Genomic DNA, 288,358 nt, shown 5'->3' with positions numbered 1-288,358 from the left:
GGACTGGGAGGGGTACGGTCCTGAGGAGCGGTCGTGGATCTCCCGCTCCCTTGTTTTGGACCATTCCCTGATAGATGACTTCTTCCGCGCCCATCCGGATCGTCGCCCTGGACCGCCTGGAGGCGGTCGTTGAGGGGGGGGTACTGACATGGTGCCTCTGTCAATTACCTTCCCCCTCCCCCGTTCCTGCTCTGCCCTGCACGCGACCAGCTGGGTTCACTTACCTCATCTTCATCCCCGCCTACTTAAGGAGATCCAGGACCTGTTTTCAACGCCAGTCCGTTGTTCCTTCCTCGGTGCTTACGTCTGGCCAGCTCACGTTGTGTGCCCTTGTTTAAGTCCAAGCTTCGTTAACGTTTCATCTCTTCTCCACCCTCAGGAACTGTCCGCTTCACGGGTGAACCTCAGGTCGCTGTCCACCGCTCTCGCTCTCCTCCTTGGATTCTGCCGAAGTCTCGCTCTCTGGACCTTCCTGCCGCTTACCTCCAGTCAGCCGCCACGCCACGTCAAGACTCCTGACTACTCTGTGAATTAAACCATCTTAATCTTACCTCCCGACTCCTAGTGTCCTTCTGGGTTCCAGCGTTTGGGTCTGTCCGAAATCCCGCGAGATCATGACAAGTTTAAGTTTAAGTGAATATTTTTTTTTTCATAAAATAATAGGAATTCTTGATAAGACCATTTTCTTACCACAGTGGCATTGATAATTTTTTTTTTTTGCCTATTTAAAGAAAATCTACTAAGGTGGTAAGAATAGTTTATTTACATTTAAATACTAGTTTTACACAATAAAAACGGAAGGAAAATGTAAATTGTGTTTTATTTTAGAGCACAAGTATCTCTATTTACAAACATCTAAAAACATGTTAAAACTAATATCAGTGCTTTTAGATGTTGTGCTTATTTTACAGGCAATGAAATGACAGCATGGTCTGGTTGGTTGTTTCAATAAGGGCTTTGTGAATTGATCACTAAGTATGATGTGTAATTCATATAAGAGTTCAGCCGTGCAACACAATTTCCTGTTATCCTCACAATGGTAGCTGAGCAGACAAAGCTTTAAACAATGTGTTATCTTGCTGACATCAAGTGGCCACAGGCATAACTACATGACTCGCATGCTTTCCAAAAGGGTGATTTATCCAAAAGCACTTCATAAAAAATGAACGCATTTACAGATAAAGTACATTCAAATAAACTCCCTTTTAGGAAATGAAATAAAAATTATTTAAGGTCATGATTTTTCAGAGATTTCAAAAGGACCAGCATTTCTGATCAAACCAGGGGCCGTTCTAACAATAGATAATTCATCCCTTTGTAGTTAACAGCATTCTTTATATGGAAAAAGGCATCTGATTGTTGGGGGTGTGGGTGATCCCCTAACATAACACGATTAGACACAAATAGCTCCTGTCTCAATAGACATTGTAACTCGATACAGCCCAGAGAATTGTTCACATTCTGTAGACAAGAGCTGCTACAGAAAACAAATTGCGCAGACAAATATGCAGCTCACTTCCACTCGAGGCTCTCGTCTTTTAGAAGAACAATGGCGCAGTTGCAGGTCTTCTTTTCCGTCTTTGTTTGAACAGCGGAGCAAAGAGGAAACTGACTAGCTATGAAGACCAGAGGAGCACCACAAAGCAGCATTTGTCTAATGCATCAACTTTAAGGAAGCAATATTGAAAAAGCTGTAGTGAAAAAAACCAACACACCTTTAGGATGTCCTTTTAATTGTTATATTATTTCTGCAGCAAAATTTAAGTGGATTTACATGGAAACACAGCAATGATAGATAAATATTAAATCTTACTTATCGTTGAACAGACCTTTCTAGTAGACGTATGCAACCTTTCAGAGGCACAGAAACAGAGCGAAAGGTCCTTAGCACATTTTACGTACACAACAATGTTTACACTTTAAAGACCGACTCCGATCAAATTGTATTTTTGTTGTTTTTAACATGTTCTTGGCATTTTTCTTATGATGCAGGACATAGAAAATTAAGCTTAAAGTTGTATTTCTGATCATTTTTAAATTTAAATTTTTAAAAATGAGGAGCAGACAAAAAGAAGTTTGTAGTTGTGAAAATAAGATAGGTGAGCCAAACAAGCTCCGTGCTCCACTTAATTCTGATGCATCCACTTGTAGACGACTAGATCCATGTTTTCCTCGTCTGAGCTGGCTCAGAACTACAGCTGAAAAGCTTTTGTTGCACCGGTAATTTTAGGTTGAGAGGCTATAAGCTAGCGGGAAAGTATGTAAATGGATGGATGATGGAAAGTAGAAGCAGACTTCCTCCGCATGAACAGCCACAACTCAGTATAGAATTTCTAATGAACTACTGCCACTCTGCAGAAACTATGTCCTAGAAAATGACACAAGCTTGATGTTTTTTTTACCAAAAACAGCATAATTATAATTAGAAGACCACTGAGAAACTTTTCAGAATTAATCAAAAGATGATCGGAGTGGCACTTTAAACAGTATACAGACATTATAACTGTGATAAAAGCTTTGTGTCCTACTGCTTTGGTACTTTCGTAGTGTCCATCCAGGTAAACAATGTTTGCCTCTCAATAGGAAGATTTGTACATCAGCTGTTGTTCTTCAATTACGAGTTTTAGATCAACAGATTTACACAAGAGAACACACAAATGATGTCCAAAAACTGTATTTACAACAGTGCTGATGCAAAAAAAAAAAAGAAAAATTCAGAGAGTTTAGGACTAAATCTTGCTAAATTGACCCCATTGTTTCCATAAGCCGTTTCCTGTTCAGACCCCCCATTCCAGAGATAATCATGGATTTACAGACATGTGCAGACGTAACCCTCCCAATTCTCTGTTGATCACGATTACTCCACTCCTTTCATGAACTCCAAGAATTCTGAAATGATAATACATAATCAAGGAACATCACAGACAGCTACCCTTATGCTAACTTTTATCAGCGTTTCCCAAAACATTTCAAACTTCTTTACCATCGTAGTCAATTTTCCCATCATTGTTCTTGTCGCCGTCTTTCATGAGTTCTTCGATGTCGTCTTCGGTGATGGCTTCCCCTGTAGACTCCAGCATCATTTTCAGCTCCTCCAGGTCAATATAACCATCAGCATTTCTGCAAAAACACAGAAGTGAGTTACAGATGGAGCCACAAGATGTGAATTTGCCAACACGTTTGCAGTCAGTTTTAGATTCTATTTAGCTCTGCTGGACTTGGCAGAGAACGCACCGCGAATCAGCTGACAGGGATACACACACACGGAGAGGAAATTCATTTTAACCAGCTCTGTCTGTACATGTTTTGGATAAAACAGGCCTAAATAAGGCTTTTTTGGTGAGGCAGTGCTGTGTTTGTGTGTCATCATGTAGGGATTTCATGGCTTTGAGAGCCATCTCTGTGAAAAGATGGGGGGGGGGGAAGCACGAAGAAACCCTCGTTCTTTGATGTGCAGGCGAGGTGTCTGACTTACATGCTAGTAAGTGTTAAAAAAATACTCTGAGCTGTCAAAAAGGATTAGGGAGCCAGCTACATGCTGTACTCTGCAGAGCTACTTGGCATTTTGTCAGAACACATAATTGCACATTGAGAGAATACTTTGCTGCAACTACGCAGAGAAGCGGTTTGATAACGAGACTGCTGTATATTCAGATGACACTTGTTAGGCATTTTAAATCGTTTGTCTGGAAACGGGGGGTACAATGAATCTGACTTTGCAACATCATTGCTTATTATGTGTCGAGTTGGGAAAATCGTTGAAATAGCAACACGAATTGGAAACTTACTTGTCGAACATCCGAAACAGCTCTGCCAGCTCCTCCTCTGACTTCCCTTTGCTGTCATCCTTCATGCATCTCACCATCATGACCAAGAACTCATCAAAGTCTACCGTACCGCTCCCTGCACAGACATAGTTCACCTCATCACATCCTTGTAATACAGTCTCAAACTATTTACCCACCAAGTCAATGACAGTTTCATCAGCTGTCTGCACTAAAAACATTTTTTTCTCAATCCCATATCTATATTTTTAGGGCAATAAAATATATGTCAAGATGTAAATAAATTGTTTGATAGTTTTTCTGAGGTCTGTTACACACTAAATGCCTCAAACAAATTCAAGATGTTATTTTTCTCGTCATGTTCCATCACAGCTTCCCATGATAAAGCCTGCATGACTTGTACATCCACTGATCCACATTTTTCTTAATGCAGCCTGACACGTGCTAGCGTGTTTTGGACCCTTCCGTGACATTTGACATTCAGTTCAAGGGGGCTGACTGACACAAGTCTGTACAACACCGAAGACCAAGATGCTGATCCCCGGGCACAAGGAGGTCAGCGACAAGCAATCATCCCCTTGTTTTTGTACTGCAGCACAGATAGGTTTTTTTGTGTACCATCTTCATCCACTTCATCGATCATCTCCTGCAGCTCCTCCGGGGTGGGGTTCTGCCCAAGCATCCTCATCACCTTCCCCAGCTCCTTGGTGCTGATGCAGCCGTCCTCTGCATCTTGGACAAAGATGTCAAAGGCGGCCTTGAATTCTACAACATGGCGGTGCACACAAACAAACAGACAAAATGTTCTTTAATGTAATGCCTTTAAACTTTAAAGTGCAACATGACTTTGTAAAGGTAATTAAGTTACCATTTTTCTGTTCATCTGTCAGCTGTTCAACCTGTAAAAAAATGAAATGGATGTGAACATTTCTGCACTCTATCAGCAAACCTGTTGGAGATTAATTAGCATAAATTAAATTTATAAATCTTTAAAAAAGGTCCTGAAAATAGAAAAATAAAATGTCAAATCAGCTTCTGGACTTTTTACGACAAAGCAAAAAAATTCAATACTCCACTATCCTGGGCAACCCGTGTTAAGACACAGTGGCCTTAATGTATCATATATGACTACAGAGTATTAGAGCCACCATAAACATAAATGAATATATGAGAATAAAGTCATAAAATTATGAGAAAAAGTCAAAGTTTTGCACACAAAGAAATCGTAAACTTATGAGTAAATAAGTCAACACTTCACAAGAGTAAAGTTGTATTTTCATAAGTTATAAATTGAGAATTTACAAGATTAATATCATGTATTTATGAGACACTAAAAACCTCATTGTAAGTGGTTATTTCAGCATTGATTTTACAAATACTGAAATAATAAATCTTGTGAGTCAACGTTGACTTATTGCAAGTATAAGGACATAGAAAAGAATTTAGATGAAACTAGGTCTTTTTACAAGAAGATTCCTGGCCCACAAGGAGTGGATTTCTATCAATGGCATGTGAATTCTTCTGATAAACCAAAGCCTCATGACATTGCCATAAATGGGAACATCGATAGTTTTGGTCAGCACATAATGTGGAGAGTGACTTACACAACCAACTCTATTTACCGATTTAAAAAAAATAGCCTTTTCTTGTAAAATTTTGGCTTTTTTTCTCAAAATTTTCTGGCTTTAATCTGGCAACTTTTGGACTTTTTTTCTCATATTTTCATTAGTTCAGTCTCATATATTAATTATTTCTTTTCTTTTATGGTGGGCCTAGTACTTATGACAGCCTGTTGTTCAGAAATAAATGCTGGAAAAGCAGGGACCGCAGATGAAGAACATAAGTGCTTTAAATTAGCATAGCTGTGGATCTGGTCCAACAATGGAATGGTAATCCTGGAAAAGCTACCATGAATGAGAAAAGGAGACAGCTGCTTATGTAAGAATTATCATCTGTTGTACAAAATTAGTTAAATGCACACACATACACACAATGAGAAAGTGGTACAAACACTCCTCGGGTGTTTGCGTTGGAGGAAAAAAAAAAGATGAAGAAATGCAGGTAGCGTATAAGTTCCGCTGAGCTTTGAGAGTCTCTACTGGATCTCTATGACGTGAATGGATGTGATTGTCTGTTCAGACGAAGACAGATAGCTCACTGATAATGCTGGAATTTAGCCATGGGAGGGGGTTATCTGAACCTGGAGCCCCTCTCTGGCACCAAGACTAACAGACACAGAAGCCACTGACCAAAATTAGCCACGTGAGGCGGGATGGTTCCATTAAAAGAAGCAGAAGGAGGACCACAGATGTGGCCTGTCAGCGACCTCTTAGGTGGCTCCAAACAAGTTAAAGATCCGCAGATGTATATAGTGTTGAGGAAGCATCATCAAGGATTTTCCAGGAATTGAAGGAATGAATGATGACTAACTTTTAATCAGCAAATAACAATAAATTAAAGTGCCAAAGCTGTTATAATCAACCATAACTAAATGATCTACATGTTTACTGCAAGATGCCACACAAACTGGTTAAGATTTGTGAAGTAAAATCATTTTTACAACTTTGAGAGTTTCCCCAGAGTTCAGGTGAGCCTCTGATGATTTGATAAGCTGAGAGAACCTACCGCTGCCTTGTAGATATCGTTCATGCTGGATGCTGGTCCGCTGCCTGCCCTGACAGAGTCCTAGCACAGAAAGATATGGTCCAGCTCAGGGAAGGACTCTGGCCTCATCCTGGGAGGATTTTATAGCTGGAGCCAGGCACTGTCTGCCCTTCCTGTGGCAAACCAACCCCCTCCTCTTTTCCCCCACAAAAGTGTGTGTCCACAAATGTGTGTCAGCATGCGTGTGTGTTGGTGTGCGCACATAATTTGGCCAATCTGTCACAAACACCAGGCTCAGATAAAAATGCAGCAGCTCTTAGAGGGCACACTTTGAATGGAATGAAGTTAGGGGGGACGACACATGGTGAGGCCTAATCTCCAGGGAGAAGGCCAAAGAGACACTAAACATTCCTCTAGACCTAGACCAACAGGCCTGTGAGGCTGTGTGTGTGTGTTTATGTGTGTGTGTATCAGCAGACCACAGTCAAAGATGGGAGAAGCTCTGACAGTACTTTCCTTGCAAAAGTGAGAAAATATGGAGAAAAAATAAACCATTGAGATTGTCCACAGACAACTGGGTCATAACTAAATCAAAAAACAATGTGATTGTTGCTCATCTGAAGACAAACACAGACTTCAGATGAAATGATGGTAAAGACCCGATCTGATCATCTTTTAAACTATTGTAAAAGTGTCCCAGTGGTGTTTTAATTGTGATTATGCCATTTTAAGGCGAAATCCAAAAACCTGTCATTTCTAGAACATGGTTTTTGCTAAACTTGTGTGCGGGATTGTTGGTGCAGAGTAAGCCTGCCTCCTTCCCATCATCCATCTGTTCACACGCTCCGCTTTAGCTTACAGCCCCTCACAATCTCAACCTAAAATTGCTGGTGCAACAGAAATGGGGAGCAAAATTGGAGCTATGCAGCCGTACAGTTTTGAGCCAGATGCCAGCTCAGACGAGGAAAAGGAGGACATACATTTGTCTGCAATTGGAAACATCAGAAAGTATTTTCTATATTACAAATAAGCTCCTATTACAATTTTTTTCTGTCTGCTTTTGATTCAGAATGATTTCAATACAGAAATACTCAGAAATGCAATTTTAAGCTTAATTTGCTAAGTCCTCTATCAACAGAAAAATGCCTCATAAACATGTTAAAAACACAAAAAACATGATTTTCATCGGAGTGGGTCTTTAAAGCTTCTTAAACAGGCAGCATACCAAACAGAGCTGAGTATGTCTATCTTGAATCCATTTAGTTTAGATTAACAAAAACTTGATTAAACATAAGATAGATCATTAAAAGTTCAGTTTTATAAATTTCCTTTTGAAACTAAATGTGTTTGGCTGCCAAATCACTTTACACATTGTTAAAACATAGATGGAAGCTTTGTTTTTAAAAGTAATTTTTTATTTTATTTTATTCAAGTTGCTTTACAGCAACAGCAATTACTGGTTTTCATGAACTAGGGCTGCCTATCGTTAGAAAAAAATAATTTAGACCCCTTTTTATTGACCCAAATATTCTTAAAACTCAATTAAAAATGCAAAACTTTATCCTAAATAGCATTGTATACATAATGGTACACTTGTAAAATACATAAAAAGTAAAAAAAAAATTGAATGTTCCAGAAACATAATTACACCCTTTTACTAGTCTTTAAAGCTTCAATGTTATATATCAATGACTGTAAAATAAAAACCCAAATAATATAATTTATAATAGGGATGTCAAATTATCTCGTTAATGATGCAGACAAATTATATCTTTTTCTTTTTTTCTATTGTGTTTTCCTCATTTTTAATCTATAACTATTATTAATTACGTCTGGGACAATACCCATTGAGTTGTCCATTATTAGACATTGATGGACGACATGCAGACCTGATCACGCCGGACAATTTCACCAACATAATGGACACTTTGATGGGCATTATTCCACTTGTACCAAGGCTACTTCCGAATTAAATACATTTTCAATCAATTATAAGTACTCTAATCATGTTATGTTTTTAAGTTTAAACAATTTTTTACAAAAAGAAAACTATTTCATATGCAAAGTGATGCGTTGTCATGGGAACAGCCACAGAGCCTGCCCCGACCTCGCTCTGCTGCATCGGAGGAAGGTGGTACATATACTAAACTTCATGATTAAAGTTAAACAAAGAAGCGTTTCAGAGAGAAAGTTCTCCACTTACTGCCTGTTTCTATATCAAGTCACAACAAAGAAACAAAGTCCAAAGTTTAAACTGTTTATTTCCTCCAGTGTCACCTCCTTCTGTTTCCTCTCCTCCTTCTCACATTCTCTTCTTTCTCTTCTGCTGCATTCATCAGAAGGATCAAATTCACCAAACAGGTCAAGGAAAACTAGAAAATCCCTTAAGCTTTTTCTGTCCTGCTGTTGTGATAAAGTGTAAAATCATGTGGTATTAATAGGAAGTTTGTGGTTAATATTTTTGGATTGGTCATAAAACTGTTTTAGGTATGTTAAATTGGAGCACTCTGAACCTAATGTGTTTGTTTTCTTAATTTTTGAAGATGTAAAAATTTCCCTTTTGGTAGGAAAGTTTGGACGTCTGTTATACTTAAAAATAAAACTTCATAAAGCCACCTTTTGTGTTGTATTTTGACCTACAATGTGCCACAATGGCACAAATTTCAATTCAAATATCCTAAAAAAATTTGCAGTAATTATTGGGTTAAATTAAAACTAGATTAATTACTTACTGTTCATAATTGATGAATTAATCATATGACAGCACCTTTTAAAACATAAGAGTCTTATTTTGCACTGCTCATATGCACATTTACGGTTCATTCTTCCTTATGTCAGAAAATACTACTGATTTCATCAAGATCATGAAACCCTAATAATCTTTTCTTTTAATATTGGCAAGACTTCCATTATGTTGCTAGGTAAAAGAAACAAACCAATAAACTGCCATTTGTGTCATCATTGATGTGGCCAGCAGAGGGTGCCATTTACTGCACTTCAGCGAAATTAAATTGTTGCCCCAGGCTGCCTCGGGATGTTCGACGTATCGGTAGTTGGGTAGGCAGGCAGGTGAGGAAATCTGGGTTAAACAAACCGAACACTTGCAGAAGCTTTCCATTTGAAAAGCAGCGCAGCAAAGGACTCTGCTGTCGGTTGCCACGCTCTGGAAACAAGGCCATCCTAATCACTGCAAAACTGTGGGAATCAAACCCAGTTGCACGCGCGCGCGCAGCATGCTGTGCTGTGGCAGGCATTCTAAGTTACGAGTGATCATGCTGGTTTATAATGGGATGCTAATGGGGGACTGGCAGAGCTTACAAGCGTCACAAAGCCACTCTGAGAGGGGGGTTGGGACAGCATACGTCCTAAAGACAAGGGTCTACTGCGGTCTGCGGGTCTACTGCAGTCTACAGTCAGACCGAATTCCTTTGGAGAACTGAGCGCAGTCTGCTCGGTGCCAGCAGTGATGAGCGAGCGCGCGCGCGCCCGGGGGGTGGGTGTTCTAATGTGAGGAGCCATCCAGCAGCACGCGCCTGACGACTCACAGCAGAGGCGCGCGCGAAGTGCTGTTTCAGTGGAGCTGTTCACCAATTTCCTCTCACAGAGGAAGGCTGACGAAAGAGCTTGCCATTTCCTCCGCACAGTGCAATCAGACAGCGCATCTCAAATCCACAATTCACCGCACACCGCTTTTTGAGGGGTTGCCATAGTAACTCGAGTAGTAGCGGGCAGAAAATAAGAGGAGATGAGCGGGGCTATTTTCCCCTCCACCCCTCTCTTCCTCTTTCTGTCTCCCTGTCACATTTTTGTGCTAAAAGTAACTGGACTGTGTTTTTGTTTTTGTTTTTAATTTTTTTTATTGTTTTCTCTTACATTTTCCATGCGCCTTACACATGTGGGCAACCATGAGGACGCATGCGCAAGAGAGTCCTGCATGGAAATTAATTGGATTAGGTCCATAGTTTATAATACTTTCATCTAATTTTATTTATTCTTCTTTACTAACAATATGTTTTAGAATAAAGCTGATTTTGAAAACGTTTATTCTTGTCAATATAATTCAGAATCAACTAACAAAAAGCAGCTGCATTTACATCTGGGAGAACATACAGAACAAACTGTGCCAATCTAAATACTCATGTAGTATAATGATTAGGTTGACGTGCAGCTGAGCTCCAACCTCCTGCCTCTCCTCCCCTCCATGTCCTCACCCCCTTGATTGCCGAAAGGAAAAAAAAAAGGGGGGGGGGGGTCGAGCCTTTCTTCCCTGCTTCCTTTCATGGATGCTTTCTTGTTTTCTCTCTGTTCTTTCCTCCCTTCCTCTTTCGGTCTGTTCCCCTCTTTTCACTGATGACCAACCTGTCAGCAGCTCCTGTTGTATCAGGCTGTGAATGCTCTGCATGAGACCAAACCTCTATTCATCTCGGCCCATCTAGCATAGCCTTAAGAATTTCAGTTTTCCATCAGTCTAACCCGAATTCAGGGATTTGCCTTCACAGACAAACGAGAAGGATGTCTTCACTAAGCCCCTCTCGAAAGAGTGTTTCCACTGAGCCACTTCAGCAGTGTTACACAGTGTTCCTTAAATCAGGGCTCTAATGAGCCAGTGGCCATATTAGCTCCAGCACAAACAGCCATGCACTAACTTTCTGCCACAGGGTTGCAACGTTTTCCAGTCCACTGGACCACCAAGTCACCCAGCACCACCACCCCTGCCTCTCTAATGGTGTATGAGACAACCAGGAGAAAGACTTCCTATCAGATGTGAGCTTGCCTTCAAGCTACAGAGATATTGTGTTTTCAGCTGTGTGGCAACAAAAAGAGCACTCAACATTTTTTGTTCTGAGATCAATCATCAAACAGGCTTCTTGGGCAAAACAAAGAGGGGAAAAAAAACTGCATTTGTCAAGTTTGACAAACTTTCTGTCTACAAGATTACAGCAAGCACCAAGAGGGTATGTGTTTGATCCACACAAGTGTCTGCAGTTCAAATAATTGAAGTTCAATACGTCTTTTGACAATTGATGGTTGTGAGAATTGAACTCATTGGCAACATGTGCAAAATAGTTTAACTTATCAACTTAATGTCTGCACCCACAGCCACTTTATTAGGTACAACCTGCTAGTACCGGGTTGGACCCCCTTTGCCTTCATAACTCCCTTAATCCTTGGTATTGTGGATTCAACAAAGTACTGGGAACATTCCTCAGAGAGTTTGGTCCATATTGACATAATAGGATCACGCAGTTGCCGCAGATTTGTCGGCTGCACATCCATGATGCTAAACTTGTTCCACCACATCCCAAAAATTCTCTATTAGGTTGAGATCTGGTGACTCTAAAGGCCATTTGAGGACAGTGAACTCATTGTCATGTTTAAGAAACCAGTCTGAGATGATTCCAGCTTTATGACAGGTCGTGTTATCCTGCTGGAAGTAGCCATCAGAAGACAAGGAACAAAATTCAGGTAGGTTGTAGCATTGTAGCAATGCTCAATTGCCACTAAGGGGGCCCAAAGTGGGCTAAGAAAGTTTCCCCACACCTTTACGCCACCACCACCAGCTTGAACCGATGATACAAGGCGGGAGGTATTCATGCTTTCATGTTGTTGATGCCAAATGACCCAACCATCCGAATGTCGCAGCAGAAATGGAAATTCAGACCAGACAATGTTTTTCCAATCTTCCATTGGTCTTGTGGTGCTGTAGCCCATCTGCCTCAAGGCTGGACGTGTTATGCGTTCAGAGATGCTCTTCTGCAGACCTCAGTTTTAACCTGTGGTTATTTGAGTTTCTGATGTCTTTCTATCAGCTGGAAGCAGTCTGGCCATTCCCCTCTGACCTCTGGTGTCAACAAGGCATTTCTGCCCACAGACTTGCCGCTCACTGGATATTTTCTCTTTTTTTGTACCATTCTCTGTAAACCCTAGAGATGGCTGTGGGTGAAAATCCCAGTAGATCAGCAGAAATACCAGCTTGTCTGGCACCAATAACCATGCCACATTCAAAGTCACTAAAATCACCTTCTTTATCCATTTTGATGCTCTTGTAACACTTGTGCTATCTTAGATGACCCCGCCCTTACATTGACATGTTCTCCCTACCATGAAAAAGGTGGATAAAGGTGGAAAGATTTCATGTAATCCATGGACACCAGTGAAGATCACAAATCATTGAAGAAAAAAGGTTCAACACACTGTCTAGTGGGTCTAGATGACCCAACTCCCAACGGTTACACTACAGCAGATAGTCTTGACCATGTCTACATGCCTAAATGCATCAAGTTTCTGCCGTGTGATTGGCTGATTAAAAATTTACGTTAACGAGCAGTTTGGCAAGTGTACCTAATAAAGTGGCCAGTGAGTGTAAAATTCTTGCAAGGAAATCTTCTGGAGCTGGCAGAAATACCTATTTATTGTAAAATCTATCTCACGATTAATTATACATTGTTCCTTTACATCTCAAATGTGGTTTTGCTCCCCTTTTTAAAGCTTATAAATTAATTATAAAATCACACTGACCATAAGTTTATTTTATTTTTTTATTGGTAAAATAGCAAAAGGAAATATTCTGTTAAAAAAGAAAAATAAAGCAAAAAAATAATAAGTTTTGATTTTTGTTAAAAAATTAGTTTGTTTTGGTCATTCTCTCAGCTAATGGGGACTGGTAACCTTTCTTTCTAGTGTAATTGTGTTTATTAGTAGTCGTAAAAGTATTTTTTAGTTGTAATTTTCATGAAACAAGCTCTTACCAAGCAGTATTTTTACTTGCTACACAGCACTTGGTAACTCTGTAAAGCATGATCATAATTTTTGGAACCCGTAAAAGAACAAGAAATTATTGGTTTAATGCATGAAGCAATTACTGTCTCAACCGATCTCAGTGAAGGTTCCATTCCCTGCATGAATAGTAAGTGACAAGTGTTGCTTGTCTTTTAAAAATGTGTCCCTTTTGTGCGCAAGCAAACGCAAACCCACACAGTTTGGAACTGCTAGTGTCGCTGCCCTCTTCTCTTCACCCCAGAAAGCGACTCTCTGAAGAGAAATCCAAAAGCCCTCAGGCTCTCATGCAATGTCTCAGATAATTCCAAGTAAAATAAGCCATGGTGTAACTTCAGTGCTATTAAATCTCAGGAAGTTAGTTATGGAGTTATGGAAATGAAGGTCGTATTTTACTCCTCTTTTGTAGATTGCAGGTTGTGTTTCTGAACAAAAAAATCTTCTTTTTTTAAAGGAATGAAGTAAAAGCAATAAAAAAGCTATTTTTAAAATGTGCATATGGATTGTTTTCAAAGGACTACTTAGCCTTTTAGAATGTTACATAAGAAAATCAATGAAGTACTTAAAAAAATGTTACATTTATTTGATTATAATCAGTAAAAAAAGAAATAACCTTCTTTTGAGCATGAAACATGGACATTTATTCTGAATAAAGCATTTTATTCAGACTTGTAAGTTTGGTTCAAGGATATTTGCAAAATAACAGGATTTGTGTATCTTTTGATTTGTCATAGTTTGATGAAAATTATTTTACTGTAAACGAGAACAAAAACACCTGAAAAATAGAATATTTTTTAAAAAGAAAGCTTTTATCCTTAATATTTATTATCGTTTATTCTATGTTTTGACTTTGCATGTTTCTTTTAAATTTTTTTTTAAAAGAATTCTCCTTTTTTATGGATGCAGTCAAGCTAATTGAACTACATGTACTAATAAATACATGTCAGTCTAATAGATCTGTACAAGATGTACTCAATTTTTTTACTAATGTCTCACATCCGATGGCGTGAAGGCACACAGACTATATCTAAACCAAAAGAAGCCACATTTTTTCAGAACCTTGATGACTGTCATATCTGATCTGTGCATTTAATAGCAGGCACAGTAAGAAATGTCACCTTATCTCAAGCTTGGAAGGTTTTTATTATCTGACATGTCGGTCCAGAAGCCCCACCACGCTTTTATTGTTACACAACTCATGAAGCTATCTGAGGATGAATGCCCTCCAGAGGCTCATTCAGAAGATAAATTGGCCTGAAATGCATCAGTCCTGCAGACCGTCTGGGTCTGTACGTCTCATTCCCTCCATGCCTCCAAACATACTCATGCAAACCTTTCTAAATGCACACCAACATGCATCCCAGAATGCCTTTAGTTTTGCCGTTTTATGCAAGAATGCAGTGAGCTTGGATGGACGGAAGAGGAAAAAAAAGCCCACCTATGCATCAGCCTGCATGGCCGAGGTCTAGCCTTGGGCCTTTTAGGCAGCAGTGAAGTGTGCTGTGATTTGACAAGGCCAGTGACGAGAGCCACTGTAAATATCTGGCTGTCATGTGACTCACTTTGTGGCCTAAAGGAACCAACAAAAGGTCAACGTTTCCTGATGCCATTGCCAACAACTAAATGAAATGATTTCATCTCTTGGTCACGCATTTGTCCATTTCTTGGAGATGGATACACTGGAGGTGTGGCATCGCCCTCTTTATGTGCTCAGATGGTTCATTTGTATTTCAGCCGCACACAAGTGTAGACCTCTAAAGCACAGACATGTCTGTTGTTTGTGTACAACAAAACACATTCGGAGAGGCTTGAAGTACAAGTCACAACCTCTGGGTTTGTTCTCCAGCATGTCATGCATGACACTGACAGCAGTGCTTTAGCATTGTTTAATGTAAACAATTAAAGAATAAAATGTGAATGTGGGATAAATTAACTTGTTGTATAGTAAAAAGAAGTTTGAGTTTACAACTCTTTAATAAATAGACTCTTCGTTGTTTTGTCCATTCAAATTACAGTATTAAAGTATTTGTTGCAAAAAGAATTAATTTTTACGAGAAATTAAAATGCTGCTTTCTTGGTCGTTTAAAAAAAAAAGACTGATGTGCAATGTAAGAACATGAAAGCCTTTAAAAGAAGAAGAAAAAAAGCCTTGCAGGTTAAACTGGCACATGGTGTTCTAACATCCAGACCCAGAGAACATTATGGAGATCCCTGGAGATCTGCTGCATGATAGACCCTTACCAAACTGCACCCCCACCTCTGCATCTCATCTCATCTGCAGACGGCAGGATGTGAGGAAACAGTGTCAAAGAAAGACCTTACTAAAACAAATTAGTCTTTAGAAAAAGAAAATTTATGGAAAATAATGTTATCTTCCCCAATATTTTAAAAAATTTGAATTTGACTGGTAAGCCACTTGGAAAAAGGAAAATAACTGGAAAAAAAGCTATGACTGACCTTCCAATATCAAAATCAGAGTAAAATAAACTTTACATGTTAAAAATATTCAGGTAAATTTTTCATAACATCTGAACTTATGTTGTGTGCATCCTTTTTATGGAGCAAGAGGCTCTTTGAAATAGTAACACACCTTTCAGCTGATCAATAAATTAAATTAAATATAAAGATTATTAAATATCTTTTTCTAAACAAACAATAACTCACAAATAGATTATATTAGGAATTTATTTTTACATTTAAAATGGAAATTTAGAGAAAGAAAAAGAAAATTATTTTATTAAAATTATAATAGTTTTTGGTTTGTGGACGTTTCACCGCTCATCCATGCGGGGAAGCCATTTGGATGAGTGGCGAAATGTTTCTTGGGAGAAAACTTTAAGTCCAGTTGCTATGACTCAACTTTAAGACTACGGCACCTGGATGAATATAAACCTTTATCGACAGATTGTAGACGCATTTTGTAAAAGGAGATTATCTCAAGTAATTCCTAAACCCCTTTCATTTAAAAAAATACATTTTGCTTTTTATTTTTCTCCTGCTATATTCTCAAATCTGTTTTGCAATTGGATTAGCTAAACTGTCTTCTGTCTCTGTTTAGCTTTTGCATGACACCTTTGGCACCTAAAGTATAGTGAAGAAAAGTAAGCTCGTAAATGTGTTGCAGGCTATCTTGGTCAGACTTGTACATTCTGATGATGTGGCAGTCATCTGCAATCTGTGCTGTGTCAAGTCAGAAATCCGCCTACCTGCACAAAACTATAAATATTACATTAAAATAAAATCTGTACATGCGATCATATAATGCCACCACTGCTTGCAGCATGTCATTGCACATGCTCATGATTCTAATTAATCAGACTCATCTTGAACCGATATGATCAAGGGCTTAAAATGTCATGCAAAATAGAGAGAGGGAAAGGAGTAATAATGCAGCATTGTGACATGCAATAAAACATCTGGGAAAAATCCATCAAGGTGATGGTTGTGACTGTCAGAAGTCGGTACTCTGTCTCCCCCTCTGGACACCAGCAGGAACCATCTCCAGAGGACTGAATGCATTTATCTCCCAGCAACCCAGGCATGGACTTCCTGGATGCCACACACCTGACTTTTATTCACTCAATCAATCCCAGTCTATTTAAGCACTGCACTGAGCCACACTGAGTGAAAAGTATTGTTTGTGCCACTCTGCATTCCTTACTGAGCCTTAAATTTGGCCCTGATCTTCTGTTTGCCCGACTCTTGCCTGGATCCTGACTACCCCTGTCTCTCCTCTGATGATCTTATGCCTCTAAGGCCGCCTTTACACTGCAGGTCTTGATGCCCATATCCGATTTTCTGACTATATCCGATTTTTTTGAAGACCCGCTTACATCATCTTTTAAAAGTGACCCATATCTGATTTTTGCATTTACACTATACAATGCTGAAACTATCAAACGTAGACGTTCTGAGGACGATGTGACAGGGACGATCAGCTTATATATAGCTTTCCTTTGACGCTCCAGTCGAGGTCGGTACCGGCTCATCACACCACATATCAAATAGTCCGCTTTTAGTGAAAAAAGCTACCTAAACTGAAAAAATAACAAGAATAAAGTACTAAAAACTGAATATTTATTTTATTTTGTAAGTGACCATGGTATAATGTCCTTCAAAGTGTGCATCATCAGAAATTAATGCGTTGGATGGTTCAGGCTTACACATTGTGTGTTCATTTCTGATAATGCACACTTCGTCTGCCATTCTCCCTTACATAACTTGGTAACTAACTTTTTTTCCTTCTGCCATCAATTTTCTACACCTGCTAATTGAGGTGACTGATGGGCGAAGGTGGGCACACCCTGGACAGTTCACCAGGTCCTCATGGGGCAACACAGAGACAAACAACCCCACACACTCGCATGTAAGGGGTGATGTAAAATTATGAATCAAGTTTTTGGACAATGGCATAAAAGTCTAAAAGTTTAAAATTTCTCACCTGATCTAAAAGCAGATCCATTTTTAAAGCAGGAACCCCATTTGTCTTAATCAGCTGATCATCTTATATGCTGCTCACAGTTTTCCTTCATGTGCTCAACTTGCTATAACTCCAAAGAGCAACTATTTTAATAGTTAATAGTTTGATCCTGGATGTACTCAGAATATAAAAGCACCAAGTAATGGTCAGCAAGTGTTTTAAAGCATCATATGAATGTCTGCAATGTTTCTCATTCATGTAACCCAAAGACCAACTGTTTCCTTTCTTCTATCCTGTTCATGTCTCACACTCTCATTTAGACCACTCACTAATCAGTAAATTTGTTCTTAAGTACATAAGTGTAAGGATTCTGTGCTTTAGTCTGGTTTTTCAGTTGTGTTCTTGGTTTTGGTCATGTTTTGAGTTATTCCCTTATCAGTCACTCCAGGTTCACATTGATCATCCACAGCTGTTGTCATTTCTTTCAATTACCCTTAGTCTATTTAAGTGTCTGGTTTTCAGTCATTTGCTCTGCTTTGTCACCCTCTTTGTTACTTCTTGGTTTTTGTCATGTTCTAGTTAATTTATCAAATGTTTAAGTTTCTGTCATTAATTCTGGTCTCCTGTGTTTTGGGTCACCACCAGTTCCTGACAATTAGAGGCTTTGACATACATTTATTCATTCATTGCTGACATTTCACCATGTATTCTTGGGGACCCCCTGGGGTCACATGTGACTCCTCTGTTTTGTTTACACAAGTGTAGATAAGAAACTATGAAAAACTGCAAACATACCAGCAAATTTAGGGTTTTTGGGGAGAAATCTACCAAACTTTATGATAATTAATAATAACTTTATAATACGTTAGTGTCAATATTAACTAAATAAAGGATTCCTACTGTATTTTGGACTTTTGGGTGGGCATTTAAAAACATAACATAACTGAACTAACTGTATATAAAAATGAAGAGAGCCAGTTGGGAAAGAGATGAAATATGATAAAAAATAAACCAAATCCTGTTGCCTGCTCTTTTTTTCACCTACTACTTGAATGGAATCAACCTGGATGAATGAGAATCCACATGGACATGTTCAGAAAAACAAGTCCTGAAACAAATGACCAGTGACATGTGGCTACATTAGGACTGGTTTTCTTTAAGAATGACATAATTCAAGCAGTCAGCGGGAATTGAACCGGTCAAAAATTGTGTGAATAAGTCTTCCTGCAAGTCATGTACAATCCATTTTTTGAAGTATTGTTTGCACACAGGATAACTATGGTGTTGACATGTAGCAGCAATAAAACATAATTTGATTTGCATTTGAATAGAAACACATGAAGAGAAATAAGGGAATCTGGCTCAGAATTATTCTGAAACCTTATCACACTGAACTAATTCTAATCTGGAGCATTTCTACATACTGTATCTTCAGTGTTTTTTTAAACTCAAGTACTTGGATGGAATCAACCTTAATGAATAAGAATCTACAAACATGTTCAGAAAAACAAGCCCTGAAACAAATGTTGTTGTTCACCTCTTGGCATATCCCTTCAGGGGTCGCCACAGCAAATCAGCTTTCAGTGATTTGCACAGGTGGTTTGACAGAGATTTTTTACGCTGGGTTCCCTTCCTGACACAACCCTGTAATTTTGTCCGGGCTGGGGACCAGCACAGGGGGACCCAGACTTGGGGCCTCATTAAGGCCACATAGTTAGGCAGTAGCGCGAAGGGCCAACTGAGCAATCCAGCTGCTAAATTCTGAAACAAATGACCACAAACATTAGGACAAGCATCAGGATTGTCTTTATATCTTTATTGTCAGATTTGATCTGATCAATCTAATTTGATCCAAAGTCACTTACAGGTGTGTGACATCTTTGTACCTGTGTAGAATTCTTCTGCGTTGTTCCCAGAGGATCCTGAGTAATCCTTGACACACAGACAATCTTCTTAATCAGGTTTTTTCTTTTTTAGGTTCTGGTGTTTGCTCAATAGGACACCAGAGAAAGTCTTACAGGTTTGTAAAAAATCTGCCTTCTCCTCCCAAAGAAGCTTCTTTTACCTTGTTTTCATTGAAGAAGACATGATTGTTATGACATCCTGCCACAAAAGAGTTCTCCGTTAATCTTCTCGACCCAGGCGCTGACACCTCCAACAACTTTGGTTACCAAACTTCTGAAAAAGACTAAAGCTGAGCTGGAAAGTCCAGAGGTAAATGTTTCTATACTGCTGAGCTTCCTGTCATCCTCCCAAACTGTGGTGGATCCACCAGCCAGTCAAAAACCTAGGAGAATGTGAAACCATCCACCCAACGCAGCATGGTCAGCACACCACATCTGATCATGATAGGTTTTCCTGTAAGTATTTAGTCAAAGTATCTGTAATACTTTGATAATATGAGATGTTACATCAACATAAAGCAGATACATTAATTTCTTATTCAAAAATAAGGTTGTTGACAAAGCAGACTTAAAACCTCTGTCATTTACCAATGTTGGACATTTTGCAAGCAGCTTATAAACATGCCCACCCAAAAATCAAATCTAGGGCAGCTTCCCTCTTTCCTTCCTGCCTTTTGGAATTCTCTGCTTAAAGATTCACTCTGCTGCTCCCTTTCATTTGGATCCTTCTGTCTGTATCTGTGACTTGTTCCTTTCATAACACATGTTGGTTCTTGTTTTTAAAAGGATGCCGGCACAAAGTTTCACACTGCTTTTGAAATTGTAAGAACACAAATGTGTTGGCTTTTAATGTTCAGCAATTCTTTTTGTTGCGTGGTAACACATAACCCTGTTAACCTTGACAAAGAAAAAATTAGGATAAAAGGTGATGTAAGACACTTCCCCACTCTACTTATGGTACTCTTTACTTTCTGAATATCAGCCTCACTGCATGATGTGGAGCTCTCAAGTCACATTCCAGTCTGTTCTTGATCCGTCCCCTCAATCAAAAGTGTCAAACAAAGAATTCAGTTTTGACAGAAAGCAAATGTCTACAATACCCAATGCTCAAGTGGAGGATTTTTTTTCCAATTTTAGGACAAAAAAATTCCTAAGGAAGATTTTCAGTGGTCTGTCTTACTTCATCGAAGGATTCAGTATTAAAATATTTTAATTTAAGGGGGAGATCAAGACAAACCCTATTTGTTAACCCTCAGTCTTTGGATAGATCATTTGCACATGAGCGCATGAAACCAGTTATTAGAAACTGATGTAGAAGCAACTTTCAACTAAAGGGTTTGATTGTTTTCTAATATTTGCTTTTTGACTCAATAACTGTTTTTTTTATTGGATTATTCCGATACAGTTTTAACTGGTGCCATTGTATTGATTCAAAGCAAAATGACATGAAGGTAAAATGATGCACAGTTATCAGTAATGAATGGATGCATGTAAAATTGTCATAAATGTTAAAGCAGCATTGATTGTTCCGCTGCTCCATGTGGATTTGAGAGAACAAATGACCCATGCAATATTAATAAGGCACATTATTTATTTATTTTCAAGGCTCACAACTTGATGCAAAAACTACATCTTGGGAACATATTGCTACATTTTTGACATTAGACATTAAAGCAACTATACAGTACTGTCAAATATTGGCTCATTTTATTGTCGCACATATTTAAAATAAATGTGAATATTTGAACCTCACCAGCAATCCTTCACACCTGCAAAAAGCCCTCTGGGTTTTTTAAAAGGCTAAGAGGCGAAGACCAATTATTTCATGCATTCCTCAGACATGGCAATTTAATAGATGCATAAGTTAACGGTAGTTCTGCCTTAGGTGGATGATTGGACTTGAGTGGATCTGTACGAGCTTCTAAAGAACCCTGACGTGATGTTGAACTTTGCAAACTTTGTTGGTAAAAAAAAAAAAGTCATTCCACAAGTTAATTTTTAGTATAAGGCAGGCTTTTAGCATTTTTGTGGTAAAATGAAAGATGAGAGAAAACGCTAAACAGTGTACGATATGTGGTTTTAGTTTGCGTTTATGTCAGAAAAGTTCAACTTTCTTTGTTTCTTTGATAGATCATGCTTTTTACCACTCAGTTCTTCTGAACTCTTGGCCACAAAATGTAGAATTGGTTTGGTGTGGATTAGACCTGACATCAGTGTCAAATGCAAATGTTAAATGTAAAAGCCCTGAATTGAGAGCTTAGCAGGGAAATTTTGTCCACAGGTTCCAACCCATTTGCGCCAACGCTGGAAGAATTCTGTGGTTTCACTGATGGCCTGGACAGCCAGTACCCTCAGCTTTGAAGTTGATAAACCTTTTAAAACCATGACGAATATTCTCCTGCAATTTTGCCAGAGGGTAGGGAGAAAAGTGAAATAGGTACCAGGCACAAGGAGTGCAAAGATTTACTCTAACCACCTCCGTCTCTCCATCACAAGTTAAGGCTGGAGTGCTCACTCTGGCACGGCTTTGAGCTTGCAGCCTCTTTCTCCTCTTATAGTCCTCCCTGAGGGTTTTAAAACATTTCATGCAGCATCAGTATAGAATCCTGACTGCATGGAAACAGAGGAGCTATGATCAGCCAGCATTTTGCAGCACAGCTTCGTGTCAGTAACGGACATGGCTGCTTGGTACAAGTTAGGCAGCAAGGGTGAGACATCCAGTCAGTTTCCATAGCGATGGGGTTGAATAAAGGGGGATTAGCAGGAGCAGTGTGGTGAGAAAGGATTGCAGGCTTATGTCAAAGCTCCCATTTAAAGAGTTCCCTGTCGTGGCGCTTTCAAATATTCTGATGATGAACCTTTCTTTTCCCTTCACTCCTTACATTTCCCCTCAAACGCACAGGCATAGTCACTGTGTCGTTTTACAGGTGAAGAATCAATGACAACGTTGGCTTAATTTAAAATTGGGGTTTGAGCAATGTGCAAAAAAAAGCAACACTGGGTTTTTCCATCGATTTTTTTTTTTCCCCAAAGATTATCAGGCATAGTTTCCCAAGAGTAAATCATCCAACACACGGAGTTTCCTACACTTTCCTCACATCTTTCCATGTGCTGTAGCTTTTTTTAAACTCTACTGGATGAGAATTTAAACATAAATCTTTCTCTAGTTTTCAAACGGTAGTTTTTTTTAATCCAGAGTAATATTGCTAATTACACAGTGAAGTTTAATACTGCTGTTACAAATAGGTATTACATATTCTGCATCATGGCACTTCAATATGTAATAGCCTATAAAGTAATTCTTATTATTACAGACAATTTTATAATAAATTGATAAATGCAGATTTGTTTTTATATTTTAGCAAAATTCTTTCTAATAATTTTGCTTATAAAATAGAATGTAATTGCGTTGCTTCTTAGTTTTTACTTTATTAATTATTATAATGTCTGATTTATTGAATATATTCACAAAAACTAAAATACATATATACTTTTTTTTGTAACCTTTATTTTCCATTTTATTCTTGCTGTGTTAATCCTGTCATGACAGAAATATGCTTAGACAAGTTTCTTACATAAAGATTTACAAAATTAAATTTCTATCCGTTGTTTCTTTGATCGCATGGCATGATTTAATGTATTTTGGGTTGTAAGAACATGTTTCCATAGTTTTCACAATACCAGTAAGTCCCATCCATTGCCTACAGGTGAACTGGACTGAACGAGTGTGATGTCACCCATAGAAATTGCTTTACTTCCAGCCATAGCAAAAGTACGCCTATTCAGTCGACATATTTCGCGATATGGACACCGCCATTTGGAGCCAGACAAGGTTAGTGAGCAGTTATTGGTCTGTATCAAAGTTGCTATGGCAACTACTGTTGCTAGTCAAAAGTAAGCTTGTTGGAAGTCTACACCCCTTCCACGGAAAGCGAGTTTGAATCTGTCAATGAAGCGTTTTGAACGTTTGAGGTGGGAACTTTTACATGCTTTAAATAAGGCATCTGATTGGCCAGTGTATAACTTAAATAACTTGTAATAAAGAAAAAATATGAAACTAAAATAGAATCAGCAAGAACATGTTGAAAAGGGTATCAAAGCAAGAATAGTTCTCCTGATAATTACAATAACTGAGTATTAGCTTTGTATTTTTCAATAGAAGTCTATGGGATTGTGGCTTTTTGGAGCTGGCAGGTACTTCCTGTTTGGCACGTGAGGGAGGAGGAGCCACTCAGTCCAGTTTTCATATACAGTCAATGTCCTCAACCTTGTTAGCGGTCTCAGCGTATTCACAATAACACCCAACCTTAAAGAAAAAGGCATTTTGACAGCGCGCCGTGTACCTCTCAGATTCGTTTGAGCATAAGTAAGTACAACCAGAATTAATCCATATATAAAGTGCCCTGGATTACAAGGCATACTGTCAGGTTTTTGCATAAGTGTGCTTCATAGTGTGGAAAATACAGTATTCTGAATACTGTCTACCTTAGGTAAGTGCAAAACAACCCTAGTATGATAATAATAAATTAGATCTGGTTGTTCTAAAATATCTTCTTGTATCTACACCCTTTACAAGTGTGAAACGTACAATGCTGGGAGTTTTGTATTACTTGTCACCTAACCTATTATAACTAATATGTGCATTTAAGCAGAATTTATCCAAACACTACCAAAAAATGAACTCCAAAGGCCCCTTGGATGTCAGAAAAGCATTTGCATGTTAGCATACATTTCTGTGAAAACCCAAATATGCTTTTTAACCCTCAGAAGCTTAATCAGCTCCATTAATTGACTTTTTGTAGAAGTTAATTAACCATTTTCAGGGACTGAAGCACACCAATCCCAGTGGAGAGCCATATGAGGAGGGGGAGACTGAGAACCATTATGCTGTTGCTTAGCAACACCTGTACAAAATTTGAAGCGATTTAGTGCCCCCATACTGGTTATTATGGAGGTCATATGTTTACTACATCCACACTGTGCGCGGGCTGTGACACAGAGCTGTCAGCAAATCCACACATGCTGCGTACCTGTCTCTATTCCGAACAGTGCAGGGTGGATGCAGAACACTTTAAACCTGCGGCTTGACTAAATCTCTACATCATCACTGTTTAATTCTGTGGATTTGTGGAAACAGATTTGTCGAATCTGCATCCCCAAAAGGCTCCTTTGCAGTTTTTTGTGTTATTTTCAGACCGATGAAGAAGGCAGAAAGCTCCACAGTTTAAATACACCCAACTAAAAAATGTAGATAATTGTGACAGAAGCTGATTTTCATCCAGAAAAGGTCCTCTCGGCTCATTCTGTGTCTGCAAAGAGTGTGCTTGAAGCAGATTGAAAGAGAACAGGAGGCACACAATGAGACAAAGAAAAGCAGACGTGGGAAAGGAAGGAAGAAAGAGACAGAGCTGCTGATGCACTGACTTCACAGCGATTTAGGTCATGCTAAACAAATCCTGAAGAAGCCTAGAGAAAGAAGGTGTCAAAGTCTCACAGAGGTTCCTGTGACTTCAAAGGTGAGATTTTTGGAGCGTGGCTCAACAACAACAAACACTGTGTAAGGTTTGAGCATCTCATCACACGCAGGTGGAAGATAAATGTCATCTGTTGTCCTTGGGAGGACAGACCAAGCTATATTTGTGCTCCACTCTGACACACTACAGGAGCGGCTTTTCATTAATATTTGCAGGATTGCTTCCATCTTTCTATCAAAAAACCAAAGAGGGGCAGAACATTGGACTTGCTCAGTCATCACAAGTGGATTGAAAAATGATTACAGCATGCTAATTGTGATAACCAAAATTTATTATTTACTTTGGAACCAAAGTACACCTATAACATTACGTGTTGATTGGAAAATTTCCTGGTTATTTATTCTGTTTTCACTTTTATGAAACTTGTTCTCAAACATATTGTTTTGTACTTTAATTTAATTTGAATACTGCCCCAGTGAGGAGCGCTTCATTTGTCTGTTAAACATCATTTCCATTCACATATCTCGTCTTCATTAAGTTCTCAGTGAGGATTAGAGTGGATTTTTTTCGGCAGCCGCCATACTGAACTGCAGGGGAAAAATATTAGTCACAATTGCAGCCGAGAGGAGAGAAACAATTCTGCCACAATATGAATAAAATATATGAATTGTTTATGATTAGCATCCTAATGACTAATCATCATGCAAATCAGTTCGTTCTATGCCCTCCAAGTGGAAAGAAGCACAGAAAAACTAATAATTGTATCTATGAGGAAGCATTTGAAAGCTGACTTTAAAAGCTCAGGATGAAGGTCTTTGTAGGAGGGGTGATTCCTTCAAAGTAATGATGGTAGAGGAGCACACAGAAAGGAAATGGAAAATTCATGTTCCCTAATGATGGAAAGTAAAGACTTAAGAAGCAACAACAAAAGTTACGCAAGATTTTATTAAATTAAATTCTCAGGCTCACTTTAATTTAAAAAAAAAAAGAATTGTGCCATTTTTTAGGACATGGTTTCTGCAAGGCAGCAGAAGTTCACGAGAAATTCCCCTCTGAATTGTGGGCCAAACTGTTGGCATGGAGTAAGCTCACCCTCTTTTCATCATCCATCTGTTTAAATGTTCTCCCGCTGGCTTACAGCCCCTCACACCTCCAACCTAACATTACCGGGGCAACTAAAATGGCGAGCAATATTGGAGCTAGCCGGCCGTACAGTTTTGAGCCAGATGCCATCTCAGACGAGGAAAAAGAAGACGTACTTGGATCAACTCATCCACAAGTGGAAGCAACGGGATTTGAGCAGAGCAGGGGGCTTGTGGCCCCTCATAGTGGCTTCTGCGTCACACCTACATGTTTTTTTTAAACTGCATTTTTCTGTCTGCTCCTGATTCACAAAGATTTGAATAAAGAAACACTCGGAAGTCCAATTTTTAGCTTAATTTTCTCCATCATCAGAAAAATGCCACAAGAACATGTTAAAAAGACCAAAAGCACAATTTATTTTTATCAGAGTTGTTTTTTTAAGGTGAACCTCATGTCTGACTTTATTTCCAATTAAATGAAAAACTTATAAATGTTAATCTTTTTTTTCTGTTCAAGGTGATGGTAAATCAAGTGGAATACTGGATTTTATGGTACATTGTGAACCAGCGGCTTATGGCATGAAGGGCTTAACAAATAAGTTGGGTAAACTTTTAAGTATAAATAAAAATGTTTGATTTTTTATATTCATAAAGAGACTTGATTTTGTACCTTTTGATGATAAGTTGAGTTAAAAGAGTATAAACCTAGTTACAATTCTGGACATTAAGACATAAAAAGCTATAAGATGTCATTTAAAAAATATCCTTGCCAACAAAAGTTCCCTAAAGGTCACTGCAGTGATATATATGTGGGTCTTTAATTTACTTTTTATTTACTTTTTAAAGTCCAATGTGAGACTCAATCTCAGTCTACCACAAAACTCTTAAAAGGAAACGACTTTTGCACATTGAACCTAAAACTAGCAACTAGGAGTCACAGTGAAGTGTCTAAATCCAAACTCAGAGGCTGAGGGGTCAGCTGGCTGACACTGCCTGCCACCATGCCTGTGTGCTTCATCAGCAGGTGTATAAATATGTGTCATGTTTCAACACATGCATGTCCAAAGGGACCCAGATGGGATTTTAAATGCTGCATTTCATGTGGTATCATTTAGTAGGTTAGTTCACCCCTCATTGCTTTGCCATCTGGAGCCCTCTCAGCCTGCACTAGGAGCGTTCCCACTGGAGTTTAAATGCTCCCGATCTCTCTTGCCAGAGAGAAAAACCAGCAGAAGTCAGCGTGCACGCCCTTCAACTCAGCTTTAAAAAGTGAAAGGAAAGAAAGAGAGGCTTTTTCTCACATTAAGCAAAGTGATAGGCATCAGCACTTGTCAAATGTCAAGACAAACTGCAAACATGGTGTCAAGCTGCAATGCATTAAGACAAACACAAGCAGAACGGGACATCACAAGAACAACTTGAGCTTTCATGTTCAAGGAAAGTCAAACAAATGGGCCCGAATCACTTACCTTCCTCTGGAAACTGACAGGATCTCCTCAAACACATTTTTTCTGCTTTGATTCTTTTGTATTTTTGTATAAGATTTCTCAAAAGAGATCTATAAAGTCAGCTGATCCAGACAGACATTTTTCTGTCTTCTTGAGCGTTGCTGTTTTTCTCCCTTTGTGTCCTCTTCTGTTTTTCCCATTCCCAAATGTCCAGATCCAGACCACAGTCCTGGAGTTTCTCCTCTTGACACATTCCCTCATTTGTGGAAGCGTGGGTCTTTGGACGATTACAGGCAGAGTTAGACACAGAGCCAATGTTCCCTCCCTTTATTGACGGGCTCCCTTTATCACATTTTGCCAGATTTGCAGACAGACAGACACGCACTGGCTTCACTTTCCAGGGCTTCCTACATTACCCCTCCATATGTTTCCATTTTGCGCCTCAGCCATACATTTTAATACTGTGGGTGGGAGTGGGTGGTGGATGGGAGGGGGGTTGTTAATATTTGTGTTGGGTGTGTGTCCATGTGAAAAATAGTTATAATTCAGGAAAAGAAAGTCTTAAATGAAAATATATGAGATTTTCTGACTGCTGTGAAAAATAAAAAAGAGAAAAAAATGTATATCAAACCAAAAATATTGACAATTAATAAAAATAAAATGGTTATTGTCATGAATTAAATGCTGGATAAAACACACAGACTGCAACTGGGATGTCTGTACAGCTTGTGGATGAGGTAGAGGAGGGGGGGCGACTTTGAGATGACATTGAGGCTCTGTGGATGCGAGTTGAGACTCTGGTTGTTGATTTTTAGACACTCGCACAAGCCGAAGCGGCTGCTGCCCGTGTGCGTTCAGCCTCCTCCTCTTCCTCATCTTCCTCCTCCTTCCTCCTCTTCTTCGTCCTGGTCTTCAGCACTGCTCCCCACTGGACAGCTCCTGCTTGGACACCGCTAACACTGCATGGTCCCCTTCTGTCTTTTCATGGAAGTAAAACCCATTTATGTTGCAAGAAAAACTGGGAGTTTACAACTTCGCGCACAGCCGGATTCTGCGGATACCTCGTTCCGAGACTTGTGGCGAGCTGCGTGCAGATCCCACATTCACTGTGAGTAAACCGTCTGCCTCTCTGCATGTGCCACAGTTAGTCTATTTATCCAAAAATAAATACAACCCTTTAATTGCACGCTCTTATGTCTGTGTCCAGCAATGAAATCCCTAGACCACACATCAGTCCTCTGCTGGGATCAATATTTGCGCAAAGGATCTGTAAACATTCATGCAAAAAAAAAAAAAAAATCCACGCAGAACTGATCCCTGTCTGGCTGTCTGTGTTTTTGCAAATGTGGAGACGCATTCTGGCGCACCGAAAAACGCGCGCAGTTTTCAATTAATCGGGCTGAATGAAATATTGGGTGTGCTGGCTGATGCGTAAAGCTTTTACGCATCAGACATCCTTTGTCTTCATCATTCCAGTTTGTTTGAAATCGTTTTTCATCTGATTTTCTATGGTAAAAATTGCTTTGGAGAATGTCTTGGTGGTAATTGGTGCACTTTTTTGCGCCTTAATTCTATCGGCTCTGTGCTATTCTTGTGGTGCGTCCAGGCTCCAGGTGATTTTATTTTAATTGCGCTTTTTTATTATATTTTGTTACGTCCTATGCTTGAAGTTATGGCTTCTGGTCTGTGTTTGTGCTGTTAATCTGTTTTATATTCGGGGCGCGTATTTCCTTGCAGACTTTGTTTAGGCAATATTGTCTGCTGAGCTGGTTTTGGCTGATATTCCTGTGCAATCTGTTGTGCGCGTTTCAATTCAGGACGCATGGCTGCCTTCGACGGATTTTTGAATATATATATATATATATATATATATATATATATATATATATATATATATATATATATATATATATATATATATATATATATTGTGTGTGTGGCATTTCTTAAGTCTGGAATGAATGAAAAAATTGTCATGGCGCCAAAAAAGATGAGGAAATGCTGTATCTTTGCCTTTAATTGGCATTAAATACCCTGAACAGGATGAGGCAGAGAGGATGAATGAATGAATGAATGAATGAATGAATGAATGAATGAATGAATGAATGAATGAATGAATGAATGAATGAATGAATGAATGAATGAATGTCTTGTTGTGCCTGAAAGAGAGCAACATGTTCTTTCTTCAGGAGGTAATCTCATTTTCTGCGCCACTTGTACAAACGACACACTACTTTATCCACAATCCTATAGGTTAACGGCGACTGACGAGCTGTGTACACGCAGACTTCATCTCCAGACATTTGGTCCAAAGGTTAGTCCTAAAAACCGCAAAGCTGCTGTCTACGTGGACTGGTGCTGAAGCCTCTCGTCCTACTGCCAGGACCTCTGCCAAATCCAGAGACATGGCAACGAACGGCACCAAAACGGACGGACAAGTCACAGAACTCAACGAGGTGGCCACCAGTAATGACAAGCCCAAGTCACTGGATGTCAAACCTAAAAAGGAGTTGCCTGTCAGGGAAATGTGGGGTGGAAAATTTGACTTCCTCCTGTCTTGCGTGGGTTATGCAATTGGACTGGGGAACGTGTGGAGATTTCCCTATCTCTGTGGGAAAAACGGTGGAGGTAAACAGCATTTTCATAGCTAATTTATGCAAGCCGCACAAACCTTTCATCTGCTCCATCACCTGCATCTGAAACCCTCATTTACTGAAGATTGCTCATGCTGGAAACACGTTTTTAACTTGATATACTTCTATCCATTCAGGAGCCTTTTTGATCCCCTATTTTTTGACCCTCATATTTGCTGGGATGCCCTTGTTCCTACTGGAATGCGCTCTTGGCCAGTACACCTCAATTGGAGGGCTTGGTGTGTGGAAACTGGCTCCTGTATTCAAAGGTACCTAAAATGAATATAAGGCAGTGATTTTTGTGTATAGTTCCTTTGCACTGCCTAATTTATTTTTCTCTAATAGGTGTGGGCCTTGCAGCAGCTGTTCTATCCTTCTGGCTCAACATTTACTACATTGTAATCATTGCTTGGGCCATTTACTATCTGTACAACTCATTCAGCGCTGTAAGTACTGTCAGAGTGAACGTTATTAAACATGGAAGCAGGACAAGGTCAACGTTGTGAAGAATTTTTGGGGGACAAAAATTGATATTTATGTTACAGAACCTGCCGTGGAGCTCATGTGACAACTCATGGAACACAGAGAAGTGTTACACAAACTACACCATTTTAGACACCACCAATCTCACCAGTGCTGTGGTGGAGTTCTGGGAGTAAGATTCTGAGTCCTCTCTTTTGTGCTTCAACACATGTCACATTTAGTCTTATTGTTGCTTTCCCTGATTTGTAGGCGCAACATGCATCAAATGACTGACGGCCTAGAAAAACCAGGCCAGCTTCGGGTGCCCCTGGCAATAACACTGGCCATAGCCTGGGTCCTTGTGTACTTTTGTATCTGGAAAGGAGTTAGCTGGACAGGAAAGGTGAGACTTGATTGTGGAAACACATTCAATTTCGAAGCATTTCTAGATCCTGATAAGGCTCAGATAAGTTACATTAAACATTGGCTTTGTAGTGTCTTAATGCCTTTTATTAGGTCATTTTAGTCCAGTCTTCCTGGGAAAAGTCAGTCATAGTCCGGCTTTTGGATTTGTACCCTTCTTTCATGAAGCCACGTGTTTAAATAAATCCTCCTGTGACCTTTAAGAATACATAAGTATTTGGTCAATAAATCTAAATGTCTTACCACCCTCCACAATTCAGTATTTCCTAAATATTTCCCTAAATTCAAAGAAAATGTAACACTGACCTATGAACTTGTCATGTTCCCTCCTGCTGATTGCCTCCTTGCTATTTCCAGGTCGTTTACTTCTCAGCCACCTATCCCTACTTCATGCTGTTCATCCTCTTCATCCGTGGGGTGACTCTACCTGGAGCTAAAGAGGGAATTCTGTTTTATATTACCCCAGACTTTGAAAAACTGAAAGAATCTGAGGTAATGACAGACTACTGTGTGATTCATGGCTTTCTGCAGAAAACTTGTGAGAGCAGAACTTGGCCCCACGCTGTTAAATCATTGCGTTCTTCTGTCAGGTATGGCTGGATGCAGCTACCCAGATCTTTTTCTCCTATGGATTGGGACTGGGGTCACTTATAGCTCTGGGCAGCTACAATACTTTCAATAACAATGTCTATAGGTAAGACTTTATGATTCATGAGCTTTATGCAAGGTTAAATGTGAGCGATACATCCGAATTTGAGGATTGTCATTGTCCAAATTATGTCCAGTGAACATGAATTCTTGGGATTTTCAGCATAAAAATGGCTCCCTCTGCCTAAATGTTTGTCTTCAGCAGTTTCATGATTCTGGGTCACATTATCAGTTACATAAAAATAATTGCATCCACTCTGAGCTTTCTGCAAACTGTCAGAATAATACAGAAATGCAGAAGCCTTTTAATGAGCAGTTTATTGCTTGAAAAAGCAATGTTTTTTTTTTTTTTGGAAAAAGCATCCATAAAGCTTAAAATAACAATTCAAGCTTATTTTTCCACCTTTCTGCCTCCTATTTTTTTTTTGCTGTTTTAGTAAGTTTAAGATAAAAAAAACAAATACTATTTGTCTGATCGCATCTCTTTTTTTAAAATGTTCTCACTCTAGAGACTCTATCATTGTGTGCTGCATCAACTCTTGCACCAGCATGTTTGCTGGGTTTGTGATCTTTTCCATCGTCGGCTTCATGTCCCATGTAACAAAGAAAAGCATAGCCGACGTAGCAGCTTCAGGTAACTGCTGGTTTTATTTAATTCATCAGCTTTTGTTAGCGGTTGTAAACAGAAACATTGACAGATAAAAAACATGTCTCCTCTTCATCACCCAGGTCCCGGCTTGGCTTTTCTTGCTTACCCAGAGGCAGTAACCCAGTTGCCTGTATCTCCTCTCTGGGCCATTTTGTTCTTCTCCATGCTGCTCATGCTGGGGATAGACAGCCAGGTAATTTGGGGGGGCTCAGAGCTGATTGGCTCAGGGGGATGACCTAAATATTTGAAAGTAGGCATCTATCATGCAGCTCACCTCTGTCATCTGCATGATAAGCATGCAATTTGTTCTTCATGGACAGATATGGTTAGACTTTGACTGAAAAATAATATTTTAAATGCAGCTTTATTACCCCTTGTGCCCCCTACGTTTATTTGTTTTTTAATTTTGATTTAAAGAAGACCTCACAGGCTTGAAAGTAAGAAAAGAAAGAAGTTATGTGGCTCCAACAGTCAAAGTTGCATTAGTTCCCCTCGGAACTCAAGTTTAAGTAATCACTTCCAATAAAAACCCTATTTAAAGGCTTGTAAATAAAGGCTTCCACATTCAAAACTCTCATCTTCACGTGTAACTACTCAAGTTTCTACGACCATTTTTGGGCTGTATGTACAAAATGTGCAGCCATTGAATGTGCTTTCATAGTTAAACCAGGTCAAACTTTGACCAATTAAGGTCTCAGATTTGGTAATGACATCTGGATGGCGTCCCCTTTTATTCATCAAAGTGCTAACTGTTTGACAATTGTTCATGGAGGAAAAAATAATAATTGCGGTTTGTGCCCGACTAGAATTATATGACACAGAGTCATAAACGGTAACCATATATCGGAATAGAGCTGTGAAAGAAAAAGCCTGGAGCAAGATTTGCAAGTTTTTCACCGCTTCGACATTTCCCACGAAACCAAACCAAACTTCTTCCAACTGTAGGTGGCGGACATGAACTGGTAAACAGTAGAAAAAGAGGAAGAAGCCCTAACTGCCTGTCCAGTGTTAACAACAGCACTAAACGGGCCTTCTTGAACGTGTGTCACATGTCACATGTGAACGTAGCATAAGACATAAAGATTTTGTTCATTTAGGGGGAAGACTTTGGATTCATGGGTTTGAAAATAAATACACACTGTGCACATATTAGTGTTTATGGCTGTTTTGCATCCCTTAGTTCTGCACTGTTGAAGGCTTCATCACTGCCCTCGTCGATGAGTTCCCCAGAGTTCTCCGAGGCAGACGAGAAATCTTCATTGCAGTTGTGTGCCTGGTGTCATATGTGATTGGACTCTCAAACATCACACAGGTGAGGCAGAGCAGCTCATACAACAATCATCTATTGCACCAGATAAATTAAAGAACACTAAACCAGTTAAAAAAGTAAAAAAACAAAACATTTTTATTCAATTCTAGAGGGTCATGAATTTTTTTTTTTTTTGTAAATTTAAGAGGGGAGTAAATCTGTATCTAAAGGATTTAAGAGCATCTCCCTTTTTATCCCAACCAGGGTGGAATCTACGTGTTCAAACTCTTTGATTACTACTCTGCCAGTGGCATGTGTCTGCTCTTCTTGGTCTTCTTTGAATGCATCTCCATATCCTGGTTCTATGGTAGGTATTACAGCGACAATATGACTAATAGTTATTTACATAGAGAAAAGTCAGGATGACCCAAATATGATCAGTCAGAGAACCGGGAATTAAGACCTGTTAACACTTGTCTAGATTTGTTTAATTCAAGCTCTGTCCAGCCTCAAGGTCATGTTGTGGTAGTGTTTGCCACATCCTCACTCTCATTCATGCCAGATAACCAGCCATTTTTAAAAGATCTGATGTTTTGGTCATGAATTTGGTTTTTCTGGCAGGTGTGAACAAATTCTACGAGAACATTGAGGAGATGATTGGCTACAAACCCTGCGTATGGTGGAAGATGTGCTGGCTCGTCTTCACTCCATTCATTGTTGCTGTGAGTACTGAGAGCCAACAGAATAATACATCAACAGTCATGACATGAATAAAGTCATTATTACCTGCCTGTAGTGAAGTTGGGTCGAGAAAACCCTGCCTGTCGTATGAGATATCAGAATGAATAACGTGCCTCGTGTCTCCCACAGGGGGTGTTCCTGTTCAGCGCAGTACAAATGGTTCCTCTCACCATGGGAGACTATGTGTTCCCATCCTGGGGTCAGGGAGTAGGCTGGCTCATGGCACTGTCCTCCATGGTTCTCATACCAGGCTACATGGTTTACATGTATCTTGGGCTCAAGGGCACCTACAAGGAGGTAAGAAGGAGGTTGTGTTTTACATGTACTTCATTATCTGTACCAGCAAGGGTTGCCAGATATTTTCACCCTAATTCGTTTTTATTGTGTCTTTCTACCAGCGATTTCGAATAATGTTTCAGCCTCCAGCAGTCGTTAGACGGTGCCAGGAAAATGGACCCGAGCAACAAGTTGAAACCAACACCGCTACTCTGTCCAGTCCTGCCAATCAGGCTCCCGCCAACCCCACCAGCCCAACCAATCCAGCTCCCGCCAACCCCACCAGCCCCGCCAATCCAGCTCCCATAAACACAACAAGCCCTGCGGCACCTGCTAACCCAGCTCCCCTACCAGCTATCCCAACTTCTGTTTCTAGCCCGCCAAATCCAGCCACAAGCCCTACCACCACCACTAACATTGTCACCACCACTACGACTACGGCAACCCCAGCTAACCCGACCACCACAACTGTTAGCCCAACCAGCGCAGTCCCCAACCCAGTGAGCCCAGCAGAGCCTGTGAATCCGCCAAACCAAAAAAGCCTGACATCTAACTTGAGCAATGCAGAGGCCAATGTGTAGACAACAAGGAAACCCTCATGGAGCATGTAGACTAAAAAGAACATTCAAAAAGAAAAAAAAAGGACATCCAAGATTTTATTTGATTCACCTACCTCCAGGGGCAAAAATGCGATCAAAACATGTTTAATTTTTCTGCATTTGTGAGACCAAGCCAGTGATGTCTTATTGTTGGTTTGCTATCTGAAAAGAGTATCCGACTGTTAGCAGTGATACAAGCATAAATCCAATTTAAGAAAAAAAAGAAAAAACAAGGAAAAAAACTGTCATACTGTGAGAAAAGAAGAGAAATAGATTAGAGATTTGTTAAATATCTTTATGAATCCAGTAAATACTGTGTGAATATAGTAGATCAAGTAGTGAACAAATTGACATCATTGAAGGAGCATAAGGGATGGCGTCAATTTTTCTTTTGTGGATGTTTACCAAACCTCACACAGTTGTCTCTTTTTCCAGCGTTGCTCTCTGTGAGGTGAACTACAGGCCGCAGGGCAAACGAGGAGCTCTGAGTAAGCACAATGCCAATAAGAAGTTCGTGTTTAGGAACTCTGGAGCAATCCAGTATTTGTTGCAAAAGATTTTGTGTGTGAGAGAGACTGTTATTTTTTTTCTTCCTTTTTTCAGTAAAAAAAACTTTGAAAAAAAAAGAGAAAACTTTTATGTATTCAAAAGCATTTTTAGAATTATTTTTAGGGATGTTTTATACTTGTATGTGTTGTAACTGAGGACCAAAATCAATAGGCAGACAATAGCAAAAACTATGCCATTTAGTATTTGGTTGGCAAAGCACAGGGTACAAAGGGGTACAAAAAAAGAACAAGAAAAAGTCAAAAGAAGCACAGGGTTATCAAACTGATTTACAAACGTCAAAGATCCCTTAATGCTGGTAGTCAGTCCTGTTTACTTTTCGCATGCTTTCCTCAGGAACATCTTTGAAAAATTGCTCTCAAATGTCTCCTGACAAAAAAAAAAAAACAACAACAACAAAGAAGGCCTTAAGCCAATTAACCAATTTCTGCAAAGTCATAGTCTGTTTACATGACTGGACAGAATTACAAAATACCACTTTGTATGCTAGCACAAAAACAAGGACCAACTCTGTGTCTGAGTCATGTTTCTTTCTCTCTGTGTCATGATTAGTCGTATTTTAATCAATATGTATTTTTTAAAAATACATATTTCGATGTACAGACCAGTAAGCAAATGGTCTTTTTTTTCATGTTCCTAGTTAAAAAGCACAAAACCTTTTTATTTATTTATTTATTTTTTTCCTCAGACTTTGCCATGGCGTGTTCGGACAATGTTAGTTTGCTTCTACGGCAGCTACTGTGAAAGGAATCTGGTTCGAACAGAACATGTTTACTTAGAAAAGCAAAGCAACTGAGCTAATATGTGACAATGGCTACAGTTCATGTCCTGTGAATTTTGTATAAAGTTACTCTACCACAGTTTTCTCTGGAAGTTTGTTGTAAAACTGTACTGTGTAAAACATGTAACTGTGAATGTCTGTACTACATTGGAAGTTGTTGTCTAAATGTTGAAAAAATGGAGTTGCTGTTTTCTGCAATAATATTTTGATCACAGAAGCTAAAGCACATATATTACAGAAATATATGAGATTATAATGAAAAATAAATATATTGATGATTATATTAAAAATAGAAGCAATGTCTAGTTAAAAAGAAAAAAATACTGTTTTGTATATTTTTAACTGTCACACTGCCTAATGTAAAACTTAATATACAAAAAAAGATATGTATCTAAATAGTGTCACATGATAAAGCACGATTGTTATGTTATACAAACAGAAAGATTGAAAAAATAAAGAGTTATAGAAAATATAAATACAACACATTCCTATATGTCCCTGATAGCATGTGTCTTTAGTGTTTCTGGTACCAGTGCTATTAGAAAATAGGGTCAGCTATCTTATCCAAAGACATCAACTGCTCTGAATCCTCCTGCAGTAATTGGCTGTCTCCTCTCTTGTAAGTTAATTCCTGTCCACAGAGTATTTCTAGTCAATAGATATGAGAAAATGTGCGATCACTGAAATTATAAAAATGAGATTACAAGGCAGAATTACAAGCTTGATTATTTTACAGAGAGGCCAGGTGGGTGCTGGGGGGAAGGGGGTGAAATATCTAAACTAATCATTGGAGTAAAAAAATAAAAATAAAAGAGATGAAAGAAGAAAATGTGTCTGAATCCATTCTGTGCAGTTTTTTTTTGAATGTCAGAAACTGATGGGGGTGTGTCTGTGTGTGTGTGTGGGGGGGGGGCTTCAAAGCAGTTTCAGCCCCGGGGTCCGGCGTGCTTGTCTGCCCCATCTCCCCCACCCTGCCCCTCCTCTCTTTTATGGCTCAGTGTGTGTTTATGTTTGTGCACTTGTACCCGCTCCCTCCCTGCAGTAGCTGCTTCCATTAGCTTCCAGTGTGATAAAAGAGACGGCACCAGCTGACACCGCCACAATGACTCGCCGTGGATGAAAGAATGAGATGTCCCCCTCTTTTAGCTCGTGGCAAACTGTGTCTCTGGATGTGTGTGAGCCTGTGTGAGGCAGAGCAGGTCAGGGATAGAAAAATATGGGTTTGAGTGGGTATGGGATTAAATAATACCTCTCATGGCAGCTAATACAAACAGCTCCCTGACGGATGACTTAGTGGCCTCCATTATCCCTAGTTGTGTAATTTACCCTTATTACCTGTAAAAACAAATCAGCACCAGAACAGCCCTGACTGATGTCATCTGCCCACAAAAGCTATGGATCATCATTTTCATTCTGGGTGGACAGAACCTGAAAGATCTTGATTTGTCTGATGCAATCGAGCAGAACACAGATAGGTATAGGTGGAGGCAGCACAATGTACTGCAGAAGCTTTACCTTAAGATATCATGATATCATATAATGTGTTTTTTAAAGGATTGACTCATTGACACATTTTGGTGAATGCTTTTGCTAGTATTTTCAGAAAATTTCTGAAAGTTTCTCAAATTTGGACCTGGGTGACCAAATCATTTTTTTTAATTTTTAAGCTCATCAATGGTGGTCAAGAGAAAACATTTTTTGTAGATCCTGCCCATTGCTTGATAGTTATTGGGCAATGTTAACTGTAGTAGTTTCTATTTAGTATTGTGCTATTTTCTAGGTACTGTCAATATTTTGTCATTCTGTTTCTGCAGCTCTGTTTGTGTAACTGTGACCCTTACTACAATTAGATTGTGTGTCAGAGGGACTCTATACGATGCTGGCCAACCATCATTAACACTTGGGGCTTAAAAAATGGTTCAGTTAAAGCAGTTGTTTGCTTACCTACCTGCCTGCCTGCCTGCCTGCCTGCCTGTCTGTCTGTCTGTCTGTCTATCTATACTGGGTCTTACTTTTTGTGATGATCAGAATTTTTTTTCTTTTTAAAATCGGACAAAAATTACGCTTATTTTTGGTCATTTTACTGTATCTGCTAACCTGTGTTTCCTTGTTTACATATCTTTCCAATATGGCGTAACTCTTTACGTATCTTGGACAATGGTAACAGGCTAGCGTAGCGTCTCCAGCCATATAACTCATTGGTAATGACAGTAATAGCTAGCTAAATACTCCATCTCAACATAGCAACAGCTTTGCTATGGCAGTCATTAGTCATTGGTGTCAGAAGAGGGATGCAGTTACTGTAAGAAAGCAGGTACCAAACGACAGCCTTCTGCCCTGAAGAATGACACACAGTTAGATCTACGTCATTTCTTAACCCTTTAGTTCCAGTGTCAACACACCTTTGACTACTACCAAAGTAATTTCAGTGGAATCTGAAGCTGAGAAAAGCAGCTTTGTGCTGATATGCAACACCTTATGCAACATCTTTTGCAGCATTCATCACTGCAAAATGCGACTAATGTAAAATGTTGCATATCGGTGCAAAGCCAGTATGCAGACCTGCTTTTCCCTGCATCAGAATCTGTGATATCTCCGTTATTTAAAAGGTTAAATGACCCCACATGAAGTCACAGTGCCTCAAAAAGTGGAATGATTAAAGTTTTTCTCAGTCGCTTTAGTACAATTCTCAGATCAGACTGAAATTCCCAAAACTATATTTTCAATCTTCACATCATGATGTCACTTGTGCACATCATATAAGCATTGTCTCACTTCTTTGAACAAGTTGCAATTGCTTTGGTACATCCATGCAAATGATTATGTACAATTCTCTGCTCTTTGCTACATTTTCAATTGTTTATGTCATGTTGATCAAAATGTATTCCATAGTTCACTGTGCAATAGTCTTACTCCTCAAAACACCTAGTCATTAGTTCATCGTATAAGTCATTAACTGCAAAATGGTTGACCAAGTTGTCATAATGTGACAAACATATTTCGCTGCATTGCAAGAGAGGATATTTGCTGTGATGTGGATGAGAATTTGTGGCCTAACATACAGGAACAAGAAGAGGTGTAGGAAGACCACACCAGTTCCTACTGCACTGCCTGTACTGTTGTACAGAATATTGTCCTATCTTTTTTTCCCTTTGTGTTACTGTTTGCAGTGGGTTTTTTCTATGTTGGTATGACATGGTCTGTCAACAACTTACAATATGAACAATAAAAATGTAAATGTGAATCTTGTCCAGTCTCTTGCAATCAAACAGAAAAGGTGTAACTTACATTTTACAATAATTGTCATCAAAACTTTAGCCATAGTTTACATCAGAACCTCCCTCTAAAGTACACAGTTATATTGACAACATGACTAAGTAATTTGACTGTCTTGTTCGTAGACAATGACACAAGGACTTGACATTCTGATGGCACTGACATGTTCAATGACATAAAGACTTAGTTTTGAGAGATGAACTAAAGATTTTGAGCTAGTTACAGGCTTTTGCAAGAAATCCATAGTGTTTTGCTGTTTGTACGAATTGTTTTGAGAAATGCACACACGTATCTGCAAACTTCAATTCTGATCTGAGAATTGTACTAAAGCGACTGAGAAAAACTGTAAGTGCCTGAAATTGTGTGTGAACAGGTAAAATCAGAAATGTTTACACAACCTAAAAATAACAACATAAAACCTTTTTTCTCATTACATGATATTTTTGTAAACTTATTTCAGGTCAGTCAGGATTGTCAAGATAATTTACAGTGTACTAACTAATGCTGAAATATTATTGGAAAGATATTTGAATGACTTATGTAGAATGCATTTGGTAATATTCTCTTAAAGCTGTATTTCTTGGCCCAAGTGTTTTTCTAGGTATTGTTCTACAAGGCTATTACAGCAGTTTAATAAAAAGTAAAATATTATTAAATTTCTTTTCTATTCTATTCTATTCTCAAACTCTCCAGCAAACTGGTGTGTTTCTCAGCGTTGTGGGTTGGCCTGTTATCATCTGCCTGTTCCTTTTATCCACAAATTTGAATGTGATTGAAATCAGAGCCTGCGAGAGACTGGTGACCTGTCCAGGATGTCCCCAGCCTTCGCCCGCAAGTGGAAAACAGCTTAGAAGATGATGAATGAATGAATGAATACAGGAATGAATGAATGAATGAATGAATGAATGAATGAATGAATGAATGAATGAATGAATGAATGAATGAATGAATGAATGAATGAATGAATGAATGAATGAATGAATGAATGAATGAAATCAGAGATTGTTGGTGGTCACTTCAAAAAAACCTGGAGGCTCTGTGTTACTGTAATATCATTAAGGTTAGGGTGATTCACCAATTGGAATACCTGCACTTCATCTTCCTGGTTGAAAGCTTTATTTATTTATTCAAGATTCCCAAACAATGTTCTTCCTTTGTGCTATCTTAGATGACCCCACCTTACATTGACGTGTTCTCCCTACCATGACAAAGGTGGATAAAGGTGGAAAGGATTCCATGTAATCCATGGACACCAGTGAAGATCACAAATCATTGAAGAAAAAAGGTACAGCGCACTGTCTAGTGGGTCTAGATGACCCAACTCCCAATGTTAAAGTGCCTAGGATAACACAAGGGTTATATGAGATGTTTCATAATTGTGGGACATTTTCCCTGTGTGTATTAGCAAACAGCAATCTGACCTTTTTGTGGAAGTAATAGCTGAGTAGCCTTTTAGTCTGTGTTGGTCTAGGACTCATTTCAAGGCCCAAGAACAAGAAGTAAAGCCTGAAACCATTTCACTCGATTCAAAAAATGTTTTATGTGTCTTTTTACACCATCTATGTCCACATTTTGTGTCTACTGTAAATAAAGCTTTGATATTAACCCATAACAACCCAGACCCAAAATTGAAAATTATGTGAGATAAACCAGAGGCCAAGTTGAACATGTCACCATATGTTCTAATGGGTTCATGTAACTGTAACCAGTGAGTTCATTTAAACAAATATGCTGTTTTCATGAAATAAACGTCTGACATTCCCGGCTGTAGAAAAAACATTCAAAAAGGACTTGAAATCCCATCAGGTTGATATAAATTTCAAAACGCTGCAACAGTACTTTTGAAACTTGGTGAGGATAAAACCAAACTTGGGGTTTGGTTGCATTAACTTTGAAATGTGTCTGTGTGTGATTGGCTGAATGAGACAAGCGTTTTGGATCTTGATGATGGTAGAAAAGCCCTATATATCTATACGCTATTTATCAATTATCAAACTACTTTTGCTAAAAATCAAAAGTAAACAGGCAGAGATAAATTTTCCATGATCCATTGCTCAAAAAATATTACATTTATTTTCTGTTTTTCTGCTTAATAATTGTATTATTTCCTGGTGTTGAATTGTTAATGATGTGAAGTATACAGTTTAACCCTTGTGCTTGTGATACTGATGACCATTGACGTGTTCTTCCTACCATGACAAAGATGGATAAAGGTGAAGAGGATTTCCTGTAATCCTTGGAAACCAGTGAAGATCACAAATCATTAAAGAAAAAAGTTCACCGCACTGTCTGGTGGGGTCTAGATGACCTCACTCCCAATGTTAAAGTGCCTAGGATAGCAGGGGTTTACTTAACAGGGTTTACTTAACAGGGTTAAGTAAACAGGATTAAAGACAATAAAAAAAAATTCCAGATCAGTTTTTACCTTCAATGTTAGCTTAGCTATCAATGAAGAACGCAGCTAAATTTATAAAACCTTTAAAGTGCAAATTGCCAGCCAAAAACTCCAGTATCAATAAGTCATGAAAGATTAGATGCATGTAGCATTACAAAAAAACATTAGAAATGTAATACTATACATTACTGTACATTCTACATATGTTTATTAAATATGTAAGTACCGTAAATATAAGATATCTTGTTCAATGAGCTGCACAGTGGTGTAGTGGTTAGCTCTCTTGCCTCACAGTGAGAAGGCCCCGGTTGTCATTTTGGCTCTGTACTTTCTGTGGGGAGTTTCAATATTTTCCTCGATAATTTTAAAATTGTCCCTCAGGTGTGAATGTGAGTGTGTGTCTCTGCGTTACCTTGTGATTCATTGGTGACCTGTACAGGGTGTACACTGCCATTAACCCATAGCAGCTGAGTAGGATCCAGTGTCCCTTTGACCTCAAAAGACGATAACCCGGGTTTAGATGGATAAATCTTGGCTATTTAAAATTATGAAGGAAAACAGGAAGGCTTAACAACCACAAAAAAACAACAACTATCTACTAGAGACAGATTGGTGTTGTGTTTCTTGAGTCCTCTCATCCAGTATCTCCTATTGACAGCTAAGCTTTTTTAGCTGTGTTCATCAATTTATGAGTAGATAAAACAGGCGTGAGAGATCCTGTTAATTCCCAGACACTCATCAGCTGTGCATTTTCAAGATGCAGTTCAGGTTGCCATGGTGATGCTGTCTTTTACTCTGAATGGAAATCCATTAAAAAAAAGACAATAAAAAGACACAATCAAACTTCCAGTCTCTCATTTTTGCATCCATTAGCGCCTTGAGGCTATTCTGCTCAAAAAGCTGTGAAGTTTGGCACAAAGACAGCAAACATATGTGAATGACAGTTGGGCAAAAAGTATTTGGCAGAGGTTTTCCCACTTAAAAAGATGAACAATGTGTGTAATGTTCATCACAGGTACAATTCAACTGTGAGAGACAGAATGTAAAGAAAAATCGTGTTTATGAGTTTTAGAAAGTGTATTTGTGTAACCCTTGTGCTATCCTAGGCACTTTAACTTTGGGAGTTGGGTCATATGGACCCGCTAGACAGTGCTCTGAATCTTTTTTCTTCAATGATTTGTGAACCTTACTGGGTTAATGTGCAGAAACAAAGTATTTAGCTCTTGTAACAGGAAAGAATTCCCACAGATCTGTTCTTTTTCAAGAAACTCTTCTATTCTCCACTCATTACAAGTGTAAGTTATATGTTTAAACTGGTTATTTATTTAAAAGACACCTGTCCACATCCTTAAGCAGACAGAGTCCAACCTCTCCACCATGACCAAAGAGCTGTCAAAGGACACCAGATACAAAACTGTACACAGACTGGAATGACCCAATCTACCATAAGCAATCAGCTTGTTGAAAAGAAATCAACTGTTGGAGCCATTTAAAAAGAAAGAAATACAAGATCAATGACAATCTCCTTCCACCTGGAGCTCTATGCTCTCACCTCACGGGGTACAAATTGAGAGATCTGGGACCACAGTAAATAAGGTGACTAATGTTTATATCACATCTGTCATGTCTGCATGACGAACGAAAAAACTAAAACTAGAACTGAAAAATAATTTTCGTTAACTGAAATAAAAATAAAATGAGAGTTTTAAAAAAAACGAAAACTAACTAAAACTGTTTGTTGTGTGTATAAAACAAACTGAAACTAACTAATATTAACCCCAAAAAATCTTTCGTTTTCGTCTTTGTTAATACATAAGTCTTTTGGGTTGAAATAAAATCTATTTACTTCACGCTGCTAGTTTTACTGTGTATTTGACCCCTACGGCATCACGTTGTCTGTGACGTCACATGATGTCTGTCAGACACTGCAGGCTGGCATGGTCATAGATATTTACATGATGGCTGCATTAAAAGTTGGGAGAAAGCGGGAGAGTCCTATTTGGGACTTTTTTGAATATAACAGCGTCGAAAACAAAAGTAAGTGCCTTGTAGTCGAAGCAGGAGACAAAATTTGTGGAACGCTCCTCAAAGGGAAAAACCCTACGAATCTAAAAGTACATTTAAAAAGCGCACACAAAAACGCAAATCAACAGTACCTAGACAAGCTAGCCTGTCGCCCGCCCTCCCCCGAAAAAGAAGCGAGAGCAGGTAACGTAATGCTGTTATCAGCTGTTGTATTTTAATTTAAGGATGGTTGTCCTTGTGTCCTCTGAATAATAAGGGTTTCAAAATGTATCTTTGATTGAATTTTTATTATAAAATACTTATTCTGGTGATTTTGAATCATGCACCTGAAAAATATCCTAATTTACAAAAAAAGAAAAGAAAAAACTAAAACTAACACTAAAACTAATAAAAACTAAACTAAAACAAAGCAATTTCAAAAAATAAAAACTAGTAAAGCTGCCTCAAAAAACTAATTAAAAATAAATAAATTTAAAAACAAAAATTCAAAAAGAAATAAAAACTAAAACTAATAAAAAATCCGAAACTATTATAACCTTGCTTTATGCAGGAATTCTATTTCCAGTCTGTTGACGTGTCACATACGCGGCAAGAAGCCCGAATAACAGGAAACAGGTCCGGCTTTCAAAATAACTGTACTTTCAGAACAAAATTTTATAACATTTTATTTTATGTGTAAGGTGATGTGCCTACGCAGTAAGACAGTTTGACACCGCAGATAACACTGTTTTCCACACAAGTCTGTGTTGCTGGGCAACAGCCTCAAAACATCACAGCTCTTGAGGAGATCTGCATGGAAGAACTGACCAAAGTAGCAGCCACATTTCAAACCTGGTGAAGATCTACAGGAAACATTTGACCCCTGTCATTGCTAACTGGGGATAAACTACAAATAACTGAGGTAAATTTTTGCTCATGACCAAATATTTTTTGATAATTCTATCAAAAACAAGGTCCACAACCCAAGAAACTGTGAAGTGGCTCATTTCTACTGCGCAGGAGTCAGTTTTACCAGATGAGCTGGAGTCAAACATGAAACTAACAAAAAACAAAACAAAAACAAAAACATCCTATGGCTCTGACACAATTACTAGACCCAATCATAGCTGTCTTAGTCTACAATTTAGAAAAAAGAAATTGAGACTTATAGGTGAAATCACATTGATTTGTAAGAGTTTGGACCCTAGGGCCAATGCCTACTTTTGTCTAATATTGTGAAGTCTGTGTCGTGATGGAAAAACCTGAATCAAAATGTAGCATATGGCTACTAACAATTGGACAGATGAATGAGTTGGACAGATGAATATATTTTATAGTGTTCAAAACCACACTTGTGCAAGTGCATCTTGGTATTGCTTAGGTAACCTTGACTGTTAGTCAGAAAACTGTTATGAAACCCCCTGAGGATATCTACATTATCTTCAATTTTAAAATTAGAACATTTTGCGATGCACAATGTAGATGTATTAAATGAATATGGTAGAGCACAGACAGAAACCCCTGTGAAAATGTCCTTCACACCAGCTGACAGCTGTATATTTATTTTTGGAAACCTTCAAAGAGCAGCCTAAGCTGCATCGAGACATGCTATGTGAAATTATCATGCAAGGTTAGAGCTCTTGTGATGAACTGACTCCTCAAAACGTAAGTACAGAAAAAACAGGGTTAATGTGCCAAAGAAGAGGAGAATTGAGGTTGCTCTCAGCCATCTCCTGCATCCAGGCAGCTCTCAACATGTAAAGGGTACAATGACAAAAACTAAAACGTGTGTCATAAAAATGCGGAAGACCTGAGAAATTACTAATCATGTCCGTATCATTAATATTGTCATTAACAAAGACACACTGTTAGAAGATAAAAGCAATAAAACAATATGTGTCTCATGTTGATCAAATGACTTTGTTTAAAATCCTGAATTTGATGGAGATAAACCAATCAATCAATCAATAAATGTGATGAACAGCGTTGATACACTGACAGAAAAACCCATTACTAAGGAGCAAATAAAAAATCAGTAGCAGCAGTGATCATCTTTAACCCTTGTGCTATCCTACGACTCCACCCTTACATTGACCTGTTCTCCCAAAGGAGGATAAAGGTGGAAAGATTTCATGTAATCCATGGACACCAGTGAAGATCACAAATCATTGAAGAAAAAAGGTTCAGCGCACTGTCTAGTGGGTCTAGATGACCCAACCAATGTTAAAGTGCCTAGGATAGCACAAGGGTTAATCATATGCATGTGCAACGGGGAGTTGACCTGTTGCTTCAGGTTTTTAAAGGCAGTTGTGACTCAGTTTTAAACTAGGAAAATCATGATAAACCAATCAATTACATTGATTCATTGATTCATTGATTCATTGATTCATTCATTCATTCATTCATTCATTCATTCATTCATTCATTCATTCATTCGTTCATTTATTCATTCATTCATTCTAAAACCCACTTGGTACTGTTTAGGATTACAGAGAAACTGAAGCCTACCCAGCTTCATAGGTTAATTGGTTACTCTAAAATTTAAAGTCTAAATGTCCCTATAGGTGTGAATGTGAGTGTGCATGGGTGTGTGATTTGTGTGGCCCTGCAACAGACTGGCAACCTTTCCAGGATGAACCCTGCCTTCGCCCACAAGTGGCCGGGATAGGGATATGCTCTGGCAGCCCAGTGACCCCAAAAGGAAAAAAACAGGTTTAGAAGATGAATGAATGAATTATGGTTTACACCAGGGGTGGCGAACACGCGACTCTCGGCCAATCAGCATGTGGCTCTTTGCGTCTCATCATATTTTCTATATACTGTGCCTCATTTCATAGTTTTTCCCTTTTATATACCACATTCAAATTCATCAGAGGGTATTAAAAATAGATAATAATAAAAGTGATTTGGCAGTGTGTGTGTTTTGATGCTGCTCCCGACACATAAATGACTGCCAATCATTTGCGCGGGTTACGCCCAATGCCGGAAAAAATAAGTAAACATTTGATGTGCGTGCAGACTGTTACCCTCATGGTCAAAATGGCTTAACTCAGAGTATAAAGAAGAACACGGGATGATTCTGGAAGAATGGGAAGATTCTTACTTTTTTACTGAAGGGAATGGGAAGTCACTGTGTTTATTATGATGAGCTTTTGGAAGCAGTAAAATTGTTCATGGCAGAAAACAACTACCGTAAATTCCGGGTTATAAAGCGCACCCGATTACCCACCTATTTTAACGTGCTCAAATGTTTTTGTACATACACAAGCCGCATCAGTATATAAGCCGCTGCCTCGACAAAGCGCCTCCTGACTACCAGAGTGTACATGGCTCATTACCACACTGTGGGCAGGTACTGGCCTTGTCTCAAGCTCATGTATCTAATTACACCCACATCTGAAACAGCATGCAGCTCTATTCTGTTCACAAGTTCCTCAGTTATGGGTTTTTTTATTTGATTTTTTTTTATTTTTTTTAACTTATTTAAAAACTAGGTATCATACATAAAATTACAAACAGTAACCATATAATCAACATTACATCCCTCAGTTATGATGAGGAAATTTACATCCGCGATCCCCCATTTCCCATGAGTCTTAGGGGCTAAAGGCGGGGCCAACGAAGCTTCCTTTCACAACAAACACTTGTTGCTCCCCGGACGCCTCTGCGCTCCGCGCTCGCCAAGCGGGCTCCTTGTCTCCCCTTCCTATCCGAAAAGCTCACATGGTGGCTGTGAGCTTTTCAATGCAAAATTCCGCTCAGTCAGAAACCGTAAAAACGACCAAATGGATTTGTGTTTCCAGTCGTGTCCCGACAAAATAAAGGCTGATGTTATTCACACATATTTACGTGCAGCCAGCCGAGTCACTATGACTCAGAGGTAAATACACTTCTGAGCATGCGCTGTTCTCTCCGTCACGCAGCTGACCGGCATTTCCATTTACTGATGGGGGATTTTTTCACGCTGCTTTTAACGATTGCTTTTAACTTGAAAGCTTTATCATATTGTAGCGGCGATCAAGTGCACGTTGGGTCTAATGGCACCAAAGGATTCTGGGATGCGGCCGGGCATGCGTGTTTCTTTTTGTTGAACCATGACTGAAGTGTCTAAGACCTGAAGTGACTACCATGCTGTTTGGCTGCTCAGAGGTGTGTTAAAAAAATGACTTGTGCTTGGTGGTGGATGGCGCATACAAAACTATTCACCGAGCCCGAATGTTCGTACATGGTGGCCGCCAATCAAATCCATAAATTAGCCGCGTCACAGAATAAGCCGCAGGGCTATGAGCGCAGGAAAAAAGTAGCGGCTTGTAGTCCGGAAATTACGGTAAATGTATCCCGGAGAAAATTAAAAACGGCAATCATCCCACTTTCCTTCTTTGAGGAGCTCACAGCAGAAGGCTGCAATCCAAATAAATAAAGCACAGAACGTGACGCTGTTTGCTGGACGGAAACTTTACTTTGCGGTTTGAGGACCTGCAGCAGAAACGACTGCAGATCACTTTTCTCAATGACCCTTTAATGCTGAGACTGACTGCCTGAGATCCCCGCTTGTCACTGACGAGGCAGCGAGCGAACCGGAGATGATTGAGCTGAAATCTCTTTTGAAAGAAGGCCCTGTTATGTTTTGGAGAACTGTGCCAACGGAAAAATACCTGTGTGTTAAAAGAGCTGCTCTCAAGCAGCTGTCGATGTTCTCCTCAATATATGTCTGCCAGTCCCTGTTTATTACCTTGAAACCTGTGAAATCAAGGCATCGGTCCGTTCTGACTGACACTCACGTAAGGAACCGATCAGAGAGGCTACGACTGGACATAAACCTGATCTGCAGAGGAATACTACCAACAAGAGATGCCAGAAATCCCACTGAGATCATCATCCCATCACTGCAGCAAGGTGATAAATTCTGAGATGCAGTTTGAAAAACACACCTGACTGAGCATGCTTGTGTGAATAGTGTGGCGACCGGGGGGTTAGACCCACCTTCATCGCCTGAGACTCATTGGAAGTGGGGAATCTTGGGTGTAAAACCATGAGTGAGTGGACTGTGAGCAGAAGTCACATCCATGCTGTCTGGCTATTTGTGGGTGTGTTCAAACAAATGAGCTCAGGAATCAGAAGTGAGGTTCGGATTGTGTTTTGACGCAGACAGTTAGCCAACGCAGCCAGTTAATTGGGAGCCTAGCACTTGTGCCCCCGCTACAGTGATGAGTCGGTACATTATTTTAATTTTTATTTGAATTATCAAATTGTCATGCTAAAAGTCAATCATTAATTTTGTGAATTAAAAACAGTTATAAAAGAATTTATTTTTACTGAAGGTTAAAATTAATTAATGCTTCACACATCTGAAATGTAATGTGTTTAATGTGTTTATTGTGAACATGAATTACTTAGACACCAGAATTATGCTCTGTCCAGATGTTTGCGTATTTGTTGGTGTGTCATTAAAAGAGGAATGTTGAGATACAAAGAATTACCAGTTAAATACTGTTGGATGAACAGTGATACATTCAGTTTTTATCATCATAAATCTGACATCAGAGGAGTCAGTGCCTCACCAGCCATCAACCTCACTGCACGTCACTGAGTAGTTGTGTGTGTCAGAGAGAGGCAGAGAAAAGAATGAGATGCAGAGAGTGTGTGTGTGTGTGAGATTAGAGAGAGGTGCCTGTGTGTGTGGAGGGGGTATCTGACCTCCACGGTAGTCGCTGTGTTAACTCTGGCTAAGCTGCATATGATGTGTGTATTGAGGGTGGACACTTTCCTTGAAATAAATAAACACAAGTACAATACTTGGAGAGGAGTGTGTTATGGAAAATAATACGGCTTTAATTGCGTGTTTGTGTGCGTATGTCTTAGCAGGTCAGTGTGTGGTGTGGCTCTTTGATTCTCACAGTTAAAAAATTCAGCTCTTGGTGTCAAACTTGTTCGCCAGCCCTGGTTTACACCCTAGACAGTGATTGGTCCATCACAGGACCACCCAGAGACAACACTCACATTCACACCCAAAGGAGTGTTTAGAATCTTGGATCAGCCTTTTGGAACAAATTTGCATTGCACACTTGAAGTGAAAAACTACCAGTAAATCTTTACTGGTAGCTACATTTGCCCCATGCATCAAAATGGAAGCAGCAGATGCAAATGTAGCATAAAATTAATCTTTGCTTACAGACTAAGCTGTCAAACCTACAACGGAGCCTTAGGGCCACCAAAGAAACTATATTTATAGTAAAATTACGAGATTTTAAGTCGTAAATTTACGAGAAAAAAACTCATAATTTTAAGAGATTAAAGTGAAAGTGAGCTTACAGTGCAGCAGCAAGTGAGTAGACAGCAGAGCAGACCGACTAAACTTAGTTGGACAGGTGAGCTGAATATTTATTGTTAACGTTGAAAATGTTTGGAAGCTCATTTGTTTGATTTACGATTTATTAATGTTTTATTCATTAATGGGTGGTTTGCAGGATCTCTGCAGCCGTTGATGAAGACATCGGTGTCCCTGCAGCTGTCCACTTCCATCCTTCCTTCCTCCATGAAACCAAGATCTCCACGCTTGTGTGACGCGTCTGTCTGAAGAGCAGCACTTTTTGGCATTTTCAACATTCTAATGCTAATATAACAGTTTATGTTGAAATAGGATGTTTCATCTGGAGGAGGGGGGGGTATGTAACTCTTTACACATTGGTGTTCTGCGCATGACAGGTTGATGACGTAATGAGACAAATGAACTTCAGGGTGGGTGAATGAAAAGGAAAATTAAGGCTGCAGCGGACCTCTACACCCAAACGTATCTCTGAGCTCCTTATTTTATATATGAAACTCCACTTTACTGACACCGAACCCCGAAAAGTCAGCTCCAATAAAAAATAATCTGATTTTGAGTTGTCAAAAGGTTCAGAATTTCTTTGTTTTTGAAAACTATCTGGAAATAAAGCTTCACAAAATGTTCCACATATTTCATCTTCAAGCTAGGCTATGATAAACGGAAAACTTTGGTGTTTTCTCCTTGTTAATCTACGACTCTCGTAGTTTAACAGTTATGACTTTTTTCTCCTAAATTTAAAACTTAAAAGCTGTAATTTATCAAACTAAATTGTTTGTAAACTGGCCCTAAGACTCCGTTGTAGTGGAGAAAAACCAAAAAACTAAAGAAAAAAAACTAAAAACATAAAGTGCTTTTTTTAACCCTTGTGCTATCCTAGGCACTTTAACATTGGGAGTTTGGTCATCTAGACCCACTAGACAGTGCGCTGAACCTTTTTTCTTCAATGATTTGTGATCTTCACTGGTGTCCATGGATTACATGAAATCTTTTCAACTTTATCCACCTTTGTCATGGTATGGAGAACGTGTCACAAGGGTTTAGGGGTCCATTTTATATTGGAAATGCTTAAAATACTGGACTGGACCATACCGCTCAGTGGATAGGAGGCTAAAATTACCCAACATCCGTTGAAAGACACCAGTATCTAAAGCAGTGTTTTTCAACCAGTGTGCCGCGGCACACTAGTGTGCCGTGGGAGATGATCAAGTGTGCCATGAGAAATTGCCCTCATTAACTGATCTAAAAGCAATTACCATCTCCAGGAAATCAGCTCTTTGTTCATCCAAACAGGCCCTGATAAAACACAGAGAATTTAAGAATATGAAATATCATAAAATTATTTTTTCTTTGTGTTTATATGATTCTAATAAAGACATTTTGATAACAATAACGAGATACCGCGATTTAGCTGCAGCTTTAACTATGTAAGGAAAAAAAGTCCCGCCCCTTTAACTGTCTCCACCAATCATTCTTGAAGGCTTAATCACATGTCATCAGTCTGACCAATCAGAAGTGGTTAAAGTATTCACTTCCTTGTTTCGATTTAGCGCAAAAAAGTCTCTCTGTTCTAACAAAAATACCAGCTAAAGCTCGTCTTTAGCGGTGTAGCTTTGCACAGAATCTGGTATCAGACTGGAACAAGTGAACAAAACCATGAAGCTCAAAGACGCTGGTCTTTCTGCGGTCGGCGGATTACGGGCACTACATCTCCCATGATGCAGTAAAGTGACTGTCTTAGCGCACAATGAGTCTCTCCTCTTAACGTCTTAAAACAACGAACACATATCAAACAGTTTTTGAATCTTTTAACTTAATTTTTAATACATCTTTTAGAAAAAACAGCTGCAGCTTCCAGCTTTTTCTGCAACATTTATCACAAAAATGCATGTGAGATTGCAGAGCGGCTGGAAATCAATACAGACTGAGCTTTTTCTTTTTTTTATTTATCTATTTTTTTGGATGCTGGTGTGCCGCGGGATTTTTGTCAAGGTTAAAGTGTGCCGTGGCTCAAAAAAGGTTGAAAAACACTGATCTAAAGCATCAGGACAAGACCCATAGAACAGTTGAAAGCAACAAACAGGTACTGGCTACTTCATCATAAAATTAAAAGTGTAGTACTGCAACTCTATTTACCACTTTTTTCCAAGTCTTCATTTCTACTAAAAAGCAAATGCATTAAAAATCTATTGGTTCAACTTTATTTGATTTTTCCCTGAAATGGGTGTCAAAGATTTTACTTAAACGATAACAATGCATTAAAATGAAATGTGTGATGATTCCGAAAAATTTCTTCTTTTTTTGCTCTAATTTTTCTTTTTCTTTATTTTTCTAAATAATTGCCAAAAGAAAACAACCTTTTAGCCCATCGGGGTTTCATAATAATTTTTCTGTTTTTAAACATGCTAATGAGGTAAGGTTAAAGACTGTTGCCGAGCAGCCCTATCAGCACTGGCATTAGACGGCATTGTTTAATGTGCTTTTTGGCATGTGCAGCACAACATCTCTGGTTTGACTCGTTTCCATTTTGTGTCCAGATCTGAACAATGGAATATTGTTTGATGTTTAGCATTCCCTGGCACTCTCTGCTACCAGCCTATTTTTAAAGTTAAAAAAGTGCTTGCAGTGTGGCTGCAAGAGAGAGGACATTGATGAAGCAAACTGGTGATCCATGATGCTTCTATGAAAGCATGACAGAATGCTGCTGCTCACAAACTCACACAGTCATGATTAATCCTCTCAGCCCACTTAAGCAAGAAAAGCTCATTCTGCTAAGGATGAAAAGACTGATAATTACATTCATCATACTTAAACTGGTTAAGCGCTGTGCCAAAGGTGTTTTTTAATCATAATACCCAATTGGATTTTCGGCATTGTGGGTCAGCAAAGATGCATATTTTTGACATTAATTTTGCGTGATCTGTTGTGACGTTTTGCATCAGATGCGTTTGGTTTGCCCCAGACTTCTGTCTGAGGTACCCTCACATGAGGATTCAAAGCAAATAAATTAATGAATAACTAATCTTTGCAGTTGCATGAATCTACATATCAATGTAATCAGTGGATGTTGTGTGTGTGGCTATTTCCAGCAGAGCGGCTGAGAGGATGTCAAGCATGCAAAGCCTCTCTGCATATATGCTAATTGGGCTCCTCTAGACAATCTGAATACTGAACCTTGCTAAAATGAACTTGTTTACCAATACACAAAAAACCTTTTGGTATACGCACACAAACTGCACTGATGCTGACCTCGTAAGTATACATTTCTGCCATGCAGAAGGACCTGAGATTAATTGGTGCAGACTGAGATTTATTGAAAATTCCCAATGATTTTGCTGTTTAGTAACATGTTCTTGTGACACATCAGATTTAGTGGAGTATTCAGTGTCGCCAAACTCCCTACAGGAATATTTGTACAAAAAGCGAACCCAACGAGCCTGCATATGTTCTGTTGTAAATATTACGAAAGTCCATTCCTGTATTTTTCGAGTAACTACCAGCCTATTATAGTTGAAAGATACATTGTAACTATTATTGCTTATGTTAGTTTGTAAGTATCTACTTGTGATTTCACCAGAGATTTAGAAATATTACAATGAGCAAAAATATGCAACACACAATTTTTTGATCTGCACATCCATGCTAAACATTAATTGTATAAATGTCCTATATTATTTTAAATGATTCTGCGTGTTGTACAAGCACGTGTCTGAGGGTAAAGTATCTCAATTGTCACTGCTCATTAAGCTTTACTAATAAAGTTTACTGTTTGTATGACATCTGCCCTTGTTTTAGTGGTTCTTGACCCACTACAATGAAAATGGTGTTTTTGGAGTTTTAACAGACATTTCAGAGTAGTTCTTTATTCAGATTGTGTTGAATCAGGATCAGATGAAAAAATGCAGTTTAAAAAAGTTTGTTTTTGTTACATAGAAACGATGCTGTGCCACAAGCTACCTGCTCTGCTCCATTCTGTTGCATCCACTTGTAGACGGGTTGCTCCATGTAGGTCTTTGTTTTCCTCGTCGGAGCTGTCACTGGCTCAAAACTTTGCTGCTCCAATATTGCTCACCATTTTTGTTTCACCGGTAATGTTAGTTGGGAATTGCAAGGTATATTTTTATTTTAAGGTATATATATTTTAAGGTATAGCGGAAACAACTCTTAGTTATGGATGACGGGGAGGGGGGGTGCTCATGCCCCTAAATCAGAGGTGAATTTTCTTCATTCATCTTCTTGACCGTTTATTCCCTTTCGGGGTCACAGGGGTTGCCGGAGCCTATCCCGGCCACTTGGGCGTAGGCAAGGGATGCCCTGGACTGGTCGCCAGTCTGTCGCAGGGTAGAATATCCTCAATCACACATCCATTCACTCTCACACTCACACACACCTAGGGACAATTTAGAGTTGCCAATCAACCTATGAAGCATGTTTTTGGATGGTGGGAGGAAGCCGGAGATCCCGGAGAAAACCCACGCATGCACGGGGAGAACATGCAAACTCCACACAGAAAGGTCCCCCATTGATGTTGTTTTTTCATGTCCCCCAGCCGGGACATGAACCGTGGGCCTTCTTGCTGTGAGGCACGAGCGCTAACCACTGCACCACCGTGCAGCCCTTAAAGAAACTATGTCCTAGAAAACAACACAAGCTTTTTTTTTTTGGCTTAAACGCTGCAAAAGCATGGCCTTACAATTTACAATTACTGCAAAAGAGAGGATAAAATTCAACAATGATGAAACATTTTAAACCGTTTTAAAAACACTTCAGCACGAAGTCATGACCTGATAGTCATATTTTTTGGGGATTCCAAACTGACCGGTGTTCTCTCTATACCCAACTTGAAAACGGACAAACTAAACCATAACATAATTTCAATTGATTTAGGTCTGTCAGCTCAGTTTCCAAAACACTGTGTGTCCTTTATTGATAGTTTCAATGTGTTCCTGCAGGGCACATACATGCATACTGTCCATTCTGGGCCACTGAGAGCGTTTTGTTGTAGTGAGTCTCCATTACACCAGCACTGGAGGCTGCATGTTGTAGTTAATGTGGCCTATGAGCTGAATCACACCCTGCAGACAAAGCCACTCTTTGTGATACTTTGGGAAAACAAAATTTCAAAGTCTGTCGTTTTTGTTCTCGCACTTCTTCTACTTAAATGATACAAAACAGGACCTTCATAGAACTTCACTATTTACAGAACTGGATGGATAGGTAGATGTGATGGATGGCTATATGGATGGATGGCTGGATGAATAGATAGACCTATGACAACAAGTTTAAAGTTAGAAAATGTAAAAGTCCAACATGGTCTTCACATGTTTATTGAATTTTTTTGTTAACAGCATAAATACAGTTTTGCTCAATTTAAATCAAAATCAAATTAGTTACAAAAGAAAAAAATAGGAAAGGAAAAGATGGAACAATAGCAATGGCGGACCGTGTACTACACACCTGGGCCTTCAGTAATGTCTGACATTAGATTTCACATTAGAGGGCCTGCACAACGGGGAAAACCCACACCTCCACAGGGAGAACATGCAAATTTCACACAGGACACAGGACCCAGCCAGGATTTTGAACCTCTTTGACTACCACTGTACAGCCCCCATTAAAATAAGTAACTTAAAATGAGTCATAATAAGTTTTTTTCATTCCATGGCAATTAACTAGAAAAATAACTTTTGTAAATTTCAGTTTAAGTAAAAATTGTCATAGCTAAGCTAGCAGTGTCTGCATAATATTGTAGGATATAAAAGCAGTAAGCCTATGCACTTAAAGTTGCCACTTTGCATTAAACATAGATACAACTAGGCATTATGCAAACAAGAATGTAAACTTTGCATTGGTTATTAAAGAAACTGATTCAGAACCGCCATTAGGTAAAGAGGGGGACACACTTTCTAATCCATCATCACTGAGTTTTTCTCTTTTTTGGGGTCTTGGCAGGTTTTTACAGTTAGTTCTTAAAAAAAATAATAATAAAAAAGCACACAAAATGTTTGATTGACTGCCTCTGTGGTCAGATCTGGTCTGTTCCCGTAACAAATGTGCAGAATCATGCCTTCGACATTCAGACGCCAACCGATTTCTATGCCAACAAAACATGCTGACTGTCCTCATCTAGTGCAGACGGTTGCAGAGTTTGTCCAACTGGGAACTGTTGTCTCCTCAGTATCTTCAGTTCAAGACTGAAGCAGCCATTCATGTGGATCTGGCATATGTTACTCTGAGCCTTCCAAACATTTCAGTACAATCATGGTTTTATATTGTTTAAGAATTCCTATCACTAAAACATAAACATTTGCTGTATTTCATTAAAAGTTATCATCAAAAACACTACTGGCTTATCAACATGAACCTACTTCTTGCAGTAGAGGATGTTTAGTCACCACGACTGCCCTGCACAGCTTTCCTGACATGTCTGCTCTGCTAAAGGTAAGCAGCAGTGAGTCATAGGAAATGGTATCGACCAACAGTGCACCTTAAAGCAAATGTTAGGAAATTTTGACAGAGCATTTTACTTTGTCTGGCAAACTCAAGAGAATTTTTTTTGGCATGGATGGACAATATAATGTCACAAGAAAAGATTTAGAGTACAGCTATGCCGGTCTGTAATGACCAATAATGGGGGGAAAAACAAGGAGATTTGTGCAAGACTATGTGGGCTGATGAAGAATCACAGAGCTACTAAGCCAGTGTTAGAAATGAGTCATTAAAAGTAATTTAAACATTCCTTCATCCTAAATAAGTTGTCAATTTAAATTATTTCATATGAACTGATTTATGAACCTTCCGCTGTGTTCATGGATTAGTCTGAGACACCAGCAATTATTGTGTCCTCTAAACATTGGTGCTGCTATATGGACCCTGTAGCCACTGCTCAAGGATATTTTACTCTTCATTAACTCTCCCATATCAAATGCATTTGTCTTCATCTACAAGTTGTGTGCACTGGCTCTTAAGCTTGATATGTTATTCACAATTTCCAAAGCTAGTGTTCGATTCTGGTGATTTAGAATGAGGATAAATCATCTATTTATGCACAAAATGCTACAAAAAAAGTACTTATTATATATTTTAAATTTGGGGCAAACTTAGACACCATCATTGCCGAGAAATAACGCTGATGAAAATTTTTATCATCCCATACAGGACTGGCACATGGGAAACAAGGGTTCCATTCCCAGGTGTTCACGATGAGCTTCATCCAGTGTGGGTTTTTGGGCAAGAGCCTTCACGCTACTGCCTACCTACTGTATGTAGCCACAAGGGGGCCCAAGTCTCAATCTACCTGTGCCGGTCCCCTACCTGGATGAAATATAGGGTTGGGTCAGGAAGGGCATCCGGTGTAAAAATCTCCACCAAACCACCTGTGGTGGCCCCTGAAGTACCGTAATTTACGGATTATAAGCCGCTACTTTTGTCACACGTTTTCAACCCTGCGCCTTATTCAATGATGCAGCCAATTTATGCTTTTTATTCTTTGTTTTTTTTTTTACCCATTTTTTTTTACGGCCACTAGGGGCGCTCGAGCAGAAAGGGTAAGAGTGAGACGGGGGGAATACGGAATACTGTCGAGGAAGATGGAAGACGGAAGTTTAATGTAACTTCCTGTTTTGTGAATGAATAGCACAAACAGACCCTCATCATGGAAAATGCAAGAAGAAATGCATATGACAGCTTTCAAATTAAAAGCAATCGTTAAAAGCAGTGTGAAAAAATCAACCATCACCAACGGGTTTGGAAAAGCCGGTCTGCTGCATGACGGAGAGGACAGCGCAAGCTCAGGAGAGAATTTACCTCAGGATGAGAGTGACACTAACAGCGACAACGAAGGAGAGACGGAGAGAGAGTGTGGCGAAGAATGTCTGACGCTATTCCAATCAAACACTGAGGAGGAAGACTTCCATGGTTTCAGTGCACAAGAGGCCGCACTGAAGGAGCGGGCGCCTTCAAGTTACTGCTGCTCTCAGTTACTTTTACCGGTACATTTTTTTTTAACCAGCTCTGTTAGTGCTGTTACAACCATATTGCTGCCGTGTTACAGGCACTGTTTGGAATAGAGCTGTGACAGTGTGGGATTTTTCATCACCGTGGTGATGAAGCAGCAGGAGCTGCGGTGTAGCGATTGAGCCCCCCCCCCAAAAAACAATACAAAAATTTCACAAAAAGGAATCATACTCAGAATGGACCGAGCCTCTTATATCATCTGTCAGTGCCTCACAAACAGCTGGCCTGGAGCCTTTCTCTGTCTGTTTGGAGTCTGTCCCAACCCAGCAATAACCTGCCCTGAAGTCCTCATCTATTAGGCTGACTGGTTAAAGGCGAGGCTTTCAGAAAGGTCATAAAGCTCCTCTTCTCTCCCTTTCACACCAGTATCCTCACACTGCAGCTTATCAACCTCCAAGGCAGTCTTCCTCAGTTCTCTTGACAAGCTGAGCCATCATATGCTTAGGGGGCATGGCAGAGACTGTTCTTAATCTCTTTTAACCATCAGCTCCATGTGGGAGGTCGCAGCTGCTGGTCAAACCCAATGCCACATGTTTCGTTCCTAGATTTGACGTAAACCAGAAAGTTTCAAATGTTGCAGTTCCACCATAAAACACTGGCAGTGGGTTATAAAAAGGAGCGATTTCAACAAGACTCCTCCATTAGAGGTCAGATTTTACACCAAAAGTAAACATAAGCACGGGATGCTTTATTTTGTCAAGAGTTTGGCTCCTCAGCCCTTTTTGGTCCTCCTGGCTCCTCATCCATAAATTTACTAGGGCTCTGCTCTAAATAAAGCTCTGTTTCAATAAGTTGACAGTTGCAATATAAATTCTGTAAGTTGTCCAACTTAACAAGAGGATAGAGGTCTGTAATAATTGTCATGTAATTGTGAGTTACAGAATGTAACAAAAACAAAACAAATCCAGGAAAATCACTTTGTTTGATTTTTAAGATGTGACACAGCAGCACAAAGCAACTGAGCTAAAGTGACCAGTCTGAATCTTTTTGGAACAAAATGAACAAAATATTTTATTTTCTGTCAGAGATTTCCAAGTATTGAAATCCATAGCCACACAGCTCTGCTGAACAAACACTTCTGCCTTTATGGCCTCGCCTCAATTGGGTAAAACCACCGCAAAATAAGTGCTGGGGGTTAATATTAACTAAACAACCAGAAAAGGAAAAACACCCCTTTCAATCAAAATGGTTCCAGCTGTTCATTCAAAATGGCTGCCAAACAACCAAACAAACATTTGTCCAAATCATGACCTGGGTGGAAGGTAGGTTATCACAAAATCAATTAATATTGACCACATATGAACCACAATGGCAATAAATCCCACTTTGTAACAGTATACTAGTGCTGAAGTAATCATTCGACTCCAACGAAGCAAGAATTCAGTTCCTCACAGACCTGTGACTTATTTTTTAAGAAGTTCTTTTTTCGTACAGTGGTTACCTGTAACAATAACATCTGTTTGAACTGGTTATCTGTATAAAAGGCACCTGCCTACACCCCTAAACAGACATCAGGAACAAAATTGTACTCCTGAACAAGACTAGGATGAACCATTTTACAATAAGGAACCAGCTTAGTAGGAAGAGATCAACTATTGGAGCAATTATTAGAAAATGGAATAAATACAAGATGTTGCCCGCAGAGACAAGCCTCTGCCTCATGGCCCTGAACCTGTTCAGAATCAGAATACGTTATATTACACCAGGGGGGAACTGCCTTTACAGCAGAGCTTCTGAGTTTATACAGTCACATAAAGAAGCTATATGCCATATCCAGTCAAGAAGAAGTATATAAAGTATGAAGAGTAAGTATATAGAAATGAACGACATACATTTTATATTGAGTAGTTCTAGAGTTTTATTGTCACAGGAAGGAAGGAAGGAAGGAAGGAAGGAAGGAAGGAAGGAAGGAAGGAAGGAAGGAAGGAAGGAAGGAAGGAAGGAAGGAAGGAAGGAAGGAAGGAAGGAAGGAAGGAAGGAAGGAAGGACCTTCTGTGGAGCTCAGTTTCTATTACTGGGAGTCTTAGTCTTGCTGACCGGCAGCTTCTGTAATGGTCCAGGAGCAGGTGGAGTTTTCCAGGATGCTTTCAAGTTTCTCAAGCATTCTTTTCTCCATTACTGTGTCTAAGGAGTTGAGCTTAACTCCCTCCACGTCCCCGGCCTTGCTAATCAGTCTATTTAACCCCGTTTTTACTGGGCCTAGATTGTTTTTTAATTATGCCCTTAAATTCCACCTGTGGAGTTTGTGCTACAGATCCCATGCTTCTCTCTTTCATTTCCTGGAATATTCACCACAGTCACCAAGGGCAAGAGAAACTTTATTTGGAAAAAAAATCCACTCCACAGTGAACAACAGATTCTTCTACTTCTTCTCTGCCATTGTTGCAAGGACTCAGTCTTGCCACCTCCTGGACACACAGAGAGTAAAATACATTTTCCAACTCCCTTTACTCTGACTCTCATTAAATACTTATCAACATTCCAGTGTCACCTGCCAACAGTTATCAGCCATGTTCTTGTCAGTCCAAGTTTGTATCAGCAATATTAGAGGTTAGAAATGTCAGAAAGGTTTTGTCTACTGTGCCCTTCCTAGTACTCATTAGAAATACTCACCTTGGGTTTTACCCTCAGTCATTGGGAGATCCGGTTGTGTGGTGCTCCGTCTGCTGTTGCTGTGTGTCGATGTCTACCTTAAACAAGCTTTAAATGAAAAACTCTGGACTTAACGCCTGAGCTTCATTTGTACAGTGCATCATTTATTTCCCACATAACGTACTGGCCAATATGGATGCTGAATGACTCAAGAGTGGAAAGCTCATGTCCAAGCACTCAAGAGGGCGTTTGATCCTGGTGCTCCACTTGCCTCAACAACCTACAAAAATATATTTACATAGATGACTATGCTGTGCTGAAGCCTGTGATTACAATGACCACGCTTTTTAAAACCCTCTGCGATTCAAATGGGATGTTATAAAGACAGTTACAGTCTTAGTCTTTCACGTGTACTGTAGGTCTAAAAGCATGTAAAGCTCTCACTGGACTGAGTCCACAGGAGTTCTATTTAGGGGAGCCAGAACACCAAGCAGAAAAATGGGTGCTAAAAGAACCAGCTTAACAAGGTAGAAGAAGGTGCTTGTGAACCGAATTGTTATTTCTTCCTCTCCAGGATCCAACAAACCTGCTATGACTCTTTACCTTAAGTATCATCCCTTTTTGGAGTGATATGTTCATTCATTTTGGTGCAGAACTCAACTTCATGAAGAAGAAATTTGCCAATGTAAAAGTCTGTCCCCGTCAGCTCCAGTGAAGGATCAATGCTGTCTATTACAGTCACAGTCTATCACTGAACGTGTATAAATGCACATTGACACTGACAGTCATTTTGAGTCCTTTCAATTCTACGTAATTAATACCGCCCACCACCTCATTATCCACGGTTATGCAAGAATAACCCTAATATTGATTGGTTAAGTGGGGAGATATTGTGTTGGGACTCGTCCTATTCTCAGAACTGTCTGACTATACCTTCTTTTCTGGATGGGAGGAAATAAAAAAGTATCTTGGACTCTCTATAGTGCCTTCCCAATACCTTGAGTTCAAAAAGGTTTCGATACATTTAAAGGCATCTTTCTACCTCCCCACTTGACTTTACCACTGAATTGTTGCCCAACTTTTGCAGGGAGCTATCATATTTTTCTTGTGATGCTGTTTGCTTGCACTATTGTTTTTACTGTTATTCTAAATATTGTTGGTGATGTACTAAGTGGGCACTGCGACAGACTGGCCACCCGAACAGGTTGTACCCTGCATTCAAGGCTGTACCCTGGAACTATGTGGCCCAAAAGTGCTAAACAAGTATACGCCATTTACCATCTATTAAGGGTTACAGTGTAAGGTCATTCTGGTTTTAAACCTTCAATACTGAAGCTTTGGTTCCAATGTTGACCTTCTTTGAATCACCGTAACTCTTCAAACATTTACACAATTAACAGTATTCCAATGGATTCTGAAATGGTGCATGTTGGCGCCAAGCTGCTTTTCCCTGGCGCAGAATCCATTGTTATTATGTGAATTGCACAAACGGTGGAAGGGTTATGGTTTATCTAAGAGGATGTGTGATTTCCTGTCGCCAGCAACAGCTTTGGTAGTGAAGGGTTAGGGGTTCAAACTGCAGTCCAATGGCCAACTTGAGAGGTTAAACCAGCAGCTAAAGACTAGTCTCTGTCTTGTCTTCTCTTGGAATCCCTCTTCTCAGTCTTGCAATTTACTGTGGGTTGAACACAACCACCTTGGTGTCTTTGTTTAAAGGCGTTTCAACATTTGAAGTAGGGAATGGATTTCTTCTACCTGTTGTTGCCTCTAGGTGGTTTGGTCTCTGTTCTCTCTGCTCGGGCCACTGCACTGGGTTGTACTTCAGACCATAAAGTACAACAGGAAATATGCTGGTTGTAATAGGAGGGTTACACCACATTGCAGGGTGGACCACTGCATATCTGCTTCAGCGGGTACTTCCTGTTGGGAATGCGAGAGGTGGCGGGGTCACTCAGTCCAGCTCTCATATACAGTACAGTCAATGGTTGTATTAGTGCTTTTGATCTTCCGATGGCCTACATACTGATCTCAAGTCGGTCCAAGCCCTATGCTCCTGAATCTGCATTTTTTTCTCTCAACACTAATAAGATAGTAAAAGCTCTATGAAGACACATTACAAATTATTCAGCTTCATAGTATCTTTCTTCTGCTCGGAAAATAAACTTGAATAACTTCCTTTTTCCATGTTGTAGTTCCAGCACTTTAGCAATTAATAACATCATGACAAAACTAATGTATGTATTTGTACAGCTGAATTGTTCTTGTTATTTCTCTGAAACTGAGGCCATTTTGACTGAGGACTGTTATCTCATCTGATCCAAACGGAGCTGTTTCACTCCATTAATAAAGCAAATTAACTGTGATGAAAATGAGTCTTTGAAAGTGAGAGTGAATTTAACGGCGCACTAAAGAGGACGTGTTTAGCTCAGAAGAAGACTGTCCCCTGTTAACTTTGCCTTGCTCCAACTCTCCTCATCTTTTGTCACAGCTTATAACATCTCCCTAGTGTGCCAGGGGCTTATGGGGGAGTCGCTGTAGATTACCTCCTTGGTCAAAAACTGAATGCAAATCAGGCAGTGAAACAGGCAGAGCGATGCACGCAGGGAAGAATCTGGTTGCAGAATTCCTCTAGAAATGACTTTGTGAATGTATTCATGTTCATTCCTGTGAAAATATGAAATGTCTTAAAAAATAATAAGAATTATCAAATCAAATTTGACATTAATCGAAATTTATTGAGTCAGACAGTTGTAGTGGGGATGTAATGGTCTTTATATTGAAATAAATTTTATTTAATTATTAATTTTTTTTCAGAATTTCCATTCCATACTCACCTCTTGGCTCACGGTTGTCTTAGCTTGACCAGGTCTGTTCCAGATCCAAAATCCTCAATGCTTTGAGCCACTTTACTTTAACTTTTTGCAAGTTTAGAAACCGTCTTCTTAATCAGCTCATAGGGATCTGCTGAAGCCTGCCTTTGGGCAGAAGCAGGGTACAGCCAAGGTGTCAGTCCATCACATGGGGACAAACGGCTACACACACTCACACTCTCTCCTAGGGGCAATTTGGAATCTGTAGTCAACCTGTCACGCAATATTTTCAGCTGAGGCTACCTGGATAAAGTGCATGCTGAAGGTAAAACATTCAAACCACACAACAAGAAAAAACCGTTGGGATTGAAAGCAGGACTTTGTTGCTGTGAGTCAATTGTGGGAACCAGCACGACACACATTTAGCCTGAAATGTGTTCCCCTTAAAAACCTATTGCAATGTACATTGTGTTTTTGGTGTTTTTAACATGTTCTGGTTGCATTTTTCTCATGATTAAAGACATATAAAAAGAAAATTAAGCTTAAAATTGCATGTATGAGTATTTCTTTCTTCAAATTGTTGTAAATCAGGATCAGGAGAGTCTCATACTCTCTACATGCTAAACATTATTATATCTTCTAAAAACTGCATAAATTACTTATTTCAAAGTTTTTTCTCTTATAACAAGCATGATTGTAACATGATAACAAACCATTGAACTTGTAAGAAGAAATTTTTCTAACAGATGAGATCATAGCAGAGATGTTTAGTATCATATAGGGAAAATCAACACATCAGTATAAATACCCCATTCCAGCTGTAAATCATGGTAATGGAGAGATGATTATGTGGGCTTTTATTTTTATGTCTGGTTAAAAAAATCTATTTTTAAATGTATATTGAATGAGTATAATGTGTTGTGTCATTGTTCCCCTAATACCTAATTTTTCCAATTTTCAAACTTACATGCAGGCAAATGGAGTTTCCAAAACTTGTACTTAAGTAAAAGTAGCTTTATCTGTTTATTTTTTTACCTTAGTTGAAGTGAAAGGTAATCCTTCAAATAATTAGACGAGTAAGAATAAAGAAGTAATGTGTAAAGACAAGTAAAATTCAGAAAATGAAAAAAAATGAGAATTCTATTTTTTAAAGTTACTACCGTATTTTCCGGACTATAAGTCGCCCTTTTTTTCATAGTTTGGCAAGGGGTGCGACTTATACTCCGCAGCGACTTATATTAGAAATAAATTGAAATAAATACATTGTTAACCCTCCTGTTATGTTCATTTGTGAGGAACAGAGATGATGTTCCTGGCTAAATTTGATGTATGAGGTATGTTAAGTGTTAAGAGTATGTTAAGTGACTCAGAGAATCAGCAAACTTTTTTTACAGTAAGATCTTGAAGGCTAACAACATAATATTCTATTTTCCAATGATTTCATAGATTCAGAAATGCAATAAAAATGACAACTGTTACTACAAATACAGGATGAAAACAGAGTATAAGTTGGCCAATGATGCTTCATGAAAAGAATAAATAAATAGGTATGAGAAAGAATTACTGTCAAATTATGAGATAAACAGTCTGCTATGATTGTGTCATATGAGGTTGTGCAAGTTATTAGTTCTTGGTCTCAGATTTTGTCAAATAAATTTTCCGTCAAAATGCGACTTATAGTCCAGTTCGACTTATGTGCAATAATGCATTTTTGGGCTGGTGCGACTTATACTCCGGAGCGACTTATAGTCCGGAAAATACGGTATTCCCTTGTTTACAGTTTATGTGGTAACAAAGCATTCATGTCCAGAATAATGTAGAAATGCACAATATTCCAGTCCAATATTTCAATATTTTTCAATGGTATTTATGCTGCTGCCTTAAAGTCCTACTCCAATCTTCCTTTGACCTGTTTCCCAGTGGTTGGCATAATTTTGCTCTTTATAGCTAAAGTAAAAAAAAAAAAAAGGTCTTTTTCTAGAACGTAGTTTCTGCAGAGCGGCAGTAGGTCATTAGAAATTTACCCCACACGTCAGAGGTAAATTGGTACAAAAAGGTTGTTGTTTCTCTTTTGGCTTTTCCCATCAGGGGTTGCCACAGCGAACGAGTTGCATGGTAAACTTGGCAATGTTTTACGCCGGATGCCCTTCCTGACGCAACCCTCTCAAAGCAACCGGGCTTGGGACCGGCACAGAAGTACAGAAGGGAACAGGGAGCAGCCTGGATTTGAACCTGGGTCTCACGGACGGAAGGTGCCGCAAACCAGCACGAGCTAAACCGGCTCCCAAAGTGGTACAAAAAGGTAAATTGGTACAAAGCAAAGCTGGGTCCATGTCCTGTAATCCATTTGTTTACACATTCTCATGCTAGTTTGCAGCCCCTCACAACCCCAAAATTACATTACCCCTTAAATGTGCATTGAAGGTTAAACCAGCTCAAACTTTGACCAATCAGGGACTTGGGTTTAGTAGTGAAATATACTGAGTCGCTTTTATTTCATGGAAGTGACAACTGCTTGTAAATTGATAATTGAGGAGAAATAATTGGGGCTTGTGCCCGGTCAGAATTCTATGACTAAGTCTTTCATACATCGGAATAGAGCTGTAATAGAAAAAGCCTGGAGCAAAATTCTCAAGATTTCTTTGACATTTCACACCAAGCCTTTTCCAATTGTAGGATAGCGGACATGAGCTAGTGAACAGTAGCAAAAGAAAAAGACAAAGGCCCTCCCTGCTTGTCTAGTGTGAACACTGTGGGTGAAATGCGCGTCACATGCCCGGTGTGTCTGTAGCTTAGACTTCCTCAAGAATTTGACAGCTTTTTTACAACGCACAAGTCATGATGGGACCGCCAAATGATCAGCTTTGGGAAGTCATCTGCTACCAATCTGAACAGCAATATGCCTCTGTGAATTAGGGCTGAAACGATTCCTCGAGTTACTCGAGTTACTCGATTACAAAAATTCCTCGAGGCAAAAACGCGCGGCGCAGGGATTTGATTGTGTCACACGGACCGTTTATTCACACGGACCTTTTGAATTTAGTTGGCGCAATGGCGGAGAATTGATCTATAAATAAACGGCAGAAATTGTCTAAAGTGTGGGATCATTACACACTTAATAAAGAAGAGAACAAAGTGCAGTGTCTCTACTGCAAAATAGAGCTGGCATACCACAACAGCACATCTTCCATGATTCAGCATCTGAACAGAAGACATCTGCGCGACCGCTGGAACCCCGACGCCTAAAGGCCTGTTCACACCGGGACGAATTTCGCCGGCGATTTTCGCCGACGTTTAACGCCTCGTGACTAAACAAAGGGCACCAACGAGAGTGTGCACACCGACGCGAAAAAACGCCACGCGTTAAAGCGTCAAAAAAAAAAAACGCCTCGGGTTCACGTCGAAATCTACTCGACCAATGAGAATGGCGCTTTTGCTCACGTGTCTGGAGCTTCTGAAGTTACAGTAAAACACAACTTGGGGGCGCTCAAACACAAAACTGCCTTGCTGAGCACACATACCAGCGAAGAAGATAGACGCCAAGTAGCGTCTACACAGCCGCGAAGCAATAATGACGGACATTCTAAAATATCCCCGAACCAAGCACCAGTTGGAGCTACTGGTGCTTGAAATATTCATGTTTTCTTTGTTTGATTCTGACAAGCGTGTAAATACTTGCTCTCTTCTTCTGAGTGAAAAGCGATTTTAAGAAGCGTAAAGTTGCGCAGCGCCACCTTGTGTACAGGAGTATTTCTGTTTTACATTAAGCGCCATCTAATGTCAGGGAATGAAATTGCATGTTCACTCCACTCATCGTCAGCAAAAATCGCCTAGGTGTGAACACAAAAGACGTGGCGAAAAACGCTGGCGAATAACGCCTGGCGAATATTCGTCCCGGTGTGTACGGACCTTTAGGCGCGGGACCCGCGCGTGCTGCCGGCAGCAAGCGAGTGGCGGCGTCAGCCACTCCGCGCCTCCTCCGCGGCGACCAGCGCGGGCCGCCTCGGTGGGCGGCGAGAGCCCCTACCTGCGGTATTCAGGCGACCGGGCCTGCTTTGAACACTCTAATTTTTTCAAAGTAAACGCTTCGGACCCCGCGGAACACTCAGCTAAGAGCATCGAGGGGGCGCCGAGAGGCAGGGACAGGCGGTAGCTCGCCTTTCGGCGGACCGCGAGGCTTCTTTAAGCATTGCAAAAATAACAAAAGCATTATTTTTACACGAAATATAAACAATGATAATGATCAAATATGTTTTTCTGATTCTTTTATTTTTAATGGCCTTCCATTTTGGTGTTGTGCCACCCTTTCAAAGTCTTCTGTCCCCCCCCATACAAAATGTTCTAGCTCCGCCATTTCTCAAGACCAACTTAAAAACACCAAAAGTAACATCTGCATCAGAGCGGATCTTTAAAATCAAATGCTTGTTCATTTTACAACCACATCATTTTTGTTATGCATTTTTTGTTTTGGTTGTTCAAAAACACACACAAATCGTTTTATCCGATTACTCAATTAATCGATCGATTAAGTGCTAGATTAATCAATTACAAAAAGAATCGATAGCTGCAGCCCAACTGTGAATTGATGACTATTGGATGCATATCTATAGCTGTAAACATTGAAGTAACGTTGCTTCAGATGTCTAACAGATATGTCAGTGCCCAGTGGCCCAAAAAGCAGATGACTTGTTTCCAAAGTGAAACCCACTTAACAAAACATCTAACTCCCTTGTTAGTACATACAGTCAGGACCATAAATAATTGGACAGAGACACATTCTTTCTAATTTAGTTTCTGTACATTACCACAATGAATTTTAAATAAAACAACTCCGATGCCACTGAAGTGCATACTTTCAGCTTTTATTCCATGGGTTGGAAAAAAAATGCATAAAAATGAGAAAAACTAAAGCACTTTTTAAACATAATCCCTTCATTTCATGGGCTCGTAAGTAATTGGACAAATGAAATAACTGAAAACAAAATGGTCATTCCTAATACTACTAATACTAATTACTCGTTGTCCATCTGTATTATGAAACGCCGCCCTATCAGTTTGGCTGCATTCACCTGGATCTGCGCAGACAGTTTGTCTCTGAACACCTCAGAATTCATTGGGCTGCTTCTGTCCTGTGTCACGTCATCAATAAATACTAGTGTCCCAGTGCCGCTAGCAGCCATGCACGCCCAGACCATCACACTGCCTCCACAGTGTTTTACTGAGGATGTAGTGTGCTTTGGATCATGAGCTTCTCCACGCTTTCACCATACTTTGATCTTGCCATCATTCTGGTAGAGGTTGATTTTGGTTTCATCTGTCCAAAGAATGTTTTTCCAGAACTGTGCTGGCTTTTTTAGATGCTTTTTAGCAAAGTCCAATCTAGCCTTCCTATTCTTGAGGCTTATGAGTGGCTTGCATCTTGCAGTGCACCCTCTATATCTACTTTCATGCAGTCTTCTTTTTATGGTAGACTTGGATGTTGACACGCCTACCTCCTGGAGAGTGTTGTTCACTTGGTTGGCTGTTGTGAACAGGTTCCTCTTCATCATGGAAATGATTCTGATTCTCATCCACCACTGTTGTCTTCCGTGGACGTCCAGGTCTTTTTGTGTTGCTGAGTTCACCAGTGCTTTCTTTCTTTCTCGGGATGGACCCCACTGTTGATTTTGCCACTCCTAATACTGTAGCAATTTCTGGCATGGTTTTTTTTCTGTTTTCTCAGCTTAATGATGGTTCCTTTGACTGCATGTTGTCTGTTCACGACAAAATCTTCAAAATGCAAGCACGAGTCCTCTAATCAACTCCAGGCCTTTTATCAGCTTCACTCATAATGACATAACAAGGGAATTGTTATGCCCATGCAATAGCATGGAAATCAATTGTCCAATTACTCACGAGCCCATGAAATGAAGGGATTGTGTTTCAAAAAACCTTTAGTTTTTCACATTTTTATGCAATCTTTTTGTTCAACCCATGGAATAAAAGCTGAAAGTTGGCATCTGAGTTGTTTTGTTTAAATTTCACTGTGGTATTGTACAGAAACTCAATTAGAAAGAATGTGTCTCTGTCCAAATATTTATGGTCCTGACTGAATTTTATTTTTAATATAATCTCTGAGTGTATTATGTCCTGCATGTTTGTAGGCATGCTTGTATTCATCTGAGCGTACAGGCACTGTACGTGAATGGGTACACATACTCCTGTTAAGCGTGAAGACAGGAGCAGGCAGCTGCTCCAGGCACAGCTTTAGTAAAGACCTGCATTCCAAATAAGTTCTGTCAGATTACGCCACCACACACTTAACACTTCAATCCTTGGGATGTCTCCTGTATTTTCTCATTGTATTAGTTGTGAAAGGAAAGTGAGGCGGAAGGTGCAGAACATGGGAAAATGTTGTGGCTGTTATTTTTCCTGCAAAAAAATGAACAATTTTTACAGGAATGGTTTATTTTTAACAAATTGCACATGAAAAAATGTTTTCTCAAACTACAAACAATCTACTTGGTGATCTGTGTACAGTTGATTATTTTTGGCACTATGTCCTATGCAAATATCTCCACACGTGCATTCCACATATTAAGCCCACTGCTGCATGATGGCATTTTCACTCATGCAGTTATGCCCTTGACTGCACATCGTAAGTGGACAGAATAAGACACAAATATTGAAGCTGACCCACATGGATAAATGCCCCTTTCTTCCAAACACAAACCAAAAACTGGAGCAAACGCATGAGACGCACAGAGCTGTGGTGTGCCAGACATTTTGAGGAGGCCCATGAAAAATGGGTTTACTTCTTCTGACACGCCCGAAAACACACAGACAACTTTTTTAGAAGCGCTGTCACAGGCAAACAAGTTCATTCAATCCCTGTCTGTTTCGCGAATAACTCACACACATGCACACACGATGATTAAGAGGTCTGAGGGCCTTTAGGGCTCACTTGGTCTTGGGGCTGATGGTGAATCATAGCTATCATGTGGTGCATGCTTTCCACTCTGATCTGTCAGAGAGTTTTGGGAACTGTGCTCACTGATGAGTGAGTCGGACCAAGCTGGGCCACAGTGTCCTGCAGCCTGTCGCCCATTGCTTGGGCACATCTGCAACCCCCCCAACCCTGATCTGCACACTGACAGACAAGAAAACCCATCTTGAGTGCTCCATGGCTGTGGCACGCAGATATTAAATCTCTCTGTGCTGTTGTCGGCTTTCTGGATCATGTTTTATGATATTTGATATTTTTCTTCCCAATAATAACTTTTATTTATTAAAATGTTTTCTATTGAATAAAGTCCTAACATTTGTTTTGAAATTTATTCTCGCAATATTTTTTAGTAAATTCTAAACGTGTAGAAAGATTCAGATGGATTTAAATAACCAAAGACTTCAAATCAAAGACTCTGAAATGTGCAGCAATTTATGGCTTGTCTTTTGCATTTTTATTATTTGGGGCTAATTTCTTTGATCATAGGAGTCTCGATACAAAACATTTGGTTTTGAATGTAATTTTAATTTATATTTTAAGGTTATTTTTTTAAGTGTTTTCTTTAGTTCTAACTTGTCAAGATTCGGATGTTTGTATTTCCAAACATTATCAAGACAGAACCAGATGTCTTAAGACCCACTACAATGAAAATCCTCTTTTTAGTGTTTTCAAAATATTCTTGTGGCATTTTTCTGATGGGGGAAATATAAAGATAACTAAGCTCAATTTTGCATTTTTGAGTATTTCTTTGTTGTGAATCAGGAGCTGACGATGAACGGCGTAACAGATTTCAAAAAGTGAAAATCTAATTAATACAAGCATTTTATGACTGCTATTTATGAATCCACTGTGTTTTGAAGAGGAAAATGTTGATGTTTATTAAAAACATACATTTAAACTTTTTCTTTCTTTCTGTAAAAACTGTTTAATTGCGATGCTTTGTGGTCTATATTTCCCAATTTAGTGAGCATCAACTCAGATTGGTTTTCTGCAGAGACTTCTGGGAAATTTCTAGGGCACTTGTAATGGAATTGTAGATTCTGCCAGCTCTAAAAAATGGCGAACGCACTACGTAGTATGTAGTGAAGGAATTTCGGCACAGAGGGAGTGAGACTTCAGTGACATTTTAGCTCCACAGCCTTTCTCTGTTTTCTTATACACAGAAAACAATCGGCACATCTTCAAAGAACACACACACAAGCTCAGGAACATCGGATACCCCTAGGACCCTCTCAAAACAAAATCAAAATGTTTCAAGTAATAAAATATGATCAGAAGCACTATCTAAAAGACATACTGGTAATCTTCATGTGGACTTCAAAATGCCTGACAGAGGACAGGACTTTTTCTAAACTATTCCTACTTTTACTCCTTTATCTCTACTACAAGTTAAACTTAATTTTGAGTTTTGCTCCCAAACCAGGGGAACTGTTGGGCTGTCGCCTGTGAACTGATGAGGGCATGTGTTGATTTCAGATTTTGGAAAGGATGTGACAAAACAGAGTTATTTGAACTTTGCTTTGGGCTATTTTTACTGTATATATTTTGTTATATACTGCTTTATCCGTTATTTAACCTCACTTTCCCACTTCTTTCATTTTTGATGTAGCTTAGCTTACTTTTATATTTCTTGTAACCAAAAGTCTTCCTGTGTCTTTGACACACATTCAACGAAATGAGACGGGCAATAAAAAGTAATTTTAAAAAAATTGAATAACACTAACGGATCTCCCTGAATGGCCAATTGATTGAGATGGAGGAGTTTGTGTGACCAGATTCTATTTTTATTAGGTTGATTACAAACTGTCTAAACTATTGAGATGGATGAGGTCCAGCCCGAGCTTCTCTAGGCCTTCATTGTTGTTTGACATTCTTGGCTGACATGTTTCAGCAACATATATCAGACACTGGAGGCAGAATTTCTGGATTAACAAACTGGAAGAAATGGTTTTCCTCTTTAAAAATGGGGGGTAGACAATATGTTCCAATTACAATCTGCTCCTCCCCTGGTGAGGTCTTTGCTGGAGGACGAGCTGCAAAACACTGGATCAGCTCTTTAGACTTGCTAGATTTCTCAAGGGATGTTGATAGTTTTTATATCCAACCCACATTTTTATATTGGAGGATGGTAAAGCGTGTTATGCGCTTTTATAGTGCTTTTCCACCTTGATTAATTCCGAAGCATTTTACAGTGACACATGCACACACTATAGCAGCAAGGCACCAACCAGTATCCACTACGGACACTTTGACACATTGGCAGGAACCAAACCTCTGCACCACAGCTCCCCCTGTGGCATTCAGAAAATTCTGAAATAACCATTTGACCAGGTGCCTTTTTATATCAGAAATTCAATTTCTTTTTAGGATGCCTGAGAGTTCTTGGGGCTAACTCTCCCCTACATTGAGAAGAGCAACTTCAGATGTTTTGGACATTAATAATGCCATCTGGACACCTTCATTGTGAGGCATTATAGGCATTTCCAGTCTGCAGAAGGACCTGAGGACACAATGAAGAGACTGGTTGTCTGGGAAACGCTAAAGAATTCTCCTGGAGGGACTGGAAAATGTCACCAAGGAAGGAAATCTGGGCATCCTTACGAGGACTGCCTCTCCATAAGCCAGTGTGATGGATGGATGGATGGATGGATGGATGGATGGATGGATGGATGGATGGATGGATGGATGGATGAACAGACTGTTTGAATGATATAAACTGATACGCAGTTTTAGGTTTTGGAAGAAAACTACTATAGCTTTATTTTTTTTAATAATATTAAAATAAAAGTCAATTTTTTTAACAAAATGCCCCTTCTTGATACTGTAAGCTACATAAAATCTAGTTCATAAAGGGTTGTGTACTGTTTTCCAAAGAGCTGCATGCTACCGGCTTACGGATTGGGTTAATTTTATTCTACCTTTGTCTGACCTCACATCATGGCCAGCTTTTTAGTTATTCCCATATTTTCTTTTACAACTGATCCACATATGAGGTGTCAGAGCCCTGGAGGTTGTGCAGTTTCCTTTCCCTTTGGGGTTAACGGTGAAATATCAGTGTTTGTTAATCCATCCAGAAGAAAGCAGCAGACTGTGTGAATCAGTGTTTTTTTTAAGTCTCTACAGTTTCAAAACTGTATTGTTTTCTTGTTCGCACCAGAAAATATATGGTGCCCAACAGAGGTTATCTGGTGCACAGAAAAAAAGAACGGTTTGCTTTTTACTTCAATGTCCCATTAGAGGCTATTATTTTGAAATTTCCATTAAGATAATAAGCAGACACTGAGAAGAAGAAAAGCTTTATTAATCCCAAAAGAAATTAAAAACCATCTGCTTGCATTTAACACACACAATAAAATAAACAATAAAAAAATTAAATATTAAATATTAATATTAAAAGCTATTTGTTGAAAATAGTCAAATATTTAAAATATACAATAAAACCAAAAAATTTCAACAATGTAAATACAATTTTGATGCTCAGTCAGGGAATTGTTACGTCTCATAGCACGAGGGACAAAAGTCTTCCTCAGTCTGTTTTAGGAGCAGTATTTGGGCAGTAGTCTGCTGCTGAACACGCTCCTCCTGCCGGTGAAGGCCTGGTGCAGCAGGTTTGAGGGATTGGTCACAATGGCCCTAAACTTGAACAAAGGCCTCTACTCCGCCACATCCTCCACTAGTTTCAGTCCTACAACGGAGCTCGCCTTATGGATTCATTTATTCAGCCGGGAGATTTTCTTCTTACTGGTACTGCAGCAGCACACCGCAGCATGGAAGAGGGCACCTGCTAAGACAGACTGATAAAACATGTGCAGCAGTTTCGTGCACGTTAATTGAGCACAGCCTATGAAAGAAGTACAGCCTGGACTGGCTCTTCTTGTAACATCCTCCACTAGTTTCAGTCCTACAACGGAGCTCGCCTTATGGATTCATTTATTCAGCCGGGAGATTTTCTTCTTACTGGTACTGCAGCAGCACACCGCAGCATGGAAGAGGGCACCTGCTAAGACAGACTGATAAAACATGTGCAGCAGTTTCATGCACGTTAATTGAGCACAGCCTATGAAAGAAGTACAGCCTGGACTGGCTCTTCTTGTAAAGGTGGTCCAGTCCAGCTTGTTATCCAACACGACCCCCAGGTACTTGTAGGACTGTACCATCTCCCTACTGTCTCCCTCAATGTATATGGTTTGGGGTGTTAGAGGCTTTCTTCTAAAGTCCATGAGCATTTCTTTGGTTTTCTGGACACTTTTTCTGTTGGTTAAGTAGTGCATGATCCAGGACACCAAGAGTGGCACCACAGCCATCTTGAGGAGCTTCTCCTGTAGCAGATAAGGTTGCATCATTTTAAAGGCGCAGTAGAAGTCAAAGAAAAGCATCGTCACAGCACAACCTCCGTCATCCAAGTATCAGAGGGTGCGATGTAATAAACAGAGGACAGCGTCCTCTACCCCTACTCTGTCCCTGTAGACAAAATGCAGTGGATCCTGTTATTCCTGCACCTGTGGCTTCAGTTCCTGCAGCACCAATCTCTCAAAGATCTTCATTGATGCGAGGTCAGTGCTGCAGTCTGGTAGTCGTTATTGCCCTTGGGTTTCTTCACTTTAGGGAGAAGGATTATGCAGGACATCTTCCAAAAAGGTGGAACATGTCCCAAGGTCAGGCTCAGATTAAAGAGATGCTGGAGAGAACCCCACACTCATTTGCACATGTTTTAAGCAGTCTTGGACACGCCTTATGTCGACCTGGTGCTTTCATGATGTAAAGTCTCTGCAGTTCCTTTCTCACATGATGTTCTGTGATGTAATGGGAGCTGAAGGGGAGAATGCATATTTTGCAGATGAGTGGCATGGATTACATGGAGAGGAGGAGGGGGAAGAGAGATGTTGTGATTAAGGAATGAAGAAGGAGCAGCCTGAGTAACTGGACCATCATCAGCTGGCAGAAGGGTGGGGGCTGGCAAGGGAGAGGGACCAGTGATGGGTTTGGTGCAGATCAGGCTGATTTTGGAAACAGTGGAGATGACAGGTGCAACATTAAACCCATTAAAATAGGTATTTTCAGCACTTCCCATAAGCACACCTGTCTTATTCTTGCATTGTGTGATTGTTTTCATCCCTGACCACACTTCCTTGATGTTGTTTTCTTTCAGTTTCCCCTCAACCCTTTCCTTATAGATCTCTCTGGATTCTCTTAAACAGTTTTTCTCTTCTGTCTTCACCTTTCCCATCTCGTTTTCATCCTTTTTGTTGAACGCTCTCTTCTTTTTATTAGGAACTCTCTTCACCCCCCTGGTGATCCAGAGTTTATTATTAGCAAAACAGTGCACTTTCCTTGTGGGTACAACAAAGTCCATGCAGAGGTTCATGTAATCCGTGATGCACTGAGTTGCTCCCTCAATGTCCTCTCCATAAAGGTCCAGAAGACACTCCAATCAGTGCTTCCAAAACAATCCATACAAAATGCATTCCAACCAAAATGGGTATAAAAGTCGGAGATCAGTACAACATCAGTTTTCCATATCTGAGATACAACATGGGGGTTTGGAATTATCCAATTAAATCTAAACAGAGCCGAAACAGTGCAGTATTGTGGTTCACCAAATGCGTCCTGTGTGACACATCACGCCCTTTCAGTCTACACAACAGATGACCAGCTGCTTACGGATGCCACATGCACCACTGAAACCCAAACAAGACACTGTCAGGTGCGATAACGGCCCGGAAGACACCCGGAAGCCTTGCCCTGTGCGTTCCGCTGCTATTCGTTTGATGCTGCAGCTGCACTGCTCATGGCTAACTGTGCACCGCGGCAAGAATGTGCTGTGTCCTAAAGACGCTTTTGTTCCTGGTTCACCTGCTCATTCCCTGCAGGCTGAGCGCCAGAGATAACCCAGCCGCTCTGCTCCCTCGGACCAAGGAACCGCTCTCCATCACTGGGAGGGGGGTAGGGGGTAGCAGAGATAAGGGCTGCTGCTGATTCCCGCCATCAGAAGGAAATCAAATGCTTCTGCTTTTGCCACGCTTCACTGTTAGTTTGACGGTTGAAGGCGGTGATGCAAGCAAAATAAACCTTGTGGAGAAGCATGTATTATCCTTTGGCAATAACATCCCCAATATGTGCAATCACTGAGGAGCTTCCTTCATCCACTAAACAACAATAATAATTATTTGCAAAGATTTTCTTAATTGCTGGGGAAAACAACGTGTTTTCACAATGTGCTGCCAACCTTTTCCATAGGAGGTAAATGATCCCCCCCCCCCCCCCCCCCCCCCCCCCCCCAGCATGCACTCATTACTCCAATCCGTGCAAGACTGTGGACAGGCCCGGCATTTCTGACAGCGTTTGAGACTCTTCAGCTCCTTCTCTCCCTGCATTCTCGATGGAAAACCTTGTTTTTTGTTTTGCAAAGGGAAATAAATGCTTTTTGCCTCTTTCTGCTTGGCTTTAAAGAACTCAGTAAGAGCGGAAACTCCAACGGAGAAACAGGTTTTCATCATGTGAACATCAGTTTCCAAATTTTGCATCTTTTTGCAAACGTTAAAGATAAAAGTCATCCTGTGAAAGTCGGAGTTCACGCGTTTATTCGCAGCAATAAACTGTAAATCCCTATTTTTGGTATTTCAACAGTGAGCTTAAGATCATTCATCCTCACTTAGCATTGAAGGAGATGGGGAAGCTGATCACAACCCAGACTACTGTGGAGCCTCTTGGTAAAGAAGTAAAAAAAAAAAACAATGTTATGGTGGAAGAAAAAGAAAATCAGCAAGAAGCAATTTTCTGTGCTGGATTGTTCTCTTTGATCCGGAGTGCAGTGAAAGGAGGGCATTATGTAACGTCTTCAGTACACACATGGCCAACTGTGTGACTGCCAAACACACAGGGTGGGGGGGGGGGGTGATGGTTGTGGTGGTGGCGAGGCGCTGTGGCAACAGGGGAAGGCAGACAGGCAAAAGGAAAAAAAAAAGATATGGCAGTGGAATGCAGCAGCGGGAAGGGGAAAATGCTTGGTGTTGGGTCACTTTCCTTATTAACGCTGCTCAGTCAAGCAGATGTGACGTGGTCACTAACAAACCTCGTAATGAGACATGAAAATGCCCCTTGGTGGCAGTTAAACCATCTATCTTCTGTTCGCTGCCCAAGACCCAACATCTCGGTGTGTTGCCCGCTGCTGAGCGCGGACGCTTAACTGATGGCGTGATGTGAAAGGAAGACTTCATCTCTCACCCACAGCAATGCCTTCAGAGGGGATGGATTCCAACAGAATGGAAAGAGGCATGTTAGTGTGCAGCAGATGGACCTTTAAATCAATTATGAACAGATCAATATTATATAGTCATTGTGCCATTTGAGCCAAACTTACCAGTGGCTGTGTCAGGCACCATATGGTATTGAGGACGGTCTTATTTTCCAATCAAACGATGGAGTTGAGGCAGCGAGTAGGGCAGGGGTCTGCAACCTGAGGCTCTGAAGTCACGTGTGGCTCTTTTACCCCTCTATTGAGGCTCTCCGGTTAAAGAAAAATGACATTTTAAAAGTAACGTATTTTTGGACTACAAGCCACTTAAAGAAGAAGAAAAATAAGTCCAACTTTATTCCACTCATTCACAAACAGTTGAAGCACAGTACTTATCACTCTGTAAGGCTCCTGACTACATACCCATAATCCTCCAGCAAGTCATGAAGCGATGCAGCTTCTTAGTTAACAGAGGTCGAACTAGACAGATGCCTCAGCGTTATGTATCCCGGAAAATAAACTGGAGGTCAGTAAACACAACTAGAATTCATACTTAAGGTGGACCGGATATACTTTTTTGAAAAAAAGTCTTAGATTTCAAGTGAAAAAATCAAGCAAGGGTCACTAATTTTATTCTGATTTAATTTTAACTTGGCTTAGGTTAGGTTTACACATTTCTGGCTGAGATCCACCACAAGAGTTAAATTAAACTGTGTATAGTTTTTTATTTTTTATAATCACTGACATAACACTACTACTACTGCATTTTATGCATTCAAATGGTCCCAAATGGTACAGGATGTCTTTTTTTGAAAAGAAGGCATTTGAATTGCTGTCAAAATGTATACCGGTAAACAAACAACAAAATAGACTATTTTCTATTTATGTTTATGTTTTATTTATGCTTTGAAAAAATTAATTTGATTTTTAAAATCATATTATTAAAAATAACATAAATTCAAATCAGTGTTTTATTTTTCTAAAGTGTGGAGTGAGACTTTATGGCTCACACTGATTAGGAGACAGTGAGAAATTGGCCAAGTTGGCTCTAAAAAAAAAAAAAAAAAGACCCACTCCTAAAAAACTCTTGTAATCGCATCAAATGCTAATAAACTATTTACACAAAATTTAAGAAATACCGGTACTTATTTTATAAAGATCAGAGATACATCTAAATAAATTTTAACCTAAATCACTGTAAATTTCAAATTTGAACCAGAAATTAATGTCTAAAATAAAAAGTCTGTCTGGAAAAAAAAAACATTTTGTCAACATTAAATCTGGGTTCATAGGATTCTTGAAATAAAATGCTCACTGTAAACTTTCTTATTCAGAAGTGGTTTTGATCACAGAAACAAATAAATCTGATGGCCCTGGCCTGGGTGGCGTTCTTGGTCGCCCGGGGGGCGGTTGTTCCCTGCCTGTTCCCGTGTGGCGTTGGGGGAATTCCGGCTGCCGCTGCTGCTGCGGCGGGGGTCTGGCTGTGGGGGTGGCTGGGCGCTCCTCCTCCTTCTTTTCACATTCCACCATCCATTTTAGAAGAACATAAACACTCACCTGAGCACAGGTGTTAGCTCACCTTTGCACTAATAGTTTGCATGATTGAATGAATGAAAGATTTCACACTAGTTGGTTTAAAGGCATAGGTATGGGTTCGTTAACACTATCTGTTTTATGTACATGTTGACATGTGAACATTTTTTGCAGCTAGCAGGTGTGTTGATAATATTTGAGTGTGTGTGAACAGGCCCCGCACTTTTTGTACCACATTTGAACTGTACCGTAACGATAAACAACCAGTAAACCTGTCTGCTCTATGCTGCTTCATGGTCTTACCCCCCCTCTCACTACCCCCCCCCCCCCCCTCTGACATCCCTCCCTCTTCTTCCGTTCTTTCCTTTTCCGTCCGGTCTAACACCAAAGATTTTCAGTCATGGTTGAAATGAATAAAGTTTGGCCTCAATTACAAAAGGGGTTTGTTCAGTCATACATTTGGTTTGTCTGAAGATTAATAACCCCTCTTGTTAAAGTAAAATATGTCCAACACAAGAGGCCCTCAGCTCTCATCTGCCTGCCTAGCTGTTGGACAGGACAAGTAAAAAAAAAAAAAAAAAAAAAAAAAAATCTGTTTCTCTTGTTTGGCTCTAAAGGCCCTGAACCTCAAGGAGCCACAGATTGTTACCACAGGTTTACAATGGCTTATAACCTAATTTAGCCAATCACAATCAAGAAATTGTACACACAGTTCTGAGAAAGTGCCGAGGGCCACATATTGATTTTATGAAAAGAGCCTGCAGGGCGATGGAAATTTGAGAGCGAGCTGCTTTTAACCCACCTGCCGGACTTTGGACATGCCGGATGTACAGCTTTGTTTTCCTTGTCCAAGCTGGCAACTGGATCAAAACCTTTGAGCTGGTTATCTCCGATATTGCTCGCCATTTTTGTTGCCCCGCTAATGTTAGCTTGGGGGGTGTGAGGGGCTATAAGCCAGCGGGAGAGAATGTACACAAAGGGATGATGGGAAGTGGAGGCAGACTAACAGTTCCGCCCACAACTGAATTTCTGCGGCACTGCTGTCGCTCTGCAGAAAATATGTCCTAGAACACAACACAGGGTTTTTCTTTTCCATTCTGGCTATAAACGGCATAATTATAATTAAAAGACAACTGGGAACACTTTTCTAATTGTTGAAGGGTGCAGACTCCGGTGTAGGGGAAATTTGTTGCCCAATCAGTCCACCTCATGTAAGGAGGGCTCATCGAGAAGGAGTTTGAGATGCTAAGTGCGCTGGGTAAACCGCGTTTGTGGTGGTGTGCAGCTGAAAACTGATGCTGAGGCGGCCTGACAGGGTCTGTTTCTGTTCACTGCAAGACTGTTATCCAGAGTGACTGTGTTGTCTTCCCTTCCCTCCACAAAGGTTATGCCATTGCCAGCAGTCCACATGACACATTGGATGAGCCACTGACTCACAGATGCTCATCAGGTCAGTCTTAAGGAAGTACGAACTCACTTCGAACGCACGTTCGGCGTGGCTTTCTGAGCGGGCCCACAAAGGACCTCTGCGTTTCCCGCTCGCCATTTGCAACCTATAGAACGGGCTGCAACTGCATTGTGGAAGTGACGCGCTTGGTAATCGCGTGTGTTGGGCTGTCAGCTCCGGGTGCATGATCTTGCCAGCATGACTCAAGTCTGCCCGTGAGCTGCTTCCTGCGCCTGTGCATCTACTCCAGTTGCTCGTATGATCTATTTTAGATTCTTTTGCCCAAGGATGTGTGTGGATCTTCACAGAAGAGAGCCGCAAAAAATAATAAGAAAAAGGGTGGGGGTGGGGAGATGAGGGGAGGGGTTAGATGATGTTCGAATAATCTACAGGCAATCATGCAAATTCCCCAGACCACTCGGAGGCTGCAGATATGCAAGCCCTGGATTCTTTCGGGCACAACAAATTTGGAATTATGCAAATGAGAGGCAGAGATTTACATCAGCCATTTGTGTAGTCCAAATAAGCACAATATGCAAGCCAACATGTGTGACACTGCAAGGGCCACTTTTCCCAGTTAGCCTGTGATAAAATCCATTTATCCAATTGGATTCATTTGTACTCCATGCTGTGGCCCCTGCAATGTGCTAGGCTGCTCTCATTGGTTCGTTTCTTTATACGTAGGCGAGTGAGCACAATGTTTGGCATATGCTAGCCTTGAACATGTCTGAAAGCAGCAGAGTCCATGCAGTTAGTGAAATAAACAGGAGGGAGCGGCTGCGAGACCAGTCCTCCTCTGCAAGCACACATGTCATGCTCCTCGTGGCCTTCACACATTGAGGAGGCCGAGCCAAATTTGGCCTGACCCTGAAGTGTCATCTTGATTAAGACACAAGTTTCCCATCGACATCGATGCAGGCTGATATTTGTCGCCGGGCTTGCATGGGTCCGTACAGGAATAGGCAGGAATAGGCTGAGGAAAATGTGGATCTCCTCCCTGCAATCCAACAGAATAGGGCGATCCTTGGAAGGCAGGGTGCAGCATCGGCCGTGGCATTGTGGTTGCTGAATGGCTGGGGCTAATCTTGGGGAGGCAGTGGTCTGTTGGAGGGGCTTTTGGGCAGATTTGAGCCCTGAAAAAATATCAAAAGAAAAGAAGAGAAGATGCTCTTTTTTTCTTTTTTGGCTTAAAATGTTCGTTTTGTTGCATTTCAGCAGAGTATTTTTAACAAAATCAAAATGACTCCTAAATTATTTGCACTTCTATAAAGCCTTCAAACACAATAACTCCAAATCAAAATGCATCTAAATCATGAAAAAATACAAATGACATTCCAAATGATGCATCTGCAGACAAGTCTGGATATCTGGTGTCACGTCGGGTTACGTCTCAGCATTTGCACTCAGACTTGTGTGGATGTGTGTGTGTGAGCACGCGCGCACGTGCGTGCGTATGTGTGTGTGCATTTTAACTCAAACAAATCTGACATCCAAAAGACATTTAACATCATGAGCTGACGTACTAATGACCATACCAATTGTTCCAGGGAGATGAAGCTCATTGGTTCCTCTCCAGGCCCTAAAGACGTTGTTTTCTGAATGAAAGCGCAATGCTGACACCTGCTGGTCAACAAAGAGAAGAACGGAATTTGAGGCTTTTGTTAGTCAACTTTGTATATTACTGAACTTTAGACTATCATAGCGTCAGTCTGATCTCATAAGACTGTTTTTATGTTGATAACAGTGTGAGGAATTTTCGGTCATTTCCTAAAACAGACTACCATGTTTTAAGAAGCTTAAACCCTGAGGAAGCAGCAGCTCAAAGTTTTTCAGCATTTAGAACATCCAAAAAAGTCAGATTCACTAGAATATGTATAGATTTTAACCTCTTCGTGTTTGACTTCATTTCCAACTATGTAAAATATTCGCCAGCGTTTTTTTTTCCGTTCAAAGTGATGCTAAACTAAGTGACTTAGATTTAATAGTACTTCCCAAAAGTAAAAATATCACCTTTATGTCAGGAAATTATAAAAAATGGGGGTATTTTCCAGCCCTAACTGATAAAATTACTCGTTTCGATAAGTCATACTTGCCCTGCAGTCCTGCAAATATTTTACACACGACAACCATGTCAGCAAAACGAAAGGAATTTTTATTTTACAATCCGTCAGCAGGAAATGGCAAACAGTATTGCCCTCCTATAAAGTCACACATCAGTGAACAGTAATGCAACTACGATAATCAATTTTTTTTTTTTTAAACCCAGCATTTAACTCTTGGATTTAAAGATTATGACATTACATTACAAAAATAAGAAAAAGTATGACTGACCCTTTAAGGACAAGGGATACAGGAGTTAAAAACAAAACCTTCATGGGTCAAGAACTTGGTCTGATTTGCTGGCAGAAAGTTACAAGATGGCACAAAAGAAAGGTTATAGAAAGGATGTTTATATGTAAAACTTAAGCTGTTTTCCTCAGAACAGTTACAGTGTAACAGTGATTTCATGATTTAACATCTAAGATCTTATTGTTTAAACTTTTTTTTTTGCTTTTCAGGTGAACAAAACAAATATTTAATATAGATCTTTTTTGTCAAACTGCAGTGCTGAAGATAACCGATAAACCGATGAAGTGTTTCCACTAACTGCCTTTAAAAGCCTAATTTTACCTTCCATTTGATAAAAAGACAAAAATTCAAACTTCATCTAATAAGAACCAAGACTTTGTTATTAAGAACAATTCTTTTTGCTTTACTTTCACTACTATGAAATCCATGTGTAAGATTTAATACAATAAAACAGGCATCCAAAGGTAGGTATTATATATTTATTTGGAAGAGAGGTAAGTACAAAAAAAGCTGTATTGTCTTCCAGACAAAATAACAATAGTGATAAAAAAAAAAGAAAAAAAATCTACCTTTTTTTTAAGTTCTGCAATAACAGATCTGAGTGTCAAACTGTATAAACATTCTTCGAGATACAGGTAGTCTAAAAACAGAAATTAAATAACAGAGACCTAATACACACACACACACACACTTGTATCAAACAAGCAGACTCAGTGATCATCCCTCATTTCTATAATGGCACATAAGAGACGTTTCACTCTGAACTCTGAACGAAGTCTTCCATCAAAAGATCGCTGTGTTCCCGCACGTATTAATCATCTGAAAAAAGGAGATTAGTTCTACACGAGTACGCTACTCCAGAGTAAAAAAGAAAAACAAAAATCTCTACGTCATTCCGCACGGCGCAATGACAGTCTTTAGTGAAAAATACCAACATAACAGCAAGTGTAACAAATAAAGAACTACAGGAGACTGTTTCCATGAGCAGGTCAAAATAAACTCTACATATTTCATATGTAGGTACTACAAATTCAAATTAAAATGTAACATTTTTGTGGGGGGGAGTTTTTTTTTTTGCCCATTTTAAAAGCTGTAAAACTAAAGAGGCTGCAACGAATAGCAAAAAAGTGGAATGTCATGAACGAACGCTTCACATGTTTGCAGTAAAATGATAGAAAAAAGGGAGTTCTTTCACTAAACTTTAGCAGACGTCAGCAGGAATAAATAAAACCACTGCTACACACAAATGAGATTTTGCTGTTTTCAGTCACGTGTAAAGCTACAGCATCCTGCTCTGCAGACAAACAAAGACGAACACAGGGATCCAACTGCATTCAGGACCAACCTTTCCAGAGGCTGCCATGTGGAGATGGATGCTAAAGAGATACACCTACATATAGTCATGAAAACGTGTTACCAAAAAAAATAGATTGAGTACAACTGTACCAGCAGTGAGTATTTCTAAAACGTTACAGATAAAAAATAAAATTTGGAGTAAATATAGTATGGATTGTAATAAAAACCAGCTATCTTAGACATGGACTCTAATTAGACGCATCAGTTCTGATTGGTATTAGTGTCTTAAAACTCTACATGTCTGATCCATCCAGTTTGACACGAGTGTTTATAGAAAGCAGAGGGACCAGAACTTTCTTTGTGTCATCCCAAAGCATTACTTTTCAACACATTAATTGCCCCGCGCCATCATTTAGGAGAGCAAGCGAGACCTGGCTGTCCTTTTCGACTAAAAGATTCCAAAAATGAGCACATTTCAGGATGAATATCAAAGGCTTGATCTATGGCTTTCATGTTGGAAAACACCGGAAATGTCTTTGGCTATTAGGCAGGTGAGTTTTTACTAACAACTGACCGTCTTGGGAATCTTATCATCCCCACAAATTAAACTGTAGAGTTTATCCATCGCACTAGAAAACGTTTAGCTTGACCTCTCTGACCGAGGCGTCACATCCAAATCGGAGCGTTCTAGAAGGCTGACCGTGAGGTTCACAAGCGAACTGCTGGTTTGCTCAACATGTTGCTCTGTTCTTGGCTAAGAAGACTTAATTATAGGCAAGAAATGACAGCGAGCTGTTTCCACTCGCGCACGGAGAAAAAGTCATTAGATTAATTGCTCTCTTGTAGCTCAAAGGTCAGCCTCCGGGGTTTGGTGACCCCCGCCCCGGGCTTTGATCTGGAGCCAGGTATCACCCAGTGCCTTGGCAAAGTGGTCATCCACAGAGCCTGTGATGGACACAGAGTTGGACACGGGCTCAGATTCTTTGTAGTTATTCCCAAGGCTGCGGCGGAAGTGCTCCTCAATCACTGGGTCGCAGACTGTGTTAGCTAGAACCAGAAGAGAGATAAGGGTTAGATAACCAGCTGTAATGAGAAAAAACAGAGAGGAAGTCAGAAAATGCTTCCAAAGTGGAGCAAAGAAAGAAACCTTACAAGTAATCTGCTGAAACCTCAAGAAAATCTTTGTTGGAAAATGAAAAAACATACTACCTCTAATGAAAACATTGTGTCTTGGGCTACATTCACACTGCAGGGTTTAATGCTGCATTCCGATTTTTTTTTTAATTCCATTTTTTTTGCAAGGCAGTTCACATTTCCAATTAAATGTGAACTTTTGTGATCTCCTGTGTGAACATGAAATGACCCAGAAGTGACCCGCATGCGCAGAAGAGTACTCAACGGGGAATGACATCACTGTTGTTTGTGGAAGTAGCTAACGTTAACAATGGATGTCAACAATGTGAATGGGGATGTGTATGTGCTGGGGTCGCGCATGTGTGTAAGTGCAGCGATGTAGAGAATGGGGGGGGGGGGGGCAGTGGGGGCACGCATTCATGTTGTGTGTTACGGAGGAAGGAGAACGGTAATAAATGAAGGTTTCCCCCAGAATAAATGCTATTGACTCTTTATTAACCCGCTCTGGATAATCTGAGGGTCCGAACAGGGAAGTGAACCCAGAAGGAGGATCTGCCCCCGCGCTTCTAACCACGGTCGGAAAAGGAAAAAAAGTCATGGCAGGAAAGGTTCGTTTCGCTGGCCGGTTGTGATAAGAGCCCTGGAGTTTGGCCTGAATAGAGCTGTCACCCCAAATTTGAATCAATCGGTGACCTCGCTTCCCTTCCACTGACTGGTCTCAGCAGCATCGTCCGCCATGGTTGATGTTTATGTTCTCGTGTTCGTCTACTTCAATGCAGAATGATGACTTTTGTAGCGCATCAATGACGTACGTGTCGGACACATGTGGCCTGGCCGTTCAGACGGAGGTCGCATTTGAAAAGATGGGATAAGTATCGGATTCGGGACCACATACCCAAGTGGCCTGGGTCGCATTTGAACAGATCCGATCCGTGTCGTTCAAACTATTCTGGGACAATTCGTGATTCACCTTCCATAAATAAGGTTAACCTTCATGGTTTACCAACCACTACATGAGGAAAAGCCCCCATCCTACTGATGATGGGAAAATAACCGCAGAGTATTTTAGAAGTGGACTGAGTGCTCCAAACAGGAAGTACCCGCTGGCTCCAAGAAGCCAAAATCCTCCTAGAGAAATAAACAACCATTGCTCAGTCTTATCAGAATAATCATTCTTGCTCTGCTACCTTTTTTCATGATGTGTTTGCTAATCTGAATGTTTTTTATTATTCAAGTTATAAACGGGCCAATCAGGAACCTCAATAAAAGTACGTGCTCTCACGTCGAATATATTTGTTGTAGCTCGCTTTAAAGTGGATTGGGTATGGACTTCCAATAAGTTCACTCCTGATTGGTGAGAGTGGGTCCCACAGACTCAGGCTGACTTGGACCAATCACTGCTTACTGACAACGTCTTGTTCCAACATGGCAGCATCTGTATCCCGAAAAAATGGCAACTGAATTGACTCCATTTAGCTGGAGCTGGAAGTGAATCCGTCACACTCGCTCGGTCCGGTTCTCATATACAGTCAATGTTCCACACTGAAGAACTCCTTATGAACCGCGTCTCACTTCCTTTACATTTTTTAATGTTAGCTCTACAACAATTTAATAAAGCATTTGCTAAACACATTTAATCAGATCACAGATGAGATAAACCAAAAGATAAAGATAAAGATAAAGATAAAGAAAAAAAAACCTTTCAGCATGTGTCATCACTAATAACACATTCTCAGCTTTATCTTTGACGTTAAGCCTTGCTCCTGGTTAGCATGTATAAATCATACAGTGTAGGTGTTCCTCCTCACCGTTGGTCCTCTTCTGGTCAGCAGGGAGACAGGGAGTGCAGCCATTCATGTGGCAGTGTGAGAGGTTACAGTTGCGGTTGCTGGCAGGGGCACAGGTAATGACGGAAGGACGGTTCTGTAGGAGGACATTACATGGAGAGTGAAGTGCACATAGAGCAAAAACACAGAAGTATTCATCACGTGACCCCTGACATGACACATGAAACTTTTATTTATTTTTGTCACGGGTCAAGAAATATTTGTTAAAAGAAAATTTAATAATACAAACATAATCTCATTCAAAAAGAACAAAGAGTATCAGACAGCAGGAACACAAACAGAACATTAGATAGAAATTCTGAGGTAAAGTTTAAATACCTGCGGCCGTTCCACTGCGTCACCGACGACAGCCTTCTGGATTTTGCTGATGCCCGTGTTATGGCTGCTTTTGGTCAGGGCCAGAGGCTGGTCCAAATCATAGCCAGGAATGGATGCATACAGGTGGTTACCATGGATACCATTCGGGGATGAGGCAGTGTGCTCGACTTGACTGTGACTGAGGCTCCAGTGCTCTGTATGGTTACTCCCAGCAGAGGGCCTGGCTCTTGATGAAAGAATAAAAAGAAAACTGTCATTTAGATGATTCAGATTAATTTATTCCATTCAGAATATCTGTAAAATTTACAGGTTTTGGTCGCTGCTGCCTTAAAGTCCCACTCCGATCATCTTTTGATCTATTTCAAACATTTTAATTATGATTATACCATTTTTAGGCTAAATCAAAAGACCTTTTCAAGGACATAGTTTTTACAGAGCAGCAGTAGTTCAGTTAAAATTTGCCTCAGAGTTGCAGGTGAGACCGTTGGCACAGAGTAAGCCCTCCCCCACTTCCCAACATCCATCTGTTTGCACTCTCTCCCACTAGCCTGTAACCCCACACAGCTCCAACCTAACGATATTGCAGCAGCAAATATGGCGAGCAATATTGACGCTCGGTTGCTTTTTAGGTTCCTTTGCTGCTCCTATTGGGTTCAGCTCTGAGAGACACAGGTCAGAATGGCTGAAGAGTGCAGAATCCTGGTCCATGTCTGCCTCCAAGCACTTTTAATGCGAGGAAGAGACACTCGATTGGATAGAATGTAGACAAATCACCATGAACCCTCCTGTCTGTGATTGGCTGGTTTAGCGGCAAAAATATCACGCTGAAATCAGAGTTCAGAATACAAAATCAAAGATAGAGAAAAAAGCCAGATGCAAGACAACGCATCTGAAAACAGCTGTGTAACAAACGCAAAAATGTATGTAAGGCAAAGGAAAGTATTTTGAAAGCAACCAATATCGACTATGAATCGTATCAGCAACCACAAATTATATGAATCCAATCGTTACACCTCTTTTTGTGACGTGATTGTGTTGACACCTGAAGAACTTCAGTCAAAGAACAGTTGGTATCAGCAGATGCAACAACAACTAACCCAAAAGTATAAAAGCAACACCAAACACATTCCAGGGGTAATATTTATTTGCCTTAGTGGAACAGCAATACGATGCTACACGTGATGTAGCTTGTCACTTGTTGCTCAAATAACATGTGCGAACAATGTGCACGCTATTTTTCAGCTCAATGGGGCTCAAGATTGGAAAAACAAGCCTAAAGAGAGAAGAAAGAAAAGAAAAAAACAATCCAGCAACACAAATACAAATAGCTCTGGATATTATGCAATGTACTTACAGCTGAGTAGCCAACAGTCTGCTCATTTTGGTCATGTGGTCATCATCACAGCTGATTTGATGTTCCATTTGTTCCTCTCCATACTTTCTTTTGCTTGGGCACTGTGGAGGAGGCCCAGTTATCTTTGACATAGCAGTAGACAGGGAGGGCATCCTGGACTCATCTGTGAGAAAGAAAGGAAAAAAAAACACTTTCAACCAAGTGGTAAAATTCTGGTAACACCACACAGGAAAATTACGAGCAGAAGTGTCCAAATCAAAAAGCTGCTCTGATCAGGACAGTGTATTTCGATTACAATGATAGATTTATCTAAGGTTAGTTTGGCTAAAACCAAAAGTCCAACACAGAGATATAATAATGTGTAAATAAGTGTTAAAAAATGCCTCTATTAGAGTAAATCCTAAGGTACTGTGATGACTGACAAAATATACAAATTGTTGGAAAAACATTTAACCTTTAAACCTAAAACTATCAATCTACATAAAAAGAACTGTTTGAAAGGATTATTGTAAAAACCAGTGATGAAAGTCAGGCAAGGAAAAAATCCCTGAACTTTTCTTTGAGCGATATGGCGGGCACAGAGCGAAATTTTGGAAAAATACGTGGTCTTAGATGCATTCTGGTGCATTCTGGCAGCTAGTTATTCACTTCTTTATCAAGAAACTAAGACTAATTGGAGCATCATGATTTGTCATTCAAACCCCTAGTTTGACTCTCCATTAAGGACTTGCTGGTCCTAAAAAAGAATTTGGAAAATTGCTCAAAGTAACACAATCCTACAATCTACGCTTTTCCTTAAAGCTGCAAAACATACAATTGCTAAAATATAGTAACATCAAAGCCCCAAATGGCAAAAAGAACACCGGTAACTATGATATTCTATGAAAATACCTCAGTTATTTATACATTATTTCTGCTTTAGAAATGACTGATGTACAACATCCACTTGCACTGTTTTCTCAAACTATAATTACATCAAAATATGGGATCTGCTTTAAACTATAATTCTATAACATAATACATCAATTCTTTAACACCAATACTAAGTAATCTGGGAAATATCAAAACAAACATACAAACTAAACTAAACATTGTAAACATTATTTTTTAAGGGAGTGCGGGTCCAAACCATCAAATACTTATAATTAATGTTAACTATACTGAACTAAATCATGGTAATTAGGAAATACAAATAAATTAGATAGAGAAATGTATTCAAAATAAAAACTGAAACTCAAAACTAAAATTGAAATTATTTCAAAATGTGGTTTTGAGATTATTTTACACAAAAAAGTATTTGACCTACACTACCTTAAAAATCTTTTTTTTTTTCCAGCCAAGACCACTTCAATTTGTTTTTTATCGTCTTCTCACAACTGAGGTCGTGACCACGCTCAATAATGACGATGCCTGCCATTATTTTAACACAAATTTGATCGCAAACTCTTCAGATGTGTTTGTGAAAGTTTAGCGTGGGTCCGCCAGTTTTGGTCTCTAGGGAAGCAAGTCACGCTGACCACGTGGTGCAGACAGAGCCAATCAGACCCGTCGACGCATCCGAAAGCAACTAAAACGTCCCGTCATTGGTCAATTAAGCCGGGAAGACGAAAGATGGCCACGACCATAGAGGAAGCGATCTGCGGAGAAATATAGAAAATAAAGCTAAAATTAGCTGATTTCAGACCATTTTCTAATCCGGAAAGCGATTTGTCCGTAGAGATCAGGTCTTTATTTCCCGGAAAGTACGTTCGGTTTGCTCAAAAACCCGGATTTCCGGGAATTCCCGGAAGACTTTCATCACTGAAAAACAAAATATATATCTACCAGGTACTTTCAACAAATCAATTTTTCTTCAAAGCAACTACCTTAAAAGGAAGCAACAAGCAGCTTTTCTGTAACTATTAATATTTAAAAACTAATTATTGACAGTTTCACCTTTTTTCAGTTCACATTGCTTGATACACAAAAAAATGTTTTCTCCTAACCAAAAAATAACGATAATAATAATGATCACTCTTATATAATGGGAATGTATTAACAAATTTACATTTTATTGAATTCAGGTCAAACCGGGTGACGTAAAATATTCCATTTCAATTTCAAATTAATTTTAAAAAGTCAATTAAAAAAGTCCTTTGTTTAGGCAGCAATAATGTCCTGATTGTCAGTATTCTGACTGACTAAAAAGTTTATCATACAAACAGTATATTAAATAACCAACTTTGCAGTATTTTTAAGTATAAAAGTATACATTTGCGATAGGTCAAGTGAAATTTTGAAAAACGTTAACGTAAAAAGCGCCAAGTTATTATATGATTGCCTGTAATTTAAACCCTTTATGTTAAATGTAAAATACTATTAAACGCAAATCAATACTTTTCAAGTAAAAGATGAAAATGTTTGTTTGGCTTGTTCAGCCAAAACAAATCAATAAATAACTAATACTAGCACAAACTAGAAACTATTATGCTAACATACAAAACACAACAGTGCGTGTGCCATTCAAGCCGACGTCACCCCCCACACAATCACAAAGAAGACAACAAACCTTCGTAGTGTAGTCTCCCAATGTTATTGTTCATCTTGTCCAGGAACTGAGAGTTCAACAGGTCCATTCTAGTACATAGCATTTACACGTACAGGCTAGTGGCTAACATTGATGTTAGCAGGCTATTCCGCCGCAGATAAATGTTCCCTGAAGAAGGAGCAAACGAAAAAATATGTAGTTGAGAACGATAAATATGTTGTGTTTGGTTTAAAACACACGAATGGGTTTTAGGATTTGTTTACTGAGTCTCCCAACGTAACATTAACGTTAGCAAATGCCACGACGCCCACGAGCTAACAGAAGTACAAAGCTAAACCAGACTAGCTTGAAGCTAACCGCTACAACGCCAGCTTAGTGGGGAAACTAAAAGGAAAAAAGTTAACAGTAAAATATGAAGTTATAGTTTATGTCACTGCATACATAATTTTAAAAAAGAAAGAAACTTTCCTCACACTTAAAGTGTTGTTTAACTATTGTAGCAGAGAGCTAAATCAATAAATGTAGTTGTGGCGACGACACAAACAACTAACATGATTAGCACAGACGCTAACTTTCTCAAATCAACTACTGAACACTGAAGAAAAAAACTCTGTCACAATTCTTTACTGGTTTTAAAAAGGCCTTTCGAATCAAAAAAGTAATTTTCATAGTTTAAATAAATAAACATACTTAATTGATGAAAAAGATGATTTTAAAATCACGACAACAGCATAGTTCTCTTCGTCTGTCCTTTCCTTCTATCACCGGACTCTCGAACAAAAGAGAACCGAGCAGCCCTAGCGGCGACACCACGGAACTGATCGCAGCACTACGGAGACCATCTCTGACGGTCTGATTCACGTCAAGATTCAAGATTTGCTTGATTGTCATTCCACACATAGTATTTGCAGAGAAATACAAATGTGAGACGAGATGTTGTTTCTTACTAGCATGGCAGTGCAAGGAAGCAAGCAATAAAAGCAATCAAAGAATAAAAAAATAGCAGTAAAATAAGAAAAACAGAGATGCAGTAGAATAAAATGAAAATAAAAATATAATTAAAATGAATGGAGACCAGCATTAACTGTGACTAAAGTGACCTTATGTGCGTTTTACAGCAGTTTTTTTTTTTTTTTTTGGGGGGGGGGGGGGGTAATCCTTTTGGTCTTACTGCAGAGTGGAGTTTGTGAGAGCATGAATAGATGAGGAGGACAGTCCATTCAGCAGTCTCACAGCCTGTGGGAAGAAGCTTTTTAGCATCCTGCTGGATCTGCAGCTGATACTGCTGAACCTCCTCCCAGATGGCGTGAGGGAGAGCAGTCCATGAGAGGGGTGCTGGGGGTCCCTAATGATGGTGGTTGCTCTGCTCGTATAGCTCCTGCAGGATCGGGAGAGGTGCACCAACGATCTTGCTCGCAGTCTTCACAATCATGCTGAGCCGTTGTTTATCCTGAACGTGGCAGCTGCCAAACCAGGATGTGAAGCTCTGTGTCAGGATGTTCTCAATGGTGCCCTTGTAGAAGGTGATGAGGTGAGGTGTTGGAATTCCAGCCTTCCTTAATCTCCAGAGGGGATTGAGAGGCTTCTGTGCTTGAGTTGGTGGAGGAGGACAAGACATTAGTGAGGTGCACCCCCGGGAACTTGACGCTGTCGACCTTCTCCATAGCAGCACCATTTATGGTCAGATGAGTGTGGTGATTGCCAGATGTTCTGAAGTCGGTCACCATTTCTTTTGTTTTGTCCACATTGATCTGGGGGTTATGGGATGCACACCACAGTGCTAGCTGCTCCACTTACCATCACTGTCCCATCAAGAGTAACACATTTCCGTATTTTAAAAAAGTGCACACAATGAAAAAAAAAGTTAAACTGGTGTCATCAAAGAATCACACGCCTTTCCTTTTTTCTTTTCTTTTTTTAACAGTCGACCATTACACAAATGCTTAATATGTCTCCTGCAGGAGCAAAGTTTGCTCTACTGCAAAAGCAGAAAGTGGTTTAACCCTCATGCTATGGGCACTTCAACGTGCACTAGACAGTGCGCTGAACCTTTTTTCTTCAATGATTTGTGATCTTCACTGGTGTCCATGGATTACATGAAATCCTCTTCACTTTTATCCACCTTTGTCATGGTAGGGATAACACGTCAATGTAAGGGGGTCATATGATAGCACAAGGGTTAACATGTCAGAGGCTTGGAATTGGAACAATCAATGCCCAGATTCACCAGCAGATGTCGCTGTAAGACACTGATTTGTAAAGGGTGCAGCTTAATAATAATTTGATTTTTCTGCGCTATAAGTTGACATGTTTTGCTTGTTTGTTTTTTTAAACAAAATTCAACAGAGGAATAGTTTTTTTAATGAAAAAAAAGCTTTTTAAAAATCCAGTTGGTACTGATTCAAGCTGTACTTCACTGAAGTAACTGAGAATATTATGAAGTCTCTTCTAAATTTCCATTCCCATTGTCTAACAGTAAACATTGCATCTGTTTTGTCAAAATAATAGCTTTACATAGTCAAATGTGCAAGAAATGTTATTTATATAAATGTATAATTAAGTACATAAATATAATATTTACCAATATATTTAAGTTATTGCTTAGAGAAACTTAAACATTTATAGTGACATAAATATGATCATAAATAACATAAAGTTCATAAGAGTTGTGTACATGTTTAGAACATTAATTATTTGTGACCACAGAGGAAAAAATAAATGTAAATGCAGTCTGAGTGTACCTATTAATCACTTGAATTCATATATGCATTTAATCTAACTTGTCTATTTCAGAGATTAATGGTGAGCCCAAAGCAAAGATTTATTAATTCATTGTTTGTTTATTTATTTATTTACTTTGGACCATCTAGGATTTTTGTTGGAGTTCATTCTTGGCACTCCTCTAAAATGTTTTCAAATTATTCATGTTTTATGAATTTAAAAGTGAATCAGACAATGATTTTAAAATCAAACTGAAAACTCTGGGTTCTTTGTAGATGGTGTTCTGCACGCGTTTGTGTCTCATGAGACGGTTGCTGATGCCTCCTCTCAGGCAAAGCCACCCACTAGTCCTAACAGCCATTTTAGATTTCATGCGTGTATTTATTACACACAAATGCTGTGCCATGGTAGCGGTATGAGAAGGTCTCACAACATGGGGAAAAGAATATACTGGAATTTTGATGCAGCGTCTTGCTTTTCCCCTGGAAATCCCTGTTTTCAATGCTGCGATTTAAGAAAGGAGAACGCCTCTGAAGCAGCAGAAAATGGGGGAGGGGAAGGGAAGCCAGGCAAGCCATAGAGTGAGAGATGAGAGGACAAGCAGAGGAAGGAGAGGCACAGCGGAGCATCATTTCCTATGCTCGAGGAAAGCTCCGGCAGAGGCGATTGGCTGCGGTAGAAGGTAGCGTCACTGCTAGTGAGGGAGAGCTTTGAGGATGCTCTGCAAGACTGGGAGGTTGTACGTTTTTTAGGAGTTCGCACTGAGACCATCTCCAGCTTCAGAACTCGGAGTGCTCCACAGAGTACATTCAACCTCCCAAAGCTTGTTTACTCTCCTCCAGCCATGAATTATCTGCGCCGGCGTCTCTCGGACAGCACTTTCATCTCCAACCTCCCCAATGGCTACATGACAGACCTTCAGAGGCCTGACCCAGCGCAGCCTCCTCCACCTGCTTCCTCCACCCCTGCCAAGTCTCCTACCGCTGCGCCAACACCTCCAGCCACATCACCTGCACCGGAGAGGAAGCCTCAGCCGGCCCAGTCAACTGGGGCCGGGTTCTTCAGCTCCATCACAAACGTAGTGAAGCAGACAGCCGCCTCAGCAGGGCTGGTGGAACAGACCCAAGTCACGACGCCGAAGAAGTTTAAGATTCTGTTGGTGATTGATGAGCCTCAGCAAGAGTGGTAAGGCAACACACAGCCCAGACCTACATGGTGAATTATTCATGAATTATGTGCTCCATGTTTGGTATTTAATGTTGATCATCACTTCATGAGGATCATCGTTTGATAACCTACATCAAGGCATTTTGCAGATCTCAACATACCTGTAAATGTTCAGAGAAATCAAATACAGAAGAGGATTCGTAATTATCCGTTGCATAAAGATGGACAGCAGTTTTTGGTTGTATGGATCGCATTAGGCTCAATAATATGCTATTAAATCATGTCTGTTGCTAAATTGGTTCATATTTTCAGTCTGTGACGTTGCTTTCTGCCATGCCACAGGTTGTGCAGCACTGATTCTGTGGTGGCATTGCAGTGCAGTGCTTTCCCCACATCAGTGGGGTTTCCCCCCTGCTCACCGACAGCAGGTCACATGACATCTGTGGCAAGAACATGGGATTAATAACATACCTCAGTGCACTGTGGTTCACAGAAGATTGCAGAAAAACGACATGAAAATCATGCTTTACTTAAATCAAAAGCAGGACCCTATTTGAGACAGTCCAGAGCTAAATCTACTTCATTTTCTTAAATTGAAAACAAACAACCATATTTTACGTTAGATAGCTTTTATACACTAAACATAAGGGCAACAGATGACTTTATTCGTGTTTTTTTTCAAAATAAAATTGGTAAAGAATTTCAAATACACCAATGTTGTTTTCAGCTTTTGCAACACTTATCATAATCTCATTTGTCATCAGTTATAATCATCAGTTATAAATGTAAGACTGGTGCTGGAAATCACTCCCAGGAAACCTATGTCTCACATCCAATGGCTGAGAGGAGAAGTGGCCCCCAATGCATTGAGACAGCTGTTAATTATTGATAAGTTGTCAGTGGGGTGGAGGCTGGTCAGAGGAAAGCAGTTGTTCTAGACTGTAAGTTAATTATTTTTGGAACAAAGGTTGCAGTCTGATGTGCAAACACTCCAATTATCTCAGTGGAAAATCACAACAATTCAACTTGGAGCAAAATCTGTGACTTATGGATTTATTTGAGTGGTTAGTTTTGATCAGTTATCAAAAAATTGGAGTTTATTTTAAAAGTGAAATATTTGTTGATATTTTCCTGTTTGGTTCCTTTTATTATTTTTTTTACTTTTGAGTTGACTGAATTCTTCGACGGTCTTCCTCTGTCTGAGTGCTGCATCTATATTTCATGGTGGTTCAGTGATACTGTGTATCTGAAGTGGGTTGTACATATCTGAGCAGGGTTGCCCTTTAGTTTCATTTGCAGAAGACCTTTTACCTAGTAGACACTGGCACGACCAAAGTGTTTTACGTGCTACTATTTATTTAGAATTTTGCATCCATGTATATTGTAATAATTGAAAAGCTACAGTTTTAAGTTTAAAACCGATGTGGTAGAAATATGACCTTTGGTAGGACGGAAATGTACGGCAGCTGGCAAGCCTACAAAAGATAAAGCAACTCTTTATTTTTATGGAGGTTTTGGCAAGTGCCACATTTCCTCCATGATGCCGGCTAGCTTCGTGTCTGCAGCCTTTTATGTGCAGTATTTCATCGTCTGACAGGTGAGACATCCCTTTCTGGCTCTGATACAGATGAAACGGAGAGGGACGAGACCCGATGGGTTCACAAAATATGATCAGGAGAGAGCTCACCAGACTAATTACATCTGGCAGAAGGCCCTTGCCCGTCACAGCCATCTGCTCATCACATCCAATTATCTTATCCCTCGCGATCACTGATTTCAATTGATTTATGTTTGTGAAACTTTTCTTTAAGAATTTTTACGCTCTAAAAGTCTTAAGTGTTTTGGATTTTTTTTTTAGATACTTTGTAGTCTTGATGGAACAAATGGTGATTTTCCATATAAGTAAATCACTTTTTCCTTAGACACATTTTTAGACAAACAATAAGCAGCTGAAATGCTGGCAGTAAAAAAGGAAACACCTCTCATCTGATCTCAGAAGATAAACAGGGTTGGGCCTTGGTTAGAAACAGAATTGTCTTTTGTTTCCATGTGCTTGTCCCAAGTCCTGCTAAATACAGAGGGTTGGGTCAAGAAGGCCGTCTCCCATCAAACTGAGGCCAAAATATTCTTTATTAAAATGCAGTGAAGAAAGACATTCAAACTGAACAGCAGCCATTTTTTTTAAGCCATTTTTTTTAGTGATGAGGCTTTACCTTAAGTGCTTGCAGACAAGATTAAAGTCAGAGCATTAACAAATGTGTTCATCAAGTTGTCAGCCAGCCAAACTTTTACTCCTCGGATGAAGCTGCCAGTCATCCTGACGTGTTCATTCGTTGCCAGGAAAGCGGTGTTGTGGATTCCTCTTTAGAAAGAAGCAGCATCTGTTCGGTACAGTGTGTTACCGTTGCAATTACGGCCCATACCTGTTCTCTAAATCCTCACTAAAGAAATCTCTTCCATTTTGTGTTTAATATGCAAAATGCACAGAAGAAAGGAATGTCAGGGTGAGATTATTTGTGCTGGGAAACTGCTCTGACCGTAACATTATCCCAGAACTCAAAACAGTTACAAATCTACTTTTCAAACCTGACTGGAAAAAGTCTGTCTATTATGCAACACGTGAAATAAGACATAGTCATCCATTATTATTTCGATCTTGTGCAAAAATTTTCTTTTCAACAAATCTTTTGAAATACTGTCTAAAAAACAGTTTTATACTCCGATACTTTCATATTTCTCCATTAAATTGACTAATTTTAAATTTAAAAATACTTTTAATACCTCAAAATATTCAATAGCTTATTTTTTTTCTGAATGAAAATTCACAGAAAGAATATCCTCCTTCGTTTGAAATGTGTCGCTATGTCCTGATGCAGTATGAAATCTGGATAGGTATATTCCACTTGCACATGCTTGTGTAATGATCAACTGCTGAATGGGCAAAATGAAATGGGGTGCTTTTGCTTTTCATATGCCATAGCTATGCAGCCCTCATATCTAGTCTGTATGGGTGGAGAGCATCTACCAGTGTGCAAATAGAGGAGCTGGGATTCGTGTGTTTATACCTGTATTTCTCCCCTTTCTAATTTGGTTAAGAATTAATAATTTAGCTTCGTCCCACTTGCTGAATGAGGACGATATGTGGTTTTGAAATTAAAATTAAAATGGAGAGATTTGATATGTGTACATTTTTAAAAAGTCAATGAAAAGTTTAGATTTGCTACACTTTCTGTTGAGGTTGCAAAAGCCAACATTATCTTATGAAGATTCAAACTCAGTCTGATGTTACTTATTGAAACTGAAGGTACATTTGAAAGCTTTGAATTACGGTATCTTCTGTAGTGGAAATTCTCTGCTTCTGTTCACATTTTGAGCAGCTGTTAGCAAATCTTTGCTCCTTCACTGGGGAATTTTAACTAAAATTCTAATGAAACTGATCGTTTAGTTTGCTTCATCCCAGCCATATGAAGTAATTGTTAATACAAATGTTTTCAGGCAACATGGAGTCACTCAAAAATTGAAGAAGCGTGGTGTACAAAAACATCTCCACATTTTTAACAAGTAGCTCTTATTTGCTAGATTTGTGACCCCAGAGTTGAGGTGCTGCATTTATTGTTGCAACTGAGTTGTAACATTTTTTTCCTCTTCTCTACAATCCAAACAGACGCTTTGGCTAAATTCCTAATTCTAGCCCATTGCTCATCTCTTTCCTGGCTCAGCCTATCAGTGTTTGAGTTTACACGCTATAAAGTGAATGGCTGGACTTCAGATTACATTTTGTTTCTAACAAATCATTTAAGACAGTTGGTGGTTTGGTAATGAGCACAGGACTGTTAAATACAAAGGTTTGTACATGGTCCAAATTAACTACCATTTCAGGTTTGAATGGTTAATGCGAGGGGCTGTAAGCTAGCAGGATAACGTGTAAACCGATGGCCTAGTTATGGGTGACGGGAAGGGGGGCGGGGTTCTGCACCAAAAATACCAATCACAACTCAAATTTCGAATGAACTCCTGTGGAGGAACCATGTCCAACAACAGAGTTTTTAAATTTGTTTAAAAAACGGCATAATCAAAACTAAAGGACCACTGAAAACACTTTGTAATAGATCAAAAGACAATCGGAGCGGGTCTTTAAAACTGAAAAAAATGGTTTTAAACAATGTTAATTCTCATTCGTTTTCATTTGGAATATTTCTTTCCTTTTCAGGGCAAAATTATTCAGAGGGAAGAAAGTGCATGGGGATTATGACATCAAAGTGGAGCAGGTATGTTTCATAACGTCCTTTAGATCCATTTCAAGTATTTGTTTTAAACACAGGATTAAAAACCTCTGTTTTCGTTTTAATTCTTGACTTCTCAGGCGGAATTCAATGATATCAACGTGGTGGCTCACGCCAATGGAACCTGCATTGTTAACATGCAGGCTCTCAGAAATGGTACCAAGGTGGTCAGGTGAGATACAGGAAGACACACAGGGAACAGAGCCGCTGTTTCTGTCAGACGTTGCCTCATCTTTGCTCTGCTCGCATTCTTCAGGTCCTTCAAGCCTGACTTTGTCCTGATTCGTCAACATGCCTTCAGTATGACCCAAAATGAAGATTTTCGCAACATGATTATTGGTCTCCAGTATGGGGGTGTACCAAGCATCAACTCCCTGGAGTCCATCTACAACTTATGCGACAAGCCGTGGGCGGTAAGCAGTCAGCAGTTGAACAATGCTGCAAGCAGGGCTGTGATAATATTCTTTTCTGGGTAACCGGTGGTTTTGTCTGAATTTTGTTCAATAGATTGAAACTTTTTGCTTTTAGGTTACATTTTAATTCTATACTTATGTGTGTGCAGTTTGCTCAGCTTATCAATACCTGCAGAAAGCTGGGAGTTGACAAGTTCCCTCTGATCGAACAGACCTTTTATCCTAACTACAAGGAAATGGTGAGCTGCATTATACTTTCATTTGTTTTGAAATGTTTCATCAAAGTTTGCATTGAAAGCATCAAATGATCAATTCTCTTCCTCAGGTGAGCATGCCGTCATTTCCTGTTGTTGTGAAGATTGGACATGCCCACTCTGGAATTGGAAAGGTATCTCGATGTTTTTTGGTCAGCACACAAACAAACAAAAAATTATTCCTAAAAAGACAGATGCAATACAACTTATTCATACAATTGTAATATAATCTACATTATAGGGAAAAAATTGCCACCATCCTATTGTTACGCAATAACACTTTTGCATATTTTCTCATGTGAAGTGATTATTTGTTGTGTTTAGGTGAAGGTGGACAATCACACTAAGTTCCAGGACATAGCCAGTGTCGTGGCTCTCACACAGACCTACAGCACCACAGAACCTCTCATCGACTCCAAGTATGACATCCGAATCCAGAAGATTGGTACCGACTACAAAGCTTACATGTACGTATTCTTTTTTCATGCTTCACTGAATATCAAAACCAAAAGAGGATCATAATCGACTTACTTTGTGTGTCTTTAACATCAGGAGAACGTCCATATCTGGTAACTGGAAGACCAACACAGGCTCAGCCATGCTTGAACAGGTAGCCATGACTGATCGGTAAGTACTGAGCTCTCTCTGGTGGCCGTAATTGAACCAAAAATTGAGATGACTGCAATGATATTTCAAATCTAAAAAATAAAAAATGTCCAAATACATAAAAAAATAAAATAATTCAGTAATTCAGTTAAAAAAGTAAAATTAATAAATCATAAATATGATTGCATTATAAAGTTTACTCCTTTTTATTTTGATGATCATATTTAATCAAAATAGTCTTGTTGGGTAAAATTAAAATACAACTAAATCACAACAAGATCACTAAAAAACAAAGATTTCTGGCACAGAGAACTTACTAGTATCTCCCTCAGCATCATCATTATAGAAATAAATCCTGGCTTAAAGCTAATCAGTCTGTGCCACATTACAAAAGCCAGGATCTGGCAGCCTTCAGCTCTTCTGCATTGTTGGGTCTGGTGTCTCACATCCTCTCCATAGTACCTTAGGTATTCTTTATGGAGGCTCAGTCAGGTGAGTTTGCTGCCCAATCCATCACAAAGATACCTTGGGCTCCAAACAGGAAGTTGGTGCTCTTAGCTGTCTGGGCAGATGCCAAGCCCTGCTGGAAAATGAAATGAAGCTCTTCATAATGCAGGTCGGCGAAGGGAAAGATAAAAGGGTCTAAAATGTCATGATGGACTCTTTGTTGACCTAAGACCTCACAAAACTCAGTGCACAGTAGACTGAAAATCTGGTGGTTGTGGGCTCCCCCACACTTAGAACTCATAAAAAGGCAGATCCCTTTTTGTGTATTATGTCCTTGATCATTATCTGGACAAATGTTTAGTTGTCCACAAAGCCGAAGAACCGGTTAATACTTCATAGGGATTTGTACTCACTCGGATCGCATTGATCGCAAGACTATCACAAGGGAATTGCCCCAATCACTGCAAAATGTGTCACAAGTAGATTACATCATCCACAATTGGAACTTTACGCCAAGAGTATAGGCTTGTGTATATCATGCTATTTAGCTTGAACTTATTTCCAGTGATTAGAAGAGGCAATGGTGGAGCAAGCTCCATCCAAAAAATTGCCATTTCCACGTCCCAGGACTTTAAAGACAAGGCCGTCATTACTGTTTGACATTACTTCATGTTTTCACTGCATATTTACTTTTTAAAGCAACCAGTGTACATCTTCAGCTATTTGATAAAGATATGAAGCAGTTGACAAATCCTCTCAAATTTAGCTTCTTGTTTAAAGTGTAGTGATTTGATATGTCGATGCTTTCAAAATACCAAAGAACCGTATGTACCACCTTCCTTGTTTTGTCTGCAACATTATTTAACCACAATATTGTTTTGGATGTAAGCATCTTCAGAAAAAACTTGCATTGGAAAAAAGGTTTTATCTATACAAAAAAACAGAATTTCAAATATCCCTCTATATCAAAATTAAATAAAATACCAAACTACAGAAACGCTGGAAACAAATACATCACCAGGGAAGAAAAGTTAAAACGCCACTCAGAAGTTTTTCGCAGTGATTGCAGACAGTCGCTAGCGAAACCAGCTAACATTAGTATAATCTAGACGAGAAGGAGGGTCTAAGGGCAGGAATTCCTGGTTTAGCTCAGTCTGTTTAGTTTAGTTTAGCAATCAGCTTTTATAGTTTAAAACTGAATTTATGTTTTGCACAATTAACAGTGTGAAGCTCGTTGAGACAACTGCATTGTGATATTGGGCTATTCAATTCAAAGAAAATTGAATAGAATTGAATTAAATAGACTTCACGGTTGCATAGGGACGATTGGCATGATAATATAAAGCAGCCTTGAGACCTGTTTGTGAACTGATCTAGACTAACAGACCATTTAAGGTACAGGAAAGATTATAATGCTAATAAAGTAAAATAGAATTGAATGGAATTGAATTGAATCAAAACGACCCAAACCGAACTATTTGTCCTTAGAGTTTGACACAATGAATCTCCCATAGCTACCTTCATTGAAACATTTTAACTTTCTGTTTTCATAAGCTTTAAATTGCAAGCATCGTTATAAGAAATAAACTATTAAAATATATCAGTTTAAATGTCATAAATATGCTTAATACACAAACTTTCTTTCTTTCTTTTTTTACTGAATTACTGAAATATGCAATACAATACAAAGAATATACTATACTTTGTGGTGCAATGACCTAATTTGTCTGGTGAAGGTACAAAGTGTGGGCCGACACCTGCTCAGAGATTTTTGGTGGTCTGGAGATTTGTGCTGTTAAAGCTATACATGGAAAAGATGGCAGAGATTACATCACAGAGGTAAGAGTGTCATGTTTTCTGAAATGTTGAAATCTTACTTTGGGAACCCACATTTTTTTTTTACCAGTGAATTAGTTGATCTTGCAGTCCTCTCCTTTTTAAATTAGGGCATTACTGTTTGCATATTTACGCCTGTCGTTTCCGTGTGGTGCAGGTGGTGGGTTCTTCCATGCCACTGGTAGGGGAACATCAGAATGAAGACCGGCAGCTCATTGCAGACTTGGTGCTGGCAAAAATGAACCAAATAGCGAGCAATGAGGCCAACGCTCCACAGAGACCCACCACAGTGCAACCATCCCAGGTACAGAGGATTTATTCTCTATAATAGCCAATGGGGTGTTAGACACAAGACTCTCACAGTTTTTGCCAGATCAGTAAGGTAATTTTCATCCTCCTTCTTTAGGGAGCGGGCCAAAAGGGGGACATAACAGCCGACGGCATCAAGAACGGCGTTGGCCGCCCCCCTCAAGGTTGCCTGCAGTACATCCTGGACTGTAATGGCGTTGCAGTGGGGCCAAAATCAGTCCAGGCCAACTGAGCGAACCAGGAAAAAGTGTTGCAGTGTCTAAATAACAATGAGGACCTTAGCTGAACACAAGCTCAGATGTGTTTGTGGATGTTTGAATCCCATCTTACTGGTAAAAGCTCGGCCCAGCTGGGAGCTGGCCTGGATGTTGTTTTAACTCTATGCAGTGTCCAAATGTACTGTCTACCTGCTGAGCTGTTGATCAGTGTGCTTGTTTGGGTCACATTCTGTATGTCTGTGCTGCTGTGGTTTATCTCTGGGGCCGTTGTTGATGACGTTAAAAGAGAACTGTGCCTACACCGAGTTGGGTGGTGCTCTATGCTAACTGTCTGACCCCGCTGTGACTCTTTGTTTTGCCCCCTGTCTCTTCAGTTTGATGTGCACCCCCTAGATGTTGCTAGATTTATGTGCCACTATACTGTGGGAGCTTTTTATTTCCGTGTCGTGGGTGTGTATACCTATAGATGTGATTATTTTCATACCTGGTCAAATAGATATTTATTTTTTGTGTTTTGCATGATTGGCACAATGCAGATACAGTGAGTTGTTTGATTAAATAGCTGTTAGATTGCTGTGCTTATCTGAGCTGTGTTTCCTGAGATTCACTCATTGTGTAATAAGAGACTAATATTAATAAGATCTAAAGAATTCTGTATTTGCCTCCTTAATCTATTCTCTAAATGATAATGTCACACTGTCTTCAAAATAAAGTTATTCAGAGTGGTGAAATATTAGATTTATCGAAGATTTTATGAAGTAGTTTGCTGTGAAAGTGTCTTGACACACAGCTTCAATATATTTGCAGATTCTTGAGCCAAAGAATATATTATTTTCATTTATTATTTGCACTCCACTAAGTGTAAATACCAGTGGGGTGACTGTTCACCCTGCACAACGACTGTCCATTTTATCCAAACAGTGGTCCAAGATTGTCCTGATGCGTTCAAATGTCTTCTATGTGGAAACAGTTATTTTTAGTGATGATGTTCCACAAAATGCTTGAAGTGAACTCCCCCTTGTAGATCTCAGGCTGGATACAAGCTATATAACGGATGCGTTGCTATGACAACGACGAAAGGTGCTCTGTGGTTTAGTGGGACCAGTGCCGGACTACCGTAGTGCTTATGTTACTGCCGTTCTTGTGAGAAAAAGGAAAAACGTGTCACGCAAGATACTTAAAATCAAAATTTATGTTGCATTATTTGAAATATGCATTAAAAAGATTTGGCCCTTTTGCTCCAATGTCTTAATCCCTTGCTGTTGTCTTGTGGCTTTTGTGGAAGCTTTTTTTTATTATTTATCTAACACTCAAAAAAATATTAAACAGCTAAAAATCAGCCAAATATAATGTAAAGATCATACTGTTCTCTATTTCTTATTGTAACAGAAAACGTGGTCAACAAGCTCTCTTTTTTGTTTTTGTTTTTTGTAGTGTCTCCTTGTGGAAGCCATGCCTGAGGCTTTTTGTATGTGACGTTCAGATTCATAGGAATAATGCCATTACACCGATATCCAAGGGAAGAATGTGCATTGTTACCCCAGTCATTAATAGACGCAATGTTGATCTAGCATTTGCTCAATCAATACAGACCTGTTGGACCGCAACTATTAAGGACTGGGGTTCTGTAAAAACCAGTTTGGAGCAGTTTACATCCAGATCAGAACACAGTGTATTGTATCTGTGAATTTTTCCTCTCATCAATGGCAATAAAGCTTAATTTGCAATATATTTCTGGTCTGAGTCCTCACATATACTGTGTGTGTGTGTTCTAAAAGATACATCACTGAATTAAAAGTAAATATATTAGTAAATATTACATCGGCTGGAGGTTGTGGCACTGTATGTTTACTCAAGTTAAAGTTTAGAAGTGTTTACCAAAGCTGGGTCTTCCTGCCAAACCGCCATAATCAATTATTTGTCTAACTAAAACAATCAAAGACCAATGTTCGAACTTAAACAAAAGAAACATTTTTGTCTATTAATCTACGAGGTTCTACATTACAAATTAACAGATGCGTTGCTCTTTGCTTTAAAAAAAATTACACTAAAGTTTGTCAGGTATTCAGTCGTGTCTAAACTGAGGGATTGGTGATTCGATTCTAGCTCTGACAGTCATCCTCTCAAACTCAGCACCACTGTGTGGATACAACGTCTCGTTCTGTAACAGACCAGGCTTAGATGATGGGATTGTACAGTCTCTGAGATATCCTTATCGCATTTCCCACCCTGATCTGGAAACTGTCCCACAGCTGTGCAGACCTGTACAGATCTGCTCCTCACAACGTCCTAGATTTACTTTCGACTGAAACATGTTGATATATCCGACTCATCTGTCGACTGGATCGTACCATTTATAGGAACAACAAAATCAGACAAGCACACAATTGAAAACAGAACACGTTGCTACTGCTTACATTCCCAAATGTGTTTGGATGATTGTTTAATGATAAAAAATAAAAGCCAGAGGACTGTTCAAAGAATATTTAAAAGCAAGTGGTTAAAAGCAGTGAATCTCAAAAGTTAAAATCTACATATCCACATCTACCTCGCCTAGAAAATGGGGTTATCTACTGTAACAGCATATCTGTGAAGTATTACGACACTGAAATGTCTGATTTTGCTTTTCCTACATCTTTTTTTCACCTCTTGTTTGTCCTCACCCAGCTCTCTGGACTTTTTTTCCTCATGAGTGAAGATGCTTTGTCCTTAACTGGCTCATTATCTTCAAGGGAACTTCATCTTAACATCAATCACAGTCATGTCTGTTTGTGGGTGTGTTTCTTTGAAGACCTCAGCAGCATAAATGTGTTCAAATTCATCCAAAAAAGAAAAAAAAGATCTAAAAATGATCAATGTACAAAACAGTTCTGTATAAACAGCCCTGACAAGCTCAGTGATTGTTTTTCATGGATACGTCTAACCAGATGCAGAGTTTTTGTTGCCATCTGGTGTTGGATCACAAGCACAAGAACTCTGCAGTATGTCTATGTTGCTATGGTTACACGTCTGACCATGGAAGTTTGCAACCCATCTTAGAGAGCCTCTGAAATGAGGAGAACCAGCACCAGTAAGCGCTGCAGCACTGTGGATGAAGGGAGGCCTTGTCCCAGGAGAAAATGTAACCTGGTGATGATTAATGTCACGAAGGACTTACTTTCATCCGTCTTCTAACCCTAACAGTATAAGCAGACATGCTCAGACCTCCCATTTCACAGAAACTTTCTTCAATTCTGCTGGGGGATCCTAAGACACTCCCAGGTCATCCAAAGAAGTGAGTCCAGGGTCTTCCTCCGGGTTAGACATGACAGCAACACTTAACCAGAGAGCCATCCAGGAGGATTCCAAAAATAGTGGAACTGGTTTTCAAATAATCATGTATTTTGTGGTACAAGCACCAAATTTGCCCCTAGATTTGACTTAAGACCTCCACTTCTAGAAAAACACGTTTGCTAAGAGACAGTCCAAGACTTAAAAAATATCTGTAATATATATACTAGTATTCTGTACTGTAGGTACCCTTTAAAATAATAGTCTGCATTTCGACAACCCATATTTTGGAGACTATGGCAAATAGGCACTGAATCTTTTTGTAACAATTGACCATATGGCTGCCATCTTTAAAAATGGCAGCCATTGTAAATTTTTCTTGTGGCAAATTACTTTTTTTTTTTTTTTTTTAAAGAAGGGATCCTAAGCTACATCCGTCCATGTTTTGACACACTCTATCCCAGAGCCTAACCTGGATATTATTGGGGGAAAGTGGGGTACACCCTGGACAGGTCCCCAGCATGTCCCAGGGCCACACAATCACAGTCACACCTAGGAATAATCAATTAACCTATGAAGCATGTCTTTAGGAAGCTAGAGGGTCTGGTAAAAACCCATACATGCACTGGGCAAACATACCGTATTTTCCGGACTATAAGTCGCCCTTTTTGTCATAGTTTGGCAAGGGGTGCGACTTATACTCCGCAGCGACTTATATTAGAAATAAATTGAAATAAATACATTGTTAACCCTCCTGTTATGTTCATTTGTGAGGAACAGAGATGATGTTCCTGGGTCAATTTGATGTATGAGGTATGTTAAGTGTTAAGTGACTCAAAGAATCAGCAGACTTTTTTTTACAGTAAGATCTTGAAGGCTAAGAACATAATATTCTATTTTCCAATGATTTCATAGATTCAGAAATGCAATAAAAATGACAACTGTTTCTACAAATACAGGATGAAAACAGAGTATTAGTTGGCCAATGATGCTTCATGAAAGGAATAAATAAATAAGTTTGAGAAAAAATTACTGTGAAATTCTTAGATAAACAGTCTGCTATGATTGTGTCATATAAGGTTGTGAAAGTTAAAATGCGACTTATAGTCCAGTGCGACTTATCTGTGTTTTTTTCTACTTTATAATGCATTTTAGGGCTGGTGCGACTTATACTCCGGTGCGACTTATAGTCCGGAAAATACGGTATATACAAACATCCACACAAAAAGGTCTAGGCTGGGATTTAAACCAGGGCCTTCTCTCTAAGGCATGCTAACCACTGCACCAGCATGCAGCTTGTCTTAAGGTCCATCCATGGCAAATGTTGTGCTTGTTACACAAAACGCATGATTTGTCTGAAAAATCAACGTACACAATCGACTGGCTTCTCTCGATGTGGATGGAGGGCCTGTCTACAGAGAGCTTTGTCTTCCGGCTCAGCTCCTTCTTCCTTATATCGGATCAATACAGCTACTGCAGTACTGCAGCTGACTGACCATCAGTCTCTTCAGCAATCTTTCTCTCACTCAACAATAAGACCCCCAAATGCTTACCACATAAACCACCTTTTACTGAACAAAAACTACAGCCTTTTAATTGAAGTTGCTACTTTTTATTGCAGCTGCTTCAGACTCCTCTGGCACTCCAAAAAAGTAGTCCTGATGTCTTTGAAGTGTGCACCCATATTCATAAACTGAAAAACCTAAACCAAAAACACATGCTGTCCTACAACAGCCAGGATTCTAAACGAGACAAAAACAAAACCCAGCCTGAGGAAATAAATGCCTGACACGGAATGGAACAAAGTTCAAATCAAATCAAATCAAATCAAATCAAATCAAATCAAATGCATAAAAACTGCTTCTCCTGTTTTGAGCCGCTCAGAGCACGTTACATTTACACTTGTTTACATTGTAAACTTGCAAAATAAACCGAAGTTGTTTTTGCGTGGGATGGAATGGCAACAACAGTGTGCTAAAAACTATACCTGCAGTCTTAAAAAATGTGCAGTTTTTAAATACAAAACTTTATGAATAATTACTCAAGTATGGCAAATGACTTTCAGGCAAATCATTTAGACACCAAGTCATATGTTTTGATATGAAGTAAATGATAAGAGACTTTAATATGTTGTGTTTTATAAAATGATCATGTTAATATTAAAATTCTTTGAGATAGTTTTTTCCTCCCACATCAAAATACAAGGGCCTAAAATGCACCGTTTATTAGTATTTAAGAAATGGCGGTGTAGTGGTTGGCGCACTCACCTTAAGGCTAGGAGGCCCTGGTTTGAATCCCAGATGGGTTCTTTTGTGTGGAGTTTGCATGTTCTCCAAAGCGTACATGGAGGCACTCCAGCTTCTCCCACAGTCCAAAAACGTGCTTCACAGGTTGATTGACATTTCTAAGTTGCCCCTAAGTGTGAGAATGTGGCCCTGGGACAGACTGGTGACCTGTCCAGAGTGTACCCCACCTTCCCCCAGCACTAGCTGATATAGGCTCCAGCAACCCTGTGACCTCAAAAGGGAATCAGTGATTTCAGATAATGGACCGATGGCATTCTAATTTAGGTTCTACTGAAAGAACAGAGGTTTAATTTGAGTAAATGTGCAGCGATGAAAAAGAATGATCATAAATTAAAAAACATATATCTCTAAAATATATGGGACAATTTTGCTGAAGGATTATATAAAAACAAATTACCTCAGCTCTTTATAAATTACTGAAAAACAGAATCATTGTGAGCAGACGTTTGTCCTAAATGGTGGTCGGAGTTTTGGGAAATCAAGGTAAATACTAAGAGATCCCTCTTCTGAATTTGCTTCGAATGTCAATTACGTGAAATTCCAACCAAAACTTAGAATTGTGTATTTTATTCCAAACCCAGCAGAGCATTTCTAAAGAAACCTAATAATAGCTCAGCACTGTCACCAGGTGTTGAAAGTGGGTGGGCCTGGGGGAGTTGTGCAAACAAACATGAGGGAAATTTCAAAAGGTGTGACAAACCTGGAGGGTCACGGTCAGACCTGCAAGTAAGGAGGTCATTCTGTGCACAAATAGGACTTTTGATCACATGCACTTTCTTCCAGTAAAAAATATGAAGTTAAAGTAGGTCTTATATCTTTATGTCCTTACTAGTCTGACTCCCAAGTACTTTGGATTACTAAACAAAAAAAACCCACTAGGTGGGGCTAGAACATGTCTCTAAATAACAAAGCCTGTCGGGATGCAGCAGAACAATTTTAAAAGTAGATGTTTTGGCTGTTTTACTTTTTTGTATCAACTTTAACCCGACCTTACCTATGATGAAAGTAAGGTAAACTGGAACTTTATTCAAGTGTCTATGTTGCTGCTACAGTTCCTTTAAACTCAAGTGTACTACAGGACCTAAAGGTGAGTTTTTTTTAAAAACAGCATCTAACCGTCCTCTCCCCACCTGCTTGCTGCTCCCCTGAGGGTACGGCGGCTGGGAGGCGCACAGCGCCATCAGCCAATGGCGGATTTCCTCAGCTGTACATCGTGACGGTCTCCAGGGGAGGTTGCTTCTCTACAGCAAACATTACACCATGTGACAAAGAATGGCAGGACTTCTTTGAGCTGGGGATGTCAAATAAACACCAATGACCTCCTTTGCTGCCCTTTAGAATAAAGATTCTTATTTGTGTGAAGAATTTCTTTAGAGGTGACACAAGAAATGAGTGGTTAAATGCTTTCATATTTACGACACCTGTCAGCTTTATCATGAGAAGTAAAAAATAAAACTGAGCAGAAACCATTTTTAAAACCTTTACTTTTGCTTAAATGTGCAGATTTCCATTATTCACACTCGCTGTCAGACAGACTTTGGATTAAAACAAAAGAGAACCCCAATAAAGGCAAGAAGAACCCCCCAAAAAATCCCCATATTTACTCCATTACCGTTTAAGACGATGCAAAAATCAACTACTGTGCAACTAGATCGACTACTTCCAACGGCTTTGTGACAACCACAAGTGAAGGAGGGGAAACTGCGCAGGCTCTGAAGTCCATGCTTTGTTTCTTCAGGGGGGTTTTCAAAAGTCCTCAGGTCCTGCGCCTCACAACACAGACAAAGATCTGCTTCCAAAACTTCCTTCAAGATCTCCTGTGTCTCAGGTAGCTGTGTGTGCATATATTTACAGCCTAAACCAAAAAACCTTTCAGATACTCCTTCAGACATGATGTACCTGTAGGATGACCTTCCCCCTTCATATGAGCACCCATGCTGTCCCATAATCCAACGGTTTAGGTGATCTCCCTCCTTCCCTTCCCTCTTGCTTTTGAGCATGGCCTTCTATATGATTGCAGGGAGTTGTGCTTGATTTTGGAGGAGAGGGGTCAGGAGAAGGAAGCGGGACGGTCTGAGCCTTCAAAAGACGGGCAGTTTGGTGGAAGTCAGAGTGTAGGTGTTGATGTCTTCCGGGTGGGAGGCTCTGTGCAAGGACGGCTCCGAGGCACTGCGGTTGATCTTTGGGAGGGCGTGCTGCAAGAGCTCGATGGAGGACAGGATCTAAAAGAGACGGAGGAGGGAACGACGTGAGCGGAACAGAAGCAGAACATATTCCCTCGGGTCGGAAGCTAGAGTTTCAGAGAGCGGCTTTCACCTGCGGAAAGAGAGGCCTCTCGTCCTTGGACTTCTTGATGCAGTCGGCCACCAACCTTTTCATGGCCTTGGGGCAGTTCTTGTAGAGCTTACTGAGGTCTGGGGACAGACAGCATCTTCCCACCATGAAAATAATCTGCAAGGTAAAGGTCAAAGGGTACTGTAGTTTATAAGTTGTGTGTGATTTTTTTTTTGTATAGGCTGGCCAGGGGTGCAACTTCCACTCAGAGGGGACTTACATGTGATCTTTTAAAAACAAACGTAGAGACATATATTTATTATTTTCCTTCTAACAACTGGTTGCCCTTTCACAATTGTTTCTCACTGACAACCGCTAGAGAACACTCTAGGGGTATGTATCAGTATTTGCTATTAAAAACAATGCAGAAGAAAAAAACTCTGTCCAAAATAAACATCTGATCATTTCCTCCTGAACTTTATATTATTTTTCTTATTTGACATTATTATTCTTGTTTTTATCGTTTCCTTTCTCTGACTAATGCGGGACGGTAAGTCTCAAACTGGGTTACAGTAGAACGTAAAAATCGCAGTTGGTTCGAATTTCTTTGGGTTTTCTTATTTTTTTTTTTTTGCTTCTGCGACTTATACTCCAGAAAATACGGTAATCAGCACTAAATAAAAGTGACGGCACTTGAAAGAGCTGACCAGCTGAGGTCAGAGTCATACTGCAGGGGGACAGACGAGCCTGAGTCAGCAGTCTGCCCTGCAAGAACTTTCTAAATACACCCAGTGAGTCTAAGGTGACAGACATTTAAAACACTGGAGCTATTGTGAAGGCACAAGTGCACAATGCTGCAGAGAGGCGAGATGAAAGGAGCGCTTTATGCGCCTGCCAGAACCGCTTACGACAAGTTACAGTATCGACGGGGACAACAGTGGATTGAAGTGCTCGTATGGGGAGACTTTGTTCACAACAGACAAAAAGCCCACTACAGATGGACAAATGCAGTCACGCTCACACACCCCGTTTCTTACATAGGGTTGTGTTACAGCATCTAAAATTAGCCTAGAGGTGTCCATCCCGGGAGGGTGACGGGGTTTGGGCAACTTCCACAGCTCTTTTTCATCCAGCGCCACGCCATCTTCACGCCCGGACCCAAACAAGAACTTTGCTAAGACAAATGTCTGCAGTTCCAGCTCTGAGTGACGGTCAGGACTGCCACAGTGAGAGACACTGTGCGGTATTGCTATGACGATCCATACTTTTCTTTAAAGTAAATTTTATGTTGATTATTTCGATGATGTATTGTGATTTTAATGCATTTTTCTGTTTTGTGAAGCACCTTGAATTACTTTGTGTATGAATTGTGCTATAAACTTGCCTTGCCTTGCCGACCGTAATGTGGGGATGATAGAAAAGTGTCTATTGTGCCATTTCTCTCTCTATTTGATCAAATATTACAACAAATGTCTCATGAAATAGCCTGTGACGATTGTATCAATGTTGTCAAAATGCATTCTATTTTTTGAGGGTAAAATAAAGAGAAATAAAAAAAAGATTTTTTGCAGAGACTCCATCTTGGGGTTTTTCGACATGACGCTGCTTTACGTTCTTTGAGTCGGACTAGACGTGATTTAGCTCACCGCTTTTCCCCACGTCACAATCCATTGGAAGTATTTCTACTGCGGAAATGGTCAAAGAGTAACGGTAGTTCGAGCCTGTTATTTTGAGGTTGCTGGCGACATCTCCGCTGTCAAAGGGTTTTTAACATGCGAGTTTGGTTCAACCTCAACGTTTCATTTAGACACCACTTTACTATAAGACCGTGATTCATATCGTGATACAGTGATCCATCGCTATATTGCAATTCATCTTTAGCCGTCTCGCTGTTTCGCGGAGTTGTTTCTATGTTTTATGAGAGAAGATAAATCTTTGTAAATCCACAAACAAATTAAATACAAGGTCAAAACAATGTGAAAATTGTCTTTACAAAAAGAGGTAAAAGCTCCACTGAACTATATGCAAAGTTGTAAAGATTTATTCCAAGAGGGTATCGCAATAATGTGTTATAACTCTTCCTATGCTCGTCTTAAACCAGAAATTTCAAAGCTCAAATTTTTTTGAAACCTTCAAAAACTTTGATGAAAACTATACTAATGGGCTGGTTGGTTTCATCGCTGCCTCATTGTAAACAGTCGATGTGATTGGCAAACTCACCGGTGAGTTCAGGAACAACTGAGGGTTCATTCATTTCCATACATTTGATGTATTATGGGAATATTATTTTGGAGGAAATCTGGCAAAACCATTGAAATGCTGCATAAGAGAGCATAAAAAACTGCTAATGAAAACAATTAAAGTTTTCTCTGGATCATCCTACAAAGAGCAGTCATGTAAAAGCTGCAGATCTATCTTTAAAAACAAATTATACAGTTTAAACTGAACATGAAAAAACATGCAGCCTTAAATAAACTGAAGTGCAGAACTGATGGCCAAAACCCACATGAGTGAAAGTAAAAATTCCATAGTTTCTAATCACTTTTTTACTACGTTTTTACATTGTATTTTTCCAGAACTGAAAATAACTAAAAAGTGCGGCCGCAGACACGCCCATCACTAAGTGGTTTTGCGTCTGTTATCGGCCGGCCGCGTGAGTCACTTCTGTTTTTCCAACTTCCCCCCTCTGTTCTCCGTCAACAATATAACTGAACAGAAACGTTTCAAAACCAGAGCTTTGTAGGTTTAATTAAAAGCTTCCACCTCTGATCCACACTCGTCTAAAGTACCTAATGATGTCGCTTCCCAAATGCAAAACAAAAACTTTTTCAGAGAAACATGTCACAATGAGGGGAGCAATAAGTGGATTCAGATTAAGTTTGACTGAAACTGTGGTTAGCTGTGTCTGAGGATACCACAAGTTTTGTCTTTGATATCCTTAATTATTATGTTTAAGGGACAAAGTCAAAGAATTCTGTCACTTTAGGTCCCTTTAAAGACCCATTTTGATTATTTTTTAACTATTGTAAGAGCATTTCCAACTATGATGACCGTTTTTTGGCAAAATCCGAAAACCTGTCATTTTCTAGGACTGTTTCTGCAGAACAGCAGTCCATTAGCAATTCACCTCCGAGTTGTGGGCGGGACCGTTGGCATGGAGCAACCCAGACCCCCCTTCCCTTCGATGTTGTGCACAAACATGTTCTTTTTATTCTTTTTTTTTATCAATTTGAATGAAGAAATGGTCAGAAATACAGTTTCAAGTTTAATTGTATTGATATATGGAAGGTAAAGGCAAGTTTCATCGGAAAAATGCCACAAGAACAATCTAAAAACACCATTTTCATCTGAGTGGCTCTTTACAAGAAGGATGTGATTGACGGCACACTTTAAGCCTTTCTCCACCATGAGTTTTCTGGAAAATGTCTGTTTTTTAGGAGGAAAAAATTTATGAATGGAGCGTCACAACCGTGGCTTTTCCAGGTCATCTTAAACTAATTTGTGAGTTTGCGATTCTTTGGCAATGGCTTTTTGAATCTGATATCACCTTGAATTTCTTCAATCTTTTTTTTTTTTACACTCTTGTGCACAACGGATGTTACAATACCTGTGATTTTACCTGATCTCTGTTTGCGATCTGGGAGTACGGGAGCTCTCCTGTCATGAGCTCAAAGAGAACAATTCCATAGGAATAGACATCAGATTGGAAACTGTAGGGGTTATTATCCTCCATCCGGATAACCTCAGGAGCCTGTCAGTCACAAGAAAAGAAAGAAAGCTTTTTATAGTTGGCATCCACTAAAAGAATCATTTAACTTTTTGTCTATTTCTAAGTTGTTGTTGTTGTTTTGTTTTTTTAACAAAATCCTGCTGTTGGGACACTGCTTGTGATCTTGATGGAGTTACTAACCATCCAAAGAATGGATCCGGAAGGTTGCTCCACCTGATGTGAGCCGCTCCACCTGGCCTTCACCGTTGCAAGACCAAAGTCCCCAATTTTCACTGTTAGCCCTTCATGCAAAAAGATGTCTGCAATTTTGTCAAGGATTTACACAAGGAAACACAATTCATTCAGAACTTTGCACGTTTTAGTGAAAAAACTGAAAGGATACTGTTAGACTTCATGTCCCGGTGGATGATGTTCTTAGCATGAAGATAGCTACAATAGAAAAATGGAATATTAGACAGATTTCCTTTGAAACACGAGGGGAGTTCTCCTTTTGTGACTTACTCCATGCCCTGAGCTGTCTGTCTGGCAATATCTATAAGCTGGATCATCTTGAAATTAGTCTCCAGGACGTGAATGTGTTTGTAGAGGCTGCTGCCCTCACACCACTGGGTCACAATGGCGAGGTTGTCCTTCGTCATGTAGCCCATGAACAGCAGGATGTTGACATGTCGAGTTTTCCTGCACCCACAAACAAAGAGGAGCAAATCCACAAACAGGGAAATGCCACAATGCAAATACAGTTTAGGTAAAGGTTTGATACAGATGGAAGACAGTCAGTCCATTTACCTCAGGACTGCCACTTCATTTCTGAATGCCTGGAGCTGCTCCGGTGTGGGGTCAGTCACCTTTAAAATCTTTACTGCTACATCACCTGCGAATGACAGCTATGAATTAAGCTCATATCAAAGGAGGCGTGCTTCTTTCTTCTTTGATGCTGAATATGTGTAAAGTCTGGGATGAGCATGTCTCATACCGTGCCATTTTCCTTTGTATACAGTTCCAAAGGAGCCCGAACCGATGCGGGAGTGCAGATACACCTCACTGGCTTCAATCTCCCAGTAGTAACTGGAGTCGCGCTTATCTCGAGGCTTCTGGATGGACAAAAAACCAACCAGACGTCGCACCTTTAAATAAGACGTGACAAGCTCGTATTTTCGTCTGTGCCGACGTGACTTACAATTTTATTTTTCTCCTGAGCAGTGAAGGACGGGGCCCTCTCCCTCTGGGCAGGGGTGGGGGTCTTGGATTGTGAATGGGACCAGCCTGTTGGGCTCTGGTTAGGTGAACTCCCCGCTGCACGAGCACAGAAAAAATGCTCACAGGTGCACGGCAAAACATTTATTTTTAAATTAATAGTCCAGCGGGCAAAGATTAGCTGAGGCTGTTTAAGTGTAATGCATTGTTTTCAGATATCAAATCTCTCTTTGTAACAGGTTCCTCTAAAAGAGGCTGTGGCAGGAAGCAGTATGTACGCAGACTGACAATTATGTGGAAAGTAAAAGAGGAAGAGTGACGCAGCAGACTTACCTGAGTCATGGTCTCGCATTGCATCCTAGAAAAATAAAAGCCACATTTAATTAGGATTAATAACCTTACTCAAACTGAAGATTACGAAAGCCCACGCCATGCTGCCATGTGTGGTTTTAAACCCAGGCGATAAGATGTGAAGACAGGTAAAGGCATGCCAGTCAGACTGCACACAGCTCTCTAACCTGTTCTGGACTCTCAGATGGGACCTCAACAAAAGACTGGGAGAAGTGCACAATACCTACTTTCCTCTTCAGCCAGAATCTGTGGCACCAGGAGCTGGCAGAGGGGCTCAGGCAGTCTAGCTACTCCACAGTAAGGGACAAGACAACAGGCCAAAGAGGAGACAGAATAGAGAGGGAAGTGAGGGTGAAGAAAAAGGATGCTAACTGGACAGCACACAGAGGGCTTTATTTAGCCTGTAAATCACAACACTACTGCCTTGAATTCAAATGGCCACATTTATTCAAAGATCTAGTTGGAGGCGGGATGTCAGCTCTGAGGAGATTTGGGATTCACAGGTTGTGAGGAAGAGGAGCGTGAGACTAATGAAGAAAAAGAAGGGGAAAAGGTAGAACAGGGAAGGCAGAAATACTTGGCATGCCTAAGATGTATGTAGGCTGACAAGAAACACGGGGATATTTCAGGACCTGCTGGACCAAGACAGGGTGGTGTGGAGTTACCTCGATCATGCTGCTGTCTACAGGCAGAGTGGTGCTGCCCATGTGGACGTTTGGTGTAGACGTGGAGCGCTGCCTCTGGGAGAGACCTCCGCCCGGCGGCGTGTAAGGCTCTGTGTCGTTGAAGGCGTGGGAGGTGGAGAATCTGTGGGCGGAGCTGTGGAGGCCCCCAAAAAGGAAAACGTTCATTTTATAAGTGACCTTCTCTTGCTACCATTTCCGTCCTTTACTTTTTCTTAGCTAAACCATATTTATTTTAGTTCAGGAGTGAATGCACTCCAAAAAAAATCCAAAAATGTAAAACGTCAGTAATGATCTAATCTGGATCCTTTCTTGTGTTCGGTTGAGATTGCAGAAGCATTTAGAGATGAAGGTTAACTGATCAGGCCAAAACCTGTCAGACAACACCATGACTTTGTCTAAAATGACTTCAGAGTTTCTACAAAGACAATGAAAACCAACTGCATGCATCCGCTCTGCTTGTTGCAAACTGTCCCGCTTTTGAGGATCCTGAAAATAGAATACATTTAATACTTTGTGGCCGCTAATCTGGTGGCTCAAATAGCTTCGATTGTCTTTTGTGCCGTTTTATTCGCTCCCAGAAACTCTGTTCACGCCCGGTTAGATAAACCGGTGAACTGGGGAGCATTCGAGAAGATAACATAAACATCCTTAAAACGGAGATTTTTGTTAAAACAAACTGCACTTAAAAATACGGCAGCAAGCATCAATCAAACAATCTTTTGAGGATGAGACGGAGGCCAACAATCACAATCTCACCTTGGAAAGCGAGTTAAGGAGTCCCTCACACGCCGGGAAGTTGGCGGCGGGAAGGACGGGCCGCCGCTCTCCCCGGGTGTCGGACATAACCTGAAGGTACGAAAACCATTTAAAACGAATGCTGACAATCATAAACATCTCGATCACCAACATTTGCTTCACTAAATAAAGGAAAACATGTTGTTTTTTACTTGGATAGTGGTCATGTCTCAACAGAGAAACTACTGAAATTTTTTTCTTTTTTTAGAATTCCTTCACATTCCTCTACTCCCAGCACTGTCTGCTTATAGTCTGGTTTTATTGCTTATCTTTGAAGAAAATTTAAATAATAAATTTGCATACATGAAATAAAATGAAAAGACAACTTCTACATTCACTAAACAAACATGCAAATGATTTTTAAAAAGTGCAGCAGCAGTTGACACGAATTTCCTCTTTGGTCTTGGTGACCTTTCTACTTCTATGGCAACTAAACCGAACGACGATAATGGTGAAGGTAAAAATGACCAAAAACCACTTGATACATCTGTGCACAAATAGCTACTTTATCCAATAACCTCCTAAATACTTACAGGAGTTGTCTGATATTGCTCCAGTCCACACACATTGTGGGCACTTTGGTGCTACAATGCTCGTGGAATTTGTAGCCGCAGGTTTGGCAGCGGAATCCATTCAAGAGAAACTTCTGGCAAATGTCACAGAATGCTAGCTTGAGATATGTTTTACGAACCTGAAAATGACGACAACACCAACAACAAAAAATATAGTGTTGATGTCTGGAAATCTATGAAATGTTTGTCAAAGATACTCAGACCACATACAAAGTTATGCGTCGTCAAGGGAACGTGATCTAAAACCTCCACCAGCAGCTCTTCTCCAATCAGAGAGGTCGAGTCGGTGTTCCAGTCCATCCTTAGTTTCTTGCTAGTGAAAAAAGAAACAAGACAGCCAACACATAAATAGAGCATCTTAAAGATCTGTGTGTGTTGGATCTTTACAGTCCTACTCCGATCATCTTTTGCAGAGTGACAGTGGTTTGTTAAACATTAAAATCTGAATTGTGGACGGGACTGTTGGCACGGAGCAACCCCGCCGCCCTTCCACTCCCCATTGCTGAAAAGCTCTCTGTTTACACGCCCTCCCGCTAGCTGACAGCCCCTCACAACCCCCACTTAACATTAACGGTGCAACGAAAACAGAACGCAATATTGGAAGTCTCCAGCCGTACAGTTTTTAACCAGATGTCAGCTTGGATGAGGAAAATGAAGACGTACATCGATCTAGTCGTGTGGCCCACCAAGAGTATTTTCAACGTCACAAATGCACTCTTTTTCAACTGAATGTTTTCATCTGCTCTCAATTCATACAATTTGAATAAAATAATCCTCAGAAATTCATTTTTGAGCTAAATTTTCATTTTATATGCCACTAGAACATGTTTAGAAACACAATTTTCCTCAGAGTGGGTCTTTAAACCCCTGCTTAGAAAACACTTTTAGTTCTAAAACTCACTTGGTCTGTCCTGGATGTAGCCTGAAGACGGCGCAGCACTGAGGCTGCAGGCCTCGCACTTTCAGCGCTTTAATGAGGCAGTTGAAAAGAGTCATACCCGGTCGTACGTTAACCTGACACAGAATGGGAATTAGTTACAACATGTGTGCACTGTTTTGGAAGTCGATTTCAGAGTCCTGGAAATAGGCATGAAGTTTTGCGCTATTGAACTCACCACAGTGCGCTGCTGGTTTGGGAGGTAGACACGGATTGTGCTGCTGGCCTTGGAGTCTGGTGTCCTGCTGTCGTCTGAGGAGCGTCGCTGGCTGGGAAAACCCTGGACCATGGTCGGGGAAAGGCAGGGGCCCTCAAATGCAGAGTCCTTCATTCCAAATCCATTGCTCAGAGTCCTCCAAGCTCCCTGAAGGTGCTCCATTAGTAAGGCGAACTGTCACGATAGTCTAAAAAAAAAATAAGATGGTCAAGAGCTCAAGCATCTTTTTGGGAGAAGTTGTAAAAGATTTGTTGTGCAATTTTGGATTAGGCCTAGCACAAAACGGAAAATGTATCGCCATGGTGATACCAGCCTGTGCAATACACGTATTGCAAAAGACGTCGTACACTGCAATAAATGGTTACCTTAAATGTTTGCACACATGTTAAAACAATTTCATGGGAGCTTGACATACTTAAAAAATATTGTCTCTTGCACATTTGACCAATCAGATGTCCCCTTTACATCTTTGATCAATCGAGTAAAGCCCTGTTTTGTTAGATGCTCGCCTCCTATGTAGACTGGGTCATGTGGAGAAAAATTATTATTTAATTATTATTATTTATTATTATTATTATTTATTTTTTTGCTAAACAGCAATACTCAGCCGACAGCAACATTTGCCTCTTATTAAGGCGGAAAACATTTTATTTAGATGTCAAAAATTGGAATTGAGGTCATCTCTAAATATAATCTCACTAGGTATGCCCTCACCAGATTAAACTAAGACTAGGGCCCTTTCAGAGGGGGCTGCAGCAGCCGTTAAAACAGTATTACAACAAAATTAAGGACATTTTGGCTAATGTAACACAAAATCTGAGACAAATGAACCAATTGCACAACGTGCAACGACAACAATTGAACTAAATATACGTTCAATGTTTGACCTGAAATATAGGAATGATGATAACAATCAGGATTTGTGTACCATTTAAAACCACACACATAATAAGCAGAGCTAAAAATAACTGGAGTCAGTGTTCACAGCTTGGGATGAACCATCACAACCGAACCCTCTGCTTTGTTTCTAGTGCACACTGTGGCCTTATGTTGTAAATATAGATACACACATACAGGTAGTGTTTTTCCCGGTTTACTTTCACCCTCCCTCCCAAAAAAAAAAACCCCTTTTCCAGTTACCTCTATTGTGTTTTACCCCAAAACGTGCAGTCTCCGAGGGCAATATTTACTGTAAAGTAGTACTGGCTAGCTGTCACGGGAGCCATGATTAATATGCAGAAAAGTTTTTTTTTTTAACTGTACTCTGCAGGACAAGAGCTTTTATCCATCCACAAGACAGTATTTAACTTTGGGGGTGAAATACAGTCCCCATATTTAATTTTATAGGCGGTTACGCCACTCAAACTCCAATGAAAACAATCAGCTCCAAACCCTGAGTTTGAAGTGTGGATAAAAACTTTATCAGCAGCGTAGCACTGTTTGATGACGTATGGGAACGTGTTAAGGTAGCAGAGCATTAACAAATAAAAGCTGAATTAAACGAAGACCGTGTCTAACATGGCAACTCTACCAGTGGGTAACGGTGATGTTATGTGAGGCCTTATAGTTCCTGTTACAACAGTTAGAGTCTGAAGGCCCTCAGAGGCGAACCGTTTCGCCAATAAGTGAAGTCCAAAGCTATCCTAGTACTCGGTTTCCCTTCGTTTCGAGAGTCCATTTTTGTGTCCGCGTGCGCTCCGTGGAAGTAAATTAACTCCTCGCGCGAGCTAGCAAACACAAGCAAGACATGCTGCAAGCTGCAGCCAGTACGTGCTCACCAAGAGAAGTTCAAAAACTTGGGCTCCGCCATAACTTCAGGAAAAAGTGGCGTCGGTGACATCATCAGGATTTTTTTTTTGCAACGCATTCAAAGAAAAGATGGAGAGAACGTCAGGACTGCTGAAACGGGGGGAGACGTGTATCCGCCGGTTCGGTTGTGTCGAATAATCCTCTGCGTCCGGAGAATGTTGCATTCATATAAAGGTCACAGGCGAGTCTCTTTCACGGAAAACTTTCCTTCTTCCTCGTCTCCCGGTGGTTAAATTGGAACAAAAATGTTGTTCGCATAAAAAGTCAGACTGTACTGAGATTTTTTTTAATTCACCTTTAAAGTCGAACCTCCATTAGTTTCTGCAAGTGCTCCATTATTTACATTGTTTAGATTTGAAGGCGTGCGTCCGCCCGACGCCACGGATTGAAACTAGACCTTGCAGTCAAAACAAGACCTGCAAGCATCGCTCACGCTGACTGCGCAGCTGGAGGACCAGCCGAAGTCCTCCCACTTCTTCGGCTTTATTCGTAAATAATTGAAAAGAAACAGTTTTGTCTGTAATACAGACCTGTGAAGTCATATTTTACACCGGATTTCGTCCATTCTTATCCCCCAGTAAGTGTTCGTTTAGGCTATTTTGCTTCAAAAGCGCATTTATGTTTACTTACGTTTGCAAATCTTTCAGAAAACGCAAAAAGCTAATGGACTTACACCGGAGGTCTTCATTGGTTTACGCTCATGGCTAATAAGTATTTCATTACATTTCCAAGCGCGCCACCTGGTGGCACAGACGGGTTATTGCAACCCTGAAATTTATCTGCTTCTTTGTAGTAAATCTGAGCCAAAACTGACATATTTGGTCTAAAAATATCAATAAACCACAATGTGAAGCCATGTAATATAAATAATCACAATACAAACTGGTATTTTAGCCAAGTAGAACAAAAGAACCACGTCATTACTTGTTCTACCTTTGTAAGATCTTTAACCATAATAATTTCTGGCAAGTAATGTCCATTTATTCTTAAAGCAGTATCATTCTGAAAACATACCAAACTTATCTCACCATGTGATCATCATCTCTGTGACGTCCTGGCCTGAAAGGATCCTCCGAGGTCCCCTTATCCCAGATGGCTCCAGTATCCTCCAAAGCAATGAAGGAGTTTTATCATCATACCAGGCAGTGTGTTGTGTCCTGAGCGCTGGATATCTCCATGAGCAGCTCTTTGCACAGTTTTACCAAGACAATAAAGCCACAAAGCTGTAGGTTTATTCTATACTTTCCCAATAAACACTTTTCATCTGTAACTATCCGTAACTTCACATTTCACCCATCTTCTCCGACAGCAGGCTTTTCTAACCCAATCTCAGAAGTAACTGAAACACAGAAATACTAAACAGTGTTCCAGTGAGGATGGGGCAGGGCTTTGTCATGGGGCTGGCTTTTAAGGTGCTCCAGCCCATATGCAGAACCACAACTCTGTTTTTAGTGACGCTGAATAAAATCCATCATTTTACACAATCCAGATCGATCCATTACAAGTTATTAGACATGATCAGATTTAATAGGATGCAAAAATGAGATATTAGACAAATCAAACGACGAAAGCTTTCCATCCAAATCCACCTTAAGACTGGTGAAAGCGTCTCTTCCACGTATTGATCTAGGAGAGCACTCAGGACAGTTAGCTGAGATGTTTTCAGCTCCTATGACATGTGTACCTTTCAATACTCAAAAATAAATAGAAGACTGATGAAATATTAAAGTTTATTGTTTTACAAACAAACAATGACATAAACTATAGGTTGAATTGACCCATTATTAGTTTAATTCCAGTAAACAGCTTAAGGATCTGTCTTTTTACTTTATTTCTTTAAATTTGGCTTATTTGGAATAAAGATAATTGTAATACAGCTGTTGTTTACAGTCTATTAAAATCGGAGTTATTCAGTTATTTACTTTCACATTTCTCATGTATTTTAATTTTTTTTAATGAAAAAGTGTTAAAATATTTTTTTTAATTCAGCCACTAAAAATCAAACCTCCATGCAATTTCCAAATTGCATGAATGTAGATCCAAAACCAGATTGGTTGACATTAAAAATGTGTTAATTACATAAAGAGTTTCCCCCTTAATTTTAACATGAATTTAGCTTGGCTTCAATTGTATTATGTTTCTCTTAAACTTTAAAGTGCTGCCATGTTTGGTGTTCTTCCTAGCATACGGGCGGTACTCGCACTTCCAGATGTTTTAGATGTCTGAAATGAAGCGAAGAGAAAACGACTAATTTAGCGGAGGAGGGAAAAATATGGACCGTCTCATCTCAACGATTAGCCTATTTGGAGGGGCGGTGTCCAGGCTTCTTGGTCTGTGATTGGTTACTTGGCGAGCACGTAGCCAATCAGAGGGCGAGTTTTTACTGGATACTGTGAATGACAATTCAGGAACTCCTGCCTGCACCGCATGCAGCGCAGAGGAGGAGGCGTAAACAGTGACATAGCTAGGTAGCCATAAAGGTAAGCAATAAAACGGCTTTGCGATATTATAACCGTTTGGTGTTAAAGGTCTTTTGCAACATTTGTATTTATGAATCAAAATGTCAACCAGCGTAGACGTTTGATTAATTTTGTTGTGAATACGGCTTACTGTCAATTTGTTTGCTCTCACTAACTCAGCATCGGCTTCGTAGTCCGGCCTGCTAACGTTAGCACATCACAACGACTTTGGTGAGTGCGCCCTGGCGGGAAATTTCGTTTATACGCAATATTGAATCTGATACTCCTGGAAAAACACTTAGCGCAAGGAACTATCGATAATAACCCCGGATCGGCATCCTTTTACTGGGCAGCGATGATTGATCGTCGACTGAACCGCGTTTCTTGGTCATGAGGTGGTTAGCTGAGCTCGCGTGCGCTAGCCAGCAACGGTCTCGCGAGTGCGCAGAAAAATCAACGTGACTAGGCCGACGCTCATGCTGCCTCAACCTCTGGCATTTCTGTTGCTGTGAGCGCCTAAACGCTTCAGAGCCACATGTTCTGTGTTGGGCAATTTACACACGAAACCCCCCACAAGGTATTTAAAACAGCATAAAGCGTTTCACTGTTTGCAAAACGCCCCATCAATTTGGTTGAGTTTGAAGGCATTAAATCAAAACACGATGCGGCGTGCTGGCCCCTGGACATAAAGTTACCCACGGCATGGCCATCCTCCGGCCTCTAATGGCGTTTGGCTTAAAATAAAACCAGCCAATATCTCAAGTTAGGATTTGTATTTCTTCTTTTCAAAGTGTAGCTTTTAAAGTCACACAAGTTATGCTTTTAAAGTATTAACTTTTTAAATCACATGTTAATTGGGGTTAATGAAATTTCAGCAAAGAAGTGTTTAAGGGACAATTGCTCACGAGTTAATTAATACTTGGTCCTGTTTTATTTATGACAGCCAGTATATATATTTTTGCTAACTTTAGTCTAAAAGAAAGCTAAACAATTTATGAACTAAAGCCCTTCTTGACTTCATGTCTTCAGCAGACTGAAGTTTGGCCCTATGACAATCACAACATGATCCCACTGAGGACATCTTGTAAGTTAGTCAGTGTAGCTGCTAATTGTAGTTTATTGGCTTCATTTGACAGTTAGGATTGCAACATTAGATGAAAATTAAAATAGATTAAAAAAAATCCCTCTCTGATTGTAGAGTAGACCCTCCCATTTAGTCATTTGGCTTGTAATTTGTGATGGGAGTCCTGTGTTGAACTGAATTGGTTTGCTAATACTAAAAAACACAATAAAGTTGCATGTTACAAATGCTAAGATCACGTCAAAATCTCCCATGAATCCACTGAAATTTCAGGAGAGAACGTGTCCTTGCTGATTAGTTTGCTCCACCCCACTATAGGTTTCTTTAAGCACATATAGTTATTTTAGTTTTGTGTCTGTTTTTAGGTAATGGAGATGAGCAGCAACAGCGAGTGCTTTGGTTGCGGACGCCCTGGGCACTGGGTCAAGCACTGTCCCAACGCCAGTGGGACGCGTGGCCGTGGCAGGGGCCGGGGACGAGGCAAGGGTACTACACATTACTATGACTACGGCTAGAGTAGTTCACCTGCACCTCACACGTTTTTACACATCTTTTTCTCTAATTTTGAAGCAAAATGTTTAATAATTATAGTAAAAGTAACGTAACATGCTCTCTTGTGTTTTCAGAGCTGTTCTGTTATCGCTGTGGTGACCAGGGACACATGGCCAGGGATTGTGACCAAACTGAGGATGGTGTGCAGCTTTTTTAGTATAAAAAAAAAAGTATTGACATGTTAAAACCAAAGCATCCAATTTAGTAATTTTGGACCTATTTTCTTTAAGCTAACAGTAGTTGTAAACTGCTTTTTTTTGGCTTGCGTTTATTAGCGTGCTACAACTGCCACAGGAGTGGTCACATTTCCAGGGATTGCAAGGAGCCCAAGAAGGAAAGGGAGCAGCTGTGCTACACCTGCGGCAAAGCTGGCCACATGGCGCGTGACTGCGACCATGCCAACGAGCAGAAGTGCTACTCCTGCGGTGGGTTCGGTCACATCCAGAAGCTTTGCGATAAGGTGAAATGCTACAGGTAAGTTTCCCCGTCTTTTTCAGACGTGCACGTTTGTCATCTTGGGTTGGTCACGTGGCCCCGTTCCTCCTCTCTTGCAGGTGTGGTGAGATCGGTCACGTCGCAGTGCATTGCAGTAAAGCCAGCGAGACTAACTGCTACAATTGTGGAAAGGCAGGCCACCTGGCAAAAGAGTGCACCATCGAAGCGACCGCATAAGCAGTGCCCTCTGTTGCCCCTCCTTTATTTTTCGGATTGATGGTTGGTTGTATTATTTTCTCTGAATCCTCTTCACTGGCCAAAGGTTGGCTAACAGAGGCTAGTCCCGGGCCAGTGAGCCTCTAGACATGTAATACAATGAAAGGGGTGAAAAAATATCTTTCTGCATTCAATACAAAATAAAATGTTTTAGTTTGGTAGCGGTGTTATGTATAATGCTTTGTTGAAGAACCCCCCCCTTTCCAAGCCACTGGTGATCAGCGATGAACAAGTGGGACTAAACAAACGGGAATCTATAGGACCTCTGAGCTTGTGGATGAGCATCTCAGTCAAATGAGATGGAAGACTGGTGTAAATGGAAACCAAACTGCCATGTGTGGTTTATTTTGGGTTGTTTTAGTGGAATATGAGTTGGCCAAGAGAGTACGACATGGAAACAGTTCATAACATGATGCATTTCAGCCCATACAAGCAGCTACAAGTGGGCTATAACAAATTTACTTGTTATATTACTAAGATTTCAAAACAATTTTTTTTTTCAAGGTATAAAAAGAAAAACACGCTCTTTTATAGAAATCTGTTTACAATTTAAATATCACTCAGTAGTCCAAGGTAGAGTTTCTCCCTTAAAATGCCTTTTTGTTTTTCATGCCTTGGCAAAAACATTTGAACATCAACAGTTGTCAGAACTGCAGAATTTGGAGTTATTTGGGAACGAAACAATGTTTTCTCTGAAATCAAAATGTTATTTTTGTACAATATCACTTAGACTACTGTATAAATACCATTTGCTTGTACTCAGTTTTTAAGTCGGAAGGAAAGTGCAACTGAAGTCCTAGATAATAGAAATGTAATTTTAAACTATCAATAAAGCTGGAGGAGCACGGGGTGGAGCTGTCTGGTTTCTATGCATTTATTTTTTACAGGAACTTGTGATAAACAGTAAAATTTCTCACTTATGGCAAGTAAAATGACTTCAAAGTAATAAATGTTGCATGCAATGTCTGCTTCATTTTAGCTACATTTGGACTTGTATAGTTACTAAAGAGGTGTGTAGCGGTTTTATTTATTGTATGTCTGATTGCGTGTTTTTGAGGGGATACGTTTGTTTTTCCACATACAGAAGGTGTAGAAATGTCTCGATAAAAACGAGATGCACTAAGAATGGAGTTGCTGTACTTAACTGGAACAAGCCAGTTCGGTGCCCTATTTAGCAAGTTCACATCTTTTTAAAATATTTTTATAAAAGGACACCGCCTAGAAAAAAAACACATTTTTAAAAATGCGTCGAGCCATTTTCTTCTCTTTCTCTGGCGGAAAGATTCGGTGAATCGGTGAGCTGCCGGCGCGTGCTGGTCTGGACGCGGTCGGTCAACTCCGCTTCATCGTCTAAAATGGCAGCGGCGGTTGCAGTGCAGCTGCGGCCAGAGCTCCGCACATCTCCTTCCGCCACAGAGATGCAGCAAAAGAGACCCTCCCTCCACCTCCTCATGTGACGTCATCGGAGCTGGCCCAGTCACGTTAGAGCTGAGAAATAATTTGAGGAAAAACAAGCCGAGCAGCCAGCCACCGTGGCCGGTGCGAGCCGGCTCGTATTGCACGCAGGAGTCTATTTTTTTAACTATCGTTCTTATTTAATAGTTTTTCTATTAGCCCCGACACAAGCAACAGAGATGAAAGGACTCCTACCGTGTTACCGGGGCCTGCGTACTCTGAGCAACCGTCCAGCCGCTGGAAAAGCGGGGCTTGTCGGTTCTCAGTGCGGGCTTCTTAGCGGAACTCATTCTTTTACCACCAAGGTACGGTTCTTAGCTGTTGCTTCGGGTTGGCTCAGGCTAACATCACTACAGATAGGGGGTGACTCTTTGCGATGCCAGTGTCACATGTTCGTTCCCTTTTGCCGTTAAAGTAACGCTTCCACCCAACTTTTCATTTTGTTGATGGCCGGACGGAGCACCGGGAGGGCAGCAGATCATGGAGCTTACTCTGTTTCCCCCCCAACCCCAAACTCCGCCGGGGTTGGTTTTTTTTTGGTCTGGCCCCGCTGTCTATAAGATAACACGTTCAAAAGGCACGTAGGATTAGAGCAGTGCTGTAGTAACAAACTGTTCTGTTCTTGGTGAAGAACAGAACAGTTTGTCACAATGGCAGCGTCTCCATCCATGCACTCATCATGCATTGCTGTGTCACCCTCTGTTGTGACCATTGATTATGATACACGACACCCCAATGGATCTGCTTGAAGGGTTATGGAGCATTGCAATAATAAATTCACTTCTAAACCCACCAGCCACTTTATTAGGTAAAGCTTGCTTGAGCTGTGTTGGGGTCCCTAGATTCAACAAAGTACTGGGAACATTGATTCCTCAGAGAGTTTGGTCCATATTGACATGATAGGATCACACAGTTGCTGCAGATTTGTTTGCTGTACATCCATGATGCCAATCTCCCATTCCACCACGTCCCAAAGGTGCTCTATTGGGTTGCGATCTGGTCACTCTGGAGGCCATTTGAGTCCAGTAAACTTATTGTCATGTTCAAGAAACCAGTCTGAGATGATTCCAGCTGTATGTCATGGCGCCTTATCCTGCTGGAAGTAGCCATCAGAAGATGGTACACTGTGGTCATAAAGGGATAGACATGGTCAGCAACAATTCTCAGGTAGGCTTTGGCGTTGGAACTATGCTCAATTAAAAGTAGGTCAAGAAAACGCCCCCCCCCCCCCCCCCTGCACCATACACCAGCAGCTTGAATTGTTGATACATGGCAGGATGGATCCACGCTTTTGTGTTGTTGACGCCAAATTCTAACCTTACCATCCGAATGTTGCAGCAGAAACGGAACCTCATCAGACCAGACATTGTTTTTCCAATCTTCTATTGATCAATGTTGGTGAGCCTGTGTGAATTGTAGCCTCAGTTTCCTGTTCTTAGCTTACAGGAGTGGCACCCGGTGTGGTCTTCTGCCGCTGTAGCCCATCAGCCTAAAGGTTGTACGTGTTATGCGTTCAGAGATGCTCTTCTGCCGACCTCAGTTTTAACCTGTGGTTATTTGAGTTTCTGATGTCTTTCTATGAGCTGGAAGCAGTCTGGACCTCTGGTGTCAACATGGCATTTCTGCCCACAGAACTGCAGCTTACTGAGTATTTTGTTCTTTGGACCATTCTCTGTAAACCCTAGAGATGGTTGTGGGTGAAAATCCCAGTAGATCAGCAGAAATACTCAGACCAGCTTGTCTGGCACCAACAACCATGCCATGTTCAAAGTCACTAAAATCACCTTTGTTCTCCATTCGGATGCTCTGTTTGAACTGCAGCAGACAGTCTTGACCATGTCTTTAGGCCTAAATGCATGGAATTTCTGCGGTGTGATTGGCTGATTAGAAATTTGCATTGTTAACAATCAGTTTGGATAGGTGAAACTAATAAAGTGGCCAATGAATGCATATTCATTTCCAATTGAAGAAATCATAAATATTTTTAAAATATTCAAGCTATTCTCAATTTAGCATCCGTTTTTGTTGTTGTGTACATAACTTTAGATTCATTCAACAAAGTTCTTTCATGGCTCCATTTATTCGATTCTTTTTCTTTTGCAGCCACAGCCGAGGTTTGGCCTGTTGTTTGACATCGATGGCGTGCTTGTTCGGGGAAGGATTCCAATCCCTGCGGCCAAGAAGACGTTTGAGAAGTTGGTCAACTCTCAGGGACAGTTTGTGGTGCCAGTAGTTTTTGTCACAAATGCAGGGAACTGCCTCCGACAAACTAAGGCTGACCAGCTCTCTCACCTCCTGGGAGTGCCTGTAAGTGACGGCGACCTACAGAAGACACTGACCCACAGGGGAATCGTAACAAGTAAAATGCCAAGTTGAGCATAAAGAGATAAATGTTAGGTAATAGAAACTAAAAAGGGGCAGATTGCGATCTTGCTTCCCCTTAAAACTTAATAATTGCATTATTGTAATAAAAAAAAACAATACCCACCAGTAATAACTCACTAAATACAATCATTAATGAAAAGAAGACTACAAAATGTCATAAAAGTTTCACTTTGCCCTATAGGATTACCCCAAACTAAAGTTTGACAATTATTTAAACAAACCATCAAGCACGATGGTAGGGGATAGTTATATGGGCCTTCTGTGTAAATAGGGCAGTTGGGTTGACGGTTATCTTCAATAGATATTTTTATATTTTGGGGATGACTTTATCTCTCTTGGATGAGCAGCCTGTCTGTCTAAAGGTTGGTCAAATGTTCAAATCCCAGACTTTGTAGACATTGATGTCCAAGGGCAAGGGGACCATACCCTACTTTGCCCCCTATATTGCCAAAGTAATCTATATAAGTGCCTGCTAATTGCTATATTTTAAAGTTGGAGTAAATATTTACTTTTCAACTAAGACATTCTCTGTCTGGTTGCTAAATTTATCCCAAGAGCAGTTAATCAACAAAACTGCTGAGGTGAGAGGGGTCAAGGTGTTTAAAGAGTCAAAGTCCAGGCTACTCACTGACTGATATGCTCTAACATTTCTAATTACCCCCCCCCCCCCCCAAAACAAAACAATCAATGAACTGAAGCCACACAAAGAGAGGTTGGTTTAAACCCCTCCCCTTCAGGGTCACCAAGGGATTACATCATCCAGAAAAAAGATTACTTGGAAAACAGCTCTGTCGGGGATTAATACAGCAAGTAACGTTTAACACTGACGACTTTGTTGGCTGAATTTTAAGACAACATGAAACATTTGTTTTACATTTTGTTTAAATAGAAAGTATTTGACCTTTTTTTTCTAAATCAAGTGTCATCAGTTCCTTCTGCATTCATTGTACTTTCAGATTACTCAAGAGCAAGTTGTCATGTCCCACAGTCCTTTGAGGATGCTGAGAAAGTTCCATGACAAATGTGTTCTGGTGTCTGGACAGGGGCCCGTCCTAGATATCGCTAAAAAGTAATTTTCCCTTTGCTTTCTCAGTTTTTGAACCTTTTGATTTCCTCTCTTGACTCATCTTTGTGATCCATTCTCAGTGTTGGCTTTAAGAATGTAATCAGCATCGACATGCTGAGGGAGTCGTACCCACTGCTGGACATGGTGGATCACAACAGGAGACCCAAACTTCCGGTGAGACTTCACTATCTGATGCTAAACTGAGATGACAGCCAAATTCTTGTGTTCCCGTCATATGAAGCTCATACCTCTCATTTCAGACCAACCCTGTAATCAATCTTCCTAAAGTTGAAGGTGAGAACTTGCTCCTCTAATGTCTTATCTGGTGACTGTATAAGTGAATTAGACTGAATGTGACATCATTTATGGAAAGGGGTTTATATTCCGCTTCAATCAAATGAAATCAGCAAATTTGTGATACAGATGTTGAGGCCAGATGACGTAAATAATCAGTGATTGGTCCAAAATCTGTCATATGTTTCAAAGGTTTTGACCTGGGGGCCATTAGGCACCACATACTTTCATAGAGGCAGTTGATGGGTCAGTTTCTAACTTGAATACCTTGCACAACAGAAAAAATATAAGGGAATGCGAATTAGCAAAGAACATGTTTACTGACAGAGTAATAGCAGTTCATTTCTCAATAGATATTAAATGGATTTGGCTTCTTGGAGCCAGCGAGTACTTGTTGTTTGGAACACCGGGGGGAGGAGTCACTCAGTCCACTTCTCATATACAGTCACTGGTCTTGTCCTACGGGATATTCTTTGACGGTTCCTTCATGTCTGCTACTCTCAAATGCAGCTGTAGTTTTGTTTGGGGAGCCTATTCGATGGGAAACCAACCTGCAGCTGATCATTGACGTTTTGCTGACTAATGGTAACCCCAGTGGCATACACCAATCCCAAGTGATGCCCCACCTCCCTCTCCTGGCCTGTAACATGGACCTCATGTGGATGGCTGAAGCTAATTCTCCACGGTGAGCTTTTAGGAGTCATTCTTCTCAGTTGAAGGAAGGAAAAAGTCTTAACTTCTACCGTCACATCCCTCTCTTAGGTTTGGCCATGGAACCTTCCTTGTTTGCCTTGAGAACATCTTTAAGAAGATAACAGGCAGGGAGCTGAAGTATGAGGCTCTCATGGGGAAGCCCAGCGAGCTGACCTACCACTTTGCAGAGTTCCTCATCAGAAGCCAAGCCTTGGAGAGGCAATGGAAACTTCCCATTACTACCCTTTATGCTATAGGGTGAGAAACCAGGTCACGGCATCGTACATAGACCTGCACAAACAAGTGGGACCACTCATGCAGCAGAGGAGGGAATCCATCAGATTAAATGATAATTGTCTTAACATAAAGTTGGAAGAAATCTGGCTCATTAAAGCAAACATTACATCTGTCAGAGGATTAAAAAAAAAAAAGGAAATGACAGTCTGCTTTCAACAGCATTTAAAAATGCAGGAGTCAACATTTTGACCAACTCCAAACCACCTTCTGATTCCACCTGCTTCTGTCATCACTTTCAGGATGAGTCTCTGCCGATTATTAAAGTTCCACTCAGATCATCTCATGATCAATTTGAAAAGCGTTCCCAGCGGTCTTTTAATTAGGATTTTTAGGCAAAATCAACAAACCGTCTCATTTTCAGACATCATGTCTGCATAGCGGCAGTAGTTTATTAGTAACTCACCTCTGTGTTACGGACAGGATTGCTGGCGTCAAGCAACCCCACCCCCCCTTCCCCTCCCTGTGGCTGAGAGCTTGACCTAAGGGAGCATGTGGTCCGCTACAGCGCAAATAAGCTCTTTTTTCCAAACGGCCTTTTTTTCTTCTGTCGCTCCTGAGTTGCAACGATTTGGGTAAAGAAATAATCAGAAACCAAATTCAAGCTTAATTTTTTTAGAAATGTCCTCCATCATCAGAAAAATGCTACAAGAACAGGTTGAAAACACCAAAAATGTGACTTTCATTGGAGTGAGTCTTTAAGCTTTTGCATAGACTCCCGTTTTGCAGCAATACTTTAGAAGAAAAGTCGTGAACAGCAACCCACCTCACTCTCATTGTGAGATGAGGAGACATAAAGACTGATACAGGAAGAAGCAGACGAACGTCTGTGTTTTAGATCCATCCCATTATGCAAGTTAACAGCTGACACAGTGACAGACATCTTCAGAAGCTGCTGAATCCCTTTTGGGGTCAGGAACATTTTGGAGCATAGCTACTGTTGGGTGATGGTGAGTTACAGCTTGAGGAGGATCACACACTCACCTTATAGAGACACCAACTAACTTATGAAGCATATTTTTGGACTATGGGAGGAAGAAAACCCCATGCATGCATGGGGGAGAACATGCAAACAGAAAGGTCCAAGCTGGGATTTGAACCAGGGTAAATTCGCTACGGGGTAAAAGCCCCAACCACTATACCATCATGCAGCCACATTAACAAACAACACAAGAAAATATATGCAGAAAAAAACACCCACTTTTATCTTTTATCTATTCATATCTTTTACTAGATATGAATTGTAGCCCATAGACTTGTTACTAAAAAAGTATTTCTTTTAACTTCATTGTTGCTTTGCTTTTGTAATTGTTGCTAATATTTACTATTCTATTGATAAGGTTTAAACAACGTACACAAAAAAGTCAGCTTTTGTTAGTTTAAATGTTGTCTGAATAACCTTTTCTTATTTCCCTAGCGATAACCTGATGACTGACATCTATGGCGCCAACCTGTACAACCGTTACCTGGAAGAGAGAGTGGCTAGAAAGAACCCCAAAGCTGTGGCACAGATGGCCGCCGTCACCGGGTCCGCCTCCACGTTGCCCGGGGAGGAGGAGTCCGACAGCCTGTGGGAAAGCGAGCTGGCGCTGCCCTCTGCCACCTCCTGTAAGTCCATTCTGGTGTGCACGGGGGTGTACAACCACAGCGTGGACGTGCCGTCTGACCCTCACCGCTGCATCAAACAGACCGTGTTCCACGGGCACCGGGATTTCCGCTTCGAGCCCGCTCTGGTTGAGCCGGACTACATCACGGAAGACGTGGCAGAGGCCGTCGACCTCATCTTCAAGCATGAGAAGTTTGTGCCTCAGTAGAGCTGAACCATGGAGCACGCCACGTTAACACATTAACATGTAGGAGCACAACACTGGACATGAACAGGGCATTGAGAACATATATATTCAGTATTCAGACAAAGCTTAGAATTAACGGAGCCTCCGTGTGTTACCCTCATCCGCTCTTTTACATTGTTTTTTGTGATAACTTCAACAACCCCTTTGTCAAAGAATTGCCTTATTTTACCTTCTAAGTGTTTTTTTTAGATGATGGATATAGTTTCAACTCCTAAAGCCATCCTATATTTATTACAAGAAGTTACCACCGTTTTATATTAAGACACAATTTTCATGAACCGCTGGCTCATCCATTAATCCTGGTAAACCTATGCATGAAAAGCAGAGTAACACCTGTACTGTAACAGCTGTCTGTTGTGCAATATTGTCCTGTAATAGTACTGTCGGTCTGCATTTTGTGTAGCTGTGAGGCTCATGGCCATATTTGCACAGACTTTAGTTTCTTTATGAAAAATCTGTCCTTATCGCAGTATTATTATTTTTATGTTTTTCTCCTTAGCAAAACAGCTTCTAAAAACCCATCCATAGTGTTTACCTCCATCTTCATTGAAGGTAAATATTTTACCTTGAGAGAAAAAAAAAAGAAATCCTTACAACAGTTCAACTAATCGTTTGTGTCTTTTTTCCACTAATTCCACACTTCAGAATGGAAAAAGAAAAAAAGTTAAGTAAAAAAGAATCACCCAAATCCTTCTTTTTCACACATTTTGCAGTTTCCTTTTATATAAACTGCTTTTTTATGATTTAATTCAGTGATCCTTGAATACCTAGCTGTCATTTTTTAACCCTTGTGCTATCCTAGGCACTTTAACATTGGGAGTTGGGTCATCTAGACCCACTAGACAGTGCTCTGAACCTTTTTTTCTTCAATGATTTGTGATCTTCACTGGTGTCCATGGATTACATGAAATCTTTCCACCTTTATCCACCTTTGTCATGGTAGGAATAACACGTCAATGTAAGGGTGGGGTCATCTAAGATAGCACAAGGATTAAGTATACATTGCAAAAACCACTAGAGAATTTTAGGGAATTAAAAAGTCAAACAATATAAAAGTAATTGTCTGGGGTGAGTAGAAGTGGAGCTCTTTAGACTATTAAATCCTTTCAGTGTATCATAGCAAAAAACAAAAAAAACCTTTCCACATAAGTGAATTGGCGCCAAGAGAACTTATTTATCCTTGTTTCTGCATCCTGTAATAGGATCAAATAGGAAAGTTTCTTTGTTTAAAATTAACTCATTTCTAAAGGTTTGCCTCCATTAAGTAAACCTTTTTTTTAAATTACAAAAAGGGGACGTTTTCCACGTTATTTTTCACTCCTTTTTATTTATTTCAATAATGACCCCTGAACAACCATCTGCATAAAATAAACCAGCTAAAGGATATCATGTAACCCTTGTGCTATCCTAGGCACTTTACCATTGGGAGTTGGGTCATCTAGACCCACTAGACAGTGCTCTGAACCTTTTTTTCTTCAATTATTTGTGATCTTCACTGGTGTCCATGGATTACATGAAATCTTTCCACCTTCATCCACCTTTGTCATGGTAGGGAGAACACGTCAATGCAAGGGTGGGGTCATCTAAGATAGCACAAGGGTTACAATCTTAATTATAATTTAAAAGTAATTTAGGGCTTAAGATACACAAGATGGGAAGAGCCAGAAATCCAGATAACTTTTTTTTTAAACGTTCCCTTTTCAAGAAGACTTAAGTTTGGTCAGGTTGATTCTCAAATCTTTTTCTATGTATTGTCGTGACCTTCTCACCCCAATAAATTTAAATGGTAAAGTTTTATATGAACAAACTTACATTTCTTTATATGTTCTATTTTTATTTTATCCAAGTAAAAAATACAGTACTTCGTAAGTTTATTAGGGCATATCCATCTATCTTTATAATTTTTTAATGCAATTTTTAAGCCCTTGTGCCCTTGAAAAACCTCAAACAGGAATAAATCCTCCTTTTGTTGGTGTAAATTTTTAAGCTGAAAAGTACATTTAAAATAATAATCAAAACTTTCCAGTTTCACAATTTTTCTATTTTAATTTTTGGCCCTGTAAACTCATAGTACATTTTTATATCAGTTCCTGCAACAAACTATACATTTTAAATACAGTCTGCATTTGAAACACATGACAAAAAAATTCATTTAACCTGAACAGCTCTTTCACGTCAGCCAAACAGCATGTCAGGGTCCACATTCAGAGAACAGTTTTGATTCTTTTTTTAATACTGCTACTCCAGTCCAAGATTCAAAGTGTGTTTGTTTTTTAGGTAGAAACAGCAGAAAATCTCTTACCTTTTACCACTTTTGTTTTCTTAAATTTTTATGTTTTGTATTTTCTGGACACAATCATCTGCATCGATACAGACTTTGGACCAGCATACCAGACTTCTGGATTGTGCTTATTTGTGAGTCCATTAAATAAAATAAAAAAATCTGCCTCACGTTGCCTGCTGTGAACACATGTTCCTCAGGTCGCCTTTATCTTTATATTGTGTTTCTTATGTAACACATCCAGCACTTGCGGCAGTAGCTCCATATTAAGAAGCGGCCTTTCCAAGTCCTCTGAGCAGAAGAAAAAGTCAGAGTCCTCACCAGCCCCTGACTGTCCTGTGTGCAGCCTCCGTCTGTGTTTGGGCCTCAGCGAGCGCAAAGAGTAGCTCTGGAAGCCTGAATGCCTTTCATCTATAGACAGAGTGAAGGTGGACCTTCTGCCCAGCTTCAGGCTCCACAGAGACAGGAGGAGGAGGCAGAGCAGCATCCCCACCATCAAAGCGTTGGTTGCATAAGCACAGCTCGGTCTGGCGCAGGAGGAAAAGTACTCATCTGTCAGTTCTGTCATGGCTTTGTGAGCAACAGAGCTTGGAGTGGAACAAGTTGGCACCGATGAAATAATGTGTCTGTTCTTTAGAACCCAGTTCCTCAGGTACTGGATTCTGCAGTCACAGTGGAATGGGTTTCCAGACAGAGAAAGCTTTTTGAGGGAGACATATCTGTCAAATAGACCTGGATCCACTGAGGTGAGCCTGTTGTCCTGCATTTGGAGCTCCGTGGTGTTTGAAGGGAGACGAGGAACATGGGTGAGGTTCAAAGAGCTGCAGTTCACGTGAAGCCCAGCAGGCACCAGTGCAGAACAGATGCAGGGCCTACCACTGATGTGAGCATTTGAGGAAGTCGGAAGGAGGTAAACAGCCAGGCTTAGACTCAAAAACAGCATCCTGAGGAAGAGGAGAGAACGTTAGAACTCACACGACCACAAAGCTGAGGAGTAGAAAACTGCTGGATGTGACTTATGGTTAAAGGACATCACAAAAGAGCAAATGCAGAAGAAAAAAAGCAAACCTTTCAGAATCTTGTCATCCTTGAAACTTCCTTGCGGTTGTAAAATGTAACATTCAGGACTTTTCTACGTTTGTAACCCCAAGCTTCCATACTCCCCACAACAGAGCAGCATCAGAGTGAGGAGCACTCCAATGACACTGCAGCCAAGGGAGCATGTGACATGAAAGAAATCCAGCTGCCTTGAGGAGATAAGAGTTTATCTATTGAAATAATGGCAGAGACGCCTCCACGCAGCACTGCTGCGGATGTGCTGGAACATAGAAAGGAAACATAATTACATAATTTAAAAACCCTTTTAAAAAGTTTTAAAGGAAAATGTGTCTAATAATTTAGTCATCTTCATTTTCTCCGGCAGTGGATCGTTCAGCCAGTAGGGGCGCAACAGCTCAAGCAGTTTTTCAATGCAAGTGTATCGCGCGGCCTCTAGTGGAAATATTGCAACATTGCTATTTAGGCCAGGGTTTTTTAACCTTTTTCCTTGATAAAAATCAAATGGCACATCAACTGACAATGTTTAAAAACGTATAAATAAACAAGTTGTAGTCTGCATTAACAGCATACAGTCCTTCATATCAAAGTGTCTTAAATAAGAATAAACACAAAATGTAATTTTTCTGCCAACATAGTAAGCAACCTGGAACTATGTGGAGTTAATTCAGTCTAAATAATCAGAAATGGCCACAACCTGTTTTATGCCTGGATAAACACAGAGCCAATATCCTGGAAATGGAAAATGGTTTTAGACCAAATAAGTGAAAATATAGGGCAGGCGTGGTGCAGCGGTAGGGCAGTCAACCCATGATCATAAGATTGCAGGTTCAATTCCCGCTTTGCACGCCCATGAGTCAAAGTGTCCTTGGGCAAGACACTGAACCCCACCTTGCCTCTGGTGGTAGGCAGGCACCTGTGTTTGGCAGCGGAGTCGCCACCAGTGAGTGAATGTGTGTGTGACTGGGTGAATGGGTCTGTGACTGTAAAGCGCATTGTCCTTGTAGGGAGAGAGGCGCTATATAAGTATACGCCATTACCATTTAAATAGATTCATTTTCCATAACACGCCTGACCATCTTCGCTGCACACTGATTAAAAAATGACGTAGGGAATAAAATAAGAAAAAAAAAAGTTTTAAATCGTCTGGAAAACATCTGGATCTGTGTTGTGAGGGAACCATTATGTGGTTTTATTTTTTATTTAAAAAAAGTAATCTAAATACATGGGGAAAATGGGGTAAAACATGACGCTCAGCATTAATATAAAATCTGTATTTAATAATGCGATTTGTTTCAGTAAAACTCTTAAATTTAAAGGTCCACGTATGTCTGACTATTCTGGGGTAATTGTGAAACAGGGAAATACTTCTGAGTTGTGTAAAAATAAACAAGGTCGACCTCCATCACCTTAGACATTGCAAATGGAAACTGGATTTTTTAAAACTTTCTGTAGGAAGCTGTGTTATGATTGGTGGTGCTTCCCTGTTTTATTCAAACACTCACAAATGAGCTGAGATCAGTATCATGTCTCCCTAATGTAATGGTGGTTTTGGCATTATTTTAGGGCGGCATTTTTGCATCTATCTAGGCACTAAAATAGATGTTACGGTGGTGCATTTACAGAAAAAAATCATTTATAAATATCCCTGAACGTAAAGTTAAACACCCGCTTTAATAAAAATTGTGTTTTTTGTGATTTTATCATGTTCTTGTGTTTTTTTTCTCATGATGGATATTTATAAAGACATTTAAAGTTAAAATTGCATTTCTGAGTTGTTCTTTATTCAAATTCTTGTAAATGAGGAGCAGATGAAAAATGCAGTTGAAAAAAAGCCTGAAGCAGTGACATAGAAGCTGCTGCGGCAGGGCAAAAGCTCCCTGCTCTGCTCCGTTATGATGCCTTCCCTTGCAGACAGACCCATGAATGTTGCTCAACACTGTAGCGGATGGCTTCAATATTGCTGCACCGCTAATGTTAGGTTGGGGTTGTGAGGGGCTGTAAGCTAGTGGAAGAGAGTGTAAAGATGATAGGAAGTGAGGACAGGCTTACTCCAAGTCAACAGTCTGGCCTTTCTACTGCCGCTCTGCAGAAAAAACTATGTCCCAAAAAAACCACACAGGCTTTTTAATTTTTTGGGGGGGAAAAAATGGCATAATCATAATAAAAAGACCACTGTGATCAGATTGGGACTTTAAGAAATGAATACACAAGAACAATAACAGTTAGAAAAATGTGCATAATAAAACATAACAAAAATGCATAATAAAACCTAATGACATTCAGGTGTAAAAAAAAAAAGCAAAGTCACTGTGAAACATGGTGACAGCTATATCATGGTAAGGGTTTAAAAATAAATCCGACCAAAAATTGAAAGTTATTTCTTATGTAACTATTTGGCATAAAACCATAGAGTTCTGCCAAAGTTATTGAGATGTAAGTGACTTTAGAAACATTTTGTTCAGTATTTTACAGACAGGAGACAGCTATATTTGCACAAAGATGCCAATCGTGACACAGCAAGCACAAATTCTTGCCTTCATACCATTAGAAAGAAAATCAACACATGTACCATAACTCATATATTTGTTTATTGGACGTTCTCGACATTGTCACAGTTGTAGTTTTACAATAACTGGGGTCTTACTGATTGACTACTCACTGTACAAACTGAATGCACACACAAATGAGGCCATTCCTGTCTTTGCTTTCTCTGAAAACGCGTCTCAAGCCATTTTGGCGGGTGGAGGTGGGTGGTAACGACAGAGCTGGACGTTGTTTGCAGCACCCTTTTCTAACAGTCTGTTATTTGATTTCCACAGCAGAAGTCCGTTCACTGCAGCTGGAGGCAGGCAGAGACAATCGATATGTTCGTTTATCAGCCCTCGCATCCGTCCCATGAGGTGATGTATGTACATCCTGATCCAAACGGCAGATATGAGAATAGAACGCTGATCGTATACACATTATGTACATCTCAAATAACCAAAGTCGTGGTCCCTTTACAGTCGGCCAAAGATAAACTCGTCCATCTGCTCGCACATCAAAATCCCCCATATTTACACCATGAAAGCCCTCAAACAACAAAGTGCAATGTTCATTTCGGTCGGTAATTTACACGATGGCTTGTGGATGAAATGCATGCTGAGCTTCAGAACTACGACACATGGAAAAGAGCAGAGCTCCTTATGATCGAAGACTGAAAACCGAAAGAGGAGTCCCAATATAAAGGCTGATTTCCTTCCACATCAGCTCACAGTGAACAGTGATGCATCAGATCCATGCAGTGCATTGCTGGGGTACTTTCTCACAAAATATGACATGTGAAGCGCAACAACACACCCAAAACAAAACAGAAAAAAAAATACACAAACCCAATTGGTCTGAAATGATGGACACATTCAGCTGATCATGTGATATGTCTGTCACCCCAACACTCTGACTCGTGGCAATGAATTCGTTATGAAGGTCATTAAAATACATTTACAACCTGAATATTGGGACAAACAGTTTACTGTCACTAATTTACACACTAGAATAGACTCTTCTTAGACTGTAGAAAGATATTCTTTATATATACCAGTTTGTTCAGCTTGCATTATCTATGTTATAACTGCATTTCCTGAAAAAAATGAAGGTTGTTTTTCATATGTGCTTATCCAGCAAAATAGTTCAGCCCAAGAAGATCAATTTTCCTTTTATTAAAATATATATACACACATTCGTCGTTCCACTGTGAGCTATTTAGGTATACTTCTAATGACCAAAAAAAAACAAAACGTTTTACTTCATCTCACCTGAATCTCGTCTTGGACGAGATGACAGACTCTTGAGTCTGCGTTGAACTGAACACGATTGCACTTTAATCCTGCTATGGTAACACTGATTCTGTCATATAATGTGCAGAGGATTTACCTCACATTGATAACATTACATGCAAACAAACTCACTCAACGAGACATTCCACTAAACTTCAGATCTGCACCTCCTGTAAGACCACAAGGACAGCCAGACAGTAAATCACCAAGAAAAGACTCAGACAGGGGCGGAAAACCAGGAATGAATAAATAACCACAGAAAATGTTGAACACAAATCGGAGGGAGATCTCAAATTGATTTACAAAATCAGTACGAAGATATTGCACAAATGATAGAGAAAAAAAAGGAAAATCTCACCACGTGAGTTGATTTTATTCATTCACCAAATCGTGTGGTGAACACTAAATTTCAAACAAGGCAAAAGTAAATAAAAAAAAAAAGTTTTTGTCTAACTCAAGAGAACAGCTGTTGCACACGCTAACGGCAGCAGACTTTTAGTATTTCATTTGTAACAGTAACTGAGGCTTTTATTTTGTCAGCCACGATCTGAGTTTATCAGCCGTGAGGGGACGGGACTGAGGGGAGAATCTGCAGCCCCGTGTGCGACAGCTGCTGTCCAGAAGCTTTTCTCATCGAGATTAAAGGCCAAACTGAAGCGGAGTGCCCTCCTTTCAGGTCTAGATCTTGTTTCCACAGCCAGTATAATACTGATACTGATTTTTGCTGATAATAATCGTATGTATAAGCTTACAAATTACTTTACACACAATATACTGTACATTAAGTCTCGACTAAATAGATTATGCATTAATAATTGGCACATTTATTTATGAGAGCTAGGAGACAACACATATAGCTGTCATCTACAATAAATACAGCACTAGAACTACAATGGCTGACTTGGGTTGTTTACCTGTCCTTTGATTGAAGATAGTATGAAATGATTATATCTAGATTTTTCACTATATGTGAGCTCTACGGGAGGCAACAACGATTAGCATTCTCATATGATGGGAAAACCTGCAAACCAAAGACTTGAACAGTTCAAAACGACTGAGCACAAGAAACCGTGAAAACAGTCAGCCATGTTTTTCCTTTTTTTTCTTCTTCTTTTTTTTTTAAATCTCAGAGCACATTGCCTCCTGATAATGTGAGGGTAAGACAAGGTGATTTCTGGAGGAATGAAGTAGGAGGAGCGGCATGCAGAGACTCTGCCGCTACAGCCGTCACATACTGGCGGTGCGTGAAGAAAAAAAGAAAAAAAAACAAGTATTCCTGTGCAAACCCCCACCAACCCTTTTCCCACCCACACAAAACCCTGATGGGACATGAGTCCTTCATCAGGCAGACTAGTAAAAAGGCCCCTAGTGGAAGATTGGAGTCCGATTTCCATCCTGCATATTGGTTGGACCTGGAAGTGAGAAGGAGGCTGCGTGTGGTTGGTTCCCATCACAGCAGCTGAACACAGTGGACAGGCCATAGAGTTATGCTGTCAGTCCCTTTGGTGTAAGCGATTGTCCCTCTTTCCTTAAAGTCCCTTCTTGCTTGTCCTGTTTGTGTCAGCAGCATCACACTACGGTGCTGATACCACTGTGTTTGGGTTTGGGTGCACCGGGAGCGGAACCCGCCTGCTGAGCGTGGTGGTGGGGCCCGTGCGGGACGTGGTGGGGATGCTGGCCGTAGTGGCTGTGCTGCGGGTGGGCGTGGGGGTGCACGTGAGAGCTGAAGGCTGGGTGCTGGTGGTACTGTGTGTGGGGGGGCGGGTGGTAGTGGTGGTGGTGGTGGTAAGGCGGGGGGTTCTGCGGGACCTGGCAGTACTGGTGGCCGTGGAGTTGGACCTGCACTGCGTGCACTGCTTGTGCAGTGTGGTGCAGGTTGGTTGGGTGGGGCTTGTGGGATATGAGGGTGGGATGGCCGGGTGGCACCAAGGGGGGGTGGCTCTGAGATGGTGGTTTCCCTCGCTTGCTGCCAAAGAGCGACCCGAGAATGGAGGTGGATGCGGCGTTCGGGATGGAGGCGGGATGACCGCGGGGAGCAGCCTCTCGTGGCGGGGGGTCTCTCCTTCGTGTGTGGGGGCTGCTAATGATGGACCCCTGCAGGAATTGGGGGAAAAGACAACAGCATACCTGTCAGCCACAGAACTGCTGCTCCAAACCATCTACCTGTACACTGGCACGAGGAGGAGGAGGAAGAGGAAGTCATCATTTCTGTTGTATATCTTTTCAGATAAAGAAGTAGCAAAATGTTATAGGGCATGCAAATGAAAACTTAAATGTTGTCATGAGGAGGCAGCAGCAGGAATACTTCAGCAAACACGTCACAAGAAAGGGAACCTACATTCCAAAATGCTTTCAATGTCGCCTTAAAGCAATCTATAACAAGAGCTAGGTACTAAGGTGAGCATCAAGGACGACGTTTAGTCTTTTACTGTGTTTCTAAGGGTCAGACATGCAACTTGGTGTTACTTGGTCTGCAGCACAGTTTCCACATGCAGGGGTGTGACAGGCAAACTCGTTATTCACACACTGGCATACCGCTACAAGTCAGAGGGCAGGAGGAACTGAGCGCTTGTGTGTTTCCCTCCTGTTTTTGGGGTCAAAAGGACCAAAATGTTCCTGAACGGAAGGCTTCTTCTTTGGCACTAAAGCTGGAAAGGATGTCTGCTCGGATGGGTTTGAGAGCAGCATTACATTTTCCCGGGACGTAAAAACGTCAAGACATGAGCTGATGGAGAAATGAAATGAGAGTAAAACGAATGACTGAAAAATCCACGAAGCCCATCTCAGATAATGACGGCTATGTTCCTCCCTGAACCTCACAGTATCTAATAAAAGGTTGTGGATAGAGGAAAATAAAAAAAGACAGACCCAGACAGGTAGAGGGGCTGCAGGAAATGAAGAGTTTCCTAGTGTCTTTCAGAGCTACCACCCTGCCAAAGAGAAGAACCAAATGAAAATTGCTTGGATGTGATTGAATGAAGGACAGACAGGCAACAGGGGGGAGGAGTCAGAGGAGGAATTAGTGGGAGTCATGCTTGTTTGCAGGAAACGTGGACGTGGGTCATTAAACATGACCTCAACTTCTCTGGCTTCCAAAAAAAAAAGAAAAAAGAAAAGTGGGGGCAGGATCAGATGCAGGCATCCCATGCATGCACACTAACTGAGGCGAGCAGGTCATAAGGCATCCCCGGAAGAAAAATAAATGATCCAAACAAATGTCTATGAAGCAAAGAAGGTGTAAGACCAAAAATAAATAAATGGAGTGTTCACAGTGCACATCAGAACAAGAAAAAAAATGTTTGGCTTGGATACCAGCTGCTTCCAACTTACTTCCATATTGCTGTCTAGTGATCCTGCACTGCTGCGGCGCCCCCGCTTGCCTGCCCGAGACATGCAATACCAAACATTAGAGATCGACAGCACTTCCGGATCGACTACAGACGGTCGGGTGGCTCGCCCGTCCCTTAGGGGGCAGTGCAGCGGGTTGTGAGTCTAAAAATCCAAAAAAATATGGGCGGGATGGCGGCAAAAGGGCATTCAGGTTTGAGGAGGTGGTGGTGATAGTTGACATGGTGCCGTGGCTTTCTTTTAAACCTGGAGATTCACTGAAATTCAAACTCTAAATGTGAACGAGATGCTGATAAATTTCAGATGACGTAAAAAGAAAAAGTCCTTTTGTCTTTTTAGAGTTAATTAAACCCACTCTTCGTACTAAGTGCTGGTTTGGCGACAGGGGTTGGTCCAAAAAAACAACCAAAAAAAGCCAGTGACGGTCACAAAGAAAGAGAAACATCAAAAGCAATACGATGGCTGTTGCACCTGGAAAATGTATTTACAGGTCTGAGGATGGAGGTCTGCTGCAGCCAGTTATTGCACATGAACAGCAAAATACCTAATGGTAATATAGATAGAAAACAATACATATGAGATGGAGTATGGAAGGAGAAAACAAACCAAAAATCAAGTAATGACTCCATTAGCATGCCTCATCCTGCAAAAACACAAGAAACATGAGGGTAGGGACACTTATGAGGACTTCTGTCTACTTGAGGTGGTGATCACAAGCCCAGATGCTCAACTGTGAGGCACGCCCCTAACTGGAGTTCATTGTGTTATCACCTGCACACTCATTTACACGGATCATGGAATGACTATTGATGCCAAAATAAACTCATATCCTTCTGAAAGACGATGAGATGATATCTGGTGAAGAAGTCTGAACGGAAATACAACATGTGGAAAAGATGAAAAAATTCAACAAAAATTCACTGGAAATGCTTGAGTGGTGGCGACTGATTGCCTGTGTCAGAGAAAGCTGCACTGCTCAAGCTTCTGTTAAGCGGCTGGAGCGTGGCTCGAGTGTCTTTTTAAACATGCCTTGCTTTGTTAAACATTGAAATCGTCCAGACCGAAACGTCCAGTCACCAGGGGCTTAAAGGGTTCAAAAGGCAGAGCTCTAAAAAAATCAAAGTATGGTGCAGTGAATCAACATTTTGCTATTTTTATCCCCTTGGTATCACCTCCCAGAGGTCGATGACAGCACAGAACCGGCTGGGAAAAGCGAGGATGTCCTGGCTGTACCTGCTTCAGAAAGGTCCCGCAGGGAGCTGCTGAGGGCGCTCCTCTTCAGGCCCTCCCCCATGGCATAGCTGTCATCTAGACTGGCGCGGTTCATGTTGCCGTTCCCGGCTTCCTTCTTCAGGCCGGAGCTCTGCGACATGCTGGGCCTCACCACCCCCTTTTGCTTCTCAAGCTCAGCTGTGGAAAAAGAGCCAAGGACAGACCAAGGTAAGAGCTTTTAAATCCAAATAACACTATTCTGTCATGATTCAGGGCACCAATGGTTCATTTTAAACAACACACTCGAATCTCCAAAGTACTTGTAAATTGCTGAATAATCAGGTGCCATCTTGTGTTTGGATTTACTGGGAAAGACACAGTAAACTCACACTCTATTCTGTATTTCTCCATTTCCTGAACCTCAGCGATGGACTCCCGCAGGTCATCTGTAAACTTCTTGCGGTCCTGGGGGTTGGGGGCATTAAAGTTGATGAGCACTTTCATGTCTGCCCCTGGGATGGCTGATGTAAGTCTGATTCCATTTGGGTAATCTGTGGAAATAGCAGCAGAAGAGGAAGAAGAAGAAGGGACACTCATGAAAGGGACATGGATTGAAGCAGATGTAAAATGGGTCATACTTTTGGAGTTAACAGAGCACAAACAACATCCGGCATGTGACAAGCATTTAAGAACACGCGTTACGCCCACGGTGTTCACACTGGACAAGCAGGGAGGGGCTTCCACTTCTTTTTATTTTACTAGCACTTTTCCACTAACTACACTTGGAAGATGATTGGTGTGAAATGTCAAAGTGGAGCAAAATCTCATGAATCTTGCTCCAGGCTGTTTCTTTTTCATATATATTCTGATATATGAAAGACTTGGTGTCATATAAACACAAACTGCAATTATAAATTTCTCCTCCATGATTAATTTTCAATTGGTTGGTACTTCCATGACTTCATCCATACTAGCAAATCTGAGTCCCTGATTGGTCAAAGTTCAACCTGGTTTAACTTTCGCAATCAATGGCCGTGTGTTTTGTACGTAGAACCTGAAAATGATTGCACAAACTTGCATAAATACGCATAACTGCAAGAGCTTTGAATGCGGCAGCCCGAAACGTGCGTTTAGCTACCTTTACACAGACCTTTCATCGTAAGTGGTTGCTTGAAAGTAGCTTATCGTGTTTAGGCAGCTAAGACGCTGCAGGGATAAAGAAAATCCTTCAACACTTACACTGATTTTCAAAGAGCAAAACTTGCATCCCATACAGAGAGAAGGACTGTCTGAAGCTGTATGTAACTGAATTCTTCTTCTTCTGGAAAATCTTTGTTACCTAAAAAAAAAAAATCACACAGACAAGATCAAGTTTGGTCTGGACAGGCGACGCGATCAATTAAAGGAGGAGTGTGTGTAGGGGGGAGCTTACCACAAGCAGGTCATTGAACAAGAAGATCTCCCGCTGATGCAGGCCGAGCTTCTGAAGTTTGTTGGGATCTGGCACTTCAAACAGGCGGCAGTAGCAGACCAACCGGCGATGGGGAAGTGACAGCACCTACAAGGGCGGCAGAGGCACCAGCACTTCAGAAGTAATTATGGACTCAGTCTGCAGTGTAATGAGGAACAGCGGTTACAGATTGAAACAGCAGCGGAGCCTCTTACAGGGACAGGAAGTTGGGCAAAAACAAAGCGGAGAAATGCGCTGAAATCTCGGACTATTACTCCAACAAGCACCAAAAATTAACACTCCATTAAAATGCATTGTAACAATAAAGAAAGACTCTCCAACACTTCTGCTCCACAATTTTTATATTAATTGAGAGTATTTCTGTTGGAATTTGAGGTAAATTCTTTCACACCTTACTTATCCAACCCTGCTTTTACATTAAGTAATCAGTGATTTTACTTTACTAAAAAGTTAGTTGTTTAAAATGTGTCTGTAAATTGAAGCTCCATTTGTCCTCAATTGAAAGTCAGGTCATCCAAACCGGACGTGTCTAGCAAGTAAGAACCTACAATCATTTGCCTAACTGAAACCAAAACAAAACAATGCGAGTCATCAACACGAGACTTGCACGCAACTGCTTAGCTTTGGAAATCCATACCATGAAACTCCCACTGCAGTTTCTATGAGCTCACAATAATTCTAGTGGAAAAGGATGCCCTCATTTTAATAACTTCAAGTGGTTAACCTGAAATGCTCCCACTGTCATTGGCTATCACTCACATCTGACTGACATATTGCAAAGGTGCATCATTTCGTAGAATGACACATAGGACTGTAGGTATAAACCTCAGTGGCTCTACTTGAACCACCTGAATTTAATGATTACGGGGTATGTTCTAGTTTTTCTGTATGTAGTAAAGCAACAGTAAATCCTAATATCACTCACAGCAGGGCTCCAAACTCTGATCTCTGAGATCCCCCTCCCTGGATCAGGTGATCCCAGGTTACTGGAGATCATACAATCGTTTAAACAAAACCGATGCAGGTAATGATCAGTGAATAGGGCTGAAATAGCTAAAAAAAAAGATAGCAAGATGGTGACTAGGGCTGCACGATATAAGGAAAACTTGTGATGTGCGATTTCAATGATCAATATTGGGATGACGATATTACTTGTGATACATGAACACATAGCAAAACAAAAAACAGTGAATACATTATTATTTTTTTCACTGCATTAGTTTTTTTCAATAAAAATCAACATAAATTATGTCTATAGGAGACAGTTAAGAACTTGTATGTTAGGGAAACAATGATCACATTTTCTGGTAGAACTGGCGAAAAGATGGTTGGTCTTGTATTACACGCGTTAAGCACAAGCTGATATCGTAATGTTGAAAAATGTTTCATTCATTGTGCAGGCTAACCAAGGCTGCCTATTTATAGAAATGGAAATGACTTACACATCCCAAGCCATGGTGGAGGGATCCAATCTGAAAACAGAGGGCAGAAAGGACATTATAGTTAACAATTACAAGTAGATTTAGAACATGAGTACTTTTAAAGACTGCAAAATAATTAAAATGTATTAATTGCTCTATCACATAATATGACATTGATTTGTCTGAATAAAAATGTACCAACGGTGATAATAAAATGAAAAAATAAAAGGTCACATAGAAGACATCTGACTGCAAAACTGATGGATCTATTTCTGACAGGAATTCTAGTTTTAAGACCAAAAATTCCCCGCTTAGTCATGTGACTAAGTGATAATGCAATATTAATTTTTAATACTCTACTGGTGCTGTTAGAGCAGAACAGACTTCATTAAAAACAGACTGAACCTTCTATCACTTACCCACACGTCTAAACTTCCCACATTACAACTGCAGAAATAAGGATATGCTGCTGAATGAAGACTAATATTGCTTATAATTGATACTTTATTTATCCCACAATGGGGAAATTCTTCTCCGCATTTGACCCATTTAACCCATCCGGCAGTAGCGTTAAGAGTCTTGCCCAAGCACTGCCCAAGCAGTCTTGCCCTCACTGGTTGATGTTAATTTGCTCGCCATTAATATGGTAATTGCCCCCAGTACCATTGTTCATTCCTCTCCGGAAATCGAACCCTGGATTCCTGCGTGGTAGCCTTTCACCTTACCAACCAAGCTACTCAGCCTCTATATAAATAAAATAATATAATATAAATAATATAAATAGCTGCCTATATACATTAACAAAGCAAAAGTGGCTAGGATTTGTTAGAAAACTGCATCATGTCTTCATTTGACACTATGAGATATTAGGATGGATTAAGGTAGCTGAAACCATAATCTCCCAAGAGCTCTGATTGTGTTGAAATCCTCATTATAAGGTTCAAAAATAATACTTAAAAAGGTACAGATGATGGCTATAAATCTTCGTGTTATGAGGTTTTTCGAGACAAGTAAGGAGAGAAGCAGAAATAAAATCCAAAAAATTGCATTTTACTGTACATATTAGGATGAATGTAACCTTTATACAGAGAACCTTTCATACCGGTTTCTTTCCCACGATGAGCTTCTCAACCTTCTGCACTTGAGAGACATGATCCTCGTTGGTTTTAAGTTCTCGCTTGCGAATCCTCTCGTAGATGCCAACCAGAGTTTCCCGAGGTATGTCCTCTCCATCGTCCACCCCTTCAACACAGGCAGGAGCACAGTTATTGTCCGTTTCACGTTAAGTGAGTTTGCCTTATTACAAAGCAGAATTAGGGGCTTGTAAAAATATAAAAAAGAAAAGAAACATTTCTCTTCCTGCTGCTCTCATCTTGAATTTAATAAACCCCTCCCAGCAGAAGAGTACCAGCTTTTGTCCACATCTCACCCTCTACTAAACCGGGAAATTGAGTCAGTTACAGTTGTGCACTTTCCTATACAGTCAGCAAAAAACCAAACTATTGGCAACATTCAAAAAGCCATTTATTTGCAGCCTTTACAACTTAATGCATCACTTTGACAGAAAGAGTAACCTACAAGCTAACTGTTGTAAAGGAGACCCAGTAAACTTTAAAGAAAAAAGACCTTGGAGTTAGTTGTTCCACTTTACAAAAGCACTTTGCTTCATTTTTGATTGAGTGGATAGTACATGTGTATTTACAGAGCAAACAAACTTTTTCTAAGAAACAAAACCTGAGTTGTAATAATATCTTCTGTCAGACTCATTTCCTGGAGCTGAAAGGACAGCCAGAATTCTACCTTCTCTTTAATTCTCTCAAATTACATATAGCTTTTAGGTAGATGAGGATTTTTTTAGTTGATTTTAAGACAAGAAAGCCTTTTATTACATTTGCTCTGTTAAAACATTTAAAAGTCAAAGTATATTACAGATGGAAAAAAATCACAAATGCCATTAAAATAACAAATGCAACAATGTAAAGCATCCATTTTTTCAATCGTTCTTCTAAAACGCTCATTTGTTGACAGCTGGCAAACAAGGTACCTCTTAAATTTTTGATGAAGTCCTCCAGCTTCATCTTCCTCTCAGGCTTGACATTGGGGCTGTACATGTCTGTGTTGAGGAGGATGATGGCGAAGGCGAGGATGAAGATGGTGTCTGGATTTCGAAACTGCCGCACCACTGTGGGGTTACAGATGCAGTAGCGCTGGCTAAGGAAAAAAAACACACAAACAAAAAAAAAGTTTAGTGAACAACCAAATGTAGGGCATTGAGCCACCACACAATCCATTTCCATAGTAAGGAAATGATTTCAGCATTGGCAGGAAAAGCAGAAGTGAAGCTGTAACAGCTTTTTTTGTTTTAACCCTAATTTAAGAAAGACAGCATTGAAAAAGAATTCAAACAAGTCATTTAGTTTGATTTGACAATAATTTTAAAGTTATTTTTTGAGGAAACCATTGGAAAGAGGTGGATTCAAATACAAAGAACTCCTTTTTTTTTAAATGTAGTGTCAAGCGTATGACTTTTAAAATGATGTGTCACTTTATCTCCACCTTAACTGGGAATTGTATGGGTGTGGGTCAAAAAGTCAAATGTAAAGTGTTTAGTAAGTGGTGATGAAGGAAAAGTGTGACGGGGAAGAAAAAATGTCCACAGATGAAATCCCTGTATGCTGGGATAAAGACTGCAGGTCCCCTGGACAGCCTCTCCACGCCACAATGGGTGGATGTACCTGAATGCTTCAATGAGCCGCTCCACCTTCTGAGCTTCCCCCTGCACACGGATGTGGTTCTGAAACTTTCGGAGGGCTTCATCGAGCTCCATACTCTGGAAGTCCATTTCATCAACCACGCAGCTAATAGAAAAAGGAGAGTAAATGTTGACAAACTACTGGTATAATAACTTAACTTTTAGCATATAAACTTACATTGCTTCACAGCTATAAAGCTAAGACTTGCTACCCAAAGTTACTTATAGATCATATATTCAAAGCAGCTTTTTAAACATGACATGATGTCATCTTACAAAGTTTTTAAGGTTTTAAGAACAGTGTTCCCTCCTTTATCCATGGGTGAAATCCGCCAAATAGATGTTTGAAGCTGTAAAACCCCTCACTACACACTTTATACACTTTTCTCAGATCGACATGGACATTTTTGCCCTTTTCTCTCTTGTTTAAATTCTCATAGTTCAAAACCTCATGGAAAAATAAGTATTTTATCAGTATTTCAAAAGATGAGGATCTACTAGCGATGTAAGATTTATGAACTGTATTTTTTGGAGTATACATTTTTTACATCGCCAGGGGTGCGACTTATACTCAGGAGCGACTTAAATGTGAATTATAAAAAGGTTATTATGGCTCATAAAGTCATTATTTTCCCACCAACAACCGCTAAAGGGCACTGTAGGTGTGTGTATCGGTATTTGCAACTGGCAACAACCTAGAAGAAGAAGATGCACTTCAAAACAAACATGGAGGAGAATAGAATTGTTCTCCTCATGAACTTTATGATATTTTTCTTGTTTGCATTGAGACATTATTATTCTCGTAATTATTTTTTCCTCCCTCGGTTTAATGCGGGACAGTAAATCGTCCAACTGGATTACAAAGAGACGGTGGTACCGCCGATGGCGCCGTCATTCAGACGCAGCTCCTGCAACAGATGGTAAACCTCACCTTGGGTCAAAAAAAAGGCTGAATGATCTCATATACCCAGACATGAAGACGTGTTTTTTGAGCTCTTTAAAATAAATAAACTCGATCTCTCTACGTCAGCTGTGTCTAAATTAGATATGAGGCCAATGCTTTCATATAGAGATGATGCTTAAAACTTTTAACAGTAAATTATGTGACGGGACTATCTAGTTTATAAAAACATTTTGGGAAAAGCATTGAGCTTTGAATTTGACGCATGTTGAAAAAGAGGCAGCAGACACAAATTTGATGCGTGTATTGCGTTCGGTTTAAACGCAGCAATACGCAGACTTTGCTGGATTTGTTTTAGAAACATTGCACTTTACTCCCAAAAGTGCGACTTATACTTCAGTGCATCTTATGTATATGAATCTCTCCTCTTTATCATGCATTTTTTCGACTGCTGCGACTTATACTCTGAAGCAACTTAAAGTCAGAAAAATTTGGTAAATGAGATGAACTTAACGCGTTTTGTACCAGAGACACCGCACAGAGGAGATTGGATGAAAAAATCAATAGCCAATCAAAATGCTCCAGATAGTGTGCTGTTTAAAAAGAAAAAAAAAAAAAACAAAATTGCACAGAAAAAAAAGAAAAAAAATCAGCAAAACCGCCAAGGTGAATCACACTAAAGCGAGCGACCACTACTGTATTTCCCTTTCATCAAAGCAGGTTATAAAGGAGAATAAGAATAAAAGCCACTTACTCCAAAACATCTCTATTGAACTGCTTCTGCCGGTTACCAAGAAACTCTCCAATCATCTGCCTGCTGAGCCCCTTCCTCTGAAGTAAGAAGTGTGCCACTCCAACCGGAGTGTCAGGAATGAAGCCCCTCTCCGTCAGGTACTGGATGCCCTTCTCTGGCTTCCTGCAGGATTCAACACACCGGTAAGTTACAGTTGCATCTGATGAAGCAGACATACTTTAAAAAACAGGAGAAAACATTTTGGCAGAAAATTTAAATTGATTACCCTTAAAGTGATCATTTGTATTTTGATCAGGCAAGTTGATAAACGGCTAATAAAGAAGCTGTTCCTTAGACAGAAACTGTATCTTAACAGTGTAGAAAGTCAGAGCAAAAACAACATTTTGCTTTTAAGTTTTAAATAAGGGATATGTTGGACTCATTTAATAGAGTCAATATAAAGAGCTGAATGCTTTTGTAAACTTGTTTTTTCAAGAATAAATCATAATTAGAGAGCTCTAAATGTTTGTATTTTTTAAAGTCAAATAAATTACTGTAACATAAACATTGATCATTCATAATTACAGTTTTTCAAACAACTTTGTTGTGGACATAAAGAAGTACAGTATACAGTTCTATAAAGGCTCTTTAATCTAGCCTAATTACTGGAGACTTGGAGCTGAGGACTTACTTGTTGAAAAGATTGAGGCCAATGCGGTAGTGTCTCTTGCGAATAACATCGTTACTGAAGATGGGCGAATCCCAGCTGTTTCGAGTCTCCTTGTGGTAAGTCTGCTTACTAAGTGTCTGCTCTCTCAGGCTGTCTCTGGATGAGGACTCAGAGCTGCAGTTTATAGTGTCATTAGAGTTGGACGTGCTGTTGAGGCTGTCGTTATCTCCGTCAGAGAAGTCGGATTCGGACTTGCTTTGTCTGTTGGCTGAACCGTTTATAGCCAAGTGGCTTTCAAGCTGTCGGTGACGATGGCGCAAAGGTGCATCGTCATCTCGGGAAGGAGCTCTTGGCGGGGGCCCGTGGGAAATGTGTTTAGGGCTTGCCTGTGAGGACGTTACGATGTGGCCGTGAGGTTCATACACAGGCGTTCGTTTGACCGAGCCCCGGTCAGACCGGTCACTGAGCTCTGCAGAACTGTCACTGGGAGGTTCTATGGTTAACAGAGGGAGGTGGTCCATTCTGAGTCGCTGCTCTTGGCACTCGAGAGAAGGAGTGCTGCGGCAGCTCGTGTCTGTGTCACGACTCTCATCTTTGGGGTCAATAGGCCAGTACTCCTGTGAGGAGTTGACTGACCGCAAACGTAAGTCGGATTCTGTACTGGACTGCTGATCTCCTGACCTCGACAAAGCGACAGAGGGTGGCATGTCTTCCTCATCAATGAACAGAGTAACATCACTATAGGAAGCCATTGCGTCATTGTGCATCCGCCCAGCTGTCCTGAGGTGAGGCTTAACCTTATAGGACACTTCCCCCACTACCTCAGTGCGATCTATGGACTCTGGATCAGGGCCCTCATCCCCCTGAAGGCTGCGGCAGTTCAGTGCATCGTCTATCGACTCGGCCAGAGACTTGACCTGCCTGGAAAAGGCGTCCTCCAGCTCTGTGATGGCATCTGTCAGGTCAGCCTGCTGCACTGGGTGAGACGTCATGTTCGGCTGCTGGTGGACTTCTATATCTCCACGTTCCGACTGCACCATAGATACCGGGGTGCCATCCTCTGTCATGGACACCTGTCTCCCTTCGAAATAGGAGCTATGCACTTTCTCAGGGCCTTCGAATGACAGCTGCATCCTCATGTTAGAGAGAACAATGCGTCTGGACATGCGATTCTCTGACATGGAGCTTCGGAGGCGCTCAAAGTTTTTGTTCATCTGGTACTGGCGGAAGGCTGTCTGGATGGTGCGAGCTGCATGTCGAGTTATAAATCTTCCACCATATTTACGCTCCAGCATCTCCACCTAGCAAAACAGAGAAGAAATTGGCTTTTAGACATTTGAATACTGATTTTTTGTAAGTCTGTTAAGTTATCCTCTCAAATAACATTTTGTTCTTTCACACATCAGTGTTTTTTATGTGCAACAAGCGCCAGCATCAAAAGTTTTTTAAGCAGCTGAATTTCTGACCTAACTCAATGTACAGTATTTTTTGGGGAACATCTAACGTTGTCAAGGTACCTGTTTATCCTGGAGGTCAGCAGAAAGCTCATAACTTTCAGATAATGAGCGGGACCGCTTGATGGCCTCCTCCTCAGCTTGCTTGCGGAGAATGGATTGTGAGTGCTGAAGTTTGGGCCGACGGGGCCTCTGTGGCCCCGGCTGGACCCCGTGGCTATACAGCGGGCTGTCGAATCGGTCGGGGCTGATGGCAGAGCCGTGTGTCACCGGGCCCTGACAATAGCTGGCTCCACCATCCGAGGAAGGGCCGCTATCACTGGGCCGTCCATCCCCTTCCACACTGGAATAAAATAAAAGAAGAATTGGAGATTGTTGAGACAGTTCCACAAAACCTGTTTTTTTTTTTTTGGGGGGGGGGGGGGGGGGGGGGGGCTGTTAAACTTCAAGATTTTTTTGTGGCAAGCTGGATTCAAATTAAGTAAATGAGAGCAGCAGACCCAACTGTCATTAGGCAGCCAGCTGCTTCTCAAAGAACACGAGTACGGATTAATATAAGAACAGAACCTGTATAACAATTTGCTTCACCTCATTCAGAGAAAGGCCACATAGACACTCTGGGTTAAGCACATTCGCTGCCCTTGTTTAATTTTGCCTTGCACAAACAAGTACAAAGGTTTACTCACACACTCTTGCGCTCTGCAGCCTTACAGGAGGACTGCTTGTTCCGAAAAGACTTTCTATTTTCTATGAACTGCCAGCTCTTCCTCCAGATCTTGTCCACCATTCTGTCAGTAAAGTGCAGTCCAGAGTACTGAGGCTCCTCCAGGAAACCAACGTTTATGCCAGCTTAACGTCCAATCAGAAGCCACATCATGGGAATTACATCATATTTGCAGGAGCGACGACACGCTTACCCAGTTCATGATACAAAGTCCAGATTGGAGCGAAATGACAGAAAACACTACCTCTGTGATCTCCCAAGAATAGCCAGGACGTTTCGAAACAAGCTGTCAGCAATACAACTTTTCTAGTCTACTGTGCTGCAAGCACACTTCACCGGCAGCCTAATGTGTTGGAAATGTGACTTTGACACACCCATGCAGTGTACACAATTCACTTCCTTTATTAGACAGCCTGAAACCAGCGTTCAGCAGCTGCAGCTCACTCTTAAAAAGTGAACAATACTATGTGAAAGAGGGAAACAGCATGAGCTCGAATGTCAGCATGAAAAAAAGGCAGCAATTTTACTCTTAGATTTTCCCTCATTTACAACTGATTATTTTAATAATATTTGACCCGGTCAGTAAAAAATAAAGTGTATTTTAAGAATTTTTTTAAAATAAACTTTCAGAAAAGTTGATTGTAATGAATACAACAACACAATAAAGTTGTGGTTTAAGTCCTCGTGAAAAATACTTTCAACAAAAAAAATTATCAACCCATTTTATTAGTGTTTTAATCTTTTTACACAAATGTTGCCTAAACAAAAGAGGCAGAGTAAATAAAATGAAAAACGGCAGTGAAATTCAATTTTGTTTCCTTACCAGTAAGTCCGTTGTACACTTTTCTCCAAAAGTCTGCAACAGAACTCGGACATAGCCTAAGGTTTTATCTGAATTCCATCCTTACTCCCTATAAAAAAACTAGGTAGTACTGGACTATCAAGCGCTTTGGATTTTAAAAGCAATTCGGAGATCTTGCTCACTACTTTCAATTTCCAAAAGTAAATGCCGTTATACATATGAACATTTAAAAAGACCATCTAAATCCAATGTGCTTTAATAACGACAAGTTGGATGATTTATATAAAATAAATTTAAATACTACGTACAGGTTGATAAGATCAATCAATCAATCTGAATCGTACTGAGCCCTCCAGGTGCCAATGGTTTAAAAAAAAAAAGTAATCTGATAAACCGTGCGCACAGATTAGTAAACCTTGCGCACAGGTTGCTAAATCGTGCGCACAGTTCGGCCAAGTTGCAGGCCTTGTTCGGGGGCCTGGTGTTCCGTTGTAAACAAAGCTCCAACATAGAGCGAGATGATCTTCTAATCTGGCTTTTATTATTGTAATGTTTATTACTATGTGTATGTTCACTTTGAGTTTTTTTAAATGGCCAATGCTTCATACTTGGCTACGCTGCACTGGCCGGAAGATCAGCTCTGTGGCCGCTCTTTGCTGCTGTAACACACATACGAAAAGCAGCTGCTGGCTAAAAGGGCTGCTAATAAGGCAGCTAAAACTGTAAACCAGGCAGCACGTTATCTCCAGTTTAGTCTTTCTGTGGTTTTTGATGTGTTATCTCTACAAAATGTGATTTACGTCTCTCTCTCCCCTCACTTTATCCACAAATTCTCTCACTTTCCTAAACAAACACACTGAGAATACGGGACTTACAGGGTACCTTTTGATATGTTGTGCGGGGACACTCGACTTATTTTGTCGAGGAGGCATATCTATGTGCAAACCGGAGGTTGGTTAGTCTGCAACGGGACAGGAAAAACAATAAATGATTCCACAGTTTTCTGAACACTATTATGATTGATAGTTAAAGATAAAACCCAATGCAATGGTAGAAGTGAAACATAAAACAAAAAAACATTTTTTTTTCTTTTACATATACTGTAAAAATGAGAACCACCCATCTGATGTCACTAATATAAAACAATTGAATAAAAGAAAACTAACCCTTCACTTCCAGCACATGCAATAATGTTTCTATGCTCACTGAAATCATATCATGTCTCAGCAGTAACAAGGTTGTTATCATCCACTAAATACATACCCACTTTCAGTGTGTTAAGGTGAAAATAATCCATCTGAGAAATGTGAAAAAGAGGACGATAAGTGTCTGCCGACCCCCTCAGTACACTTTAGGTGTGAATAACTGCTCAGCAAATAACGAAAAAGCTTTTATACTGTTGGAACAACATGGAGCCAGCATTGATAATCCCTTCCAACGGTATAATCGCCTCTGGGACAAATCTCCCCCACAATCTGTAAAGCTGCCATCCCTGGAGTTAAGTCACACCTTGCCAGCTGTCAAAGCCCCAGAATCCAGGTAATAATCCATTTTCCTTGTTTGAAAGAAAAAAAGTAAATCTCCATATTAAATAAAGGAATGACAAACAGGATGTGTCTCGACGCATCAATATTTATGTCAAAACAAAGCCAAAGCGACTTAAGGGAAATATTGAAGTGATAAACATTAACATGAAAACTTGTGGCAACAACTTTTGTGTGGTGTGTTTGCTCACCTAAAAGAAAATGTTTTTACTGTTTTCAGCATCATTTTTTTAGTCTTTTTGGGCTTTCAAATTACGGTAAAAATCTGTGTCAATATCTTGTGTGTCCACATAAATTACATTTTTCTTCCACAATTTTGTTGTTGTAATTTTTGAGTTGGTTTAATTTACATCAGTTAGTAACTAATTGACTAAAGACGTTCCTTGACCTCATGTTTGCAGCAGCTGAGGATGAAATTTTATGTTAAAGATGAAATTGAGTTTTATGCAAAATTAATGATTAAAAAAAAGAGACAATAGGGTGATGAACATTTTCGCTGCAGCAAAAACATTAGTTTTCTAGACTAAAACCACTACAAGTGGATGCATCAGAATGGAACGGAGCAGAGAGAATTTCAGTTGCTGTGTCACAACTAAGAACTATTTCAAACGATTGGGAGTTTTTCAGCTCCTGATCCATCACGATTTGAATAAAAAAGTTCTTAGTGACCCATCTTTCATTCTTTATATGTCCTCCATCATGAGAAAAATGCGACAAGAACATGTTAAAAACACCAATTTCATTGGCATGGGTCTTTGAGCTTTAAAGGAATAGAAACCGAAAAGAAATGGCTCATGCATAATTGCATAACCCATAATTTCTTAAAAGATGCTATTTCTGCAGTACAAATTGAGGGAGCAACTGTTGAGAGGTGAAAGAGAAGCAGTGATGTCACCTCTGGCCCACCTCCTGGTTACAACACCACAGCCTTTGAAATACGATCTACAAATGTTAGCAGCCACGGTCCCTCCTTTTGGCTTTTCAATCGGACAGGAGGCCCTCTTTACCCCCACGATGGGAGCATCGGATAAGCATGTCAGCATGCCTGGCAATGACTTTCAGCTGCTGGATGGATGTGTGTGTTTGGAGAAGAATTGTAAACAATCCTTTCTTCCCTCTCAAGCACAGTCTGAGCAAACAGGCCCCTTGCCCAGGCCTCAACCCATTCCATCCGTCGGACCTGAGGGAGAGACATTCCCCCATCCCGGAAAAGAGGAGTCACATCTACCGGAGTTCTGGGAATAGGGAAAGGCTAATGAAGAGCAGACTGAGAAATCTGCAGAGAGGAACCAATATAAGGCAAATACATCTACAATCTAAGCTGTGAATTGTATGACCTGAATAAATACCACACTGCTATGATTGCTCCTTATGTAAATAAAAAATGTGCTCTTTTTAAGGGCATTTGTATAAACATAGATGGATCTGCTTATTTCAGTGAGTGAAGATGAAAATCGTCAAGTGGATGCTCAGTGATTTCCTTTCAGCTTATAGTTACCCCATTGAAAACCCTCTTCTGCAGAAAGTCCCCACTTATTTCCCTTTGCAGTTTTCAAATATATACAAATTCTACATATTTTTTATTGTGGAGATACGTAAAAAGACGAACGCAATCTCTAATGAGCTTGTTTCTCAAAAGACCAAACTGTACAGTATGGAAGGAAAAGAGCCCCTGTGTGCCACCCTCCCACATGCAGTGACAGCATGTGCTCCGAGCGCCACAGAAACAGATGTTTTCTCTATTTTCAAAGCAACTCAGAGAACTCATAAATACAGACGCACTGGCTGGGTTCTTACAGATGTAAAAAGGAATTGGTTCTGCATGCAGACGCTCCAGAGACAACAAAATTACACCCGACCGAAGTCCACTCTTTAAAACCCCAACCCGCTGGCAAACACCAAACACTTTTGATGCCAGAATCGGTAATAAGGAATGATTTTTTTTAAACCGCTTTAAAAAGACAGCGAGGAGGAGCATGATGGGAGTACAACACAGCTGCAAAGGGAAAAGGCTTGACAGACTGACAACACCACTCCTGAGAGTTTAGAGCAGAATACATAAAGTCAGAAACACTTTATAACTCATGGCTCAAGTTGTCTTTGAGGGATTTATGCATACTTTGGTTGATCATAAACCATCATTTGCTATCGAATGCCATCGAAAACCAAATGCTCAGCAACCGCTCATCTACAGAGGGCTCCTGAGTGACAGTCGGCAGTGACCACACACTGCAGGAAAAAAGAAATCTGTCTGGCTTGATGTCAAACATTTGCTTGTAGACTACTGTTTTGGAAACAGGAGGTCAGCCTTGGCAGTCCATATCAAATTCTTTAAACCTGGGGATTACATCCAAGAGATGCAGCTGGCCTACAAGTCCACTATCAGAGCTGAGTCACAGATTTTAAAAATCCAATAAAGCTAGAAAATGAGTGGCATGAACATTTTAGGTACATAATGAAAAGCATTCAATTAAAGATTGCACATCTTAAATATATATATATTCAGTCGGTATTGTGTGTGTGTGTGTGTGTGTATGTATATATATATACGTGTAACTTTATGCGTGTAACTTTCCTTTTTGACACTTCATTTGTAATCAAAATAATAGGAATGACCAGAAGATAAAAGAAGAAAAACTACTGTAACAGATGTGGATGTGACCCATTACATTACTGTCTCTGTCTTTGGGTCCCTCAGCTGTAAACAGACAAATCCTCATTGGTTAAATCACCCCATGGAGACCCTTACTAGACAAGACGTTTACACAAGCAAATCTACTCTGTCATCAGCGTTCAAAAATTAACCTCTTACACCAACTACTCACCAACTCAGACCAAAATAAGTAAATAAACAAGTCACTTTGTGTCCATTGAGACTGAATTGTGGACAATTTGATAACAGCTTGTTAGAATCCTGCTATTTATTTTATAAATCATGCAGCTCCTCATATTCGGATGCAAAACTGACAATCATTTACCCAGCTTAAATAATTGGAAGCCCAACGTAGTCATAAAAAGAAACAGGAGTCTGGAAGTTGTATTCGGGGTCATTATAGCTGGTCAAATTATGCAACAAGGTCAGGAAAACTGTTCTAATAGATCAGAAAATGTCCTTACGCAAGACACTGAACCCCACATTATTCCTGATGGTTATAGATTGGAGCAAGTGTTCAGCAGCGGAGCCGCCATCAGTGTGAACATACTGTAAAGTGCATTGGGCCTTCTAAGATGGTAGTAAAGGGGCATATAAGTATTTGCTGTTTATCAATTACAAACACACACAAATATAGTACTTTGCATAGAAATATTTTTATTAACAAGACTGTCGTTCAGCTCACATCACCTCAAATCCCCAACCAAACATTTTTGTTGCAACAAAAATGGCAAGCAATATTGGAGAAATCCAGCCGTACAGTTTTGAGTGAGATGCCACCTATGACGACGAAAATGAAGGCATACATGGATCTAGATGTTTACAGGTGAATGGAATGGATTGGAGCAAGGAGCAGGGAGCTGGTGGCCTGCCATTTTAGCTTCACACCTACAAGATTTTTCAAACAGCGATCTTTCATTTGCTCCTGATTCACAACGGTTTGAATGGAGAAATTCTCACTAATGCAATTTTCTTTCTATATATGTCCTCCATCATGATAAAAATGCTACAAGAACATGGTAAATATACCATTTTCATTGGAGTGGGTCTTTAATAAGAGAGCATGATGTCCCATAGCAATTAACAATCAAATTCCAAATAAGCAACGTGAATAACGGCCTTTTGAGCACAGGTGCAGTAGGCTTTAATTCAGTAAAGAGTGAGTGTGAAGAGAGGTCTGATGCAGAAATCAGTGCATTTTTTTTCTTCGCTAACTGCGAGGCCTCATTCTGTCTGATCAAAGCCTCGCTTCTCCTCCCTTTCATCAGGATCTGACAACATCTGAGCGAACGTTAATATCCATCACTGATGGATGATTGTGCTATCCTCACCACGATCTGCGACAGCCCGGGAACATACAGCTATGAGGGAAAAGTCTGTTTAGTTTTTAAGGAAAGGGGGGGGGGGGGTTTCACCACAGGAATGCAATGCAATCCAGCTCAGGGATGGATTCTTTACAGTAAGACTAAACACACTGTGACAGCATACACACACACATATACACACATAGTGACTCAGAGGACCGCCATGATCTATTTTCAATTGTAAGAGTGTCAAAATTGAGGCGATTGACTGTTTTATTTTATTTCTTTTTTAACTATATTCTCTGAAATAACGTGAGCATCCTTCTGTTCATCAAACATGCACGCCCAATTCACCACCATTTATTATTCTTACCAGCCATTCAGCTCCAACTCCAGCAGCGACTGGGTCTTCTCCGAGTTACACTGCAAACACCACATGCTGGCCAACACTCGCGTATTCCAAACATTAGCACGTCTCCTCACCGTTCCCCATTTCTGCCCCAAAGACTTCTCTGAGAGACACACATGTTCAAACCGCCCTCTGCTTTTAGCTGAGACAGGCTTCCATTACTGAAAAGGAGACTCCTGCAGATGTCAGCTTGGTGCTCAGTGGCAGCCTGCAACCTCTGACAAAGCTGAGCTCTTTCTTTTTTGTTTCTCCTTGGCTGTGTTGTCGAAACACCGGGTTGGTAGGAGGTTCAGGGGGTGGAGGTTGTCAGACACGGGGAGTGTGGGTTTTTGCCCGGCCCTGAGCTGTGAGGAAGGGGGCGGGGTGCAAAACCCTGGTAGCTTTATACTTGGTTGAAAGAAAAGCAAATTTGGACAATTTTTTTTTCTGCACAAAAGACAGATGAAAAGGTGGACAATATTCAGGCCGGAATAGAATGGGATGGAAGGGACGTATTTAGGCATAATAACAAATAAAACGTGCTATTTATAGAGGATTTCAGTAGGTGAGGGTGACATGGGATCGTGAATTACTATTATAAAAAAAAGTTCTATTTATCTTCTGAATTTAGCTCAGCATTTATGATTTTCATGGATAACCTTACATAGCATGCAATGCTCTCAAGGCCTTTTGCCCAGCTGCAAACTAACAGCAGACTCCGTACTGACAGCACCCCGTCTTTGGACTTCACATGCCTGAGACTAATCTCCCCTCTGAGGAAAGGGGGTTGGGGTAAACTACCCCCAAGTCCAAAGTATATTCCCTCTAATGACAACCGACACAGGAAACAGAGGAGAATGGCTCCCACATGGTGCCGCTTTACAGGGACACCAATCATCTAAATGCACTCACAAGGTTGTTGAGAAAAAAAAAATTCTTCTAATTACAGGCTTGAAATCATGAAATGAGCACCTACTCTCGCCTCTTCTGATCCGGGGCTTTAAATCAGGGATGCAGAAGGAGAGACAAAACAAAAGAAAAAAACTGTGGGGGAAAAAAGTGTGCCTCATATAAAATGTTAGTCAGACTGGACAGGAACTGGCCAAGTGATCTATTTCAGACTGAGACCTTGGCTCAGCACTCTGGTGGCTGCAGCTGCTGAAGCTCGCAGAGGTGTAGCCGCTCGACTCAGCTTACTTATGTCACCTGTCACACAACCTTGTCTTTCTAACAGAAATAAAAGAAAACATTAGAAGAAGGGGAGCAACTGATGTGAGTTTGTTTGCAAAAGTAGATCTAAAAGCATAATATAAGGTAAAGTCACAAATTTCTTGACAGAAATGACCCAAAAGTAGATAATGTAAAATAAAATTAAAAAACGATCTTGAGTTAAAATAACAATTCTGTGCAACTTTTTTTTTCCTTTCCTTTTCTAAAGTTACCACTGAGTTGGGGTGTCGGGCCTGGTGAAGGTCCACTTCATCTCTGGCTGCACAACGCTACACTTTGGCATGATGTCATCCCGAATTCCAAGCAGAGGCCCACTCTGCTCATAAAACATCATTTATTCAACTGCGTACATATGGTTTCGCTGCATTTCAGCTCCCTCCTCCATTACCACCCTTTCAGTTTAAGTGCAATCCCTTCTGCTCCTCATCATTCTTGCTTTCGATCGCACATTACACATGTGGAAAAAGTAAAGCCGAAGGAGGAATCTCCAGGACAGACAGAGTCTCCGCTATCTGGTGAACTCCTGAAGGTGTGCCACCTGAAAATAAGGGAGAATGAAACCGAAAAGACGGGGCTGGGAAAATGCAACCAGAGGAAGTCACAGGGGAAAGAGAAGGCTTCCTGGAAAGTTGGTCAAAGATTTTGGCGCAGTGTTTTCTGTCCATGTGACATCATGTCGTTTCTCATTATCTGCTTTTGGCTGGATGCTATGTGACTGCGTTAAGAAATGGAAAATAAAATGAAAACGGCCTGGTCTGGAAACAATTAGACCAGGCTGACGTCGTAGTTTGATACAAAAGCATACTAAATGAGCTGTATTGGCCTGGGAGAGTTTAGTGAACACAGACGACTTTGTACAGAAGAAGAAAAAAGAAAAAAAAGAACACAGACACATTTGCCTAGAAATTCTCCACAACAAAGAATTTCTGATCTGATTGCAAATGTATAAATAAAGCAGGAGCAGGAGTAATGAAAGCATCCGTTCATCACATCCTGACAGCAAAGCAGGACCAGACGTGTCGATTGTGGCATCCGCATGATCAAAGATCATTAAGAGATGATTGAAAGGACTCTTTTTTTTGTAGTTTTCACTCCACAAGTTTCTGCATCACAAATAGTAGTAAGCGATTCCAGTCCAGATAGAAACAGATCATCCAGATGCATTAAAGTTCAAGGCTGAACTGCAGAAAATTAATCTTAAATCAAAACATTAAAAGAAAAGAAAAACTGAAAAGGACTCAAAGCCTTTAAGTCCCCTTAAATAACAGTTTTCCACAAAGTTTTGCTTTCTGCAGGGACATTCACTTCTTGTGAAGGAGTCAAATCCAAGGACAGTACTCCACAGGTATCTTTCTGAGGCTTTTGATGTTAGGTTTACTCTGAATGTTAAAGAACTCTGAACTTTGAAGACTGTCTGAAATTGAATAAAAAAAATTGAAATAATTGGATTTTTGACTTGTTTTTTTAAAGACCCACTCTGATGAAAATTGTGTTTTTGGTGTTTTGAACATGTTCTTGTAGCATTTTCTCATGATGGAGGACATATATACGAAGAAAATAAAAAAAAAATTAAGCTAAAAATTGCATTTCTGAGTATTTCTTTGTTTTATTTTCATCGTCTGAGTTGGTTTCTGGTTCAGCCGGATGGCTCCGATATTGCTCACCATTTTTGTTGCACCAGTAATGTTAGGCTGGGGTTGCGAGGGGCTGTGAGCTAGCGGGAGAGAGTGTGAACAGAGAGCTCTCAGTTATGGGTGATGGGAAAGGGGTTGCTCCATGTAAACTGTCACAGGTCAGACAAATTAAGACAAATTTACTGCTGCTAGTTCATAAAAACTGCTGTTCTTTTTTTATTTTTATTTTGGTTAAAAACAGCAAAATCCTAATTAAAAGACCAATGGGAATGCGGGACTTTAAGATATTATTGTCTCCACAAGTAGTAACTTATATTAGCTCCGGTAATAAATTACCATCAAATAAATTCTGAATATGAAATAACTTTATGCTTTAATCTAAATAAATAAATAAATGAGATGAAATTCCAATTTAACAATCTACCACTGAAGTAATAAATGATAAAACCAACATCATAGTTTTGTGTTTATCTCCAGAAGATGTATTCATTTTCATGCTTTAAAAAATATGAAAATTATCTCTGTCATTATGATTTTTAGGTTATATTCAGTTCATTTTTGAAGTTGTAACTCTACTGATCCAATTAAAGATTTAAAGTGACTGGGATTTTTGTTTGCCCCCACCTCCCCCCCAATTTAACCACTTAATTTCAGAATTTTCCCCAAATAAATTGAGGGAAGGACTTCTCTCAGATCCATATGGTGAAACAAACTAATGGTGAAGTGGCTTAGAATAAAAAATACTACTGGTAAGAGGGAATTTTGGTCTTGTTCTGAAATGCTTTGAGATGCTTAAACATTTTCTTACATTATGGTCTGCCCTCTGGTTGCTGCTCACATTTCAGAGGCGTTTGCAGCTTAGGTGTAGAATCTAAATTTCACAGAAACATGAATGCAGTGATCATCGTTTCTGCCATCCTTCTAAAGGCTGGCAGAGAACCTGCTGGAATTAAATGACACCCTTTCAGTGGAAACCAAACAGACCCACTCTTTGCGACTTAGCCACACATTTGCAAACTTAAGTCAAAAATATCTACGAGTATGAATTGCTGCATGTTTGGTTTACACTCTCACTGCAGGCATGGTTGAAAACAAAGGGTTTAGTGTTGCATGATTGTCTTTCCAGTGCAGCCCATTACACGCTTTCATACTTCTGAGGCTCTTCAAAGAAGCCCCACCCCTCACTGAAACATAGTACAGCACAGTTCTAAAAATAGCACCATGTGAGGGGACACGCTCTGGTAAACACTGCGAGGAAGACGAGGCTGCGAGGAAGGAGACAAAGAACACGCATTAATGCGAAAGCGGAGCCGCTGAACGCTTTGCTAATTTCATCTGGTTATCTACTCCTTATGATGCAGCAGTGTGAAGCACTTCTGAATGACGCCGTGCACCTTTCAGCAAAAACACACTAGTAGTTTCTGCAGAGGTTGGAGTTCAGAACAGAACGTAAAAGAGACTGAGGTGATAGTGGACATGATTACCATGAGTCACTGTGCACACTGAAGGACGAGACAGTGGACCATGGCAACGCCACCCAATGGGTAGAAATGAGACTACATCCGTCTGCGTGCACTTAGTGTACTGGTGCTCCATTTTAGGCAGTAAGGTCATGTGGTCAGATGTTTCATTTTAATGACTGCAAGTGAGGGAAGGACGGTTTAAGGTAGTCAGAGCCAAGATGAGGGGAACAGTCTTTTTTTGGACGAGAGACATAGTGAGGGGTGGGAGGGGCTATTCTATTTGTGGCAGCAGCAGAATCACACCTGCATCATGTGTCTTACAAAGGTCCTGCAATGTAAACAGAACTGTTCACTGATAAATATGGCACAGCGACAGAGCCACAAGTCCTAAATCCTACAGATTATTTAGATAAATAAAAAACAAAGCATTTGTGAAATTATTTATTTTTGCAGAGATGCATTTCTTAATTTTTGTGCTAAAATATTTTTCTACTTGCACCAGGCTCAAAACATGTCGTTAAAACAAGAAATATTCTATTTCGGTTTGCTTTTGGCATTTAGCTTTTTGAAAATCATCTTGCAGTTTTTAACCAAAATGATATAAAAATATTTTTTACACTGCAAAAACTGTATAAAAAGTGTGGAAAAAAAATCTTACTTCCAATAAGAAGAAATTCTGCCAATGTGGTAAGAAATTCTTAAGAATTTGTATTCTTATTTTAAAAAGAAATCTGTTTCATCTTATTATTAAATGCAGGTTCAACAAATATACTTCATGTTCAAAAACACATTTCAATAAATCACAACTGATCAGGGGCGGACCTCCAAGCAAAAAGATAAGCCCCCCAAATTTTGAGTCAATAGCATCATTGTGGACAAAGATTAAGAAATCATCAATTCAAGCTTCTTGAAGCAAAAATAACAAAAGCAGTACTTTTGAATTAAATCTTGAGCCCCTTGCTACACCCCTGTATTGTGTATGCCAGTCAATCTGGGCCGTCGGCACTCTTGTCCAAAAGAGCAGAAGCAATGAGTTATATCACTAGAGGAGACATCACATGGTTCCTCATGGAAGGAAAGCACCGCCATCTTGGTGAGGTCAAGTCACTGCTGCAGTGAATGCATTTGAACACATTTTTAGCATAGTGCCAGTTCATTGTGCAGGTTTCAACTGCCAAAATCAGATAAATGAGTCCATGAAGGAGGTAGGTGTATCATTTCACAGGTAAGTATTTTAATTTTTTTTTTTCTTTTAAGGTTGAAGGGGCTTCATTAATAGAACACATGTTGACATGCATGATGCTGCAGGGCTATTATCAACATGCTGCATGATGTACATTTATTTTGCTGTCAATATAAATGTACATTTTATTTTGCTAAACCTGTATACAGCATACTAGGCTATTATAGTAATACAGATTTATACATTTCTGACTCAGTGACTGAACTTTTCTTGCAGGTTTCCAATGGATTCAGACTTGGGGAAAATGCGGCCTTAGCTATCAAAAGAGTTAACCCAGATGGATCAGTGTGGTACCAACTAGTAATACAGTCTGGCTGTTCAAAACATTTGTGGAAACAGATTTTGATAAGAGGCCAGACTGTTTTTTTTTTAGGGTAAATCTATTGATTACTTTTGGACTTCTTTTGAATATTATTATTATTATTATTTTTATTAATAATAATAATAACAATAATAACAATAATATAATTATTTTTATTCTTATTTATTGACTTATTATTTATTTATTGTTATTTATAGTTTGTATTGACTTACTATTGATTTATTATTATTATTATTATTATTGACTTATTGTTGGGTTTTTCTAAATAATTTAAATTACATGTCAAAGATGTCTAAAACTTCTAAATGTTTAGAAACTGATTTTAAAAATTCTTTCTAATATTTTTTTTATTTGTAAGAAGTCCTGCAACAATGCATTTTCATTCAAGTTTGAGCTTTTTAGGCTGACTGTTTCTCTTCTTTAACAACAACAAATGATGTATCTATATATATATATTATAGACATAAAATATAATATCTTTATATATATGTATAAATATATTTAAATCTAGAAATGTATACCGTTTATAAAAGCTACTTAGACACCACTAAAATCAATAGAAATCAATGTCATGTGGGCGTCGTCGACCTCACCAAGATGGCGTTGCGCTCCGCCACCGTCGACCAGGCTTCTAAAGCGGGCGTGTCTCCTCTAGTGATATAACTCATTGAGCAGAAGACTAACACAAAAATACAATTTAACCATAGTATTCCAGTATCTATGAATTAAACAAGAGATCCTACATGTAAATATACCATTTCTCTTCTTTATATTTTAACTAAACGTAATATATTTACAGTTATAAAATCAGTTATGTTGTTGTGTTTTCTTAACAAACTTTTGTAGTTTTTTCATATCCTGCCCTGCAAATAAAAATTGACAACATTTTCATAGTTGTCCAATGGATTTTTATCGGAGCTGAAAATGGTTCATTTTAGCCTTTTATGGTATTTCTTATTTTATTTTAATAAACCACACCAATACTATTGCTTGTAAGATAACAGTGTCCTGAGGTTTGACTGTCCTGAAGAAACAAATAATGAATTTCTACAACAGTTTTAAATAGACCTTGCTAATTTATTGTCATGGCGACATCAGCCTTTAAGATATGGCGTAAACTGCGATAAATGGTTAATTTAAATTTTTACACACATGCTATAGCAATATAATGGCTGTTTGAAGTATTTAACAGATCAAATAGAGACCTTTACGCATTTGACCAATAAGATGGAGCTCTTTTCTGTAAGATATCCGCCTCCTATGGAAACGAGGGTTAATTCGATTATGGTTTGAGTTCTGTTAACCATTATTTACATAAACTGTTGCAGTGAAGTGGAAAAGATATATTAGCTGTTTTGCTATTAGTTCATGTATCCCAAGTCATCTCGTCATTGCAATATTGAGCACAAATATCGCATATTGCAAGTTTTCCACATACCGTGCAGCCCTAGTTTTAATATATTTCTCTCTGGATTTCCATCATTCTATGCAGCTTTTCTATAGTCTTTAAAACTTTTTTATGTATCCCAGACTCTTATTTAAAATAATCATCCTTTTTGGATTCCAAGAGGAAAAATTAAAACTATGAATGTTCCTGGTATATTTATTTATGCATTTGTGTGTGGTCCTCTGCTCTATGACCGAGAAGAATGAAGCGGTGAAATTGACTTGAAGCCTTCCAGTAAAACTAGGGCTGTAACAATCAGATACTATTCATCCTCATCAGCAGCAGATATATATATGCCTGATGATCCTGAACCTGTTTTGAGATCAAGATGTCCAGATTAAGGTATTTCTGCATTTCTGGTCAGCAAACACATGAATGCTGATTGTGTTTTGGAGTTGGAATAATCAACCTCCTTTCTTTCGTGTGTTGATGGTTTACGTTAAAGGGAGACTAATGAAGTGAAAGGACATGTGATCTACTGATAACCGAAGTGCTAACCTTCCCTTCACACACAAACTTCAGCAATGTTTCCCCTTACTCTGCCTTTCTGCAGTGAACTCACCCTACTGTGCTTCCTTGCTATCTAGAGCTCAAAGCACAAACCCTGTTTCTAGTGAGCCATGACGACTGCCGAAGAGCACCGCCCATCTCCAACATCAACACTGGCAGAAGTTGTTGTTTGCGTTGGCAGCGTGTACAAAAGCAAGCCTTCCTCATATCGGCTCCATCTCTCCTGTCCAGACTTTCATTCCGGAGAGAAGCAACTATAAAGAATTGCCCTGCAGGGATGACCGTAACATACGCCGACATGTCAGACTGCAAAAAACACAATTTTTTTTATTCACCTGTTTGGGCTTGTAAGCCGGAGTCCTGATCCGGAGTGACAGAAGGAATTTATTTCACAAGTTTTCTTTTCTGAATTCAGAGCACATGGATGTGAAAGAGTCACGCATTTCATTTTAATGGTCTTCATTATGCTGACAGGGTGGGACTCGTACAGCAAACATAATATTATCGTTGCAGAACCTGCCAAATAATGCAGGGCTGGGTGGACATGTGGGGATTTTGAAAGGCTGCAGTGAGAATCTGGACTTGCAGCAGCAATAATACAACCGAGTCCAGCTAGGAAATTCAAGACATACCACAGAAATAAAACGTACTTTGAGCCCTGTAGGTCTGTTCATTGTACTGACAGCCAAAACTAAATACACTGGAAAATAGTCAAACTTTTAAGATTTGAGAGTTTTAACTTGCTTAACTGACTTATTTTTTTTCTCTTTTGAAATCTTTGCACTTCCGAACATCATCTCAGATCAAGTCAGATTAAATAAACATGATAATATCCAGGTAAGGTTACAATGTGCAGCTGTGCCAAAGCATAAGAAAACATTTATTAGCTCTATGAAGTCAAATGAAGACGTAAAACACAGTTTGAAAGCACACACTGAATTTATTCCTCCTCTATTGCTCATGACTTTAAAAGGAAATTTATGCAAGATCGACACATTTAGGAACTACCCTAAATCTTCAATTGGTCAGATTTTTTTTCCAGTCAACTGCAGGAAACAATCACTCACAGAACAAAAGCACAGAGATAGAGCAGTCATCCCGGATTTGTTTTCCAGTCAAAAAAAAAAAGGAAGTCTTTTGTTCGGGTCACAAGAGTGCTGAAAATTGATTCATGTTGACATATTCCAGTGGAACAAGATATCCTGAGTGTACAAGTTCCATTCATACCTCCTCTTCACGCGATCAGCAAGGCTGCAAGTCAGCAGATCATGAAGAATGAACATCAACATGAAGTTCATTCAGACAGGCTAGGACTGGTATAGAATGCAGTGCCTGGCTTCACACAGATTTACAAAAATGGAAAGGTTCAGTAAAACCAAGGCCAGAGGAGCGTTCTATTGGAACCTTCACTTAACAAGCACCATTTCTACCAGAAAACATAATCATAAAAACAATTCCTGTTGTTTCTCTAGCACATGGGAAGCCAATAAAACCCCCAAGGCCCTCAGGAACATGTAAGACAGAAACTGAGCTATATTAATGTAAAACAGACAAATAAAAAATAAGATCCTTTCCCTTCATTCTTGGATGTTTAATGTGCTCTCAATGAAGATTACTGTTTTATTGACTCAGAGCACAGCTCGGGTCTTTACAGGCTGCAAGCCTATTGATCTACAACCCCCAATTACTTATTAGAAGCCTCCTGTCTTCGTTCTGACAGATAACCAAGCCGGAGCCAATTCTACGTTTGCAGGACCATAAGACGGAATTCATCACTGAAATGTGTAAAAGAGTATTTGATCTTTTTTTTTCTAAAACCGCGACAATGAAAGAAGACTAAATGAACAGGCTTTGACCACATTCCCCCACAATCTTTATCTCTGACTATTTCCAGAGGTGTGGGTGCAACCAAGACTGACGTCAGGCTGGTTTCTAAGCTCTTAGAGCCTATTCATTTTCTTAATCTAATCGAGTGAGTTTCCTTACACCCTCAGGGGTCAATAATCAGCAAAAGGAGGAATCTGTGGAGAGTAATTCTCACACCCACACGTTAATCTTTAACTGACACAAGGTAAACAGAGAGAAACTGCAGAGCTTTGCTTTTTCTCTGGAGTTTGTTTCCTTTTTGGAACTTTAATTTGAAATCCAAAAGATCTGCATACCTAGTTCCTGTTTGGCCGAGCTTGATAAAATAAAAGTTAAACACAGACAAAAATGAAACAAATTGTTTCTTGACTGAGAAATATTTAAAGTCGATGCTTCACGCCTGTCAAACTGCATACATGCTGCTGAAAATTATCACATCATAGAGCAGGTAGCAGATATCATAACCTACGCTGATTTAAAGGTACCAACTGGAGCCACGCAGCTGTGTTTGTAGAATTTGTAGCTCCATAGTTATGAATAATTAAGTAGATCTGACATTATCTGCTTTTTGGTTTGAAATTTACTTTTTGATTTTTTTAGATTTTTGAAAATAGAAATGTTGGTTTTTCCATCAAAAATGTGAAACTAGAGAGGCCTTTTTTTTTTTTTTTTAAACACAGCAATATTTTGGCATTTTAACGTTCAGTGGCGCCGGAGGGGTAAAGGGTCGGGGTCAACATTGCTGCAAATTATTTGAGCAGTAAAGCTGCTGATTATTACGCTGGTAGCTGTTAGCTAAATGTAATTCTGTCCAATAAAAACGAAGTGAATAACGATGCAACTAAAGGTCAGCTTCACTTTTCTCATTGGATAGACTACGAGTAGAGTATAAAAGAGGGCTACATCCTTGATCAGGAAGGTAAAAAGAAATCTTGTTACATGAAGTAAGTTAAAAGTTGGCTGTAAAGATTTACTTGACATGAAAGTGGTATTCATCTTCTTATTTAAATGGTGACATCTCTTAAGCTCCAGAGTTATAGAACATCTTGAATGTTTTACCTTTTTTTCTGTTTTTGCTATAAAGAGGTGGCCTTTTTAATTCCTTTTTAAAATAAAAGATGGATTGGAACATGCAGAGCAGATGAGAGCATGTGTAGCAGTCTGCCACCGCTGGCTTTCCAGGCACCTCATCATCTTAGCTCTCCAGCAAATCTGTGCGGTAAATAAGGTCAGCGACATGGCTTAAACTTTGCGTCAACGGCACAGCAATAAAACATCGGCGCCAGCTGAAGAGGAGCGTTTTCAGAGGGTGAGATTTACCTGCTTAAAGCAGCACTGATAACACCATGGAATCCTTTTACTGGCATCATCTGCGCATGGTGTTTAAAGCCTGAGCCCTTGCAGTTCGGTCCGTGCCTCCTTTCATAGGAGGCTCTTTTGCCTTGCTGCACCTCCTGTTCAAGCGCTCAACACCTGTTCAGCATAAGGCAGGTGCTTTAAGGAAGCATTTGCTTCGTTGGGTTTAAACGGCTTTCAGATGCCATTTTAACCCTTTCTCGTCCTGCAGCGGAGCAAGCAGTTTATCCAGAAGAGCCAGCTCACGGCTTCCTTTGGTTCAGTGACAAAGCACTGCGGACGGCCCAGAGATAAAACACTAGTAGATGAAAGCTGCTGCAAAGTGCACGATTGCCCCAGAAGGGAATTCTGCCTTTTATTTGCTGTACCATGAAACAGCTCAGCACCAAGACATGTGACTTGACACAGATGGGTGTGCTTGAGGGGGGGGGGGCTCAGGGAGGAGGGACAGAGAGGAAGAGAAGAGTTGCAGGAGATGCAAAAAGATTGCATGCATTCAGCACAGAGCAACTCCACCTTCTCCAATGAATGGTCTTAAGTCTAATGCTTATGTGCATCTAATAGGTTCTAAAGATGCTTTTACTGACCCGTTCATGTTAACAAGCCTGATGAGAGGAACTCCAGATGGATAATTGTGAGTCCGCATTTAAAGACCCACTCCAATAAAAATCATGTTTTTGGTGTTTTTAACATGTTCTTGTGGCATTTTCCTCATGATAGAGGACATTTATTTTGAAAATTAAACATGTTATGAATATTTCTTTATTTAATTCATTATGAATCAGGAGCAGAGGAGCAGACAAAAATATAGTTTGGGGTGGGGCCACAAACTCCACATCTTCGTTTTCCTTGTCCGGGCCAGTATGGCTCAAAGCTGTTCGGGTGAATAAATCCAATATCGTTCCCCATTTATGTTGCACCGGTAATTATAGTTGGGGGTGTGAGGAGCTGTAAGCAAGCGGTAGAGTGTGTACACAGAGAGCTCTCAGCAACAGGGAGAGGAAAGGGTCTGGGCTCTAAGCCAACAGTCTCGCCCACAACTTAGAGGCAAATTTCAAATGAACTCCCCAAAAGCTATGCACTAGAAAACGACAGGTTTTTTTATCTTGACAAAAAAAATCCGATAATTATAATTAAAAGACCACTAAAATGCTTTTGAAATAGATACAAACATGAGTTAAGGATGTTCAGTATAGCTTTTGATGTTCAAATACCATCTATTCCTTTCTTTCTCCAAAGTTTTCCTCTTCTCTAGACATCTGCCATGCTTAACGCTCGTTTCAAAAGGGGCTAAAAGATGAGACACACATTTAAAAATAAGTATCTTCCTGCACAGATTTCCTGTTTTTCTTTAAAACGGGGAAACCACAGGTTGTGTGCTTTTGATATGAGTGGCGTAAAAAGGAAAAAAGAGATGAGAAAATCTGTAATCACAGCGTATAAAAATCCTGTCCTGATAAGATTCTATTATCATGGCAGCTGCCACTTCAGTGGGATAAATGCTGAATCTGTTAAAAGCCAAAATGACACCCATGACCTTTTAAAGTCATACTATACCACAAGAATGACACAGATTGATATAAACTTGTTTTGTTTGGATTTAAAATGAGCAAAAAAGTAATAACAAGCTAATAACTCATTAATTACCTGGAAGTGAAAAATAAAGCTTTTATATATGAAAAATAAAAGCTTTTCTGTTAGACAGCTTGACCCTGTATGTGGATCAAAACTTGCTGGTAATCACTTTCCAGTCAGGCACCTGCAGTGCTGAGCAATGCTAACAGCAGCCATGTCCGCTGCAGGATCTGCATGAACAGGATCTGCATGAACATGAACTCCTGCACACAGAACAGAGCCCACCTACCTGCACACATCTGTGACTGAGCTGGCCCATAGCTTTAAACAAGATCCGGGCTTGGGCGAAGCGCGCAGTGACAGTGGAGACTGCAAACCCACGCCTGTTCTGTCAGGCCTGAGAGAGTGGGAACCTCCATCTGACTGGTTTGCTTTCCACTAATCAGCACATTCCCCTCTCAAACACAAAAGGAAAAGAAAAAAAAAGGAAATGAAAGAGGAGGGTCTCTAGATGCCTTCCCCAATGCCCAGCTTAGCTGAGTCTCCTACAATCTTCAAATGCCGTTAGTCATTTTCTGTTCCCACAACCAGCTGTCTACTCGATCTGACCAAAGCCGCCTTTCCCGCAGTTTGTGGTCATTTGCTCAGCTGTTGTGTGTTGATGTTGGCGGTTCAGTGGGGTCGTGCTCGAGGCCTGCGTGTTATATCTCTGCAAGGTCACCCGTTGTGTCTCGTTTTTCCTGCCTGAATCTCAGTCGCAAACATCCTCAGACACTCAGAACATGATCTCCGATGCCATTGACACTTTGCATAGAATCCTACTTCAGTAAAAGAAAAGTTACTAAAATTTTTAATAAACAAAATCGAACATAAAGGATTGGAAATGGATAAGTGAGAAGATAAAATGAATGTACTAAGTTTCCCCACAAAAAAATTTTTTTTCAGAGAAAATAATGAATGAATTACTATGGTTTTGTAAACCTTGGCTATAAAGCTCAAGGTGCTTCATTGGAATGAGGCTTGTGCCTCCATCAGCCTCATTTTTCATTCACTCCCTGATGACTCACAGGTCTGCTCATTTATTTTGACGTAGAATATCTCCCTTTGTTTAATTTCTCAGCTCTCTGCTCTTGACTTCCTCGCAGCAGAGGCCCAAATCGACCGACCGCCAGGCTATTAACAGCCACGCGACTTTCACAGCTTCTTGACTCGCTTTGTAAGAAATGCAACCACGGGAAGGACATTAACACAGGACCTCAATCAAGCCCTCGCAGGAGGTTTCTTTTCGTTTTTGTGGCCATGATCTTCTACTCTGAAGTCTCTCTTACCAACAGAGGGCGCTGGTGACCAGCACTCAGACAGATATAAAACGCCACAGATCGAAAGGGTGAAGGGAAACAAGCTGATGTCAAGGGAGCAGCAGTGGGGAGAAGGACATGATATTGAAAGGAAAAAAATAAAGAAACAAGTAATTTTTTCCAGAGCCTTGGATACGACATTAAAAAATAAAATGAAAATTAGACTGTTCCCTCAAATTATTAATTTGTGGCCACAAAAAACTAAGCAGCATTTTGTGGCCACTATTTAGCATCTTATGTGCACAAAATAAAAGTTGTTTGCACTAATTTGCATTTCATATGCAGAAATTAGCATTTTGCAAACACAAATGTACATTTTGTGTGCACAAATCTGCATTTTATCCATACAAATTAGCATCTTCTGAAAAAATACAGTATGTTGTGGCCACAAAATACATAGCTCTTTGTGCACACTATTTCTTTGTGCACAAAATGGCATTTTATGTAGTCACATTAACCTTTTGAGCAAAAACAGTATCTTATGTTTAATTTTGTGTGGACTAACTAACATTTATTGTGCACAAATCAGCATTTTATTAGTAAAAATTAGCATTTTGTGCAAACACGGTACGTTTTGCACACAAATTTGTTTTTAGTGGACACTATGAATATTCAGCATTTTATGTGGACAAAACAACCTTTTGTGCAAACTAATAACACTTTGTGGAAGCAAATTAATATCTATAAAATACCAATGCACCAATGAGCATTTTGTGCATTGGTATTTTAAATTGTTAAAAATATTTATACTATGGCTTATATGGCCATTAAATATTAGTTTCACTAAAATTAATATTTAATTTATTAATTTGAGGGAACATTAATTTATTTTTGCTTTTTGAATGTCATGTCCACGGCCATGTAGGATATCATTAAACACAGGAAAGGTTCAATAAAACTCAGACATCCAGGTTCTTTAAAAAAATTTAACTGAAAAAAAGTCTTGTCAGAAATGCCCATTTAGCCCAAATGGTTGTTAATCAACAATATGTTCAACTTACAAAAAATGAATATACATTTAGTCTAATTCTACTAGTATAAAAACAATTAATTATAACTGATTTTTTTTTTTTTTCCTGAGACATGCATCACTTACCCACTGGAGGATGTTAATGGGTTGAATGTGGGTGACTTAAGAAGTCTGAATGATTCAGGCAGTTCTGCTTTTATGAACGGTGCCTCATTCAGTAACAGTTGAATTTGTCTGATTTTAGGTTGTCATGGCAACAGTTACAGTTTTTGGAAATAAGAAAGCTCAGTCCCTGCCCTTAAATGATAAATGGTTTTTCACATGCACAGGCAAACGCCAGCTTTGGTGTACGCACCGTTCAAAGCCATTAATCCAGTTAAGACAACAAATTAAAATGTAATGATAGTTTACCAGTCACAGCCCCTCTGACAGCACAGTTATTAGACTCTCCAGAAGGGGCATGTGCTAATTTTTCATATAATGAGCCTGCACACCAAAAAGAAAATTAACTTCACATTCAAACAATAATACATGCAAAATTATTAATTCTTATTTTAATAAGCTTGATGGAGATACAGCAATGGCCTTTTTTAACTTCAGTCAAATGACTTCAGAAATGCTCAATGTTGATTAGTTACAGTTCTAACTGAGACAACGCCGGATATTAAATCCTGTCAAAGCATGAATGCAGTGTTGTCATCATCTTCCTCAGGCACCTGACCAAAATCCACTGAGCTAACTTCTAAAAGAAATCAAAAACACACACTGGATAATGAGGCATCGCTTTTGCCTGAAAGAAATTGGTGAACAGCAAGCAATTACTAAACTGAGCTCCACTGGGCAAGCTGGATCTCAGCAAGCATCAACGCGTTAGACTTTCATTTATGCAAATAAAGGACACAGTGCACAAAGGGTGCGAGGCATAAAGTCTATAAAAAAATGCAGTTTGATGTCTAAGTTGAGTTTAAAAATTGTGGGGGCTGAGGCGGTCCTTTGGTCTGCACCTATGCACGAGCATGTGCATACCATATGAACCAATCAGTTAAGTCATCATTGTAAATAACGTCAAACGGCATCTTTGTGCATGCATAATAACATGAAATTAAGGAGCAAAAGGTGCAGAGTGCCTATAAAAACTGCAGTGCAGCAGCATGAGCTCATCACTCTTCTATTCTCCCTCTCCTCTTTCAACCCCCCCCACCCCATCTCAGTCCTCCTCTTGCAAACCATTACATAAGTTAATGCTGCACACACTCACAATTCTCCGGGCAGGCCCTTGAAGAAGCTGTAAAAGGAATATGTCATCAAAAGTGGAATGGTAGAAAAAATACAAAAGAAGATCTGTATTTCTTTTGGAGCAGTCACAGTCTGCTGATCATGACAAGCAAAGTGGAGAGAAAGCCTATTTTGAGTATGCTGTAATGGCAAATATTATGAATATAAAGGAAAGAATATAGAGAGACACCACAGAAACATGCACTTTTTTTCAAGGTGCAGTTTGTCTTTGCATCATTTGCATTTATTCTAATCAGACATCCTGAACATGAACGTGCTCTCTGGAGAGGGTGGCATTCTTCAGCATTAAAGTAAACAAACAAGCCTGCACAGATGATTTGCATTTCAAAAGCTGTGAGTCTTAGGATGAGCTGTGAAGAAGCTGCTGCAGAGGCAGCATTCTAAAACACTTTCTCCCACTTTTGTCTCACCCTGCAGCAACATGAGGCAAACAGACAGTGAAAAATGTTGTTTATTTTCGGGCCTGTTACCTATGGCTACAACAAAAAAATTGCCAAATAGTTAAAGGGGCTATTATATATACACTGTATATATACACATATATACATATATATATATATATATATATATATATACATATATATATATATATATATATATATATATATATATATGGATAAACAGGCAACTCAGCCTGCAAAAGTGTACGCTCATTGGCAGAGTCAAAACAGCCGATCAGACCCACCAAGGCTAGAAACTGAACAGTACTGGAAAAGTATATGGGAGAAAGAGACAGCACATAACAGCAATGCCCAGTGGCTGGTCTCTCTGAGAAAAGAACATAGGAATCACAGTGGCAAACATCCAAGAAAGAGTCTCAGGTATGAAGAACTGGACAGCACCGGGCCCTGACATGATACATGCCTACTGGCTAAAGAAGCTTACCGCACTCCACGAGCGCCTGGCAGCACAAATGAACCAGCTGCTAAGAGATGGGAGTCACCCCAAATGGCTAACAGAAGGAAAAAACAATCCTGATCCAGAAGGATCCCTTAAAGGGTGCAGTCCCATCCAACTACCGGCCAATAACCTGTCTCTCCATTGGGTGACAAACCAACCGCGGAGGGTGAGAGGGGCCCCTCACACCCTTCTGCGGATGGTTTCTCACACAAGGGTCCCCTACCAGAGGCCTAGGAGCTTGAGGGTCCTGCTCAGTATCTTAGCTGTTCCTAGCACTGCGCTTTTTGGACTGAGAGGTCTGAGGTCTTTCCAGGTATCTGTTGTAGCCACTCCTCCAGCTTGGGGGTTACTGCCCCGAGTGCTCCAATTACCACAGGCACCACTGTCACCTTCACTTTCCAGGCTTTCTGCAGTTCTTCTCTGAGTCCCTGGTATTTCTGCAGTTTCTCATGTTCCTTCTTCCTGATGTTCCCATCGCTTGGCATTACCACATCCACCACAACGGCTTTCCTCTGTTCTTAATCCACCATTACAATGTCAAATCCTTTTTATGGCAAACTTCCAGTAGGGGTCCTTAGGTAAGACCTAAATTTTTCGTCAGCATCTTAGCTTGCTACCAACATTAAATGAAGTACCTTCTTAAAGTCTACTAGAGGATGTGAAAAATCAATCCTACAACCATCACTGAGATTAAGGAACTGATATACACAACATCAACAGTGACCTTTGAGATGCTAGATAGTTCACAGCCACCTCCAGAATCTTCAGCAATTATATTGGAAAGTCATTTGGACTGAACAAAAGTGCTTGGACGATAACAAACAGAAGGAAGACTATCATAACTGAGCTATTTGTAGAAACTGAAGCTTATATAGCATATGGTTAGAACATCTACAAGGACTTGAGAGAGCAAATGAGAACCATGAAGAGGCTACAAAGAAAGTAGCAAATGTCAAATACACAATCAACACCAATGCACTGCAATTCATCAGATACACAGCTGGCATAATACCCTGGGCCAAAGAGGAGATAAAGACCATTGACATAAAGACAAGGAAGTTCCATGAAAAGTTGCTACCCAAATCTAGAGACTGTACACTTAGCAGAACAAAGTATGTCAATGGCTGGCAAGGACCAGAGCTACTATCCAAGATGAAACAACAAATATCCAGGAAGACATCAGGAAGATGGCTCCAACGTACGATGTGCTTACTGAACACAAGGAAGAAGAGAGGGAAGAATAGGAACCATCATGGAAAAACAAACCCCTGCATGAGAGGATCACTGGCAAATACAAGCAGTGATTTATTTTAGAAAATACTATCAATGGCTGTAAAAGGTGGACTGAAAGACACAGCAAAGAGGAATCATGGCAGCACAGCAGTAGCAGACCTATAAAGGTCAAAATCTACCAGACCAGACTCGAATCCACGTGCAGGTTTTGCAAAACAAAACACTGAGACTATCCAGCAGATCATGCTACAGTAGGCAAGGCATACAAGGAGCACCATCGCCATTGTCATAGTTTACAGAACAGCTGGAGGTCCTAATGCAGGCAAGTGAGAAGATGCAGATTGACTAAGCAAAGATCTTACTAGACTTCCAGATAAAGACACACAAAATGATAATGGCTAACTGAGCAAACACTGTAGAGCTGTTTAAAACAAAGAAAGAGGTCTTAATGATAGATGCAGTGTGAAACAGTGCAGAAACATGAAAAGATTAAGCAATCCCAGGGGATGACAGAAGAAAAATGAGGAAAGGTAGGTGAAGGAAGGAAAGGAAGGAAGGAAAGGTGAAGACAACCATCTGCTTGGTAATTGGAACACTTGAAGCTGTGACCCAAAATCGAAAGAATAGCTCCAGCAGATACCAAGAACAACATCTGAGATGATATGGTGAACTCTGCTAACATGCCAAACCTTTAACTTAACAAAGAGCAAATATTAGAAAATGACTAGAACTTCTCTGTTTTTACTAACTGCACCTCAGACCAAAGTCTTCCTCCTAGACATGTCTCAGCTTTTCCACAGTCAGGATTTCTCTTTTTTTGTGTGTTCCCCAACACTCACCACTGTGAAACTTTGAGCTTGTGTTGGCAGTTCGCTTTTCCATTACAAGATATCCATCCCAACCCATCCAAAAAAAAAAAAAAAACCCAACAACCCCTCCTCACTTGTTCATGCAGCCCAAGCGCTGAAGCCAAAGTCTTGACAGATCAACATCTGCGGTTATTTTAGACCCAAATTTGATGTTGCAAGAGTTGGTTTACCTGTAGTGAAGCCTTTCAGAAATCGTTAAGCATGCCAGTTCTGTTGGACTTTCCAAACCGCTTAGCGACATTGGTATCCATACAGGAAGAGCAGCACAACTTAAATAAATAATGCTCTTGTCGTCACAGTCTTTGAGAGAGACCAAACCAGCCAGATCAAATGTACCCTGGAGTCTCTGGTGTCTCAGCTACAAAGTTCATGATGAAGCCTTTCTTCAATATACTGTTGATTTAACAAAATTATTTTTGCAGTGCCTAATCTCTTGATTTTCGGGCAGAAACTGATATGGAAAAGAAAAAAAATGAACAGAAGTTAAAAAGTGCAACTCTGCAATGACTAAAAGTAATATTTCAAGTGCTTATCCATTCAAGCCCCGTTTTTTTCATACCCCTGGCAAATTTGGACTTGAAAGTTATTTTTTCCAACCCATACATCGTTTTTTCTTGATTACAAGTGACGTTTTCCAGGAGGTAATAAAATAATGTATCAAGAGATATGATAAATACATTTTTCAAGGTATTTTCTTTTTTATATATGAACAAAATTATGACATTTCCAATGTTTGTCAAGGGCATGAACATTTCGGGCAGCACTGTACATCTGTAAAACACGCCCTTTGTACAAACTTTATGAAGACTCAGACAAAAAAAGGAAATTATAAAATAAGAAATTATTTGAATCAGCATTTTAGTTAAATTTTTGACTTAAGAGAAAAAATATAGAGAAGTTTTTTAGATGCCATCAGTTATGACGTAACGCTAAACTTGATAGAATAATTACAAATAAATAATTCACTATAGAAACTAAAAGGCTGTAGATTTGTGTTTGAAATGAACATTAGTTTCAGAAAAAAAATCAAATGTTTCTTTAGACATCTGTGTCAATGCTTTGTTTTAAGACAGATAGCTAATGAAAATGCATTAGAATGAACTAAAGTCAGAAGTGATGCATTTTTACGAGGTGATGTAACAAGAAAATGGTGCACAACACCTGCTTTTATAAGACAATAAACATAGTATAATAAACACTTTAACATAGGCTTATATCAACTTGAACAAGTACATCTTATGTCAGTGGAAAATTACATTCACTCAGTTGTCTTGAATTCAAAGCAGAGCAGCAAGCATCATAAAAATATATACATTTGCTGGAACCAGACTTTACATTTGGAGCCACACACTGCTGTAGTTACACAAATGTCAAACTCAGGGCCTCAGGTGCTAGTATCTCTCATGTTTACCAACTAACCTGCTAGTGTAGTTTCTTAGTGGCACAAGACACCTGATCCAGGTAATAAGCAGCAGATAAGGCAAGCTTTTAAACAAAATAAAAAATATGAAAGGTGCTGGCGAGGACGCACTGGTTTGAATTCTGGCTTTTTTTTTAAGCATGGCGTTTGTATGTTTTCTCCATGGATGCATGGGTTTCTCTGACTTCCTACCAGATTGCAAAAACATTTTTAACTGGTCAAATTAGTATTTTAAATTCTCCCAATCGTTCGAATGTGAGAATATGTGGTTGTCAGGCTCTGTGTTGCCCTGTAATGGACCAGCAAATTGTCGACAGTGTGCACCATCCTCGCCACCCAGGAGCTGGGTATAGTCCAGCAACCATGTGACCTTAAAATAGGACAGGATAGAAAATGGATGGATGACTTCACATATCTGCTGAGTTAAGTTAAACTTTTCTGAGGAACTGCAATTTTTGATAATTACAGTTTCTGTAATTGTAAGTTTGGATAATTATACTAAATTGAGAATGAAGACTCAAAAATCCCAACTTTTTATTAATTCAGTTGAGTTAATATTTGAACAAAGGATTTCTGCTGAATCTAAGTTATAAGCACATATGCCAAAACAAATCATAAAGGAGATAAAATGAGCAAGCGAACCACTCCCATGATACCAGAGTTGTGAGCTAACTATAGATTTAATAAGAACTAAAAAAAGGCCCTTCTTACATAATGGTTACTCTGTCCAAGCTTCTGCATTGAATTAAAATATATTTATTTATATTCTGTTTTTGTGGCAAACCAAAGATAAAGAAGTCTAATTAAATTGAAATCTCTATAATCTTTGAGACAGCCATTTTCACAAAGACTTTAACCAAGTTCAGAGCTTCTTTCCTCTCCTTTCCTGCGGTGAGTATTTCCATGCCGCAAGAAAGGAAACCATCATCTTCGAGCTTACAGACAGGACCGTTATTTGATCAGCCAGCCACATGTCAGAAATATCTACAAAAAACTGTTATGGTCAGTCGGAACAACAACCGCCGCCTTTGACCGCAGGCCTGTGCCATCCATGCAAAACTCCTACCTTATAGTTCGACTGGAAATGCAGTACTTCCACATCACATTCCACGCAGCACTGACATCACCAGAGGCATCGGGCATGCCCGAAAAAACACACACACATGGGGCTACGGGTAAGACTTGAAAACCTCCAAAAGGAGCAACTCCCTTTTAAAAGTTCCAGGAGAAGAACAGTCTGTGCTCACTCGCCCCACAACCACAAATTACACCCCAGATACTCCATTTCTGATCCACGGAGAGACTTTTTCCATTGCTGCAAAAGCTGCTGTGTGTGAATTCTCTCTGCCCTAGTTTATGTTGGACTCAGAGCTTCTGCTCATGCAAGCTGTCTGTTGACCAAGTAAGGCAAAGAAACTGAATGTAAAGCAGCAAGAAAAAAAAAAAAATTTCCTGTCCTTAACTAAACCTCTCCACCCACAACGAACCACACACCAGCCCTTTTTCTCTCTTTTGCAGACACTCCTATTGTTCTGTTTTGATTGCCCCATGAAGTCGTCCACTCATCTGGCGCGTCCATGATGCACCCTGCTCTGTGGAGATGTGCATGTTTTTGATGCGAGCTTGTTTTAGGTCTGAAAAGAATCGAAAAAAGGTGGTAAACAAAATAAAAAAAATCTTAAGTATACAGTTGTATTGTGTGTGTGTGTGTGCTTACAAGACCTCTGTCCAACAATTACACTGCTCTCATTCAGAAGGGAAGGTTAAATCCAGTTCAGCAGCTGGGAGAGGTTGTTTTGAGTTCCTAAACGGACCTTGCTTTAACAGATCTGTCTCAAGACACACTCTTTCACTGAAGCCAAAGCAATGTGATGAGTAACGCCCAGTGACCAGCATTTTCCATTAACTCTGTGTTATGAGGGACTTTGAGTCGTTCACCTTGTATGGAGAGAATTATACACGTCTCACAAGGAATTTCAGAGATTAGTGGGCCATATATTAAGAAAAGGCGGTGGGAAAAGTAAAAATTAGAAACTAAATAAATGATAAACACACAAAAAAATGTATTAGAAAATTAGCATTTTCCGCACTACAGGGTGCACTGTCAAGGAATGGTATAGTTTTGAACTTGTCATATTTACGGCACCATGAACTAGAAGGGACATTAAAGGAGATAAAAGAATCGAGAAAAAGTAATCAGTCTGTCTTTTTTTAACCGCAATCCCAGTAACTTTAGATCTGGAAAATGGCATAAACTGGTATAGCACCTTAGACAGCCCAATACTGACAGAATTGCATTCACCCATGCACACACACATTCACAAACTGATGGCTCCACTGCAGATCACTGGCACCTACAACCATCAGGAGAAATGACGCAACATTACACTTCCGCCACTGTGTTTGACAGTGGAAAAGATTTTATCCTACAAAGCTCTGACTTGGCCCCCCTTGAAGACCCATGAAGCCAAAAGGGCTTGATTAAAATTCACAGCCCATGTATATGTTATTATATCAGTATTCCTCCCATCAAACTGCTCACAATTCTGTATATCAAACCTGCCATATTTCCACAGATGCTCATATGTTCAAACTTTGACCTCATGTTGTGATCAGCCAAATACACAGAATGGTAATAAAATGGGTGTTTACAAAAAAAGTGATTCATCAACCTTTAGCACATTCAAAAGCACAAGGACTTACAAATATCAAAAGAGAATGCTACTTGTTAGTCATAGAATGACTCAAATATTTGTTTTTATCCCAAAGACAGAAGAGCAATATAAATCCACTTTTTTTTAGAATGATTCAAAACACAAAGACTGATCAGATGTACATTGTAAACTTAGGCTAGATTGCAGTTTTTTTGATTCAAAGAACATGTCTCCGGGAAATTAACCAAAACAGCGTTTACTTGTGTAGTCTTTTTATACCAGTGTTGTAAAGCTTTTAATAAAAAATATTCAGTAAATACTGGATGTAACAAGTTTGATATAGGGCAAAAAAATGGATTTTCTGATCATCCAATGATATAAAATTCTCCAAATTGATATGCAGCTTTTCCCTGGTTCAAATTTGACCTCTGGTGAAATGTCTGCACATTAGATTATTGCTGTAATTCAAATTTATTTTTGGAACTGCAGGGCTGCTCATTTGTTTTAGTCATTTAGTGGGATTGTGTTGCAACTGGTATCAAAACAATAAATGCATTAGACCAGCAAAATACGTGCCTTTAAAGTCCCACTCAATCATCTTTTTATATATTGTGAAGGTGAAGGTGAAGGTGTTTAGCACAAATCAAAAAAGACAAAAAAAAAAAAAAATGCTAGCAATATTGGAGCTATCCAGCCATACAGTTCTGAGCCAGACGTCAGCTCAGACGAGGAAAACAAATGAGTGCATGGATGTAGTCTCCAAGTGGATGCATCAGAATGGAGCAGAGCAGGGAGCTTGTGACCTGCCAGATGTAGTTACTCAACAACTACCAGCTTTTTGAAACTGCCTTTTGTGTCTGCTTACTGATTCACCACGTTTTGAATTAAAAAAATACTCAGAAACAAAGTTTTACTCTTAATTTCCTTTATATATGAGACAATGCTACACCATGAGTAAATGCTACAAGGACAAGTTAACCCAAAAACCCAATGAATATAAATTTTGAGGTTAAAAAATTTACAACTAAAATAATGTGATGATTGTTATCTAATACTGTTTCCACCTAATTTTCAGAAAGCTAGTATGAACCTTTATGGACAGACAAGACAGGATTGAAAGTGGATTTATTTTCGACACAGTGCTGATGTTGCTCTGACAGATGATGGATTCCTAAAGACTACTGCTGAAAAAGCTAACGGTGATCCATTATTAATGCATTCTGGACATACTGCAGCCCTTTTCTTAGAATACTAACACTTGTGACAATTGTCACAATATGGCACTGGTTGTTTTGGCATCACCTGAAGCAGAAGCAAAGTTACTGACTCACAATATCATATTTGTTGTTTGTAAAGCTCTTCGGCTGTAAAGTCTCTACATTTTGTTTATGGAGATAAAAGAATTTCAGAAAAAGAGGAATGTGAAATATTTCCACAAAACAGAGAAATCATCCAAACTTCCTGACCCAAGTATTCCTTTGTTTCACGCCCTTGACATTACAGTGGGTCTTTGCAAAAACACTGGAGGTTTGCAGTCGAAGGATCTGAGTCTGCTCAACTTCTCTGCTGTAGCAACACAGCAGTCCAACAAAATACCATCTATAATCAGTATTGACTCTTAGAGAATGAGTTCCCCTTGCAGCAGCTTCATCATGCTGATTCAGTCTGTTTGAAAAGACATTGATATGTCAGTGAGATCTGTGACACATGCAGAACAAGATGCAAACAAAACTCAAAAAGCAAAATAAAAATAAGATTGGCTTTTTTGACGTACCTTTTGTAAAAGTTGTTGTGAGGATGTAAACACAGCACATGCCAGTAGTCCAGGCAAAATGATTTAAACTTCCACATCTTCAATCAGACAATCAACAGGGAAGATTGGCAGTTAAAAAGGCATTGTGGAACCGGAAAGAACATCTTGTTGAGCCTGGGAGTCCCAAATGGTTCTGTTTTTCTTTAGAACTGCACCGCTGAATCTCTGTCTGAGTGGCTTTACAACCGCTGCAATCCTGGATGTGTCTCAGCTGTCAGCAATCCGGAAAGCTAAGCTAAAGATGAGCCTCTAGATCAACTTGCAGCAGTCTTATTAGGATCCACTTCCAAAAATAAACGAAATGTTCGCTTCTTCAGTGCTGTTTTAACTCTGATCCAGGTCAGTCAGTCTGCGTCCTCTGTGCCGTCCCTTCAAACTGTGCACCAGCTCCAAGTCCTGTGAGAAAACCATGGCTGAAGCTTAGCATTTTTCCATCCAGCGCTTTTCCGAGGAGTGTGCAGGAACACATGCACGAGTAGGAATAAAAATCAAACCAGTCTGAACTGAGCGAAAAGGGGTTTTCTTGTCTTCTGTCTACTCTGCTGCAAGAACGAACTTCAGACATGGGGTGGGGGGTCCCCTCTCACTTGTTCTCTTTCCAGCTTAATGCCATGTTCACCTTGAAATAGTCAACCTTTGCTCTCCTTTTTCTGTCTCCTGCTCCTCTGTTTCTTGCTCTCTCTCGTGTCCTCTTCCGTATTACAGCTGCTGCCATCCACACACTACCTAAGACAAATGTGCTGATTCCGGTTGCCGTGCAACACTACCGCACTAGTGAAGCTTCAAATGGAAGCCTAGAAGCTCGTGATTGGTGGGCTGTATGGCGGGGAGGGTCTGCGGCAGCAGTGCATGACCACACGTTTATGCAAAAGCTTTGTTAACGTGAAAAAAATGAAACCCAACCGCTTTCATGTTTTGACATTTACTCATGAATGAAGGTCTGGTTTTTGAGACTCACAAAGGTCATAGCGAAAGAGCAGAAAAATCTTGAATTGTGCCCAAGAAATGGGCATAAATGCAAAGAAAATGATCTAATAAAAAAGGGAATATTTGTGCTTAAAAGGTGCATTTTTGCAGAACTTGCAAAGTTTTGTGTTGCAGCTAATTGTTCTGTTGCAGTGTCACTCACTCACACCCAGCCATCAGGGGAAACTGGCCTCTCATCAATATTCACTCTCAGTACACAAACACACAACATGTTGACACAAACACACAGACCCTCACGCGTGAGCCCACAATCAACAAATGTAATAACGTCTGCGTATTTACACATTCTCACAGTAAGTGAAGCCTTCGATCTGTTGGGTTGACAAGTCAATTTCCACGAGATTTTTTTTTTTTTTTGCCAGCATGCGCTTCGTTTGTTTTTTTTCCCAGCCATGATATAGAAAGGCTGCAGCAGCCTAAAGGCTTCAGAGGAGTCCGTGTGACCAGCAGGGACGCAGAGTTGATCGAAGTGCCTTTCATCAGGCTTTTGTCTGAACTCGGACACCCTCGTTTACACACATCTCACAGAAAAGGAGCAAACAAGTGGATACGCAGCCATGCGCATCTTAATTTTGTGCTAGAGTAAAATAAATGCTGATGTCCTTTAAATAAATTCCTTGAACATGGGTTAGAATTCCTCCATTCCAAGTTATAAAGAGTTAAATAAACTTTCCAAGGAAGTAAAGACACATTTAGGGAACACCATCAGAAAATAAAGCTGAGGACAAAACTAGTTAAAAGATAAATGGTTGCATTTAAATATACAAACATGCAAAATACCAACTGCTCATCTTTAGAAGTCATTCATGTGAGTTATGCCAAATGGTGAAGCCATTTTATTTTTTCTATTTAATTCGTGGGTTACTTGTAGCGTCTACATCACTGTTTCAGGCTTTTTCAAATGTTGTTTTTTTGTCTGCTCCTGATTCACTACGAGTTGAATTAAGAAATACTCAAATGCAATTTAAAGTTTAGTTTTCTTTGTACATGTCCTCCCTTGTGAGAAAATGTCAAAACAACATGTTAAAACTCCGAAAACATAATTTTTATCAGAGTGAGTCTTTAACTAGATCTGAATAATGTGACTGAAAAGCAGCCTATTCAATGCTGACTATTGAAATACAGTCTTGTGAAATAAATTGACTACCAATGCCTGTAGTATGTTTTTAAAGCTATATTCAAGCAAATAGTCAGACAAAGACCGAAAAAAAGTTTTGGGAGCAAAATGTAATGTTTAAAGGCAACAGCAAAAGTGATGTTAGAGGAAATCTGCAAAAATTACCACAATCAAGTCAGGTGGATCGTTCCTGAATAGTGAATTCATGGGACAGAAGGGATTGAACCTTAAGATGTGGAAAAACCTGAAGTTCTTAAAAAAAAGCTACAAACAACAAGAGCAAATGAAGGTTAGACACAATTCTTTGTCTTTTTTGTGTGTTTTTGCTTTTGAAATTGATAAATGTCAGTGAATGGCAGGAAAAGGGTTGACTACCCCGTTTTTACTCTGTCGAGAAGAAAAACGCTCTGTTGCAGGCTTTCTGTCCGTTTCCCTGCACGCTTATCAGACACCTACAAAAAAGATCAGTTGTGTGAAAATGGAAAAGGCTGAAAATGGAAACTTGTTAGTTATTATTGTGTAAACAAGCAATGCCCCAAAAGTAAAAGCTTTCTGAGGAGGCTTATAGTTTCGATTTGTAACCATGAAAAGCGGTAAAACTCAACAAAAATGTCCATAAATGTGAGATAACAAAGCAACACAGAAGAATGGGGATGTCTCACTGCAAAAACGGAATCTTGAGTAAGTAAAAGATCATTTAATAAGAAAATTTCTTATTTTCTATCTTGCAAAAAAAAATTTTTTAATCAAGAAAGACTTTAAAAAGCAAAATAATCTAAAGAGATTTGTTTTACTGATGAGATTTAAAGAAAAAAAAAACAAAAATATCTTGGTGAGACCATTTTTCTCACCACATTGGCAGATTATTTTGCCTACTGAGAGAACATTTTTGAAATTAAATGAATTTTTGTCTTATTTCTAATGCAGTGCTCAAATCAAATACCTTTTTACACTGATGTAATTCAAAGTGTTTTACAAAGTAACCTTCACAAATAAAAAAAAATGTAAAAACACACAATGCCCCCACCCCAACACATGCAAAACATAGCAAAGCATTAAATGATTTTATGCTTGATGATCAAAACTCTGCCAGGATTCATCCCTCAATTGTAATCCACCATACATCGACTTCCCATTGCGATAGATAAAGAATGAATTAAAAAAAAAAAAAGTCGAGGCAAGACATTGTCAAAGCTGCTCCACAGAGAAACCCCATAAATACACCAAAAACTGTCATCCAATAATCAACATAAACATTTATTTAGATTCAAAGTACATCAGATATTTTTACATTTGAAAAATAAAAATGACACTATAATAAAAAAAAAAATCTGCTTTTCTAATCTTTCAAGGTCCAGTATTTATATTTAGGCTTCAACGTGGACAACACTTATGTGATTTTACTAAATGAAGTGAATAGTTGTACTAAATGTATGTGAAAATGTACTAACATGCTAATACTGAGAACTGATGTGTAGATGCATTTTAGATGGAGATTTTATGACTGTATCCCCTGGGCAAGACAGGCTCAAGTCAATAAACATCAATATAAAGCAGCCAGCAGCAGATGAGGAGGCAGTTGGAAGAGGAAGCAGAGAATCCCATTCAAGACCCAAAAATGAAGCATTATTTCAAGCAACCAGAGCCTGTAGATGCAGATATTCCATTGATGCTTAAAGAGGGCACAAGATGAGGTCATGAGTTAGCTCAGATTAATGCATGTGTGAAGGACAAAAATATGTTAGAATAGTTCACCCTCTGGTGGTGGTGGGGAGAAGCTTCCATGTTCTAAAATATGGAGTATGAGACAACATCTCTGATTTTTCACATCAGTGCCACAAAAGGTGGATTCGTCAAACTCCATCAGACAATCAATAAAACAGATATTAGACCTCATGTGACCAGAATAATGAGATCTTGATAATCTGCAACCCATTTTAAGTTTTAAAGACACGTTTTAAAACCACCACAGCAATAAGGGATCAGACATTTTATTTCTCTCCCTAAGAAATAAAAATTCCTGTCCTTAACAGATGGGGGCATAATTGGTGTCTTGGAGGTGAGCTACAGGGCAGAAAATGTAATTTTGCATAAAGTTTGAAGCAAACTTTCCCCAGACAGACTTTAGATTTTTTTAAATAGAGGCGTCTACATTCCAGCAAGAAAACTAGAAGAACACTAGAAAGCATAAGAAAACAAAATTTGTAAAATACTAGATGTGATTCAATGATTCTTTTTTTCTAAATACATGCAGAACCACTTCATAACCTATAACAACAGGCTGAATCTGTTAAAGACATGCAGCCCAAATCCTTTGTGAATCTAAGAAGACTGTTAGCTTTTTGTTAATAACTGCCTAAATGCAGGCGAAATGTGTGCAGGCTCATAACTGAGCCAGCATTTCCACGTCGCAGTGATTCACCATAAAAACCCTTGATGGGATTAACATGCTCCGAGTAAACACAGCACATGTGAGAGCTGCAAGAGTCACCATGGAAGGGAAACACGAATACGTGGGGAATAGGAGACCTGAGTCACTCAGAAAGGCGCGCAACAAAAGACAGATGGGATTTTACCACGGAACGCCGTCAAACAATAAAATCAAAATCTAGGCTAGACCTTTGTTGTTGATAAGGATTATTGGATACAGTGTTGTCATCTTTGCGAGAAGGACAAAATGTTTTGGAAATGTAGCATCCTAACACTTTCTGAACTGTCGCATCTGCTGCTGCTGTTAGCGTAAAGAGTTTTAAACCTTGGATGCATCAGTACTGAGAGCCACGTTTCCCCAACGGGCCATGCTCACTTGGCAGACAAGTTTATTGGCCTACCAGGTCACAGAGGTGCAGGTGGGGACCTTTGTGAAAAAATAAAAGCAGGAAAGTCCCACTCCAGTCATCATTCAATAAATTGTAAAAGTCTGTATTTATGCCTGTCCCATTTTCAGGCAAAATCAAAACACCTGTGTCGTTTTCTAGGATATAGTTTCTGCAGAGCGACTTTTGGCCCAGAGTAAGCATGTCCTCATTTCCAATTATCCCTTTGTTTACACCCTCTCCTGCTAGCTTACAGACCCTCACACCCCCCAACCTACACTTACCGGAGCAACAAAAATGGCGAGCAATATTGGAGCTATCCAGCTGTAGAGTTTTGAGTGCCAGCTTGGAGGAGGACAACGAAGACATAAATGTATTCATTTGTTTACAAGTGCATGCATCTGAATGGAGCGAAGCAGGAAGCTTGTAGCCCGCCTACTTTAGCACTTCATTATTGCTACAGGCTTTTTCCAATGTAACTTTTTTTTATCTGTTTCACAAAGATTTGAATAAAGAAATACTCAGAAAAGCAATTTCAAGCTTATTTTTCTTGATACATGTCCTCCATCATGAGAACAATGCTGTTAAAAATCCGAATTTCATTGGAGTGGGTCTTTAAGTTTGTGTGAGTTTTGTAAAAGCCAAGTGGTGTCTTTAACCAAAAACTCACCATTTGCACACACAACCAAAAATAGCTGTGAAGCTCTTCTTTACTTTACTCTAAAACCTATAATATCAGGTATAAGTCATGATCCAGGTACAGTTAGAGTTCGTTTTGTTTGATTCCATTCTATAGAATTTTCTGGACAGACAAGCTTTTGCATGTAAAATATGAATGACTGGTTAGTGTCAGAAACTGGATAAAACAGGGAATCATTTTCTACCAATATTATAAATATATCCTGATTGTACCCCTTAATTTTTTGGATCAATTCATTATACTTAAACCATTGTTGGGATAAAAAATATGCACATGCCAGTTTTATTCAAAATAATCCAGTCTTTACTCTAACTCATTTCCAATTACAACAAGCATTTCTGAAGGTTTTTCATCGATACATCAACATACAAAGTTTGCTACATAAAAGTCTCTCCTATGGAAGTCAGTAGCAGGCTTGTAAACCTCAAAGCAAAACTTGTATGATGATAAAAAAAAATTAGCTTCAACTTCCAATATCAAACAATACAATTTTTAAACTACTGTAATTTTTTTGGCTGGCATGAAAGTGCCCCCCCCCCCCCATTGTTGTATTTGCAAATATTAACTAATACAGATTATCTGAAAATTAGCACGAATGCACACACAGTTATTATTTTAGGGTTGTTAGGGCAGAGTAAAAAAAGAAAAAAATGTCCTCAACAACATCCAGTTTAAATTCATGATAGATTTATTATTTTATATGGCATTTACATTCATTTTTTGGGCTAAAAAATATCTTTACTGTTAGTTGTTAACTGCACTCAATAAGTTCCATCTTTATTTATTGTAAAAAATAAGTATGTGGAAAAACTTTGATTAAGCATGACCTGACAAGAAATATCTCCAGAACCACCCTTCTAATAAAAAGAGATTCAGATAATGTACAAGAATTTCCTTTAATAAAAGTAAGTAGCAACAAAAATACCACAAATATTGTAAACTCAAAGAGCAATGAGCTGGACAGGCATGGCTACACATCCTCAGAGACTGCATCTAGTTTAACAAGTGACTCACGTCCTGTTCTGTAGCTTTATGCCCCCATCCGACAGCCCATGTGCTTGCACTACCTTCAATGCAGTCATTGCCTTATGCAACAACCCTGTGCATCCTTTAGTCTCCGTCTGCAGCAAAGACGTATTCAGAGCAACGCTGTCAGCAGTCTTTGCGGACTCCCTTAGTCTGCAGACCCAGCATGCGCTGCTGCTAAAGCCTCCAGCCCACAGTGGAGGAATGCGCTGTCAGTGCCCTCCAGCTCTGGAGACGCTCGTTCTTTTTCATCAGGGCTGGCGTGACTCGAACAGGCGCGTGGCCTTAAGAATGTCTTAACAGTAATAGGCAATAGGTCTTCCTGCTGGAATGGGTTCATGGTGCTAACGTCCTCTGAGGATGCATGACTTTTTCCTGATGAGGATAAGCCCATCACTTGTAACTTAAATACAAGCACAAACAAAGATACACTCTAGCATGCTGGTAAGAGTGTAGGCCAACAAAAAATATATAATTTTATTAGTTTTTGCCAAAAGAGATATTTGATTTGTTCTTTTTTACTAATTCTCTTATTTTAATCATATACATCTGTGACAGAATTGCTGCTTTCAATTGCTGATGTCTAGTTAACCGTGCTGGGCAAAATCCAGCTTGCGTAATGCTTTTGCTGGAGCATCCCAAAGATATCCTGTGCACCCCTTTAGGTCAGAGCAGTGAAGTGTAGTACCTTTAAAAGGCAGAGAAAAGCCCTCGGCAACACCTGCGACACTCGATCTCTCAGGCCTTTAGTGTTGTAAGAGATGCGTTAGATCCTGGAGAGGCAGGGACCTGCCAGCTATGATGGAGTGGCATTTACAGCAGAACAAGCTCACCCAACTCCAGCTCTATAGAGAGGAAAACAACCAACACTAGTGCCCAGCCACTTCTCCTTCCTGATTCTTTTCACTCCTCGACAGGCAAAGTTCCCAAAAGACATCAGTTTGTATCATCATCTCCTTTTTTAAAGGCTGTATTTTTGGTCAGGTCACATGATTTTGTTTGGTGGAGGATTTTCTTGGATTTAAGCTGTGAGAGAAGAAAAAAAAAGCGAAGAAGGAGGCCAGATTTAAACCACAGAGAGGATGAACCGCTTAAAGATTTTCGGTGTTTTGAACTCATTTGATTCACCAAAAAAACGTGAGAAGGAGAGGATGCACATATGATGGTCGTTGACAAAAACGGAAAACAAGGTAGTGATTTAAGCCAAGGGAAGGGCAGCAGATTGCTCGCCGAAGACTCAGCAGGGAGCCATGAAGGTCTCATAATCATTAAGATGACTGATGCTCACGTACAGCGGTCCATCATGACGTGACAAGGCAATTTGGTGGATTGTTACGCTTCAGCTGATACGACCATGTGTGTAAGATGTTTTCATTTACGACTGTACACGCTGTGACGCAGACAACCTTAGCTATAGCCAAAATATAAAAACATGGCAAAATTATTTCACTGTGTAGTAATCAAAAGCAAATTGTGAGCAATCAAAATCTGAGGAAACATAAAAATGACAAAAATCAGCACAAACACTGTCATCCTTTGATTACAGCAACACAATTTAGCAAGCTTTCCACACAAGGACGGATCTCTACCCCAAAAGAACAGCTGTGGAGCCAGCTGCAGTGTACACATGCATATAGACGCGCAGCAGAGCGCAGCAGTACAGCAGAAGCTGTGAGGAACTTGGCACAGACTGTCACAGCACCATCCACAAATGAGTCATGCTTCCCAGTGACCCGAGGCTCTAAAAGCAGCCTTCACATGACCACGCTGGGATCACAAATACTAAAACACCACTCAGGTGGGAGCACGTTCATTCATCACAGGGAAATCTAAGGTGTCATTCACACGCCTGCGGTTTTGCTCGGTGCCGCCCCTCCCCTGGGGACTGATGTTGTTTACGCAGAACACATGAAGGGAACATGAGAGGACACAGGAAGGTCCGGCTCTCAGAAATGACTCAACGCGGACAGTAGAGAGGCAGACGCTCCCCACTTCTCCACGGACTGCACTCTCTGTGAATGGGAGCCGCCAACAGCATTTACACCGTTCATGTCACTCACATGTCGTAGAGCCGGTAACCCATGGCGGAGCCCGGTCTGCTCGAATGTGGCCCGGGCTCTCGGGTCCGCCTGGGGTCGGTGCTGCTCACCACGGCGCGCCACACGCTTGGCTTGTCCATCCTGTGTTTGGATCAAGAAGGACTGGAAGATGGGATGGCGTGCGCACACAGGCTGGCTCACGGGCACTCTCCCTCCCAGTCACAAACATGGGCTGCTACAATGCGTGATGTAACAGGAGCATCCAAGAGGCTGGCAGCTGGTGGGAAGCAGGGGGGGCAGAGGACTGCTTATAGAGGAAATAAGAGGTGGGGTGGAGCGAAGTTACATTAGCTGTCTGATAAGGAACCTCTGGTAGGACCTTCGCATCAAGAGTAGTAGAGTAACTGCCATAAATAAATGAATTCAAGAGGTCGCAGCACACGGGGCAGCGGCAGTGTCATGTAATGAGATTTTACAGCCTCTCACAGGCACAGATGCATCTGCAGACACCTCTCTCCACCCTCTTATCTGCTCTCGATAGTACAGTCCTCAGCAGGGCCGTTCCATTGGCTCCTTGGTCTCCATAGAAACAGGAGGATGTGTCAGGGGTAGGGCTCATTATCATACCTTCTCATCCCCTCCCTCTGGTTTTTGTGTTTTCCATCATTCTCTCCTCTCGCTCTTCTTCTCACACTTAACTCCCTGCCCTCTCTCCACAGCACTACGCTGAAATCAGTGCAGGTGAGGGAGGGGGGGGGGGTGTTTACTCTCTTCAGAAAAGGTAAAAATTCAGATGCATATTATGATAAAAACTGCAAGTACATCATACAACTTATACTGATGTTGATCAGAGAGGAGGAAAAGGGCAGGGACAAATTAAAATCAAAAACTGTCAGGATAATCCAGATCCATCATTTGCTTGCCAAGACATATGTATCCGGTATAAAAAATGGATTTCTTAACTAATTCAATGCCATTGGACAATTAGTTGTCATTAAAATTGGTGACAAAATAGAAAGAAAAAAAAATGAAATCAACAAATTCTTGATTAAAGTCCCACTCCAATAATTTTTTGATCTATTTTAAAAGCATTCCCGGTGGAAACATAGTTTCTGCAGAGCGGCAGGGGTTCATCAGAAATTTGTCTCTAAATTGTGGACGCAGAGCCCACCCCCCTTTCCCATCATCTATCCTCTACACCACAGTTACAAGCTTTTTCCAACTGTTTTTTTTCGTCTTCACCACTATTTGAATAAAGAAATACTCAGAACTGCATTTTAAATTTTCTTTATAAATGTCCTCCATCATGAGGAAGAATGCCACAAGATCACGTTATAAAACACGATTTCCATTGGAGTGGGTCTTAAAACTGATTTTCATTTGCAAATGCAGGCGGTATGACTGATAGGCTTTACCTTCAAGTAAGATAACATAGGTAAAAGCAGAGCCTTGCATGGGAAGAAGCTAGCTCTCCATGTTTAACAAGCAGCAGTCGATTTCAGTGCAACTGATGACTGATGAGCTAAAGTCAAAGAGACTAATCATGTCAGACCTTTGTCCTTTTGTTTATGAGCATGTGTAGTGCAGCAATCACACAGGAACTTCATCTAATCTGGAGTGCCCTGCATATGTAATTGATCCAGCCTGTAATCATCTGCATAAGTGCTCGTCTTTCTGGCTCGGGCACGCTGATCCTGAAGTGGAGTGTGTTTGTCAGCAGCTACGAATGTGGAAACGTCTGTTTTCCATCAGTCCAAAAAAGATTCCCATAAAATGCTTTAAGAAGAAAACAATGAACCCAATTCTTTTCTGAGGTAAACTATAGTTGGTTGAATCAAAAACTACTAACCTCCAAACTTATGATTGGAAGTCAGACCGTTCACAAGAACTCAGCTTGGGCTTTCAGATAAAGCTCTGAGGCTTTAAAAACAGACGATTCCCATTTCATAATGTTCCAAACATCAATGCCTCGGACTGCTGATGGCCAACTCCTGCAAAGCAGGCTTTGTAATGCCACCTCAAGAGCATCTAGACTGTTAATTAGTGAAGAGTTCCTGCAAAGGTCAAGTACAATTACACCAAGAACTTCCTGCCTATTTGTGCTCAGTGCGTGTGCATGCAGGACAAAAGGGTTATGACAGCAGCAGCCGCGAGCTCCTTTTTATTCAACATTTGGTGTGCATCCTCTAACCTAGAGGAGAGCGTTAGCAGTCAGAGCACACAACCACACACAGAGGGATCCGGAGGTGAGGAAAGGTGTTCTTTCAAACTGACAAATAATCTTAAATTCATAATTTTGTTTTTTTCTTTTTTTTTTTCTCACAGAAGCTGATTTTCGTACGCTCGGCAGGCAAATATGCAGAACCTAATGGACAGAACAGTATTTCCTGGTGTAGATTTGCTCAGTACACATTGTGACGTTGTGCAGTTTAGCTTTTTCTCTATTAGTATGAAAATTTAAGGCCTCTAAAAACACAACGCACGGATGCCCGTCCTCTGTTTTGTCTTCAGCTCGACTTAATGCAAGAGAAGCTGACTCGCTCAGTTAGAGCTCACCAGGAAATTATTTTGAATGCAAAATCTATTGTGTAATCAAAGAAAAGAAACTAGGTACTGCTGTGCAGTAGAAGATAAGAACATTTGTTTTAAACTTAATCTAATATTAAACAATTCTGACAATAAATTTAATCATCATTTCACTCAGTCATCTGACGTGTGTGCATTTTGGAGGTTTGATAAAACCCATAAGGCCTCTTGATTTAGTGTCACGTTAGGAGTAGTTAAAACAGGTTTATTTTACTATTACAAGATCACCTCATTAAAAAAAAAAACTTAAATACAGTAACAAAATTTAACCAACAACCACATACACAGTAAGAAACAAATCAGGCTACTTTGAAGCTCCACGCAAAAACTTCTGGTGAAACATTTTAACAATAAAACATTTTTAAAAACAGAACAACTTAAACTCATGACTAAGACTCCCTCCAGTTCATTCAAACATCACATCTCTACTGTCAAGTAGTAAAATGTTATTTTTTTAACAACTAAATTGTTTACACTTGTATTTTGGACTTTATGCCACAAAGGTCACAGAGGCACATCAGACACTTTTATACTCAAATTAGCTTAAACCACAGCTCAAGATACCCAGAACATTAGTTTCTTTGTTTTTCTGCAACAACCACATGAATGAAGCATTTGCTCCACCCGCCTGTGTGTTTGGCAGCTGCTTTAGTGGGTGGACACAGCAAATGTTTGAGCGGCGAAGCCACAAAACAGGTTTTCTGGGCCTGAATTGGAACTTTAATGAGCAACATGCTCTGCTTTTTAATTAGATATTTGTGAATCATTAATCCCATCAAGCCCAAGTGATGTAGGGAAAACTACTTCTGAACCTTCTTTAGTCTCCAGCCATAATACTTTAATTTACTTTAAAAGGCAAAAATATATTTTTAATGAAACAATTAAAAAAATAAAGCCGTTATATGGGGCAATTAGGTATTTTGAAAACTTACAATGACTAGCCACAAGATGGCAATGTATTACCTTCTCTTTATGTACATGTGACCATAACTGCAGGATGAAGAACTTCTGCAGCACTTTCATCATCCAGCCACATTGAAAAAACAAATCCTACAGCAAATAAATGAACAATGATAACAGAAATATTACAGTTAAGCAATCTGAGGACAAGTTACAGACTCTAAATACTTCAAACAAACTTTTTTTAACTTTTCATGGTGTGTTTTAGATTTGGCAGCAAAAAAAACAAGAACATGAATGAGATCTGGATGCGTTTTGGTTTTTCAGCTTTCACTCTCAGGAATCTTTCCGATTCAAAATACAATATGAACTCTTTGTTCCAACACAACATTTTCCTAGCTGAGAAAAAAAAATGTCAACAGTAAAACTGACTCCCGCCTATTTATATAGTGACCTCTTCTTCCTACCATGGAAACAGGAAGAGAGCATTTTTTTCCTGTAGTTTTCCTTGTTACGGGACAGCCTCATTATAGCTCTCAGTCACAGGGTGCAATGCTACGCAAAGCCTCCTACCATCTCTAGTTTGGATTCCAGCCAGAGAAGATCAGAGGATGAAGACAGAGAAGCTTTTCACAGCAGGCCGAGCAAAGATCTGTCTCTCTGCGTCTGACTATGTGGCGCAGACGAGGCCTGGACTTGACCTTTCAGGCCTCTGCTGAAACTCTTGGCCCCCATCATATGAACTAAGTCTCCTTTAGGTAATCGGATGTCAGTAAAACAGATCCAAAGCTGTTCAAAGGTGTCGAAATTCCACCGATACTGCAGTAGAACTAAAAGCTTGCAACCCACACACATAAAAATGAGAACGATAGTAAATTGAAATTTTGGTGCTTTAGAAGGAAAATAACAATTCTGTGTGCATTTTCGGAAAAAAACAGCCATGTGTTGTTATGTATTTACAGGTTACATGACTGTGTGTGCTCAGCTCAGGCACCTTCTCTGCTCACAGAAAAACACCAGCGACAAAAACAACAGTGTTTACAGTTTATTGTTGCATTTAGAGCTTCAGTGGAAAAACAGTCTAACTCGAGGCCAGAGTAACTAAGAGGGATGCCACAATTCTCAGTTTAAAACCAAACTGTATGTTCCACCATTGAATCAAGCTGTGGGGAAAGTGAATCCTTGTATCCTTACTGCATACGTTTGCATGTGTTTAACGTCATCAAACTCTACTTCCAAATGTGTTATATTCAATATACTTTACACCAGGCTTAGAAAAAGACCACTGAAAGCCATTGTTTCTCGCTTATTTGCAAAAAAAAAAAAGATTGCTCTGAATTTTTTGTTTTATGCCGTTTTGATATTTACAAATCATTTATGAACCAACCCAAAATCCTCAAATCTAGGTGTGAAATGAATCGTGGGGAATGTGAATCATTGCATCCTCTGTAGTAAGTCAAACAGCAGGGAAAAAAGGAAACCGCTCATCAGCGACTGAAATTAGACATATGCAGTATCAAATACACATATTTTATAAACCACCAAGTAGATAAGTCCCATCAGCAAGACCCCTTAATGATGTAACTGGTGTAAAAGTCAACATAGCAGTTTTTAATCTAATTTGCAGCTGTTGTGGCGCACCTTACCTCTATTAAAGTGCTATCAATCTGCCTAAAGACATTGTGACAGGAGTTTTAGGGCCACTGTGAGAAAAAACATTCTGGAGGATAATTTTTTTGTTTTCTTACAGGAAAAAAAGTCGAAATGTTGAAATAAAAATTTGAGAAAAAAGTTGAAATGTCGTAATTAAAGGTGAAATAGATTTAACCTGGTACATCCAAGTTGCCTGTTTATCGGATCCTTGCTTAAAGATGAAAGATGTGGGGCATTTTGTAAAGCCTCATTTCTGGAAAGGTTTCAAAAACAAAAAAACTTTTGGTAACTCCAAATCAAATTATTATTTGTGCAGCCGGCTTTCCGGGGTTCGGTGTCTGTAAAGCGGAGTTTCATATGTAAAATAAGGAGCTCAGAGACACGTTTGGGTGTAGAGGACCACCACTGTATTTTCCTTTTCATTCACATACCCAGAAGTTCATTTGTCCCCTTACATCATCAACCTGTCATGCGCAGAACACCAATGCAGAAGGTAAACAATGTTACATACACTTCTAGATGAAACGTCCCATGAAAATATTCTGTTATAGCATTAGAACGTTGAAAATGCCAAAAAGTGAGCCTCCTCAGACGGAAGTGTTACACAGATGTAGAGACCTTATCTTTGGTGGAGGAAGAAAGGATTGAAGTGGACTGCTGCAGGGACACCGATGGTTTCATCAACGATCTGCAGAGATCCTGCAAGCCGCCCATCAATAAATATAACACTTTAATAAACCATAAATCAAACAAATAGTTTAGTCGGTTTACTCTGCTGCTGCTCTGTATGCTCACTTTGATTTTAATCTTGTCAATTTACGAGTTTTTTCTCGTAAATTTACGACATTAAATCTCGTAATTTTACTTATTTATTAAGTAATTCTTATACAAAAAAAGCACAGTGGGAATCAGAAACCTATGGTGAATAATTTTATCATTTTTAGGTCATGCATGTTTTATGTCCAGCCAGTGGGTCAAATGAGGTCCGTGTTCAAATCTCCAGGTTTCTTTCAGAAAATCAATAGTACAGTAGGTGGCCCCCAGCACTATTTGAAAACTATGTGTATGATTTCTTGAGCATAGTTGGCTAAATTTACGTTTTAAGGCATTGTAAACCTGTGGCAACACTGTTGGAGAACCCTTCTGTGACGCTTTGAAGCTAATTTAAAAAATATCAACTGTAAACAAAATAAAGCTTTTTGCAGCCAAGACCTACAACTCTATACTTCAGGGCACCTGATGCAGAATGAATGTACCCAGTGTAAAGAAGAAATTTGAAGCTCTTCTGTTCGTTTTCAAATGATGCACTTTGTTGAAAAGAACACAAATAAATCAAAAGGCAAATCCCTCCTTTGAAGGAGTTTCCTTCAAAGGGCAGTCCGCCCTACCTCGCTCCCACCTGATCGACGCAAAGTGCTCACTTTGCCGTTTTCCGTGTGTGACCCACTGTGGAATGCCGAGGAACTGCAAATGCCTGCTTTCAAAATGACAGCTCTGACATGCTCTATGGCCCCTTTGTCTAATATAACTAAGGCGTCATACTGATGAGAAAATAAGCCGCCAAGGAGTCGCACAATAATCTCCCACTACATCTAATTCACCAGGCAGGTGGGAAGGTAAGGGGAGGAGGGGGTGATGAGGAAAGCATGACAATGTTTTCAGCGCTTCGCTCGTCCGTCGGTTGCACTTGCTTAACCTCAAGGTTTTCGAGATCACACACATGTCTCACATCATTTTGTCTTACACTACTTGCCAGATCCGTGGGTGCCTTTTTATCACCGCCGAGCAGAAGGACTCATGCAAAGCCCAAAACATGCATTCAGCTTTCACTAAGACCAGAACGCACCTCTTTCTGAGGAGAAGGACACAGATACAATGTTTGTTTGAAATAGGTAGTTTGTTGATGCATAATGTATTTTTTTTGTATCTGAGAGAAAGAAACCTTAAAAATTTCACATCAATCTAGTCAGAGGACTTACTGTATGATATTTTATCATAAAGGAAAGGTTTAATACCGCAAATACAATTAGAGTTTATGCTCCTTGAAGTGATAACTTCTTGTTGAAACCACAATTGGTAATAAAATTTCAAGTAGTAACCCATTTCTGTTCTGACAGCAATCAACTTTTAAACTGGGGAAAAAAAGGAAAAAACGCCTGGAAATATTTTTTTTGTGTGTTGCTATGCCAACACGTCATTAACGCCACATGATCAGAACATTGTACTTAAATTTAACATTATGTAGAGGCCTGCAAGGAGAAACGATTAACAATAATTTTCTGTGACTATTACATGAGTTGAATGGATATTTAACCCCCACCAAAAATCCTTCAAAATCTTTTTAAAACCTGTATAAGAGACCTCGACTGAATGACCAGCCCCCAAAATCCCATAGGAATCCTATAGAGAAATAAACCACTATTATTTAGTCATTCTTGCTCTGGTTCCTTTTTAACATGTTGTTGCTGATCCATTTTTTTAAATATTTTTTCGTTCTTGCAAGATATTCAACTTTGAAATGTTTGACAGATTCTCCCGAAGGGGTGTGGGCTTCAAACAAGCTCACAAGAGTGGTTGCCATAGAAACGTTGAGTCAGACCTACTCGGACCAATCACTGCTTCCTGATATGGTCTGTCTTAATAATGGCGGTATCTATATCGCAGAAAAGTGGTGAATAGATTGATTTAAATTTGTCTGAGCCACAAGCAAGTCATTTTCTATGGGTGATGCCACCCTTACTTGGTCTCGTTCTCTTATAAAGTCAATGGAAAAAGTATCTAGTAGGGATTGAAGCAAGACTCCTTTTCTATTGCATCAAATATCACATGTATTTACTGTAACAGAATGTGTATCTTTAGACTTTGCTGCAGCAGGATATTTAACAAAATACAAGAAATTTCAAAATATTTTGTGAAAATGTATTAAACTCTATAACTGGCTGAAAATAAACTTTAGATTTAACTTCTCAGGTTTTTTTGTTTTTTTATTTTTTGCTTTATGTCATCAGGAAAAACTACAATATCTAGTGAAAGTGGAGAGATTATAAAAATTGTATATGCAAATGACCCAAGCTTTTCCTTTTCCCTCTACAAGTATAATCATCAGCTCTGAATGAAGCAAAAGTGCAGATGGCACAAGAGGGACGTCACATCCCCTACTCCAACTTTCAGTCAGACGCCTGGTGCACTTCAAATCAAAACTGTGCCTTTCCTCAGATCCAGCTTCAAGAGTGCAGAGTGGACTCTATAATTAACTCTTGCAGGATGCAGTGATGAAATAGTGACGGGAACTTCAAAAGACAGCCTTCCAGAGGTTTTTTTTTTTCCAAACAATGCAAAAAGGAGGAGGGCTCCCCTATTTTATAGGGTTACTAAATAATCGTAGAATTCCTATTTTCAATTGCTTATACATAAAACTTTACAATAGAGACTGAACATAAACAATTCCAATTAGGGGAAAAACTAAAAAAACAGGTTAAATCACTTTGTTGTGCAAAAAACAATCATTTATTTTTATTATTGAAGGACTTTTAGCTTGCATTAAATAATAAATATTTATTGCATGGCTGAGCGTTTAATTGAAAGACCTCAGAGAATCTAAGTGGGGAGAATGCTGGAAGCAAAAAACCTGCAAAATATCAAATTCGCCCGCTGGGTTCATGAACTTCTGCATGGCGATATTTCCTCACTTCCACAGCATATGCCATTTTCCAGCACTTTCCGCCCTGTGCCAGAGTCACATGAGCTGCCTGCCTGCCTGCTTCCAGCAGACAGCAAATAAAGTGGCGGTTGTTTGCAGTAGGGGTGGCTGGGGGGGGTCTGTGACTCCCTGGAATCAATAGGCTCTGCAGTGATATAATTTAAAGGCTTGGAAAATGCTCACAGGTTCTGAATTGAAATGCAAAATCCCTGTAATGACGATCATAAAGCATATCAATTATTTACATGCGAGATAAGGCTCTTTGTGTTCCATCAAGAAGCTGCCTGGCAAAGAGCCTACAATTCAAAAGGAGCACAGCAATCCCAGGAATTTTACAACCTATACATTCAACCATGTGAGCCTCCTAAATAAGGTAGAGTTACCCTCAACCAAAACAGACAAACTTCTGCAAAGCCCTCACATGATACCTACTTGAAAAGTCAGATGACAGATGGGAAAGAACGACACAGACAGAAAAACAGAGCCAGTGTGAAAGAAGAAAACAGACCTGCGATGTGTTTCCTAGAAAGAATGAAAGAAGAAAGAGAATATCTAGAGGAGAGTGAAGGGAACCTACAGAGAAGTAGAAAAAAGGGGTTGGGGGTCTTGGGTATTAATAAAAAAAAGCATTCTTTCAGCTTTGAGCTGGGCTTGATGGGCACAGAGAGGTCTTAACTCTACACAGGACTGCTCTAAAAGACAGCTGCAGGCAGTGAATATGGCAGCGAGTTCACAGGCAATGACCCAATCAGTTAAAACATGCCTTTTCTTTATGCTCTTGAATGAAAACCTCAAAGGTTTTGATTTATTTTCACAAGAGGGATGAAATGTCCCCATGTTTGATTTGACCTTGATACGCATGTCTGTTCCACTCTCAGAAACATTTTTAAAAAATCCTTCTGTCTTACTACCCACTTCATAACAGAGCAATCACCTCTTCACGCAATAAGCTACAACTCGGCATGACCAAAGGAATGCATGACTGCTCTAGTTACACTGCATCAATCTGACAAACACGCTGCCTTCGTTCACCTCTCACTGCTGCAGATTGCTTTTTCACACCGGCGGGGCAATGCGCGCGCAGAGGCTGCAACCAAGATCTACACAGACCATTACTTTCAGAGGAGAAAGTAACCATAAGAGGAAGGCTAAATATGAAAATTAAAAATGTATGCAATAGCTGGAAAAGATAAGGCAGTTCAGAAACTGGGTGAAGACGACTGGTATTTGCTAATTAATACACATAATCAGGTTTAGCCTGGTCCTACTAAGATGAGCATCATCTAAAAAAGAAAGCCCTCTGACTCAGAAGAGGCAGCAGCATTTCCAAATACTCACAAGTTCTCCTGTAGTCAGTAAAGTCCTAAAAATTTATTGGTGGGCCAAAAATATTTCCATGTGCGATAAAGGGTTTACCAAGAATGTTTTTTTTCCCCATGCGTTAGATAAGGACAAATAAATCCCTTCTTCACCCAACAGTACTTGGGTGGGCTCCAGCATCCCTGTGACCCTGATCAGGAATAAGCAGGTAAAGAAAATAATTGGATGGATGGTCTGAAATCTTTGAAATAAATTAGATTAAAGCAATCGTAATTCTTAAAGCTGGAATTGATATTTTTTGCTTTTTTTGTGGCACCTGGACACAATCTTTGTTGGGAATTGGCACTTTAAAAAAGGAACATATTGGAATTAAAATAAAAGAACAAAACAGATTTTACATTTTAAAAAATGAAAAAAAAAAAACATTTTTTCCACCAAAACGTTACAGAGGACACAACTCATCCGGCTAAACCACATAAAGAGACAGAATTCAGGATATAAATACATCATTTAAGAAAAAGCATTAGAGAGTCTGTTGTAGCTAAAGTTGTGTCTGATAAAATAGGAAGCAGTTTAACATATAAGAGAACACAAATGAGCTGATGAAGGTGATGCCGCTGTTTTGATAGTTGGCAGGTAGTGCAATGAACGCAGGAAGAAGCCTGTCAAATGCACCTTGTAAATCGGGAGAGTAACACAAACTGGAACATGGCGCTGTCCAAGGTCCTGAGAGCAAAACTTAAGAATCTTATCCAAAATTGCATTAAAAACCTTTTTTTTGTTATGTTTTTATTAAAAGTATTAAGCAAAACCTTTTCTGCAAAGCAGGACAAGTGCAGTCCATACCTAAATTATTTGCATATCTGAAAAACAAACACATCTAGCAATAATTTGCATTCACACAGTGCCAGGAACCAAAAGTCACAATATGAATGCAGAGTGTGTCAGACTTCAGAATACACCGGAGATTGTTTTTAAATCACTGAAAAACATTAAAGTCGTCATTGCATTGACTTCATGTCACCAACAATCCATTTTTAGGTTGTTTTTTTTAATGGTTTTAGGTAGTGTAAAGAATGTTAAAATTTAAACAGATTCTGTTATACTAATGGTTCTCTTAAATCATTGCAATTGCACTGCAACGCTATTATTTGAGATTGATCAAAGTGGCTTTGTAACAAGGTGTAGTTCAATGTTAGCTTAATTGAATTGATTTAGGTCATAGAACATTAAATAGCTCTAATAAACAACTCAAATAAATAGATCAAAATATATGAGAGACCTTTAACAGAGTGAAGTTGAAAAGTCCATTGTGGAATCATTGGTTCTGAAGGTTTAATGCAATGCTTTGCCAAGAAAGCGATGTCCATCTTTACTAATTCAGCTTTACTGGTCCCTGAGCTGTAATCAGTCTGGTCTGTTTTTTTTAATCACTGGCTCTGATGGATGACTGCAAAGATTACATTTTCCGCCAAAACGTCACAGAGGACATACCTCATCTGGCTAAACCATATAAACAGACAAAATTTTCTTTCGGGATGCAGTTGCATCACAGTATGCAGACCACCTGAACAGCCCAACATTTGTAGTTCATCATCTAGTTTTATTGGACAGAGATAGTGTTTGGTCGATGTTTCGGGGGATGGAGAACTGCAATTGTGGGTTTACCAGAGTTTTATCCAGCTTCTTTCGCAGGTCTGTAGGCCAGCTTGAACTAAAATCAAGGATAAAAGGAAAGCTTAAAAGGGCTGCACCGTTTGTCCAGGTGACTGCAACAGCTAGCTGACTGAGATTGTTTCCATTTATTGCAACACCGAGGATGGAGCTCTAATCGAAAAACACTTGTGTTGCTGTGGTTCATTCCAATTTTAGTTTAAAAGAAAAAAAAGAAAGATCACCAGGTTTATTGGAGAAATCACAACAATCAGTGATGTACTGCAGTAAAAAGTTATAACATCCAAGAACTGGAACTCTTTACAGCGGCTGATCAAAAGCTCCTTGTACATTTCTGAAGTGCCTTTGGTGCAAGAGAGGAATATGGAGGAGGTTGGTGGCAAAGAAGAACAGACGGAATAAGGCGAGTGGTGTACAGATAACCCAGAACAGTTAAAGAGGAGAAATACATCACAAGCAACAATTCAAGTACATCCCAGGGGGATCACAGCAGCTCTCCTTGCTCAGAATTTGATAGGTTATCCCCTGATATTGCCTCAGACTCATTAAGCATGAGAAAGCCAGATTCTGTGAGTATGAGTTGCTTTAGAACAAGAGTTCTTGTGTTCATTTTTAATTCTTTCTTTAACTCTTTTGACAGAGCTTACACTAATGACTGTATCTGCAGCAGTGAGAGCATGCATAATGTCTGTGTGTCTGAAACAGCTACCCTGCTAGTTCGGTGTGATCTTCTCAGATGTTTAAAGCTTTTCATAGAATTAGCCGGAAACATAGTTCCTTAATATTCTTTGAATAACAAATTTAGAATTTGAAACAGGAACCGTACCAAATTATCTCTTCAGGTTTTGCTGCCAAAAAAAAAGTTTACGGTTTTTCCAGTAGTTCGTACAAAATTGGCGAACTGCCCATTCATTGGAATGTTAAACTTGCAAAAACAAACAAATCTTGAATGGTCAAAGAGTAACTTGTAGGTAACCCCAAATGCTAATGAATCAAACACAAGCAAAAAGAGCCACAAAAGGGAATTCAGTATAAAAGACCACAACTTGAACCAGCAAAATCTAGAATAAAAACAAGAGAACCTTCATAAAAAGACATAAAAAGATCAAGTGGAACAGCATCAGTTATCTGTCACAGCTTCAGCCAATCGGATCAACAAATATAAATTAAATGTTAGTGGTTTTAAGCTCTTTAGAAGAAGAATTAAAATGAAAACATATTTAAATAACCACCTGTGTAGAAGATAAGTTAGACAACTCTTTGTAGCTACAAACAAGAAAAAAAACAGACACAACATATACAGATTGTCACATCACTGCAGGCGCAAAGTGATAACACAACCTCCAAAAGTATAGGAGCAAGTCAAAATGCAAAGATTTTACTTATTTTCTTATTATACTTGTAGATGTCAGAATCAGCTGTAAATGGTAAATGGGGTATACTTATGTATTCCTTTACTACCTTCCCAAAGCGCTTTACAGTCACAGTCCCATTCAAACATTCACTCAAACATTTACACAATGAATGTCGAACACTGACGCCAACCTATAGCCAACAGGAGCAAAGTGGGGTTTAGCGTATTGCCCAAGAAAACTTTGTAACATGCGCAGACTAGGTGGAAACCAAACCTGCAATCTTCAAATCAGAGGACGAAAAAGAAACAGATAAGGTAAAGTTCACCATTGCCTCATCTTTTGAAGTCAACAACTCTTTAAAAATGAGCTGTTATTGAAAATCCCTTCTACAGTCAAATAATAGAAAACAAAAACAAAGGACTAAAAGGAGACTTGTATTAAAACGTAATGGAAAAAAAAAACAGCACGTGCACAATTTCTGCAACGTTATCAAAGTCTGAGAAAGATAAAAAAAAATAACATGCGCGCAAAAGCACAAATGCTCTTACTCATCAAAAACTTCTGAGCAAAGCTTTTAAAAATAGAACATATTCCGGCTACACGGTGGGATTTATTTTTGGGCTGCACATGAGCCAAAAGTGGGGCTGTGGATTAGCCACACATCTCTTTTTTTAATGATGAGGCATAGAGCGTGCACACAGAGGTGTCTAAGACCGTCTTCAGGCTTTTGAACCCTCAGTCGGTCCCCAAGATGCGACCGAGTGCTCTCCTCTCTCCTCATTTGCAGGGAGGCTCTCTAAAGGTCCGAGCTCAGCATAAGCTAATGGCTGAGCAGCACTGATGGTTCACTTATGCAGGGATCATATTTCATTAAAGCTGTGCCTAATGAGCTCCTCCTGCAGCGCATTCGCTCACAGAATTTTTGGGGGAAAAAACATATATTACAGCAGCAGTCAAACGGCTTGAAAATGCCGACGACTGGAGAGCAGCTGCATCGACTCAGACATTAAGACGCTGCAAAGTTTGCAGCTGTCAAACTGTCACAACCGCTGCATCCGACAGAGGACAGCTAGTTAGCAGTGTTTGACATGAGCAGGGAGGACTGTCTAACATCTCCGTGACACTGATAAAAAAAATAGACTGCTGTTTTTCAAGCAAACATGAATTAACATTGCTTTATCAGTAAAAATAACATCCAACTGTACCCAAAGGATGCCGATTTCCACGGGCGACAGGGGGTGACTCTCCTGCAACCTTCAGACACCATCCTCAAGGGATTCTCAGTTGCTTCCAGCGGTAGAGATGCATGTCTTCTGTGGAAGGACAAACAGTGTCAGAGCAAAATACAAACCTGCTAATGTAAAATGACAGATACGGGGGAAAAAGTCCAACAACAGGGGTCACAGAACATAGGCCTGGGACTACTTTTTTCCTTTTTCTTTGCAAGGAATTCTACTCTTACACTTCAGAATAGTGCAGAGTAATATTTCTGTGAAGCAGTTAAAGCAGCTTACTCCTATTTCTCAACTGTGCCGCGTCATGCATTTTTAAATGGAAACACGTCGGCGCTTAGCAAATAATTCCTTTAAAATCGCACGTATCTGATACCACCAGAGTATTAACAAGGACAAACCTCCTAAAGAACTTTAACGTTCCATTAAAATGATAAGCAGTCTGACTGTTGACTTAGTAAAACTTTATTACTGGAGACAAATGGCAGCAATGACAAATAATCTTTGAAGCATTTTTTTTTTTATTATCATTTCAAATAAAATCTGTAAAAGAAAAATAAGTACTCACAGCTGTCAGTAGATTTCAAAAGCTGTTTTGTTCTGTATGCTTAACATGAACGTTGTTGTGTTTTTCATTTGTTTTAATCAGCTGCTGCTTTTTATGTGCTACGATCAGCTCGACATCACCACCTCTTCTGGCTTCTTTTTTTTTTTTGCACACATATTGAAACAAGAGCTGAAAGGTCTACTAATTTTGTGGGATGGGCAGCAAGGTAGTGCAGCCCCACCACCACCGCCGCCGCCAGGACTTTGTCGTCTCACAGGTTTCTAGTCTGAATCCCTGCTGCGATGATGCAAAATGTTCTTTCTGGGCACATAATCTATGCTGAATGCAGCATTTCAGGTTACCAAAGTGTGAGAAAGTGCAATAATTTACATGATTCTGACTGAATCTCCAATCATTATTTTACATAAACATCTGTTTTGAGAGGAAAACTGTTTATTTTGTCCAAAAGCTGTAATCAAAGGCAGGTTTAGTTTAGTTTATTCCAATTTAAGGTTTTATTTTGTAGTTGAATGCAACTTACAGTTCTGCCAACATGTTTTTAAAAGTGCAGGGGTTATTTGAGCCCCAAAATGTTTGCTTTTTGGATCTTTGTACAATAAAGGGGTTGCACTGTGGTATAGTGGTTAGCACTCTCGCAGCGAGACGGCCCTGGTTTGAAACAGGTCTGTGTGGAGTTTGCATATTCTCCCCGTGCATGTGTGGGTTTCCTCCAGGCACTACAGCTTCCTCCCAGCCAAAAACATGCTTCATAGGTTCATTTCCGTCTATAAATTATCCCTAGGTGTGCATGCAAGTGTGATTGTGTGGTTCTGCAACACTTTGGCAACATTTTCTGGGTTTGCCCCACCGTTGCCCAACAGTAGCTGAGTCGGCTCCAGCAACATTGTGACCCTGAAAGGGATTCAGCGGGTTCTGAAGATGGATGAATAGTACAATAAAAATAGGAAATTACAGAAAGTTTACAAAATTTGGTGTTTTGATTTTAATCTTTTTCATTAAAATAGTTAATGATCCTTGCATGTGTGCCTGATGCAGTCAAAACCTGTTTGCATGAAGAACAGTTTGTCTTTTAATCCCAGAAAAATTGAAAGGTTTTTGGGACTATTAATCAGGTTAATGCAAATTTATGATGACAACTATAAACCGATTCAACTATTAAATTAAAAGTGCAAAAACTCCTGCACTGCCAAGGCTGTGTGTTCTCAAGTGTGGCGCCTGCTGATGCCAATTCAAGGAAGCTAAACAGCACAAACGGGTAAAAATCTCTGTGATCAACATCTTAAATTGGATTTTGTCAATAAATTATCTGCTGTTAGGTCAAGGATGCTTTGTTCTTTGTTCCACTGAAAAGCATTGTGCGTGTCATTTAAAAACTAAAAAAAAAAAGATAGCAAAACAGCAGCCTCCAACAGCAGTGTGATTACATATAGACATGACTTATTTACATAAGATATTTTTAGCAACAACTTGAACTCTAGAGCTCTTATTTTGAAGGCACTGCTAAAGTTCCCTGATTTGAAGGTTTATAGCAAAATAAAACTTAACAGTAAGTGGTCATTTATGAAAAAAAATAAAAGAGTTAGCATGGAAAATATTGTAAACAAGCTTTCTGCACAATTGCAAGTTTGTGCTTTAGACTAAAAGAGACAGAATTCAGTAATATAGATGTTGTAGCGGATGAAACCCGCTCATCTTACATGACACAAACTGATGAATCAGGTTTCTGTTGTGCATTTACAGCTCTGTGATCTAGCAGTGGTGCAGCACAGAGAGTATTAGCTGCTTCTGCTCAGCCATTTCTCATTTCCCTCCACAGAAGACGTGGTCCTGACAAAGATTTCTCGTACCCCACAGTTTCCACTGAGCCGTGGCACATCTTGACTGGCTGTCTCGGATGGACCGAACGCATTCCTCAAGCTGTCAGTTTTACAGTCAAACGCCGGCAGTCGTCACCAACAACTGCATCTTAGAGATGGAACGGTTTGTCAAAAATACATTCAGACAAACACCAAAGTGAGTTTTAACAGAAATATATACACTAATGACAGCAACTTACACTTAAGACTGGAGAAATACCAGCAGCTGTGTCACAGCTGCTGTTATTTTTAAAAACTTTTGTCAGGCAGAATTATTAATTTTAAAAAAGCTCATTCCCTAATCTGGCTGAGCAGGGAGCCATAAATCCAGACATTTGATGGGTTTTATTTGCTTTTTTAAACTATTTGCTACATAGAACGAAATGCTCAGTCCTTGCCCAATTCACAAACACTCAACTTCTGAAAAAAATGACTCTTTTTGATAACTAGTGTCCTTGTTTTCTTGGATGACATGCTGGGTTTCATTGAGGTCCTCTAGGGAGAAATGTCTCAAACAATGATTCGCTATCCAGTCTGCCCAGTCGGTTTCGCAGAAGAACGAAGACTAACAGCTCAGTGTCGGTCCCATCAAAGCGGAGCATGGCTCTCCTTAGCAACAACAGAGGGTGAAGCAGGCAGCAGAGGACGGCAGATTTATGCCATCCCAGAGGACGGCGCTGGCTGGCTGAAGGTGCGAGACTGCACTGGTGAGGATTTGAGAAACAGCCATGTCACCTTCATTCCCCACAGACTAAAATCTGTTTAAAGTCCCACTCCAATCATATTTTGATCTATTGTAAAGGCATTCCCAGCTGTCTTTTAATTATGATTATGCCGCTTTTTGGCTAAATTGGAAAACGTGTCATTTTCTAGGACAAAGTTTCTGCAGAGTGGCAGGAGTTCTTCAGAAATTCTTCTCTGAGTTGTGGGTGGAACCATTGGAGCAGAGCAAGCCTCCCCTCATTTCCCATCGTCCCTTTGTTTAAACTCTTACAGCCCCTCATAACCCCAACATAACATTATTGATGCAACAAAAACGGCAAGCGATATTGAAGCTATCCAGCCTTGATCCAGATACCAGCTCTGACGAGGAAAACAAAGACGCACTTGTCGTCTTGCGGTCCCTACTACAGGCTTTTTCCAACAACTTTTGTTTTTGTCTGCTCCTAATTTTCTTTATATATTTCTCCTTCATGAAAAAAATGCTACTAGAACATGTTGACACAAAAAACACAATTTTGAGGGACCCACTGGTCATTTCTAGGTTAGATATTCACAGTCATGTAAATAGAGTGCAGCTCGGTCCTGCATGTGGTTTCAGAAAGCTGCCTTTTTATCTGCACAAAACTGTCGCTTTCAACAATTCCTCCTTCAACAAGAGAATCTGTCTCTGTGATCCCCTTTTGTTAATGTCTAATGCCTTTGACAATAAACTGTGCCTTATTATTAAGTCAGCATTCTATTCTAACAGGGAGAGAGCCAGAGCTGATGTGTGAATGAATAGGAAAGTAACTGCGGCTGCTGCTTGGAGACGCACTTTGAGAGGGGTTGTGACCTCCACCACAACAGCCCGGCAAAGCTTTCTTCTCCTCACTGTCTCCTCTTTAATAACGGTCCAGCCGTATAATCCTCACCTCTATGTTTCCCAGAGTCTCTGTGGAGAACTACAGGGAAATAAAAGCCACAGGTCTCACTAAAGCTTTCCAGAACCAGGAATGAGCTGGTCCAGCTCTACTCTGAGTGAAATCAAAAATCTGAATAAACAAATAGATAATGCTGCAAAGAGGGACCGCCATCATGGACAGGGTGTCCCTGCAGTTGTGAGATTTCAATTAGCTCTTAGCTGTTTAGATGCACCTACCATCTATCATGAAGCTCCTCATTCACAGGTAAACAGATACAGAGATGCATTTTCTGCAGCAACACTTTGCAGCAGCTGTGATTAAATGATGGACCGCTTTTGTGCGTTAGCTTTTGTCACTCGGGTTCCAGAGCGGGAAAAATGCATCAGGTGGAGAGGATGAGGAGGAGCATCTCATTAGGCATTCAATGAAAAACAATCCAATAAAAGCAGGTCACCGAGGCTGCCGAGAGATGCCTAAACACCTCAGCCGAGTTCCAATCACATCTGAATGAAGCCATCCATTCTGATTACACTAATTAAACACCATTGTGACGCTACTCCTCTCACATTAGGCACAGAGTGTGAGTGCCAGGATAATTTGGTATGATAGGAAAAGTCGATCTCTGTCTGCACACACAAACTCCTCTCACGCTACTGCACTAGCAATCCTGCAGGACGGGGCTTATTTTTTTATAACACCTCTTGCAATTCAAGTGGCTTCCACATCGGTAACGACAATCAGAGCCACCAAACACTGCACAATCATGCAGAACTCTGAACAGCAAGGCTCACTGGTAGCATGCTGCGGTAAGGCAACAGGCAAAGGTCTGCTGACACCAAACTGTCCACTGCATTGGGCTGAAGCTACGTCAAACGGAGCTCTGAGGAAAAAGCCAGGGGAATGATAAAATCTGCCACAGCTGCTGCCTGACTTTAAACCGCAGCAGCAAAATATTTACTCCAATGTATTTATACTACACTCATATAGCGTGAGCCACTGGGAGAAGAAGCACACAAAACATGTTGAATGAAACTGTTTCAGTACCAAAAAATATATATATATAGGGTTTTTGTTCATATAATGCATAAAGATCAACTGTAAGACCTAGATTGAATTATTTTTGGTAAATATATGCTGGATGTGTTTACGTCAGTTACCAATATTTGTTTGTTTACGCCTTCTGAAATTTCTGTCAGCGTGCTATCAGTCCATCTTCTAAAAATAGATTTTTTCACCCTTTAACCTGTTAGAACCCATGGTAACATCTGGGTAACAGAAAAATGTCAGCAATGTGTTTATTGGTCTACTTTTTTATGGTGTATTCTACATTATTTAATTTTTCAAACATGTGGGTTTTGGGTGAAATTGAAGTTTCTGGTGAGAAACAAAAAAATAAAAAATGATGTATTTTTGAATGTGGTTTAAAGTTGGCTTTTCTAATACAAATATTCTAGAGTAATGTTAGATATGAAGGATTTAATGTGCGATCATAATGAGATTTCACTGATTCTGTGTTTGACCTTACTTTGACCTTACTTCAATTGACGCCTTTCTCACCCACTCCAATAAAAAAGGGCTTTTTGGTGTTTTTAACATGTTTCTGTAGCATTTTTCCCATGATGGAGGAATGATGATTTTTCAAATCAGGAGGAATCAGGAGCAGACTATAAAATGTCGTTTGAAAAAGCTCTCGTTTGCTAGGCAGCAACTGAAATGAATAGGGCAAAGTCTCCCTGCTCTGCTCTATTCTGATGCATCCACCAGCAGACTAATGGATCCATTAACGTCTTTGTTTTCCTCGTCTGAGTAGGCATCTGACTCAAAACTGAACGGCTGGATTGCTTTGATAATGCTCGTCATTTTTGTTTTACCACTAATGTCAACTTAGGGTTGTAAGGGAGCTGTAAGGTATCCAGAGTGTAAACAAAGGGCTGATGGGATATTAGTGGAGGTTTACTTCTGCCCCAACAGTCCCGCCCCACAACTGAGTCCTGTCCACAACTGAGCAGATCTCTGATGAACTCCTGCCGCGATGCATAAACTTTGTCCTAGAAAACAACTAAAAATGGCATAATCGTAATAAAATTGACCCCTGGGAACGCTTTCACAATAGATAAAAAGATGACTGGGGTGGGCCTTTAAGGATGTAAAGCAACGCTAATGTCAGAAATAATTAGACGGCTTGCACCACAGGGGGCATTAAAACTGGCTCCAGCAGGAGGTTTTATTTCTTTTCTTTTAGGGGCATTAGCATCTTGCTGGTTTTTAAGAAATCCTGCCTTATCTGCTGCTGATTACCTGGTGTGTTTAGCCAATAAGGAACCTCAACGGCAGGTTAATTGCAAAACATGTAGGACACGTTCCCTCGAGGCTTGAGGTTTGACACCTCAAAGGTGTGATGTCACAATTTCTTAGATTTATAAAAAGAAAGATGCAGAAGAGTGTTTCAGCCATAAAAGCTGGCAGAATCATTGTTTGTTCCCAAAACCTTCAACTGGATGTAGTTCATTCTTCTTTAACAGCAGCTGCAGAAATTGTGTTCATTCTCTCTTCGTTTTGGTGAACAGCCTTTCTTCAAATTGTCAACGGAGATATCCAGAGAAACCACAAGGTATAGGCAGGTAACAATGTGGGGTACATTTACTGTACCCCAAACAAATGAAGATATTCAGATTAAACAGAGAATTTCACTTTTTTTTCATCCTTGATCAGAACTAGTCTGATTCACAGAGCCTTCAATCACAAGTTTAAAGAATTTTCTCTGCAATATTTTAAATCTGAATAGGTCAAAGACGTATTACCAATCAGACTTTCTGTCGCTTTGTTGTATTGCTGCACCTGGTTGTTGAAAGTGTCCAATTTGACTATGCAAAAATGTAAACAAAAAGACTGATTTAAATACTAGCAATAAAACCTTCAACAAAGTAAAGTTGTTGTTTTGTTAAAACTTATTTCTTGTGATATTCAAACCTCCTTTTTATGAACCCACAGATGTTTGCAAAGCATACTGATGGAGCAGAATTCGCTTATGAAAGTGCTAAGAGACAGGATGCACTTACCTGCTAATGCATCTCATTGAGCTGTGTCTGTTTTTCATTGGGTGTTCTACATGAATGGAGCTTTGTTGTAGCACCACTTTGGTGTCCTTTGCTGTGCTTTTAAGGGGCTTTAAGGAGCTGCATGGTACCTGTTTTTTGGTGAATGTATTGAAGAGCATGAATCAAGATTTTAAATGAAACATGTATTTTTCTATTTAAATTATTAATGGATTCATTCCTGTGTAAAAAACTGTTAAAAACACTATTTCCTCTATTTTTTATAAGTTCTGACAAAAAAGTCAGTTGTTATCACCTTAACCATTTTACATTACTAGGAAAAATGACTAAATATGCATCAGACCTTCACTGTTTAACATTAAATCTATAGTTTGCCTGTCACGAAGGTTAAAAAGTCAGACAAGGATGATGATCTTGCATTCTGCATCTTTTTTTTTTTTAAACACAATGAGGATAAAAATTATGGGGTGCCAGCTTTATAGTAACAAAGGGAACATTCTGAGATTAGGCCAAATGCACGACCAAGAACGCATACAGCTGCTGCCATTTGGGATGTTTCCAACCACATCAAAACATAGATTTGGTGAGATGGGATTGTTTGCCTCTGAAGCATTGTCCTCCATTTCCACTGCACTAACTACAGCTGAAAAATGTGGAAAATAAGGTCGAAACAAAAGTAGGAGGCAGACTGATGTACATCTGTTTCTGCAAGGAACACGAGAGAAGTTAGAATATTGGATATTTTTTAGACAATTCTTTTTCATTTATTTTTTCTGATTTGCGAGAAAAAAAACTAATACTTTCTCGTCTCTGATCAGTAAATATTTTATAGCTGTTTTTCAATTATTGATACAGTAAGCTTCAGAGTGTAACAAATCCTCGTAATACAAGTTGCAGGAAACCAAAATTTACAGTTATATCTACATAATATCTTTCTTTTTGAGGGGGAATTGTTTTCAAATACTCCCCCTGTTCCCACAGTCTTTCACTTTTTTAAAGAGTTTAAATCAAATTGATCCTCAAACATGGATAAGCTAATATTGAGTCATACTTATCAATCACTAGATATTGATTGAGAATTCTCTCTTTAGGTAATATAATTTGGTTATGAATATTTCCCACATAACACACTAAGGGAAAACGATACAAAAAAAAATCTAGTATGTAGACAAATACTAGAGCTTTTTTCCAGGCTGTGGCTCCCCGTGTCTATTTGTTTGGGAGAGTTGCCCCTGAAGCTCTGGCAGCACAGACAGTAGATGACCCAAAGAAAATAAAAAACATGGCCCAGGACATTTTCTACTAAAGCTCAAGACAAGCTGCACTGCACGCTTTTTCAAAACTCATTTAAACCCCATTGCATTCTTAATACTCAGCACTTCACAGTTAGAAGGCGTTTGGACCTTAAAGTGAAGCACCCTCAAAGAGAAACACTACAGATAAGCAGCAGGTTTATCGCAGAGAGAAGTGAATGTGGGGACATGATCTGGAGCTGCACTCACAGCAAGATGGATTCACATGAAGTTTTAAGACCAGACAGAAGAGGCACTCCTACCGATTTCTACCTGCTCAAGTTCCCAAAAAATGTGTCTATTATAACGTGTTAAACAAAAACTAATTTACCACTTATGTTGCAGATTTTATGAGGCTAGATTTTTTAATTTACAAGCAATAGAACCTTGTGATTAAATTAAAAAAATGCTCGGATGTATAAAGATTGTTGTCATTGAGCAGCTGAACGTACCTGACCATTCTGGACGGGTCGTACTCGGACCTGAAATCAGAAAATGAAAAGGGTCAAAAATTTTAAAGCAGGCAGAAAAGGGGATGCTGCAGTAAGTCAGATATCAGAGGACATATACGTTAACATAAAATGCCTCAGTGGCCACCATTACTGGACTCTGCAGATATAGTACCTGCTGCACAAAGGTTTACAGTCCACCACCATTAGAGCTCTTCTATTGAACAGATTAGATGCCATCTCTAGAAAAAGTGGTTTCTACTACAGCCGTCAATAGACAAATTTACTGGGGAGTATTCTTGGTTGACCTAAATTACATTATTTTGTTCCATTATCATTGTATTATTAATATATGAAGGGGAAAAATAGATACAATGACGGAATAACATCGAACTTGAAGCTTTAATCTTCTAAAGTGGCTGAAAATAAGAGTATAAAAAAAGACGGATTTAAAAAAAAATAAGTACCGTAAAAGTTTATTAGGCCAAATCAACAAGGATATAAAGTCAGCACCGAAGGAAATCAAAAGTACAATTTTTGTTGTTAATAAGCACATTCTTTGACAGCAAAACAAAGAAGACATCCGAGCTGATGTCTGCTGCTTCTCTGGATTTGGGCTGAGGTGGCAAAAGAAGCAAAGACGCTTAAGCTACATCCACACCGCCTTCTGCAATGACCTTTTTCAATGGAAAGTGTAAGTAAATGCGCATATATGCATGTTTTGGGCTTTTGCACTCAAAACTCTCACGTTCACGTGGCACTATGTAAATTTCTACGACCGTTTAAGGGTTTTTGTAAAAAAATAAAATAAAGTAAACCAGTTGAACTTTGGATGACGTCTCTTTTAATTCACAGAATTAAAAAGCAGTTGAAAATTGATAATGGAGGAAAAAATAACATTTTGCAACAAGTCTTTCCAACTATAGGTGGCGGACATGCGGTGGTAAACAGCAGCAAAAGACAAAAAAGAAGAAGCATCCCCTCCCTGCTTGTTCATCATGAACACCATATGCTAAACGAGCGTTAAGAACATGCTCAAAGTGCATTCTTGAACTCAAGTTAAAGTTCTGGTGTGAAAGTATCATTAGATTTCTCTCCCTGGAGATCTCTTCCTAATTGTTTGGGAAGATTCAGAAACCTTCCCATGCCAGCAGAAAATAGTAATTTCACCGGCATGTTCCAAAGTCTGCCTTAGGGTATTCACCTATTTGGACAAACCCATAATGCCTAGCCAGAAACGGAGTACCATTCTTAGATGTCCAGAACATCTCAAGTGGGTTTTCTGTGTGTAGGAGTATCTGGACTATTTTTATCTCTTTCAGGACTGAGGTTTGTATCCTTTCTTTAGCAGAGACCCCAGCCAACTTGCAAAGGAAGCTCATTTTTTCCACATGATGTACCCATGATCTCTAGTGCTCATTTGTAGCCCACAGCCCCCGATTATGACAGAGTAAGAATATAAACTGACTGATAAATTGACAGCTTTGACTTCCAAATTCTTCTTTCTTAACCACAAGAGACAGCAACCTTCTTGAATTGCCCCTTTTTAAGGAGGTGAGGTTTCAGTGCCTAAATGATTCCAGGACTTATGCTGTTGAGGGTTGTTGCCCTTGGTGGAATATCCCAAGTATAATTGATTCAGTGGAAAGGGTTAGACCAGGGGTCGGGAACCTATGGCTCGCGAGCCATATATGGCTCTTTTGATGGTCACATGTGGCTCGCAGACAAATCTTTAATTATAGTTTTTTTTTTCATTAGACCAGTCCTTCTCGGGCGCGATGCGATGCCAGAGGCGCGCAGTAGTAGCGGTGCTTAGAGAGAGAAATCTGCGCCAGCGCTATAAGTTTACAATTATCTATTATTTCACAGAGTTTGTACCAACTGGAAACCTGTGAATTGCCGTGCCTAAAAGTTCGCGCTCCCGTCTCTGAGAAAGAGCGCGCAGATGCAGAGACGGGATGTGTGAGGGAGAAAGCAGAGGGTGGGGGTGAGGGGTTGTGGGGACAGGCAGCAGATGAACCGCGCAGGGATTGTAAAAACGTAAAACCCAATGCCCGTCACTCACTGCAGCGTGTGAGTGTGTGTTTGGCTCCCCGTCTGCATGTGAGCAGTCTTTGTCACATCTACAGAACATTCAGACCTACGATCACGTTTAAAGTCTCAACGCCTGCATGAAGCAGAAACTCACCACATAACCAGACTAGACCATCAGCAAAACTACCACGAGAAACACTCATCATTTATTAGCAATAGCATAACAATGTTATTAAAAATAATCCACAGACTTATTGTACTTTAAAAATGTTGAAATTACATCAAATCCACACATTCACTTGTATATTTAGTTTTAAACATATTGTCGCGGACTGAGTTTAACTTGGCTGTCGGGCCGCGTTAAAGGTTCTGGGGTTCATTGAACGCGTCAAGCAGAGATCTGATTGGCTCTCAGTTCTGTCGCTCAGCCTGTTGTTAGGTAGTTTGGACCAATGGGGTTCAGCTATGGGCCGAATAAGGGAAATGGGAGGCCTGGAGCGGGAGCAGGTGAATATAAAGTTGGTAGAAGCGCTCTCTCTCGTCTCGTGTCGACAGGAGATTCAGGAGTTGCTGAATTAATTTTACGGCGTTTGTTGCGGTCTGCAGTAACCAGAATAAAGAACCTTAAATGAGGTTAAGTCTCCATGCCTCAGTGTGGGAAAGAGACACTACATTATTGTATGGCTCTTTCGAAATTACATTTAAAAATATGTGGCGTTTATGGCTCTCTTGGCCAAAAAGGTTCCCGACCCCTGGGTTAGACTAAAGGTACTTTGAGTGATAGACACACAAAATTTAAAACATGGACAACATTAACGATTTCATTATCAGGAAATATCCTCCAGATGTGAATGGATATTTGTTTGGATTGAAATATCTTAGAAGTTTGGGTTTTGTAAGTATCAGATTTGTTGCATTTGTTTTTTATACAATGCAAGAAACAGCGCTGCAAAAGCAAAGACCATACCCCTCACAGAAATAATATGTAGCCTATGCTGTGAACCATAGCCCAGAGGAACAATAAAGCAGCTGCATGGCCGCATCAGGGTGAATTCATGAGACGCCTTGTTGGTCCTTTTCACTTTTCTTATGGAGAAAACAATGAGGTAAAGGCAATACAGTAACTGACTCAGCCATTACGCCTTTTAGCTTCCCTCTGGAAACACAATCTCCAGGAATTATCGGTTCTTTTTTTTTTAAGTAAATCCATGCTTACCCAACTGTTTATTTATTTACACCTCGTTCTTCTTGACTCTTTAGTTTGGTGGCTTAATTCTATTTTTTTTTCTTTGACCCCATTTATCTTCTAAAACAAAGGGTTTGTCCAACCTGGGAACCTTAAAAACATTTTTTGCCTCTGCATCACATCCAACCATGCGTTTCATAGCAAATGCAGGTTCACAGCTATGTACATTTCAGTACCAAGTCTTCGTATGTCATGAAACGTTGTTTTACTACGAGATTGCAGTGCTTTCAAACCTCTACAAAAAAGACAGATGGCCTGTCTACTACATCTCCCACACTGTGATGTACCATTAGTCATTGATATTTATGTGGAACCTCACTTTGGGCCCTAAGAGATCATGCCTGATATGTATAAAGTTTTCTTTTTAGTTTTGGCTACTTAGCCACAGCAAAAGCAGTAAAGGCAGCAATGTTTTCAAAGAAAAATAAAAAAGATAAAAAGGATTATCTGCTTTCTTGCAATATGGATATAGGTATTTTATAGTTCAGGGGAGACGCAGTTGTAAAATAAATATGTATTGTAAGCCATAAAAGGCAAAGACAAAGAAAGGTCTGTCAGGTTAAGATTTAGAATCTACAAAATCTAGCTCAATAAACCAGCGGTATACAAAAATTAAAATTAAAAATCTAGTATATTTGTAGCAGAGGATTGTTTTGAGCACTAATTAACCTCTTTTTCAGCCAACCAAGACATACAACAAAAGAGGCATTTTACTTTTATTTCATCATAACAGACTCTGGCATCCTTATGATGATGGATGGACATTTGAATAGAAGTTACAATCCAGTTAAAACTGTTTTCTTCCCACAGTGCATAGAAACACAGTCTACAGAGGCTCATTGAGGTGCATTCCCAAAGCCTTTAAATAATGCATGAAAGGCCTAAATCCTATTGGAAGCATTATTTCCCATCTAGAATTCCAGAATAAGATTTTTTTCCCACATAGACCTGAAAAGAGGCTAAATCTGCAGCTGGTTTTAGACTTATCCTGAGTAGCTACCTCTATGCAAAACCCTGAACTTCAAGCTTTCCTGACATGTCAGAGACATTGCCTCATCCTTTATCTGCACGTTTGTGTGCAGGTTAAAATCCTGCTGTGCTTCAGATACAGAATCTGTTGCAACAAGGACAGTCTGTTTCCTGTTGTGAGGGTGGAAGGGAGGAAAGGGCACAGGCAGGGCAAAAAGCGCTGACTCAGGGTTTATCAATCTGCCTTTCTGCAAGAGTAAGTGCAACTGGACACGACTGCAGAAAATGCACCAGTGTGCTCGTTTAATCATAGCCTCCTGAACGCCTCCAAATGGAGCAGAACATCGTCTACTGCACAGCTCAAAACCCATTTCAAGTCTTTGCACGTGAATTACTCTTGATATGGATGCAGCATTTTTCCTTTTTCTTTTTCACTCTATGGTTTTGTTTTGCCTTCACATGCAATGCCATGCATCATAAAGGCTTGGACGCATTCTTCTTAAAGCTGCTTTACTTTCTACTCGCCTCCTCCAGGAAATGCCTTGCCCAATGTAATTAGAAACTCATTATTTGTTTTTTGCTGCCAAAGACAGGAGCATGAATACACCCAAATAAATGACTTATAGCACTTCATCATTCTAGAAAATTAAAGAAATTATTTGTGGGTTTAATGCTTCCTTATATTCACAGAAAAAAATATTCAATCGACCTTTTGAAGCCTATGACACACATTTTATTTCTATATATTCTGTATGTTGCTATGTTTTCTGATTACAGGGAGGTAACTTAATCCCCTCATCATCAAAAAGTGATTATTCCCCTCAGGATGAAAAGGGATCATTTTATAGCACCTTCGATTGACCACAGTGTGTTAAAGTGGTGAACAAAGCAGGCAAGCAGCACATCATAAATAGAACAAGGTGGGAAAAAAAGAAGCTTAAATGTTAAGAGAAAAAACTAACAGTAAAATTCTTTCATTTTTGTCTGAAGTGAGGTAACATTTTAAAATCAGCAACAGCCTTAGAAGAACCACACACTGACCCCCTTCCATCTGAAGTACACCACAATCGGTGCACCACATAAACAGAAAAAAAAAATGTGAATCATGGTCTCAAAATGACAAAAGCTTTCATTTTTTAAAAGCTCTAAAGTAAAATTAAAAACACAACCACCTTCTACCATGACAAGCAAATGAAGTTCAATCAATTAGGAAATTTAATCAACATTAGTTATTTCGAATCTTTAACAAACAAATGATTCCACAGTCCAGCACCGACAAAAATATTAAGGCACACCATCGGTTTTACTGACTAAGAGTCAATAGAAAAATAAAATAACATCTATAAAAAACAAAAAATTTGCGGGATTTGTGGGAAATACCACAGACCAAGTGGACCACAGAACACATTTATGGTGTCTTTTTACGTTACACTGATGTCACCATGGCTTCTCACAGGTTATAAAAATAAAGGAAACAGAGAACTAAATAACTCTAAATGTATTGGGTATAAATGTAGTATTCTACTAAAATGTATCATGGAGGAGAAATTAATGATTGCAGTTTGTGCCTGGCTGAAATTCTACAATACCATGTCTATCATTTGGAATGGAATCTAGAATTGGACACCCCTGGTCAAGCAATCAACATAAATCAGTTGAGAAAAGCGGGTTTGGCCGTTATGCAACACTTTACTTGAGTAATGTTTTGCATGTTGGTGCAAAGCCCGTATGAAAAGCCACTTTTCTTTGTGTCAGAATCAGCTGATTCGCATAAAAACAGCCTAAGATTTACAGTATGTCAAAGAGCGTGTATTATTTATGTGTCGCCAGGGATGTCTCCTGTGTTAAAAGGGTTAAGAATATAGTAAATTTACCAAATAAAATCAATTCTAAAGCTATCAGCAAGCCAGCACAAAGACAAAAGCCTGGGGGCTACATCTTCACCTCTTTTAGTTGCTGTTAAAAGGCGTGCCACAGCGTTCTGGAGCGACTGCAGGCATTAAAATATTCTGTGGCATAAAGTATCCACATAAAGGGCATCACATTAGTACAGACAGGTCGACATAAAAGCATTCATGACTCCCACAGAATGGCTAAAAGATTAAAAAAGATTAAATTCAACAACATGTGTGGGCTGAGGTTTTCACCTCACTTTTAAGAGATTTGAGGTACTTATCGTGTGTTTCTTTGTCCACTTATACTCCTAACACCCTTTTATTCATGCCTAAGAGTTCAGGGTAAATCAGCAATGAATTACAAGTATAAATGTGTCGGGGAATGCAGAGCTAATGACTCAGCCCAGTTCTCTCCAGAGGTTTGCCTCTTGTGACTCTAACAAATTATTTATCTCGGTGGAGTTAGCGGTGCATGAACTACACTGCTACAAAATGATGGTGTCAGTCTGTCACAGGCACACACTTTCACACACATTCATGTTGGAATATGATGGTGAAAGTCGTGAATAGGAGTCCAAAGGCCTTTCTTCACATCTCAAATTATCTTCTCTGACACTGTGTGGACAGTCAATACATTATTTAGATGAATGCCAAGCAGAATGACAAGCAACCAGTAAGGGGACGGGACCTCAGAATGGATATCCTGACCCGGTGACTCATCATTATTGCTGTCAAGCTGGAGTTTGGCCAAGTTCATATATCAGTTCTGCTTGGAAAGCTGAATGCTGCGCCAGGTATTCTGTGTAAAAAGTCAATAAACATTCATACACAGACTTCTTTTCAAAGGGGGGGTTGGGTCGGGATTTGAATGAATTTTAAGATCTTGTGTGTGTTTATGAAATATTTAGGTGTGTTTTTTAGATTTTGTTTTAAATATATTGAGATTGCAATGTGTAGGGAATACATTAGGAGAAAAAAAGTATGTGTTCACTTTTTAGAAACAGTACATGAATATTATCCAGGAAAAGGACCATTTAAAAATATAAATAGCAGAGTAGAGGGAGAACTAGACTTGTGTTGTTCCAGTTTTCTGAGCTGGAATGTGACTTGACGGGACATTCCTGCTATACAGTCATCTGTATAGAACAAGGGAGATGGAACAACCAGTAGGGCGAAAGACACCAAAATATCTGCTGGACATTCTGCTAAATTAACTGTTTATAAAAATTCTTACTTTTCTTTTTTTTTTTTGCTATGTATGAATTACACACCAATATATCTGCAATTCCTGTTATTTTAAGTATCAATATAGGACATGTAAAACACACAATAATTAAGCAAGATCAAGCTAAAGCTGGAGTTCCTTTGTTTATTTTCTATACTGGGATGGATCTTATGGAGGAACCAGAGGGTCTTTAGAAATACATTTCTTATTGATGATCAAAAATGAACTTGGATGTAAAAATAAAGCATCTAAATAAATATAAATAAAATAATAAATAAATCTACTATATGATTTTAAATATAAACATTTATTTACAAAAGATATATTCAACTGCATGTTTTAAAAAAGAGGAATGGCGTTATTCTTTATGCAGTGATTAAAAAACAAGAGTAAAACACTACAATAAAAAAAAATAATGAAACAAATGAAACCTTTACTTGCAATATCCATTCTTTTGCTTTTTTTAGGGTTACTAAATATTTTGAGCTTTTACAACCTCTATACCACTGGTTCATCCTGCAATTTCACACCTTTTTTTTTTGTATTCTCTCATCTTTTGGATTTTAACTTTGCCACAGAGCTCTGCTTTGGAAATGAGCCACAAAACCAGCCAATTAAAGACAAGTGAGATCATGCTGATTGATTTTAAATTTTTCAGTGGTGGACTATGCATTACACACCCAGGCCTTCAGTAGCGCTACGCCTGAATCACTCAACCCCTCATTTACAATGCAGAAATGAGCTTTGCATTGCATATTGAAAATTCCTGTAGCCACAATAAGTGCCTCTAAATAAACAGAATAAACAAAACAGTGAACAAATCTTGTTATGCAATTACAGCCAGCAAAAAACATTGAAAACAACCACAACAATTTGAAATATTATTTATTATGATATTTATCATTTCACGCATCAAAAAATTGAATCATTTGAAGACAAAATCCATCCTTCTCTCTTTCCTCATGTAAAATGTAGATTTCTGCGCTTCAATTCCATCAAGAAGTCCTTTCCTATTCCATCAAGGCCAGTGCTGATAGCCGAGTCTGTCCAGTTGTGTTTCAGCGTAGGTTTAAATTTGCTTTAAAGCCCAAAATGTCCACACGACAGACGCAGTGGACACAGGGATGGTCAGCGCCAAACACACAATTTCGGACAAATCTGTACAGCTGTTTCGCAATCTCACTCCGATTTTTCTGATGAAAGAAGTCAAGGAGATCAGTGGGAGATTTTCCTGCAAAATCCTCCATGGAGTAAATTACAGTCAGCTCTGTTTTTAACTGAGACGGATCAAAAAGTGCCCTGTGGCTCTGTGTCAAACTGGACAAGGCTGCATGTGGGAAAGTTTTCCTGTATTTCTGAAACTTCTGTCCGATCAGAAGGTCTGAATACTGTGAAGTTGCCTAAGCCTGCTAGAATCTGATTGGTTGAAGGAAATTAATGTCCGACATTGATTTTGCATTAGGGGCCTTCAGAACTGATAGCGAAGGCCTCTTTAGCTCTGACCCTGCCTGGCAACAAAGGACAGCTGAAATGCGATTGGTTAAAGGCTCTAATATGAAAATATGTCTGTCTGGAAGCAGCATAACAATCATAAACACAATAAAAGGGAATGGATAAAATATAATTGATACATGATTCAGATATTTTTTATTCCTTCAGAGAAGGCCTTGAAGTTGACCGAAAAACCTGAGCTAAAAAATTTATAATTAAAAAATTAAAAACAAATCAGTTTATCCTGATAATATGTTTACTAAAATTGACATTTTTTAAATGGTTTAATCCTCTACAGAGGTTCCAGATTCAGTAAGATATTTGTTTTGTTAAAGTTGTCTCTAAATTTGTAAATATTATCAAAAATAACCTTTACTTTTTTCTGTGGTGAATTATAAAATATAAATTAGATGCTCAAGTATAGAATTAGTTAAAAATTATTCTAGAGGATTAGTAGTCAAAACAAAAAGTTGCTGACCTGTCAAAATTCTTTGTTATTTATTAAAACATATTCAAATGTGTACAAAAATAACATTTGTTGCATTAAACAAGAGATACTGTATTCTAATGAAATTGGTCATATAATATGTCATACATGCCACATTTATTTTTACTCAAATCTCTACATTGGCCCATTTAAAGTTAAGATTGTATTCTTACCTCTGCATGAATGTTCAGAAAAAGGCTTTTTACAAATATAAACTGGCGGGTGCAAACATTTGCCGTACAGCTCTTTTTTTTTTTCTAGTATGAATTTAATTAAATTACAAAAAACAAAACAAAAAAAACCATCCAAACTTAGAATCTAAATTTCAAGTATGCTGGTTGTGAAGTTTCATTTTCAAAACTCTGCAAAACGTGCTCCACACAAGCGTTTCTCGATAATGCCTCCAATTAGAACACATAAATGTGTTCTTTCTGACCTAAAAGACCAGCTTCTCTTTTCCCGTCTCGCCCGTGGTTTTTTTGATACCATCCCAAAAAAACTTTAGGGGATTATTTTTCTGGCAGCACTTCATTCATCCATGGACTCTGAAGAATTTTCATTTCTAATGTTTGCATTTTCAGGCATCTTTTGCCTCAGCACACACACACTAAAATAATAAAACAGTTTGATTTTTATCCGACTTCCAAATCTCGTGCTCTCTCTGCATGAAGCACTACATTTTTTGTGTCTCCATTTACTAAATTTAGCTCTAAATAACAAAAATGAGTCCGGGTGATAAATACAAAGAGATTATGCCTTCATTTTGGCCGCATTCTCCCATATAAACCTTGGATTTTGACAAATTCAGGGCTGGAAAGAACATATGGGACACAGACATTTCTTTAAAAGCAGGAGTGCAAGTTCACACATTTACAGGCCTCCATTAGTGGAAAATATGCAAACCGTTTACCCGAAGAGTCACCGACTTCAGTCAAACACAGAGGAACTGCAGAGGTTATGTACCGCGCCACTGGACTGAATTGTTTGTAAGACAACTGCTTCATATTAAAGGCTCAGCTCAAATATTTGCTGTGAAAGACTCAGCCGGCAACAAGGAAATCCGTGCTGATGTCAATCTACGGTGACAGAACATTTGCAGCGAGCAGGAGCTCCTCATCTCTGCTTAGTTGTTGACTCAGCCCATACCGTGTCAGCTGTCTACACACAAACGCCCATCCTGCACTCCCAACTTGGCAGAAAACTCATGGCAGCCTTTCAAGCGGCTCTCCACAGGTACTACGCTTCAAAGGGCCTTCGATCCTTTTGCTGTGTCAGCTGCTTCTGACAGCTGCGAGGAGGATAATTGGTTAACCTGCAAAAACAACAAAAAAACACACATCGGCCAGGCTCACTTTGTACTTATGTTCCTCTTTAGGCGTTTTAATTTTGATTAGGGCCTAATTTTTGTAAAAGAGGGGGAAAAAACAAAACTAAATTTGAAATATTTTACCACTACAGATTGTTATATTTTTTCCTTACAACCATTGGAACATATAAACAATACTGCTTTTGACAGAATATTAATAAAAGCTGCTTTTTCATGCATCTGTTAGTACAAAATGATAGGGGAAAAAGCATTTTTGCATTTAATTTTCTGTTATCTATGAATTTCCTGTGTTAGACAGTGTGCTGAACCTTTTTTTCTTCAATGACTTGTGATCTTCATTGGATTACATGAAATCCTCTTCACCTTTATCCACCTTTGTTATGGTAGGGAGAACACGTCAATATAAGGGTGGGGTCATCTGGACCCCATAAGATAGCACAAGGGGTAAAAATACACAGCCGCACACGCAGACCAGTGTTTGTCCTCACTCATTCATATTTTTTAAAAGTTATTCGACATTAAATATTACATCTTTTCAAAAAACAACTACCGGTAACTACTTTTCTTTTACACCTAAACTGACCCTCACCTCAACCTGGTCTCCTCTGAACTTTGAGGCAAAAAGCTGGTAGTCTCATAATAAACCATTAAACACTCAAGTCTTTAAGACTTCCTCTCTTGAAATGATAAGTCCTCATTGACAGTTTCAAAAATATCTGATTTTCACAAAAAGATAATGTAACTTTTTTTTTTTACATGTCTTATGGCAGTGTGCTAACAATTTTTAAAAATGTATGCACTTTGAAGATTTAAAAATTGCCATAATCCAGCTTTACGAGATTTATTACGGTGTTTTTCTAGCTAATAAAAAAAAAAAAGAAAAAAAGTTTGAAAAAAGACAAATGTTACATAGTTTGCACTTGAAATATGAGTTGGTTTACACCGATAAAATAACAGAGCAGAAATCTCAGTTGAAAAATGATAAAACCCAAAGTCAGAAATCCTTTGAAGCTCTTGACCCTAAAGGTCAACAGCCAGATGCTGTGAATCTAAAACAGGTTTGCCACATGTACATAAAAATGGATTGTAGGGAGAAATAAATGACCATTTTTCATTTTCAGTTTGTGTTGTCCCCCCCCCAAATATTAGAAAATGCCACATCTTGGCTGCTCAGAGAACTGCCCTCTGAGGTTTTACCAAAGGTTTACAGAAGACAAACAAGAGGCTTTCTGCAAACACTGAAGATCTTAAGCGTTTTCAGAAAGTGAAGTGAGGTGGAGCCTGCTTTCCCTTAACACAAACTTAGTTTTTTCCCTTTTTAGTTTTTTCCCTTTCTAGTTCAGCCTGTAAGGATAATCATTCCATCGTTCAATAGATTGAGGTGCATTTATCCAATTATACAGACAACTTTAGGCCCGTAGTAAAATTCAAGTTACATTTTGCTAATATTTAAAAAAAGAAATACATGTAAACATTTGAGCATCCGACTTGTGGGATTAGCTCAGAAGAGCGCTGACTCACTAAAGGATATTGATGATAGCCGTTTCATTTCACCTCTAGGTGGTAAACAAACCTTTGCAGTTCTTAAAAAGATGCTTGCCCGGGATTATCACGCAGTTCCAGAAGAAAAAAAAAGACCTCCTCCCTGCAACATGCTAACTCTGTTAAACTGTGTTCACACCCTCCTCCAACGTACATTCAAGCAGCCCCTTTCAAAGAAAAGTCTATGTAAACACGCACAAATGTGCGTTTACAGCTTCTGCGTTCAAAACTCTTGCCTTCATGCATCTACGCAAGTTTCTACAATAGTTTTTGGGCTCTGCGTGCAAACGCGTGGCCATTGAATGCATGTTTAAAGTGAAATCAGGCTGAACTTTGACCAATCAGGGACTTGGGTTTGGCAGCGATGTATGGATGGCATCCCTTTCAATTCACAGAAGTGCCAACAATTCGAAAATTGATCATGGAGGAGAAATTAAAAATTGTGGTTTGTGCCCGGTGGAATTCTATGACACCAAGTCTTTCATATATCGGAACAAAAGCTGTGACCGAAAAAGCCTGGATTTGCAAGATTTACACCACTTTGACATTCCCTACCATGCGTTTTCCAACTCTAGGTGGCAGACATGCAACAATAAGCAGTAGACAAATACTGCTTGTCCAGTATGAACACTATACACTAAACCCGTGTTCATGAAGGCTGCATCAAATGCTCAATGTGAACGTAGCATTCCTACTTTTCAAGAGTTTTGCTTCATCAATTTATGCTTTATATGCAGTTTATATGACTCCTTATAATAATTAGCTCTTATCAGAGCAACTCCTTTTACTGACCCTGACGTTACCCTCAAGTTAACACAGACCCCCACTGTACAAAAGGCAAAGTTGCACAAATTCATCCCCTGAAGGCAAAACCTTTACAAGCAAAGACACAAGTAATAATGGTCATTAAAGGCATGATCATTTCTTATCTTGCATCATTAAAATACAAAGGCCAACAGTAAATCTCTTCTGGAACGTCTGACTGGAAGAAAACGGGGTCAGGCAGTTGCTGGCTTTCTTCCAGCAGGACTGCCGCCACACTAAGACGTGGGCAGAAAAAAGTTTATAACAGATGAATGCAGCCCGCAGCTGATTCTCAGAGCAAGTTGCAAATTGTCTTTCGACATTGCTTAAGATTTATAGGTGAGTATGAATGCAAATCATCCCTGCGCAGACACTAATCTAGCAGGAGTATTTCATTAGAAAGCCTTTGCTGAGGAGAGGGAGCCTGTGCGCTCATAAATCTGGTTTGGCACAGTGATTGTTCAGCAGATCTCTGGCTAAAAGAGCGGACTTGCACCAGCCTCCATAACCAGCTTTCTCTACTATGCAGTTGAGGGGTCCCAAACTCACACTTAAGCAGTTACACTGGCTCCCGATGAACTATCCACGGATTTGCCAATCTTCAATCCACAGGCTCCATTTAGAGGCGGACACGGTCAGAATGACAGATTAGAAAAATAAGGCAGAAATGCCAGGAAATAATAATTACAATGCGGAAACTGAAAATAAAACTACAAAACATATTAGAAAGACGGAAGGAAGAGCCAAAAATAGGAAACCACAAACACGCCTCATAAAAGACTTCTGCAGATTTGCTCATTTAACTGTCAACTCTAATAACTCTTTTCAGAGTCAAGCTGTGCTCATTTCTGTTATTATAAAATAAAGAAAAACCCGCATGAACACAATACCTACATGAATACATGACAATCAATAAAAAAGAAACTTGTAATGACACTTGCTTCTCAAACAAATGTCAAAAATCCTACATGCAACTTAAAAAAAAATATGAATCACCTCAAAAAAAATAAAGTGTTTTTTTATTTGTTTAATATTTTAGTCAAAGAAAATATTTTTAAAAAAGACCTGCTCCCCTGTGTTCTTGTGGCATTTTTCTAATAATGGAGGCCATACATTAAGAAAATTAAAATCACAGTTTTATTTCTGAATTTTTCTTTGTTCAATTCGTTGTGAATCAGGAGCAGACAAAAAAAAGCCGTTTGAAAAAGCTTGACGTTACATACGAACTACAGTCAGCAGGCCACAAGCTCCCTGCTTTGCCTCCATTTTGATACATATATTTGCAGACAAATAGATTGATGTACGTCTTTGTTTTTCCTCGTCTGAGCTGGCATCTGGCTCCAAACTGTACAGCTCCACTATTGCTCGCCATTTTTGATACACCCGAAATTAGGTTGGGGGTGTTAGGGGCTGTAAACTAGCCGAAGAGAATGTAAACAAAGTGATGATGAGAAAGGCGGACAGGCTCACTATGCGCCAACAGCCCCTCCCACACCTCAGATATGAGTTTTCAATTAACTACAACTCTACAGAAACTATGTTTTAGAAAACGACACAGGTTTTCTGATTTGGGGTAAAAACGGCATAATAATAATTAAAAGACCACTGGGAACACTTTAAAATAGATCAAAATATGTTCAGACTGGGAGTTTTAAAAAGTGTCCTGTTTTCGGGTACAGTTTTCAACTTTTACAGACTTTTTTTATAGACCGGGATCCAAACAAAATTCAACAGAACACAATAATGTATCAGTTTGTTTTAGCTTTACAGCTTCCCTGTAAAGCAATGACAGCGCCTGCAATTCCACCGACTCATGACAACCCAACATCCAGCTTCACCTGTGTCTTTGTCACTAAAATAAAAAGACAGGTTTTTGTGCTACTCAGCAGGCAGCACATTTACAACAGAAAAAGCAAGCTGAGAGATATTTCACTTTCAAAATGCTGTTGCTTACTTACTTACCACAAAATATCCATCCTGTACCACTGCTTGCATATCTAGACAAGAGGAACTATCAAGCTAGATGCCAAAATAAAAAAAATAAAAAACACATAAATGAAAGGACAAGAGAAAATACGACTGTGGATCCAATTGTAAACACAGAACTGCTCCCTCTGACCTGCTTGGTTTTCACAATCTGAGGTTTCCTAACACCATGGTCCAGAAGGTTTGCTGCTTAAGTCACACTCATAAACATGGCAAATATAGATTTTGACCTTTAGTGCATGTTTATTGTAAAAACACACAATTTTATCAAGATTTTTAGCACAACCGTGGCGGTCCTGCTGGCCCTGGCCTAGGTGGCGGATGTGATCGCCCGGGGGGTGGTAGTTCTCTATTTGTTGCCGTGCGAGTGTTGGGGGGTTCTGGCTGCCACTGCAGCTGCAGCGGGGGCCTTGGTGTGGGGATGCTTGGTACTCTCCCTCCTTCTTTTTACATTCCATCATCCATTTTAGAAGAACATAAACACTCACTCTAACACAGGTGTTAGCTCACCTTTGCACAAATAGTTTGCATGATTGAATGAAATATTTCACACTTTGCATAGGTATGCGTGTGGGAACATTATTTGTATTATGTACATGTTGACAGGTGAACGTTTTTGGAGCTAACAGGTGTGTTTGTGGCATTTGAGTGTGTGTGTGGACAGGCCCCGCCCCTTCTAGATTTGTATTACATTTGAACCTCACTGTAATGATTATAACCATCCAGCAACTTGTTGCTTTATGCTGCTTCATGGTTTTACCCCGCCCCCCCTCTATAATGACCCTCCTAACCCCCCCTCTCTAACATCCCTCTTTCTTCTTCCCTCCTTTCCTTTTCCATTTGGTCCAACACAATGATTTTCAAATATGATTAAATTGAATAAAGTTTGGCCTTGATACCAAAAGGGGTTTCTTCAGACATACCTCTGGTTTGTCAGAAGAGTCATAACCCCTCTTGTTAAAGTAAAATATGTCCAACACAAGAGGCCTTCAGCTCTCATCTGTTTGCCCAGCTGTTGGACAGGACAAGTAAGTAAGTAAGGAGGTAAGTAAGGAGGTAAGTGGGTAAGCAAGTAAGTAAGTCAATACATAAATAATTAATTAAATAAATAAATAAATAAATAAATAGAATAAAAATATACGTAAATAAATAAATAAATTAAAAAAAAACTTGAAAATGGAAAGTTGAGTTTAAGCATGCCAGTGATACCAGCAAACGCCCACACACCTTGTCCATCTGTCACATAACTGTTGAAGCAGCATCTGCATCGCTGCAGGTATGAAAGGTGAAAGCACACATGCTGCAAAAGTGCACAACGGGCTAAACGGCACAAAATTAAGCAGCAGTTTGAGTTTAGCAACAATTAAATTTGAATGAAGGACTAAAAGCTACTCCACAGAAACACGAGCATAAATGAATGTGTTGCCTGCATCACAAGTGTATATAAATGGAAAGAAAGTCATTTTATCTTGGCACATTTTATGGAACAGTTACCACAGATGCAACAACTTAAGACCTTTGCTGCTCCTTTATGAACCCAGTGGTGCTCATTAGGGTATTTAACAGCACAAGAATTGGAGTTTGCTGAGATTTTCCTTCTTTTTAAATAGGTATTGCCCACTCAAAAGGACTTATCACGTGTGACGTATCACACTCAAGTACAACGTTCTCATAATACATGTTTGTTCTGTCATTACAGGAAAAAAAAAATCATTTTCCTACAACATATCATCCATTAGATTGGTAAATAAAAATGTTCCAGTTTCACATCAGCCCTGTCGCACATGTAGGAGAACACAAGCTGCGTGGCAGCCACAAATGAAGAAATTATCTCTCGAGCGATCACTTCAGCATACCAAAGACTGTTTACATGCGGGACTGGGACAATGTTTGAATTATACATGTGGGTGTGTGAATCTATAAGCTACAAAAAGAGAAATGAAAGCACTTGTATGCGCATTTCCACCTCAAACCTCAGGGAAAAGCTCATATCGTAAGTGATGCACGCTGATTACCCCCCGCCTCTCTTGCATCATGAGAGAAAACCTTGAATCATAGCCACAGATAGTACACCGGACTTTATACAGAGTTATGTTTGTTATTTGAAAGACCAAACAGATAATGGTGAACTGTGAGGGATATGTGACGCATTGGAGAAATGTTCAAATGAAAAGCATAAAAAAATACTAACACTGAATAATGAAAGCACTGACAACACCAAAAAACACTAAATAAAATATATAATAAAAAAACTTCAGCCAAAACTATTTTCTTGTCAAACTGTAACAGTTTTTTTAAGTTTGACTTTATGACTCAGTGTTTTCTTTATAAAGCTGCTCTCAACCCTGTATAACCCTTGTGTCATAATTGAATATTTAACTTTTAAAGACCTACTACGATCATCTTTTAAAAAATTTTAAAAGAATTTCCAGTTGTCTTTTAATTATAATTATGCTGTTTTTAGCCAAAATTCAACAAAACTGTCATTTTCTAGAACATAGTTACTTAGCCCCCCCCCCAAACAAGCGATCAAAAAGATTAGACATCTTTTTGATATTCTTTTTAATAATTTATTCTAAAATATTTATGGAACCGCCATGACATACAAGCATTGTTTTCCACAAATGTCATGTTTCAAATATGGTTTCTTACATCCACTCCAACAGTAATAAAACAGCTGCAAAGAGAGCGAATGTTGCGCTGTCATACTGAACACAGAAACCATTGTGACACTGGAGCGTTAACTTTGTTTAACAGGTTTCTGCTTTAGAGCTGGCAACCTGCAGGTTGCAGAAAAAAAATTTCCAGCAACACAAAATTGTTTTACCTGCTAAAAAATTGTGTATCCTGAGATGAAAGCAGATTATTTCTTGTATTTTAAATGTTTTATCATAGCAGGGACTGCTGGTAACTTGCATGAAATCAGCCTCAGCACAACCAGCTAAACCAGTTGGGCTACCTAGTTCTAACAGCATAAAGACATTTCAACCTACTTGACCTATGTAAACATTTAAGACATTCAAAATATTATATGATATGATACAGATAATAAAAGGGGAACCTAAATAGCATGCATTGTTGTTTCGATGAGTATCTAAGGGAATAAAAGGATTCACTGTAACTGAATGAATGAACTGACATTAGACAAATTGCCAGTTTCAATCCCTGCTGATGAGTTCATCCGGATGCTGCTGCTGGTTTACAGGTTTGGAGTAGGGTCAGAGGATGCACAAAACATTTTCCAACTCCTTTGCACTTAGTCCTGAGACCCAGGCTGACACTGGAGCTTGTTGTGGTAAACACTCAAAGATCTGTTGACTCAACTTCCAGAGATGCATCACATTACACTTCCCACAACTTTGTTTCTATAGAGAGGATGAGTCAAAGAGCACAAACGGGGAAGAACTGTCCACTGACACTGTCCACATCTTAGTCAGCGACACTATTGCGTGTTAATGTTTATTGCATTTTTCTCCTTTACAGCTTTTCCAGCATGAACACAGACTGCATCTTAGTCAAATTAAAGCTGAAAAACATCCAAAACAGAAAAGTACGATCCATATTTCATTGTAACAAATGAGCCGTGTGGTTCGGATGCACCTGCACCTGCTACATGATCAACAGCAGTTTAAAAGCGGGGATTAAATAATAGAAGCTTCAAATTTAAACTGAAAATGAGCTGCGTTAACAAAGCAGAACATGACAAAGAGAATAACAACAGTCTTTGGCTATACGTCGAAATTCCCTCCCTAAACCCCAACTACTAAAAAAATGACACAGTGCAGGACTATACTGCCCTGGATTTTAAAAAGCAATTCGGACACCATGCTAACTACTTCTCTTTTTAAAACGGCAAATACTGTATGACAGCACCGATTTGACGAAGTAAAAACCTAACATGATAACATTTTACAAATGTAATCATCTGATGATGAAAACCTGAATTGTTTATTAAAAAAACATTTTTACATATTTTTCATTGTGCACTAAATACTGAGTAGTGACGGAATTTGGACACAACTTTTGACTTAATTCACTGAAAATCTGATTTAATTCAGATTTTACTAGCAGCTAAGATTTATTCAAGATGGAAAAGCAGAGAAATCAGAGAGCAGTGGAGCCCAAACACCCCACATCAGCCCAAAAGTTCCTCTTTTTTTTATTCTCACAGCAACATGGCCTGCAGTTCAAACCTGACTCTTCATCTTTGACCCAGAAGATGTGAGATTTTTACACATTTTCAAAAAGGCTAACATTACAGTATAAAACCAGTTTAAAATGTGAAAAGGTGAGCAGTATGAGATATAAAAAAAACATTGTTTAAAAAAAAGTAGACTTTTTTATTTGCTTCTAAATAAAACAAAGTCTCACTCCAATCATTTTTTGATTAATTGTAAAAGTGTTCTTAGTGGTCATTTAAATAGGACTATGCCATTTTTAGCCTAGGGCATGAAGTCAGCTTGTCCTCATTTCCCTTCATCCAGCTCTTTATACTCTCTCCCACTAGCTTACAGCCCCTCACAACACCTAACATTAGCGGTGCAACAAAAATGGTGAGCAAGATCTGAGCTTCCAGTTGTAGTTTGGAGCCAAATGCCAGCTCGGATGAAACAAACAAAGACGTATATTGTCATCTTTGGAGCAGGAAGCTTGTGGCCTGCCCGGAATATCTTCTACATTCCAAATACCTTCTTGTTTGAACACCATTATTTGCTGTTTGCTCCTGTCTCACAACGATTTGATTAAAGACATTTACAGAAATACAATTTTGAGCTTAATTTTCCATACATATGCGCATCATCGTGAAAAAAAATGCTATAAGATTGTGTTAAAAACACACAAAAAGCACGATTTTTATCGAAGTGGGTCTTTAAATCTACTTATTTTTGGACATTACCTCATTCTGTAGTTTTCAGTTCATAGAAAACTTGTGCAAACGATTTTGCCCTTATTTTGTAGCAGAAAGTTTCCTCTTATATGTAAACAAATGAGCAGGAAACTTCTGCATTCATTTATAGTTTAACAGACAAGGACAGTAAGACTGTGGAGGTGGATAAAATCTCAGATTTATGCTACTAAAAAAAAAGAAAATAAATATTTAAAAAAACAGCTACAAATCCACTTCTTTACTTTTGCAAATAAACCATTTTACACATTGTGTGTATGATTGACAACTAACTGACAACTAACTGACAAATCCTGTCAGATACACAAAAACGGAGGCCGTCAACTCTTCAAACGCCCAATGAAGTGCCTTCTAGGCTACCGTAGTTTTAGTTTCACAAAACTATACCACAGAATCCTTTCCAAATTTTCTTCAGAACTTCTCCGGCTGCCATCTCAAGGTCTTTCCGTTTCTCAAGAGGAGACTTCACCACTTCATACACTGAGCATGTCCCATTTAAAGCTGCTTGTGCTGCTAGATTTTCAACTGAAACACTCTCGGGGAAGTCAGTTAGTTACCACTTAACAGGAATGACAAGAAACTTAAGGGGAGGGAACAAAAACATGCTTTACATCACAAACAGAGCCGACAGTTTTAAAGTACTTCAGATCGTCACACCACTGAAAGCCGGGGATGCGTCTCCGTCGACGTGTTTGAAATCCACTTCTAGGATAAAAAGGAGAAGCCAAGGTCTGATGAGCGTCTGTTTAAGCATCAGCATCAGCTCTTGGCCGATAGGGATGGATTGTCATAGGCATAATCTCTGGTTTGCTTTATATCATTTTTACAGAAAAATCTAACAATTTACACTGAAGAAGGAGTTTTATGTGCTTCAGATTTCAAATTTAAATGAGAGCTTGAAGATAGATGTCATAAAAGTGTCTAGGAGATATGAAGTCTGCCAGAAACTCAGACAAGAGATATTAATAATCATCAGATATCAGGAAAAAACAGCAGGTGGGATTAAGTGTCTTCTGGACCTCCTGCAAAGATTGGGGACCAATTTCCTGGGAAACCCTCGGAAAAAAATAGAAACCAAGGAAAAGCTGGATTCTTTTGGCTGACCACCTAAAACACAAAACTAACCCTGAATGTCTGGACGGTTTAATTTCCAAGAACAAACCCCTGTAATTAGGTCTCATTTTCTTCATGCTAAAATGACCTTTTCAAAGTCTTAGAATTACACTTTGTTGAGGCCTTTGCATCCTTTAAAGTACTCATCATTTCCAAATGCCATTAAAAAAAATATTTTCTTTTGAGTAACCCAAACTTAAAACAAGCAAGATTTGATAAAGTCATCACTAGTTTTGGCAAAACAAAAGCAAGAAGAACAGCTCTCAGATAGCGCTAAAAGATAGTGTTCAGACTCGGCGACGCATCTTTCTGAAAAAGAAAAATCACTCCGTAACACCCAAATGAGACTTACAGATAAAATACGCAAAAGGTCAGTGTTCTAATCTCATGAGTCTGGTTTTATCAACCAGCAAAGACACAAAGCCCCTGAGTCAACAATATTGATTTGCTGCCACTGAAATTCACGACACCAGCATGCCCCTGGAGACATAGGTCAGGCACCATCACATGATCCCGCTGCTGTCAGAAGCAGAGTTAAATGTCTGCACGCTGAGACATGCTTGAGAGAAGAGCTCACAGAAGGTGAGCCCTGGCACAGCAGAGGGGTGGAGGCCTGACCATCAAGGTCTTCAACAGAACCATGGTGGTTCAACCCACCGCCGAGCTTAACTAGACAATAAACTTGTTCCACTTATATCTTAAAAATTAGAATCTCCATGGAGGATTTCTTTGGAGGCATTACCAAGGCCGGATAAAGGCATGGGCAAGACGGGACTGTGCCCTAAATGACGTAACTGCCCCTTCCCCCATATGTGATGCGCCGCAAAAATCCATATTTAACCAAAAAAAAAAAGGGAAAAAAGATGCCTCAACAGGGCACAAACCAGTGTCCTGCTTGTTCCTGTCCCAAGCCCATTAAAGTTCAACATAAAAATTGTAAGCCATAGGATGAACAGATATGATGAGAGCAGGACTTTCTACCTGCATCTATGGTAGGGCTGGTTAAATCCAGGCCTGGGTCTTTCCACAAATGGATATGAGAACAAACTGAGATAATCTGTATTACATGACAAAAGTGCAGAAGATTGAGGTGTTAACAAAACATGATCAGCCTGCTTAACCACAGTCAGGTAGGTGTTGATGAAGGCAAAATGCAGCTCTGTGTTCAAACTGCCAGTTTTGTCCATCAAACCCCTCAGTGGGGATGGTTGCTATGGTGAGGTTTACCAATTCGCACGTGTGTTTACATGGATTTCTATCACCCAGCAGCAGCAGCACTTGCTTTTATTTATTTTTTAATCCATCTCAATGGCATGTTCCAGTTGCAGTAAATCCGGATGACAGCAGCTAACTTCCTTTAGGATGAATGAAGAACTGAGGATTTAACTTCCTAAGAAATAAAAAAAAAGACATAATGATGGGATCTTACTTCTCCTGTGTGACATGCTCCCGGATGGCCCCCAGCGCGCCCAGGCTGTTGCTGCCCTGAAGCAGCCTGCAGGTTGCCAGGTGCCGCTGGTACTGCTCCTTCAGGCAGGCGTTCTCCGAGCACAGGTCGGACACTTGCTGCTCCAGCTCCTCTATCCTCCCCTTCTGCCTCTCCAGCAACTCCTGCTGGGTCTCAATGATTTTGTTCAGCTCCTTCAGATATTCCCCAGCCTTGGTGGGATTCTCTGTTGGGCTTTCCATATTTTTTTATTTCTTTATTCTTTTTTTCTCGCTATGGTCTCTGTTGTATCGACGAAAAATCCAGGTTCAAAAATCCCCAGGGTTGCGCCTTTTACGCTTCGTCATATTTTTTTTTTTAATTTAAAGGATGCAATAATTCCACAATTGGGTATGTTCCCCCGGACACGCGCGGTCCCACGGCCGAACACTGGAAGCTTTACCAGCACCCACGCTGACGGCGCGAGGCAGCCAGCTGACGGACTTCCCGGTAATGGTCCCGGTCACCCTTCCTGCGTGCGTCCGCCGGTTGCGCGCTGTGCCATTTCTCCTCTGCTCCTTCCAGCTTCATGCCATTCCCGTGACTTTTCGTAAACAGACGCTGGCTGGCGAGTGGGCGGGGCTTCGAAGTTTCATGAACCTGCGGATCCCAGCGATCAGCTGACGCCGTGCGGCTTCACGCGCCTGAGAAATGGATGCGTTTGATCAGAGATAACTTTACTGTGCGCGTCCTCCTCCAGCTCGGTGTACTGGAGTTGCTCTTCCCCCGCAGGATTGTTTACTATGCTGTCTGTGCGTCTCCATCCCCACGCAGCAGGCTGGCCCCCCTCTGGTGGAATGATTGCAGTGAATGGGAGCAGTTCATTAATTAAAAAAGACACTCAGCTGTTCAGCTTCTAACTTGACCGTTTGATAAATGAAGTCTGATGCTGAAGTTCCATCAGCCGCTGTAGGACAAACTACTTGTGCACCCCCCGGATGTGGTATCACACCATCATGAGACCTGGGAGCAAATTAAAGGCAAAGGCTGTGTGGTTGCAGTTCTGAACTATCCATTCACTGGAGGGTTGATTTTGAAAGGATAATATTTATGTCCACAAAATATTTGCAGCAGATGTCCTGCAAATGGGGGGTAGGGCTGAACTAATTGACTTCCGGATTGAGGTGCATTAGAAAAGACCCATTCAGATAAACATGGTATTTTAACATGTTCTAGTGGTATTTATCTCATGATGGAGGACATAAGTAAGCTCAAAATTGCATTTTTGAGTAGTTATTTGTTCAAGTTGTTGTGTATCAGGAGCAAACGAAAAAATGCCTTTGAAAAAGCTGTGACGTGGGTGTTAACTCTCAGCAGGCGCTAGCTCCCTCCATCACTCCATTCTGATATATCCTCTTGTAGACGACTAGATCCATATTTGTCTTTGTTTTCCTCATCCGCGCTGGCATCTGCCTCAAAACTGTACAGCAGGATAGCTCCAATGTTGCTTGGCATTTTTGTTGCACCAGTAATATTAGGTTGGAGTTGTGAGGGGCTGTAAGCTAGGGGGGAGAGAGTATAAACAGATGGATGACGGGCAGGTCTACACCATGCCCTTGACTAAAAGTGACAACTAAAATTAAAAGAACACCAGTGGCACTTTTAAAATAGATCAAAACAGCACCAGAGTGGGACTTTAAGGGTGAATTTACAAAGACCTCTCTGTTCCCAAATTCTAAACAAACTGGAAAGGACCAAATATTGCAGTTCCACTAAACTCCAATGGTAAAAATCAGACTTTACAGCAAAAAAATACATATTTATTGTCTGGTTTTAAGGACATTTTTAATGTACGTGTACTGTTTAATTTTCAATTCATGACAGATGTGTGTTGTGGGGTGCCTTCTAAATCTGTTCTTATGATTAAGTTAGAGCTCAAACTTGCATAAATAAGCACATTTTCCATAAGCATATGGATGGATCCTTGTTAGACCAAGCTGAGCTTCTAACTTGACTTCATTCTCCCAGTTTCCTGTTGTTCTGAAATGTTGAGACAAAGTCAACATGTCTGTAGCATCTTGTTTTTGGCTGATCCAAATTCTAAGGGTGACATTAGATATTGTCAATAAATGCACATTTGTGTTTGTTACCTTTCATTTCACTGTCTGTTCACTCTAAGAATATTTTTCAAACATTATTTAATCTGTTTTATTGATATGCTAACTGTTTTAGAGGTAAAAGGTTTTGTCATAATTGATATTTTAAACAAAAAGTAAGAAAAAGCAAATTTTTGCAGTTGGATCATTTGTTCTGTTAATGTTGCTTGGCAATAAATATGATACTATTAAAAAGCCTGTTAATATACTTTCTTTTAAATGACATCATCTTTGTTGGACAAGATGGATGAGAAGCAGTTTCAGTTTGTTCCACACATGCAAAATTTGCCATTTTTCTGTTGACACCAGTCTGCAGTACCGTTGACTTTTTTTTGATGGATTGCCTGGTTCAAGTTTTAGAAAGAAACACAAATTTGGCAGGTTTTTAACAGTTTGCAAGAAAAAAAAGGTCTTCATGCACCAAACTCTGCAAAATACATCTTGAGAAAGTAAAAAGACCCTTGTTTCAAGATACTTGACCTATTTTCTGCCTTGAAAGAAATTTTCTTTAGAAAGTTTTTCAATAGTAAAATTATTCTCCGTTTAAGCTTCTTTTTCTTAGAATAAAAATTCTTGCCAAGACCATTTTTCTTTTTTGCTTATTTAAAGACAATTCTTCAGAATGGACTTATATCTAGGCGGCCTGCTGTTGCAGTGTGAGAATTTTCATGAAGACACCACTACTCAGCCTGTTCTTGCACTTTCTCCAAGTTTTTATTTTATTTTGAAAGTCACTTAGATGTCGCCCTTTTAAATATTGTCATTTGAAGTGTTGTGTCGGTAAAACCGATAGCTTTATCTTCGTGGTGTTCCAGCCGAAGGCTACTCTCGGATGATCTGAGAAAATTGAATTTTAATGGGAGAAAGAACCGAATCAAACATGCAGCTGTGTAAACACAGTGCAGATTGTGAGCTCAGGATGGACGGAACATGCCAACCAGTAGGAAATGCAGTCATGCCAGACATATGGTGACCCTGAGGTGTAAAACTCAATAACAAAATCAAGGGCACCAAAGGAAAAGACACTTACTTGATAAAATTAAAAAACAAAAAACAATCGACTTTATTTAAAACCAGTAACTGCTTAAAGATGGACGTGGCGTGTAGTGGCATCACTTCCAGGGTTTGTATTGACTTCTTCACTAGCAGTCCTTAAGCTCCTCAGTGATTGTAATACTAACCAAAACCACAACTTTCTAAAATAAAAAAAGCAGGACAAACAATTAAGACATCTGTTAGAACACAAGAACTAAGTGTACAACTAAAAATTAGGTTCTTTATCAATGAAAATCTAAATCTAGTACAGTGGAAATGTATAGATTACATAACCACAGGAGTGAAAAACACTCTTAGAACCAGACCATAAGTATATCAATTTCTGTTGAAAAGTTATTGCATTTTACATTAAAGTTGAATGGACTGAAAATTGTGTTCAAAACCCACCTAGTGGTTAGCTGATGAACTGAGATTTAAAAACAGTTTTGAAATCTGCTTCAAAGAGGAGGGGTCGCACCAAAATGCATTAAAACAAACAAACCTCGGCTGTTTGCGCCTTCCATGCTACTAAAACTCCAAGTCTTAATATTCTGTATCAGCCAATGGCGCAACTTTCATTTTGGTCAAAACTTAAAACACAAAAACTCTCAGACCACCACCAATGTCACAAATGAACATTAGAATTTATGGAAAATCCCTAAACTCAAACAAGGAACAGTAGAAGCCATTAATGTAACTGTCTTTAAAAGATGATTGTTATTTTTACACCATTGGGGTCCAGACTTTCTTTATTTGGCTGACTGATGTGTGTCAATGTGAAATTGCAAGCTGGACAGTGAGATTTAGCTGTTGCTACTCTTAATTTGTTCAAAATGTGTCTTGTCTTGAGCTAAAGAGCTGCTATTTAAATAAAGGCAGACAGCAGATAAAATTAATGTACTGCTATGGCTCAAACTAAAACAAATATAACATTTGGGTTAGGATTGATTGAGATATTTTTGAGCATCTCTTACTTGTATTCAAGTCCACTCCTGTAATTGCATCTATGCACAGATCTTACTCACTCTGAAATCTTCATGATCTTAACAGAAGCCACCTCTGACATTCCCTATAGACCCAGTCCAATGCAAATTATTGTGTTTTTATATTTGTTTGACATTAAAGTCAAAGAAAAGATTTTTGAAAGACCTGCTCCAATGTTTTGGGTGTTTTTAATGTGTTTTTGTGGCATCTTTCTCATGACAGAGGACATATATTAAGAGAGCTAAGTTCAAAATGCATTTCTGAGTAGTTATTTCTTTATTCAAGTTGCTGTGACTCAGGAGCAAACGAAAAAATTCAGTTGGAAAAAAAACTTGTAATTGTGACGTAGAAGCTACAATCCACAGGCCCCAGCTCCCTGCTCCGCTTCATTCTGTTACAAAGATGCTTTTTTTTTTTTTTTTTTGGGGGGGGGGGGGGGGGGGGGGGGCAAAAGCAGCATAATCATAATTAAAATAACACTTTTACAATAGTATTAAAAATGATTGGAGTGGATCTATTTTTTTTCCACCCAAAGCTTTTTATAGGTTTATGATAATCCTTCAAAAGATGATTAACCAATAAGCATTATTTTATTACTTAGTCAAGAATATTCTCCAACTGTCACTTAAAGTTAGGCTGTTCCTTCAACTAGCAGAAGACAGACTGTTATATCACATTTCAGACCATGTGAAAACATCCGTTGATGCAAAGAAAGGGGCCAATTTTAGTTTTTGCATGTCAACAGAAAAGGTAATAAAACACTGGTGTGTTGCTGCTGTCAGTGTGTGCCCTGTGTCACAAAAGCCAGACAACATCTAAAGGAAAACAGCCTTCCATAGCTTTCCCCAAAACAGAAATCAGTCACTATTGTGCATGCAAGGGGAATAAAACGCAGACATCACATTAAAGTTGTGCATTTTTCAATCAATGGTGAAGGAGTAAACTGCAAAAACTTGATTCTGAACCCAAAAATGAGAAAAAGAATTAAGAAAAAGAAAAATATGAATGAATTGCAAAGTGTTGCTATGTTTTTTTTTTAAAGGTATAGTGATATTTTTCAGAGTAAAACATTATTCAAACATTTTCAGATTCTTTAAGATCAACTCTCAAATAACTAAATGCTTAAAAAAGTGAATAAATACTTTCAAAAATCCAGTTTTCTGAGGGATGAAGAGTCGAAGACCACTTCACGAATCGCTTTGTGGTGTACATTCTTGTCTGATCCCCTACATGGACTGTGCAGCAGCCGCTGCTGCTGGCATGCAGGCTGCAGCATTCAAGAGCATACAAATGAGCCAGGTAACTGGGACTTGACAAAGGAGAGTCGCAGACAAATGGGAGCTTCAGGCTGATCAGTGGTGAAAGGCCTTTACAAATCCTTCGGGTGCCCAGCATGACAAGACACCCTCACTCATCTGCGTGACACAAATGAGACAAATGTGCTCACGAGGGAGGAAGCAATAGACCAAACATGTACATTGTTCAACGAGGAGTGTATTCCAAGCAGAACAAAGGACAATAAAGCAAAAATGGATGGTGCCAAATGATAAAATTAGAACAGGTGGCTGAACGAGAATTATTTGGATCCTTTTAAACTACCCTACGTTACAAAGTTGGTTGTTCTTATTAGCTACTTAAATGAAATCTATTTTATATAAAAATATTTAGGTGAAAGCTTCATAATACACAGAGCCATAAAAATAAGAAAAAAACGTCGAAACAATTTACTTCAGAAGAGACCTGGACTGAGCTGACTCTTCCCCCTGGTGTGCTGGATCCCAGAAACCTAAATCCATAGACTTCTGTAGAGAAATAAACTCATTACTCATTCCAATTGTCAGAATAACCATTCTTGCTCACATACCTGGACATCTTGCAAGTCCTTTAAGGTAAAAACTAACCACTCAGATGCCTCAATGAAGGAATGTGATGCACACCGGCCCCCGTTTCAAACATTCGAAAGGTTTGACAAATCAGCCTGCTTTGAGTGGAAGGGGTGTGGTCTTTCACAAGCTCACTCCTGATTGGCAAGAGTGGTTGCCATAGAAACTTTGACTACGAGTGATTCGAACCAATCACTGCTTACCAACGTTTTCACCAACATGGCGGGGTCCATAATCACAAAAAATATGGCGATAGAATTGCCTTCGTTTGGTTGAAAGTAAGTCATTTTCTAGGGATGATGTCACACTCACTTGGTCCAGTTCTCATTTTCCGTCAATGGTCACAACATTTTGAAATGAATCTTCCAAACATTAAACATAAGTAAAAACTTTATTTAACAAAGGCAAACAAATTCACTCAGGCAACAGTATTTATGTGCTGAAAGCTGCTTTGATGAAACGGCAACAAAAATATGAATATGATCATTATCTTCACATATTAAAAGAATCACACTTTGATATCCCAGTCTTTTCTTCTTTTTGGAAACCACAGGAAGAAAACTTCACATTCTGAGAAATAAGAGCAGGGTACATTTGAGAGCTTTTTCATTGTAGAAACCACAAACCAAAGTGACGGTTCACATTCTTTAGCCATGTCACAATAATTATTCTTACAGGAGCTGCACTGTTTGGGGCTCAAAAATCAAGGTTTTTGTCACTATAAGGGTAGAAATGCCCAGAGGAGAAACATTTTACTCAGTTTCAACTTTTCACGATTTACCAGGACGGATTCAGTGAACAGATTTTCAAAATGTACAAATGCTACAACAAAAATCTTTTTTTTGTCATGAAAATAAATATAATATTTTCCTGCTTCCTAACAAACTGAATTGTTGATTTTCCTGAGTTCCACATGTCGAAAATGACAAAGCAACAACAATCAAAAAACAAAATGCTATTTTTTTTAAACGCACAAGCAATTTTGTTTTGACACTTCAACATATGTCAATCAGTGACGGTATAAAAACGTCTTTGTGGCAAAACACTTCCTATGAATAGCTGCGTAAAATTAAAATATATTTAGTACAACTCACACATATTTGCACCAACACACACACACACAGAAATTAAATGTAGCCCTTTAACGACTGGCACCACCTTTTGACTGGCGTAAAAGAAACTTTGAAAGCATCGGTACCAACATTCAAACCGGGACTTCCTCTCACATACTGCAGCAGTAATTGAAGGAAAAAAAAGGCACAGTCCATGTGCAAGTTTTGGCAGATGGGTTCTCATTTTAAAGAAGTCAAAGATGGAGGCAGAGGGCTTCGTTAAGACTTGTAGCGGGAGGAGTAGAGGCGTGACCTGGGGCTGCTGCTCAGGTCACTTCTGGAGGTGATGGGGGTAAAGGAGTTCGCTACCGGGGAGTCTAAAAGTACAAGAGCAGGAAGAAATAAGTTGAATCACTAAAATCAAACTAGATAGATACTTAATCTTCAGATTACTAATTATTTTGTCGTCAACATCGTTAAAATGCATCATCCTGGGCGTTTGTTACTATAAAGGACTAAGAAGGATCTCAAATAAATTCATCAAGACAGTAATGAGATGAGCTGAAGGGCTGAATCATTTGTACAAACACAACAGTAAGCTTCTAAGTCGTCCTCAAAAAAGATGTAAACAATGCCACAGTGTCTACACAGCAACAGCTTTATAAGCAAGCTAACCGCGTGGTCATTTCATGTCACCTCAATGTCATATCCTAATAGTTTGGTTTGGTGAAGGGCTGTTTGTTCTTCTCTTCCAGTTACTGCAGCTCATGTAAAGTTCTCTGGAGATGTTGGTCACCTAAAGGTGGCCAATTTTCTCTTTTATTATGTCTTAAAGTCTATGACATTCAATTAGCAATAACTTTCCCCGTTGGTGAGAAGTTGTGTTATTTATAAAAAATTCTATGATTTATCAAGATTTTCATAACTGCTTGACTCAGACTTCAACATTTAAGAGTTAAAGAAAAATTCTATCAGTGTTTCTACTCCGTTACACCAAAAATAGTCTCAATCTGTGAAAGGAGTCTTTTTTAGGAGCTTTTGTACATGTTTGGGTGAACAGAGAGCAACAGACATGCTGACCTACCTCTGACCATCTGTGGCGTTCTCTGGATAAAAGCTGGATGATACGTTTCTTCTCTTGGAGAGAAAAACGAGTGGAGCACTGCAGGGGAGAGCATACACAAAAAAAGGAGGGAGAGTTAAAAAAAAAAAACAAGCCTATAAGTTATTTAAAGAGCTCCAGAAAAACATGAGTCAAATGAAATCCTCGTAACAAGCAAACTGTTGCAAAATCCAGTTACAGAATTTATGTGTTCTGATGCAGCGACGGTTTGGGTTATTAACAGCAGCCACTGCCAAAGAACATAAAAGAAATACAATTTGCTTAAGTAACTCCTACAATATCTAAAAATAAGTACATCTGCCGCATAGAATTGAAGTATTTGGCGGCTTTGTGTTTTTTAGTTTTGTCCTTTTGCAGAAAACAACAGGTACTATCATAAAAGCTGCCAAGTTGCTGATTTAATTAGATTTATTCACGTTACCATGGTACAGGACATAAACTGTAGGCGTCTGTCTGACTATACGTCAGGACTACGGCTTGGAAACATGATCAAAAAGCCTCAAAAGAAAGCCCTCTGCAATCAGTTAGCTAAAAGACAATACAATTATCTGCAGGCTATCCTCCAACTGAGGTGGAAAGAGAACAAAGGGAGGACATATTTCACCCCGATGGGATTAAATCCTGCTGATGAAGATTTCACTGGTGAAGGAACACAGGGTTCTGGAGAACTTTGGGCTCATATTCACCCACTTACACCAAACTTACCAGACATTTCATCATTCAGCGGCACTGTGATCATATACATAACCACAAAGCAGTGAAAGTGCTTTTCAAGATGAACATAGATAAGTGGCTGAAGGAATGATCTGATAGAAATCACACATCAAACACCTTCAGTATGACCTGATTTTGAGCAAACATCCAATCTAGCATCAATATATGTAAAGATCAGGTTGAAAGGAACATTTTTTCCATTTTACTTTGGTTTACATTTGCAAAAACAGTTTCCAATATAAAAATATGCACACATAAAAGACAAGATAGTAGCGAGGATCGGTGATAGGAGGTTTACTTGGTGTTGACAGCTCTGATTGTCAATGAGCCATTTCTTTTTTTGTGTCTTGAATAAATTATATGCGTTTTGATTTCTAATAGTTACGGGTGTGAAGCTCCACTCAGTTGCAGCTCTAACAGACAAAGCAGTCTGACCAAAAACTATTTTTTTGAAGGGAATGATACAGTTTCCTCTAACTGCACTCAGAGTTCTGTTGTGATCTGCTGTCCGGATGTTAACAAACTGGTGAAGTGGAGGGGATGATAAGCCATGAATGATTTTGTACATGAGACACAGATTTGAAAATTTGACCAAGTTTTCCCAACTCAGTAATCAATGTTTTTTTAATATTGGACAATGATGAAATATGTTGTTTTTTTAATCCAAAGTTGTAACAGTTTGTTTGTATGTTTGGAGAGGTTTTAAAGATGTATTGCAAGCCTGTGACCTGACGGGCAAACAGTAAGTGATATGAGAGAAAATCATGGAGTGCATGTACGTTTTTGCTGACTGTGTGGACATCTGATGGCGAATGCGTCTAAAATTACTGAGGTTGAATTTGACTCTATTGCAGACCCTTTTGATGTGTGATTTGAAAGACAGCTTTGAATCCATTATGACACCCAGATATTTGTATTCTGACACAATCTGCAGCCTTTCTCCTGAAACAATAACATCTGGTTCAACAGTGAAATAATTATCGGACTTGGTGAAAAACATTAAAACTGTTTTAGATGTGTTTAAATGCAAACAAGAGTACTTCAACCAAGCTGTGATGTTGACCATGGCATTGGTGAGCTTCTCAGCCCCCAGAGAGGAATTACTGCCATGAACATAGACTACAGTGTCATCAGCGTACATCTGCGCAGACACATCAGGACAACTGGATGGAAGGTCACTAATGTACAGTGAAAATAGCAAAGGTCCCAAAATTGATCCTTGGGGAACACCAGTTGGCAGACAGAGCTGCAGATTTAAATGACTGGACTTTGACAAGATGGGAGCGGTCAGTGAGGTAAGAGTCAATCCATTGCAGCGCATCAGAAGAAAAGTTAAAATTGCATAATTTTGACAGTAAGATGATGATTCATAGAAATCTAGTATATTAGCTCAAAATATAAACAATTCTTTAGATAACCATAAAGAACATGCCAACAAGTTAACTAAACTTCATATCACTTCAAAATCACTAAATCCATTGAACTCTTAATCCTCCGTGTCTCTTTGGAATAATACTGCCAAGCCCGGCATAAGACTTCTTCTGCGTTGCCTCAGTTGCAAATACTGATACACACCTGCTATGCCCTCTAGTGGTTACTTCTATTTATTTAAAAAAAAAAGTCGCATTTAAGTCACACCTCAAACCTAACTTTGCAAAAAAGCGCGACTTTTACTCTGAAAAATACAGTTGTAACTACTTGTTAAGCCTACGACTGCTCAAAATGAAATGATGTGACCCACCAATGATGACGATGGCGGCCCCAGCAAGCAGTGCGAACAAGGTGCAGAACATCATCTGGTAGCTGTTGATGAAGCTGTGCAGGGAGGACCCCTCCTCCGTACGACCAACCTGAGGAGCAACTGCTGAAAGGAGGACAGCGGTGGGAGAACGAGCTGTCAAAATGTCTTTAAAGCTTTGCACACACTAAGGAGCGTTAATTCTGCCAAGGAAGGATGATAAAGCTTCTAATAGTGATGGAAATATCCTAAATTAAAAAAAAAAAAGTCTTTTCTGGCAGAAGGCTCTTGCCTGCAAAGAGGGCACCATGAATATGACTTTATTATAGAATATGAGGCCATTTTAAATTAGATTGGATCAAATCATCACAATAATGTAGCAAAATAATTTACAATCTGCCTCTATCACAGAAAGAACAATGATGCACTCAAAGGTTTCATATTTGTGACTCCACCAGCTCACAGTGCCGCTAAAAATGTCTCACCTTTTTTGGCTGCGCCAGGATCAGACATATGCATCAAAGTAACGGGCAGGATGAGACTCTGGCCAGAAGAAGAGCTGCTTATGGTGACTGTGGCTGAACCAGCTGCCTGAGTTTCCACAGCACTGACAGTGTACTTAGCAAAACCAGGGAACCCCTGGTGGACCTCCTTCTCCTGCACAACAATGCTGGGAGACGTAGAAAACACCTAAAGACATCAAAAAAAAAAAAAAAGTGGCTTTACATTTCTAAATCGTGCAAATGCAATGCAAACGTTTGAGTGTCATGTCTGACCTGTAGATTGGATAGTGCAGTCACAGGGCCAAAAACTGTAACCTCAGCTGATGGGTGCAGGTTCGAGAGCAGCAGATTCGTCTGGTCCAAGTACAGGCCTGGCTCTAAGGGCAGCCTGGCGCTGATTTGATCCACAGGGAACCCAGCACCCACCAGGCCTGCCTTTACCAGCAAATTGGTCATGGAGATGCTGAGCACACGGCTCTGTTGGTCTGTCAAAGGCTGCATGGTCAGGGAGCATGTGTAGAGGCCTGCAGGCAGAGTTAAAAGTGATGGCTGCAGCATTTTATTATGTAAAATCCTTTTTTAACCCCTTTTCTCTCATCTTTTAGGAAATTGGTGTCTTATAAATAAACTAAAGGATGAACTAGAGGACAATGTTAATGTGAAAAAATTGAATTCTTAAAAAGTGCAAATGCAAAGGATAAATTCTGGACTCTGAGGTATGAGGGTTTAACTGATTAACAGAGAAACATTTCATAATCACAACATACAATCAGAGAAACAGCAGGAATCAGTCAAAGTGTTGCACAGGCTCAGTAAATTTGTCAGAGATAATCTAACAACTACCGGGGTCCCCAAATCCCAAACACAATTAGACCCCTGCTTTTAATCAATAGTGGCTGTCTTCAATTCAATAAATGGCTGGAACAACCTTTAATTGTCCCTGCAAAACTAATCCAAGCCTTGTAAAACATGCACTTCTTTTCCAATGCAGAGAATACACATGAGACGGCACAGTAACCTGTAAGGCACACAGACACATTAACCCACTTTCCTTCTGAACTATACTCATAAATCCATACACCAATGACAGCAACAAACTGAAAGAAGCTCCGTCCATACCTGGACTGACTAACAATAACAAAAGACACTGCTATCATTGATTTATTCAAGCACTTTTTCAAATTTTGATCTTTAGTGTCCTTCATGATCCATCACATGTTGCTAATATGATTATAACAAAATGGACAATTTTAGCTCGGATTTGTCCATATCCTCCAATGTAAACACATGAACTACATGTTCTGGCCTGAATTCAGATCAGTTCTCACCAATGCTGGAGTCAAAGTCGGTGCGAGTCTTGAAGACATCATTAGCTGAGAAGTCGATTGTGTCACTGGAAAAGCTGAGATGGCAGCTTACAGATGTTTCTGGCTGCAACTGTGAAATCGCTTCAATCTGGGTGGAGGAGCAAGTTCCTGCAGCGTGAAGAACAATGGAAGAATTAGAAACTCTTTTATTAGAGGTGTAAAATCAGCAGGAATAAATTCAATAAATCTTCAATTTATCAGTTGAGGGCATTAAAAACAAAAAAATGACTCATTTTATTGTCTCGACTTGCAACATTTATAGTTTTTTTTTCTTCAAAATAACTTTAAACTTTATGTTCCTGAATTAAAATCTTTCTGAAAGATATTTTAACAGCCATTCCACCTCAGTCATTGCTCTAAAGCTCATTAATTATTTTTAACATGCACAAAAACAAAATGTAAGAACAAAAAAACCCCTTTGGTCTGCAACTATTTATCTGTTCTGAGCAGTTGCCAAGCAACTCAGTGACATTCCTGGGAAGAACTGATCTCTCAGAGCCTATATTAAATGAATCTGTGCACAGACCTCTTTAAGATGCTGCTCTGTTAAATTTATAGTTTATTGTTGCAGAAATGTAAAAGACATGGGAGAAAGCAATGACCTTTACAGTAGAAGTGGGGATTCTGACAGAGCTTTTTTCCTACTTTTATTTTGGAAGCCAGAAAGAGAATACAGCAGAAGTGGGAAGTATACTTTATAATGTCTTAAAGGTAATCAATAAAATGAAAACTTTTCAGCTAAAATGATGAGAGAGGAACTGCTGTTGCAATAAGGAAACAGGAGGCTGCAGACAGGTGACGTAGCCGTGTGTCTGTAGTGTCCTTGAGCAGAACTGTCATGCTCTGATGGTTTATGTGGACGAATGCTTTGTCAGTCCCATCACAAAAAAGTGACACAAAAACAAACCAAAGTTTGCTAAGCACCAAAATATAAACACTTCACTGTAACCTCAATTCCATGACAATAAGACTCACTAAACTTTTCCATATCTGTCCATGTTTTGATGCTTTGAGTGAATTATTTAAGAAAATTCTAACCAAAATTCCCTCTTAAGTAAATAAAAAAACAAAACCAAAACAGCTACATCCTGAATATGGTTGGAAATGCAAAACGGACATTGTTTTATTTTTCTTGAAAGACTCACTACGATCATCTTTGGATCTGTTGTAAAAGCATTCTCTGTGGTCTTTTAATTCTGATTATACAGTCTATGGCAAAAAAATCAAAAAACCTGTGTCGTTTTCTAGGACAAAGTTTCTTCAGACGTTCATTAGAAATTTACCTCTGAAATGTGGGCGGGATTACTAATGCGGAGCTACCTCACCTTTAACCTATAACCGAGAGCTCTCGGTTTACACTTAACTTCCACTAGTTTACAGCCCCTCACAACCCTAGTCTAACATTTCTGGTGCAATTTTATGATTTATTTTTGTTCATTTATGTCTTCCATCATCAAAAAAATTAACAATATGTTAAAACAACAAAACACATCAGAGTGGCTCTTTAACTGACTTTTCCAATACAGTATGAGGAATCCAGGATTAATGATCTAATGATTTGCAGGAATCTTTTCACCTATCAGGTTGGTTCCCTTTTCTGTCGTCATCAGTAGAACCTTTGTTTCTTTGCCAATCCTGACAGGTGTGGTCTGAGCAATGGCAGCTGTCCTGCTGGGGGCTTCCACAGATACCTGCACTCACAGACACAAACGGTGGCAAAAACCAAACAAAAAGGAGGGGGAAAATATCAGATTATAACTAATCCTGTACATCAATCACATCAGTTGTTCAGTAAAACATATTCAACAAAACATTTCTTATTTTTTTATCCCTCCCTCTGTCGCGCTGATAAAGTACTTTCACTTCATTTAGAGAGAGAAAAAAATTGAGTTATTTCTGTTTATGACAAAAGACGCTTAACAAATTCTCATCAATTCTCACTTTTGAAAGAGGACATATTTATTTGACACAATCGACTCCACGATGAGGGAGCATGACGGAGCAAACACACTCAGAAAAATGATCATAAGTGCAAGTCTGGAGTCCAGCATTTCACGAACACGTGTTAAGTAGAGACGATATGTTCCCCTGAAGTCATGATCAAAAAATCTCCTTTTAATTATTCATTTTCTCTTGCAATGGTACTTTGAGGAAAGAAAGACAGAAAACAGAAAGAGGGGGGGGAGAAAAAAATCCCATTTGTCGAAAGAAAACCACCAAGGAAAGCTTTTTTGCTTTTTTGGATCACTACACCATAGTCTGTTTTTTGGTTACTTATTTATCAGTATTATTAAGGGATGCGATGTCAGCTCTAAACACTCCAATAAGATAGGAAGCACTTCAGTTGAAAAGAAGGCAGCCTACCTCTCTGTATGTTCGCAGAACACCAGGTATCTCATAATACACCGTGACCGTCCCAGACTCTCTGGCAAAAGCTGCACCACTTTTAGGGTCCACCTGGAGAATGCCATTTGCGGAAGAGCTCCACACACCGTGACCACCTGCAAAGGTGGCGAGATGACGTTTTACTTTTCAAAAACGTTCACACACAAGCAAAACCGCTAGTAACAAAAGAGAAAAAGGGATGGATCTTTTCAGAAATGCACATGCAGCACAGCACTGCATGAAACCATAAAGGAAAGCCATTCTTCTAAATGTAATCATAAAGTGAGTATTAAAAAACTTTTTTCAAAATGGCAACATTTCTGTTGGTTTAATCTCCATAGCAACCATTTTATTTTTTACTCAAGTAGCTTCTTAATGATGCTAGAGGAGTTGAGAGGGGATGGATTAAAATCCGTTGGGGATTTTTAATTTGTAACTAGTACCAAAAGTGTATTTTTCTTTTTTATTCAGGATGGCAGCCTCTTCCCAAGGTCAAAGATCAATGAAACTTCTGACTAAGCTGAATACAAAAGCGGATAGGGCCTTCCTTTTACAGCTTTACCCAAATGTTATGTCTCACCAAGACTTCCGGATTTGTTTGCCTTGAGAGCACATCACTCACCATCGGAGCTCGCCAACTGGACATCAAAGCAGACCACATCTCCAACCACAAGTTGGCGAGCGTCATCTATGCGGATGGCATGATCAACGGGAAGCGGAACGTAGTCCGCCACCCCCGTGTTTTCACTGTCCCACACCGCCAGAAGAGTGAGACCGACATTCACAGTTTTCACCGTTATCGTGTGGTTGTTGGGTCCAATCCCAACCTGTACGAGGTCATCCCTGTGAATCAAACACAACATGATTTAAAAAGAGGCACAGTTTTGCACTATTTGAAGTTTTTGTTTGTTTCTTTAAAAACATTTTTTTTTAGGAAATTGGATAGAAAGTGTTTTGTATAAGATATCTAATATTTCTGTCAGATCCTTTACAGTGTTACAAAAAAAACTGAGCGGCATTTTGGTTAATCTCATTAAGTCCAACCCTTTCAGCAACAAAACAATTCTATTATGCATTTCAATCTTTTCCTGTAAGCGTTCAATAGAAATATAATGAAAGACTTTAACCAGCATTTCCTGAATAGGAAAGCTAAGATTAAATATTGGTGAGAACTCTAGAAGTCAAATACGGACTTTCTAAAATGATTTTGAGATAAGACTTGTCATATTGATAAAGTTTACTGCTTCCTGCCTCCTGGCGCTTCCTCTTAAACACCCTCTTTGCCCACAAGCCCACATATTCCACGCCTTACTTCTCCCACTAGATCAAATAAAGTCCCTGCATGAATAAAACTCTCAGAGAGCGAGGTTTGGAAAAATGGCAAACATTTTAAAATGCATGCCATACTTGAATTTCTTTTATTGGCTTGAGAAAATGTTGTACGCCCCATTTCATTAATTTACTCTTTGTTGAAGACATTAAAACAACAGTTTTATGTTTTCTCTCTTGATCGGAAGAATAGATTCTGGAGTTTAAGTTTAGATTCGAGTTGGACCAAATTGGTCCCTGAGAGAGCAGGAAGGTTTAAGAACAGGCCAGTGAGCAGAGCTGCCACAAATCAGCAACAGATTTAGGTAATTTTCCCTTCAAATCTGATCAGAACCCGCAGAACAAGATAATAGGACCAATTTCTCCAGCAGATAGAAGGAGACCCTCATTGAAGGTGCAGCAACTGTTGTCTCTGAGCAATACTCCTTTTAATTTATCTCCCTCACTCAGGTGAAAATGGCTCCATCTGAATTAAGGTTGCAGGGTCAACCCTGTAAATTAAAGTTGTGAACTTCTCATTGACCTCGCCACTACACACTGCTGTGACCCGCACGGCTCGGGTCAGAATCAGCAGACGTTAATGGACTCGCCAAGGATCGAAGTATGGCGCGGTGCGTTGCAGCAATGGCCAAGGGAAGAAACTGTGCTACCGTCTGCCTTGAACTCAACCATTGAAAGCTTCCCAGTGGACATGTACGTACAACAATGATTAATATGCTTCATCTGGCAACAAGATCGGCCAGTTCAAAACTTAATTTCCCCTGATGGCACTATCATATTCCTAAATGACAAAGCCAGGGTTTGTTAAGCTTAGAGTGGGACATTATGCTTCAGGGACCATGAGATGTCATTTAGATTTGGTATGTGCTAAAAAAAAACCTTTGGGAATTATTCTTCCTTCTCAGTCATGTTAACACTGTGGCTTCTGCTCTATGACGAGAGCAGTCAACAGAAAACAGAGAAAACTTTATTTTTTACATAATATTATGAATACACATTGAATTTAAACAAAACTGTGTGTTTTGAAAGTTAACATGGATGTTAAAGGTTCTAATCTTCAAAGGGGACTAAATGCTGGCAAAATAAATGACTAAAGATCTGCCAATTGACCTTTTATTTGAAGTACTTTTAATTTGTTTTTTTGCCTTTTTAAAAGCCACTGATTGTATATTTAAAGTATCAATTAATACTAACATTTTTTTTTTTTAGCAAAGATAGTTCTTAAAGTTTACAGTTCGAGCTTGTTGGTTGCTGAAAATTGCCTCTGGCTGCATGTTGAAGAGCTTTTTAGCGTTCAATTATGAGCAAAGCTCTTCAGACAGGTGTTTCACACTAACTGGGTCAAAACGCTGCTTTGTTGCACCTGCTTTTTAAGCATTAGTTTCATGCAGACAAAACCCATCATCAAGAACAGAAGTTGTGACTCCCTAAAGTGTGTCATTATGACTTCTATGTTAGGGCAGTCTAGGTTTTCAGGGAGTCAATGATAAAAATGCCCTTCCAAGGACTTGCTTACTTTTTTCAGAACAGAAAAGGAGTGATATAACAGGTAAAATGACTAATTGGCAAAGAATGTTTTCATTCTTTTACAGAAACTTTGCAGCAAATTTTTAAAGGCAAGTTTATACATTACAGCTTTGGTTTGACTAAAGCCAAAGACTGAAGAAACAAGAAAAAGTGAAAATGCTGCCAAACATAATTTGACCTCACAGTCTTTTTGCCACAGTAATTCCTGGTGTAGCTGCTGCCATTCCATCGGACACTAGAGGAGTATACTTGATGTTTGCAAGACCCCGCAACTACACCGGCTTCTGTTTTTCAAAAGCAACGATGAGGCTTGAGCAGTGACTAACCGGTTTGTAGAAAACGTGAGGTGAGAGTTGGAGCTGTGAAGAGCTTCTCCAGTGTGAGCGTGAAAATGAACAGTAAAGGTAAGCAGCACTCCCAGAGGAAAGGCAGTCAGGTGATCTCTGTTGAGAGTGTAGAGCACCGGACTGGTGCTAAAGCGGAAATAGGACACGGGAACCACCTGATGAATTAAAAAAAAAACATTAGAACATTTGGTGGATGAAAGGCAAAGTAAAGCAAAGGGCAATAATAACCATTTCTATAAATTAAAATAATTTCTCAAAAATGTTCAACAAATACATGTCAAAAGTTTCCTTCTTTAAATATGTTGAAATTTTTGAAAGGAAATGTTTCTTTGGTCAAGACGGGAGCTTTCAGTAAACCACAGGACAACTTTCACTCTTTCTAAAGCAAAACCTGCAGCTTTCCTCAGGCAGTGGCCCTTAAACTAACCTTCACAGAGAGGATGAGAGTCTGATTGACACCAAATGTTTCTTGAGAAGTAACCAGCAGTGATGAGACGCCGGTCAGAGAACCAGAGGAGAGGAAGCCCTTATGATCAACCTGAGCAACAACCATCTGATCAGGGCAATTCAGCATTTGATAGGAAAGGGCGCCCATGCCGTCTCTGTTGAACACAAGAACAAAACCACTTTATTTGAACTGTTATAATCATATACTGTGACAATCTTTACTCTAAACAAATTCTATCGTTGTCCTACCTGTTAGTTTGAAGTTTAATAGCCGAGTTTGGAGCCATCAATATCTCCTCGGCTTCTACTTGGGGATTAAGCATCTGCAGCTTGTCATAGACCTTGATCAAAGCAGAATGTTGAAGCTCCAATTATTACAGTGCTTTATGCATTCTTTGAGATTTCTGTACAAGTGACATGCTATAGTCTGACACAGTTTGAAGTCTCCACCTCCAGATAATCTGTACTGATATCACTCAGCCAAGTAATAACTCCAGATAAGTCAAAGCTCCACAATATTTTGCACTAGATGCCAAGTTTTAACCCAATAATGGAGTACAGCACCATGACAAGTAGTCCATACACATACAGTACAGACCAAAAGTTTGGACACACCTTCCTATTCATTTGAATGAGAAGGTGTGTCCAAAACTTTGGTCTGTACTGTAGATGATCAGTTTTTTTTACTTGACAGGTATGAGCATAGTTGTAAACACACTCCGGTACCTGGATCTGGATCTCATCTCTGAGCTCTAGCAGGTTCCTCTCCAGCTGCTTTGCTGTTGGGTCAGTAACTCGCAGAACCACCTTAAGGCCAGTCCGCCCTCGAGTTCTTCCCACCACAGTCATGCCAAAGTTGTGTTCTGACTGGAGGTCAATGTTAGCCTAGATAAGACAGGAACCATTATAAGACTGACAACAGCAGTGGCGGCTAATCAAATAAAAACCCAACAATGATGAGAAATGAGAAACAGGCTGTCGAGGAAGCAGAGAAAAGACAGACATTTGTTTTCTAAACCACACTGTAATCCAGAGCCAATATATCTTAAGTCAATCAGATAAAAGGAACACAAGGAAGGCAGAGCTAAAAATAGCATGAAGCAGTGACAGAAGCCGTCTCCAACATTAAGAGGCTACAGCTGTCGCAGTGTCCCAGTGACTAAAAGAAGAATACCTCAACCAGAAACATCGCCACAAACTTCATGCACCGTTTAGCAAATAGTAAATTATTTCAATTATTAGATTAGACAAATTGTATTTTCAAGACACATGCTAGATTTTTGAACCAACAGATTAGATAATGCGTGTAACCCAAGGTTATGAATGGCTAAATGGGAAATCAACTCAAAACGTAAAGGCACCTCAATTTGTCGAGACTGAATATCCAGAACGTCTCTCTTTGTGGTGGACCAGTGGAAGGTTAAACCAGGTAAAACACTACCGAAAGAAAGCGGGCTCTGATTATTGGTCATCCCCATCACATATACGGGCATCTGGAAAACAAATGCATCCAACAAGTAAGAATAATAATCCACAGAAAGCAGGATCCAGAAAATAAACTGCAAAACAGACAGTCTTCAAACCTGTGTTCCTGTTTTCATTCTGGTAATAGGTGCTCTGATGCGAATGCCAGTCAAAACCACCACCTCTACGTCCACTTGATCCTAAAAAGCACAAGGCGGAAGGAGTCTCATTAGTAAAAGCTAACGATACAACCCAAGGATCAGCGTTTATGTTGAACATTTACCTGAGATATGATGACCAGCTTCCCAGTCTCTGCATCGACCACCTGGACCATTCCTGTGACTGTTACGTTACCGACAGTAACGCCCCTGACATGGCCCAGAGCATTAACAGTGGCCATGTCTTCATTAGAGATTGAGAAAAGGATATTGGACTGAGGTTGAGGGCCACCCTCAGATGTTATCTAGAAATACACAAACAAGAAAAACCATATTTCAGTTAAGTTTTATTACCAGTACAAGGTTTTATGACTACTGGAGGAAAAACATTTGGTTTTTCAATGTCTCACTGCCTAACTCACTTATTGATACACAGTTTATATTTTGTGTCAAAGTACATCCTGTAAATATCCTTCTCTCTTGTTTTTTTTCTTATTTTTTTATTTAACCTTAAACGTTTAAGGCATTCAAAGTGAACAGCAAAGTAAGATTTTCATTGTACAGGGAAACCTTTTTTTAATGTGCATATGAAAATAAACCCCTTTGAATCCTTTGGATCTAACACTAGATGTTAAGGTGGAATTTATCTGTATACACACACAAAACGCATTAAATGCTCTACTGTTGGGGGCTTCAAGGATGGAAGGAAAATGCATTCTAATAAGAGAAAGAGACGAAGCAAAAGCTCCATGTTTTACCCAAGAACCAATTAAGATAATGCCATCTCCCAGAATCATTCTTCTAAGGAATAAATTAAGGACCATATGAGCTGAGGCAAAGCGTGGGCAGTCAACATGGGAACTAATAGTATACACATACCTGCATCATTGCACCAATTAGCAGAGTAATTTTCCTTGGGATGAGTTTAAAGGGTGGAAATACCTAATCAAAAAACAAAATATAATCAGTCCTTCAAGTTTGTAAGATGTAAAATTACACAACTGCCTGAAACAAACCTCAATTTGCTGTGGTGCAGAGGCAATTTTTCTACCATTTTTGTCCATGACAACAGCTGACAGAGAGGTCTGACCAATGGAGACTCCTCTCACCCAAAAAACTGCTGTGTCATTTTCTGTGGACTCTGGTAACGGCCTGCAGAAGAGATGTTTGAACATTATAGAGTTGTTGTTCACATATACTTAAAACCAAAACAGCACTTTTTCTTTTACTTACTTGAGAGAGACTATTTCAGAAGCAGCATTGAGTTTGAGATTCATAAACTGGAAATAGCTCGCTGAGAAGGGCTTTTTCTTATCATCCAAAACTCTGACATAAGCTCTCACAGATGTGCCAATCTCCACCTGTAATCAGGATGAATAACGCCCATAAATTGATACATATTTTGAGTTTACAGGAGGGGCTTAAATACACAAAAAAATGACAGACTTATGCAGGAATTAGGCTTTTACTGGGTTATTTCAGATATGTGCAACACTGATAGACTATCTAACCAAGTGGAGCCATGACCCCAAGAAAAAATGAAGATTTATGTAAACAGACCTTGTCTACCACTCTCACATAAACCTCCAAGATATCAGAAACATGAACCGTGGCTTTGGCAGGTACTGGAAAAGCTAAGCACAAGTCATGCACCATGACATTTACAGTGCCAGGATGAACCGGAGAAACCTGGAAAATTGACAGAAAAGTTTGTTTCACACAGAAACCTTTTAGGGGTGGTGTAATAATGTCAACAATCTTATGGAAAAACATGAAAATAGAGTGCAGTAAAGTGTTGAATAATTGTGAGTGTTGCTTCTCACCTGAGTTGCGCCTTGAGCCTTCTGGAATTTGACATTTGCAATCCCTCTGGCACTGGTATTGAGATAAAAGTGCCCCGAACCTTCCTGCAGGGCCAGATTGGCCTAAAACATTCCAAAATGCTGTCAGTGTTTTGTGGCAAAGTTTACAAATGCATTGCTTCACCTAACCCTGTGAAGTATGTCCAGACATTTCAACTACATTGAGTTAAGGGATAAATATGTGCCATAACTAATAATTACATTATATATATGTATACCGGTACTTTTTAAAAATGCTTTTTAGAGATCATTTCAACCAACTTATTGCTGCACCTATGATTTTTGTGTTGAATGCAATGTGTGTTAGAACAGTTATTTTTTAGTAGATAAATAAAATGTCTCCTATCTTAAGAAAGTACCTTTTCAATGTAAAACAGTAAATAATGAAACCAGCCTAAGTAAAAAATGACGCTCACAAAAGATATGACGAGTCCACAGAGGGTCTTACATGCACGTTTGGATGGTTGTATATCGTCACTAAGTCAGGAGAAACCTTTACATCTTCCACCAGCAGGAGCTCCAGCATGGCTGAGACAGGCATCAAGGGCTCATACTGTCAGAAACAGGAAGTCCAACATGTGAAACATCAACAAATACATGCTACGCTCCACTTCACAGTAAATAAAACATGGAGCGAGGAATGTTAGCGTGGAAATCTGATAAATGTAAACACTTACTGGACTAGGAACCTTTGCTGCAGTCAGATGTGAAACCTGGTATGCAAGCGCTGTCACAGTAATGGCAGCATGGCCTGTTTGCTGATGTACAAGAACTGTCTGGCGTCCTGACACAAACAATAACAAGAAGCAAAATACAAGTGAGCTGCAGTTACATCAATAACTCTCAAAACTACAAAAATTATACATATTGTTCCCAATTATGTTATTTTTCTGCACTGTCCTTATTTTTCACATTTTTATCCCCAAACAAAACAGCTAAAAAGGTAAAAACATTTTATGTTTTTACCGTGAAGCTTCATCTGCTTTTGGCCTTCCTCCAGCAGGTGAAACTCCATGGGCATTGTGGGTTCAATGCTGGCCAATGAGGTCTTTGTAGATTCCCACAGAAGACTCAGTGAGCTGAAGTTGTCAAACTTTCTGCCTTGATGATCAAATGCAGCCAAGTTCAGAATAGGGTTACGATAATTTGAAACTGGCACCTGCAAAAATAAATGAATGAAAACACGAGATTTGTTAAAACAAGTACCGTAATTTCCGGACTACAAGCCGCTACTTTTTTCCTGCGCTTACAGCCTTGCGGCTTATTCAGTGAAGCGGCTAATTTATGGATTTAATTGGCGGCCGCCATGTACGTACTTTCGAAGTGAATAGTTTGAATTCTCTATCTAACACCAAGCACGAGGCATTTTTATTCAACACACCTCTTAGCAGCCAAACAGCATGGACTTGACTTCAGGTCTTAGACACTTCAGTCATGGTTCAACAAAATGAAACACGCATGCCCGGCCGCATCCCAGAATCCTTTGGGGCCATTAGACCCAACGTGCACGTGATCGCCGCTACATTATGATGAAGCTTTCAAGTTAAAAGCAATCGTTAAAAGCAGCGTAAAAAAGTCCACCGTCACCAACGGGTTTGGAAAAGCCGGTTTGCTGCGTGACGGAGAGAACAGCGCATGGAGTGAATTTACACTCCATGTACGGTTTCTAAGGAAACCGTAAAAGCGGAATTTTGCTTTGAAAAACTCACAGCCTCCGTGTGAGCTGGAGACATCTTCTCCTGCTGATTGAGCTGCGGGGCCGATGGCAGTCTGATGGCTCCCACACGTAACAACGCATCCGCCCCTCATACACAAAACGTACAGTATTAAGTCCGATTGCTTTGCACAGAAGCGATTTGCTCCGTCCACCGGCGCAACGGGGACGAAGTGCTCCTCCTTGAAGCTGCCCTGGCAAGAGGTGTCGGAGTAGATAGGAAGGGGAGACAAGGAGCGCGCGGGGCGGGAGCGGAGCGCAGAGGCGTCCGCGGAGTGCAGAGGCTTCTGAATTCTGACGCACGCGCCGCACTGAGGCGCGCGTATCGCGCTGAGGCGCGCGCTTTTCAGTCGCCGCTGCTTTATTTTACCGTTGTGTTTTCTAACCAGTCCTGTTACTCCCACAACGCTGCCGCGACACAAGCGGAAGGAGAGCTTTTCCCGTTCACCCCTCCATGCACTGCTGCTACTTGCTAATTCTTAAACACGTGCAACAGAATGGCGAGCCGGGCGTTGGCCCCGCCTTTAGCCCCTAAGACTCATGGGAAATGTGGAATCGCGGATGTAAATTTCCTCATTATAACTGAGGGATGTAATGTTGATTATATGGTTACTGTTTGTAATTTTATGTTAGATACCTAGATTGTCAATAAGTAAAAAAAAAATGAAATAAAAACACCATAACTGAGGGACTTGTGAACAGAATATAGGTCCATGCTGTTTGACAGATGTCTATACACTCAAATACGTGACCCAGAGTCAAAACTGGCACCACCCACAATGTGCTAACAAATTGCACTCACTCTGGGATGCTGGGCGTGATCTGTCTGAATGACAATATCGGCTAACACATGCGCGGCTTGTACTCTGACGCGGCTTGTGTATGTATAAAAGCAGTCAAACACGTGAATATGGGTGGGTGCGGCTTGAAATCGGGTGCGCTTTGTAGTCCGGAATTTACGGTACTAGTCCTACATAAGCACTAAATCTTTATACTTGATCACACTTAAGCTGAAAAACATCTTTTAGAAATGTTATTTAAACAAACTAGATAGTAAATAGATCTCTTCCGAAGTTACGCTTTTCTTTTTTATTCTGAAATTGCTCTTTGGATTTACAAGAACTTTTATAATTGCAGTGAACATGGTGAAGTGGCTGCACTTTACCAGGAAGAAGAGGTGTGAATGTAAGTACATAATGGTCCAAAAGTCTTTCATGAAAACTGTGAATAAAACAGAACCATAAAAGTCTAAACTCATTTATCAAAGCTGCTTCTCATCTTGGATCATCTCTTTTTATTCACAATTAATTTTTTCTACCCAACTGAACATAATAAAAACTTAACTGTCTTTAACAAATCAGCACTGATGTTTAGATCATTTTAACATTATATATGAGATACTGCAATGCAGAGATTACTATTAAAACTAACCGTAAGTCCACTTTTCACATTAAAAATTTCAAAGGTTTGACAAAAAGCAAATGCAAGAAGAAAAAAATCCAAATGTGATTTAGTCAAGAGAAATAATAAAAATGTAATATTAACAGAAAAAATAAAGAAAAATAAAATATTAACAGAGGCTGCATGGTGGCGCAGTGGTTAGCGCTCTTGCTTCACAGCAAGAAGGCTACCAGTTCAAGTCCCAGCTGGGGGACTCAAAACAGAACACCAATGGGGGACCTTTCTGTTTGAAATTTGCTTGGTCTCCCCGTGCATGCGTGAGTTTTCTCTGGGGACTCCAGCTTCCTCCCAACATCCAACAACATGCTTCGAAGGTAATTGGTTACTCTAAAATGCCCCTAGGTGTGAATTCTAGTGTGTATGGGTGTGTGATTTATGGCCCTGTGACAGACTGGTGACCTGTCCAGGATGTGCCCTGCCTCCGCCCATGAGTGGCTGGGATAGGCTCCAGCAGCCCCGTGACCCAGAAAGGGACAAAATGGGTTTAGAAGATGAATGAGTAATATTAGCATAAGAGGCAACATATTATTCTATCAAAGGCGAACTAAGATCATTTCTTGAAGCACCTACAATAGAAGTGGTTTTATTTTGAAAAGATACAGCAGGTGTTTTTCCTATAACTGCAGTTATGAGAGCAATTTTCAAAGCAAAATACAGCAAAGCAAAGCTGTCTGAACGCATTGAGAAGACCCCATACGTACCACTTGCTTATTCTGCTGCAGGAGTGGGCAGGTCAGGTCCAGCTGTGGGCTGCTATAAATTGGCAGCAGCGTGAGGCGTGATGGAGGGGCGCAAACAAACTTAACTACTGCGTGCTCAACAGCAGGATAAGGATTAGTCACACTGGCCTTATTTCCAACAGTCACCTCCAGCACCTGACGAAAATGATGACAGAATCTGAGCAAAAACACAAACAATTACACATTTTTTAAAAACATTTTACCCACCAACCTGCTCTCCCAGGGCCATGCAGGTTGCTCTAACCAAGTGGTGATTAAAACTGTGGGACGAGGGACTGATGAGAGTAAGACTCAGACTGGTTTCATCCTCAGCTCTTAAGTTGCAGAAGAACTTTGAAGGCTCTAAAACCCAAGGCTGAGGTCCATCCTCGAACAACATGTCCTTAGATGATCCCAACGTGACCACTGCCACAGAAACGGGATCAACCGCCTTGGAAAAAAAATAATTAAAAAAAATACATGAAGGTTCTGTCATTTGATGCTTGACAGATTTAGAAAATATCAAATTTGACTAAAACAAGAGACAATGAAATGTAAAATGTAAAGAAACATTAACCTGATTTCAAGTATATGTATCTATATTTTTGGTTGCTATATTTTCAAACATAGCTCAGCTGAGGAAGTGTTAAGCTGCACTACAAAGCTCTACACATCAAAGAGACAAAACTGGGTCAACCTTTGGCTGCCAGGGCAAAACAAGCAAAGACACATCAGAAACATTCTGAAGAATACCATCAAATCCCATAATAAAAAATGCATAAAGTGTTTTTTCAAGCAACATGTTATTGGTCAAATAATCTGAATGTAATGTGTAAAAAAAATGGAGGCTAGTGTGTTTGTGGCATCGTATTGATAAGATTTAGCCGCTTCATTATCATATTTGTTATAGCGTGTATTTGGGGGGGGCTTTCTGAAACACAAGTCATTGTCTCATGAACAGAATTTTCCTCCAAAATTAAAAGTAGTCAGTGTTCACAGATGTGGATCCATGTTGTCTGGAAAATGTGCCACAAAAATCAAGATTTCAATACAGCTCACATCTGACATACACAGTAAAAAAGTTGGGTTGCCTCAGACACGTTGCCAAGAAAAAAAAAGTGTTCTAAAAAGAGAAAAGGATGATGCTCAAAGTTGATTCCTGACAGAATAAGAGCTGAAGACTCACTATGAGAGGAAGATATGCAGCTATGGTGATCTTGGCACTGAGATGAATGTTGCCATGAGTGTAGCTGACGGTAAGTACAGTGTACCCAGGACTTAAGGCCTTGGCTCTGACTCCACTGCAGTGATCCTGGCCTGGAGCCAGCCTCCCTAGAAAGGACAGCACCAGAATGGTCAATGACAAATAGTGAAGATTAATCAAAAAACATATTATGTAACAAGAAAAAAAGGCATCTTTTGTTGCCAGGAACTCTCATCAATCCCTTTAATCTTCAACTCAATAGGGTGTCGACAGGTTTCATTAATTTTCTCTCTGCACTTTCTAAATAATAATTGGAAAATCCAAGATGAAATCCAGAAACATCCTGCACATAAATGCATTCTGATAAATTATATAATTGGATCTAAAACTATAAAGAGTTATTTTACTTTAATGGAAGAACTCTGAGAAGACTTTTAAAGTTTAACCAATTTGTATTATCCAACAGCTATGTTTCCTTGTCTTTACCTCAACTCTCCTTGTAAAAACATAGAAGTACAGAGAAGTATGACTCTACTATATTCATGAGAAACTAGAAAGATTGAAAATAAAAAAGATTAAAGATTTATGAGCAGCCGCCACGTTTAAGAAAAGCTGGCAGATACCAGAATTAAAAATACCACTTTTTCTTTCGGCTCTTCCCTTCAGGGGTCGGCACAGCAAATCAGCCTCCTCCATCTAACTCGGTGTTCTCCATCCTCTACTACCTTCACATATTCATTCACTGCATCTCTTCTTTGGTCTTCCTTTATACTTCTTACCTAGCAGCTCTAGACTATGCAGCCTTCTACCAATATCTTCACCGTCTCTGCTCCGAACATGTCTGAACCCTCTCAGTCTGACCTCTCTGACTTTATCTCCAAACCCTCCAAATGGGGCTGTGCCTCTGATTTACTCATTCCTGGTATTATCCATCCTGGTCACTCCCAATGAGAACCTCACCATCTTCATCTCTGCTACCACCAGGTCTACTTCCTGTCATCTCCTTAGTCCCGCTGTATGTAGGTCGAACAGCATGGCAGTTTTGCGCACCTTTCCTTTCATTTGAGCGGAAACTCTTCTATCACACTTCATACCTGACACTTTTCTCTACCCATTCCAAGCTGCCTGCACTCACCTCTGCCCTTCTTTTCCACACTCTCCATTACTCTGGACCGCCGACCTTAGATACTTAAAATACTCCACCTTCTTTCTCTTTTCTCCCTGTAACCTCACTCTTCGTGAGGTTACATTTACATTCACACACACACATGTACTCTCTCTTACTGCAGCTAACCTTCAGTCCTCTCCTTTCCAGGGCAAACCTCCACCTCTCTAGCTTCTCCACCTGTTCCCAATTACCGGTGTGAAGCCCGTTGAGACAACTGCGTTGTAATATTGGGCTATATAAAAAAATATGAATTGAATTGTAATGAATTCCCTGCTCTAGCTACAAATCAAAATGTTATCGCAAAAGCAGGGAACAAAAAATAAAAATAAAAGAATTTTACATATTAAAAAAAAATAAAAAGAACAAAAAACCAAGCTTTTTCTTTCCTTTTGGTTTCTTCCAACAGTCTGTTATCCCAATTCATATTTGTTAAGGGCACTTAGAATGAACAAAAATAAATGGTCAGTTGTGTTTGGAACAAAAAATGTCTCCATATAAAAAGGTTAAAAGTTTATTTTTTACTAAATAAGAGATTAATGTGTTTTTTCAGGGCTGCAAATGCTAACCCATATCTCCAAACAAAAAGCATTTTTTTGGATAACATGGTAAATGGCAAATCTTAAAAAAAAATTGTATTCATCATATTTCTCTTGCTTTATTTTCCACACAATTTTGTATAATTATTCTGCATACGATTGCTTTGGGGTTTTACCATCCAGGAGTTCAAAGACGTCTCGTGTCTCCTCTGCAACCAGCAGTTCAAAGTGGGAGCAGTCACTCAGCATCACTCGCTCGTTCTCAAACTCCTCCAGCAGTCCAAAAATCCTGAGGGGCAGATCCAGAACTTGGCCCAATCTGGCCTCTACTGCGCAAGGAGCAAAGTCCATGGCAACAGGCTCAACAACGTACACCTAGAAAATGTGGGGGGAGACGTTAAAGATAAGAAAACATAGATGTGTGTGTAAAATGTTCGTTTTTAGATTTTCTTTATGATTGACTGTCTTTACAAAAACAATTATGCGAGTTACAGAATCAAACTCTACCTCTATCAACACTTTATCATAAACATGACACAAGTTAACTTTTTCCCCACAATGCTTTGGAAAATAAAGGCAAAAATTATTCAACTTAAAAAAATCCTGATGACCCTTTTTAAATGAGTCTTCCCAGAAATTCTTTAGAACGCTTTTGGTCCCATAGTGACTGATGCTTGTCCTACAAGTAGATCCTTTAAACCCCCCCCTGGCAAACATGCTGCTGTCCAGTGTAGAGTGCTTTAGTGCTGGGCTGAGCGAGAGGCCAGCTCCTGCTAACACTGTCATGCTGTCATGCACAGAAAGGGCAAAGAAGCAAAGCAGGAAAAAAAAAACGTAATGGAATAAAAATGCCTCATGTTTGGCTGAGCTGCTTTGGCTTTGTTTAATAATAGAACACTGAACATTAGAGAGAAATGGATGGCAGATGGTTGGAAGATATGATCATCCTTTTGACAGAATATATCAGAACTTTAAGGAGATTTTCAAGGTTTTAAAGCAACAAATTGATACGGTAGTCTTGCAGTTTTGGCACCCAAAATCAGGCTATCTAAACTTTTGTTTTTTTAAGTAGAAAAATCTGCATCATATTTCAAGGCTGTGGTCAATTGAGTTTGCCAATTAAATGCTCGAACATCAAAAAAAGCAAAAGAAAAAGAAGCACAAGAGCCTATATACTGATGTTTCACTTTCTGTACTGACACTGTTGTGTAGATACAGGTTTCTTTTGAACATAAAAGCTCCTAATAGAAGGTTACGGTTGCAGTCTGCAGAGGGTCTGAGTGATCTTCTCCTTTAAAAATGCAACCACAGGTTCCACACAAGGCCAGCTGAAGGAGTGCACACAACCGATAGATTGCGTTGCACATGTTCTGCCTAATTTCAATGTTGTGACCTTCGCTGTCCATCTGTAGGCTATTCTGTCAGACACAACACCAGGGCTGACACAGCTTCCCTCTAAGGAGATTCTGTGCTATTTCAGGATTACAAACAAAAAAGGCCCAAATGTGAACATATTTGGAATATTTCTTGAAAAAATAATAACAGAAGCAATAAAAGTGAATAGTTAATAGTAATATGTTAAAGTAGTAAACAGATTAATCAATTCAGTTTATGTTCTTTAAAACGGCTTAAACTGGAGTAGAAGCAGTGCTCCAACGCGGCCCCTCTTTACCTTCATTTGTCCGAAGTGCAGTGGGTTCCGGAGATCGTGAGCATAAACCACACTGACACCTTTGTCGCTGGCTGTAGTCATCACTCCTTTCACAGTCATTGTGGCGACAGCGGTATTGGATGAGGTCCAGCTGAAATTTCCACTCCCACCCGTCGCCTGCCATGAGCCCAGTGAAGAGTAATTATGAGCAAACAAATGGCACTTCATATACTTCATCTCACATTTATTTTGTGTACTAAGAAAAGATGAAAAATAGCATTTTTTAATGAACAGAGATAACTGCCAAAGTATAATTAGTACAAAGGTTCATAATTTTGTTTCTTCTGTGTTTTGATGGGTTCAACGCTATTCAAGAGTCAGGTCTGAAAAGGAAAACAAACCATTATTGTGTACTGATAAGCTCCCACTTTGGGCTGCCAAGGAAAAGTGAGAATACTCGGTCTTAGAACTATAGGGTTATATATTTCCACATCTTGTTCATTGTGAACGGGGTTGGTGAGATCGTGGACCCGTCCTCTCTGCAACACAGCACAAGACACAAGATCTTTACTTACGTCTGCTGTGACGCTCAGCAAGAAATCCAAGCTGATAACGGTGAAAGCTGCAGATCAACTCACGTCATCCTCCACAGCTCTTAGCGTGGCATCAATAAGAGTTAGGCCATCTTTGAGGGCTTTGACGTAATGATAAGATCCATTTTTACTGGAATGCAGGACTTCAAAATACTCCTCAGCAAAAACAGTTCTGATGCGGATATTCTAAAACAAAAAAAGTTTACCCAAACATTTGATTCTACTCACAGCTGAAAAGATTTTGGAAAAAAAGCTAAGATTCTTTACACAATCTATTGTCAGATTTTTAAAACTGCTGTACACATTTGCACAAAAATGTCAATTATTCACAGAACAAGTGCATGTCCACACAAAAAAAACACACATTGGTTCTCCAGCGTGTACTTACATCAGAGAGATAGATTTTGTTGCCAGATTTATCAAACACTTCAATGAAAATATCATATTTTCTGCCTGTTTCAAGAACCCAACTATCTCCTGGATGAATTTTAAAGCCTGAGCAAACAAGAGGAAAAAGAAACAAGTCAGATACACATTTAAACACTGAAATAGTTCTCATGAAGGGAGAAAACATACCTAGGTAGCCTGGTTCAACAACATATAGAGTGCTGTTAGGGAGGCGAGACACTCCCTGCATTCGAAGGCCTTCAGATATACCGCTAAGGAAAATTTAGGTGAATTTTTCTGGCAATAGTAACTCTAAACTTAGCTTTTTTATATTTATTCTGTCTAGTGAGAACATCTATCTGTACCATGTTAAGAACAAAGCACGCAGAAGTGTTGTGCTTTGACAGAAGGATACTCTTGTGATCCAACACCACATTAATGTGTCCCAACTGAAGTCCTGTCACTGTGGATGTGCTTTGATCCAGACTGGCCACAGGAGCATCCTGACTTCCAGCAGGCACCGCCACGCTGTTCTGAAGGTGCAGCTCATACTGATCACACGGCATGGAGAGCTCTGAACAAAAACAAATGAATTATTAAGCGTGAAAGATGCTTTTAAGCTGAAACAAAAGACAGCAAATGTCACAGACACAAGTATTTATTTTTTACTTCTATGAAACAACTTCAATGTTTTCAAGGAAAAAAATAAACAATGAACTCCACAATAATCAGACCTGTGATTGTGCCCTGTCTTATCTTCAGAACTCTGTAATGGATGGAAGTTCCTGCCAGCAAGTAGATGTCATGCGCAGGGCTAAGCAGGATGTTCTCCAAGATCAGCAGTCTCACTTCTGCAGCACCCACATCCTGTGGTAAAGGTGCCACAAATACAAAAAGCATGCTCTCAATGACCAGAATTAGCGGTTACAAGTTCCAACTCTTTCTGTAGCGTTCTGCTGTAGAGCTTACCTTATACAGGGATTCCTGTATTTTAGCTTTCAGCTTGGCATGTCCCGTTTTCAGTCCTGACACCAGAATTATATCACCTTGTTTCCCAACGCGTTCCATTTCAGATATGTATGCAGGAGGAGTGTATGTGGACTCAGAGAACTTAAGTACCCTTTAGAAGAGAAAGAGGCAAGAATAACAGTCTCAGTGGAGATTAGTGGAGTCTTGTCTCTTGCATCTTCTTTCAAGAATATTTCATCTCCAAAGAAATTCCAGGCAGATAGATAGCTAGATCATTCTAGAAAGTCTTGGCAGCCTTTAAAGACAATTTGACAGTGGAATTAACAGGGTGAAGCTCACCGTAATGAGTTGTAAGAGTCAGGGAATCCATTCACATCTATATCCTTCACGAAGGACCAGTCAAACACAAGCCCTGCGAGCGTGCTAAATGTGTTTCCTGAAAACATAGAAAACATGTCATTAGGCTAATAATAAAAATAGATATCAAAGACAAGAAAGCAGAAATGTAGGACCTTTTTCTACCCTTAAGCTTTGCTTCCAAAAGTTATATCTGGCCTCAAAGTTCCACTGCGATTATCTTTTGAGCTGTTGTAAAAGCCTTCCTAGTGGTCTTTGAATTATGATTAAGCCGTTTTTGGCCAAGATAAAAAAAAAAACAGTCACTTTCTAAGACATAGTTTCAGCAGAGCATTTGCTTCATCTATATAGCCCATATTACCACACAGTTGTTTCATCGGGCTTCACCAATTGTACAAAACATAAAATCATTTATAAAATACAATAGCTGCTTAATAAACTTAACATCCCTGCCCTTAGCCCGGTGCTTCTCAAAAAGTGGGGCGCGCTGATTCCAGGGGCGCGCAGTAGTAGTGGTTTTAAGGAATAGGTAATATGGGCTATTGCTCAAGGCGAAACAGGGGGGCTGCGGTGACAGCGGCTCAGGGCTTGGAAAAAAAATCTGCACCACTGCTGGTTACCTATTATCTGTTCTAACACCGAGTTTGTAACAGCCTGAAACCTGTGAACTGCCGTCCCTGCAGGTGGTCCTGTCTCCTGTCACACACGGCTGCGTGTGTGTGAGGAGAGGGGAGGGGAGGGGTAGTGGGCTCAGGCTGCGTGGTGGAACGCGCACGCGGACAGCTGCCTCTGTTGCGCAACACCAGGATCATCATGTGCCTTTAGATGACTCAGCTCATGCTAATAATGTCATTCTTTATCAACTATTGTAGACATTTTGATGACGCGTCTTTATTTTCCATAAATGTATTCTTTGTCTGCCTGTCGTTTAGTTGGTGTCAGTATTTGACATAAAGTCAGCAGGTAATGCAGTAAAACAACTGCACTTTATGAGATCATAAATAAACAATCGATTATTTTGAAAAAAAATATGCACAATGTTTTTTACCCATTTCTTTAGACTAAAACATTAAATATATTGGTGCTGCTGTGTTAATGTTTCACATTAATTTACATTTAATATTATTTATTGATTGAATTATTTTTATCAGCATCAAATGGTTCAGTTGGTCAAAATGTTTCTAGTTTAAATAAGGAATGACAGATTTTTTTATTTCAGTCTGTGGGCGAAACGCAGATAAGCTGCCAAGGCCGTCTCTAGGCTAACATCGTGAAACAGAGTGAAAGCCGGTGCCTCAGAGATCGAGTCGTCTTACTTCCAGGTTAGATAAAGGGTTACGAAAATAACTAGTATTTACTTAAAGATCTTTCTTTAGTTTGCAAAGGTAATATATTATGTCTATGGACGTAGTTTACTCTGAAAGGCTTAAGAAAAGCATGATATAGGCATTTTAAACAATTCTTCAGGTTGTAAACAATACATGTACTCTGAAATAGCTGACTTCCCTAAATACTGACATACTGTAGAGTAGCTTTGTCTATTTTCTTCAAAATGGTGAATGGCGTTTAATTTGTATAGTGCTTTTTTTGTCCTACCTTGCTCAAAGGCCCAAAACACTAAACAGTCACAGTCCCATTCACGCTGGGTCAGTGTCTTGCCCAAGGACACTTCGACACATAGGCGGGCAAGGCAGGAATCGAACCTGCACTCAACCTTCAGGGTGGGGCGGCCGTACGGCACCACAGCCCTGCAGCTGTGGTTAAGTATTTTTATTTTTGAAGAATTGTCTCTTTTAGGCAAAAAGAAGTTGGGGAAAGTATAACTTAGTCTCCATGATAGAAGTGGGATTTGCCTCTAATGTACAATGCAGAATATTTACATAGGTTCTTAATCTATGAAGCAGCAGGAGGAAGGCGTTGTGGCTGAGTGTATGCTAAATACAGATTATTGTCATCTGAAAGCTTCTGGCTAGAGAAACCAAGAAAAAAAATCCATTAATGGATGCAGTCGAGACATTTTACAATTTCCTCCATCTGAAGAATGTGAAATGTACTCCTACACCAAAGCAAACAAAACACAACAAAACACCAGAGCCTGGAGCCATCATCAAAAAGAATCAGGCTATAGTTTCAGCTCATTAAACTAAGTGTGTTTGTCCCAAATGGAACTAGTCACGCAGAACAAACAGCCACCTCAGAGTGGCAGACTTAAGAAAGGAGCCTGGAGCTGGCCCATTCGTTTCTCCCAAGTTTCTAGACCGACTGATAAACAATGCAGACACCACACAGCTGGAAACTGAGTGATTACATGCATTCTGTAAATTACTCTTGATCAGAAAAGAGCATTTACTTGGGAATAACATCATTAGTTTTCCACTTAGGGTGGAAAGTAAAATCACTTGATGTGATTTGCAGGGATCTTACCTTCAGAATCCAGTGCATGAATTTTGAGTTCCAGTGGTGAATCTTCCAGATGTAGCTCTCTGGTTGTGGACACAATCTGGATTTCACTAATGACATCGACAATAGCGTCACAGCGCAGGACCTGACCTGTGACTGCAATACAGTGGAGGAGGAGGAGAAAAAAAGGATGCAGGTAAGCAGAGAAGCATGCAAATGACCAGAGGAGTGTGACAGCTACTAACAGGCTCCTGGCAGAGTGCCCTGCAGTTATCAGTCAATTTACATGTTGTGGTATTGTTCAACAGACAAATAAGCTTTTGAAGGAGAGAGATTAAATGCAGGAAGAGTGAATCAGGCCAAATTCAAAGTGTGTAGTGGCAGTTTATAGACTGCTTTGGTTTTCCTTTGATTAGAACTTATTCTGATATATTGGTGAAAGACCCAATGTGGCAGATTTTCCAGTTTTCAAAGGTCTTTGCATCTCACAATTGGGAAAAAAATGGAGATAAATAAACTACAACTTTAGAAATGTGACCTACATTTATATTAGTATCTATTAGGTAATTCTAGTTTCTTTCCTTTTTTGTAATGTAGCTCAAACATAAACAGAGGAACTCAAATAATGTTTAAAAACAAAAATAATCAGTCAGCATTTTATACCAAATTTTTAGGCCGCATTCGCCCTACTACCAAAGAACTATTGGGCCACCCAGAAGGAGCTGCTGATCAAATGATTATTTAGTTAGGAGACAGAAAGAACAGTTATATCCATTAGTGACAACCAGCCTAAAATCATTTTGGATGAGTATTTCATAAAAACAAATTCATCCACAATAGTAGCCATTCTACCATCATAGCTCTTCATTGTAAAAAACCAAGGATGCAGCATATGCTTTCTTCACAATTCAGTTCAAACCTAGATTTTTTGGTCACAGTTTTGTTTTAGTTTGATATGCCATTTATGTTCACTAAATTAACAAAAGAACAAACAGATAAAATTCAGATCTTTTATTTTTTATTTTGTTAGGCAAGAATCAACTGAGAAAAACCTTTCAGTTGGTTTATTCTAAGCCCCTGGTGTAAGGTAATAAAACAACAAATAATACGTCTTCCCTTAATTTGCACAGCAAATGTCTGTCACGTTCAATGTGAACACACTGATAAATAGTAAGGATGCAACTATAAACTTTCCACACGATTGGGTTCAATGGTGCAACAAAGTTTGGGTTTTTAACGGGAAACCAAAAACGGTGGCATCCCTACTAAAAACAACTAACATTTTCCGATAGGGTGCTTTAAGTGATAATGCAGTTTTAAGAAGTTTGCATCAATATAGAAAGAAAATTAAACTTCTACCTGAAATTCTTGTAAAAATGTTACAATTCTTAAAATTAATTGTTTTACATTGTAAGCAACAGAGAAAAAACAAAAAATTGAAGACAATCAAGCTTCCTGAGAGATATTAAACAAATTCTCCCACGTAACACGTCAGGGTCAGTAGACAGACGAGGCTACATTCATTCCAGATTTTCCAGATTATCATCACAAACCACTTACTTATGGAATTTCTGAGTTTTTTTGTTTTTTGTTTTTTTTTAACACCAATCAGAAAATTGCTTTCCAGAGGACAAGAGATAACTAGTGACTTCATCCTTTCTACCGTAAACCCCAGACCACATTTTTGTATTTACCAACATCTTCGGCCAGAATGATGCTGGTGAGTCTGGAGGGTTGAGTGGAGAGTGCTTGGACAACGGCTCTGCGGGAGCACCCTCTGCTGAGGTCCTCGTCAGCAGCCTGGATGCTTGCCACTTCTGGTCTGGTGGAAGACCTAAAAGATGGAAGGATGGCAGACATAGTTGCAGTTGCCACATTTTGTTTTAAAAAATAATGTTATAACATCAATGATCTTCTTCCAATTATTCTTTATAGGGATGTAATGATTTTTTTAACAACGATTCAATTCCGATCATAATTTGTGGTTCCCAATCCGATTCACAGTTGATATAGGTCATTTTGAACGATCCGAATCAATGATCCAAAATTGATCCAGGACATTTTCAGCCAAAAATTCAACCCATGTAACTCAAAGATAAATACTTGGGTACTGAAAACAGTACCGGTAAAGGTTTCCAGATTCCCTTCTATTTCTTGCAAGATAATATATATAAACACAATACAAGCGGAATGGTCACAGACTGGACTGTAACGATGGCTTGATCATGTTTTGTCTGCTGCGATGATACTTAGTTGTTTATACATGTTATTTATTTACTTTTAATAACCTCTATTTATCCAGGCAAGACAGATTAAGAGAAAAAATAATTTTCCACTGCAGCCGGGCAAAAGGCAAGACCGTTTGAGAGAAAAAAGTAAAAGGAATAACAGAAGACATACGTTTTTATTTTCCCTTTAAGTAAAAATAAACATACCTCTAGTGCCTCTATTTAAATGGTATTTTTGAATACCGATTTAACTGATTTATTGCATTTTGAAAGGATTTTATATTGGTATAGGTTGATTCGATTAACAACTTGCCTAAGACAGATAGATCATTGATCACAGGAATATAATTTGATTCATTGATTAAGCTGAGTCATCGTTCTACCACTAATTCTTTAGAATTTTGTTATATTCTGGTATTTATAAATATTTTTTAAAGTAGCTTTTGGGGGAAATTTCCCATTTGTTATTTCCTTTTTCTTTTAACACTCACTTTAAAAAATATATATTAAGTTGTCTTAATTGAACATGATGAGAAAAGCTTCAAATGATCTTAACTAGTAAGCTAAAGCATACGGTTAGGTAGAAATATCATTTAATAATTTGCTTAACCGTTCAGCTACATCGGGTACTATTAAATTATAAGGTAATGATAATTGTGTAATGGAAGGCTTTGTGTCTATTTTATTTATGGTAATATTATTATACACACATACATGTTAAGCACGTGGTCTCACACCATCAGTCCCCCCCCCCCTGCAGAGGCTTTACAGTATAATTACTTACCATCTGTAACAGCCGTCAGTGGTTTCCAACGTGAAGTTGATTAATGTACCTCTAGCGAGCGGGAGTAAAACTTTTGGGATACTTAGCTTAGAAGTACCGTCCACAACGACCACGGCTAATACTGCCGTTAACAAAAATGGAAGTTTAAACAGGTTCATTTCCGATTTGCGGGTCTCAAGGATTTATCAGGGGCAATGCTCAGAGATTTTTATGAATCTACTACTTGTTGGGTTTTGGCTATATTCTTTCCAGCTCATGGAGTTGAGTATTACTGCTGTGATGTTGCACTTTTATCTAAAAGGTTATCTTCACTGCTACCTAACATAGCCGCCAATGAGGCTAACGCTACAGTTCCGTCCCGTTGCAGTTTCACATTTACTTCATACAATCAATGTCGCCGCATGTTGGTGGTAACAACTAACAAAGTCCTCTAACGTTCTTATTTAAAACCAGCAACTAATTTAAACACAACTATGCAAACTGGACATTAAATAGAAACCTACTGTAACGGAGTAACACAACTGGTTCGTAAGCATTAGCTCAAAATACCTATATTTCATACAATACCCGCCATTAGCAATAATTGGACTTCCAGTGAGCATGCCGGGAGTAGAATGACGTCACAGACCACGGGGCGGGCTTGGAGTTTGCTCTTAAAGGTACAGAAGCACAATTTCCACAGTTGAAGTGATTTTTCCGGGGCCCTTGTACCCTGGACATGACATTGAAAAGAAAAACGAAATTGTTTGCTCAGATTAGCATTTTGTGCACACACGTTATTCATTTGTTAGCACAAAATAATTTTTGTGCATGCAAATTCTAATTTTGGCAGACAAAATATTATTAAAATTTTAATTGGTGGCCACACAAAAGCAATTTTTGGGCACAAAATATTTTTTATTAAATTTCAAGTACAGGACCATTCCATTCACATCTGGAAATCAACATTAAAAACAACTAAAGCAAATTTAACCATTTAATCTTTCTCAAGGGGTCCACTCTGATATTAAACAATGCTTTCAAAGTTTAAAAGTTGAGAAATTATATATATATATATATATATATATATATATATATATATATATATATATATATATATATATATATATATATATATATAAACACTAGCTACTAGTGTCAACCATGGACTTTAAAAACAATGGACGAATCGAGGTGTGACGTCGTCACCCATAGAAAATGCTTTAATAATAATAATACCTCTGGCTTCCTGATAGGGGTGCCGCTGCGTTGAAACCAGTTGACAGTGATTGGTCAGAGTCGCTCTAAGTCATATCTTTGTCAACTGCTCTCGCCACTTCCATTAATAGGATGACTGAGAGCAACTTGGACCAATCACTGTCAACTGGTTTCAACACGGCGACGCCTGTATCAGAAAGCAATTGGACTTCCTATTTGGGAACACAAGAAGGGAGGGATCTATTGTTTTTAGATTCAATGGTTTCAACACATTTAATGATCAGTTTCGCATTATCAAAGAAAATCCCACTTATTGTGATTTTATTATGACCGGACTATTAAAATACTCTTGGCAAAAATGGCAACAACTTCAATATACTAACAAGTTTTATAACATCAATCTAAAACAGCACAAATACCATTGCAATGTTGTGGCAAAATACTTCAAAGATTTTACAATAAATTATTCTAATGCAGTGTTTTTCAACCCTTGTGCCGCGGCACAGTAGTATGCCGTGAGAGATGGTCAGGTGTGCCGTGGGAAATCATTCATTTCACTGATCTAAAAACAGTGACCTTCACCAGAATATCAGCTCTGTGTTCATCAAAAAAAAGCTCAGGTTTCATGCTGAATAGTTTGCCCACAGCTTTGATGAGCTCCTCAGTATAAACATACTGGATCTATCAACATCTTGCGCATCTGTTACAAAGAGGGCGAGAAAAACCTTTGACGGAAGCTCCTCCCACACGCGACAGGAGTGTCAGGTTTCTAAAGACACTTTTGGACAAACGTCCAGCAGCGATTTTGATGCATGTTAAATCAAAAGCAGAGGATGTGACTTGTCAACAGACAATTGATTTAAAGAAGTGCGTGGAGGGAGGAGCGGGGGACAATCCGTGGCACACGTCTATGCAGGATTTTTGTCAAGGTAAAAGTACACCTTGGCTCAAAAAAGGTTAAAAAACAATGTTCTAATGTAAGTTACATACTATGAAAAGGGGAGGGGTGTATGTATGTATTGTCATTTATACATGCAGGTAAATCATATCAAAGTTGTAAGTAGAAGGCATTCCACTGGAATTGTTTTATCTTTTAGCATCTTAATCCATAAAAAGTCATTTCTGTAGGCTATTTAGAAATGAAAAGATTAAACACAATCCCAGCTGCTGAAACTCAAAGACATCATTTTAGCCAGTTACAAAACTCTGCTAGTGTTTGGCTAAACCAAGGCTTTCAGCTTGCTGATAAATCTGCAGATTTGGGGCATCGTGAAGTAAATAAGACCAGGATTCATTTCAGCAGTACGTACATGAATTCCTTCTATGTAAAAACAGTGCATCTATAAGAAGTTTTAAATTTTCAATAAACTCAAATGGTTGGCAGGGTTAGGATTATGAAGAAGGGACTGCCACTCTTCCATCCAGTAAGCATTTTGGTCTCCAGTCATGACAAAGAATAGTTAATTTACAGCTTTTCACCAGTAGGTGTCACTAAGAACCATAGACGGCTCCTTTGTGTGTGAAAGATCTTTCTACAATCTTCAATTCTATCGGTAATGTAGTAATAATTGAAAAATAATGATTGACACCAACCACTATGATTTAAAATGAGCTCAGTTAACATTACAGGGTATCGCAGGACAGCGTAAGACGCACTGAACCAGCCAAAATGATTTAAACTGGCTTCCACTTCATTTGGTCGAAATCATTTTTTTGGCAGTTCGGCTGGTCTTGAGATAAAAATGAGCTACTAAGAAATTTTTTTCCTTAACTTAGAGTCGGAACATAGTTGATGCTCTTAATTCTTCAATTTTTCTTAGATAACTTCTCTGCTGGTTTTACATTTTACAGCACTTCTGCAAATACTGCAGTGCAGACATGATTTGTAGCTGAAGTTTGCAATAAAAACTCAGCAATACTTTCTCAAGATGTGCCAAGGTTGAAAATAAATGTTGCAGCTCTTCTGTGGATCACCTGTTAGTGACTGCAGCCTGATTATTTATGGTTTTGTTACATTATTAACTTGTACTGTATATTTAGGTTGCACTTTTTGGCTCCAGGCCACCATACATTTTCGTCTTTGTTCCCCTGTATTATGGGTAATTTGCATTTGATATTAGAACTGGATGATGTGGTGTGAAAAATACAATAAGCTAGCTAAATGCCACACTCTACCACATCAGTACTTTACATATTAATTGGGAATTATGTTGCTCAAATTCACTGTCAATTCCTCTTTGCCTCCGTCGCAACTACATAAAACCTCTCAAGCCAAATCTGAAAGAGTTTAAAATTCTGACAAGTAAAGAAATGGATGAATGAAAAATAAATTCCAGATTACCTGGACTGTTTAACCAGAAAATATTAATGGTTGTTGCTTTTATTTTATTGAGTAAGACTTTGATTTCACATTTGAAATGTATGTGACAAATTAGGATTTTTGAGTTTCTTTTCATTTTCACTTTATTTTGCACAGGCACACCACTACAGACCTGAAAGATATTAAATCTTTTCCCTGCATTGGACTATAGGCATGCTGCAGGCACCCATATGCTGCACATGAAATGTTTTCATGCATCACAGATGGCTGCAGCTGCTTTGCAACCCGGCCCTGCGTCTCCTCATCTGGCGTGCATCAGTAGTCACATCCTTTCTTCAGGAATGCTTCTTGGCTACCATGCTTGGCTTGATGCAGAGAAGTGGGGACAGAGGGCCACAGCATAAACCTAAGCATTTGCCTTAGGCCAGCATTTTCATCTGTTGGCTTAGCTTTGACCAAACTATGGTCAGTGCATTCATAAGCTTGTAAAATATACAAATCTGAGGTTGCTGACATGTGACATGGTCTGCATTGCTCTAGGTAGGAATACGAGTTGCTGTGACATCAGCCTTTGTCTTAAGAAATCTTGTGAATTTTAACAGGAGTAAAAATAAAAATAATATCAAAGGAAAGACAGCTCAAACTTTTACCTATGTACAACTATGGAAACAGACATTCTTATGGAGTGCAGCTTCTTTATTTTCTTCAACTTTTTTGCTTATATAAAAAAATGACAAAAAAGAATAAAATACATTTTTTGACTCAATTTTTTAAAATAGCAATGCTGCCAAGTTGTGTTGTGTGTTGGTATGGTTCTAATGAAGTATCCAAAAAGCAGTGAAAAGTCATGTTGTCTATTTTATTGGGATGAATAGATTTTTTTTTGTTGCAGAAATGCTGGGTAACCAGGACAAAATAAGGGACACAAACAAAACCAAATAATGACAAAGTTTTAAAACGTAAACAACAAAAATTGTGTTTTTGTTGTTTTTCTAACATTTTCTTGTGGCATTTTTTTATGTAATAAGAAAATTTGGCTTGAAATTGGAATTCTGACAATTTCTTTATCCATATTGTTGTGAATCAGGAGCAAACAAAATAGAGGGGAAGTGGGGGCGGGGTTGCTCCAACAGTCCCCCACCCACGACTCAGTGACGAATTTCTTATGAACTGCTGCCACTCTGCAGAAACTGTCTTACAAAACGACAGGTTTTTTTGATTTTGTTTAAAAGCTGCATAATCATGAAAAGTTTGTAAACCAGCATCAAATCTGTGAGACATGTGAATGAGAGGTTAGAGCTTAACCTCTTCACATCATATATTGATAATTTGCAACATACCAATAAATCCAGGTCTCCATTTCAATTAGCATCATCTTGAAAGAAAAATAACAGAAGAAAGTTTTTTTTACATAATATGAAAAAAAGTCTGGCAAAATGGGTTTAAAAAACAGATAAGCAGAGGCCTCTGTAGCATTAGAAGAACCATACACAGTTACAACAGGTGGAAACCCCTTCCTCCTTTTGCTGGTCAAAGGAGGAACCGGTATCAAGCATTTATGGTTGTGTCAGTCATTCTAGTACAAACAACTTACTCAAGCTTGTGTCAAAAGCAATCTTATCTCCTTTTCTTTTCTGCAATAATATGATGAAAAGTTTCATTTAACCTGGATGGAGCCATCCCATGTCAACACACTGCCCCCACTAAACGATGCCACGCCATACCATTCTCTGTGTCTTCTTCTTAGGTCCAACTTCTTCTTAGGTCCTTCTTCTTAGGTCTACAGTCCAACCGCCTTGGACAGAACCTGGACTCATTTCTACAAATAATGACCCTCCCCATGTTCAGGTTCCAACGCATGTGTTACTGACATCAAACAGGCCTTATGGTGAAGGATAGTCATGACAGCCCTCCAGCAAACCCGTATTAGAGCAGAGATTGGCTGCATGCAGTCTGTTCTGGATTGTTCGAACAGAGAGCTGTCGGCCGTTTCCTCCTCCCAGGGGCCTAATTAGCATCACCTGGGGGTATTCCAGAAGTTTATAACCAGAGTCAACATATAGCACACCAGGTATTGGTATCAGATCTAGCAAATTATTCATGAGCGCAACAAACATACTTAGATCTGCTGCTTTTCCCAGAAATGTTCTTCACAAATGCGCCACCATTTATTTTAGTAGCAAACAGGCTCTCCAACAGTATTTGATTTTTTTGCACACCAAATAATTAATCTTTCAAGCTCAACCTTTTTAAGACAAAACTGGAATTGACTAAAACTGCTGCAAGAATTTACAGAAAAGTCCCAACAGAGTCTTAGAAAGAGAACTGCAGAGTATGACAAACACACATCTCCATAAAGATTAATCTATAGAGAATAAAATACAACAGAGAGAGGAGAGTGGGTCTACAGAGCCTGGTTTTATAATTAAATCAGTTTGCACAATTCACGCAATTAAGACCATGCTTTATTAAATCCACTTGCCACTTCAGTGGCATAAGTAAATAAAGTTAAGTGGGATTGTTTGTGAAGCTTCACACAGTCAAAACTGAGCACTGCGGATAAAAAATTATCCAATTTAACTCACTTTAAATGTGTCTGGTTTTACAAAGTATCTCACTTTTTACTCAGGTCACCACAGCTGAATGTAAAGCAATGTTGTTTGGAATTTTCCTTTTTCTTTTTTTTTGCTTTAGATGGTTTTTCAAATGCTCACATGGAGATCAACTTCCTCAAAAACTCTGCCTCAGTGTGAGCCAGAAACCAACAAGCTGTACTTAATCCAAAAGTGGGTCTTGATAGATGGACTGCATCTATCAGGAGCACAGCAATGTAACTACAGCTATTTAACTACAGCCTGGAAAGTCTTTACAAGATGCAGGTGGGGAGTCACTTTTACCACATTAGCTTTCAGGTCTTAATTTCCTTTTCCATGACTTCCCACAGAGAATCAGTGAAGTGTGCTTGCTGGTTTTCTTTTAAGAGCATTTTTCCCTCTTTAGAACAAAACAGTTCTGAAGAACAACTTTATCCCTTCAGAGACACATATATTAGTTCTTGACAAAACAAGAGGCCACTAAAGTCCCACTCCAATCATCTCTTGATCTATAGTAAAAGCTTTCCCATTGGTCTTTTATTTATGATTATGCCGTTTTTTTTGCAAAATCATTCAATCATCTTCCAAACCAGTTTTGCCCCCCCCCCCGGAGAAAGCCTACACATGCATGGGGAGAACATGCAAGCTCCACATAGAAGGGTCCCCCATCAGTGTTCTGTTTCAGGTCCCCCAGCCAAAATTTGAAC

General features: G+C 39.6%; 10 protein-coding genes across 32 annotated transcripts; 4 read left to right on the top strand and 6 right to left on the bottom strand.

Annotated features, from left to right (window-relative positions):
* Positions 1-2,695: 2,695 nt before the first annotated feature.
* LOC101174831 (troponin C, slow skeletal and cardiac muscles) lies at positions 2,696-6,530 on the bottom strand. The gene is made up of 6 exons (XM_004070554.4): positions 6,411-6,530; positions 4,654-4,684; positions 4,404-4,550; positions 3,789-3,903; positions 2,984-3,120; positions 2,696-2,889 (listed from the first exon to the last, which is right to left on the bottom strand). Exons 1-6 carry the CDS (start codon positions 6,432-6,434, stop codon positions 2,858-2,860), a joined length of 486 nt encoding a protein of 161 aa, XP_004070602.1. The 5' UTR covers positions 6,435-6,530; the 3' UTR covers positions 2,696-2,857.
* Positions 6,531-28,278: 21,748 nt separating this feature from the next.
* Positions 28,279-36,703, top strand: LOC101174592 (sodium- and chloride-dependent GABA transporter 1-like). Of its 2 annotated transcripts, XM_020704779.2 has the most exons (17): positions 28,279-28,602; positions 29,748-29,808; positions 29,878-30,122; positions 30,265-30,396; positions 30,473-30,573; positions 30,673-30,782; positions 30,860-30,992; positions 31,370-31,504; positions 31,603-31,706; positions 32,170-32,294; positions 32,390-32,502; positions 33,490-33,621; positions 33,823-33,925; positions 34,180-34,280; positions 34,429-34,596; positions 34,698-34,808; positions 34,842-36,703. In XM_020704779.2, exons 3-17 carry the CDS (start codon positions 29,900-29,902, stop codon positions 35,154-35,156), a joined length of 2,106 nt encoding a protein of 701 aa, XP_020560438.1. In that variant the 5' UTR covers positions 28,279-28,602; positions 29,748-29,808; positions 29,878-29,899; the 3' UTR covers positions 35,157-36,703. The 2 variants fall into 2 exon arrangements, with proteins under 2 accessions (XP_020560438.1, XP_004070601.1); XM_004070553.4 differs by having other exon boundaries at positions 28,280-28,602; positions 34,698-36,703.
* Positions 36,704-83,952: 47,249 nt separating this feature from the next.
* LOC101172901 (transcription cofactor vestigial-like protein 4) lies at positions 83,953-92,765 on the bottom strand. The gene is made up of 6 exons (XM_004070792.4): positions 92,655-92,765; positions 91,986-92,132; positions 89,438-89,600; positions 88,084-88,309; positions 87,727-87,841; positions 83,953-85,831 (listed from the first exon to the last, which is right to left on the bottom strand). The coding sequence occupies exons 2-6, from the start codon at positions 92,065-92,067 to the stop codon at positions 85,632-85,634; spliced, it is 786 nt and encodes a 261-aa protein (XP_004070840.1). The 5' UTR covers positions 92,068-92,132; positions 92,655-92,765; the 3' UTR covers positions 83,953-85,631.
* A 2,289-nt stretch (positions 92,766-95,054) lies between these two features.
* On the top strand, positions 95,055-105,949 carry LOC101174347 (synapsin-2). Its single transcript, XM_011477298.2, has 11 exons — positions 95,055-95,870; positions 100,063-100,120; positions 100,216-100,307; positions 100,392-100,548; positions 100,698-100,787; positions 100,874-100,936; positions 101,127-101,269; positions 101,355-101,429; positions 103,592-103,694; positions 103,849-103,995; positions 104,098-105,949. The coding sequence occupies exons 1-11, from the start codon at positions 95,530-95,532 to the stop codon at positions 104,230-104,232; spliced, it is 1,404 nt and encodes a 467-aa protein (XP_011475600.1). The 5' UTR covers positions 95,055-95,529; the 3' UTR covers positions 104,233-105,949.
* A 5,311-nt stretch (positions 105,950-111,260) lies between these two features.
* On the bottom strand, positions 111,261-124,006 carry raf1 (Raf-1 proto-oncogene, serine/threonine kinase). 7 transcript variants are annotated; one of them, XM_023956719.1, is made up of 18 exons: positions 123,374-124,006; positions 120,512-120,737; positions 120,298-120,410; positions 119,607-119,709; positions 119,358-119,515; positions 118,786-118,875; positions 118,009-118,162; positions 117,511-117,630; positions 117,326-117,350; positions 116,976-117,091; positions 116,772-116,889; positions 116,585-116,669; positions 116,300-116,476; positions 116,181-116,227; positions 115,979-116,097; positions 115,688-115,819; positions 112,111-112,245; positions 111,261-112,016 (listed from the first exon to the last, which is right to left on the bottom strand). In XM_023956719.1, exons 2-18 carry the CDS (start codon positions 120,710-120,712, stop codon positions 111,876-111,878), a joined length of 2,034 nt encoding a protein of 677 aa, XP_023812487.1. In that variant the 5' UTR covers positions 120,713-120,737; positions 123,374-124,006; the 3' UTR covers positions 111,261-111,875. The 7 variants fall into 7 exon arrangements, with proteins under 7 accessions (XP_023812487.1, XP_023812483.1, XP_023812484.1 ...); XM_023956715.1 differs by having other exon boundaries at positions 123,388-124,005; XM_023956716.1 differs by lacking the exon at positions 123,374-124,006 and adding an exon at positions 122,990-123,072.
* A 731-nt stretch (positions 124,007-124,737) lies between these two features.
* On the top strand, positions 124,738-128,016 carry cnbp (CCHC-type zinc finger nucleic acid binding protein). 4 transcript variants are annotated; one of them, XM_011477296.3, is made up of 6 exons: positions 124,765-124,839; positions 124,999-125,049; positions 126,265-126,379; positions 126,526-126,591; positions 126,727-126,925; positions 127,006-128,016. In XM_011477296.3, exons 3-6 carry the CDS (start codon positions 126,268-126,270, stop codon positions 127,121-127,123), a joined length of 495 nt encoding a protein of 164 aa, XP_011475598.1. In that variant the 5' UTR covers positions 124,765-124,839; positions 124,999-125,049; positions 126,265-126,267; the 3' UTR covers positions 127,124-128,016. The 4 variants fall into 4 exon arrangements, with proteins under 4 accessions (XP_011475599.1, XP_004070594.1, XP_011475598.1 ...); XM_004070547.4 differs by having other exon boundaries at positions 124,766-124,839; positions 126,265-126,385; XM_011477297.3 differs by lacking the exon at positions 124,999-125,049 and having other exon boundaries at positions 124,738-124,839.
* Positions 128,017-128,624: 608 nt separating this feature from the next.
* On the top strand, positions 128,625-135,806 carry LOC101172977 (haloacid dehalogenase-like hydrolase domain-containing 5). Its single transcript, XM_004070545.4, has 8 exons — positions 128,625-128,922; positions 130,721-130,924; positions 131,959-132,071; positions 132,149-132,242; positions 132,329-132,362; positions 132,873-133,047; positions 133,125-133,313; positions 134,767-135,806. The coding sequence occupies exons 1-8, from the start codon at positions 128,797-128,799 to the stop codon at positions 135,161-135,163; spliced, it is 1,332 nt and encodes a 443-aa protein (XP_004070593.1). The 5' UTR covers positions 128,625-128,796; the 3' UTR covers positions 135,164-135,806.
* A 1,444-nt stretch (positions 135,807-137,250) lies between these two features.
* Positions 137,251-138,810, bottom strand: LOC101172732 (platelet glycoprotein IX). The gene is made up of 2 exons (XM_004070544.4): positions 138,552-138,810; positions 137,251-138,427 (listed from the first exon to the last, which is right to left on the bottom strand). The coding sequence occupies exon 2, from the start codon at positions 138,424-138,426 to the stop codon at positions 137,680-137,682; it is 747 nt and encodes a 248-aa protein (XP_004070592.1). The 5' UTR covers position 138,427; positions 138,552-138,810; the 3' UTR covers positions 137,251-137,679.
* A 2,298-nt stretch (positions 138,811-141,108) lies between these two features.
* Positions 141,109-244,189, bottom strand: LOC101172493 (IQ motif and SEC7 domain-containing protein 1). Of its 12 annotated transcripts, XM_023956711.1 has the most exons (17): positions 243,299-244,189; positions 220,848-220,877; positions 211,972-212,079; positions 156,383-156,662; positions 154,887-156,166; positions 154,217-154,378; positions 152,545-152,667; positions 151,854-152,020; positions 150,912-151,051; positions 149,831-149,860; positions 148,350-148,475; positions 148,157-148,256; positions 147,307-147,468; positions 146,939-147,115; positions 145,688-145,737; positions 145,226-145,287; positions 144,339-144,451 (listed from the first exon to the last, which is right to left on the bottom strand). In XM_023956711.1, the coding sequence occupies exons 1-16, from the start codon at positions 243,556-243,558 to the stop codon at positions 145,264-145,266; spliced, it is 3,219 nt and encodes a 1,072-aa protein (XP_023812479.1). In that variant the 5' UTR covers positions 243,559-244,189; the 3' UTR covers positions 144,339-144,451; positions 145,226-145,263. The 12 variants fall into 12 exon arrangements, with proteins under 12 accessions (XP_023812470.1, XP_023812471.1, XP_023812472.1 ...); XM_023956702.1 differs by lacking the exon at positions 145,226-145,287 and having other exon boundaries at positions 141,109-144,451; positions 243,299-244,187; XM_023956703.1 differs by lacking the exon at positions 145,226-145,287 and having other exon boundaries at positions 141,109-144,451; positions 211,972-212,076; positions 243,299-244,187.
* Positions 244,190-249,725: 5,536 nt separating this feature from the next.
* On the bottom strand, positions 249,726-282,152 carry nup210 (nucleoporin 210). Of its 2 annotated transcripts, none has more exons than XM_011477292.3 (40): positions 281,541-282,152; positions 280,223-280,362; positions 278,553-278,684; positions 276,111-276,207; positions 275,772-275,922; positions 275,537-275,669; positions 275,218-275,376; positions 274,992-275,060; positions 274,804-274,910; positions 274,461-274,601; positions 274,224-274,361; positions 273,844-273,999; positions 272,348-272,546; positions 270,450-270,595; positions 269,496-269,714; positions 269,246-269,419; positions 266,336-266,528; positions 266,047-266,153; positions 265,818-265,922; positions 265,331-265,432; positions 265,068-265,196; positions 264,741-264,868; positions 264,524-264,659; positions 264,387-264,449; positions 263,633-263,812; positions 263,469-263,549; positions 263,247-263,378; positions 262,612-262,770; positions 262,135-262,226; positions 261,866-262,040; positions 261,418-261,593; positions 258,858-259,078; positions 258,215-258,351; positions 257,427-257,541; positions 255,812-255,958; positions 254,757-255,007; positions 254,466-254,670; positions 253,984-254,106; positions 251,490-251,567; positions 249,726-250,782 (listed from the first exon to the last, which is right to left on the bottom strand). In XM_011477292.3, the coding sequence occupies exons 1-40, from the start codon at positions 281,696-281,698 to the stop codon at positions 250,685-250,687; spliced, it is 5,652 nt and encodes a 1,883-aa protein (XP_011475594.1). In that variant the 5' UTR covers positions 281,699-282,152; the 3' UTR covers positions 249,726-250,684. The 2 variants fall into 2 exon arrangements, with proteins under 2 accessions (XP_011475594.1, XP_011475595.1); XM_011477293.3 differs by having other exon boundaries at positions 253,984-254,103.
* Positions 282,153-288,358: the final 6,206 nt, after the last annotated feature.

Source organism: Oryzias latipes, chromosome 7, assembly GCF_002234675.1.
Source record: "Oryzias latipes chromosome 7, ASM223467v1".
Classification (NCBI taxonomy): domain Eukaryota; kingdom Metazoa; phylum Chordata; class Actinopteri; order Beloniformes; family Adrianichthyidae; genus Oryzias; species Oryzias latipes.
This window is presented reverse-complemented; position numbering and strand designations above follow the sequence as displayed.

What these genes read in the sequence shown, in the direction of transcription:
- LOC101172901 (XM_004070792.4), bottom strand. Translation starts at nt 92,067, where the DNA reads ATGCTATGTACTAGAATGGACCTGTTGAACTCTCAGTTCCTGGACAAG. An exon ending in AGACTGTTGGCTACTCAGCT is followed by an intron (nt 88,310 to 89,437) that starts GTAAGTACATTG and finishes TCTTTCATCAAG; the next exon opens with AGCCAGGCCCTCTGCTGGGA. An exon ending in ACGCAGTGGAACGGCCGCAG is followed by an intron (nt 87,842 to 88,083) that starts GTATTTAAACTT and finishes GTCCTCCTACAG; the next exon opens with AACCGTCCTTCCGTCATTAC.
- LOC101172977 (XM_004070545.4), top strand. Translation starts at nt 128,797, where the DNA reads ATGAAAGGACTCCTACCGTGTTACCGGGGCCTGCGTACTCTGAGCAAC. An exon ending in CTCATTCTTTTACCACCAAG is followed by an intron (nt 128,923 to 130,720) that starts GTACGGTTCTTA and finishes TTTCTTTTGCAG; the next exon opens with CCACAGCCGAGGTTTGGCCT. An exon ending in ACAGGAGACCCAAACTTCCG is followed by an intron (nt 132,243 to 132,328) that starts GTGAGACTTCAC and finishes CTCTCATTTCAG; the next exon opens with ACCAACCCTGTAATCAATCT.
- nup210 (XM_011477292.3), bottom strand. Translation starts at nt 281,698, where the DNA reads ATGAACCTGTTTAAACTTCCATTTTTGTTAACGGCAGTATTAGCCGTG. An exon ending in TACAGGAATCCCTGTATAAG is followed by an intron (nt 275,670 to 275,771) that starts GTAAGCTCTACA and finishes CCTTTACCACAG; the next exon opens with GATGTGGGTGCTGCAGAAGT. An exon ending in ATGTGAGAGTGGTAGACAAG is followed by an intron (nt 264,869 to 265,067) that starts GTCTGTTTACAT and finishes TCCTGATTACAG; the next exon opens with GTGGAGATTGGCACATCTGT.
- LOC101174831 (XM_004070554.4), bottom strand. Translation starts at nt 6,434, where the DNA reads ATGAACGATATCTACAAGGCAGCG. An exon ending in GACAGATGAACAGAAAAATG is followed by an intron (nt 4,551 to 4,653) that starts GTAACTTAATTA and finishes GCCATGTTGTAG; the next exon opens with AATTCAAGGCCGCCTTTGAC. An exon ending in TGGGAAAATTGACTACGATG is followed by an intron (nt 2,890 to 2,983) that starts GTAAAGAAGTTT and finishes TTATCATTTCAG; the next exon opens with AATTCTTGGAGTTCATGAAA.
- raf1 (XM_023956719.1), bottom strand. Translation starts at nt 120,712, where the DNA reads ATGGAGCACCTTCAGGGAGCTTGGAGGACTCTGAGCAATGGATTTGGA. An exon ending in AATGAAGTGGCAGTCCTGAG is followed by an intron (nt 116,477 to 116,584) that starts GTAAATGGACTG and finishes TTGTGGGTGCAG; the next exon opens with GAAAACTCGACATGTCAACA. An exon ending in AGATCGCAAACAGAGATCAG is followed by an intron (nt 112,246 to 115,687) that starts GTAAAATCACAG and finishes TTTACCTTGCAG; the next exon opens with ATTATTTTCATGGTGGGAAG.
- LOC101174592 (XM_004070553.4), top strand. Translation starts at nt 29,900, where the DNA reads ATGGCAACGAACGGCACCAAAACGGACGGACAAGTCACAGAACTCAAC. An exon ending in ACTGGCTCCTGTATTCAAAG is followed by an intron (nt 30,397 to 30,472) that starts GTACCTAAAATG and finishes TTTCTCTAATAG; the next exon opens with GTGTGGGCCTTGCAGCAGCT. An exon ending in AAAAACTGAAAGAATCTGAG is followed by an intron (nt 31,505 to 31,602) that starts GTAATGACAGAC and finishes TTCTTCTGTCAG; the next exon opens with GTATGGCTGGATGCAGCTAC.
- LOC101174347 (XM_011477298.2), top strand. Translation starts at nt 95,530, where the DNA reads ATGAATTATCTGCGCCGGCGTCTCTCGGACAGCACTTTCATCTCCAAC. An exon ending in AATGGTACCAAGGTGGTCAG is followed by an intron (nt 100,308 to 100,391) that starts GTGAGATACAGG and finishes CGCATTCTTCAG; the next exon opens with GTCCTTCAAGCCTGACTTTG. An exon ending in GCAGAGATTACATCACAGAG is followed by an intron (nt 103,695 to 103,848) that starts GTAAGAGTGTCA and finishes CGTGTGGTGCAG; the next exon opens with GTGGTGGGTTCTTCCATGCC.
- cnbp (XM_004070546.4), top strand. Translation starts at nt 126,268, where the DNA reads ATGGAGATGAGCAGCAACAGCGAGTGCTTTGGTTGCGGACGCCCTGGG. An exon ending in GGGCCGGGGACGAGGCAAGG is followed by an intron (nt 126,386 to 126,525) that starts GTACTACACATT and finishes TTGTGTTTTCAG; the next exon opens with AGCTGTTCTGTTATCGCTGT. An exon ending in TTGTGACCAAACTGAGGATG is followed by an intron (nt 126,592 to 126,726) that starts GTGTGCAGCTTT and finishes TGCGTTTATTAG; the next exon opens with CGTGCTACAACTGCCACAGG.
- LOC101172493 (XM_023956702.1), bottom strand. Translation starts at nt 243,558, where the DNA reads ATGGAAAGCCCAACAGAGAATCCCACCAAGGCTGGGGAATATCTGAAG. An exon ending in CTTCATCAAAAATTTAAGAG is followed by an intron (nt 151,052 to 151,853) that starts GTACCTTGTTTG and finishes CCTGTGTTGAAG; the next exon opens with GGGTGGACGATGGAGAGGAC. An exon ending in TTTGCTCTTTGAAAATCAGT is followed by an intron (nt 147,469 to 148,156) that starts GTAAGTGTTGAA and finishes CTATTTCCACAG; the next exon opens with ATTACCCAAATGGAATCAGA.
- LOC101172732 (XM_004070544.4), bottom strand. Translation starts at nt 138,426, where the DNA reads ATGCTGTTTTTGAGTCTAAGCCTGGCTGTTTACCTCCTTCCGACTTCC.